Genomic DNA, 204,478 nt, shown 5'->3' with positions numbered 1-204,478 from the left:
CCCCGACCTCCCTGCGCCTTGCAAGCACCTCCTGAGGGCAGGAAGGGTTGCTGTCAGCTCCTCTGCCTGAGTGGTCCTGCTGTGCTGTATGGTGTGAGGCCACAGAGAGACAGCATCACAACATGGCTGAGGTGGGCAAGGACCTCTGGAGGCCATCTGGTCCAACCCCTGCTCAAGCAGGGACACCCAGAGCTGCTTGCCCAGGACTGTGTGGTGGCTTTTGAGGATCTCCAAGGGGGGAGACCTCACAGCTTCTCTGGGCAACCCGTGGCTGTGCTCCGTCACCGCACAGTAAGGCTAGCAGGAGACAAGGCGAGTAGAGCCTGACTTTGCCATTGAATAAACAGAGCCTGGTGTTCAGTGCAAAGCAGAAGTCCATCTCTTTGGATACACAGCCCAGCTCAGGCCAGGGCTTGCATGCAATTGAGAGCTCTGGAGCTTCCTGGCCTGCCCAGAAGTCATCACGGGGGAGAAGCAGTGAATTGACAGGGCTTTCTGAATCACAGGTTCAGGCTTAAATACCTAGTGCCTGCCTCACAGCTTCAGGTTCATAAATCCTCCTGTTGACTCTGAGGCTGTATCTGACAGCAGCCTCGTCCTCCTCCTCATTCTCCCATCCCCTTCTCTCTGCACTGTATTATACATTGCAGGAATACCTTGTTTTCCTTACCTCCTCTGAACTCCACAAGGTGCTCTCATCATTCCTAATTACACTATGCATGCTCATTTTTCATTCTCCACCCTCCTGTCTTACCTTGTCTACTCCTTGAATTATATAGAGCTTCAGCATGCAGGAGTTACTAAAAAGCTTACGGCAAAAGCAAACATGCTGTAGGATATCTCTCTCACGCACACAGACCTTTCCTTGGGGTTTTGCTTAATTTTCTCTCTGCTTTGTTCCTGATCACTCATTAGAAATTCAGAGATCCCTCGAGCCAGTTTCCAAAGACTGGCTGTTCCCATTGGGTAACATATGGCTCCCACATACGTGGTCCTCCAAAGAGCTGTGCTTCACTTAAATCTCATTTCTGGGACGCAACAAGGACTTCAGGCAGCGCGCTCGTTTTCCATGAATGACTGGCTCTCGCCCATCGGGAACGTTTGGTACCAGCCTTACAGTCCCCCTTCAGCCCTCTGGTTTTCATCCCTGCTTTCACCTCACCGTCACCATCTGCTGCTAATTCCAGCAGTCGTGTTTTGCAGAAACACTTTCTGAGCTGCCCTGGCTCTGGCAGACCTTCTCCCCAGGTGTTTCTGTGAGCGCTGCCTGTCCCTGGTTAGCAAACCCTTGGCAGCACCGCTCTGAGCTGTGCCCTTTCTCACCAGCTCCTCTCACCGGGGTGTGCTGCGCCCTCCTCCCTCATCTCACCAGGGCAAGCTGCCCCTACAGACTGCAGCCTCCTCTTGTGCATCGCCTCCTTCCTCTCACTCCTTGGAGCTGCCAACAAAAGCACTTTGCATGACTCGCTTCTCCGGCTGGCAGGCGTGCAGCTCGCTGGGCTTCAGCTCCAGCAGTGGTTTCGCCTCCACAGCAGATCCTTGTCACTGTAATTGTTTTGGATGAGCAGGCCCCGGAGACAGTTTGGTCTTCTCCTATGAACGCCACGCAGTCTTCATTATCCCATCCTTTGTGTTGTCATAGAGAATATGTTTGTCTGGTTTTATGTTTCCCTGTTCTCATTTCAAGTAATCAAATCCACACAGGTCTAAATGAAATAAAACCCAGCAGAACAAAAGCACGCCGCTGTCCCTCCACCACAGGTTTTCAGTACTGGAAACCAAAAACTATCCACAGTCCTCACCCAAAACACAACAATCAGCACCAGTCTTCCCTTTCAGGCAATGGACGTCCAGATCAGACCCAAAAAAGCAGGGAAAAATCATGCAAATACCACTCGGGATGACAGAGCAGGGTCTGAGCCCTGGGGAGGAGGCCAGGGGGACGGTGACTAGTCCTGAGGGCTTTCCCAAAAAAGCAGCTCCCCCAGCCCTGCACAGGGAGGGCCCAGAGTTGGAAGCCTGGCAGCTGGCTCCCTGCTGCTCGTCCTCACTGGGCTTTCTCTAGAAACAAAAAGACATTAAAAGAAGCTAAAGAGGCAGAAATTTTATAAACAGTATGCAGTGTATGCGTAATCTACAGCCCTCCCTGCCACAGAGATGTTATTGGGGTTGATGCTAATAAATACATGCTAATAAAAATATACAATAATTTGTGACAGCTGAAACTTAAGGAAAAATCTGCAGATTTTGTAGGAAAAGCCCAGGAGGCAAGGCACAGTGCATGGATCCGTGGAAGTAACACGTACCAAAGGGAATTCCCTGAGCAGTTCGATTATTTCGATTTAGTGTTGAAAAAGAAAAATGCAGGAGTTTTCTCAAGTCTCCACGAGGCATTGTGAGGATGGAGAGATGGTGTGAGAAAAGTGAGGAGGTTATAAAAACGAGGGAAATGTTTTGCTTGATTTTGAAAGCCCTTTTTTACCCTTGTAATCTCTCCTGGATAAAAGGGCCATAGCAGAACACAACTGAAGCTGCTTAACATTTAAGATTATAAAGAGCAAGCCCCACTTTTGCATGAAATGTTATGTCCCTTCACCAATCAGACTTTTCAGCCAAAGGACCTGCACTTCTACGCTCAGTCCTTGTGTTTCTTCATCACCTGCGGTGACCTGAGAAGCTTTGCAGGCGCTTGGGAAGATTAAGAAAATCAGTGTTGTGAAAGGCAGGAACAGGTGAAACGCTCAGAGATGTTTTCATGCACAGGGCTATGTAAATCCCTGTACATTACTCTTACCTTACCACCTGCATTTATGCAGGGTCTGTCAAGAAGTTTCCTGAGCTCTTTGTTTTCTGAACAACACAAAGCTAAGCTTCTGATGCCAGCTCTTGTTACTAGAAATACCTTTAAACACCTACACATCTTGTGCTCTACTTGCACTTAATTGTAAGCTCATTTGACAGTTGACATCTAACTAACGTGATTTCATCCCTTTACTTTTCTTCTCTCTTCTAACTTAACTGACTGCACTACATATACGAGCACTGATGCCAATGCAGTATTGGTCTGTGCCTTTTAACTTCCATTTTCCATCCCTGCTAGACTTGTGCAAAATGTGTTTTCAACTTTTCTAGAAAAAATCAGAAGTAATGAGTTCAGTCTTTTTTTTTTTCTCTCACTAAAATACATGCCCTAAAATTCATTTTGAGTTGAAGAAAATGCCTCATTCATAACGGAAAAAATAAATAAATAAATAAATAAAATCATTTCTATCCCAAAAGAGAAGCAATTTGAAAAATGAAATGATTTGTCTTTGCCAACATTTTGCGAGATTCTTTTCCAACAATTCGCTGAATTTGTCATGAACACATCACTGTGTGGTCCTATTTCCTCCTATTGTTGCCCTCCACAGTCCTTCATGCACTGAACAATCCTACATTACCAGAACACTTCCAAGCTTTTTCTAAAGCATGTGTGAGAGTGTGAGAGGTTTTTGGTACGTTTCCACCTTCACTTTTATAAAGCTTCCTCAAAGAGCAGGTCTGCTTCTGTTTCTCTGAGTTTTCCTATAACACCGCTGCTAAAAAAAACATAACCCTTCAACAGGAGCGACAGCACAATATCATTTATCAGTGTCGCACACAAAATTCTTGCCAGTATCTCAGAGTAGCACTTGGGGGAATATTTCTTAGCCTCCATTCATAACCAGTGACCTCTTGCTTATTATTTTTGCTGCAGTGACAGTTTTGCTGGATCAAGAGACTTACCCATGTGTCCTCTGCTGAATTTCCAGCAGTTTAATTTCAGTCTTCCTAAATTCATATTTGTCTGCAAGTTTCTGCCCCATTGTGACTCTCCTCTTCAAATGCTTCTACCCAGTGGATGAAAACTGGCTTTGACCCCTCTCCAGCTATTTTGTGCAATGGGTCTCTATCGCAAGAGCAACCCGCTTTCTTCCTCTCTCCCTTCTACATGTTTTGATTTCCCTTTCCCCCGTGGTCACAGACACGCGCGGCAGGTAAAGCTCTGATCTTCAAGGAAGAGTCTTTAAGGAATGGTGAGAAACTGGGGGATTGCTTGAAGCCTTTTGGCCAAGGCAGGCTCCACCATCCCATTTTTAGTACATTCTTGCTCGCTTACCATGGTGTTACAATGAATCTCATGGACACATCCACGGAGGGAAATGGAAAATGTCTTGTAGATTGCCAGCAGGAGAAAAAATGCTAACATTAACGGCTCTGTTGATAATGTCTTTTGCAGATTTGTCCAAACTTAGTTGGTGTTATTTTCATGAATAGTAAAGTATTAGTTATTGCATCCTGTCAAAAGCACAAAATTCCATTTCTTTAGAAGTGTGCTAAAACCTAAAATAGAAAAAGAAAAATTGTCCTTCATAATTCCCGACAGGAATCCATTATATTGAAAGGGAAGAGTGATCTCGTATTTTGCATCCCCCAAAAATGATGCCTTAAAGGCTGCAATGCCAGTTACATGAAGAATATTTTTTCCACACCAGTGAAGTTACTCTCAGACAAAATTTACATTACCTCCCTCCGAGTTTTTCATTCACATCGTACAGGAGTGTGTTCTCTGGAAGACACACAATGACTTTCCTATCACACCAGAATCAATCAAAATACCACAATATAAGAAAGTACATATTTTTTCTCAAAATCTTTAAACCTAATAAGTTCTGAACTGAATTTTGTGGGTTATAATAAACAGATAATTCTTAGCTGTCTAATAAACTACATGGTACTGCTTCAGCACATAGTTTTGTACCCCTGGGGCATTGCAGCAAAGAGAGCTGGATGAATCCCTGACAGCTGAAGATGAAAAGACAAAATCCTGCCCTGATATAAATTCTCCTAACTTCATGAAATTCAAGCAAGCTACAATGATTTACACTTCTCCAGAGTGTTTTAAGTGCAATTTATTTCATAAATTGTATGGAGAAGAAAAACAAACAAACATAGAGTTACGGACAAACAAACTAGAGAGTGAAGGCTACCTGAAGTCTACCAGGGAGCCCTGTTCAGATGTAACTCAGCTATGAAATGTGTGCATTTTATAGCTCTATGTCACACAGAAAAAAATAAAGGCACATTTTTAGAAGATGTTAAGGAAAGTAACCTGCTGTCTCCCACACTGCCCTGTGTCAGCAAGCCCATGGGTGGCTGCTGATGTGTCAGCAGGGAGCAGGTGGTTGCCCATCCGTGGATGTCTGGCCAGCTTTGGTGCCTGGGCAGAGTGTGAAGAACCCAAATTTGGGTTGTTCAGCCTGGAGAAGAGACGGCTCTAGGGACACCTTATAGCGGCCTTCCAGTACCTAAAGGGAGCCTACAGGAAACCTGTGGAGGGACTCTTTGTCAGGGAGTGTAGGGATAGGACAAGGGGGAATGGTTTTAAGCTAAAAGATGGGAGATTTAGATTAGATATTTGGAAGAAATTCTTTACTGTGGAAGTGATGAGGCCGTGGCACAGGCTGCCCAGAGAAGCTGTGGATGCCCCATCCCTGGAGGTGTTCGAGGCCAGGCTGGATGGGGCTTTGGGCAACCTGGTGTGGTGGGAGGTGTCCCTGCCCATGGCAGGGGGTTGGAGATGGATGGGCTTTAAGGCTCCTTCCAACCCAAACCATTCTGTGTTTCTGCGAACCCACAGGATTGACCCCAGCCTGAGAAGGTGCTGAAAAGTCACAGGTCTCATCGGTTTGCTATTTGAGGTTGCTGCCCTATATGGTTATTCTGGTGCTGCTCCATACAATAGTGACAAACAAGAAGGCTTTTTGTCTGTTCTCTAAAGGATTATTTCACAGAGGAATGGTGGGTCTATTTAACAAATAGTGTAAAGAGCATCTGGTCTATACTGACAAAAAACTACCCAACAACAAGCTGATCATAAACAATTCTGTCTGTACCTCATATTCCATATTTTTTAATTCCTTCTCTGATTTAATTTCATTTCACTGTGGCTTCAAGGAAATAAGATCTTTTGCTTGAAGACTTCATCTGCTCTTGCTTGTCATAACTTAGAAGCTAATAATCCTCCTCATGACATCAGACACACTCACTGAAAGCCATTATGCCAAGGACAGCGTACGATATTCTCAGGAATGTGGGGTAAGAACAACTGATGAGAAATGGCAACAGATGCAAATTAACTGCTGAAGACAAAGAATTCTATTGTACCCTTCCACAAGAAAACCCAGGGGGGAAGGAAAACAGATCAGCAACGCTGTCTGTACCCTGGGGATCCTTTCTAAAATCCCTCACCCGTCGTTAACAGCCACGGATTGATCAGACCGGAGCCGATCTTCACAAAGGAAGGGTACTGGGCCAACACACGTCAGCTAAAACACAGTGGTAAGCACAGCCTAGCACTTAGTGTAACCAACTCCTGGTTAGCCTTAGGTTGCTTTTAGTACTAAGTGAAAGCATGGCTTTACTCCAAATCGTAGTGTTATCTATTTTCCTATGCAGTTTGAAATGGTGTTCAGTTTTTGTTTGTTTGTTTGTTTGTTTTTTAATGAATAATTGTGTTCTACTTGACCATTTTTAAAGGATAGATAATGCCATAAGGTGAGCTGGGTAGGAGTGATAAAAATGATTGCAACATTTTGACAGTCCCTTGGGATATTTTCATAGCCCATAACTCTATCCGGTCTCATGTTTAATGTGGGCTTTTTGGCCAAAGGAGTCCCATGTTTATTAAAGAACCCAATGCTGTTAGTAACATTGCATTGTACTACAGTCAAGTGGTGAAAGGAGTGCAGTGTTGCACTTTTTCAATATGCCTCTCATGATTTCATAAACTTCTGTGGAGCCCCTCTGCTCAGCTGTTTCTTTTGCAGACTAATTCCCTCTCTTGTTCCTCATGCAGAAGCATTTTCATACCTTTGATCATCCTTGTTGCCCTTTTCTGATGCTTTTTCAGCCTTTCTGCAGCCCATTTTTTTTATATATGAAATTAGAATTGTTTTTCTCCAACCTTCATATTTGTCTGCATCAAATTTCATCTGTCATTTTATTGCCCACTCAAGCTTGTTCTGCAGCTTTGCACCATTATCTTTACTATCCTAAACAAATGACTAACTTCATATCGTAAGCAAACCTCATTCCTCACCCCTCTTTATCATCACATATGACTGTGTTGAATAGCACGAATCCCAGGACAGATTTTCTTGCAGAACTCTTACAATCTCTCCTCACCATGAAGAATGACCATTTGCTCACGCCCTCTCATTCCTTTCTTTTCATAAATTATTATCCTTGCAAGAACCTTCCCTCTTGCCACATGGCCACTTTGCTTCCTTAAAAGCTTTGGTGAAGGACCTTGTTGAAAGCCGCCTGGAAATTTGAGTAGGCAGCACAGGATTTTTATCTTATTTGACTGCTGTTGACATTTTCAAGGACCTGAAGGACTGAGAAGGTGATACTCATCTGTAAAAGCTATAACGATTATTCCCTAGCAAACAGGATTGCCGTTACTCCAGCCAGGAAAACTTTCCCAGGGAAATGACAATGCAGGGAATCCAACACCAACAAAATGAATATTTCTCATTTGACATATAAACCAGAGCTCTTTCCTGGGGAAACTGCTGAGGCCAAGAAGGCAGCATTTTTCAGACGAATGTTGGGCAACTACGTTCAGAGCTCTCCTGGCTTGTTTTCCACTGATACAGGAAGGGATATTGAAACTCATAAATCAGGACTTAAATGATTGCCTCGATATAAAAGATCAGGAAGAAAACTAATGAAGCTTAGTAGATGATCCCCTTATTTTTCTGAATACTCCTTCATTTGGACCTGATCTGACAAAAAGAAGCATAACACTTAAAGGGTATGTTAGGAGGAGAATCAGTCATCAGGCACGGGGCTGCAGGCTACCAAGATGGCCAAGAGAACTGCTGTCCTGTTGAACACCAAGCTACAGCACCACAGACAGACCTCAGCATTTTCTGAAGTTTTCCAAAGCTCATGCAATTAATTTTCTTTGGTCCAGAAAACAAACTGACAGCATCTTTTTTTCTTTCTTTCTTTTTTTTTTCTTTTTTCTTTTTTTCTTCCAGTGGCAGACAGGGCACTTCTAAGCTATAGAAGTGATGAATATTCAGAATGGATTTTTTTACAAAAAGCACTGGAGAAATAGCTGGACTTGTAAAGATCAGCATTTCACTTGCTTTGACTGCAAATGAGAATAAAGATTAAGACTTAAGTTATCAGTGAAGCTTTTCAGCAATTTATTGATCTTCATTTTAAACGCTGACAGGTACATTATAATATAAACGGAGACCTCAAAAATCTTAATTTAAATGACAAAATATCCTATTTATAAGCCTCATTAAACCTGTAGCACTCTAAGCCCTGTCTAATGCTTATGTTTGGTACGTTTCTCATATTGGTTTGTTCCCCTTTCCTTCTCTTCTTTTCCCAGCTATTTGCAGTAGGATGAGATTCTCACACTATTCAAGTTGGATCTTGTGATATTTAATATATTGCAGACTCTCTACTGCACTTCTTAATGATAAGCATAAAAGCTGATTGGCAGATTGGGAAATATTTTGGTGCTCTGCAGACATAACACTCTTCTGTTGTTTTCTGTCACTTTTTTATTATTATTTATTTATTTTTGGTTCCTTTACTCCACAGACTATGTGGTAAAAGGTAGTATGTTAAATGATGTTTTCACTTTTTTTTTGTGTGTGTGTGTAATATTTTCTATCCAGTGCAAGTAATAACAAAAGGTAAAATATTAACCCTATATTTTCCATCTTGCTTCTCTTCCCTAAAGTATCCAGTTATGATTTCCAGTACATCCACATGCCTCTAGGACTGAGCTAGTGCAGACGGTACTGAGTTAGCTTCACACTGACTAGAGCTATGTCCCCGAGGGAACGGCATGGAGCTGGGACAGGGGAGGGTCAGGCTGGGGGTTAGGGAAAGGTTCTGCACCCAGAGGGTGGTCGGGCACTGGGACAGGCTCCCCAGGGCAGTGGTCACGGCTCCGAGCCTGATGGAGTTCAAGAAGCATTTGGACTACGCTCTCAGACTCATGGTCTGGTTTTTGCGTGGTCCTGTGTGGATTCGATATTTTTTATGTGTCCCTTCCAACTCGGGATATTCTATGATTGCGTGAACTCCTGTTATACATCTGTCCACACGTATTTACTTCAGAAAGGTATCTTTCTTAAACAAAACCAACCAAACAAACAAAAGCAAAAGTTATTATTTATTTACTCCACTTTGATTTCTATATGCAGCCCATTCACGGTGGTACCTGATTACGTTATCCATGTTCTGACACACTTGACATAATTTTCTGTGTATATAATTAATGCAAAAGCATTAAATATCTAGTAGCATCTATTCTTTATTTGTGTGCAGTGCTACATATATGTAATAGCCTATTGGTGTTATGGCAGGTGATTTACCATAACAAGTAGAATGACCTTCCCAAATTTCTGGTCTTCTATAGCACAGCTCAGTTATCATTTTCTTAAATACTTCTGGGCAGCTTAATTTCTGAGAGTAATACTAATGTGGGATTTTAGCCTGTCTGCAATTAGATTTCTCTGTGTTATTCTTTTGGCTGAATGTGTTTAGCCAAAACATACACTGCAAATTGTAAAGATAATGCCAGAAAAGACTAAAGAAAAAAATATTCTCAGATGCAATAAATAAGTGCAGGCAAATTTGCCTGAAAACAGATTATGAAAGGAGTAATTGAGATACCTTTCCAAAGGCATTAAGCAAATAGGAAAGTTAACTCAATTGAAAGACAATATCCTTATTAAGGGACAACAAGGTAAAAGAATATGTTATAGTGGATGACACTTTCCAGAATAAGCCATTTCTAAAGTCTCCAAAATGAATTTCGATTGTTACTCATTTACTTTTCTATGCTTGGACATGCGTGCCCTGTATGAGCACATGTATTCTGAATGCCACCCCCATTTTATTGATTTTCTCTCCCCCAGTGCTTGCTTGGTAATATATTTTACAGTAACATGTAGAAAAGGTACCTCATGTGCATGCAGATCAGTGAGAACAGCATCACATATCCTCTTTGGGGAAAAGAGCCCTGCACGTCCCGAAGTACTAATACTTGCAAGTCTTTCATATTCCGTTGCATTTGCACCCTCCTGCTGACTTCAATGGCATAGAAATATGGTTTCGTACTCACAACGGAGCTCATTAACCCAGTAATTACTTCTTTGCTGGCTGTTGCACTTGGCCGGGCCGGTCCTGAGCCTGGGCAAACGTCTGGAGGTGGGGAGGAGGGAGCAACCTGTGCAGAGGGTCCAGAAGGCAGAAGCTCCCTGGTGCTCAGGAAGCCCAGCTCGGAAACTTTGGAGGAAAAGACAGCTGTCCCACTGCCACACCACACAGCCAGTGCACTTGCTCTTCTTTGCCTAGATCTTTTTCCATCTGCACCTGAATGAATAAGCAAGGCACGACCGAATTCATGTTTCAATAAGCTGGTCACAGCTACTACCTCAGGCTTGCGAGCCTGGCTAGCCAGAGGCTTCTTAGCCAGAACAGGGAGAAGTGAATTCTGCAGAAACCGTGTGAGCAGCTCGCACAAGAACTGCTCCTCGCAGGGAGCTGGTACAGGATCAGGGCATCACCTGCAGCTGCCCACCCCTGCCCTGCCTTGCAGTAAAGTGTTCTCTTTGCTGGTCTGTTTTTAAAGTGTCTATTTTTGCACATATCCTGTTGCACTTTGAAGAAAAAGAGCACTATCAAATTCAGTCAGCTTTGCTTTGGGCGCTCCTTGCCTTTTCTTTGTCATCCAGAACATTTACAAAATATTCAAATTTAAAAACCCTTACTGTCCTCTTCTGTAGGTTACCAAATGTTTTTCTACAGCCTACGTGCAAGGTATCTCTGAGTATTTCTTTTTACTAAACTTTCCCTTGAATCAAATATTTTTAATACAGAGAGTACATAAAGGATGGATCCTTCATGTCTGGGTGATCTTCACAGTCGATGAATCACTTTTTGGTCTTTCTTTTAACTTTCATTGATTTTAGCTAAACCGCTCATTCTGAAGGCATTGCATGTGACAGCCAGGTGTGGTAGTTTCCTACTTACTTTTACTCCTCCTCATTTCCCATCACTGTAAATAGGCTGCTTCCCATTATGCAAGACAAATCATACTAAACTAATTTTCCAGTACCTCTTTCTTTCCATGTAACTGCACGCTGAGTTAGTAGATTAAAGTAATCTGCTTACTGACACCTGAATAGTTGGGTACATGAGCCGACACTATTAACTGTCTTCTCTAACATGAAGCCCCTTGGTGCCAAGGACAGGTGGCAGTCAACATTTTCTGTGTGTCTTGTGCTAGGAAACCAAGAAGGAATACCTAAACTCGGGATTTGCTTATTTAAATTCAGTGCAAAAACATTTTTCTCTGCTCATTGCCACTTTCATTAAATCGATCCTAAGCTTTCAACAACGATGTGAATGCCATTATGCAAATAAGCAATGGCTTTTCAGACTTGCAGAAACGATGACACCTAAACAAAGATTTCTGAGGCTATTTAATAGTGACAGTTGCTGAACTTCATAAATACCGATTTGTAAGTATTGCGTTTAGTGATAATGTTTTGTTGTTTTATTTTTTTTTCCTGTGAAGCTGGCCACTTTTAAAGCCATATCTCAAAGCTGAAAACTAATGAAATGTTTAATATTCTGGAATAATTCACCTCCATGCATCAGAATGTTGTAAAAAGGCTCCCATCTGATGACGCCTGTAGCTGGCACGGTTCGCTCTGCATTTATCACAGTGCTCCAGATAATATTAGTATTTAATGACTGTGCACTGATAAGCTAAAACTGGATGAATAGAACGTCTTCTATCTCATTCTGCTTAAGGTGACATGAACTTTCATTTATGTCATCGCCACTTGCAGCTGTTCAGATACACTCTAAAAACACTGAAAGGAATACTCCATCAATCCACAAATGAATGAATGACCATAAGAATGAGTCTGTTGTCTTACTGTCTTTGGATTGCTTTAATAAAAGCATTTGTATTCCAGGAAGGAGGCAAGAATATAATTAATCATTGACACAACTGAATAGGCACATTGTCTAAGTGATTCATTAGGAAGCAATTTCAAGAATATTTATTTTGATGATATACATTTTATAATTCATTAGCAACATAATAAAGTGAACACTCAAAAGAATCCATTTCCTATTTTTATACCTTTGAATTAAATATAACTACATCCTTGCTATCTGCAGCTCTCTGCAAAGCTTTGTGCCTGAAGCAAAACGCAAGAAGAGGGATTGTGGTGGATATAGTTAGTGATACTGTGAACTTGCATTTACAAGACTGAAGTCCTTTTTGCATTGCTAACCCCAACTCAAACCAGAAATATGATATGGATGGTGAAATTCAGCCCCACACTGTAGTATTGCTGATAACAATCTTGGTAGATAAATCTAGAGCTAAAAAAATACAACTGCATGCAAGGACAGGTATTTGCAATTATATTTATGTATTTATTTATTCTGCCCTAGTCTAGGTAAGCTTTAATGGGTGCAGAATGTGGTCAGAAGTTGGGAAATGGCAATGCAGTATTCCCCACACTGCTGTGCCACCTTCCTGTGTCTACAGGGAGCTAGAACTACACTGCAGGATTTTCACATGCTTTGTGATTTTTCCCCCTTTGAAGTTTGGTTTGAAAAAGAGGCTTTTTTTATAAAATATTTGAGCAGTGTTTTTTAAACTCCATAAGGCTTTATGGTAAGTCTGTCCACTAGGGCTTACCTTGGTTCTGTACACTGCTAGTGCTTGATGTCATACATTATCCATAGTTTCCAACTGCAATTAATGTAATAAGATGTGGAGGACTTGTTAGTGTTAGGTCAGAGGTTGGACTGGATGATCTTGGAGGTCTCTTCCAACCTAGATGATTCTGTGATACATCTTGAGCAGTGTGCTCAGGTGGCCAAGAAGGCCAACAGCATCCTGGCCTGTATAAGAAGCAGTGTGGCCAGCAGGTCGAGGGAAGTGATTGTGCCCCTGTACTCGGCTCTGGTGAGGCCGCACCTTGAGTACTGTGTTCAGTTTTGGGCCCCTCGCTGCAGGAAGGACATGGACGTGCTCGAGCGAGTCCAGAGAAGGGCAACGAAGCTGGTGAGGGGTCTGGAGAACAAGTCTTATGAGGAGCGGCTGAGGGAGCTGGGCTTGTTCAGCCTGGAGAAGAGGAGGCTCAGGGGCGACCTTATCGCTCTCTATAGGTACCTTAAAGGAGGCTGTAGAGAGGTGGGGGTTGGTCTGTTCTCCCACAACAGGACGAGGGGGAATGGGCTAAAGTTGCGCCAGGGGAGGTTTAGGTTGGATGTTAGGAAGAACTTCTTTACTGAAAGGGTTGTTAGGCATTGGAATGGACTGCCCAGGGAGGTGGTTGAGTCACCATCCCTGGAGGTCTTTAAAAGACATTTAGATGTAGAGCTTAGCGATATGGTTGAGTGGAGGACTTGTTAGTGTTAGGTCAGAGGCTGGACTAGGTGATCTTGGAGGTCTCTTCCAACCTAGATGATTCTGTGATTCTGTGATCTTCTGAACACTGAGAATGAGAGCTACAGTAGGTGAAATGAGTTAAATGATAGCGAGTGTGTGTCAGCTGGAATTGGTGTAGCTTTGAGTCAGTCCAGACTTCTTGTAACAACAATATGGACTTCCCCAGCAGGGCAGAATTCTTGCACTGGTGGGTACGCTGGTCATCTGGATCTCCCTGAGCAATGATAATAATCTGTTTAAAAGATCTTTATCTATTCTTAATAATGGTGTTTGTGAAAATAGCTTGATTGGTACGGACTGAGAGAGCAGGATTCTGGGAGGACATTAAGAGAGCTGGAAGAAGGTGAAAAAGCAAAATGAACAGCAAAAATATATAGGGTTAAAAGTAAGAAGCGTAAGTCTAAGAATTATTAAAAACATTACATAACTACTGAGATATTTGACATGAAAGCTTATGCTGGAAATTATGGGTTTCCTTCCTTTTTCTGACAACATCTAGTAGGAGGCTGATGACAACTCAGAACTTCTGCAAGAGAGAGGATCAGATACTGATAACAGAAACTATCTCCTTGCCTGAAGTCTTTACACATTTGTGATGGAAAGCATCTGCTTTCTTTGCCTAACTATAATACACCCTTTAAATTTTTCACAGTTGATGTCTATCATGGTTATATAATGTTCTGAAGAGCTTTTGGATTTACACTCCTTCTTTTTAACTTTATATTCTCACTTAAGCAGATGCCTTACCGCAGGGACGGAGCGCCCTACAGCTCTGCAGTGACACAGCCACCAGCCCAGTGAGGCATCATATCTGACAGAGCCGTGGGTCAGCCACATCCCTCCCCTTGTACCAGCCTCATGGTGAAAGCACCCGTCCAAGAAGCTGGAGGTCAGCAACAACTGAAATCGAAATCTCTTTTTGCAATGCAAGCATTCGCCTTGCTGTACTTCCCAGCTTCTGAATACCTGGAGATGCTCAGCATCCACAGGGTGTACCTGAGCAAGGCAGAAACTCTCTGGTGGAGTGGTTATAGCACACGGTCCAGCTTTAGCGCTAACTTCCAGAATCGTTTCTGTGCTTGGCATTAAACTGTATTTAGAGTCAGTGTGGAAACGGTCTTGAGAACAAGATTGAAAATGTAGCTCTTTCATCTCCCATGTGAGCGCCCTAAGCGCTGGGCTTTCAACCTGCATGGTTTTGGCACTCCTCTTCTTGGTCCAAAGACATCTTGTTTCTTGTAGAAACATCTGGTTTCTACATTTACAACAGCTGGTATATTTGCAGTGCCCAGACCTCTGAGGATGAGTAAATCAGGCTCTGACCCTGTCCTTGTCTCTGCCACAATCCGTAGAGGGGGTCCCTCTACAAACCTGAAGCCAAGAAAGAACTCACCGAGTGAATTTAAGCACTCGCAGCAGTCACAAACTGGGATTTGCATGTCAGTACAGCTAAATACTGTGTTAGATGCTTCTTCCACCTCTTCTGGGTGCTGGTGTCTGAAAAGAGCTCAGGTTGGGAAGAACCAGTTTCCAGAAGGAGAAGTCCCCTTTCTTCTCCATGGTCATCTGTCTTAAGGGTGTTGTTGTGGTTTAACCCGGCTGGCAGCTAAACACCACACAGCCGTTCGCTCACCCTCCCCCCTCCCTCTCTGGGATGGGGGAGAGAAACGGGAAAGTGAAGCCTGTGAGTTGAGATAAAGACAGTTTATTAAGACAGGAAAATAATAATAACAATAATAATAATAATAGTGATAATGGTAATAGTATTAACAATAATAATGTGTAAGAAAACAAGTGATGCACAATGCAATTGCTCACCACCCGCTGACCGATGCCCAGCCTATTCCCGAGCAGCCGGCCCCCCCCACCCCGGCCAGCCACCCCTATATATTGTTTAGCATGACGTCAGATGGTATGGAATACCCCTTTGGCCAGTTTGGGTCAGCTGTCCTGGGTCTGTCCCCTCCCAGCTCCTGCTGCACCCCCAGCCTGCTCGCTGGCAGGACAGAGCGAGAAGCCGAAAAGTCCTTGGCCTGGTGTAAACACTGCTCTGCAACAATTAAAACATCAGCATGTTATCAGCGCTCTTCTCATCCTAATCCAAAACATAGCACCCTACCAGCTACTATGAGCTACTTAACTCTGTCCTAACTGGAACCAGGACAGGTGTGAACTCACTAAGTCAGGGAATTATATTCCTCACACTCTTGTTCATGAAAAGCTGGATGGGTAAGAAGCGTGCCGACTTAACTGCAGCTGGGGACACTCAATTCTGATTCTATTATCTGAAAGTCTTTAAAAGAGAAAAGATAAAAACTGAAATGTTCTATTTAGCATGTTATATGGCTGATATGTTAAAAATAAATAAATAAATAAATAAAAGCCCTTTGCTTAAATTAAAACTATTTTACCTGTACCTGACGAGCAATGCTGTTAATTGAATGACATTTTGAAAAATGTTTCCAATCTGAATTTTGCTCAGTTCTTGCAGGCTGCATAAGATACGAACTACAGGATTATATTGTATTATGACATGACTTGGCTGATGTCTTGCTTGTAAAAGGCGGTAATAAAAACTAGTTTACTACCCAAATGAAATGCTGTTTCCTCTTGCTTCAGCTGTACCCACAAAAAAAAAAAAGGGAGCACAGGGGGTCTGTAGAAGAATTCAGCTATATAAAAGTCTGCTAAAACCTTTTCAAAGTACATAAAGATTTTAATTCTCATTCCAAAATGACTAAGAGCTCCTACATATTGCCCTCTTGTGACTACCTGGAAAGTACAATATCACATCCATAGAGAAAAGGTACATCACTTCCTAAAGAGATAATTCATCATGTCACCTGCTACCATATCCCCCTGCTCCATAAGTTATTTTTATTGACCAAGGACAATGCAGGGAAAGAAAAAAAAAATGCAGTAGAGATTTATTAAGCATTTTTAAAGTCTAAGAAAGTATAAAAAATCTCCCCTTTAAGCATAGTTATTGATAACTTCTCCTCCTAGAGTACAGCATGATGATAAGAAACGCCATCACTTTACTTCAGAGAAGATGGAGAAGGCAACCATCTGATGCTGCAAGCAAGTCCCTCCTCAAGCAGTTGCTGAGGAAATAGAAGGGGCTGTTTCCTAGACAATGTGACAATAGAGGAGCTTTCTTCTTCCTCCGCCTGGGGGCAATCACCTGCACACCCAGGGAAGGTCAGCTGCCCGCGCTCCTGAGGCACTCCTGGGTCACCCTGCCAGGACGGCAGCAGTAGCTGCGAGCAGCTTTCGGAGAGCGGGCTGTTGAGAAGCAGGCAGCAAAGCAATCTGCAGGTTTTATGGAGCTGTCAGACTTCTTGTGGGATGGATCATGCCCCCAGATAGGTGCATATAAGGTGTCCCCATAAATCTGGCAGTGTGCATAAGAAGGTTATTTACACCCTGCCAGAAGCTCGTGCTGCCCGGTTTTGCGGCTGAGCATTGGGTCAAACCCAGAGATGTCGGCCAAGACGTGCAGCTTCCTGCCCTGCTCGGCCGGAGCAAACCCCACGCTTGTGCTGCTCATTCACAGCTGGCCATTGCCGGCTGCACGGCCAGGTGCTGTGGCAGAGCACTGGCCCCTTCCCAGGCCCAGGGCCATGAATCCTCCTGCAGCTCTTCAGGTCTGACGCTGGATTTCTGAGCCTCGCCGCTGGATTTCTGAGCCTCGCCGCTGGCTCTTGCATGAGCTCACCTTTAAGTATGGCCTTTATATCTTGTCATGCTGACACAAAGAATAGTGTTGGTTAAATTTTTTTCTTGCATCTGTTATGTCATTTGACCTTTTACAAATAGCTGTTTTATATAAATACCACGGATTATTTTAAATATATTGAAGAGTGGTCTGATCGCTCGAGTGGCTGATTCAAAGCCTGCAAGCCAGCACTCGCCTCCCCTCAACATGCAGTGGTTTAGCCATTTTAGTGTTGTCTCACTTCAATCTCTCATCCAGGTCTGATTTTCAAAGAGGAATGCCAACCATTTTTAGAAATGAGACTACACTCTGTGTAGTCGCCATGTGGCAGGCTAAAAATTAAGGCTAACAAAATTGCCTTCACCTTAAGAATCTTTACCTAAGTCATTCCCTACGCTAAGGCTTTTCTAAGGCTTATTAAAAAGGATTTCAAAGGCAGGCTGCTTCACTGGATGTAGGTCTTAGTTTTGACCATTTTGCCTTTTTATGCCATGCTTCAAATATATGCTTCTGTAAAGTGCAGCACTAAATACATTCATAACGCAGATTTAGAAGGTCATTTGGAGTCTCAGTCTTAAAATGCTAGAGAATATTTGATGTAGAGTTTATTGAATTAAAATTAAAAATATGCTATCAGAACTGTTCCTTGGTGACCTGTATGTCGTGGAGAATTATGATGACTTGACTGTAGCTTGCAACTAATTACAACTCATAAAGTATCTTAGAGATATGCCATCAAAATGTGCTCACTTTCTTCCTTCTTTTACAATGAAGATTAGGAGGAACCTATTTTAAATGATCTAATATTGATTTATTAGAATCATGTAATCTTGACAGATAAATAGATCAAATACAAAACTTCAGCAATTCTTCTTTTATGATATTTATATTTCTCTGTCCCCATGCAGAGTAAACATAGTGGGCAAATTTATGCCTAAGGAAACCAGGGATGAATCTGAATAAGAAGTGGTTGGGCACTTTCAGCTCCACCTAAGTACAAAGAGCAAAAAGAGAAAAAATGAGAATCAGCATTGCCTCAGTTTTGCCAGTAAAGACATCTCTCAAAAGATACAGCTAAAATTAGACAAGTTGTAGAATATCATATGCAGAGCACGTCTGAAAGGTAATTATTTGGAGTGTCACTGCAAAAACCTTTACATGTTTAATTAGCTACAAGAACCTTCATATATATTTGATCAGATTTATAAAAAGATTTTTCTCTCTAAAGTAATAGATATAAAAATAAGTGCTGCAACCAGACAATGAAGTTTTGAATATATGTAACTCAGGATAGCATTGGGTTAAACTGTTCTGGCTGTTTGTTTTCTCACGTTTTAGGAGAATTAATTGTCCTAAAAGCTCATGCATCTTCTTCCATGGAAAACACGGATCCAGAAACCTTAAATAAAGAGCTTTCCTGGGAAAGCAAGTTCACCGAGGCGTTAACGAGGGCCCCAAGCCTTCTGCCTGGTGCACAACAGGTTGCTCCATCCCTTTAGTCCTGGGGAGGTTCATGTGGGAGCACGGCTCCGCTGCGTGATGAGCTACCGGGGACCTCAGAGCTGGCCACCAGCAAGCGCACCGGGTCCTCCAGGCTTCTTAGTTAAAAGATACGCATTGCTCCAGCTGCAGCTATTGATAAACAGCTTCTGCAACACCAGGAGCCACACATGGGATAGATACGCTGTGATGTTATATATATTGGTAACCGGTAAGTCGGTCTCATTCAGTCAATAAACTCTACCTCCCCTAGACACAAGGTGATCGCCGGAACAAATTTATGGCCAGAGCACTGAGGGGGTTACGTGCTGACACCGCACCAGCGCGTTTAACCATATTCTCGGTGAGGCATAGGCTTGTTTTTAAAGGAAATGACTGAAGATTGTATACAAACAGATGCACAAGTCAGGTAATGAAGCCAACCCTGGGTGCGCAGACCTCCACGATGCATTCCAGAGCAAAGAGCAGGTGACAGCGAGGCAAACTGCGTTTTCATTTGCAAACCGGCGGCCCCAGGCGCTCTACCCCGAGGCAGCGGCACAGAAGAAGTTGGGGAGATGCCGCCCAGCCGCCGGCTCTGCCCTCCCCGCGGGGACACCGCCACAGCGGCTCCCGCCCGCCCCTCGGAGCCCCCCGCGGCGGGACCCCGGGGCCGGAGCCGGGAGCCCCTCAGCGGGGGGACCCCGCAGCCCCCCGGGGCCGCCGGGAGGCGCCTGCGCGCTGCGGCCGCTCGGTGCCGGCCCCGCGCCTGGCGCCGCCCGCAGCCCGCCGGCGGCCGCTGCCTATTTTAGTCACAGCGCCGGGACGGGGCCGCCGCGGGGCCGGGGGACGGGACGGGACCGGCCGGGACGGCGCCTGCCGCCGGGGGCTGCGGGGAGCGACCCCGCTCCGTCCGTCCCGTCTGGCCCGTCCCGAACCGTCCCGAAGCGGCGGGGAGACTTTGCCGAGGGCGCCCGGCAGGGGGCCCGGGGACAGGTAAGGGGCCGGGCACCGGGCACCGGGCACCGGGCACAGCGGGCGCTGCCCTCGGGCGAGCCGTCGGGGCGGGCGGCAGGCGCGGCGCTGCCGGGGGTCGCGTCCCCGGTCCCCGTCCCCGTCCCCGGCTTCGGAGGAGCGCGGCTCGCCCCAGAACCGCCTCCTGCCGGGAGGGCGGTGTGCGAGCGCAGCCGGCCCCCGAGCGCCTGGGTTCGGCCTGGGTAACGAGGCGAAGAGCTTCGCGTCGCCTCCAAAATGCCGCCTTCGGTGGCACGTTGCCTCGCTCGTCCTCTCCCGAGAGGTCTGCCCGAAATAAGGCTCCTCGTCCTATGTATATAGCAGGTTTGGGGGGTATTTCCTATGAAGCGTGGCTTCTGGTTTCCCTGGGGGTGCGGACGCAGCCTGTTTAGCCAGTGTCCAACTCGGGAACTGTCCGGGCTTCCACAAAATCAGCTCGGGGGCCAGAGACTCCTTCAGCTTTCCCTCGGTTTGCCTCATTGACTGCGGTTGCTTGATTCTGCTCTCTCCCCGTCACCAAACGGCAAGAAGAGATGAACCCTGAAATTAAGATCTGTTTTGTATGTGCAGTTGTTTCTTCACAACGGAACATCTACAGAAGATACAAAACACATTTTTTTTTTTCCCCCAAGCTATAATATTTTTTTCCAAACATATTTTTCCAAACCGTCATGTTTTACCACAGTTTCTTCAGCTGTTCCGTAAAGCTTTGTGTGCATTTAGGCTGTCAGTCACTTTATGGGCAAACATTTGATGTAGCTGATCTCGTGTAATACTGCATCACGGACCACCTGGCAGTGTTATAAAGATGTCATTGATGAAATCTGGCTTCCAGAAATCGGGCTGCGTGCCACTCTGTTGATTAATAGCAATATGGTTGTGTATGCACAAGTAAAAATACCTTCACTGACCACGGTGAAGTAAGAAATGGTCTCCATGTCCGCAGAACTGTTGCTGTTCGGGCTTTGCACAAAGTTCTGCGCAGTGCCAGTTAATAAACTAGATAAATTCCAAGTGGGTGTTTTTAAGAAAGTGTCTTGCTTGCAAAATAGCAAGTACGCTGTAATAAGGAGAATAGATGTTAAAACAGAATGAAGTACGATACTGGTTAATTCTGAAGGCAAATTTTGTTGCAGGAAAACCTTTTGTGATTAAAGTTGAGAATAAAGTTTATTAAGGATTCAAGAAAAGGCTTGTTAGCTGAAACTGCATTTAATCATCGCGTTAAGTGTGCAGGCTCTTCAGAGATGAGATTTTATTTTACCACAAAAGCGTGCTACACAGCCTCGCAAAAGTGAACTGGGATCGGTGCCGCTGGGTGAGCACGTAGTGCATGTCATTGGGTACGCCTCTGCTGCTCAGACAAAGCCTGCTATTGTGTGGCGAGCACAGCCTCAGTTTGTGATGAGGTTGCTCTATGAGACTGAGAGTATTCGGACTCGCCTAGGTGGAAGAGTGATGAAAGTGGTGCTAAGCCAGTGCTCTGGGCACGCTGCTGTTTTGCGGCGCAGTTTTGCATGTAAAGCCACGTGACGCTTGCCCCAGTAAAGCACAAACTGGACTGGTCACTCATAACCCTGAGCCCTCCAGTAGAGATAAATAATTTCAGCAGCTCTGCTACCTTGGACCATTTCCCTCTGTTTTATATACAGTGTTTCATGACTCAGCGTGCTGTGTATCTGTTCGAATGCATGGTTGATGGCACTGCTCCGTAATCCGGTTTTACGTCCAGGTGTAGTGTGATGAAGCGAGCCCCTGTGTTTATTTCTTTTTTGGGAAACGAGGTTCGTGTCACGTGGCTGGTTACAGGGGAATGCATTCCCGGCCAAAGGCACTGCTGCACCGCACAAACTCACTCACGCTGAAGTCTGCAGGGTTCAGCCGTAGTTCATTAGCACAGTTTTAAAGCGCTTGTGAAATACGCCTTGTGGTTGTTTCCTCTGTTATTAATTTAAAAGTCGAACCGTAGAAAATCTTAAACTTGTGCTTCACTTGGGTGTATTTATTAGAAAACGCAATAAAACAGAACCACTGAATTATTACTTGTCCAGTGCCGTTCAGCAGCATACAAGTCTTGCACAAATCTGTGCAAGTGCCAGCAATCTATAGTTAAAATGTAAAATTTTTCCAACTGCCCTTCCATATTCATGTTTCCTAGGAGCTGAAGAGCTTAGGAAAAAAAAAAAAAGAGAGAGAAAGGAGGGGAAATTATTTGTCATGAATACCACATGTACTTACTTTTCATCAGTTCTGATTCAGATTGGAAGAAAATCTGTCATTTCTTCCATGTCAGATACCATCTAGAGCAAAAAATAGACAGCATCCTCAGTACTGGCTTTGCAGCCACAGAGGATTGCACTGTATATTTTACAGTGATAAACGAGCAATCGTTCAAGTACTGTAATCTGTGTATAGTAGGCTGGTCTTTAAATATTTAAAGACTAAATAATAGCGGCTTCGCTGTATGCAGTGCTCCTAATGAACCTTAAACTACTCTGTGTTGCTGTGGGTTTTCTCCCTCTCCCTCGCAGCCCTCCCCCCTCGCCCCCCAGCTTTTTTCCACTTCTAGAAAGGACTAGTGAGGATTTATCTGAGCCAAGCGTAAGCAGCAGCAGGCCTTTCCAGCCGCGCAGAACCAGCTGAATGAACCCCGAGCCCCGCCGAAGGGCCCCTGTGGGAGCGCTCCGCCTCGCAAATGGCGGCCCCGCGGCCCCGCTCAGCCCCACAGCGGCCGGGCCCAGGTGCCGGGGGCCTGCAGCCACCAGCCTCCAGTGCCCGCCTGAGCCCCTGGGTGCCATAGCGAGGTGGCAGCCGACTGATGGCCGCTTCTGGTTGACAGCTGTGACCGCGGGAGCCTAAATTCTGCCAGGCTGGAGCAGGGTTTGGGCCCAGAAAAGCCCCACTTGGCGGCACTGAAACGCTTGGAAGTGCCCCAGCTGCTTGTTTGGGTCCGGCAGGCCAGGCAGGGATGAGACACAGGATGCCTTCCTCAGCCCAAGGGAGTGCAAATCCATCATCCCTGCTCCCACGGGGAGCCCTGAGGGACGCGGGGCGGCTCACGCGGGTGGGTCGCTCCCTGCCCGTCCTGCTGGAGCTGTGGTGGTGCGCAGGAAAGGGACCGAGACAGGGAGAACCGTGCTGCAGGCGCTCTTCATGCTGTGATGAGGGCGCTCACCTGGAAAGTGGGATCCTGAGGCTTGGATGCCAGCTGCATGTATCATGTTAAAGCATTTAGTGGTAAAAGGTCCCGTTCTTCGGGAAACATTGCCACAGGGAGGGATTCTGGCTCCACGCGGATGAAAGCTTCTGCTAGAGGGTCTACATGAGGAATAATTTCAGAGACCTACCTGTGTTTGGTGCTTTCTGTTGTGTAAAGTAGTTATGTAGTTGGTATCTAAGGTAGGCTTCTAGATTTCACTAGCTAGACCAGCTACACAGCTTTGTAGTCATCATTTGCACATCATTGCAATCATCTAGTCTGACTTTCAGTAGAACAAAAAATGGAATTAGAGTAAATCGGTTCATTTTTTTACTAATAGCATATCCAGATTTGTTTTAGGTGTCAGTCAGAATCCTGATTTCTTTAATTTCATAAATTCTTTTCATAAGCAAAGGGAATTTTCAAAGTCATTCCAATGATTAAGTTTTCTACCTATACTTGCATATCCTTGCGATCTGAGTATATCTAGTTTTACAGTGACTGGTTATCTTGGTAGTTTTGTCTTTCGGATCAGGTAGTCCTTTTCTTCCTCATCCTTCTTCCTCCTCATTCTACCTCCTAAATAGATGTTATCAGTTGTGATGAAGTTACTGTAGCCTTCTCCACATTGCGGAGGCTGCATTTTCTTGGGAAAACAGTGTTTTCCGGTATTATAGTTACTGCTTTCTCTAGGATAGAGACACTCACGAAGTGTAAGGTAAGCTGGGATGTGAGCTTGTGGTGTTAGTTGCTGTCCTGATTGCTGTATGCATGTTTCAGGGGCTGTTTATCACTGAAAGCAGCGTGTTTCTCTGCCCATACTTGCCTGTGGGTGCGCAGCCATGCCTGTCTGTAGGTGCCTGGCTCCTCGGCGCACTGTTACGAGTTAGAGACTGCACTGCAATCCGGAGTTTGGTCATCTCAGTCCCTGTGGGCATCTAACCCTACGTGAGCAACCGCTGAAGGAAATTAGCTGGGGGAAAGCGTGCTACTTAAACAACCATCAAGAGAAATGCGTGGCAGTAGCGGAGCAGAGAGTGTTTTCCAGAAACCTAATGGAACTGGAAGAAAGCGATACGTTGATAGACCTGCTGAACAAAGCGCTGTTGCATTATGTTGGAGGAAGTACTTGCTAAAATTAATGAGCAGCTTCTCTTCATATGCCTAAAAGACGGCCAGACGGGATGAAATGTCCCAGCCTGGGTGGGATGCTCAGGGCTCAGCCCTCTGGAAGCCGGGGCCATGGGGTGCGCCTCTCCTGGCTCGGGGAGACCCCAGCTCCCGTCTGTATGGCTGGGGCAGGTGCTGTGACTGCAGATCCAGTCTGCACCGTAGATGGCTAAAATAGTCACGACAAAGCCTGCTAAACGCAGCACAATCTCCCTTTGAACATAGAAATGTATATGCTGGAACATCTTCCCTTTTGGTGGCGAGGCTGTAGCCAGCAATGCGGGTCAGCCGGGCTGGTTGCAGGGTCAGCATGTGCAGCTCCACCTCTGGCCAGCTTGTACAGTGCGCATCCTGAGGGCTTCCTGCCCCAGTACAGAGGGTGAGACAGCAAAGGAGCAGGGCCTTCCAGCTCCGGACAGCTTCACTTTTGACTAAATTAAAAAGACGAAAGAGAAGACTTGCTTGTGGCCTCAGGTGGTTTGGGTCTCCTTGGTTTTTGTTTCAGAAATGATCGTGACTCAAACGCAGTAACTAGCACTCAGTGCTTCTCAGAATTGACTTTTGGGTCGTCGATGGCAAATACGGGGTGAAGCACGTGGTTCTCAAGTAAATTGCAATTTACGTAATCGGTATTTCTCTGTGGGAATGCTGCAGTGAATGGGGGAAATGCCCATTTCAGGAGATCATACAATGTGCCTGCAAATTCCAACATAATCATTCTGCTTTGGCTATTTTAATATTCTGTTCATACGAAGTTTTCAGTTGCTGGCTAGCACTTATCTTAGAGAATATACTTGAGCTGCTCCATTTACTGCCTTGAAGCTGCAGCAAACCCCTTAATTTTATCTCTGTCTGAGGACAGCTTAGTCCTTTCAGAAAAGCTGTCGGTTGTTGCAAGTCCTTGCCGCTGAATGTTGCTCCCATCTCCAGTCAGGGCTGATTTTTCTCCACGTTTGGGAAGGAAAGACTTGTGGTGGGGTAAAACACCCAGAAACCTTTCAGCAGTCCCACCTGTGCTCACGGGGTATGGCTTCTTTCTGGGCTGGGAGATCTCGTCCGGGCATCTCTGGCTCCAGCAGCCCGCAGCCACCACGTCTGTGTTATTCTGAGCGTGGTAGCCACGTAGCTGGGGCAGCAGCAAGGCTTGGGGACACACCTGTGTGTCAGGTTTTTTTTTCCTCTGGAAGGGAAAGAGTAAAAAGTACCAGACGTTTATGTGGGGAAGATGATGCAGTTCTCCACGTTCTCCCTGCCATGCCTGCAGTAGGCGAACGGATTAATTACAGTGACTGGCCTGAAGCCCTGCAGAGTGTAAATCCTGGACTTACAGGAACTCTTAAAAAAAAAAAAAGCAAATGTGAAAGGCCTTATCTAGCGTTAAATATCAGTCAGAATTTAAAAATAATTCTTTGCTTAGGTCCATCCATACTATTCCCTCTGCTCAGTTAATACTTCCTAAGAAAAACTGTCAACAATTTTTGGCTTGCAAATCTTAGGTACTTTCTCGATTCAAATAAGTGAATCCCCTCTTTCTGCCTGTAGTTTACCTGCAGTAAGCATGGCTGCTCTTCGCCATAGCCCTGAGAAAGCAGCTGCATCGAGCAGTCGTCTTCTCCGGTGTTTCCAGAGGGTTTGTTTTTTGCCTGCCTGACTCCAGTAGCTCGGGAGAGTGCTGTGTTGGTGAGGCTGTGCTCTGTGCTAATGTTTGCCCTCCTCGTGTCTGGATGGAGAGAGGTCCTCTGCAGCCTGGGTGGTGCTGTAGCACAGTACTTTACCATGAATGTTCCCGTTGTGCACAACTTCTGAAAGAAAGGGGAATTTTGCATGCAGTGGTTTAGATGTAAATGTCCCGTTCCAAAAATAACCAGTTATAAATACAGGACGTTTTTTCAGGGGCTTTGTTTCTGTGTATGGTGACCCTCTATCTGTGTCCCAGTGGTACGCTGTTCTCCCGGGTGTCTTTTTGACCCATCTTGTCACAAGCAGATGTTTTACAGCAATGCTCTGAGCTGTAGTGCCGGTGGGCTGCGAATGCTGTAAGTGGATTGGAAATTGGGCATAAATTTTGTGAAATTATTGCAATGTCATGCAACTTTTCATGAAAAAAGATGTAGGAAATGGAAGGTAGATTGCAGTACAAATCCACGTTTATCTTGGTGTCATGTGCGCTGTTCCCATGTAACATCTCAGTCGTGATCCCATTCAAAACACTGAATTTTGTGTAGAAGGTAGGATCTTGATGACAACTTGTTGGAGCAAAATGTTGGCAATGGAAAAGTATTAACAGTAACCTGAAATCACTGTTACCAGTGATGGTATTTCAAAAGAACAGAAACTCGTGCAGCTGACTTTGCCAGTGCAGTGGAAAAGCTGAGTGGATTCAGAACTGGAGGCCTGCAAACTGCTTGTCCTGCAGTTACTTTACTTTCTTTCCATTCAGAAATCTTACCCCTTGGTCACAGAAGTGCTACCTAAAATTCCCAGCACTCTTACCATGCCTAGGAACCTGCGTTGAGGCCAGCTGGTTCTGAACTTCCATCCTCCAAGGGCTAAATCCTGTACCCAGGGGGAATCTTGTGTCGATTCTGTTGGCAGAAAAGGGTGTTTGGGTAAAGAGACAAGCACTAAAGCTTGTAGCTACAAAGTACCTCGTTCTTGGGACGCTGCTTCTTCCACCAAAGTAGGATATAGAGCACCTCGAATTTGGAAAGGTTCCTTTCTCTTTAGCTGTGACATTTTGATGGGTCAGTGAGTTCCCTGTCCTACTCCCAAAGCGGGAGAGGTCTCCTCCTAACCTTTTCTTCTAAACTGCCTCCTGGTTGTTCAGGATGTTGTGTCTTTACCCAGCATTAATGTTTTTGAATTACGGAGTTAATGTTGAATTTTGAATAAGCTTAAAGGAAGTAAAGCTGTAGCAGCTAGGAAGTGTAGTATCATAGAATCACAGAATAACCAAGTTGGAAAGGACCCACAAGGATCATCGAGTCCGACTCCTGGTACGGCTTTGCTCTATGAATTTCTTAGATCGGTTCACTGTAAAAGAAAAAAGAAAAGCACTGAAAGCCTTGCTGAACAATACTGGGTGCTTCACTGCAGCAATAGTACTTCTTTTAACTGTTGGTGTCTGTGGCTCTTGAAAAAAAAAAGTAGCTGCCTTTGATATTCTAGAGAATCCAATAATTTAGATAGCAAGATTATGTTAGCTTCCCTGCTGTTCTTCCAGGAAAAGAAACAGACATTGAAGACCTTGGTGGGTTTCAGTTCTGATTACATTACTGAAAGGTTTAGGTTCTGGCTTTGCACTTTCTACTGCTTCTAATCTCACAGTGAAATATTTATTTTTGCTTTAAAAGAGAGACAAAGAAAGCTGGGCTTGATTTTATTTATTTGTTTTGCTTTTGTGCTTTTTTTCATGTTTTTCAGTTGTGTGTCTTAAGTTTTATTAAACTCTTAAGAATACATTGTAATATGGTAAAAAGTAGACTTTAACATTTTACAGTGTTGAACAATAAAATTGTAGCCCTTAGCATGAAATTATGTAAAGTAGAACTTTGGACTGTTGTAAAACAGCTCTATAAATGCCTTTTGAGAAGTATTTTGCAGGATGACTTGCTTCACGTCCTAATAGCACAATCTGTGTAAAGCTGCCTTTAAATTTCATAGTCTTCCTTATACATGACAGCTTTTTGCTGTCCATCCTTGAAGCAGAAAAGAGCATCCCCCAGGATGCTTGGGTTTCCCTTATTGGGATGTTTGGGAACGTAGCTTGCCATCTCCAGGGATGGCTTGGCCGAGCTCATGAACGATAGCAGAAGGGCAAAGAGGGGAAGGGAATGGTTTGACCGAAATCCAGAATGACATGGAGGAAGTGGGCAAGGGACAAAAGTTCATCGTCTCTTCTTCCCAAAGGAGGTAGGGCATTAGATGGGGCTCGCAGGCAGCAGGTTCAGGACCAGAAAATGCAACCATTTTCTCAGCAGTTAGGCTGCGGACAGACTTGTCACGGGATGCCCTGGATGTTATGTACAGGTTTACGTGGATTCAGTGGCAATTTGACAGGCTCCTGCAGTCTTTGTGTGTACAAAAACATGATCTTCACTAGAGTGATTATTAAGGTTTGATCCTGGAATCGTAGGGTTACAGGGGAAATTGAGTGATTGTAATGCAGTCTGCGGTTTTAGACAATAAAAGCTTTGATCAAGTTTAATTGATGAAAATCATTTTATAAGTAATTCGTCTTTTCTTCACTTGTCCAGATCAGATAAAACTACAGATGACACGGCCAAAGTCAAGACAACGCACGAACTGATGAGAAACAACATTGCCTTCTGAGAACATTAGCTTCCTAGTTGCTGGAAATCCTAAGTGCAACTTTACTACCAAAAGAGACCCTGACATTATGTGATCATTGAGCAGAGTTTGCAAGAATGGAAAAGCAAAGGACCCCACTGGCTGTATCACATAAATAACAATTTCAGAGATTCAGCTGAATCGAAAAATTAGTCCAGCCATGGGAGAAAATGCAAGTTTTTGGGAGAGCTTGATATATGCACATCCTACGTGCGCCACCTGGAAGCAAGAGGCAGAGGGATCTATCTACCACCTAGCTAGTATTCTCTTTGTTGTTGGCTTCATGGGTGGAAGTGGATTCTTTGGGCTTCTCTATGTCTTCAGTTTGCTTGGATTGGGCTTTCTCTGCTCTTCTGTTTGGGCTTGGCTGGATGTCTGTGCTGCTGATATATTCTCCTGGAATTTTATACTGTTTGCTATATGCTTCGTACAGTTCATTTATGTTACCTATCAAGTTCGGAGTGTTTCCTTTGACAAAGAATTCCAGGAACTCTACAGTGCTCTCTTCCAGCCTCTGGGAATTTCCTTAACTGTTTATAGGAAGATTGTCTTGTGCTGTGATGCAGAAGTGGTTACCCTGGAGAAGGAGCACTGTTACGCTATGCAAGGCAAAACACCTATTGATAAACTCTCCTTGCTTGTATCAGGCAGGTTGGTATCCGTTTGTTTGGACTTACTTACTGCAAATATCTTCCCCACCCCTTCTTGAAAATGAAAGCAAAAATGCCTCATTTGTGTATTGTTTGTTCATTTTCCAGTACAGTAGATTAAATATTAATGCAAGTAATATAAATATTGATGGGCTAAATACACTTGTCTAGGACAGCACTAGCATAGAAACGCTAAGCATAAAATCTGTAATAGCTTAAAGAAAAGCATCTTAAGTCATCCTTATTCAGAGCCCTGTATCATAGCACTTAACATGTTAGGCAGATAAAGGGACCAAACGTAGTCTTCAGGCTACATTTTGCTGTCTATCACCTAGCCGATGAACAAAGCATCTTTCTTTGTTTTTTTTGTTGTTTTTTTTTTTCTCTGCTAATATCATCTGAAGCAGGACTAAAATGTAGTTATGAAACTGAATATACTGAGGTAAACACAGTTTAATAGAGTGTGTTGACTTTGTTATTAGATTGTGCTTGGCTGCTTTCTGGGGGCTGGGAGAAGGGAGGGAATTAGGGAGAGGAGGTCGGATAGCACCCTTCCAGGGCAGTGGGACGTAGCTGGGTCCTATCCAGACCTGCATAGCTGACTCTACAGTTACTGTGTGCTGTGACCCTTCATTAGACCCTGAGGCAGTAAATCCATCTGCTCGTGTCCCTGCTTACCAGAGACCCGCCTAGCAACCTTGCTGATGCTTTCCTGAGGGGAAATACTCGCTGGCATACTGCATGCAGAGTGGTTCCAGGCCACCACGAGGGTAGATGGGATACCCAGCACTGATGGCTGTGGTCTGGGCTTGATGGGACACTTTGTAGGTGCGTTTTGGCAGCCTGCTTGCATGGACAGAAGGAACCCGTGAGCAGCTTGAAATTCAGCTGGTTTAGTACTACTGGCAGTGAGCAATACGGATCGTAAGCAGTTAGCTTTGCTGAAACCCGAGTTTGGAGCATTCTTGGGAGCTGTCTAGAAGGCACCATGTGGAGGTTGCTTTTGGTCATGGTCATAGCGAAGGGGAGGCGTCCAGCCTTCTGCATGCCCAGCTGCTCAGTCACCATGCAGGGAATTCCTGTTAGGCTCCTTCACGCAGTGTAGGGCTGCTGCTTGCGCTTTTGCAAGGAATGCTGATCTTGGTGTAGAGCAGATGTAAAAAGGGGACACCTACAGCTTGCTTCGAGGTTCAAACGAACATTTCCTGCTCCTGGCCTTCAAACTTAAATATGGCTTTAGAAAAAAGTTCAAAGCAAAGTTTTCTTTAGCATCTGCAGAAGGCCACGCAGAGATGCTATATGTCCATCCTGGCTCCTGGCTCCAGAGACAGTTGTTATGTGGCAATTTAATTCCTCTTCAACACAGAGCCCTGCATAACACGTGGCACGGGGAACTCCCACACCACGCTCCCTGCCTTTGCCACTTTGTTCCCTCCAAAATGCGTGTTTGCCATACCTGTGGCTTTCAAGCGGAGGAGGCAACCGGTGCTATGAGCATTGATCTTTCACCTCGCAAGCGCACGCTAGCCTTTTCATGACCAAGCTTGCTTGTTGCTACACAGACCTGCCCAGAGAGGATAGCATGACCTGAAAAAGTTTGAATTTCAGCCGCACAATTGCCTTGTATTCTCACTCCACTAGTCTGATCCAGCTGGGTTCAAAAAATATGATGAGGGTAGTGTTGGCCAGTGGTTGGTTGTTCATGCTATCAAACCTACATTTGAACTCCTCACCTAGCAGAAATAACACACTGTTGTTGCAGTCGTTGCTGCTGTACACATAGTACTAACAAATTAACACATCTTATCTCGGTAGGATCAGAGTGACAGTTGATGGGGAGTTTCTGCATTATATTTTTCCTCTTCAATTTCTGGATTCTCCTGAATGGGATTCACTGAGGCCCACAGAAGAGGGAATTTTCCAGGTAAAAGTGGAGGTTTTTTTTGAGTACTAGAAAAAATGCTCAAGTACTAATTGGTTTGGAAATAACTTCCTTTACTTGTGGGTGTTGTTTGTGAAATCAAACATCTGGCACTCCGCTGTTTTGGGGAGGGATGTCCTCTACCCATTGGACTGGTCATGCTGTTTGTATCCTCTTTCTGTTTGCAGCTCGTTGTTATGACAAACGAGCTTTTCCTAAAAGCTAATCCGAGAGGTAGACTCTTGTTTGCTGTGCTAAAATAGCTAAAATACCTGAGAAACCACGCATGTCCACAGGAGATGCTTTACCCACACCCACAGGAGGTGAAATTCAGAGGATGCCGGCAGGGAGCCTAGTGCCTGCAGTACAGTGAGGGGCACGGCGTCCATCCAGGCTGCCACCCTGTAACCCGTGAGCCACTGCACTGCTGTCCCTTGGCAGGCTTCGGGGTGACAAGCTGGCCCCTTCTGGTGCCGGGCCAGTGGCATTTGTAGAGAGCTTTCTTTAGACCTGCCTCGCCAGCGTCAGCTGCTGAGAGCAGAGTAGGGGTGCGCGGAGCCAAAGCAGGGCATGCCAGCGTCCCGCTCCCCGCTTCGGCTGCTGTGCCCGATCGTCCTCCTCACCACAGCCAGCGAGGCCTGGTCGGGGGCATCCCCTCCCCGTCACCCCTCTCGCTTGCCTTTTGCAGCCTCGCACAGCTCTCTAGCTGGATTAAACCGGCTTTAGCTGCAGGAGATGCAACGAAACATCAGAATTAGCTAATTTTAATTTTCTGTTCTATAGGTAACGCTTACAGCAGAGACAGATTGTCGATATGTGGCCTGGAGGAGAAAGAAGCTGTACTTGCTGTTTGCTAAGCACCGTTTCATCTCACGCCTCTTCTCAATTTTAATCGGGAGCGACATTGCCGAAAAACTGTATGCTCTGAACGACAGGGTGCACGTGGGGAAGGGGTTTAGGTACGACATTCGCTTGCCAAACTTCTACCACGTTTCGCTCCCTGAGACGCCCCCGGTGCCGCCTCCGCGCCGCCTGCAGAGGAGGTCCCCCGGGCGGCTGCGGCCGGGGGTCCCAAACTGCAACTCCTCCAGGAAGCAATAGCGGGGAGGAACGTGCTCCCCTGATCATTCCCAAAGCCCCCCCGAGCACAAAGAGGGGACGTGGCGGAGCGGGAGGATGAAGCAGAATGAGACGTAGTGACGCCAAAACTGACTGAGAAGTGCCATTTACTTTAGCCGAAGTAGCTTGAATTCTCCCTGTAGAGCCAGCTGGTTGGCTTGTGCATTCTGACTACTTGTGCAATATGTTTAGTTTCTGTGGGTTCTTCTGTTAGCCTTCTTACTTTGGGAGGAAAACAAATCACGATAGGCTGAAGTTTTATTGTAATCGTGGTGGCCTCTGTGTTGTGTTAAAAACAAAGCAAAACGAAAAACCCAACACAGTATCTGTGTTTATACTTTCTCAAAATTACTTGCCAGTAATGAAATGCACAGTTCTACCTTAATGCAAACAAGTAAGCTGTCTTCAAAGCACAGCAACCTGCTTGTAACATTCGATTTATGCCATGTGAACCTTGTCTCAATTAACATGAAGAATATTACAGGAAGAGACTAATTGTATTGTTCTTCTTTTTGAAGAAGTGATTTTGAAATGCACAGCAAGATTCTTAAAGCAAACAAACAAGAGAAAACAACAAATCCTGTCCCACGAGTGATTGCTTTCTCTCAGGCTGTCCTGAAAGGACATTGTGTGAAAACAAACGTCAGTGTAATTGCTGGCACTGGAGAAGTAACGCAGCTACAATTGCTGCAAATACATGCTAGGGAAATGATTGTGCAGTGTTTCTAACAGAACGTAATGCTACAGAACCTGGACTTCCAAGGTGTAAGTGCCATTCACAACATGTACAATAAATATTGTTAATCAATCAACTGCCAAACCATTGGAGTTTGTTTTACAATATCCTTTTTAGCCAGGTTTGTCAGGTAGAAATTAATTAAGAAACAGCTGCAGCTACAAATACCATCTTTAGCTGAAGCATTCCTGTTTAGCTTCCAGAGTCACTTCTCTGTGCCTATGAAATTCTTGATTTAAAAAGTATTCTCTCTGAAAATCGGTTTTAATAACATAAGGGAGCACCAGCTCAAGCTTCAGTGGGAGAAAGCTGATTTTGAACCTTGAGGTCACTGTGCCTTTGGGGGGAAGTGTTTGAATGTCTTTTCTAACTCACCTTCCAGATGCATGCCAATAATCAGAAAATAAGAAGCATTACTATTTTATGAGACCATATTGCTGCTTGATAGATCTTGAGATAGATCACATTTTTAATATTTAAAATCCAAAATTGCTGGACTGTTTGGTAGGACAACTGCTGTATGCTTGTGTGTGTGCAGGTGCATATATGAGTTCAGATCTTGAGTGCTGGTGCTGGAGGGCTTAAAACAATGCTAAAACCTCATTCTCGAAAGGTAATCAGGCAGTGGACATTTAACAACGCTATTAGAAGTGATCTGAAACAGCCCTGTTTGAATGGCCTTCGGTGTAGAACAGTGTTGTCTAAGCTTTGCTTTTATCTTTATATCCCTTTCTCAGAGACATCAGTAATCTGCCAGACATTAGTATAGCATGTAACGCGGTAATCCCTAAATCCTGCTAATAACCCTTCCACATTATGTATTCCGTGTTTGTTACCGACTGTGTGAAGTCCCTGACTTTGTCTTGGTCAAGAGAGAATTGGTAAAATGTGAAAGGAGAAGTCACTGACAGTTATTGAAGACTGGCTCAGGAAATACCTAAGGCACAAAGTACCAGAGCCTGGGAGAGGGTGTTAGGGGTCAGAGCTGTGCACCCCGGTCTGACACTTCTCCTCAGGTGGCACAGAAGGGACAGGCCAGCAGGCTGCGTGACCCTGTGGTGTGGCTCAGGAGCAGTATTCTCACATCACTTCAGCACTGCAGTTAGCATCGTGGCCTACCTGTCGGCGGAGCTCACCACCTGCAGTGGGTGAGGAGCGCATCCCTTCCCACGGATGTGGCCACCCAAGCTCTGCGCTGCACGTCCAACCTCTGCTTCACCCAGCTGAGCTCTTGCTGGTGACCATGCCACACGCTGAGGAGCTTTTACGGTCCTTTTAAATAGGTGATTCAAAGATAGACCCCCCCCCCCAATCTCTCCTTCTGATAAAATGGCAAGAACTTATAAATTTATTTTGCTATAAAACGTGTTGGACCAAGATGAAGTTTATACTTGCCATTTTATGTGTTACCAGTCTACAAGCATAAAAAGGTTATAGTCTAAAAACATAAAAACTGGTATTCTAGACTAAGGCATAGTATAAAGCACTAATTAATGCTCTTCTCAGTATTCTTGAATATATAGGCTTGTCCCATATATGTCCATTGGAAAACTTGCCTTAACTGAAATAGGGCCAGTATTTAATAAGCTACTGTGATCACCGTCCCCTTCAAAATAAGACCAAGGAATCATGCCCACCCAATTTCTATATCAATTGTATGTATTACATTTAAGCTATAGCTTACTGCATAGAGAGGGACCTGTTCTGCAGTGATGGGTGCTTCATTACATCCTTAGGTAATTTTTTCCTTCCTCATGACTAGCGTGTGCCTTAGTTTCAGCCTTATTTCCAGCCACAGTTTGCTCTTTGTGATGCTTTTCTCTGGTTGAATCAGTGTCAGAAATCTCTACTAGGACATGACTGAGTCAATATCTGAACATACTCTTAAGTAATCTTGTTTAGCTTTTGATACTATGCTTTTTGGGTTTTGAGTCACTTTTTAAAAATCATTTCCAGTTTTTCAGCATCTGTTTGAGTCACGACTGGCAGAACTTTTCAGCTGTAGAATTCAGGGCACATATCTACAATAAAATATGTGCACACAAAGGACGGGAAGTGAGACACCAAGCCCTCTCCACCCCGTTTTTTTTTTTTATTTTGACAGTGCTCCTAAAATGTACTACAGAGAATACACTCTGGTATGTGATTCATAAAACAGTATTTTGGGAGATCTATATAATTTACCTCAGTAAAGAAGTACTCAGAATGATGTCTGTGAAATAATACAATCTTTTATGATGTCATATGAACCCGCTTGTAGGTTTGTAAACATTTGGAGCAAGATGAAGCTTCGACTCGAACATCATCCCAGTTATGTCCATGTTATTACTCAGGAATAGCTGTCAGTGAGGTGATCAGGCTCCCTAATAATTGGTTTAAGTGAAAGGATAATTGCATCAGTGTGGCCTTGCGAACTGAGGACACTATCGTGAATCCTTTTCCGATCAGCAGATCTCCCAGTACTCATATTTTATGTTTTGAACAGTTCCATGTTCTTTTATGGGGTTATGTCTAGATTTGAATGTTTTTATAGGTAAGAGTGTCAGAATCTGCTGCACGTGGTTGTTTACTCATTTGTCTGCACCAGTTCATCCTCCAGAGTTTTTAGGATTGTGAACGTTGTGCTTGAATTGCCCTTCCAGCCTGCAGAAGGGTTCAAATTTCATATTACTGCACAAGCCAAAAAATACATGGCCCAGGACAGTCTGAAGAGCCAAAAAAAGTTATCCAGGAGAGGCTTTTATAAAGTTAGGATCATGGCAAATCAATTTATTGGATGCAGCAATATATTGTGAGATCTTCAAAGCGAGTCCTCCCTATCTGGGGGCGCCCCAGTGGCTGGTTGCCTGCAGTCCTTTGGCAGAGCAATGCACATCTGATAAATGCCTTAAATAAGCATAGGATTGGCCCTGCGGTTATTTTGTTAGATACTACTTGCTTAACAAGCAGAAGTGTAAGTACAGGTAACAGAATTTCAGCATGTTTTTACTCCAGCATGCAACTCTGCTCAGAACTACAGAATACCAGAGAGGATGTATCCTTAAGTACTGTTATGACTAATAATGCTAGGCAAGGCAAATTGTAAATGCTTAATGAAAAAGATTATTTGATGTGGTTGCCTGTTCTAATAGAGACTGGACATGGTGGCTGAGGAGGTCCATCCCAGTCCTACATTTTTAAGAATTAATTGCCTCCCAACAAACCAGCAAAGGGATCAGAGGGAACTCTGTAATGGAATGGAAATAATTGTGTCAAACTATACACATACATATGACCTCCTCTAGGATAACGCTGGGAAAGCTGGATACATGCTTGGATGATGTATAGTTTCACCACACCTCAAAAAAAGGCAGATGTTTGCAGTAATTAAGTAATATGTTGATGATAACTTCCAGCAAAAAAAAAGCACTCTATGGTATTTAAATATTGTAAATGATAAATATAATATGCATTTGGGCTCAATATACATGAAAAATTAAAATACAGTGTTGTACTGCTCACATAAACAGGTCTTGCAAACCATCTGTTAAAAATTAAATGAATCCATAAGCTATTTAGATAAAACTATTTAAACAGAAGAAATGGAAATAAATATATATTTGCTGAATTCACATTAACAGATAAAATATTTTTCTTCCTCTCTATTCCTCTTAATATTTGAGTGCATATTCTTCTGCCCCGAAGTATTACAGCATTACAGATTTTTCTACAGTAGAACAAAGTAAATACTTTATTAAGCTGATTTGTTAATCTCTCTTGAAAATACTTGTTGTGCTTACATTAATATGCATAAAAATATAATAGGTTCAGGTTTTCCAAGGGAAAGCAGCCATTTCATTTTTTTCACTGTTTGTCCAAATCACATTAACTTTTCTGTCTGGTAGATTTTTGTGGCTCTGCAGTTTCTGCTTAATCTCCTAGGGCAGAGGGCAGAGGCAGTACGAGCTGCAGCGTGCCTTCTGGTGAAGCTGTCAGAATTGGTTAAAAAAGAGAAAGACGGCTGAGTAGCGCTTGAACGTTCTGGTATTAATAATCTGGATTACGGGTTTGAACACATCATGTGTTAAAAGAGTAGAGTGAGCAAATAGTTTGTAATAATCCAGATTATTAATGCCAGAAATTCATACATATAGATGTGCTGAAGGACTGCTCGCTCTCTCACTGCACTATTCTAACGTTTGCAGTCTGCATCGCGTGCTCTGTGTGAGTCAAGGGAGTTAATTGAACTTAGCCTGGAAATGATGCCACCTCCTCGTGGTGAATCAAGCCGTGTAGGTGGAGCTCCGTAAGCACCAGTGTGTAGGAGCAGCATCAGGAGCACATCATGTGAGGCAGCCGGCCGCTGCTGGAGGCTCTGCGAGCAGCTGGAACTGCAGGGAACGCCGGCACTGGGACGGATTTGCAGGATTTGGAGCCACCTCCAAGGCCAGGGCTGGCAAAGCCCTTCTGCTGAGCAGCATTGCAGGTGGTTCTGCCAGCAGAGGGTTTTGACCCAAATCGTCGTTTGGCAAGCCACAAACATTGTCATGGACTGGGGAGAAGGTGGGGTGTTCCCAAAAGCCTGTCGGAGGAGGATCTTGCAGCAGCTGTTCTGCTGTGGGTTCCCAGACAGTTTTATTCAGTTGTCTCTTCCACCACACTGTTGGTATATTGTGGGGATAGCACTATTTCCCCACATCAGTGGGGTCTTTGCAGAAAAGAAGACTAAGAAATCACTGGTGTCATGTGAATAAACAACTGCAATAAAATAATGGTGGTAGATAACTATTTGTACTGGGTCTGGTTGGGATGGAGTTGACTTTCCCTGCAGCAGCCCATGCAGTGCTGTGCTCTGCACTTGTAGCTGGAGCAGCGTTGGTATCACACCGGTGTTGTGTCTATTGCTGAGCAGTGCTGGCACAGCACCAGGACTGCCTCCAAACCCCCAGAGCCGGCAGGCTGGGGGTGGGCGAGAGGTGGGGAGGGAACATCAGGGGGCACAGGGCAGCTGACCTAAAGGGACCAAAGGGATGTCCCATGCCATGTGGTGTCACACTCAGCAATAAAAGTTGGGAAAGGGGCAGGAGAGAGGGGGCTCTCGTCATGAAGATGTCTGTCCTCCCAGACAACCACTATGTGTATCGAGGCCCTGCTTCCCAGGATGTGGCTGAATGTCTCTCGTTGAGCCTTTTTCTTTCCTGTCATACCTTCTCCTCCCATACCACTCTCCCTTTGAGGTGGGTTTGAACTTGTCTAAAGCCAGGGGGATGTGGTAGTTTTCCAGGAGTAAGGTGTAACGGCCCCGTAGGCTGAGAAGGCCAGAAGTCCCGTTTCATGGCTCAGTGCTCTGACTGCGCTTGGCTGTGTAGGAGCGGGCAGCACCACCATCTTCTCCAGCAACCGCGTTTTATACGGGGGCGTTGGAGCAGGCCGCTCTGTGAAGGGATGTGTGCGGGCACCTACCTTTGGGAAGGGATTTGGGCTTTGTGACCCTAAGTGGACAGAGACCTGCCTGGTGCCTGGGCTCTCAGGGCTGAGATGGACATCACGCATGCTGAGCATTTCCCACCTGAGGGTTTTAGTGAACCACAGGATGCACACGGGAACATCCAGATAACCTGACTGTGGGTTTGGGCTGGTGGGGCCCAGCTGTAGGACATGGCCGCGTGGTGGGGTACTGGCAGGTACGTTATGGGGTGGGGTGAAAACCCAGCAGGTACTCCCCGTATCTGCTCGTGCACGTTCTCGTGCACTGTGGTAAACGGGAAATAACATCCCCTAAAAAAAGTGAGGTGGTCCAGTTCACATCTGCTAGGGTACACGAGTATGGGTATCAGCAGTTAGTGTGACGTAGCTGTTGCGCTGGAAATGTGTACCGTGCTTGGTTCGTCACCTTCATGTTAAAACCTCTGCAATTTTTAGTGAATCCAGTGGTAGCAGATGCACTATTTTACTACAAGATTTAGCTTAGAAAAAAAATATATTTTGAATACTTATTTTGAATATGAAGCAAAACTGTCCTGTTTTCCTTGATAGAAAGGTAGGGCTCTCTCAGATGACTTTTTAAGCAGCTCTCCCAAGTGAAGTGAATGGGGACTTCTTAAACACCAGTCATTCGGCCCCATGCTCTGAATTTTACCAGGTCTACGTTTTCTTGTTTGGTTATGGCTTTTCAAAACATGCAGTGTCCTTTAAATATATGTGTTCATGTGTTAAAGAATTAATGAGTAATTATTAGTAGGAAAAAAACACCACAATATATATGGATATTTTAAAGAAATATGGAATATAAAATTTTTATATTTTTTGTGTTAAAAATTACTACTTTTACCATAGACATTGCAATTTCAGTTCTGAAACTGCTTTACATGGTGATATGCGTATTTAAGCTAATATTACATGCAAAAGCAATAATCACATATATATATTATGTTTGTTTATTGCAGTATGTATCCCTGTTTTTAACCCTGTATAATAGGGTTTTGTTTGTTGCTTTTTTTCTTTACAGAACAAAAAATATAATAAACGTTAATCAGAAGACTGGTCTTATTTATTCATTGAAATTAGAGCGCTTTTCTTTTTTAATTCTGTTTGCCTTTATTCTCAAGGATCGATCAAACAGTAGCAAGAAGCAGTTGCGGTGTGATACACTGTGGCACACTTTTTGGTAGTCATTTACAAGATGCAGAACTGAGGTCCAGCATCTGGACCTACTACAAAGCAGCAGAGCCGAAGAGTTCAGTAAATGCAGACCAGACCCTCCTCAGCAGCTGCTCAACGCTGACTGAAATGGCAGAGGAAGCAGCTAACTCGGTCAAGAAGTTGGGTGTTTATTATCTTTTTGAGGTTTATGCTCAAAACAGGATGCATTTCGAAGACTCTTGTTTAGGACTGCTAGTCTGAACAAGTGCATCAAATGCTCCTGCTTGATATTTGAGCTACAGCAACCTGTTCCTGTGCAGTTGGACCAAACCTGTGCATTCCAGGTTTGCTTTGTGCTTTTGATCTTTTGTTCCTAGTATTTATTTTAGCTTACTTTCTTCCCAAGTATCAGTGATTATGCATTTTGTCCCCACTCTTGCTCTCATCTCATCATGTCTTTTTGTAAAGATAAATTTAACCTAAAAAAAACTATCTCATGCTCATTCTCAGTTCTTCTGAGCTAATCTATTTACTTTTTCTTCCCCCTCAGAGCATGGAATATTTTCACTCTCAAATCCTACATGCTTTCTCTGTCATTTGTTTAAATAAAGCAGTAGACTCATCTTCTGTCTCCCCTCACTTCCTCTTTTTCCTTCTTTCTTGAGTACTTGTTAACTTCTTTAATATTTCTCTTTCCTTTTCCTTTTTACTTTCCTGAGTTCTGTCTATCCTTCTGGACATGTTAAGCACTTCTCATCTAATTTTTTTGTCTTGAAATAAATTTGTAAATACTTACCAATAATGATGATTAAAAAGATCCTAGAAAACCAGTTTTTAATGATGCGTAGATATGAAGTCCTGGAAATTCAAGCCTAGCCTTCATTTCTCAAAACCAGCCACTGGCACAGCTAAAAAGGACTAATATTGCAACAAAACATTAATTGCAATTGTGCCAACACCAAAAAGCATGCGCACAGTTATGCCCCGCCAGCGTTTGCAATTCCTTTGGTTTATCCGGGCAGCCAGACAGGATAACACATTCCCACACACCTCCGCTGTGATCTGTGGCAAAGACGGATGTACCTGAGGATTTGCAGAGACACCTCTGCATTGTCACGTCCCTGAGGACTGGGTGCCCGGCTCAGGCACTGCTGCATTGCTTCATGGATGCCTCGTGGTAAATAGCAGCAGCAGCTTGCCTCCCGGACACGCGACGTGCTTGGACCCAGCACTCCCAGTATTCCCAGTATCCCTCTATTTCCAGAACCAGGCAGACCCCTTCGGGACGGACCCCCCGCCCTTCCCCGCTGCCTTAGCAGCGACAGGTGCACCGTGATACATGATAAGTTTTTATAGCAGGTCTCCTTTTATTTTTTTGGTCGTAGTGTGATTCAGGCAGCCAAAGCGTAGCATAGCAGGCTCTGCAATCATCAGGCTGAGAAAATGCGCTTCTGAGCAGACCGTGGGCTTGTCTATATTCACAGAAATTGTTCCCTGAGCAACTTAAATACAACTTAAACTGTCAGCATCACACATAATTGAGGAACAGAGATAACTGCTAAACATGACTGAATAAATTGTTTACAGTGCATAGTTTGGATAACGTCAAGAGCAAACAGTTTCACTCTACCCTTGTACCTCATGACCATGTACCCTTTGGATAAACATCGATGACAACCTGTGCATCTGCTAAAACTTGGATACTTTGGCAGATTGTTTTAGAAGACACTTGGCTCCCGGCTGATAAGTTTGCACAACCAATTACTGTACTGTCAGTCAGACACTTGAAAGCCCAAGGCTCACAGAAAGAAAGCCCTTGTTGTGGAAGGAGGAGACAGCCTCCCTGCAGACGTGCCATGGGAAACACGGCCAGACTACGTTGGGATGCATCAGAAAGTGACTGTCAGAGGGGATGGGATAAAGATGCGCCAGAATGCGTATGCTCCTCCTACATATTATATAAGAAGCCCTCCAGAATATTGAAGAGTTGAGAGAGTATTTATCATTCAAAACCCCTTCAATATAAACTTGCCTGTAATAAAATGTAATTCTCAAGGATGCTTTCAGAGAAAACCCAAATCAATAATTTTTCTGTGAAAACGTGTGCAATATTTCAGTCACATGGCACATAATTTCAGCATGTGTAATGGGATTTGTCTCACTGAAATGCGGTAGTTCTGAACTACACATCTAGGCTTCCTCCAGCCACCACACACGGCCAGTGTATTTCACCCCCCTTCAGACGGTTGTCAAACATACACATACAAGATTAATTATTTCCTGAGTGAGCCCCCCTGCATGGTCTGTAGAGGGAATTTTTTCCATGTAAACACCAGGCAGCCCTTCTGTGCTGTGCGGTGATGGAGCACAGGCACAGGTTGCCCACAGAGGCTGTGGGGTTTCCCCCTTGGAGATTCGCAACAGCCACCACATGGTCCTGGGCAAGCAGCTCTGGGTGTCCCTGCTTGAGCGGGGGGGCTGGACCAGATGGCCTCCAGAGGTCCCTGCCCACCTCAGCCCTTCTGTGACTCTGTGATTTAAAAGATTAGTTTAGAGCAGACATCTTCGAGTTTGCAGATGCTGGGGATGCTTCCTGAAACTATAAATGGAAACGTTTCATAGATCTTGCCATTGTCTCAAAATAGCTGTGTCAGCTTGGCACATCTGGGATCCAGAACTACAGCAGCTAGGTATACAAAGCATTTGTTCTCTTTAGTGAAAAAACTTTGCCTAAAAAAGGCTGTGGAATCGGAGGCGCTCATTCAGAAGAGGCAGAGCACTTGCGATCTCAGAAGCTGCTACTCAACGGTCTGCGTAGTAAAAAACCTCGCTGCACTGAGCCGAGGCACAGGAGTGGGAATTTCGTCTCCCACCTCTGCTCCTGGCCTCACGCAGGACCTCTGCCGAGCTGCGCTGCCCTGTGTATAAGCACATTTTGGTCTCCTTACAATGCATAAGAAACAGCCAAGCCCCGAGGTTCACTTACACTGTCGCAGATCACAAAGCAGAGCAATGGAGATAAGGCACAAAAGAGGGTAACTTGCAACCCCCCGTGTGACATTGTCTGCTGTGGGCCATTACTGTGGAAGATAACTAAACCGGAGAAAGTACATAAGCTATCAAGACTTTAACAGCAAAAGAGAGAAACACAACAGAAGGAAAGTCTGCATCACTGAACAGCTGTAATGCCAAAGCTTAGACCTGTCTCTACTAACACAATGCATCAATCCAACACACATCTAAAAATCGATCTGGCTGTGGGAAGTCAACCCCTCATACATGTGGAGCACATAGTTTTTATGTCTGGCCTCTGTCAGGTTAATTTATATTTGCAGACTTTGATGAAGCTGTGATTTATTGACATAGACGGGAGGTTAAAACAACTCTTTATGCCTTCACAGTGGTTTAACAGTTGAACGCTGAAGAGATTTAAAGCACATTCGCCTATGGCACGTGAGACCTTGGCTTGAGAATAAACTTGGAAGAACTCATTCTACTCAAAGAATGTTATCTACATTATCTCTGTAACCGTACAGACACTCATATAGAGATCTGTATGTAACTATACACATACCCATATAGAGTTCCACTACATAGATATCCCTGAACAGACACTGTTCATCACTGTTACCCCCCCAAAACCCTGTCGGGAAGTGAGAGAAGCCTGAAGTCTCTATAAAAGGCACAACCAGCGCAGCAAGCTGTGCTTCTCCAACGCGTATCACCCAGTAACGTGACAGAAAATGCTTACACGTCGGTCTAGCTTTGTAGGGCAGCTCTCTGACAGGCTGCTCGGCCACGTTCCAGCCAGCGTAGCTGAGTAGCATCGGTCTCCAACACGCGCTCGATGCTATCTCTTGTGACCGTTCCTGTGGCCACGCTCTCCCGAGCTGCTCTTCCTGTCCTTTTTCCAGCTCACTTTCTCTGCATATCTCAGGAAACAGCGAATACGTATCGCTAAGAATGGCCAGTCACAAGGAAGCGTGGTCCCAAAGACAGTCCTTTGTAACAAACTCGTATTTTGGAAAACCAGGTCTTACACCGGGCAGCAGGCTTCATAAAAACCCTGTTAACGTGGCACACCTCAGTGGAAAGATCCAGGTGCGTTGTCCCAGATGAAATAGTTACAAGCACGGCACAGGCAGAGTGTACCGGGCCTCGTGTTGGTGTGTGTGTGTGTAGACAGTAACTTTGCCGCTTGCTCATCGGAAGACAGTGAAGACCCTCATCTTGGTCACTTCGTCAGATCCCCGTGGGGACGGGCTGGGATGCCCATGGCCAGCACCCTGAAAACGAAGACCTCGCCCCGCCACAGCGGCGGTGCAGGAGGACGGACACGCCGTCTGTCTGTCTGTCTGTCCGTCGACAGAGCGCGCCGTGCCCTGCCCTGGTGCCTGCGGCACGCCTCGGTGCCTGGGACACCCGCCGGCGACACGGCGGCCGCGGCAGGTGCCAAGCTCGCCCCGGGCTCGCCATGTAGGGGAATCGCCGCCGGCCGCGCGTGTCGGGGGGAACCGGGCGCTGCTAATTTTAACCGCCCCACAGCCAGGCGCGCCGCCGGAGCCGCGGGCCGGCCCCACAGCCAGCGGCGGCACCTCGCCGCCTTCCTCCCTGCCGCTGCGGGCGGCGGAGCCGGGCGCCGCTCGCTGCCGCCGCGTCCCTCAGCGCCCCCCGCGGCGGGACCCCGGGGCCGGAGCCGGGAGCCCCTCAGCGGGGGGACCCCGCAGCCCCCCGGGGCCGCCGGGAGGCGCCTGCGCGCTGCGGCCGCTCGGTGCCGGCCCCGCGCCTGGCGCCGCCCGCAGCCCGCCGGCGGCCGCTGCCTATTTTAGTCACAGCGCCGGGACGGGGCCGCCGCGGGGCCGGGGGACGGGACGGGACCGGCCGGGACGGCGCCTGCCGCCGGGGGCTGCGGGGAGCGACCCCGCTCCGTCCGTCCCGTCTGGCCCGTCCCGAACCGTCCCGAAGCGGCGGGGAGACTTTGCCGAGGGCGCCCGGCAGGGGGCCCGGGGACAGGTAAGGGGCCGGGCACCGGGCACCGGGCACCGGGATCGGGTCCGGGGTCGGGTTCGGGAGAGGCTCCTCGCCCGCCTGCCCTGGGCACAGCGTGTCCCCCCGCGGGTCGGGTCGCTCGGTGGCTTGTTAGTACTGAAATTGACTTAACCCGCCCCTCCCGTAGTGCTTATAAATGAAAAACAAAACAAATATATTTTATATATATATATTTTTAATATATATTATTATTCTTCCATCACAGTCCGGTCAGTCCGTGCAGCCCCATTTGGGGCTCACTGAGCGCTGCCGAGCTTTGCTGGTGTGGTGGCATGTGCGCTGGGGCCACCGTCCTGGAGATGTCCCTTTTTGGGGCGAAAGGGACGGGTTGCTTGATTTATTATTATTATTATTATTATTATTATTATTATTAATGCTGGTTTGGATGCTGTGGGTTGAAGCAAAGCTTCGTAGGCACGGGTATAGAAAGCAGGGCTGCAGGGCGACAGCTGCGGTTGCACCCCTCGGCGGGGTCTTTGTGCGCGTCCCTGTGCGGTGCAGTCAGAACAGGGTGAGAGCAAACGCAGCCAACGCGTTTCCAGCTCCATCGTACGTCCCCGATGTTACTGCCCGGAGCCCACGTAAGAGTGGTTGTCACCGGACGGATATTTTTGTTGACTAAGCGGGACGAAAAGACCGCTAAATTTTGTGTAGAGTGAGGCTAACACATTTTTGTCATCGCTGACACATTTAATAGAAATGAACTCGCCCCAAAGAGCGTATTGAAATACATCTTTTCCTATACTACTTTCCCGTTCACTCCTACTTCATTATAAAAAGGAAAGTGGTAACTTAAACTGTAATTAACTTAATTGTGCTAGCAGTAATAGTTGTCTTCAGCTCACGAAGGCAAAGAAATCGTTATTGATTGTTGAGACTCTATGCAGTTTTGTGCTATGAGACCATAGAAAAGTAGTTAAAGAGCTGCAGGTATAAAAAAATTGTTGAGCTTGGCTATTTCTTTAGACTCACAAAGTCCATCTACGTAAATGAGCTTGCAATGACTGCAAACGTGTCCAAACATACTTGCAGAAAGCTCTAAGAAGCTGACTTGAATAATGCTGAGCAGTAAAGCTGTGGGATACAAATATTCTCAAGAAAGTGAGTGACGATGAGAGCTGGATGCTCTATGCTGTCCCATGTCAGCTTGGCAAGCCTGCTCTCGTAGTGCAACACAATGCTTAAAACTTTTCTGTTAGGTTTACAATTTGTGAATGTTGTGCACGTATCCATAAAGCCCCCCTTTTTCAAAGGCATCTGTGTCTGATGGTCTGGGGACTAAATACTTTTGAGAATGGCTTTCAAAAGTTTGGTCTCGTATAAAGATGTCCTGAGTACAGGAAAATCCTAGAGTAAACTCAATTCAGGTGTTCATTTATGTTCTGAGAATTTGGATTTTTAGACCTAAAAGCACAATGTCTTACACACCTTACCTGTCTATTAAGTACATACACACAAGAAGTTAATCGGCTTTCTTGCTAACTGTACTAGCTTCTGTGGATTTAATACTACGCTGTCACTGCATGTTTTCAATATTCCTCTTTTTTTTTTTTTTTGGACAACCAGATTGCTTGAGTCTTCAGTCAGCTGAATTTTCAAACTCTTACTTTAGTAAATCAAAATCCATGTGAAGGAAAATTTACAAGGTATTTAAAATATTCTTTTAATTATTTGTTGTATGGTACATCAAGCTTACGTTTCACTTGATGCTATTTCCACTATTCTTCCAAATGATTTGACTGTGTTTGTATTCTTAACTTCAATATTAATACATACGCCACTTTAAAATCTTACGCTGTATTCTTAGCAGAAATAATGCTACATGAAAGTTTTAAAGGTGTGATTCTGTATTTCCAATGTGAAGTTTTGGTACTCTGAGGTTCATCTGTTGAACAGCAGATTTTTTGCTAATAATTCAATATTACCTGACAACAGTAGAAGTTAAGGCTAAAGAATTGGATCTAAAAGCTACTTCTTCTGGATATTTGACTTCCTGGTGTTATCTGTGGATAGCATTTTAGGGTGTAGCTGTGCGTGCCTGATTTTTGTTGATTCTCAAACAAGCTCACTAATTGAAATTCCTCCGTAAGAGCCAGTGTCACAGTCTGTCCTCGTGTCGTCCTGCAGATAGAATAAGTCTATTTCTGCCAGCTTTAAAATACCATCTCGAAGTTCTGCAGCTTTCCGACATTCTCCAGTGTGGCAGGGGTGCTGCGATGTTGCTGAGTAGTAAGTTAACATCAAATGTAATCATATGAAGACTTCAAGGTGTTAAAGCTTATAAAAATGGATTTGTGCAGATTTAGTGTCCAAGGTTATAATTTATGCATCTAAGCAGGTGGCACAGATTTTGGAAAGTACCAACCATCCTGTTGTTGCAACTACGGATGCTACATTGTCAAAGCTGTTAAATGATAGGTCAATATGTGTTGGAGAAACGCCTTCCCTTATGCCAATTCTTGGCCAGCAGGATCAGCACCCGTGGCTTATGGGGAGTATGGGGTTGGCTGGGCTGGGAGAAGAGTGATTGCCACGTGCCGTACAGTTGGCAGGCCTGGCTGGGTTTCCAGTCTTCGAATGTGTGACGCTTTACAGCCAAGTCTTAGAAGAGTAAGGTATCCTCTGTTCTCGTGCACGCACTAGAAAATTTGGCTGGGAAAAAAGCAAGCATCTGGAAAGCTTTGTGGATTCGTAATCAGATGCAGCTGAAATTCCTCGCTGCAGCCCATTTTGATCTTGAGTCAAGTCGATGGAGTTGTGGCTAGTTCTGCGTATATGTATGTGAATTTGGTTGTCTTTACCCATTCTGTTACCAAATGAGGGCGTATTAGGGGGCACGTTCACTGACAGATTACTGGGCAGCTGGAAGACTGAGTATACGTGGAAGCTCAACTGCTAGCTTTCTGCAGAAGAAGTGGCGATCCTGCTGTAGGGAGGTTATGTTGTTTTGAAAATGGGGGCGACGGGAGCACAGCCATGAGACGTGTATAGGATGAGCACAAACGTCGTAGCCCAGAGGCAGCAGCTACCTTCTGCTTATCAGCACGTGAAAATTGCAGTCGTGCGCGCTCGCACTGGTTGCGTGAACGGTTTGGGTACGACAGCGGAGCAGCTCTCGTTGCTAAACTTCATGTGCAGGAGCTGAAGAGGAGTAGGAGCACGTGTGGATGGTGCGTGTTTAATAACCGGACTGCGAATTTGCTCGGGCATCCAGGGTATGGGTAGCAATTTGGTGTAAAATTTGTTTATGCCTTTGCGAATGACTAATGTAGGAATCAAAGGAGGAAAATGAGCTCTTAAGAAAGGAAATAAGAGAAATAAGGTTTTTTGGTTAAAAATTAGATTATTTTTCTTTGAAAACCATTTTGTTCCAGGGACCGTGTACACTATGTCCTTGCTAGTGTTTGATCCTGCAAAATGTCTCTGCGTACTCTGAAGCGTGCCTTATCTGTGACAGGCTCTGGGCTTCTGAGAGGAGTTGCAAGAAGGTTGAGTTTTCCTCCCTGATTTCTTTCTTCCCACTGCTTTCAAAAGGGATTTAAAGGACTGTTTAATTTCAGAAATTGTCCAGCTTGCATCAGCCCTGTACACAAGTCGGCTGGGGGGAAATAATAAAAGGAGTGGATGGAGCTAAGGCAGCACAACCACTCTCAAGTGTCAGAAAGATGCCGAGTGTGTTCCAGTCGGCAGGAAGCGTGGGCTGCATTAACCGTGTCCTGGAAGCCTGCTCAACAGCTGAGTTACGTGGCAGTTCGCAAGCACACGAGGTGGGGACAGGCACCGTCTCTCAGAATTTATTTGAATGCAAATCCCACCATGTTAGATATTACGGAGTCTGTTTGCTCAGTGATACAGGCATGTGTTTCGTTAGTGAGAATCAAACACAGCTCCGTATCATCTCTCCCGCTGCAGCAGCAGGGGATCACACGTACTTTGCTGGAAGCAGGGTTTCCTCTTGCTTCCAGCAGCCTGTCTAGAGGTGGTGGTATTATTCCAGCTGGAAACTGGTCTGTGTTCAGAAGACCGCCTGGACTACTTGTAACACCGAGTTCCTTACGGGGACTGGCTTCTAAGATATTAAAGGTAGTGTCTTGAATCCTTCCGCTTTCTCTTTGCAGTTTAATAGGGCGTTTTTTGCTTTGTTTGGGGAAGATGTTTGCCCGCAGAAATCTTATTTTAATTGGTGCAAAAAGAAAATACGCTGTATTTATCCTTGCTATTAAAACAAAGCCTGTGTATTTTCAGATTGGGAATCAGAGTTTTTTAACTGTCTCATTTTCTCCAGGATTTCCACAAACAATCAGAGGTCTTGCAAGCTTGCTTACGCTAGGTAGACCAAGTGCTTTCCCTGAAAGACTCGCAACTTTGTCGAAACTTAGCACTCTGGCTGTCTCCGCTTCTGACTTGGTAGCATCTGATCAACTGGGAGGAGAAACAATAATATTTATTTACCGTTCTCAAAAGAGATTTGCTGGGTGGTGGTGGTTTTTTGCTTGTTTCCTTTTTGCTTTTGTGGCTGTTTTTTTTTAATCAACCAGACAGCATTGTTCCTCCTTGAGGACCTTCCACTCCTTATTTAGAAGAACAGCTTTGTGTGTCCTAAAGGAGGCTTACGCTACAAAAGCCTTTTTTTTTTTTTTACTTTCAGTTCTTACGTAGATTGTTAAATTCTCTTAATTATTTACTTTGCCTAAGACCAAGGGCTCATTCAATAAGTGGGTAACCAAAATATGGTTGCTATTTGTGTAGAACTAGGAGGAATACTCTGGATGTTTTACTGAGCAATCAAAGTTATAGTAGCTAGCGTTCAAACATTGTTGTTTGCTGTTTGCATACAGTCCAAATTTTGAAATACAGAATTCTTCAAGCCTAACATGTAGGCGAAAAAGAGATAGTAAAGTATTACTGAACGAGGTCTAGCTTGTCCTCTTAAAACATTTGAAATTTTTTGCCTGAATGATAATGAAAAATATGTCCTAGAAAGAAAGAAAAAAAACCTTAAAATCCATGCCTGTGTCTAATGCATTTTGGTTTAACTCGTGGTCTTTTTTTTCTTCTCTCTGTCTCTTTGCAGGGGTCTTCAAGATGAACACTACAGCAATTAGCCCACTCACTGTTACTCCACTAGGTTTTATTCCAGACCTAAAAAACGCCACCCTTGTGCCTTTCAATGAGACTGCATGTGAAAACTGGAAAGAGATTCATCATCTTGTTTTCCATGTGGCAAATATTTGTTTTGCGGTTGGACTAGTTATTCCAACTACTCTGAATTTTCATATGATTTTTCTGCGAGGCCTGCTCACCATAGGTAGGTGACTTGTTCGGGAGATTTGCAACCTGCCTGTGGCAGAAACAGTGAACATGACAGGGGGATCTCTGGGTCTCTTCAGATCACAGGGAAATTCCAGCACGTATTCACGGTCACTGTGCTTTGCTGAAGGCATTTTTGGTGTAAGTGGGGGTCCATTCTGACCCAGGCAGACGTTTTCTAATAAGGTTATGTGTTAGGCTCTTAAAATCTCCGAGAGATGCAATTTAAAACTTCAAAACTATGTAGATGTTGATTTAAAAACAAGTGGACCCCATTCACATTAAACCTCACTGGCTGCTTAAAATTCATTGAATTCCAAATCATAGTTAAGTCCTTGGATCCTTAAAAACTTAATTTTAGGTTTAGGGTAAATACTGGGACCATGCATTGGCTGGTACACTGGCTTAGTACCTCTGTAATAGGTACGGTTTTCCTTGAAAAGCCTAATTTAGGCACACGTGTTCTTTAAATGGGGGTTCAAATACGTGGCATTTGCTGTTGTTGCACTACTGTTATTTTCATTACCAATTTAGAAATGCGAGCTGTCAATATAGGATGAAGTCAGTTCTCTTGAAGTCAGTCTTCTTTCCTCCACCACTGTAGGCATCTTACAGTACCAAAATTTGGCTTCGAAGGAAAAACTGAGTTTGGCATGCTTGAGACTAAACAATTACACTGTAAGAAAGATAAACCCAGGTGTTTCACAACACAGGGCATGCTTAAGTATTTTCTAAATGAGAATGTTTCTTTGTATAATAGCAGGGATCAATTTTATGATAAAACTTCGATGGTCGAGTTTACCCTTTCATTTTGCCTTTTTTATAGCTATTATAGGATAATTTATCAAAACAGACTGCAGTAATGACCAAGGGTCTCAGTATTGTAAAACCTTTTGTCTGTGTAGCTCTCACTTTAAAAACAATGGGACTACTGCACAATCTGAGCATGCCACTTTGGACTGTAGGTCTTCTTGCGTTTTGAGCAAATAGGGAATCAGAATTCGTCAAACTGAAGTGGAATCTGGAAGCAAATTTACTCTGTGGGCAGCAGAAGGTCTGGTTCTTAACAAATCTCTGTCTTTTGCTTTGATGACCACACAGTGTTTACTCCTCTTCAGTACCTCCACGTCTAGTGTCCTCCTATTCATCTTAGTCTAATTTAGCAGCAGATCAAGAGTGATCATATGTTGATTTTTCTGATCCATATGTAAGTGCTGCCTCGCCTGTCAGACACAGACAGAATATTGAGTTCATATTCAGCATTGTCTTCAGGGAGAAAAGAGGAAAGGGAAAACCTATCTGTGACATCTACAGCCACTTTTATCAGACGTGGCTGAATTTGGCCAGTTGGCTCACATTTATCTGAGAGGGACTCACTGATGCATAACCTATCATCTGATAAGTACTGTCTTTGTAGGCTAAAAATAGTATCCCTAATCATACAGCATAATTTATCTTGTAAAGCAGTTGTCACTATTCAAAGTAAAGTAACTAAAAAGAGGAAGCATTTGAAATTTTCTCTTTGAAGAGAATTCTGGTTCCTGCTGTGAAGTTGTCAAAATGCAGTCGTGACACGCTGCCTTTAAATTTTCCAAAATATCCATGTGTAACTTCAGGAGGTTTTTGTGCAACTACTGCTCACTAGTTAGATATGATTGTCACTGATATGGACAATGAGTATTTGTTTCTATGCTGCTGTTTGTCTAATTGACGCGATACAAGTAATCAAGTTTTGTGAGCTACCATTTCTACAGCATTTTAGTAACAGACCATCATGGGCTGCACCTTCCTGCTTTCCACAGTCCTGACCTGAATTCTTGTTGCTCCAGTATAGTAGTCCTGTGCAACAGGACTGCAGTCGGCTGTCAGCCTGTTCCCAGTGCCTGTTGGTAGCATTGCAGTGATTAGCTTCTGCTACCTTTGCATGCATTGATCCACAGAGTCTAAGTGTAATAAAGCTTGAAGAATATATTTCTTCTGAGTGTAGTTGCACACAGTGGACAAAATCTTGATGGCTTTGTAAGAATGTGTTTATTGGTCAGTGAAAGTTAACTTTCTTTTTTAATTTTTGCAGGATGTGCATTGTTCATCATTTGGGCTACACTCTACCGTTGTGCCTTGGACATAATGATCTGGAATTCTGTGTTTTTGGTTGTCAACCTTTTACATTTCATATACCTAGTGTATAAGAGAAGACCGGTATGTATAACAGCTAAATTGCATGAGCACTCTAGTAAGATGCAAGAAAAAGGACGTTCCAACCATGCTTGCTGGACAAACCTATCAATACATTCCACAGGGGTTATTTTGAACTAAGCCAGCTACTTCAGTAAGGATGCAGACCATGAGTATGCTCTTAGTTCAGTTAGATTCAGTACATAAATATTTTCCTGAAATCCATATTCTTGAAAAGTGATTTGACTTTAGAAGTTACTGATTTTGTCTCTTGTTTTGGTAGTAAGGAAGGGGTTATGTAATTTCTTTGAAGAGAGACTGGATTGGGTTCTGTATGTGTTTCTGCCTTTTTCTCATTTTCCCCACCCTCCCACTCATAAATGCATGTGCATAGTCATTTAATTTTTTCTATCTCAGAGAATAATCTTCACAGTTAGAGAGTCATTTCCTCTTTTGTTTGTATTTAGAAAACTTTTCATTCCATTAATATGTCATCATCAAGATAGACGATGAAACTGCACTATATTTGTGCTACTTAGCCATCACCATGCTGTCCAATGCACCACACAAAGTAACACTAACTGAGAGAGAAAGGACTGTAAATCGTGCCTGTAACTTTGCTTTCCGTTTCTGTACACCTTTCCCACTGGCTGTGGAAATAAAACAGAATCAAGGTGCTCAAGACTCAAATAGACTGTACACCATACAAATGTGGTGCAAGACCACATCTGTTCTTACACAGAATAAACCAGAATTCTTGGCAGAGAACATTGGAGGAAACATAGATAGACTTTTGTGTACATCTTCAAAAAATGCTGTGCAAGTTAAGGATTTCAATAAATACAGCAAGTTGGCAGTGGAAGAGGAATTAAAGAAAATGACAAAAAATGAGAGACGGTAGAAAGGCTGAAATCTTTATCAGTGCAGCTAAAAACAACTGCAGAACAAACTCTGACAGTCCACAGGTACTTGCAGACTAAGGCAACCACAGCATTTAAAAAGAAGCTAAAGGTTAAATTATGTTTTGGACAGTGAGAGTTCTTACAGTTGTGTTAACAAGTGGCAGATAATAAGTAGTTGAAATCAGCTGTATTTAAAATGGTTTCCTGCATGTATATGCTAACTACACATCGCACCATGATCCAAATGTGGTTTTCCACCAATTCCATGACCAAGAAAAGTGACATGGTGGAATTTTAAGTTTGCTCTTTCCTGTTTGGACATGTAAAACCTCTCTGGCGTGTATATGTATGTATATCATAGGAAATCATCTAACCCTGACCTCTGTAGATGTGCACACTTGTCTTTCAAAATACTTCTTGTAGTGGTGAAGCTTGCAGCACTTAGTTGAGATAGATGCCTGTACAGTTGCATACTTCAGATCTCAACCAGATCTAGGGAACAGAACTGGGGAGCTTGCAGGAAGTCTTCCCTCTGAAGACTTTCTAGCTGCTCCTTCTGCTGGGACTGGAATTGCTACGGGAAGAGCATTCTTAAAACAAATGTCAGTTCTGTTGACTTTAAGAATGAACGATCACATCTTGACATTCTCTATAATCTTGGACAGAGAACAAATTAAAATCTTGAAGCCACCACCACTGATGCCTTTACTAAATCTTTCTTTCCCTCAATCTTATTCAATATTAAACTGCTTTCTAAAGACAGAAATGTTCAGGCAACAAAAATGTTAAAATTTAGTAGGAATATCAAATACTTTTAACTGGGAAGTGCGCTACACAGGCATCAGCTGTGTTCTTACGTAGTCTGTCACATGCTGATACTGAAATAATACATAGTTCAGGACATAAGCACTTCCAGAAATGAAAGGCCTCTGAGAGGAAGCTTATTACACATGAGTCTAACAATTAAGAGCACTTTCAAAGAGTACAAATAATTTGTTGTGGTTTCTACTTCTGAGACAATAGGTTTACCTTATGAAAGAGGAATGAAGAACTGGAGTCATCTTGTCTCACTTTGATAGAGTCATAGAATGGCTCAGGCTGGAAGGGGCCTTAAAGATCATCTAATTCCAACCCCCCTGCCATAGGCAGGGATGCCACCCACTAGATCAGGTTGCTCAGGGCCTCATCCAACCTGGCCTTGAACACCTCCAGGAACAGGGCATCCACAAGCTCTCTGGGCAACTCGTTCCAGTGCCTCACCACCCTGTGAGTGAAGAATTTCCTCCTAACCTCTAATCTAAATCTCCCCTCTTTTAGTTTAAAACTATTCCCCTTTGTCCTGTCATTGACTGAACAAAAAATTGCTCCCCATCTTTTTTATAAGCCCCCTTCAAGTATTGAAAAGCTGCAATAAGGTCACCCCAGAGTCTTCTCCAGGCTGAACATCCCCAGCTCTCTCAGCCTTTCTTCATAGGAGGGGTGCTCCAGCCCTCTGATCATCTTTGTTGCCCTCCTCTGGACCCGCTCTAACAGCCCCACATCCTTCTTGTGCTGGGGGCCCCAGACCTGGATGCAGGACTCCAAGTGGGGCCTCAGAAGGGCTGAGCAGAGGGGGACAATCCCCTCCCTCCGCTTGCTGGCCACTCCTCTGTTGATGCAGCCCAGGATGCAGTTGGCCTTCTGGGCTGCAAGCACGCACTGCTGGCTCATGTCAAGCTTTTTGTCCGCCACAACCCCCAAGTCTTTCTCTGCAAGACTGCTCTCAATGAGTTCTTCTCCCATTCTATGCTCATGTCTGGGATTGCCCCAACCCAGGTGCAGCACCTTGCACTTGGACTTGTTGAGCCTCATTAGGTTCACATGGGCCCACTTCTCCAGCTTGTCCAGGTCCCTCTGGATGGCATCCCTTCCTTCTATCGCATCAACCACACCACTCAGCTTGGTGTCATCTGCAAACTTGCTGAGGGTGCACTCGATCCCACTGTCTATGTTGTTGAAAAAGATATCAAACAGTCCCAGTCCCAGGGTTATACATCTAGTTTAAGCTAGTTTGTCCAGTGTAATTCAATCCACCTGCCTAATACCTGTTGAAGATGTGATATTGCCATCCCTCTCCAGTGACTAGAGAACAAGCATGCACAACCATTACTAACTACTAACCTACCTTTATATACTCACAGTTAGGTGAGACGCATTTCATTGCTGCTTTCTAGCAGTATGAGGAAAAAAATCACTTCATGCTAATCTAAATTGTACCACAATGGAGAACTGGAGTCTGTAGTCTGGTTTTCAGAAGATTTGTATTCCTGCCGCTGCAGGTGTGGTCTGGGTCCTCAGCACCTCTGAAAACTGGGCTCTAAATTCTCAGTAAATTGTGTGAATTTAAACAATATTGGAATATATATGGAAGCATGGTAGAATCCCAAGCAATATATAAATTGCCTTTTTACAGGCTATGAACAGCAAGATTACTTGAAGAAATGATGCCTGGTAGTCACATATGTCTTTTTAGCTCTCGTACAGATTCTGTTTACTATGAACTTTCAGGCTGTTTTTTTAGTGTTTTTCTGTAAAAAGCTAGAGAATGAAAAAAAAAAAGTTAGAAACTGATTTTGAATTAGATTTTCTGTCTGCATCTATTATATTGCCCATCTCAAAATCAATTTTATTTAGTCATCCTCACAAATTACATTTTTAAGGAAATAAAAGAATGGAAGATAATTACAAGTTAGCCATATTACAAAATGAATAATTGATATTTTCAGTTGTTAAATATTTATTTTATTAAACATGGCATGCAAAATAACAGTGATTTTTTTTTTTTTCTGACTGAAAGATTATTTCTTTAGTTTTGACTCCTTAGAGCTTTACAGATTTGGCTTTTCCAGTCTGAGTGGAAGCTGAAAGAGTCTAATCAGTGTCTCTACAGAGCTCTGACTTGGAGCTTTGGCAGGATCCCAAAATATTTCAACCATTGCTGAACAAAACATTACACCTACCCATATGGCTCATTTGGAATATGACCCACAAGCATGACTGGAGAAAGAGTCAACTGTGCTTGCAGAGGGTGAATAATCTGTTACAAGGAAGGCTATCCGAAGTGTATCTACAGTGTCCAACCTGATAGGTCTCTAGGAAAGTAGTTACAGCTGTTTTCTTTCCTAAGTATTAAACATACAAGGGAGATCATGAAATCTGAATTGTGTGCTAGTTAAGGGAGTGCATTAGCACTGTAGGGCCAAATTAGCTCCTCATGTCTTTATTGTTTTGAATTCAGGAGTCTTGGGAGCTACCTGTATGTTTATCTGAGAAAGGAATTTCTCTCTCTTTGACTTGCAGTGCTCATGGATAGAAAGAGATACAAATTAAATTGGTGTGGGTCCTAAAAATGAGTGAGTTCCTGGAGAAGCTGTGGGCCAAACAAATTGCCCAACTTCACATGTATATGGAAAATATTTTGAAATCAAACAGTTCAGGGCAATCCCCAACACAAGAGACATAGACACACTGGAGGGAGCCCAACAAAGGGCCACGATGATGAAGGTCCTAGAGCATCTCTCCTAGGAGGAGAGGCTGAGAGAGCTGGGACTGTTCAGCCTGGAGAAGAGGAAGTTCAAGTGGGATCGTGTCAATGTGTATGAATACCTGAAGGGAGGTTGCAAACATGCAAAGAAGAGCCAAGGGAGGTTGCAAACATGCAAAAAAGATCCAGGCTCTTTTCAGTGGTGCCCAGTGATGGAACAACAAGCAACAGGCACATACTGAAACAGAGGGAGCACTATCTGAACATCAGGAAACGCTTTTTGCTGTGCAGATGATGGAGCACTGGCACAGGTTGCCCAGAGAGGTGGTGGAATCTCCGTCCTTGGCAATACTCAGAAGCTGTCTGCACAAGGTACTGGGCAACTTTACTCTACGTGGCCCTGCTTGAGCAGAGGCTTGGACAAGATGACCTCCAAAGGTCCCTTCCAAGCTCAACTATTCTGTGATTCCGTGACTTTATTGATCATCTTGTCTGAACATTTGTATTCCAGCCCTCGTCTTCTCAGTCCTGTGGCAGAGATGATATTGTAGGAGAAGGGAGACATGTAACAAAATCCTGCCAAAGTAATGTAATAGAAAGATCCATTTAAATGTTTTGAGGAGACAGTTAGTCACATTTGATTGAAGTATATGTACGGACAGATCAAAAAAGTAAAGAAACAAAACCTAAAAATTTTAATATACTTGTGGGTGGCAAATGTACACAAAGTTAACGATAAGTTCAGCTATGTATAAGCAAAAGATAGTTCTCGGGAGCTCTCAGAAGAATTTTTCATATTAAGCCCTTGGAAATAGGTATTGGTGTCTGTTTTGCAAGGCTACGTAGAAGTCTCAGTAGTTTATAAGCTTGCTTTTGCTTTCCATGTTTTGAGGCTGTTTGGGTGAAAAGTGAAGACTGCAGGTTTGGGATGTTCTTTTGTTGAGCTTTTATGGAAAAATAAAGGCTGCAAAGACCATCCTGAGAAGTCATGAAATGATAATGTCAAGGTCACATAAGCAGCCTTATCTTTTGCTGTGCAGAAATTTAATAAGTAGCTGTATCCTGTTTCTGTGTGATGAACCCACCATCTCTACTTGTCAGTTCCAAAGTGATTCCCGTGGACTTCAGTAGCCCGTATGTGGGATGGATGGCATCCAGTGATAGAGCTTGTGGGTGATATAATTCAAATATGGTTCCATAAATCTGGAAAGTTTCTGCTTCAGCTAGATTTAAATAAAAAACATATAGACCTTAATGAATTTTCCAAAAACTTCTGTTATGCTTGATTCACTATTCAGCACTCATATGTAATTCTATGAAGAACAGCTCAGGGAGGATTATTGGTATGGAATACATATATTTTGTAGGGGTAAAAGACTATTATTTTTGCCCTAAAATAGTTTTCTGGGGAGGAAATAGTATATACTTGACAGTTGGAAGCCCTCATGGGCCTCAGTCAGCCCAGGGCCTCCCATGATCATTTTGGACCCCTTCCACCTCCAACCGCAGGGTGCTCAGAAGCTTCTCAATTGGCACTGTTGGCTACCATCGGCTGAAAAGTGACTCGTGGACTCCTGTGCTGCTTTATTCTATCTTTCCCTTTTTCTAATATTAAAAAAAAAAAAATCTAGAAAAATACATAAACTTGGAATATTCTCATTTGTTGAAGTGGTGACTCATTTTCTTCTTTATCTACCTTTTTTCTTTTCCTTTTTTTCTTTTCTATGCATATGTTATCTTTTCGTGATCTGATGCTCATTCTTCTAATTTGTTTGTTCAAGCTGCCTCTGCTTTAGGGGAGGCCAGGACACTGTCTCATTCCCTGCTGCCTTCATTCAGGAAAGATCTCCTGGCTTGGGATTTCAGACAGCTTCCTTTCCCTCATTGCTGCTGCCTGAGTTTGGGTGGGCTCCTAGATGTGGGATGTTCAGCTGGCATTGCTTTTTTCCTCCCTCATCACACGTGGTTTCAATATGATGGGTTTGTTTTTCAGGACTCATAGTCCTGCTTTTCTACTGCAAGTCAGCCAAGAAGCTAAGGGATGAGAGGTTCCCAGGAGAGTCTGAGAGATGGCCAGAATGTGTTGTGGATATGGTGTGAAAAATGCAGGGCAACCTCATGTTTTTCTGTGTAATTCTCATCCAAGTTCTATTCCCTGTTAGGTGAAAAGAAGTCTCAAAAGACTCCTTGTGTCTGATTTACCATGCCACTTGTATAGAATATCATACTAAATCACCACGCTGCCAGCCTGGCTGGTTTTAGCTAAGGTTTTGGTCACCTTGCCATAGGCAGCATTGTGGATAGATGTCACACATTTACTACTTCTTTTTTTGACTAAACACATGAAAGACAAAGATATTACTCAGATTTAATAGCTAAAGCATGCATGCAGTCTTTTTTTAACTAGTCTGTCCCTGTATGGATGTTTTTTGTGTTTGCATTCTAGATCAAGATAGAGAAGGAGCTCAGTAGCCTCTACAAGAGAATGTTTGAACCACTCCATGTGCCTCCAGAGCTGTTCCAGAGATTAACTGGGCAATTTTGCAACATTCAAACTTTAAAGACAGGTCAAGCTTATGCTGCAGAGGATAAAACATCAGTTGATGATAGGCTGAGCATCCTGCTGAAGGGGAAGTAGGTGCTATAAAGCTTGGGAACGGTCATATGTATTGTGTGGTGGTTGAATTCATTAAAAAGTTGTTTGGTTGCTTGCTAGTTTTGTAAATGTTACTGTTTCTTGCATGCTATGGTCTATAGCCACATAGCCTCTAGCCATAGGCTATTTTCTGACACTATTTTCAAATGACGGCGATGTGTCCTACTGCAAATATATTGTGCCTCCATGTGTGTGTACAGCCATATTGATTTTAATGGAAATTATATTCATAAAATACCAGAGAAAGTGTCTTCCAGAACAAGCAAGAAGTTTGTTCCGGTTTTGGATATCTAAGTCTTACCCTCGGTGCATTCTCTGGGTTAATGTTAAAAAATATTGTGCAGGAGGGAGGGGAAGAGTAACCCTCCAGCTGACTGTAAACCAAGAGGCCTATTGAAATTGGGTCATTGCACATGTACAGAAAGGGGCAAGTGCAGTGCCCAGACCTGGCTGACAGACCCAGATGAGAAAGGGTAAAATAAATCCCCATGGCAAGGCTGTAATCTTGAAGTTCTTGCTAAGTTCTGGCCAATATTTTAACCAGTCTTTGTAGATGGCAACAGTGACATCAGGTTTCATGGTTTTCTTTGACGTCATTAGCTGCTCATCACTGTGAAGCTTGTTATCTAAAGGAAGCCTGATTCTGCTGTGACTGTAGGGTCATTACCCTTCAGACCTTTTTCCTTTTGAATAGCAGTGTTTTGAGGCTACACACCACATCAGGCAACCAGAATTGGAATCAGTGGAGGTTCAGGCAGAAAACAGGTTGGTTCTTTGGCTGAAACTCCAGAAGAAATAGATATTTTAGCCTGTTACTTTATGCATTACCATTGTCAATAATCATATTCAAATTATATCAAATAAATCGACCTCCATGATTTTAAAGTGATGTTTCATACATTTTTATTTCCAGAATGAAGGTCTCTTATCGAGGGCATTTTCTGCATAATATTTACCCCTGTGCCTTTATAGATTCACCTGAATTTCGATCAACTCAGATGAACCGGGGTGAGAAATTCCAGGTACACTTTGGTTTAAGTCATACACTGCCTTTCTAGTACTGGTGTTTAGTGATGGCCCATATCAAGAGAAACTTTTTAAAATGAAATGCTGCAAAACAGTATTATGATGGTGTTTACTGAATAGTCTGTCCTTTGATTTTCTGTTCTCTCTTTTTACTGTTCACAAGTTTATTTTGTATTAAAACATTATTCAGGAGAAATTATTTAAGAGAGAGCTTTAGTGGAGAAAAAGATGATGCAAGCAGTCTCTTCACTAGTTCAAAACAACAGAAAAGGAAAATTAATTACGGTAAAGTTTTGGTGTTACTAAAATGAAAGATTTTTAAAATGCAGGAACTAATAGTTTGAAATTGGTATTTATCTAAAGGTGTTAAATGCTTCTATCATCTTGAAAGTTGTTAAAGCAGCATTAACTGAAGGTGATCACGCTGCTTAGAATTAAAATATTCATATGGGAGCAATAAGGATATATATCTTTAGTGGTTTAATTCTGCTAGTACGTTAATGAATATATTATAGCTTGTAGTAAAAAATACTATCACTAGAGAAGGGGTTTTTTTCACATAGTATTGAAATCACTGTTATGCTGCCTCTTACTTGCTATTCTTTAACAGTGTCAATGTAGTAATTACTGGACTATGGCTGGACTGAACACATCCCCGCTGATACCATGGCAGAAAGGGAGGGAGGAAGAGTAATGCGGAATGTAAAGTCAGTGATTGATGTAACATGTTCCAATCAAATACTAGGCTTAATGCCAAAGAGAGATACTTGTCAAGATGTATTCATTTCACAGCAGCAAGGCATCCTGCAGGGCTGCGGACCTCTTGGTACAATCTATTTCTCTCAAATGGCTAGATATGAATCAGTTCCACCAAAGCGAAAAAGCTCACGCCTCAAGTTGTGCCTGCCTGAAAAATTATTGCAGTCTAGTGCAGTACACATCCTTCACTCGTGAGATTTGCTTGCTGTTTGCCATTTCGGCGTGCTGCAATATAAATGTTCTCGGGAGTGCCATCGAAGCAGGATGTGAATTTCGTCTTAGGGACTCCATCTGCTGGCAACGCTGACGAGTTCTTTACAAGCTTGTATTTCTCTGCCTGTTTACTTTGCTGTTAACAGACAGTAAAGTTAAAACCTGAGTATATCTGACAGTTTTCCTTAGACTTCATATTTTCTCTTAGGCTTTATATATTTTTATTTGTTTTTAGGAGGCAAAGTTAGTCTGTGATAGTACAGGGCACCTCTTTTCTTCCTAGATGACTGACTTCATCTTATAAAACATGCTGCAGCATCACAGGGCTGATTTCTGTGTGCCACTGCCCTCCACTGGCACAGCTGGACAAATCTGTTGTGTTGTTTATAAATGCTATTGCCTGCCTAGAGAGGGTGTAAACTAGGCTGCAGCTGTCAACAGCAGAATTGTCAATAACTAAGCAAAGAGGTCCCTGGTTCACATCCTAGAAGGTAGTGCTTGTGAGATCAAGAGGTCTGACAAGGAAGAGAGAGAGATTAAACTTTTTTCTTTTTTTTTTTTAAATCTCCTTTTAAAAACTCTTTCATGGAAACTTTTGGATTACACCAATTCTTCCTGCTTGATCACAGTGACATCAACTAAAACCAAGCAATATGTAGGTCTGTTGGGATGTGAGTAGTGTCACCAGCACAGGACTGAGTTTGTATGTAAATATCCTGTAGCATAAATACTTAAAGTTTTGGAACTTAGCAGAGATTTCCCCTTCATATTATTTCCCACCAGACTTTCAGCAAATCAAACTGGCCATGCTTGTATGTTAAAAATATGATGATAATAAACATGTGAGCTGTTTTAAATTTGTAAATATCATGGGATATTCTAAGGGACCACAAAAAGTTTTATGGATTTAAGAGTCATTTTAAATGGAGGCACAAATAAAATGGTAGCACTTACTTGCAGGCAAAAGAGAAGGGCTAATTCTGAGTATGCGTTTTCTCAGGTCACCATTGTCGCAGATGATAATTGCAAGTTCCTGTGCTGGTCCAGAGAAAGGCTGACTTATTTTCTGGAATCTGAACCATTTCTTTATGAGATCTTTAAGTATCTTATTGGCAAAGATATTACAAATAAACTGTATTCATTGAATGACCCAACCTTAAATGACAAGGTAAGCAAATGAAGTTTCATTTGGGAATTTTCCTGCCTCACACAAATGTATTGTTACTTCAACTTTAAATCATCTTAAAGCACCTTTTTCTATCTGCTGCTATCAGCTGCTGAATTCATACTCATATTGCCTTTTAGTGCCAAAGTATGAGTCAGTGCAACATTTTTGTCAGCATCAATACTAGTTGATGTTAGCACAGTAATGTGCAAGAAAGATGAATAACTGAGATTCCAAACTGACTGGCTACTGCCAACTAGCAGACATGGTGAGCAGTAGCTAAAAAGTGCTTCTTCTTGGATATCGTTTCTAACTAATAAATGTGTACCTTTGTACAAAGAAGCTTCAGGGTATTTTAGAAGAATTCACTTGTGATCAGATTGCTGGATAACACTGATTGCCAAAAAGAGTAATTTCAACATGTGTTTGAGTGTTGCAAATATGAGAAAAAAAGGCAGTGTTGAATTGATACAATAGTATTAGTGGAAGAAGGCATGAAATCCATATAAATACCTTTGCTAAGAGGTCTGAAAATCATTCTACTTGACATTTTCAGCTGTAATTACATTCTTTGCGTGTAGAGGGAGCATGTTTTAGGTGTCATGGTAAGTGGTCTGGATGTAGTCATGGATATATTGATTATCTTGTTTTACTTTCATTTTGTCTCCTTCCTTAGTTACAGGGCTTTTCAAGATTTGGAAGGTATGCCACTCAGCTGCTAGTAGCGATTTTTTTATTATTTATGTAGTGGCTCTAGGGTTCTCAGGTAATTTATTTGAAGAACTTTCACCATAATTTGTGAAAAGCTTAGGATATTTATAATACAGTATTTTCATATTCTGTCTTTGTTGACTTAACTCACACTAACTCAGAGCAAAAATCGTTTTTGTCAGATTGCCCATAAATACATTCAGGTTAAATAGTTAATTCTTCAAAGTCGTGAATTTACTGCCACTGCTACCATGCAAATTACATAGCATGCTTCACCTGTAAGGTATTTATGGTTAATTAGACATAGTAAGTTTTCTCAATTTTCTACTGGTTATAAGGAGAGGAAAAAAAAAGAATTGTCGTAGAAACAATTTTATAGCAGTAAAACACTGCTTATTCTGCCCTCTGGTCAATGACATAGGGGATTACAGTGGTCAGTGACACTGAGGATTACCCTGTCTTGAAATCAGATCCTCAAAACTATTTCAGATCACTGTTTTCATTGATCGTCTGAGGTTGTGAGTCTTACTAGTGCAATAAACTAAAAGTGATCCAGCAGGAATGTACCATCTATGAAGTATATCTTACAAAATATGTGGTTAAAGCTTTTCTTTCTTTTTTTTTTTTTTAAAAAAAAAGAGGGCAAGAATTACAGAGGACAGAGATGTACTGTATTAAAAAACAAACAAACAAACAAAAAACACCTGTATAGACAGTAAGTCATTTCTTGAGTATGGCATCAGGAAGGAACATGTAGCAGCATGCCTTCTTTGTGTGCTAAGAATTGCATTCAGCAGGCATCTCAGGGGGACAGTTGTTTTCTACATTCCTTTTAATTTTTTTTATTTTTTTTCCTTCTTTTTTTCCTCTTCTTTTAGTTTTTTCTTGACTTTTTCCTCTTTTCTGCTTTCTTCCTATTTTATTTTCTTATTTTCTCTCTTCTTATCTTCCTTCTTTCTTTCATTCCCTTCTTCTCTTTTTTTACATGTGGGTGACTCTAGGCACATTAGGGTATTTTTATTGTGCATAGTGTACAAACTCATCTGCAACACACTTGTGCTGCTGACTTCTGGCACGGTAGAACTTCAGCACTAGTATCAGTATTTCCTGATAACACCACATGGAATACTCATTGTAAGGTCTTAATTGGTTATTTTTAAGTAAAAAGTCCTTATCATACCTTCAAAATGTTAAAAACAACAACAGGAAGGTGGTTAGACTTTAAGAGAGTCCAGCTACCAAAATCTGGCAGAAGAGAATTGCTGAATTAAATATGTTAAAAAATTGATTTGCTGGGACATTGCAACTTCACCTCACAAGGAGTTCATGCTATCCTCCAAGAAGTCTGAAACAGATGCAGTCTGAATATCTGAATATATTCATTGCCAGAAGAAATCCCTTCTCTTTCTCTGTCTCTTATTTTACTTTTTCCTCTTTATCCTTTTTTTTTCTTCATACTGTCTTAGCTTAGGTCATTTTTATCCCATTCTCTGTGTCCTTCCTATCCATTTGATTTCCTTCACCCTTTGACTAATACAACATTTGCACATTTTATGAAAACAGTAGTGCAAGGATTTGTCATCAGCATATTCCTTTCAGGTTTCCTTGTGGGAACAGCTCCTGCCTCCTCCCTTTTAATCCTTCTGCTGCGTTGCAGCCGTGGGTATTGCTGTCATCAAATGGCAGTCCTTGCTGTTTGAAATGTTTATTTTGGTATGCAGAGCTTGGAAAATCCAATGGATACACAACCTGTTGAGCCTGTTGAGCTAGATGAGATCAAGGCTGAAAGGACTTTCTAGCTCTGTATTTACCCTGTCTGTATTTACTACTGTATGCTAAATAGAGCTATTTGGTAAATATAGTAGAGCTACTAGTAAACTATAAAGGTATAGCTTTATAATATACAGACGTGTCAGTATGAACAGAAAAGGTCAATTTAACTTTGTTACAGCTAATAACACTTTTGAGTTATATATACACCGAGTATATATTTCACTCAAAAGTCATTTAAAATGTTAACGTCATATACAGATATTTGGCTTCACAATTTTATGTATATTTCTTAATTAAATATTTTCATTTTCACTGGTGTTTGTACCAAGTCCTTATTTTTAGTGAAGGTAGTCATTTGAATTCAAAATCATTGTAACTTTTGCATCTCAACGGCTTTGGAAAATATATGTTATAAACAGCAAGAGTGAGCATTTGGAAAATTTGTAGTACCTTTTTATTCTTCCTCAAATGAATTTCCTGTTGCACAAGCCCTTCCTACGTAATGCGGGACAGGATCGCTCTGTCAAGTAAAACAACCTTCATTTCCTCATTGCCAGAACCCTATGCATATGTCACTTCTCACAGGCTTAATTGCCAAATGTACATATTCCTGGTGTCCTTAGTATTTTTCAGCTGGTAACAATCTCAACAGAAAATTTTGTAGTAGACTTCTGTGTACAGGGGACATACAGGAGAGCAGCCAAAACAAATCCAGTGTAGATTATTCATTATCAAGATGATAGTAGCTAAGAAGAGTGTCTATTTGTTGTATGTTTGAAAACAGGAAAAATACCTTTTTAATTGTAAGGAACTTTATGACTTCTGCATAAGGAGATTTTCACTACTGTTGGGAAAATAGTTGTTCCTCTCTACATGAAATAGAGTGGTAATTCCTGACTGTTAAAGTTCAGTAAAATGGAGTTATTCATTATGCATATGTCATTGATTACCACCTTTCACGTACACCTGCAATATGTTTCTGATTTTCAGTAATATTTAATAAGATAAAATGTATTGTTTCAAGTAAATATGATAGTACAAAGACATCTCAGAAAAAGTCCTCCTAGCAAATAGAAGACCCTAAAATCATTGGACAGAGAATATTGTACATATGATGCATTTGATTTGTCTTCAGTATAATCAAGAACCAGTTCTTAGCAAGGAGGACCACGCTGTCATGAAGCTTGTATGTGATTACAAAGCATCATACCTGAGTAATGGATTACCATATAATAAAAATAAATCTGTCTGTAGGAAAATACCTGCAAATTCCAGTACAACACAGAAGTAAAATTTAATAATTCATGCTTGTTGATGTTCTAATTCCAATATATTACTGGCATCTTATATTTGCATTTAAATCAATTTACACTGCATAGAATCTTCTGCTCTTTCTTGATTCATAAATAGTCACAGCTGAGACCAGAGTGTCAACTACAGAGCAAATCGTCTCCATTTTTATTTTGAATTTACTTGATTACTCTTTTTAAATAATACATTTTTTTTTTTAGGCCTCAAAAAAGATTGATCGTCAGCCTAGTCTTTGCTCACAGCTATCTGTGATGCAGATGAGAAACAGTATGGCCAGTACCAGCGACAGTGAGGATGGCTTGCAGATGTTTCTTCGTGGGACTTCCTCTGCATCCTCTCTACGTGAGTGCTCAGAATAGTTCATGCCAGTTTTGGACACAATTTGGTTGATCACTAAAGATGATTGTTAAACTCCTATTGTTATCAATAGGAGCAATGTGTAGCTTTTGGGTTGCTGCTGTAAATTAACCAAGTGTAAGGACCTAACAGTAGAATCTTAAAGATTCACTTTAAGGATTTCTATGCTAAGTGAAGCTACTTTAAGTAGGCACTAGAAAAAGCTGCATATGTTGTAATATTTTGTGATATAATGTGAATATGTAGACATAATATGGAATGTTTATAGCAAAGGGGCAAAACGGCGTGAATGCACAGTGCCTGCCACAGTAGTATCTCCTTTGGTCTGTGACTGGTGCTTGTAAAAATTAAAAAAACAAAGCAAAACATTTCCCCTCATCAGCTAGGTGCTCTGCATTTCCTCCTAAGGTAGTTTGCATTGGGAGGGTGTAGAGAGATATGGTGCATAACTAATCTTTTGATGCCACCTGAAAAATCTCCAAATATCCTGTCAGAATTTCCTTCCATGTGCTTTGTATGACAGGAGTAGTACAGAACAGATTAAGCGAGTGAAGCCATGTCTGACCTTTTGCTTCCACTCTTGGAATTTACTCCTTTATAGAAGCCTTTTAAACCATACTGTATAGGCTTTCTGTTGTTTACTTTCAATTTCCCTGAGTCTATACTTCAACAGTAGTCTGAACTCTGAAACCCACTTTTGAACAACAGCAACAGAAAATAGAAGATGCTCAATTGTCTCCTTTGGCATAAGCTGTTAGTTTAACAATTTAAAAGGGTCACATAGAATTATTTATTTTGATTTGGGAAATACTATTCTTTGGTAGTTAGAATTTAAATCTATGAGGAAAAAAAACACGGCCAGTTATTTATTGTGGTTAAACATACTGCTAAGGTGAAGAAGTGATTTAAAGTATTTGCACTCTATTTAATTATCTGTGTTCCATTGTGTTCCTCACAGTTCTCATCCACGGACTCCTTCAGGCTGGGAGGGCCTGTCTGTTTTCACTCCTTAATGTTCCATCTCCTGAGAGATGGAAGCAAAAGCCCTGATAATATTTCACCCTGCTAGAATTCTAGGGTGACAGCTGGGACATAGTTGTTAAAGGCTGGTGACATTTTCAGTGCTATTTTCTTAATTTCTCCTCTGTTTCCTGAAAGGCCATTTATAATCACAGTACAGTTAAGGTTGCAAGGGACCTCTGGAGATCATCTAGTCCAACCCCATGCTCAAAGCGAGATCAGCTACAGCAGGTTGCTCAGGGCCATGTCCAGTCAAGCTTTGAATATTTCCAAGGTTGAAGATTCCACACCTTCTCTGTGCAAACCCCTCCAGTGCCTTACCACTCTCACAGTGAAAAAATTCTCCCTTACTGCAACTCATGAGTGTTGTCCCTTGTTCTTTAATGCATGCCTCTGAGCAGAGTCCGGCTCTGTCTTCTTTATAACCTTCTATTAGGTAGCTGAAAACAACAGTAAGATCTTCTGTGAGTCTTCTGTTCATAAGGCTGAACACACCCAGTTCTCACAGCTTCTCCATGTACACCATGTGCTCCAGCTCCTGACCACCTTGGTTGTTCTCCACTGCACTCACTCCGATATGTCCATGTCTTTCTTGTACTGGGGAGCCCAAACCAGATCCTGCCTCACAATTACCAGATAGAGGAGAATAGCCACTGTCTTTGATCTGCTGGCTATGCTTTTGCTACTATGGTCCAATATATGGATGGCCTTCTTCATTGCAGGGGCACGCTGCTGACTCGTACTCAATTTGGTGTCCACCAGGGCTCCCAGGTCTGTTTCTGAAAAGTTGTTTTCCAACCAGTCATTGCCTAGCCTGTACTGCTGTATAGCCTTATTGTGTCCCAGGTGCAGGAATTTGACTCTGTGGAACTTCATGTCATTTCTGTCAGGTTTTTTTCCCCAGCCTCTGAAGGCCCATTCTGACTGGCAGCTCTACCCTGTGGCCTATCAGCAGTTTCCTTCATTACTTGACCGTTGTCTATGAATTTGGCAAGAGTGCACTTTGTCCTATCTTCCAGGTCATTAATAAAGATGTACTGAACATTATAGGCCTCAAGGGACCCTGCTAGTAACCAGCTGCCAGCTGTATTTTGTACTGCTGTTCACCACCCTGTGAACTCAGCAATCCAGCCAGTTTACACCTACACTGTAGTCCACTTGTCCAGTCCATTTCCCACCAGTTTGGCTGGAGGAATTTAATGGCAGGCTGTTCAGGGCCTTGCTACAGTCCAGGTAAACAATATTTACTCCACTCCCTTTGTTCACAGGGCCAGTCATCTCTCCACATAACATGGTCGGGCTGTTTAGGCACAGTCTGACCATGGTAAATCCATGCTGGCTATTCCCAGTAATCCTCCTGTCCTTCATGTGCTCGCACACAGCTTCCAGGAAGATAGGCTCCGTAATCTTTCTGGGGATTGAGGTGAGGCTGATGGAACAGTAGTTTCCCCAGATCCTCCTCCTTGCCCTTCTTGAAAACAAGCATGGCATTTGCCTCTCCCCTGACTGCCATCACCTTGCAAAGACAACAGAGAAGGGTCTTGCAACTGCTTCAGCCAACCCTCAGCACCCTTGGATGCAGCCCAGGTGGTTCCACAGTATGCCCTGTTGGCTTTGGTAGTCCCTAACTCAGTCCACCTTTCCTGTAAGTAAAGGATCACTCTCCCAGTCTCTGCCGCTAGAGTTACTGATCTGGGAGGCCTGGGGACAAACTTTACCCATAAAAACTGAGGCAAAAAAGGTATGGAGTATCTCAGCCTTTTCCATCTGCTTTCTGCCTAGGTCCTGTGCCTCACTGAGCCACAGCCTCACAGTTTCCCTGGTCTTCCTTTTGTTGCCTGTGTATTTGTAGTAGCCCTTCTTGTTGCCCTTTACCAGATCCAAGTCCAGCTGAGCTTTGGCTTTCCCAATTCCATCCCTGCATGCATGGGCCATGTTTCTGTATTCCTCCCAAGCAGCTCATCCCTGCTTTCACTATGTGTATGTGTTTGAGTTCTGTCAGGACTTCTCTGTTCATCTATGCCAGCCTTCTGCCACGCTTGCTCAACTTTCTGCACATTGGATTGGACTGTTCTTGCGCTTAGAGGAAGGTGTCCTTGAAGACCAACAACCAGCTGTCCTAGGGTCCCTCTGCCCTTGTGGGCCATGACCCTGGGGTTCCTGCCAAGTAGATCCCTGAGCAAGCCGCAGTCCACGGTCCTCAAGCCCAGAGTTGTAACTCTTCTATTTGTCTTGCACGCTTCTCTCAGTACTTAAATTCCATCAGTCCCTGGACACTACAAACAAGGTTACCATCAGCCTTCGCCTCCCTGATGAATTCTTCCTTGTTCGTCAGTGACAGGTCCAGCAGAGCACCTCCCCTAGCCGGCTCGTCGACTGCTCGTGTGAAGAAATTGTCCTCTACAGTCTCCAGAAACTTCCTGGACTGCTTGAACCTGTTACCACCAGCTACGGGGGTGGTTAGAGCTCCCCATGAGCACCCAGGCCTGCCATCATGAGGCTTCATCCATCTGTCTAAAGAAGGCTTCCAACTACTTGCTCTTCTTGATCAGGCAGCCTGTAGCAGATACCTGCTGTGAAGTCTCCCATGTTGGTCTGTTCTCTGATCTTTACCCATAAGCTCTCAACTGGCTTTTCACCTGTTCCAAGGCAAAGCTCCATGCATTGAAGCCACTCCTCTGCAGAGAGGGCACTTGTACAAATTGGCACACTCAGAAGCCTGAAAGAAATTGTAAAACTGTATTTGTGCAATTAGCTAAAATTAAAATTCTCTCCCAGGCCTAGCATCAGAACACTAACACCAGTATTTCAGCTTTGGGAGAAAGTAATCTAAATGCTTGACATTTCCAGCTGTAATTACATTAATCCCTAAGATGCGTCCATTTTTAGCATATACTTGTTAAAAACACTCTTCTCTGCTGTACGTTTCCTGGTTTATGTACCGTGTTTTCTGGTGTATGGTGTGTACTTTCCCCAGGAGAGAGGAGAGGGATGTTTAAATGTCTTTTATGTTCCGACAACAACGGTTGGTGTAGTTGGTAGTGCCACCATGCCATTGGCAGCAGTAGGTGTGGTGGCAGCCTCTGGAGTCCAGTATTCCTCTTTCGCAGAGGTGGGGAGGTTGCCCATAGAGCAGTGTGTAAGACACTTCAAGAAATGCTATCATTTATTTCTTCTTTGCATTTTGATTAATATGAAATTTCTGACTTCTGTAGTTGATAAAAGGTGATCTGTCTAACTAAACTATAACACTTCAGTCTGTCTTTTTGCCAAAATAACTTGCCAACTTGTTTTTCCTGTGTAATGCCATTGCCAATGATGTTTTTTCTACCAAGGTGAGCTCTGTCTAAAGATTTGTATTGAATTTGGATTGTGGCCATGTATACACTTTTTCTCGGATCACAGGGGAAAAAAAAAAAAGCTGCCATTTACCTTCCCACTGTTTCGTTTTCAAGAACCTTCTGGGTGCTGTCATTGCAGCATGGCTAGTCTTTTGTGCGTGTTTTTAAGTTTCAGTATGAGGTATGAGGCATACTGTCCAGAGCTGTGTTCCCCTGGATCCTCTTAGTCATGCATTAGTTTATTACGAACAAACAAAATCAAACAGAAGATGTAGTGAAGAGTATATGGAAATGACGCCTATATTTTTTTTTAGAAGAAGAAATGAGAAACTTACCTGTGCAGGAATTCTAGAGGACTTCTGACTTGTCATTGTTAGGTGATCAGTTGTGTGGACAAAAGCTTCCCAATACAGATATGATATTTGTCTGCCACAATAAAAACAAATCTTATTCTCCTAATTTCCATGTTCTTGAAATAATGAGCATTTATTATTTTTTAATGCAAACTTTTGCATTATGCATTTAGCTGTTCTACACCTTATCAGCTTTAACTCATTTTCTAAAGAAACTGATAAAAGGCTATTTTCAAAGTGTTTTGCTGTGAAAGTGTGAAAAGTTTGAATTAGTAGGCCCCAAACTACAATTGCTAACAAAACTGTGTTTTGAATTGAATTAACTAAGAAACACAACTAACTGTTTGCTTTTATATTAAGGAAATAACCAACAAGAGTTCTGTAATGCTTACGGAGTGGGTCGTTTGCAGCATGATGCTTTGTGTTGATAACATCACATTAACTCAGCAAGCATCCTCAAAAAGGTATAAAGTGGAATTTGTATGTTGTGGTACGTGTGCTTGATGTACATTATCCATTCATATGTAGTTTATTAGTAGATGAATTTTTTGTATCTCTTTTTCCAAAATATGAGATAAGCAGAAATAGTTCAACGCAATCAGAACTTTAAGTCCTTTAAAAAACATTTCAATATTAATTTCTGTTCAATAATTCTATTGCTTGATAGTCATACTTACTAATGATACAGGTCTTTTCCATGGTACTTGGTTTAGATCACTCAGATTTGCTATGAATCTGAATTTGTGAACTTCTGAGCTAAGCAGGAATGTAGAAAGGCTTTGTTTTGGTAATGCTTTTAGCAGCATTATCTCACTGTGTGTGCTGGCTATGTTACACCCAGCCTGTGGGTAATAGCAAGATTGGGTTTCATAGGAAATACCATTTTAATAGGCATTTTAGTTTAGGACCTAAAGAAAGTACAAGAGCAGTGTATGGAAGGCCTGCGTTCAAGATCTGGTTCAGTCTCAAGCATCTGTTCAATGCTGGGTGGAGGCATGAATAGAAAAGTTTTTTGTATTTGGAGGAAACAAGGGCATGGCTTTGAACCGAACAACTTAACAGTATTAAACCTAATATTGGATCCTGTTCAGCAGAGTTATGGATTCTTATTTCAGATTTCTGCAGAGAAGAGTAAGCACTTTTAAGCAAAAGAAAACCATTCTGAAAACAAAGTATTCTAACGTAGAAATGAAAAAAAAATGTAAAAAAGCTGAAACTGTAATCCAACATTTTCAGATGTCCTTTCACCTTTCAGTGTAATTTGTTGATGTCTCCCAACAAAGTCAGTTTTATATCTAAACCTTGGATTTTGATGATTAAAAGTAGTCATCGCTCATAGAGGTTGTAAAAGCCCACGTGTGGAAAGAAGTGCTTAACATTTCCAGTGTTTAAAAATGCGTCTGAGTATCCCTTTATCACAACAGTTACATTTTTTTTGAATGCTAGAATAAAATACTAATACATCTTTAACACAAAAAGTTCTAAACAGCTAATTCCAAACCATGTTTGTGTGAATGTGACTTAAAAGTGCAGTAATGTAACACCTGCTGGTCTTGCCTGTAGCAAGTGTTTTGTTCTCTGTGTGTAAAATACGCAGCAGAATCACAGAATCATACAGTCATAGAATGGCCTGGCTTGGAAGGGACCTTAAAGATCATCTAGTTCCAATCCCCTGCCATAGGAAGGGACGCCACCCACTAGATCAGGTTTGCCAGGGCCCCATCCAGCCTGGTCTTGAACACCTCCAGGGATGGGGCATCCACAGCTTCTCTGGGCAACCTGTTCCAGTGCTTCACCACCCTCTGAGCAAAGAATTTCCTCCTAATATCCAGTCTCCTCAGAAAGGAGTCCTTCTTCATAAGAAGGCTTCCTTAGCAGAGCACTTACTGTGTGTCTGATAAACTTCATTTAACGAAGTAGTAAGAATAGTCCTGAAACAGTATGTGATGGCTACCAGTTTTTTTTCAAGAAAACTTGACTTTTTAGATTGTATACAGATGACCTGTCAGACAGAACCACTACCTCTTGCTCTTTTCTTCTGAAGGGGGGTGTTTCAGAGATTTCCCTACTCTTTTTGGTCATCATATGCTAGCTGTTTACAACCTTGTACCTTTGTGGTTAACTCTTCAGAGAGGAAGAACTGTGCAACTCCAGATATCATTTCTGAGTGAACGATGGGAAATAAACCCGTTAGACTAATGTTAAAGGAGTTCTATGGTGAAACGCTCAAGCTGAAAGGTTAACTAAAACAGATGTAGTTTGCAGTGGCGACTTGCACAAAAGCTCCATTTAATGTCTTGCCAACAATGGCTTTTGTGCATGCTCTGCTCTGGCAAGCTTTACGAGTTGCTGCTTTCCTAGCAGATTGTCTTAGAGAAATGAAATATCTGTCAGTCAAACGCCTTCATCTGCTAATCTATCTTGTTCTCTTTATGATTGTTTATAGGGATATTGTATTTTCTTTGTTTTACATTATAATATTTTTAAGACTGTTGGGACTATGATCATGCACACATCTCAGGTTTTCCCAGTAAATGTAAGAGTTGTTTCCCAGTGACGGCAAGTATGCAGATGTACATATCTTCTGTTCATAAGGTAACCAGTCATAGTGTCATTTTGGAGAATAACTCGTGGGTGAGTCTAACAAAACAGAAAACAGTTGTCAAGGCCACAGTAGTGTGCTTCTCATGCACTCTCTGGATTTGCACTGAAGTTGGGGAGAAATGTGTGTCTGAGGTGGCTGTAGAATTTGAACCCTGAAGGTATTACTGGTGCATGTCAGGATTTCCTGATGCCTGTAGCCAAATAATAAAGAAACTTTCAGAAATAAAATCCTCTTATGAGGGAATTAGTAAATGGATCATCAGATTCTGTACTCTGTCACAAATGGGTATAAATAGCAGGTATGTATTGTGAAATTAATCAAAAATTTCTTTGGAACTATGGCAGGCCCAGGCCGGACATCTCCCTACCTGAGAACTTCGGCAAAGATGAAGCCAATAGAAGAAAGCGTTGAAGATGATGTCTTTGAAGCACCATCGGCTGATAAGCTTGAAGTCCAGCGGCTGCCTTAAACAGATCTGACTTCGGATGTGCAAGAGCTTGTACAAAGCTCCAGAGCAAGAGGAAGAAGCTTAAATGGGAAGGAGTCTGGAAGCTAAAAACATCTTCCCACAATTGAATTTACCACAGCATATGTCAGTGGCTTCTAGACAGAAGTGCCACACTTTTATTTTACTTCTAAATAAAAATAAAAACAAACTCATATGGGTTTTATTTTTGTTTTCTGGACATGGGTATTTGCTTTGTTTTTACTTTGGCTCTTGCTGTTACTAATTTAGAGTACAGTGGCTGACTAGCCTGAAATTTCTAGAGACTAACTTGGTGCCAAATATCTGAAGATTTATTTCTGTAAGGTTCTTAGAAGCGTGTATTTTAGTGCTTTTCAGTGGGAGATTTTAAAGTTATGTTTCCAAAGCTGTGTTGTTTTTACCTAATATCATTGTTGTGAGTCTCCTGTGAAACAATACACATACTATTATGCTTATATTGGTAGGTATTTGCCTCTAATTCTGGCATTTCCTAACTTGACTGCTTGACTCCACAGTTGTAATAGTGACTTTTTTTTTTTTTGGCCAAATACTTAAATTTAATGTTAAATGTAATGTTTCCAACCTTAACTTTTTCTTCTTTAGGTAAATGTATTAATACTGAAGTCTCAGTTGGGCAACCACTTTTTTTTTTTCACAGAAGAAAGTCTAACAAAGTCTAAAGAAGTCACATCAGCCCATCTGTGCCAAACATGCCTCTCATTTACAAAGCTGTGTCGGTTCTAGTGCCTCTCCAGGAAGGGACTTGTTGATCTGCTTTTTCAAGATGGGCAAAAATATACGCTTTTCCTTAGTCTTATCTGCAGGATGATTGATTTGTTCTGGATTAATCTTTGCACACACAATACATGAGGTATAGATGATGGTTGGTGCAGGAAATTCAGCTCCAACTGTCCAAGTGAGCCTGCTGCAAGTGAAGGGAAATGCTGTGTTATAGTGGGAGGCGTTGGGAAGTCTTGTCATAGGCACTTGTAGCAGCCCTGCCTGTGATAAGTGGGGATACATAGATGGTAGCTGTCATTCTGTGCTTTGCAGTTTGTTGTTTAACAAGTAGTATATTTTAACTAAGCAGAATATAGATAGTATTTCATTTAGCATATTGCACAAAAATCCACTAGATACAATAATAGAAGTTCAGCATAAGTCCGCAAGCAGTCCGAGGTGTTAAGAGTCTGTTTCTGCTCTGTTTTCTGTCACTCCATTTTAATTCTAAAATTTATCCTGGCAAAGCATCCTTGAATCATCCTGCATCTGAGTTATGTAACCCATTTGTTGCCTTTCCAAAAGCTCATGCAGCATCAAAATGCACACTTACATGACTGGAAGTTTGACCTGCATTGTCAGTGTTCTTGTTTCTGTGAGTTTAAATCCAGTGTTTAACATTACATCAATGTGTATTGTCGCTTGCTCAGTTTTACGTCATTAAAAATGTCCCACTGAGGCGAGACATGGTTACTACTTTGTGTAAACAGATGTAAAATATCTTTACAGTATAGTAAGTCAAGTGTACCATGTTTTTAGTGGCTGACTGTTAAATACTGGCAATGAAATGAATTATACCATGACCAAAAATACAATAGACAAGAAAACTGAATATAGTAGAAAGAAATATGAAGTATTCTCTATACAATAAAGTGCATAGTAAAGGAGAAATGCTTATCCTCATAACTCCAGCAGATGCTGGAGGTCTGTTTGAGTTTTGTGATGTCCCATTTCTTTTAATACAAACAATAACAATTATATAACAATTCTGTGGGATTAATTATGGCGTGAGCGGGTTAGTTAGGCTGGGACCCCTGCATGTCGTCTGATCCAGCCTCCTGCCCAAAGGAGGCTCAGCTTCAACATGGGTGGAAACAGTGGAATGAGGGAGACAAAACTATTGACAGGTGCTGTTACAGGAACCTGGCTGCTTGTGAGTATCACATGTCTAAAACGCTTACGTTCCTTTGGATTACAACACAGCCAGACTTCGTAAATAAAACAATTCCGTATATATTTGCAGGTTTTACTTACAATTAAAAAAGCTGTGATTAAAAAGCTGCATCAGTAACAAAATGGTGAGAGCTTCACAGGTTGGTAGGGGTATGCTTCTTCACTCCGTGCACAAGCTTCAAGCTCTGCATAAGAAGGGATGCTTTACTCCCATTCCAGATAAAATGATCCCAATGGATAGCGCACACCAGTTGGAAGAAGGATGTTGCCACATGATTTTTAGTGGTTAGGAATAGAAAAAAGATCACATAACAAGGTCATTCGATCATGGTGAAAATATGCAAAGAACAAACAAACAAAAACCAACCGCATCTTTCTGGATTAAAACCAGTAGATCTACACACAAGAAGCAAGTGCAGCATCAGTTGAAGGTCAGAAAGAGTGTGGCTCTATCTCTGAGGTTGCCTCTTAGATACAGGGAGGGCAAGAGAGAAAACAGGAACTATTTTACTTCATAGGGAGAGATGCAGGGAGCCGTGTCCTTGTCCCAGTGTAATTTTCTCTAAATTCTACCAGTTTTCAAACTCCTTTAAGGAGGAAAATTAAGCTACTGGAATAGACCTCATATAGCTTAATAAGCGAATAACCAGGAAACCCAGAGTGGCTGATGTAAAAAATAATTACTTCTTCTCCTCTTCTTCCCTCTGCAGCACACTCATTTCTTATGTATTGTTACAAATTCAATGCCGGGAGAGATTGCATCTCCAGAGCAGAATTTGTTTTAAGGATCAGAGAGGCTCTGCAGGAGCAGGGCTCTGTACACGGGCTGTGCATCCCAGCCAGTTGTAGGCTGCTGGGGGTAGGAACCAGGCCATCTCTGTGCCTACAAAGCATCACACATGCTAATGACACTACAGCAATAACGCTGCAAAAAAATGGCAAATAACGGTGTTAGACTACAGGAAGCAATACATTATATACATAAAAATATATGGCTGGATATTTTAAAATTCCCGTTGAAGGGGTAAAATGAATAGCAAATGCTTACTTGATGTACACAACTTGCAAAGTCTATTTACCTTTCTTCCTGTTGTTTCAAATGGAGTTGTTTCCGAGGCAACAGAGAGGTTAAAGTAGGCTATAGCCTGCTTTTCTGTATTTAATGAGGCACCACTTTCCATTGCTGCTGCAGAAGGTAAGTAAACGCATCCTGTAATAATTCAGATTTAAAGGGGTGTTTGTGTGCATGGGCAGAGGACAGGCTGTAAACCCATTGCTGGCTCATTCCAAGGTGTGACTGGTAAATCAAACATAAAACAACGTGTACTTTTAAATCATAACATCATGTTGGGTTGGTCAGAACTTTCACTGTGCAGCAGATGTGAATTATATGGGCGAATAGTTCATTTTACTAACCAGAATGCCTGTGGGGAAAGGAAAAAAAAAAAAAAGTACTTCATCACAATGTATTTTTATATTTTTTCAAGAATTCTTTGATTTTGGTGCTTGTAGTAAAACATACATTAAATGTCGTGTTCCTCAGGGGCACAAAACTAAGAAGTGCTCATTGGCTGTATCAATAACTGTCTTAGGGAACCATTTCAGAGCACGTCCTGCTCTCACCAGCCAAGCGCTGTGTGTCTCGTGCCGAAATCGTGTGGCGTGAACTTCACGAGGAGTTGACCCAGCAGCTCCTCAGCTGTGACTCGTACACGTAAGAGCATGCATACTCCTACCCCAGGAGGTAAATCTGCATTGAAGGAGTTGTCTACAGATTGGAAAAGATAACTTGGGCATTTTCAGGGGATTCAGAAAGTAGATGGGCGGGTGAAAGCGTGCTCCAGCTGCAGAGCTGGGGGGCCTGAAGCGCCTGGTGAGCAGTAACGAAGGGTGCTACGTGCTGCCCACGTTGCATTGCTGCAGCTTGGGAAACAGCCCCCCGGGTCTAGTCCGTGACTGATGCTTGCAGTAAATAGTACGCTTAGAACTGATCAAAATGATTAGTGATCAAAAGTGTTTCAATAATATGTAAGTAGTTCAGATAACCCTGTTGGTTTTTTTTTTTGTTTTATGGTAGACTTTATAAATAAGTATATATTTATAAATATATTTAATCTTTAAAAAATAAAGTGATGAACTGGTATGCAAATACTAAATACCTTTTTTTTTCCTATAGTATTTCCATTTAAGAAATAAGCACAATTCAATTATAATCTCCTTGTGGAAAATGGGCTAGTTCATTTGATGTATGCATTAGAAAGCAAAAATATTACAACATAAGCACTTCAGTAAATACATTGAAGAGTGGGAATGCTTGAGGCATTGGCAAGGGCTCAGCTCTTCAGTAAATTTCTAGCATCTAGGTAGAGCCTACTGCAAAGGTAAAGTCTCGTATCTTCATATGTGGAAGGCAGCAATTTCATAAGCAGTGTTGGGCTTGATGTAGATTAGATTGGGCTTGGTACAGATAGATTGATGAATCATTTTGATGGAGTTTTGGGAAGTGAAATCATAGTGACACGTTTTAATGTTGTTACTGGAATAACAGCAACAGTTACTTTAATTATTGTTTCAGAAATGTGGTCATAGGAAGTACCTCTGAATAAAATGTTTTTCTGTCTCTTGTGCAATGCTGGTCACAGCTGCTTCTGATTAAAGGGGAATGGGTTCTCAGTACTTATGGGATTAATAAAAGAAGACAAACCATCTTAATTAATTAGTCCCGACATTTAAGCTTCCTGAGAGCATGATGATGATAATATGAGGGTCATTAGAGACTACAGAGAGGCAATACCAAAGCAAAAGTTGCAGGATTTTTCAGTATCGATTGGAAACCTATCTGTAGGCTTCTAAAAAGGAGAGCACTGCAGACTGACTGCCTCAACAAAGTGGCAAAAGTTGATGGGCTCTTGTTTAACAGAACAGATTACTTCAGATGATAAAGTCATTTAGAATAAGGCATTTTCAGCAAGCTTAAGCGTTAGCTGAATTTTAAGTTCACAAGAACATTTATTTAGCACTTAATGAATATAAAATATGTGTGTTACAAATCTAAGTCACAGCCGTGGCATGAGTATGTGTTTGGTAAATAACTCTGGAAGCCTGAGAACACCTGTTTTCTTTTTCAGAAACCTCTTTAAGGCCCACAAGCCATAACTTGAGTAGAAATTAGGGCTTTGCATAGGGATGGACGTAAGCTGGGTTACAGTCTCCAGCCACCTACTTCAGCTATCAGATGCCTCAAATGAACACTGTTCAGCCCTTGCAATTTACTGTACTTGCGTTCCTCCTTAACTTTCTCCTTGGGGATTAATATCTGTTACGGCCACATCCTGGTTTCCTGTGCAAAGTGCTTTTGGGATAACAATTCCCCATCATCCTTTGTAGCAAAAGCAGATCAAAAGCAATGCCTCTTGAAATGCATCCACTTGTATGCTATTGCATCAATACTGTTTTGTTCACCGGTACTCAGTGCTTTATTCTGCTCCAGAAAACTGAGGAGTTTAATAATAGTATAGACATAGCCTGCCAAAAATGCTGTGAAGTATTATGAATCTTTTACACTCTTAAATGTGGAAGAAAGCATACTCTCCTTCATTTAAAAAAGAAAATCCTAATCACACCACCCTCTGCAATTTGTGCTTTTTCTTATTGTTCAGCATACGTGGACTTCCCTCTGTATGAGGTGAAACTCACAAGCAGCAGGCAAAATGATTTACAATGAAGGGAAGAAGCAAAAATGATAGTATATTAAATGCTCTAACAGAATGAAAACACATTTCTGTTCTTATTCCATTCATGTGGAGGTGACTTATGGTGACAGATCTGTCTAGATAGAAATAAAATAAAACCCAGGCAGCTATCTGATTGCATTTGTCCAGACTGGGAAGGCTCATAAACTGCAGGATCTCAGGTAAATGGGAAAAGGCTGAGAAACATTTATAATATGTGTTGCTAAACACAAAACAAATTATTTTTTTTTTTTTTTAAACCTGATGACCTCCAATTGTTCCATGCAGGGGTACTCAGGAAAGCTGCAGGTGATGCTGTTCTTCATCTAGGCTGCTGGTTTGGGCCTAGAAAGGACATGCATCATACCTGCTCCTCACTAGATGGGACACCACGGTGGCATTGTCCTCATTTCTAAAGGCTTTGCAATGGGCGTGGGGGCGTAATAAATGCAGTCACTTCCAAGGGACTGAGATGGGAACTTGTTCCTTCCTTCTGCTCAGAGATAGGGCTCTGAAGAGCTCTTGTTAGGCATTAGTGAAATGTCTTAAAAACACAGCATTATCACTCTGTTCATATTTCCCCATCATGCCTCCACCACCGTTTCCCTTTCCTGGAGCACACAACCATTGGCCTGTGCCAAAGCACAGCTGGGAGCAAGCTGGGAGCTGGGTGGGGAGAATGGGTCTTTGTTCTTTTTTTTCCCCTCAGCACAGGGATTGAGCTAGGACCAGCAGCAAAGGGCAAGCCCAGGTGGAGATGGGCCACTCATTTGGCTGGGTGTGGGGAGAGAAGAGTGAATGGAGGCAGCAAAAGCAAGTCAATAGGTGGGTGTGTCTTCTCAGAGTTGAGCTGGGTCATCTCCTGTGGCTTCCCTGTATGCTTGGGGAAACCCTCTGAAGTTGTGTGGATGCACTTAAACTGTGGCCACTGCTGTGGTGCATGTCTGTGTGCTCTTATCTGCAGGCTGTGGAGATGCAGGTGAGCCCAAGTGCAGCATAAAGGGTCTGTGTAGCCCCTGAGGCTTTTATATTCATGTAGTCCTGTCCTTAGAAATAAGGCTGGAAATGTTCAGGTTGGAAATGAGGAGACATTTCTTCTCAGAAGAGCAGTCAGGCATTGGAATGCGTTGCTCAGGGAGGTGGTGGAGTCACCGTCCCTGGGGGTGTTCAAGGAAAGGTTGGACGTGGTGCTTAGGGACATGGTTTAGTGGGTGACATTGGTGGTAGGGGGACGGTTGGACCAGATGATCTCGGAAGTCTTTCCAACCTTAATGATTCTATGATTCTGTAAGGCCAGACTTACTCCTATGTTCCAGCTGGTGTTTCATTTTTGCAAGTGTGAGGATGAATTGCAATGATTCAATTTTGTCTATAATGAAAAGCTCTGTTGTGAGGACTGTAAAATTGAGTTCCTCTTCTGGAAACCCTCTGAAGAACCTAAGCTCATACACGTGTTGTTGGGGTGCCTGGCTGGCTGTCTCTTTCCTGCTCCCTTCCATCTGTCCTTCTTTGGACCAAATCTGGCAGTAGGGAGAGTTATCAAAGGAAACTTTATTATGCTTATTTGTAGATTTTGATATATTCATTTGTAGACTATATAATTAGCAACAACAGCTCTGATCAGAGTCTCTGAAAATCTCACATGGACATCAGCTAGCATTATATTTGAAAGAGAGCCATCTAATAAATTTCTGCTTCTGTTGACTTAGAGTGCATTGAACATAAAACCTTTTTCTTTTCACGCACAGGGTGTGTTGTAAAATGCCCTACAGAATGTGGAAGAAATACATAACATTACCTAAATGTCAAAGGGAAAAATCATATCACTCAAGTAGGAAAAAAAAAAAAGGTGGAGTTCTTTAACAAGTTATACCCCCCCTAATTTGTCTTAGGTTTTCTTTAATTGCAATAAATCTAGTACTATGAGCTCTTCTTGAGGAGTCGGGGAAGTAAAAGACCAAGAAATGGTATTTTTAATGTGTGTTTCATGATGCACTTAGGATTTTCTCAAGCCTCTTTAGCCAATATCTGCTCCCTCAGCTGCCTTCTCCTACAAATAGGAGGTCTGAGTCTTTGCGGGTGAGAAGCAAACAGCCAAATAGAGTAACTTTTTAAAGCAGCATTGTCTGTAAGCAAATTTCGTTATAACAAGATGAGTTGACTTTCTTTTTATTTTTGTCTTAGCAACTGAGAACCCTGTTTTCTCATTTTGTTTCGTACATCTTTTTCCTCACAGAACAGACATACTTAGTTAATCTCCTAGAGGATTCATGAATATGTGGTTGGTTTTTTGGTCGTATTTTTTCTATCTGTATTTCTATCCATCTAAATAGGTCAGTCGGAGCTAATTACAGTTTGTCTGTAAATCGCTTACGGTATATTAATTTCAGATCAGTTTATTTTTTTGCATTGACTGTCTTAATGTGTGGACACTGCTAAATTTTAGTTTTTATCTCTACTCACCATGAACATCTCTAAAGATACATTGCTTTGCGAATGTTGCCTTGAAGATGGAAGCAGCGAGGGGACCGAATTAGTGACTCTGCCACATGTACCTTGTCAGGCTCGGGAAGGTGGAGCTGGGAGGCAGCATCTCACCTTAGAGATTGTGTTCAGGTCTGTTCCTAAACTGCTTCCAGACTGCACTCCTCCAGCACAAAGGCATTTCTTCCAGTGCGGTCTGATGGCACGACTAAAGCTGAGCTCTGTTTGACAGAAACTAGCTGTGTATGCAGGCTCCTTGAAATTTGTGCTGCTTTGCTCAGCAGAGGAGGAATCTAAAAACTTCTCACGTCAGAAGATGGAAATGCAGATAAACAGCAGCCTCTGCTGGGGACAAAATTCACATGCTTTTTGCAGATGCTGTCAATACGACTGGGGACACCACAAACACCAGCTAATTAGAAAGGCATTGATTTGGGAAAGGCTGTGGAAGCGCATGCAGCCTTCAGGCTTGGTGATGAGCCAGATGAACTCACGAGTGTGCCTCATGGAGCCCAAAGTAAGTGATGGAGGGAACATTTCTTTAGGTTTGTGTAAGTATCAAGTGTAGTTACGACTACAGACTTTTGTGGGAAGAGGAGGAACTACAAAAACAAGCAGAATCACATTGACATTGGTATATCGGTAGCTATCCCGGCAACTACTTCACCACATGGCTGTTCCCATTAAAGATGCACGTAGCTACAAGTGCACCACGGGTGACAACACTGCTCACATCTCACATCTCTCTTCCTGATTCCTGTCTTCCTCTTAGAGACGCCTTCTCCATCTCTGAGTTAAATGCAATACAGCGCGCTGAAGAAAGACACAGGAAAATCAATTGTGCAGTCAGCAACTTAATCACGTCCTGGAGGGAGCGATCACTGAGCTATTTGTGTCCTGGAGCAGTTGGTCTGAGCACTGCTCTCCTCCAACATCGCATCCATCACAGCACATGGTGCATTTAGAAGCAGTGAAAAGTGCTGACTGCTGAAAGTAATGGAAATCCCCAGCAGAGTTGAGCTGAAAAAGAATATGATGCATGTAAACAGTACAGGAAATATTTTAACAGCTTTTGAAGTGTAGGGAGAAATGATTTCTCTTTTCCAAAGAGGGAAATGTTTCTGGAGAATTTCCACTGTCATCTGGCACTCTCCAGCTCTAAGCTAAATGTCAGTTTTGAAAATCAAGCCCTCTACCTGCTTTCTTACACTCTTTGTTTTCCTTACCAGCTCTGTAGACCAAATATTGTGTATGTTAACTCTAACACACCGATTTATCAAGCCCAGCTCTGGGTTGTGCTGTGGAGAGAAAAAGACGGCATCTACTGAGCTGTTACTAAAGGCACTTTGGTGTCTGCAGCATGGCTTTTGGGGAATGCCCTGTTCATATGAGGACTGATGGGTGGGAGTCCTGGGCTTGCGTACAGCTAACCTGTGTAAAACTGCTGCAGAAGGAAGCAGCTTCTAGTGGTCTTTTTTCTTTTTCTTCGGCTTTGGACTTGGTGCTAGTCTTTGGACTGTTTGCTAGTCCCTTTGAGTCAGCCTTCTTTGTAACAGGAGGCTGCTGAAAGAGAGGCAAACACACTTGCTTCTTTCAGGCCATCCTTATAGCTGGCATCCTTTTTGCATTTATCACTTGCACCAGAAGCTGTCACCTTCTGGTGTGATACCTTCAGCTAGAAAACTGCTCCAGCTGGCTCCTCGGCAGTGATGCCAGAACAGCAAATTTCCTCAAATGTTTGCTTATACGACGTTTTGAGGCACACACTCTCAAACAAACTTCTTTCAGCAAGTTGCCTGTTGTCGATATGTATTCAGCAGCTGCTCCAGCACAGTTTTCGTATTTTTTTCATATTTTTCTTCCAGTGCTGCCAAGGAATCCTTAGGCGCATTGGGGCCTCTGTAAACACACTGTGCTCTGCTTGGCACCGCTGAAATCCACCCCACGAATTGTGTGCGCTCTCCTAACCCTGCAGTGCCTCCACTTATCCCTTTTAGCTTCGTGCCGCCTGCATTTTCTGCATTTCCACCAGAGATAAAGCTGGCTGTGTTGGTGTACAGGTAAACTGGGGGAGCGAAAGCCAAGGGCTCACCCTACCGGGACACGAGCCGTGGGTCGGCCGTGCCCCAGGGAGCGCAGGTCAGAGAGCAGCGGCTGTGCCCTTCTGGCACAATGAAGCTGTGTCATCAGGGTAGCTGGGAAAGCTCCTCGAACCCTCTCCTCGCACAGATCTGTGCCTTGGGGCATACGGGCTTTTCTCGTTTCAGCCGTCAAGGAGAACCGCAGCAGAGGTTTTGGCATGTCAGGCGCCAGCTCCTTCTGTCTGGCAGGAGGAGCCGAGTGCATTAAGGAGATGGATAACTTGCCAGTGCCCGGCGGACAAAATCTGACTTTGGCCCCTGGGAATCAATCGTAAGACCAGCTCGCAGGCTGGGGAGGGGTGGTTAAAAATAGTTGCAAAACAACAGCCTACTTGTGTATAACCCGTATGATCCCACTTCTACTTGAGCTAAAAATCATGAGATTTCCACATACTGTGGTTCCGCTTCTTTTTAGGGAGCATTCCTTGTGTGAGCAACGCATGCCCCCTCAGGCTGTTCTCCTGCACTATGTGATGCTTGTAGCAGTGACCCTGCGGTGGCGTGTCTTCAGGTTGCTTCTGAATGTGCTGCGTGGTGCACGTGGGCATCCCTTGCTCAGGGGATCCTGCTGTTGGGAGGCACACCTCCGAAATGGGCATCCCCGCACAGGGTGGTAAACACCATGTAAAATGAATTCAGCAGAGCTTCACAAAATCCTGGCCGAGGTATGTGCGTGCCGGGGTTGGACTGTGTGGCACCCTGGGTCTCCAAAAGGGCATCGGCAGCTGCCAGAGCTGATGCTTGGGGGCAGAGGTGAGCATCGCCTGGAAATGGCGACGAGCAGCCGGGACATTGGTGTTAATTATGCATTAAATTAAAAACAGTTGAAGATATAGAGGAGGCAGATGAGCGGATCTGAAAATTCACACAGCAGATGCCTTGCTATGCAATCTGGAGGAATGAGGCAATGCAAATAATTCAGGGGTACATTAGATGTCCTCCAGCGACCCTGAACAACACAGGCGGTGTCCGCAGGATGAAATGCAGGAGCACGTCTCCTGGCCTGGGCTTCTGGCTCCGGTACTGGCAGTGCAGCTCCACGAGCCTGTTTTTTTCGGAAGGTTGGGTGCTTTCTGGAGGCTGCTGAAGTTGCCCCGAAGTTGCAGTGAAGAGCTTTTAAGCCTTTTTAGGGATGCAGCCTCTTATCGTCCGCGCTGACCTGTGACCCGGCTGCCAGGGCCGTGCTGCGAGCTGGTGAATGGAGACAGGGCTGGGACGGGGTCGTTACAGCGGGAGAACAAAGACAGACCTCTTTCTTCCTTTCATCTCAAACAGAGGAGCTAATTCGGGGAACCCTTCTGACAAAAGCTCACAGTGACCCAAATCCTTTCCACATTGACTCAACGGGGGCAAAACCAAGCTCAGAGCAACCGAGCGCACCCAACCCGTATCGGGCAGCTTGGTGGAGGCTTCGGAGGCGCTGGGTGAGGAGGGTGGGCAGGTGGGTGCTGGTGGCAGGGCTCAGGACCCTGCGAGGGCCCCCATGTCCTGCCGGCACCTCTCTGCAGGCAGAGGAAACCAGCCGGAGGAGGCTCCCGGCCTTCTTCTGTCCTCCCACCGGGCCTTCTTCTCGTATCCCGTCACTTCACTTTCTAGCCCGCTCGTGGTGGTGGTGGTGTGCCAGCAGATGGGTGATCTTGTTTTTGTTTTGAACGAGCCCGGTGTGTCCCTGTGTGGCTCACAGGGTTGCTTCTGGTAACCGCTGGTGGCTGTCAGCTGAATAACGTGTGCCCCGTGTTACACAGGGGCTCAGGGCCTGTGCTGATCAGCGTATTTCCACCCATCACCTTCCCTGTAGGTGTTGTGCCCCCCGTCTGCCTGGACATCTGCTCTCTGTGTAAAAAGGGGCAGGTAGGCTTTTTTCTGTGCATTAGATTTAGGACTTCAATGAAGTGCTGGAGATGACAGCGAGCCACTCTCTTTAAACAAGTCTATACTGACCAACTGTAAGGCTCGCAGTATCCAAACTCCAATATTTTGCTTTTGAGGGTGTCTCAAGAGCACAGCAAAGAGGGATAAGGAGGCAGGTTAGCTGGCATTAGTGAACTGCTAGCATCAAGAGTGGGTGCAGCTTCCAAAATCCCAGTTCTGGAGATAGCTGGAAATCAGTCCTAATGCCTGCTCCGTGGAAAGCACTGTCAGTACGTCTGATCTGAGGAATTTTTGGTGCTTGTAGAGAAAAATGTCTGTTTAAGCCTCAGAGACAGGTCGGTCTGCTGCCCTTCCCAGCCCCAGAAGTTTACCAGCTGCCTGAGCGCCCACCTTTATCTACGTACATCCACCTTTAAACATACATCAAAGGTGCAGAGTAACACCCAGCCACACAAAGTGTCCTGGGGAACAGCTGCAGTGTGTGCTCGAAGGTAGGCACGATGTGAAAAGCCTTCAAGCACCCAAGGAAGTGGTTGGAAGTGGTACAGGGAAGTAGAGAAGGAAATTGCACGTGGGGGAGAGAATAGAAATAGACGCTTGTTCCTGTAGTTCTTTTGCTTTGATTTCTCTCTGCTGTGACACAAACAGATCCCAGGGCTCGGGACCTGCTGGGGTGGCTCTACTTACAGACAGAGGATCTCTGTAGCAGGAGCCTGCGCTCCTCTCCGCACAGCATTTTGTGAGGCAACATTTTGGAAACTATCAATCAGGCTGGAAACTCCCCAGAAGTTATGGCTCAGCAGGCTCAACTGTGACTTATTGTCACGGCTGTCAGCATAGGTTAAGGAGACACGAAAGAAATGTGGGCTGGATTGAAGGGAACTTGCTGCACTTGAAGCCTCCGCCCTTGCTGTGCTGCCTTGGGGAAGAAAGAGCATATCCGCTTTGTTTCACAGGCGGTTTCCAAAACTACTCCCAAATTCAACTTATTTTCCTACTCCAGTAATTTTTGGCCAGTATTTCTCAGTGTCGAGTTAGTTTGATTGCCTCAAATATTTTGGATGCTCAAACTAAAGTTTCTTTCATTTTGCTTCTTAAGCTAGACAACCTAGGACGAGACAATCTAGCACATTTCTAAAAAAGAAATGAACTCATTTTCTAGAATATCAAAGATTGCTAGTGTGTCAGTGCAACCATCTGCCATATAAATTTGTGTAGTAAGTCCAGAATGACTGAAAAATGTGAATTCAGCATAATACTGCCAGTACAGATTTACTTTGTAGTGGCCAAGATGAGTCGATCAATTCTTTTCCAGCAACCAGCCATCTTTAGGCAGTCTTGAAGTCAAAGGAAAGAAATTGCTGTCCATGTTGATCAGCCCTGTGCCTTGGTGGGGATTGTTCTGCTGGTTCACAGCTTCACTACTGAAAATGTCCATGTTTACGGACCAGGCTTTTTGCTTTTGTCCTCCATGGCTAGTAGGACTGTATTCAGCTTGGCCAGGTACTGCTTTGGGTAACCCAGCCTTTGAATCATATTTTGGTTGTTTTTAAAGCCAGGGCTCAGGAGGACAGTAGAAAGTTTCTGAAAATTATGATAAGGGTGAAGGAAACACCATTTTTTATTTCTTATTTAAATAAGATATTGGGTCTTTTTATCATTTATGGAAAAAAAAAAACACACACAAAAAACAAACAGTATTTGCATTTTCTTAGTGGTGCGGGCTTTCTACCCTGGTGGGAAAAGACAGCTAGCTGGAAGTTGAGGCCAGAGGAAATGGAAATTAGACACTACTTGCTAACAGTGAGGTGATTAAAACAGGCTGTCAGAGCGGAGCATTTCTTTTTTCTCAAGAGTGTTCAGGCCTGATCTGAAGCCCAGCCGGAAAATATGCTTAAAACCGCCAAGCAAGCAAGGCTGCAGTTGAAGCTGAGTGCTAAAATTCAATACAACAGTAACTGCCCTGAACTTCACGTCTGACATGCGGCAGGTCAAACTGCACAGACTACTGATACTTCCTGGCCTTGAATTTTTGATTACTTAGCTGAAAAGAGAAAAGGGGTTGTAAGCACCTAAAGCTGGATACCTAAGCTCAGTACTTGTTACTCTCTTCACCTTGTCCACCTTCTTTTGGCTGCTACAATGGCAGTAACAACACCAGTTCATCTTCACTGGTTTATGAACCTTTTGGCTGCTTCAGCCCCAAATATCTAAGCTAAGAGCTGTACAGCACAAATAATACCCGGGGCTAAATATTGTACAGTCAGAAAGCAAAAATTGACCAGCTGCACGTTAACGGAGCATCAGCAGCCGTGCACAGGCTCAGTGGCAGCTGCTCTGCAGTCATGCAATGGGCAGCACTTACAAAAATGAGTGCAGAGGAACCTGCTGGCGTCCTGGAGGTCAGCAGCATCGTGGCAACAGATTGTAGCTTCAGAGTCACCTCTTGCCCTTTCCAAAAAAGTGATGTGACTATTAGGCTACAAGTCGAGGGGGATGAGAGGGAACATGTCCATAGCTCGCTCTTTATGAGGCCACACATTAGAGAGAAAAAAATGCAAATAAGGTTTTATGCAACTGAGTAGAGGATGCTAGAATGAGTAGATGATAACCGTTCATATAGATGTTTATACAAATAGAAAAAAAAATCTGCCTTGTATTTAGCAGAGATTGATCAATTTTGCTGTTAATCGCCTACACAGAGAGACTTGTATTGAAACACAACAGCCATGTAGGTAGCATATTCAAGCCTTCAAATCTTTTAACAGAATGATGAGCTAATGCCATCGAATCCACTAATACACTTCAAGTAATTTTGAGATGAAATTTCCAGGCAATGGTAGACAACAGCGCTTTCATTTCTAAAAAATGAAACAACTCCTCAAATCATTTCAAATTAGCATGCGACAGATATATGCAAGCTTACAGGTTATGGAAGAAGTAATAAAGATAGGATGAAACTTAAATATCAAATGCTTTTCGTCCCAGAGAATAGCCCAAATGCCTGCTAACTTTAATGACCAGTGTATTCTCACATAGATTAAGTACCAAAAGCTGTAATCTTGCAGTTTAATATCAATAGCTGAATGTGGTTTGGGGTGCAATTTCTGCAGCATTGCTAGTATGATCCAGGTATGCACTAACCTTTTATTTTCCCCTCCCTCCAACAACAATTTATATAACAATTTATCTTTCCAGAAGATAATATCTTAAAACTAAGTGAACATTGACTGCACAGTGCTTTTTTTATAATGCAAATAAAGAAACTCTCAAAGGCCTCTTGTAAATGCCAATGTTATGTTTTATTTTTAATCAAGTAATTCTTTTAAACCTCACAATATCCATGACTGACAGGAAAAAAAAGACATTAGGCATGAAATGAGAATATAAAATACACGATATGTAGAAAGGCAATCAGTGCTTTAGTCCCTCGAGACAGTAAACAGGTGAAATGACCTTCAAAACTTCAACTCACTGTCTTTTTTAAAAACATAAACTTCAAGTGATTTTTTGTTTAATTTCACCTTGTAAACAACATACAAGTCAAAATGGACAATGAGGTAATCTATACTACAGAAGATAATTTAAAAACACTAGATAAGACACAGTATTAAAGACATATAGAAATCAGTGTTCACTTTGGTCTCTAGTATGGTTATTGTTATTATTACCACAAGCAACACATACTAGTTTAAGCCAGTCTGGTGATGTTTGTCAGCCAGTTGTTGCTTAACTTAGTAATCCAAGAGGTAGTCAAAACCATTATCCTTTGTAAAGCTGGTTGCTCTTACATTTGGTTCAATGACAATGGTAGCAAATACCTTGGTATTTTTCAACATTCTTATAAAAACACTACCAAAGCTGCTAATTTACAGCTGTTTTAGCATAAAAAAAGACGTGTGTGTTCATAGATCAACCTCTTGTTATTACTCAAGGGTTGTAACAGGGGTAACACACAACCAACGTATCTTAAAGAAGAGGCTGTTGATATACTCAGCAAAATTAGATTGATGCATTTAACAAGGCTCTGCTTGTTTCTAAAACAATACTCAAATCTCATTAAGACTTCTAGAAAATTAAAATCAGTGCATCTGCACATGTACACATCTTCCCAATTACTTTTATATCTAGCACAGGGGAATACATATATATTTTTTATGATAAACATTTCTTACAGATAAATTAATTAAATTAAATTTAAGACTCAATGAGATTTCCCATGTTCTTTTATAATTCTTCTTACAAAGAATGTTACAAGATCTATAAACACTTTTTTTATGGGGCTCTATTCACAAAACTATGTATGACTAAGCAGGAACTTCAGGATAACACTGGCGCAGAATAAATCTGGGCTGAAAAAGGTGGCCTACAAAGGGAAAAGGTAGGAGTCAAGTATGTTGTTTGGCACTTCCTGAAAGCTAGCTAAAAGCAAAATACTGCAGATGGTATTATAATGCCAGACTTACAATTAGCTACAGCAAAAAAGTTATTTGGCTCTTCCTCCAAATATAAATCTTCCTCCAAATACAAATCTTCCTCATGGCTCAGTTTTTGTAGCGTGGAAATAAATACCATTAACTCTCCTTGGGGGAGAATATAAAATATCTCACAATGTCCCTTATGATTAAATCAAATTGAGTTTTTTGGAGTGAGGGGTTGGGAGGGAGAGCTCTCTTGTTACAGGTTTAAGCCTATCTCCAGTACTGCTTGGAGAAAAACACATCCCTCTGAGCCGATATTTGAATTACCTCTGCTCAAGCGAGTTTTATTGGGAGGCGTTCTGGCAAGGACAGGTTGGTGAATAAGGGAAATCAAGGCTGAGCCAATGCTGTAGCACGCGAAGGAAGAATCCCGAACTCAAGTCTGCATCTCCTTCTTTAAAGTGTTCTTTGCTTATTTGGAGCAGCCTATTGAAGGAGTATAATTCGATTTTTATTTTTTTTCTACTGCAGCTCAGTGCTAAGTAGTTACCTGCCACAGCTTGCGCTGCTGTGTTTAACTTAGGCATGTATATTTTTTGTCTGTTTTGGAGATGTATTTATTTTTGTGAACAGTGCCCATAATCCTTTAGACAGAAACATAAAAACTTCTAAAGAAATGTTTGGAAACTTCTCATAATTTCAGATGGATGCTTCATCTTTAACAAGTATTTGCCATAACCTATGCAGTGGTGAATTATCAGTTACATATTCAGTACAGATAAATAGCATGTACCATAGATCAACAGCCACCTTTAAGGCCAGAGCAGCACAAAGGTGTGTTTATGCAGTAAATATGAGGTAGCCTTTTGCTGTAAACAGAATAAAAATTTTATTGTCACCTATGTAAACAAAGTGGGCTTGATGCTTTTGTGTTTTTTTTTTGTTGTTTTGTTCTTTTTTTCTCTTTCCCCTCCACCCCCCATCCCTCCCCTTCTAGAAAAGCTAAGCACCAGTAACTCCAACTGGAAGTCAATGGGAGCTGCGGTTGCCCAGCATCTCTGAAAACTCAGACCCTGTGAATGTAAAGACACGTATGCTCACATAAGCAACCAGTACAGAATACCACTTTTTCATTTCACAGGAACTTATAATACAAAACGCTGAAATCTGATTATCACAAATGTAGGTCTATGTCAACTCAGAGGTAGTTACTAATATCAGTACATAATACTTATATAGAGATAAAAAGGGCTAAGTCTATTTGGTTTGTTCTGAGTAAGCAGGTCGGTAGACTATTCTGTAAAGTAAAAACAACATTACATGGTATATTCCCTGAGCAAAGTTCTTTGTCCTGAGTATGTTATGTAATAGTGATAACATTCTAATATATAAAAATAAAACCTTAAGCTTTCAACAATAAGATAGGGTTTGGTATGTGCTCTTTGCAGTTCAGTCTGACTCTGGTGCATACAGTGATTTTAAACAGCACCAATAAAAATCTGCACGTTGAAAATATTTTCTCATCTCAGCTCTGAACTTCTTACATATAAACAGGGAATGACCAGTTTTCAAATCCGCAATTGCCTATTTCTATAAGGAACTTTGGTTTAAATTTTTCAAAGTGACCTAAGTTTTGCATCTTTGCTGTTTAACCTGGTTTTTACACCGGCTAGAAGGTTAAGCAATGCCACTTTGATTTGTCTACATAATTTAAATAAGTTTACTATCCTTACGTAAGGCAAGGAAGTTCTTCTCTATAGATATATCACATTCAATATCGTCAAAGGTAAGCTTTGCATTAGCATACTGAGAACTTCAGTATAAACCATCGAGATTCTCGCAAACACTGGCAAGGAATTCACACAAAATAATGCTCTGGAAATTGTGCCCTTCGCTGAGGCTTTCGATTACTACCTGTTTACTGAAGCAGCAGCAGCAGCAACAGTAAAAGTCTCAACCGGGAGGACGAGTGGGAAGGGGAGGGCCACGCAACGAGCCTGCTGCCTACCTGTTGTGACTGCCGGCTGCGAGAGTTACCGCAGACAGGGCTTGGGCTCACCATAGCCTTTCATGCAGGCTTGGTTCTCCAGTTTGATTATCTGAGCTTAAACCTACCTGACTCTTTCAAGCTTTAACAGCCTGTGTTTATTGCCAATGCTAAGGATTATACAAGTTTCTCTAATTAACTTACATCTGCAATGGGATTTGTCAAAGTATGTTATCGTACGTATGACTTGGTAATGTAGACGTTTCAAATGGAAAGCGACTTGAAGTTTTGCTAGGCTCCAACTCTATTAACCCCAAGCAAAGGCTGCAGCCCAGGGAGTCTCACTCTGAGGCCACCAATCTTTCTCCTCTTTAATGCACAAGTGTGTGGTCCCAGCACACACCAGACCATGGCTGGTCAGCAGCAGACTCCTGTTCACAAGAAGCTGATGATGCCCAGGGCAAGCTTGCAGGTGCCTTCACTAAGGCTCGTCTGCAGCAGGCACCTGTCCTTTAATGAACACGTGCTGCATCATCAGGGAGAGAGGCTGGCTGAGCAACCACGAGTACCCATCTACCTTTATTCTCAAGAAACTTTTTATCCCAGGATCTTAATAGCTTTGCATTTTGTTTTCTTTAAAAACAAAACAGACAACCACAACAAAAAAAATCCCTAAGGAATTCTCTCCATGTCATTTCAACAGTAAACGAGGGGGAAGCCCCTTCAAACTGAGGGGCACTACTCGGGACCAAGAGAAGTTGCTGCTGCTGCTGCTACTACTGCCACCAAGGTCCCCTAAATGTTCACAGAATACAAAGGGTGAAGCAGGATGGTATCCTGATACCACTCAAAAGGGTTTGCTCTTTAACAACTTACACAGTCTCCCCTACACAACGGTCATCTAAATTACAGTTACACCCATATTAATTTAACAAAACGTTTTGAGAAACCAGCACAGAAACTACACATTCATTGTCTTTTCTGGAGCTATTAACTCCTTACCAACAAAGGATGGTGGCGATGAGAGCCATGCTTAGTTGTGACACTGCCCTTCACAGGCGTGGGGGGTGGAGGGGAGGGAAGTGGGGAAGTGATGCTTTGTAGAGAGGGGAAAGAAGATAACTCAAATTGATGGTGTGGGGGATGTCTTAGTATCTTTAGTACCATATGGCAGCTTTAAAATATGAACGTATCCTTTGGTTCACAAGAGAAGTAACAGTCTTGATCTCAGCTCTGTGTGTGGTTTTTCAGGTGTTTTTGTTTGGTGCGATTTCTTGGGTTTTCTTGTTTGTTTTTGTTTTTTTTTGGAACATGTTTGAAAACCGATTCTAGGAATGAGTTCAGGAACATTTATGGGTACTGTGTCTATTGCTTCACAGTAATATATTGTGGGATCTGGAGAGTGTTCTGATGGAAAAAATATATATTCATAGATATGCAGACACACGCGCGCGTGCACACTCATACACACACATACAGAAGGTAAAACGTAATGCACCCTGCTCAAATGTATTTTGCTTGGAGTGATTTGTCTATTAAAGAAAAAAAAAATTCACAGTTCCTCAACAGTAGTTAAAATTCCAGGTCAGCTACTGATAATGAAATTATTTCCCCTGTACTTGCATGAGGTAGACATCCCAAGAGGATAAAGAAAATGGAAAGTTATGAAAAATGCTTTAAGTTTTTTTCCTTTTCTGAACAGAAGGCCCCTTTCTGCTTGGTTCTTCGGGTGATGCAGATAACTTACTTGAAGAAGCTTCTTGTGGTGACCTGCCTGAACGCTCTGAGATCTCTGACCTTCCCTCCTGAGAATATGATGGAGACGAATAGCCGTACGTTCCTCCCCCTTCTCTCAGGAAAGCAGAAGTGGAAGGCTGTGGTTCAGCTTCATGTCTTCCCTGAGAACTAGTGGGCTGTTGCGAAACAGTTTTATGGGGGCAGTTAGCCACCATGTGCATGATGCTCTGACAGTAATGGCACTTCTTTGGCTGTGGAGGTAGGCTGCATTCTTTAGCGTGGTGATCAAGGCCACCACAGTTGTAGCATCTAAAAATGAAAAGAGACAGCTGGTTACAAAATGCAGCATCAGACTGTAAGATTTTGTATGTATCAAAAACTGACTGTGCACTTGGTCTGCTGGTAAGACAGCAGGAGCTTCTGCAACGATATCCCATTGCCACAGACAAAGATATATCTGAGTTTTGCTTTTTAAGTAATGCATGTGGAATGTGCCCCTACGTCACACCGGTGCCAAAAAATACCCCTTACTTAGGAATAGATTCTGTTATTATCATCCTTATCAGTCAATATCTTGCTACAAAAAAAAAACCTTGGTACTTTCTGAAAGTAAAGACCACTCTTAAATAGATCCTCACTTGTTTTCATTGGGACCTTCCTGCTGACTGACAAGGGCTAAATCAGAAGCATTTGTAGACGTAGGCCGGTGCCTAATCGTGCTTTTGTTAAAGCCTTGGGATGCCTCACTGCCCTCAGCAGTAAGAGGAGCCCGTGCAGCGCCGGGACAATGCTGCGAGGGTCCCGCTGCTGAAAGAGCCGCCAGTCACCAGCACCGTGCAACTACATCAGAAAACCCTGCTGCGCTGGGAATTCCACGAACCCCACAACGCCAAGAGGCTAAAATCCTCAATACAAAATCTCTCAAACAAACAGAAACCCCCAAACCAACCCTACCTGCTGGCTCTCCCCGAAGGAGGGATGACGCTGGGGTTCAGCCAGCCTCGGCCCCGCTAGAGGGCACCAAATATTCACACATCCCAACGCCGCTGCCTTGGCAAGCATCTCTTCTTGCTCAAGTATTTGTAGCATTAAGCCCCTGTGAGCGCTAGTATTTCAAATGCCTGGCAGGACTAACATTTCAAAGCCGGGTGGGGAGGAGGCAGCCGCCAGGGCCGACCTCTTCACCCAGGGGTGGGCTTCACCTTGTGAGTCACTGGGTTGAGGCCATAAAGAAATGCGTAGGGAGAAGAGATTCGGCTTTCCCTAAGGAGTTGCCTCGGACTTTACCACGTCTTCAAGTGCCCAGAAAGCTCTTTGGGCATGTAAAAGATCTTGCCCGGAAACCTTGCCTCTTCTGGCTCGGTTAAGGCACGCCAAGGGAAGGGTGGGGGGGCTGAGCTTTTACAATGCTTATGTTTCAGAGGGTCAGGAATGGCTTTTATGGTTTCAATTCAAAACAAAATGAGTAAAGCCCTAGCAAGAGTCATAAAACAGGGTTTGTTTGTTTTCTCTTGAAATTCTCAAACCACATGCAAGTGGTGGTGACCCTGGGTGTCATCTTCAAAAGCAGGGCTGCCCAGAAGCAGACAAACGGCAGAGCACCTCTTCCAAGCGCCACGGGCAAGACCTTTTCGCCAAGTCTTTAAAATGGCCAAAATGTAAACACTCTCGTGTTAATCTTATTATCAAGGGGAATCATGGAGAAATCCAACAATTCCTTACTGAATACTTTCACTTTGTAACACACACACCAGGAATTTGAATCCTTGACTTACATCAGTCTAACACTTTGTCCTGGTTCCAGTTAGGACAGAGTTAAGTAGCTCATAGTAGCTGGTAGGGTGCTATGTTTTGGATTAGGATGAGAAGAGCGCTGATAACATGCTGATGTTTTAATTGTTGCAGAGCAGTGTTTACACCAGGCCAAGGACTTTTCGGCTTCTTGCTCTGTCCTGCCAGCGAGCAGGCTGGGGGTGCAGCAGGAGCTGGGAGGGGACAGACCCAGGACAGCTGACCCAAACTGGCCAAAGGGGTATTCCATACCATCTGACGTCATGCTAAACAATATATAGGGGTGGCTGGCCGGGGTGGGGGGGCCGGCTGCTCGGGGATAGGCTGGGCATCGGTCAGCGGGTGGTGAGCAATTGCATTGTGCATCACTTGTTTTCTTACACATTATTATTGTTAATACTATTACCATTATCACTATTATTATTATTATTGTTATTATTATTTTCCTGTCTTAATAAACCGTCTTTATCTCAACTCACAGGCTTCACTTTCCCGTTTCTCTCCCCCCATCCCAGAGAGGGAGGGGGGAGGGTGAGCGAACGGCTGTGTGGTGTTTAGCTGCCAGCCGGGTTAAACCACAACACACTTGATACAGAACAATAATTACCTGATGATCCTATGCTGATCATATCCATCACTTTTTATTTTGGCTATTTTTCTATGGTTTCTGTTTCTCTGTATTACAAATACTTGCACCGAATGTGTATGGATTAAATCTATTACAATCTAGCATTCTACTGAAGAGACCTAACCCCATAATTGACAATTTGTTTTTGCTTCCCCTTAACTATATGAACTAATTTAAAAAAACAGTTGCAAACACCCATGCCTAGTAGAGTCGATTGAAGGACTCAAGACAACTACATGTGCAAGCGACTGTATGTATAAAACAATGCAACATGCTTTGGCTCAAGCCCCCATCAAAATTTTCAGACTCCTGGAAAGCAACGAAGCCCTGTTTTGAGCTAGCAGTTAGTGATCTGTCCTGGCTCTGTCCCCTCCTGGCTTGTGGTGCTTAGCTGCCTGCCGGGTTAAACCACAACATGATCGCTGTTAGCCTACACACAACACAGATGTTTAGTCCATGCAAAGCCGTATGTATAGCTGGAGTCTCAATTACAGAATATACATTGTCTACATAAAAATGTTCTTGATAAAACTTGTGTAGTTTATAGAAAGGTTACAAAATGGCTGTGAACGTTTGCAAATTCCATCCAAGAAACAATCCCTAAGAAACTCCCTCTTGATATTTCTTTTTCTGCATTAGCAAGATACTAACCATATCTTTCTTTTAATAGACAAATGAAAAAACAGCATAAGTTGCCCATGGCATGTTTTCATATTCCCCAAGACTGATTTATAATTTAAAGAAGCTAAATGATACACAGAACTTCATTATCCCTTCAGAAAACATTGTAATTAAATTGTCATATCTTCCCTAAAAATTAATAACAAACAAGAAACCAAAGCCATTATACTGAACTCTGCACTTTTTATGACAACTGCAATAATATATTTTAGGTGAACTGGTTCCACTTTTATGTCACCAGTGCACATAATTTTTATTTGATTTTCAGTGGAATTTGAAGACTATGCCTATACTAGTCTTCCTGCATATAGCATGAAATAACCCATGAAGAGATAAAGTATATAAAGCTCTGCTTGAATGAAAAAAAAAAAAAGTACAAGCCCTATTGTCATTAGAATGATCTCCCTAGCAAGGCAATACTAAATATGTTGTAAAATATGAACATCCTGATTTAAGACCAAAACATTATATTTTAGGGAAAAAAAGCTTGATAAGTTTTCAGTTAATGAACGCTGTCAATCTGATTACTTTTTTTCCATATCATTACAGGTATTTTCAAATTAGTGACCTCCCATTCTACAGCAGCATTTAGCTATGTCTCCCTGACAAGTTTACTAAACATCTTTTGGATAAAATAATAAGAAAGTAAAACTTTCAATTGGAGAAAAAAAGAAAAAAAGGAAAAACAAATAAAAAGAACAGCAGCGACAAAAACCCTCAAGTATTTTACTTTCTCTCCCTCCAATAAATACACCTAGGACTTCATAAATGTGGTATTCATTATAATGCAGGTTATATTAAAGAATGGTGTTTATTAGTATCTTCCACATCTGTTTCTAGCAGTGTACTCATTCCTAGGCTTTTTATCTAAGAACAGTGTAATATAGTATCACATGGGAGTGAACAGACATTTTGGGAATTGTGCATTTTAACTTAATCCAGAACCAGAATATGGAATTTTATAGCTGTGAATGCATTTGTGTTGGCTTCCTTCCCTAACAGCACATTTACTTAGAATCGTTAAAGAAAAAAAAAAAGTTTGAAAATAGGTTAAAGGGCTTCAGTAGCAGAGGAGGCGGTAGCCATAGACAAATCAATTTAATCAGTCACTATGGTATGCACCGTGTTATCCAATTCAGTGAACCATTTCACCTCACCAATTGACCAAGAACCTGCCGTCAGAGCCCCTGCTTCCACTCAAGAGGCCTCCGTCACCTTTTGCATATATATTCATCAATACATTCTACTTGCAAAATATTGTAATTCCCTGTATTTATTCAAATCACTTGTAAAACGTCACTGTAAAAATACAATTCTACCAGGAGCAGTTGTAATTAAACTATGATTTGGCTTTTCAGGAATGTTTCTTGTGACTAACCAACCCAAGCATCTGGCTATAGTATCTCATTAGAATATATATGTGCCAGCCTGGGTGTGCCTGGACTTAAACAGGAGGGTGGTATTCACTTGCTTCTTTTAACTATTTATTCACTCCTTGTCAATCACTCTTACCAGGAGAAGAGATCACACCCCGCTCTGAAATGCCTTCCCTCTCAAGGGATTTACACCAAAATGGAAATGGTCAGCCACCTCAGGAGCTCACAAATGACACCACATGGCAGCATCCACGCACATTAAGGTATGGTGTTAAACCCTTTTGTCCAAAGGCTTCATCTCTTTGCTTGCCTCTGCTCTATAAACCTACATTACAACATAATGAAAACTGATAACGCATGATATGCACACACAGGTTTATATAGCCACATCTATATACACATAAATATGTAGAACTATATACAAATTGGATCCTGGTAAGAAAATTAGCAAATTCTCATTTGATAACGTTTTCAGAAACTCTAGATGAGTACAACTATACTAAATACAAGTGTTTACAACATAAACACTTACAACATAAAGCTTCATATATAATTTACATCATGAGATGGGTAAAACATAAAAAGCCCTTAAAAGTTCAGTTATAGTAGAAGTAACCCTTAGAGAAACAAAACAGCAAGAAAGATTTACTAAAAAAGGAGTATCTTCTCACAGAAGGCTCATTATTTACTGGGTAGCTTCAGGCTCAGAAAACAATGCAACAAAGTAAATAAAGAGATGGCAACTATCCTGAAGGGGAATCCTTTCTTCACTAGGGCACTGGAGGGAAGGTGGATCAGGACTGTTTTTTGGTATAAAAAGGATGAACATTTAAATGAAGGAATACCTTGAGCAATTTGTCTAATACTGTATTTCAGTATTCTCCAGAAAACAGTAGCATTAATATCTACTAACAAAGAAAGAAGAGAGCATACTGCAAGGTTAAAAATACTTCTAAATCCTCCTTCGCTATGGATTCGTGATTACACAGAACTAGACGTATTAGAGGAAATAGATGAGCAAGCAAAAAGCGTATAGATTCCAACACAAAACATGTTGCAATAATTACAATAAGCTGATGGCTGAAATTCATTACAAGTACCCAAATTCCCAACCAAATGCAAACACAAAATAAAATACCCTCTAGTCTTCAGCTGTTTTTTATTGTCCCAGCAGCCACCTCACTTCATAGTTAGGAAGCATTCCCCAGCCCCAGCACACTTAAAATGACGACACAACTGTCTCGCAAACACATTCCCCACAACAGCTCAGCTGAGCTAAGCAGTAAGGAGGGTAGGGACAACTGCTTGCTTCTTCATGCTGCTTCATAATATGATTTGGATGATAATCCAATATATATGACAAGTAGAGAATCATTTGTATGGCTCCACGCTATTATCCGTTGGGAGAAAAAGCTTTAGAATTGCTCTAATGACTGACTTTTTCTTGGGGGTGGTGGTTTTAACATCTGACAGGGATAGCAAAGGGATGTAGTCAGAGAAATAATTCACCAAGATAGGCCCTGCACCAGCTCCCTTTTTGTTCTTCCTTTCTGAATGCTATCGCAGAACAAAACCCCGCATCTTGGTGAACAATGCTTCATCCAGCAGTTTAAATGCTTTGAAAAATGGCCTGGTTTGCTAACAGCATGTGCAAGCGTGATGTTTTTACAACATGCTGAATGCCAACGCAGCAGCTAAAGCAGAGAATAATTACAAGGAAATGTCTCAAGTTGTACCTAAATATGCTGTCTCTTTTAGTCACTGCTTTCACCACAACGCAAAGGGAGGCTGGTTCTTGCAAACAGCACACGCAGCAGACTGCTTGAACTAACCCCTTCTGCCATGAAGGGAGCTTCAGCTACGCCCAATCTAAGAGGTTTTAGACAAAACGAGGATGTTTTACTCTTCAAGGGCCTCAGAGGCTTCAGCTGTGAAAGGCAGGCCGCGGGTGCAGGGAAGCTCAGGCAGGTGTGTGCCTGCTAGGCCTGTGCGTGGCCCCACAGGGTTACAAACACCCTGGAGGGGCTGGCAGAGGTTTCTGACTGAAATTTTCCTCAAGAGAAGCACAAATATATTTTAACGGATTGATGGAATATTCCAGGGACCAAGCAAATCCTGGATAGCAAATCTCTCACATCAGCTCTCCCAAGGCTGACAGCATCACCAGTGGCTGCTGCTGACACGGCACCTCTCGTACCTTACTGCGTTGTAAAAGGACTAATTACATGTGCAGCAGCAGCAGCAGTGTGTTGCAGTGGGGCTGTTGGGGACCCCAGGCACCCCATGCAGCGGCCAGCACCCCTCTGGCATTTCCCTCCTTCCTCAGCCGAATTTCAAGGGGGATTCCCTTGCAGCCATTGTTTTGGGAGAAGGTTGTTCCCCTCCTCGAGCAGCATTAAATCCCAGGGGAAATAACGCTGGCTGGTATTTTTTAAAGCAGCACGGGGCAGGAGGGAGCCTTGTGTGTGTACCCCCACACCAGGCGTGCATTAATGCTTCTTGCTTCTTGCTTTCTGAAGGAGGGAACGGCTGCAGGGGCACAAGCTGCCCTGGGCATATGCGTGGTGCCCATGCAGGCCAAGAGGGGTATTTCTGGAGCGCTCCTCCTCACATCCACGTTCTTTTTAGTTTTTATGCCATTTTGTACGTTAACCCGTAATTCTTAAGCTGCTTTTGAATGCAGTGGGGATACAGATAACTCTGAAAATGGTCTAACAAAATATTAGCATTCAAAAGACTGTATTTTAAATCACTCAAGGTCACGTGAAATTATCTTGTTAAACAAACTAGAGAACGGAGCATCGAGTTTCTTCATCAGAGTATTTATGATGTGCCCAGCAAAATGCAGAAAACTTCCAACAATGGATTTTTTTTTTTAATCTATGAGAAGAAAAAAATAAAACTGTAATCATTTTCTGTCAACTACGCTTAAAAATGGTGTTATCAATTGAGAATTTGATACATCAGCACCAAATTTAGATTTGCCCTGATCCTGCGACTACATGCTACCCTGAGTCCCTCACTCAAGCAAAACGCTGTGCAGTGGCGACATGCTGGGAAAGTTAATTGCAGGCTGCTGTTATTCAGTAAAATTTGGTTTGAAAATTTACTATGCCTTACTGGCTTTTCAGATTAAAAAAATCACCTTCTAAAACCAAGGTAATCTTCTAAAAGACTAAAGATGAAATAAAGTAAAAATGTTTGTCTATTTCTCTGCCAAATCCTACAACCCGTGATAATGTATCAGATTGAACACATTCAATTTCATGAAAAAACCACAGTCCCTCCATGATTTTTTTAAGGTTGCCTTCTTTCATCTTGCAGCTAGCCCCAGCACGCTGACACAAAGCCAGTTTCTGCAAGGCTTCCAATAACACAGGGCAGAATATTGATGATGTTTACTCTCATTACAAATAAATAAATAAAAATGCTTAATCGTAAACTCATCAGATCGAATAGTTTTCTGTGGCTAGCTCTAAATCAATCTATTTTCCCCCGTGCATCCAGAAGTAATATCAATAGGTTATGGTCTTTTGTTGCATGGGCTTCCCCTCCCCCTCACCCCCCAACAAAGACGCTGACAAACAACGCGGGGCATTTGTCCGATAAATCAGGCCTTTCGGGATACTATTTAGCTGAAGTGCATGAGGAAATAAATTTGTTTAAAATCTGCTAATACGATTTTACTGGAAGATGGCTTTCTTGGTGTGCTTTTTTTTTTTTTTCCTTCTTGAGAACCGAGGCCAACAATGAAATGGGAAGGTGGCTCAAAATACACCAAATGCAGTCTTTTTTTCTCCACAAAAATGAAAGGGACGATGCAGACATCAGCTCTGAAAAATAACCTCCACTATATCATTTCCATTCTTTCTTCCTTTCCATGAAACCTTATCTGTGCTATCCACTCATCCCTCTTCAGAGGCATGAAGGAAAATTACATAAATTTTCACATCACGTAAAAAATCCATATGAAATGCATCCTCAAGGAGGAATGCTTTGGATATACTTTTCATTTTTTAAAACAAAAGGGTTTTCTTTATAGTGAGAGTTAGGAACTCCTGAAATAACAATTCACAAAACAAGGTCTTTTTTTTCTAAATAACACAAAAGATGGGTTTGCTCCAATAGTATCAATATGGTGTGGAAAGAATGAATGTATTTTAATGGCTCCAACCCATTCAGATGTAGCGGATACAAGATCAGTGACAGTTTAAGTTATGGTTTAAACAGTCGTATATCACGCATTTCAAACATGAAATGCTATACTGTGATTTCAAATACAATACTGCTGTTAATCTTTTTGCATTATGAAACCACACACAAATATTCTGAATATTTGTAAGCCTTAATTTTTGTGGGAATTTAAAAAAAAGATACGAAGATTTTAAATCGCAGCAGCAGTTCTATGCACAGCACTTTTTCAAACAATAAATGTTTTCCATAGTCCACGCTGGGGAAAAGGCTGTCATAAAGATTTAATGGGGGTGTCCCCGCAACATATGTGTTTGGGAAGCCTCTCGCAAGAGTTAAGTGGGGTGCTGAGCCGGGCAGACCCCGGCTGGCTGCGTTTTGAGCCCACTCCTTGGTGCCCCTGTCACAAGCATGGTTCAGAAACACCAGAAATCTTCTCAGAGGCGGCTGTGTGGGTAGGGATGTGCGCTGCGAAAAGCTAGCTCAGCTCTTTCTGGGTCAGTGAGGTGCTGCTCCTGAGCTAAGAAGCATGCCTGACCTCAGCTGCCTCGCACAGAGCCACTTCCAGTGCTTCCACATCCACAGGTCAGCTACTCCAGGCTTCAGGAAAAAGGGCAGTATGTAACTGTAACTGATTGATAAAACTGCCATTTCCCTTTTGTTCCTCACTTTGTAACTAACATTAACAGCAAATGTAAGTAACGCCAACTGAATCACAAGTCTTCTAATTCCTGGCGAAGTTCATAACCCATTCTCCTTCCCTAAATATCAGTTTTAAGGTCATATAATTTCAAGTATCCTTTATAAATCAGTATCATGCACACAGTTTCAGAAATACCTGACAACAGGAGTACGGACTGACTTAAATACCAGACTTGAAGTGGATTCTCAAAAATTTCTATTCATTCAGTGACTTAGATGACATGCATGAGTATAGTCTTCACAAGTGTTAAGGACTGCAGGGTGTGACCAGCACCTCACATCTTCATTTCACTCTTCAGAAATAAAGGGACTGTTCCTGTCACATTCACTGTTAGAGGCCAAGTCAGTTATCTCTATGGGGGTTCCTTCCATAGCTCATGGAATAGATAGAAAAACTCGTGCCGTGTGAAATACAGGCAGAGCTTCTTTCTCCAGCGCTGTAACAAAAGGCCAACAAACACGGTGGCTGGTTTTCCTTGACATTGTGCCTGTCGGTTCACGTGTTCAACACCTGCAGCGGGAATTAGGTCACTCAGGTGCTCCGAAGCCACATTTTAGTATGGGAAATCTGTATCGCTTCTGCCCTACTGACTGAGGAAGAAAGCAGTCAGTTCCTAATCCACTTTTCCAAACTTGCATCTTAAGACGCTTGAAACGGACAAGCTCCATACACTGACATTACTACAGGGTGGTTGCGGTCATTATTTTCTATAACGTTTTAAAAAGGATTTCAACATCTTAGAGAAAAATGTTAATTTTGAAGCTTTTCACATCAAAATGCAGAAGCAACATTAAAGTGTGAAAAGAGGATTTCAGCAGCAACAGGATTAAGCCTCAAATGTTAAAGCTTTTAATTCCCACCTGAGGCAGGTATTTCTGTTGGTCTGCCTGATGCCTGAGAATTAAAAGTGAAACAACTCACTTTTTTACTATTCTACCGCGTATTCTACTACCACCTTGGTTGTTAATTTGCTATAGTTATGTACTTAAAAATAAAAAGTAAACAAAAAACGCCAACAAAAACAACACACATTTGTGCACATAAATTTAAAGACCAACATTGTTAATTCAAAATTTGGTGTTTCATTTTTCTTAGCTTAGCCTCAGGACGGTAAATCTCATGCGAGGGCTTGAGTTTAATACTTCTTTCTCTGAAATCTGTTAATTCTGTGTAGGGGTACAAATAATCAACCATAACTGAAAGCATTTTACAATACCTAGTAAATTATATCACTTTATCCTTCTTCATCGTGATTAGGTACATTAAGTGATATTACTACAGTAAGATGACAACAACGAGGTAAACAAAGCTTTTTTTAAAAAAAAGATTGTATCATCCTGAAATAGATCATATTAATGGTCTTAATTCTGCTCTCAATCACACAGGGGTAAATCCAGAAAAATTTGGTAACTTCATTGAACTTCTCTTGGTTAATTTTAATAGTGTAACTGAAGAAAGAACTTCCCACTGTGTATGAGTACTTAAAGTCACACAGCAGTGCAGGGCTTTCCTTCTGCGTGTCTCATGAGGAAGCCTCCCAGTTCCACCTGTAAACCTGCATTTGCTGGTTAATGTAACCCTTGAAAGCATAATCTAGCACAAAGGTTTTTGTTTGTTTGTTTGTTTTTTAAAAAAGCCAAAGAACTATGGCCAAGGTTCAAGTTAAGAAAGAAAGACTGAATGATTTCAAAAGAAAGACATTTATAGGCAAAGCATCTGTTTTCCTACCATGACCAATGAACTCTGCATCAGAAGATTCAGATAAAATAGGAAGCCTAGACTCAGAAAAACAGTAAGAAAGATGAGTTGGATATGCTTGCTGAGCACAGCATAGCCAGCTCTCTGTAGTTCTGATCAGCAATTCATACCTGAGCTGCAACTTCAATTATGAAAACTCTGAATTTACAATTTTGAAAGCTGTCACAAAGCAGAAGAGCGATTAATGCCAGCATTGTGTCTGTGCCTTAACATTTCATCTACGCTCTAAAGCAAACAACTTTCCAGTTATCCAGCAGCATTCACTGTGCAAGGCAGGAAAACGGTACATTAAGACTGAAAGCACACCGAGGCAGAAAGAGCAACACATTTTGAATACAAGCCGTGAAGTTGCTGGTGATGAGTATGACTTCTGGCTGGGGACAGAAGAAGACGTGTATTCATATGTTTCTCCAGCTGCTTATGCAATGTGCACACAGGCCAGCAAAATACCAAATTTCTGTAGGGGGGATAGTTAGGAGTTCTTCCATTTTGGAGAGCAAATCCTGACTCCTAGCAAAATAGAGGATTACTCAGTTATGCTGGCAGCCTGTCCGCTCTCCTTCAATCCCAGGCTCTGGGAGCAGGCCAGAAGACATGGAAAGGCGACAGGGACATACTGCAGTGGTTACGAATGGAACATGTAACGTCAAATCCACTGGAATCCATGGGATTTCTTTAGCCCTCATTGGAAATGCTGACTGAAATCCAGTTTCTTCATGTTTTACTGATTAAAGGCCATACTGCTGTGAGGTTATGCAGTCAACTCTCACTATTCAGTGTATAGTTAATTATTGCAGTGATAGATCTTCCAGAGGAAAAATTGCCAGTATCCTCCCACAAAACCCTAAAATACTGCAGCTGAACCAGCTGGAACAGTGGATTTAAGTCGCAGCCAAGTAAAGAACTGGATCTATCTTTCTGCCACCCTGGGTGAACGTCCATCACTAGCTGTAGGGAGGAGGGAGATGAGCAGCAGGCTCCCAGCACCGGGTTGCGTCCCCAGCTGGTGTGAGCCTTCCTCAGTTACTCGTGAGAGGTGGCATATGAGTGCCACAACCCACCCCTGTGCAACAACAAATTACATCAGGTGCCAACATTAGGTATCTGTAGTATTGTGCCGTTGTAAAAACCCCGACGCCAGCCTTACGAGCTGCTGTATGCTTTGTAGCTGAACTTGTCACGCTGCACTGCCCAGACCCTGCAGGCCTGCCCGCCCCTCCTCAGTCCCAGTCTCCCCACACCTCATGTCCCTGCTCCCACCACGTGGTGCAGTCCTCCTGGAACTCCTCAACGATCCCTGCTCCCCTGAGACAGCAGAGAAGAGGAACCCCTGTCTCTTATCTCACATGAAGGATCTGTTAATCCTTCTTCAAAAGGCTCAACAGCCACCATCTAGAGAGTATAGCAGACTCCTGACAGAGGAAACCTTGCATTCAAACACACACAGTGTAAGCGCTTCTAGCTATGTGGTGACTCCTTGGGTGCCTTTTGTGTAGGTTAAAGTGTGCTCGCCGGTTTGGGCCATACAAGTCAAGGGGTTCGGGAGCCACCTTGGTAATTCTGTGGAGCTCCAGTTGGCTGGCTGTCCTATAGAAACCCTTGCTGATACAAGACGGTGTATAGGCAGCACATAAATTAGTTTTTTGAGGGCTTGACAGCACCCAAATGTTGCATCTGGGTACCAAACGCCTCCCGTGTGGTTAAGAATTGCAAAACCTACACAGCTTTGGCCTTAGAAGACCAAGACGCTGGCCTTTAAAAGTCTGACACTTATTCCTGGATACTTCCAGGAACAATCTTTTTTTAAACCAACATCCCCCCTGAAAACCTGAACGGCCAGAAAGCCTTGTTCCTAAGTCAAGATCCCTTTGACCCTCCTCCTCACAAAACCTCTAAATACCCAACATACCTGGAAATGCTCAATTACAAGTAACTGCAGAGTGGAGGGAAACTGTGGCCCCCACCCAGGACCGTGGACGTGAAACACAGTCCACAAATTTCCTGTAGGGGAACTCTTATCTTTCCCAGGCTTAGAAACTGGTGACAGAGACTTTAGTAATGGAAGTCAGAGAGAGAAAACACAGAAGAAACCTTTGGGGAACTAAACCTGAAAAACAGATGCTGATAATGGACTTCCAAAGGACTAAGTTTATGTTTTTTTAAAGTCAAAGTGGCTGGAAATCTGAGTAGGAGTTTCTCTTGAACTGCCAGTGCAGTCTGCAGAATACTAAGAAGATGGATCTGTCCCCTTCCTAGTGCCACCCAAGGAGCAGAAATGGCCCACTGGCTAAGGTACCTGTCTGAGACTTGAGAACGTGGTAGTGGCTTCTTTCTCTGTTAAGGTGACCTGTGTGACCTTGTCATGTATCATCAGATGTTTACAGGTATTTAAATGCCTAAATACCACCGACTTCAGAAGCAATCAGGTTCCTCGTAGCTTTGAGGATACCAGTTTGTGCCCCTCTGGATTATATCTGGTGAATAAAAAAATATTTGTGGTACAACAGTGTGCAACCTTATGGTGGACCAGGCCACAAATTTACTGGAATTCACTGAACTAGAGCAGGAATCAGGCACATTCTGGACGACGTAGAAAATACCCGACTTTGAATTTGTCCTCTTTATTATGGTGCTTTCACTGCTGTCCAACTATCGGGATGAAAAGTTATAAGCAAGTTGTGAAAAGTCAGTTCACTTACGCCTGCAACTCAAACATTAAATGGAAAAGGAAGGCTACCAAGAGCTAAATTGCGCTTTGCACAAATGCAGAAAAACCCTTCCCATGTCTTTTTCAATCTGTGTTGACAGGGAACACAAAACCAGGAATCAGTGGAGGAAAGTATACGCTTCCTTCACGATGTCAAAGCCTGAACCAGAACACCTTCAACAAACTACTTTGCATAGCTTTCATCCCAGCTTCCCACACAGCAAGAGTACCACCACTGCTGTCTCAGCAGCATCAGTGGTAGCTCCTGGGGGGCCCTTCTGCTTTCATGCTCCGCACTGTGAAACAAGCCAGCAACAGTATGCCAAGCCAGGCAGGGTGCAGGGAACTGCCAGGGATCCTGGCCGAGTACTGCACAAGCCATCTAGCTCTGTAAGCGTAACCAGGACTCCAGCTCAACTACTTTGCATTTCATTCATAGTTTTTGTTTGTTTGGTTTTGGGTTTAGTAATATGAAAATAAATGGAAGATAAGCACAGAGAAAACAGCCCTCTTTTCAAGAATAACTCCAAAGACATACGATTTGCTTTCAAAAAATCCTAGGAAGAATCCACTTCAATAACTAAAACTGCCATCCAATTCTCCATAGCAAAAGTTTTCAGACAATTCATCTTTTTTTTTTTTCCAGTTTGTAGTGTTTGTTTAGCTTGGTTCACATCACACCTCCAGTTTTGAGGCACAAAGCCACTGCATTGGCATAACTACGGGTGTGACAAATGCTGGCAGGAGGTGGGAGGGAGTAGACCAAGCAGTGAGATTCCTATCATCCTCAAGCACTGCTGCCAGAGAAACTGCAGTGTGAAACCGCATCCTCCACCTGGGACTTCCTAGTGGTCACAAAACATGTTCAGCAGAAACCGACTCAAAATCAGCTACAGTCGTATTCTCCTAGCCGTGTCCACGGTCACAGCTTTCCAAAACTACAAAGACAGGTTAGAGGAAGCACAGTCTTTTCCACTGCCAAATCAGAGGGGAGTAGACACTAAAAACTTGGCACCGTGCACATTATTTATAGAAATCTGTCTTTACACAAATTCACATCAAATTTTCACCTGGGTTCGTGAATACACCAATCATAATATTTCAGTTATCTAATCTGCTCTGTGAAGGATGGGCGAAAGAATCACACATTAGAAGCCCAGACACAAGATACAGATGCTGAACTTGGTTTTGTAAACGGTGGCTGTGGCAGAACTCCCTTTCAATTAGAGATAGATGTAAAAGAGCTCAACTGACAAAAAAGTAGCTGAGTTGACTGCAAAGCATGCTTTGAGTTAAGCACAAGCTAAATACAGCATGCAGAGATGCTCATTTACCCTACGCTAAGTAAATATGAACTTACACCATTCTTTTATGCATTCCGCATAAAGTCAACCAACCCTATTTCAGGTTAAAACTAACTCTTCTTTTTGTGAGCCCTCCCACTGCCCACACCCAGCATAGTTCAGGCATCTCCCAGCTTACACACGTGCAAGTGCTGTACCACTGGTGAGGGTTGAAGCCCAACCTCTAGGCAGTGCTCTCGAGAGGAAAAGTGCCCCATCGCAGCGACACTGCACAGGCCATGAAGAAGGAAGCTCGTCATGCTGGGATGCTCGCTCTGGGCCTTCCTAGGTGAGGCTACGAACATGGCAAGGGTAACTGGTAGTTAACTTCTGCTGGTTTCACTGAATGCAATTTTAATTGTTTAACTTCAGGAGTATGAAGTTCTGATCGATTGTTAAACTCATAGTTTGGAGTAAAAGGCAATCAAGACAGCGAGGTTTCTTGCAGTACTTGTCATTCAGTGCAAAACACACATTTCTCTGTGGTTTGCCTTGAGCACCTCTGTAGCGACAGTAGATGTATTCCCTCTGGAAATTACCCTAGATCTTTACCACAGAGATAACTGCTCAATGCCTGTCTTACAGATCATAAAGCAGCTTCATAATTGAATTATAAACTTCAATATTCATTCACTGAGATTAAACAAATTTTTATTCAAGAATGGGACAGCCTATGGAATTAAATTTATTAATGCTTGCAGTTACGATCAGCATTATTAAAACCTACTCAAGTGTGAAAATGTATTTTATCTAACATTTTTAAAAGGTCATTATTTGCCATGGTTAATTATGCTATCAGCTGAGTATTTTGGTAGCTCTGAAAACTCAATGCTTTACAACAGAATACATGTCTGTGTGCCAGTATCTCTTTTAGCTTAGAAGTGGGTTGTAGTTTTCAGGTTATCATACCAGAAATGCTGGTTGCAGCATTTCCTCTAATAACCTATGCTGATGGCTGAATCCAGCCACTAATAATATTATGTCCTTAAAATATCCTGGGCAAACAAGATTCAACTGTAATTCCAATCTTTGACAGGATATACATATTTATATATTTAATGACTTAGTCAAAAGAGCTGCACTTTGTAAATAGTACTTAAAAATTACCTAAATAATACTCCTGTATCTTTCAAAGAGCATCGATGCTAAATACTTTTGCCACACGTGACGAGGCCCTTGCCGTGTGCGCTCGGAACTGCACTCCCTCCTGTCCAGCTCCAAAGTTAAAGCATCTGAAGTGTAAATTGTGTGTGGCACAGCCACGGCAGCCCACTTTACTTCAACCTTGTTAATGGTGAGCCAGATGGAACCTCTGAGGCCACCCATTGTTCGGGTTTGCATTTTTGTGTAATGCCATGGTGTAGGTCCATAGGGCCTCATGAATTCCCCTCCTCTGAATATATACTGCGCTGTTAAAGGCACTGAAAGGATCAAGCTCTGCTCCGAGAGCAGCTGGCTTTGTATTTTTTAATGGTTGTTAGCAGCAGCAGCAGGTCCATTCTATTACCCCATTCTCCCCCTGCCCTTCTTAAAATCCTGATCTATCAGTCCTTGAGTGAAACCAAGCCCCGTGTCCTATGAAGCACATCATACATTACCTCGGGTTCACTTCCCTGTACACTCCTTGAAAATTCTCAGATTCTTCCCTCCTTGCAGCCTCAGACCCTGTCCCAGCAGATCTTAATCACACCAACAATCATCACTGACTTCAGCAACAGTCAAGCCACAGTTTCTTTCCCACCCAACCCAGACAAACTGTGCCCGCACAATTTTTGTTACTTGTCATCACCTTCTGAAAATTCGGTCAAATTTCCCTGACTGGATCTCTCTCTCTTTAAGACAAGAATGGAAATAAGAAGAGTTTTGAGTAACGACAGCTCACAAGAGACTCCTCAGTCTGAGAAATAAGGGGAGAACTTGCAAATTGTTACCTGCAAAGACCTATCTGTACAGTGTTTGTGATGTAAAAGTTATCATTTTACACTGCTTGAGCAATGATTCAGCAACATAAAGACAATTGCTGATGAAAAACAGCAGTACAGGTAGTGAAGAAACCCACAAGACTACACCTGGCCTTCTAACAGGTTCCAGCAGCACTGAAGGAACATGGTCGGTGGTGGGGAGAGGGGAGTACTTTCTCCCTGTTTTCTCCAGATGTGGTGCACACTGCTATGAACACGGTGAGAAAAGTACAAAGCCTTTCCTCTCCAATGGGCCAGCCATCAGGAAAGCGAGCTGCACCACACAAAGAGGAGACTGCAGCCAGAAATGTCTGAATTATACCACCGAGCACCAGATAATTTGTTTGCCTCTTTGGGAGTGGACTTTGACAGAGTAGCTCATGAAGACAACACAGCGTAACTTGCGAATGATTTTAGAAGGATGCTGCAAACCGCACAGAGGCTTTTGCAACATCAGGGCTGATTAGATTATTAAAAACATTGAGCAGCCATGGTCAATACTTCGGAGCAAATTCCCTGATGTGTTTGAAGTTACTTGCTTTTGCACTAGGCAGTGTAAGGAAGGACACCCCCCCGCCCCCAGATCCTCAGGTCAGTGCCTCATCTGTTGTAGGAGGCACACAACCAAAGGAAATCTATTATATTCCTGCTGTTCCCAGCTGGTCTGTGTGCCTTTGGCAATAGCAGCCAGGAGGCATCCGAAGCTCAGCAGTGCGAACTGAGCCTGCTGTAGCATGGACTGGGGTAGGCAATCTTTGACCTGATCACTTCTCTTTTTTTCTTTCCCCAAGCTGACCCAGATATTATCAGAAGGAGCAGCTTCTCCTTTCCTACATGCTCCCCAAAAGCAGGAGAAATGCCAGCCAAATGCCTGGGGTTCCTATAATCTGACATGAAAGTTTTGGGATGATCAAGGCTACCTGCTGATGGGGAATAATGAGGAATCGGGGAACTTGAGGAAAGATACATCAGCAGGAAAAGCAGAACATAGCAACCTCTCCTTTCTCCCCAAAGGAAGGCCAATTTACATCAATCCTGTCCCTCACCCCTTTATCTGTTACATAAATAGCAGAGTGCAACCTACTCAAATTATTTTTAACTTGCATATTCCTTTAGTAAGATTGTTCTTAAAGGCCACAACATTTTGCCTAGATGCTACCAAGTGGCTCAGGGGGATATACTGCACGAGGTACAGCAGTTTTATAATCACTATCTTGTTAAGAACATTTCTAATTCCACATTGTAACTCACAGGGGAGCAGAAGAGGTTCAAGGAGAAGTAAAGCTTGTGGGCTCAGCAAACTAATTTTTGCCTATTTCAGAATTCACGTGTTAAACCTTGTTTTACCTGGTAATTATCCCTTATGCACTACAACAGATCCTTTTGGAAGGCCAAACAAATCACCATTAGCACACTTCCGTTGTCTAAGAAAAAGAAAACCATCTAGTTGACAAATACGAATATTAGGTAAGCTACAATAATAAAGGGAAGGCACAAGTTGCAACTGGTAAACTACCCCTTCACTTTACCCACTTTTCCCAATTTTTCCAGGTCTGTTCTATTAGTAGGATGCAAGGCTGGAATACGTATTCTGAGATCAGGCTGGCTAGATTGCTGCTGCCTGCAGTTTTTACGCCCTTCTTTCACAAGCTCTCTTTAGCCATAAAATAATATCCATGTGCAACAGCTGCTATGAACCCTGTGTTGTTTGTCACTTCAGTACCATGGGACGGGGATGATAAACTCCCATTGATTTCAGCATGTTAAGCTTCCTTGATGCTTTGTTTCTTTCAGAGGCACCAGTTTGCATTTCCGTACCTTGCCCTGCCTCTTGCCCAGAGTTAGTATCACATGTGTATCAGAAAAAAAAGCTGCAAAGTTATTTTCCTGTGCAGTCTTGCAGCATGAATTAGTCCAGCTGGTAACTCTCCTCTGATAAGGATGACAACAAGAAAACCTTAAGGTGTCTTAAAGAAGGGGGGTCATCCAAACTTCAGGACTTGAGCTGTCAATACCCATTTCGTTTTTCTGGTAACTGGGGTAACTGAAAGATTTGTAGGAAAAGTCGTTTGCTATTTCAACTTAACAAATTAGCATTTCATAATATGCTTTCATAGTTGTTGTTATCAGTATTTTTTGAAAATTCACTGATTCCTCGTAAAAACTAAGAAAATGTGCATGTCTGGAAAAATCAGGGAATATTCACTTCCCTGTCCTGGAACGCTTGAAAACACAGCATTTAATGGATTACATACTGACTTTCACAAGTTATGTATTACTGATACTTAAGTGTACCTTTCAGCATTACAGTACTACTAGCTTTAAGTCCCGATTTTATACAATCCTTCTGTTTCACTCAGTGAAAAAAAAGTCCTTTGAAGAGCTGTCATTAAGAAACCTGAAACATGAGCTTCTCTCTACATTACATAGAAATCGACGTATATAGAAAAATTAGTGGAAAATAGTATAATTTCTGTTACAGCATGTGAAATTTATTTATTATCAGCTCTATCCTTGTCACAAAGGCTGGTTATGATTTTAGTACATTTAAATTCCAAAACAAAATGCTGAAACTGTACCACGCTTACGATATTCTGATTGATATGAAATACCAGAACATTACAACAGGAAATGCTACTTCTAATACGTATCTCCAACTGTCTTCACATCATTCACAGCACTTCAAACTAATGCAACAGAGGCAGAAAAAAACAAACAAACAAACAAAAAAAACCACAGATTGCTTAGAGGAAGCTGGTAGGAAAGGAAGAGTTGTGATAACAGGATACGCAGTACTCCTCAAAGCCTGCCACTCAGATTTTGCAAGTTTTGAGGAGCAGCTGCCGAAAGGAAGGAAAGGAACTGAGAAATAACCATTACACGTGCGCTGCTCATTCATACTAAACCTCCAACTAGAAGTTGGCAGTGAATTAAACCTGATCACTGCAGCGTTGAAAGGCTCCCCTTTGGACGGACAGGGATGTCCGAAGCAGGGCTGAGGAATGCCGCTCGCATTCCCAGCCAGGCACAGACTTCCTGGTTAATCTTAAATAAGCAATCTGTTTCTGAGAGCCTCAGTTCTCCTCACCTCCCCGCCTCACGCTGCAGTTTAATAGATGAGTTAATGGTCTGGTGGCACCAAAGCATCTAAAATGGGTAGATTTGTGATTCCCACCCTGTTTTCTTTCCCTGATCAGGAAAACCACAAGCTGCAGCCCTGCGAACAACACAGCACATCGTTCGTGCAGGGAACTGATGTGCAATGGGATCTTTTATACAGGTTTGCCGGTGGTCCAACACGGACAGCTCGAATAGCACAGGCCTTGTCTGGAACAGACCCCACGCCCTCCGTGAGGCGTTGCCAGTGCCCGTTTGCACCTCCGGCCTTTCGGAGGCCCAAACCACCTCCCCGTTGTGTTTTGTGCTCCTGCTGCTTTCCTTCACCAACCCCCTGCCTCCGGCAATGGCAGGACACCTATCACTGCCAGCGCGGGGCCGCAGAGCCACCGCCACGCTGTGGGGGAGATCTTGACCAGGGAGCACACCGTGCCTCATGCCGAGACACTCACAGGGTCTCCCACTGCAGATAAACCAACCAAGTGCCACGCTGCTATCGCGAGGCATCCCCTGTTTTCAGTGCTTCTCAATGCTTTTGTGACAGGATTTGTTTCTCCCTACGTTATGCTCCACGGGCTGGCTCTCTGTAGGATTCGGTCAGCACCAGCCACCCTGCAGGGAGAAGATAACGGCGCTTAGGGCTGCAGGGGACTGCTCTCTGTAATGTGAAGCTGTACCCGTGTGGAGAGTACGCTACCGAACTAGAGGCAGCATCCGTTTCTTTTAAAGACACAGTTCCCTTGCTGGAAAAAAATAATGAATGGCAACTAAATCTGTTAATGCTGTCCAGTACTTGGGAGATCACTAGATGCAGTGCTTAGGGAAATGGCTTAGTGGTAGAGTTGGCAGTGCTAGCTTAACGGCTGGACTTGGTGATCTCAGAGGTCTTTTCCAACCTAAATGATTCTATGATTCAGCATATTCAGCACAGTGGAGACAAACAAACAAACATACACGGTATGCTTTATACCAAAAACTGTTTCTGAAATTTAGAGTAAAAGGCATCACTTCAATAAAAAAAAAATAAAAAAATTGGATTGTGAAGCACAATTGAGTCTCTGGCTGAAGAGTTTTGAGAAAAATCACCAGGATAGCTGTGGCAAGCCTGGATTAGACATTGTTTAAGACTAGCTTTGTGTCCCCAGAGACACAGGAAATTTTTAAGTTAACCCCCAAATCTGAAGGAATCTGCCTTGAATTCCCCCTGAGACAGGACAGGCACAGCCTGGGGTCAGGGCCAGGGCCATCTCTGCAGCTTCCTCATCTGCCGAGGGGTACACAGCAAGCTAATTGCGCTTGGTAGGCAAATGCCGACTTGGCCAGGCTGCAGCACTGCATCTCTCTTCCACAGGGGCTCTTTTCCTCTGCAGAGAGAGCCTGCAGCATGGGCAGAATTAAGTTATTGGCAGACTCTGCCAAACAGGTCTCCAGGGCTGTATCTGTTACAGCATCCTCAGGAGAGCCCCTTGGCCGACCATGCTGGCAGTCCCAGCCCACATGTGCGTGTGGTAACGTCACCAGTGCAGCCCCTATCTGAAATGCCAGGAGGGGAATGCTACAGCACGGTGCCCTCTCCTCAGAGAGCCTCGCCGGGACCCCTGGGCTTGCCCATCCCGGCGCACACCGCAGCAGCAGAACCCACACCATGCGGCCCCCTTCCTTGAGCAGTCAGCGCGGGAAGGCCTCGCTCCCCTCCAGGGGCTCAAAGCCATTCCCCTCTCAGACACACACTTGTTTGCACTGGCTTTCACAGACGCTGTGCACCCTACAGACATGTATGCAGCATGCTTGTGGCTCCCGGGCAGCTACAGCCATGTAAACACCAAGCCTGGGGCACTGGAGCAAGCCAGGCTGCCCTAGCAGAGAGCTGCGTCCCACCTGGGGAGAGCCTTGGCCCATTGTGCACCCAGGACCATGAGTGCAAAGCTCACAGTGACAACCTGTGGTTACCACACAAGCAACTTGATTCACATCCAGTGATCCCATTTACCACATTTCCTCCTCATCCCTGGTGCTTAGTACCACCCCCCCGTCACTTCCATCCAGATTCTGCTCCTAATCATCACATTTGGTTTTCACAGACTGATATGCATGACCCATTGCAGAGGTCGCAGCTGGATACTTCAAGGAAATAAGCATTTTTAAACAGACAAACTTGAACTAACCTCCAGTGCCTTTTTTTTTTTTTTTTAAACAGATTTAAGTCTTTACATATAAACCAGTCCCTGGGGAATCTTTTTCTTAACTAAATGAGAACATGCCTTTAAAAACAAAACAAAACAAAACAAAAAAAACACACAAAAAAAATTCCAAGTTGGAAAATGGATTTATATGCCACACACAAACTGTAGTCCTCTACAGTGTAACAAAATATGCAAGCTTAAGCAAATTTACCACCTGCTACCACAGAAAGGGAACGTGGTGGTATCCTGTTCCCAACACAGCATCTCATTATAGCAGCTGGATGTTTCCACTACAGTGATTAGCGTGTATACAGTGTCATGAGTAATTTCCAGTACTAATACCACCTTATATTTCATATACTTTTTCACTTACAGTCTAAACCATAATAAGTAGTTCAAGTGGTTTTTTGCAGGTTTGTGAAAACTCTAAGCTGACCTTACACAGGCAGGAAGAAAAAAGTCCATGTCATTACAATGGTGTTGCCTGGCCTAATAGAGTAAGCTAATGCAGATATATTGGTATAGCTTCATTTTGCCTAAAAGCACATACTGCAACACAGGGTTAATGTACAATAATGCACTCTAGGTTACACCAGCAGAGAGAACTGGGAGAATGGAGCACACGCTATGGCCACACTGATTATACAGGCACAAACCAGGGACTGTTGGCTGGTTAGAAGATGTCCTACTAATGAAGCACATGCTGCACCTTTTAGAAGCTGCCAGTCAGGCATGATCTTAGCTATCACCAACTGCAATAAACTAAACCTGGTTACAAAACCAGGTTTCAACATGTTCCACAGAATCACTGCACCTCGACTACCTGTTCCAAGTTTACCTGGTGAAAGTTTGGTATAGAAAGGGAATATGACTGCCAGCATAAGAAAGAAGCATCAATCAGTTCCTGTCAGCTTTACTTCACAACTATCATGACTAGCTTTTTCTTTTTTTTTTTTTTAAATTATGAGGTCATCAGTGTGTTTATTTCATTCTGAACTGAACTGATCAAGTCATCTTCCTTTTCATACCCACTTCCTTTAATGCAGCTGAGGCAATCTTTCATAAATCTACTGTGTGTGCATGAATGTGTATACAATACGAGAAAGCATACAATATATGTGTATATAGGATAAATATAATAGATATAAATGTTAATAGATTTTTGCTTTTCCAAAAGTAAAGTCAACCTCCTATAAAATGCATCTTAACAATGAAGACTATTAATATTCTACAAAATTCAAAAGCTTTCAAATTTGATTAATTCATATTTTATGCAAGAATTAAGCAAGAAATTTGTGTCACTAAGAAAAGAGATATAACAGCTTATATATATATATATATATATATATAAACATGTACTTCTGAAGATTTTAAAGACAGCCATCACCTAAAGCATCTCACAGACATTCAAATTCACTTGCCAGTTGAGGAATAATTACAACCACCAATTACAAAGAAAAGCAACATGATTCTTTGCTGGCTTTTCATTCAAATTAGCAACTAGAAACAGAGGAGGAACACAAAAAACAATAGCCTAAACTAAACTAAAAAATCACCAATAATCCAGATTTCTGAATCCCTCTGAACACGACTGCATTACTACAAAAGGCATTTTCTGATGAGTTCTTATTTTGAAAAGAAGGGGGGCAGTAGAGTCTAAATCCCAGAAAGCAAAGCAGAAGAAATTGTCTCTTTATGGCAGTTCGTGGCAAGGAAGTGACTCAGCTGAGGCAAATTAAAGAGTCCATTTGGAAACACTGATTCCAAGAGCACGGTGGGACTGCAGGCAGAAATCTATTGGAGCAGCTGCACTGGCAGAAATTTCAACCTTCACAAGCACATAAGCCTGAAAATACTATTTGCAGTAATTCTGATGAGTTTTGTTTGGCTAAGCAGCAAATTTTTATTGTGGAAAAGACACGCAAGGGAAGTGAGGATATATTCTCTACCTATTTCTCACATAGATCAACCAAAAATGGAGCAGGTTTTCATCATAAAAAAATCAAACAATCTCTAAGTCATTCAAAAATTGTACTACAATTTCTTTGAATTTTGAATGCCCCTTCCCTAAAACTCAGCAGTCTACGCTGCCCTGCATACCGAACTTGGAAGCAGCTCCTAGTACATTTAGAACTAATGCAACAACAATTAAGGGACGCAAAACCTCCTGCACCCCACTCTCCATTAGGGAGGCCTTAGTTATCTGTAAACTACTTCTAAACGGTGTCCAAAAGATAACTAAGAAAAGCAGGCTTACGGACAGGATGTTTGAATTGCCACAAGAGGATACATACTTTCAACAAAAATCCTGGGGAAGCGAGTCTTCCAGATTCCAAAAAAAATGTATATTTTGCTGCTCTCTAATAATTCAAATGGCCACGAATGACAATTATTATTGCAATTAAAAGCAGCAGTGATTTTAAGCGTTTTTATGGACTAAGAAGGAAACCAATTCTACGCTGAAGAATTTACTGTCTAAACAGGCAGAACAGAGGGAAGGTACAGAAATGGCTTGGGCAAACGAGAAGGCTATCTTAAGTCATGTCGTGCACACTATCTTCACAGTTGCTTAACTTTTCTCCTTTATTCATTAACTAGTCTTCTTTCCTTCACAATGACTCCCGGTGTTTCTCATTACACATTCTCACAGGCAGGTAACCAAAGTCATTCTGTAAGACAGAATTAGCTCCGCATCCGTCCATCATGCGTATTTATTTAGCCACAGAGAGGGCTGGCAAGCCAGAGTCACAAAATGGCTGATCAGCAACTACCTCATTACCCTAAGAACTGAACCAGGGAGCCAATCCCTGGGATATTGCAGCCTTCGGGATTGGTCCTGCCTGTTTGAACATTCCCTGTTTCCCCCGAGCCCCAGGGATGTGGCAGCCCTTGCAGCTGGCACAGCTTCTCCAGCCACCCCAGTGAAATGGCAGGAAGGAAACCAAAGGGTGGCTGCGGCCGTGGGAACAGTCCCAGGGCTGCTGCAGCCCACAACAGCTCCTCCTGCCTTCCTTTCTTTTCCTTCCGCCAAGAAGGGAGAAATGATGGTGAGCATTTTTTCTCAGTTTCCCTCAGGTGCAAGTCAGAGGCAAAAAAATGCAAAAGGAAGGCTTAAGCCTTTAGAGGAACGGTTTGGGAAGTTATAAGCTTGAGAATGGAAACCCAAATCTCGTATGTCGTATTATTTACAATCAAAAGAACAATAATAATGTATAAAGATGAGAGACTGAGACTTTCAGACTGAGGCTTGAGTTTAGCTGTATTTTATAGTACTTTGATTTAATTATTAGACATAACTATTGGAGAAATACCAGAATCCATATACTGTTAGTCAAAGCCTGAGCTGTAACATCCATGACTTTTTTTTTCCCTGCTAGGTAGGACCGCACACCGAACCACTCATCTTTCTTTTTGCATGTGACACTGAAACCACTTTTATTTGCATTTCAAACAAGCAAGACAAAAAATATGATTGCTTACACATATCCTTGAACTCGCATAATTTTCAGATGTGGAAAGTTGTCTTTCTCTAGATAATATCATCTTTGAAAGCAATTGTACAAATGAAAGATTAAGTCCTCATTCTTTTAAAACAAACTAATGAATTTTCAACTATGACAGACAAGAACAAACAGACCATTTTCTTTTAAATCCATTTATAATCTATGAAAGAACATTCCTTGGTGACAAGTTTGCATTGAAAAGGAATTCACATTTGAAAAGCTAGAACAAAAAGAGATGCTTGCAAATGTTTTTTAAGCATCAGAGTCAGGAAATATATAAATGGGAATAACTCTTTCTCATGTACGGAGAGCACCTGTATTCTGTAATGAATGTGAGGGGTCTTCAGCAGATCACAAGCAAGATTCAGATTTTGCAACACTTACTATTGCTGCTTATAAGAAATAGAGCTAATTAAGTGCACTGACTGTAGGATCAGATCTTGAATTATTATGCTAAAAATGTTGGACAAAAGCATTTACAATCCAAAATACATAGCACATTTACACTGAGCATACATTATGTTTCTCTGATAAAAAAAAATTCTTCGGTGTTAATCTCCTCAAATAATATAAATTGCTTGCATCAACAAACACAGTACAATTAGCTTGTTACCCTTAAACTGAGTTTAAAATAAGCAAATTGTTTGATGACTTTGATGTTTTCCACCCAAAATGTGCTGGCTAATTTTTCCATTCCAGTTCCCATTCCAATCTTTTAACTGCCTTAATCTCCTGCCCTCAGATGTTGACCTCGTAAGAACAGAGGTCATAGGTTAGCACAGACAGACCTCAAAAGATCTGGACTATCAATTCATGCCTGAAAGATTTCTCTTCCACAAAAGAACCACTAAAAAAGCAAATTCCAAAATCCAGCTCCACAAGCCGTATAAAATATAAACTTGTTGATATGTTACACTCATAACTATTCCAAAAAAGACTGGATCTTTCATTTCTGAGAGATACAAAAATAAACAGAACCAATGGCACCAACACAGAATAATGATTTAACTTCAAAGATAAAAAAGGAAATCTCTAGACAGGAGAAAATTGGGAGTCAGCATCTTTAACCATGGATATGTGTTTTAAGTGGTTGTAATCTTTACATTCCGAAGTAACATTTTTCCACGGCAGGCATTTTTAAACAAAATTTGTGTTCTTGTAAGGGTGAAAGTATAGCATAGCTAACTGAGAAAATCAAACAGCACCAGTTTATATGAATGTACTGATTATTAGTGAGACTCCCTCCCTCATTTTCTTGCCATACAACAGATTCTTTGCTGCTTGTTTGGACAATGAGCATACAGCTCTCATTAAAAAAAGGAGAAAAAAAACAACATGCCAGACGTTTCTTTTCTATGCGTAAATGAAATGTGTAGATTGTAAGGGAAAAACAATAACTTCAGGAGGCTCCAGTGAGTTAGAAACACAAGGGTAGCAAGAATGATCCACTTGATAAAAATATTTCCGAGCTCCAAGTTAAATTTGTAAGTTACACAATGTACATAAGGACAAAAATTCTAAAACTGAAGTGATTAATCATATTTGCACATTTAATAAAATTAAATCCCACTGAAATCCTTAATAAAAAGCAAATTAAAATTCTGTGGATTTTTTTTGACTTAGAAAAACTGAAGTGCTTAGCATATTTTAATAGAAGATGTAGGCACATATTCCTAGCACTGACTATGCAAGCAGCTAACCATGATTCCCCCCAAAATATATCAAAATACAAAAACTTGGAAAATTTAACCTGATCAACAAGAAATTAAAGATTTTTCATATACTTCTAGAAAAAAGTGATTTGCGATAACTAAGGAAAAAGAATGTAAATAAAATTAACCCTTTCAAAAGGTAAATAGTATTTTTCTCTACATATGAACTACGTACAATTTCTAGTCCTTTTGACAACCACTGATGATTCCCTCCCGTTGACAGAAGAAACAAAACTGCCTAATTTTAGGGAACAATTAATCTCACTATGCAGACACACTGACATACACACTATTCTCTTTGTTTTGTGTTATTAGTTTAGCACAACAAAAAGGCAGAGGCACTAATTTTCAACATCAAAAAATCTGAAGTTGAATTTAAAACTTGAAATATTTCAACTCTCTATATTGGTCAGAAGATATCAATTTATCATTGAGGAAATCAAAGCGTTCTGGTTAAACTTTGATGCAAAGGCTGTTGCAACATTAATTGCAGACAATGAAATAAGAGCAGTCTGTGGTTTGCTATTGTTTTCAGAGCCGCCTGAAGTAAATTAAATGCTTAGCATTTAAGCTGTCCAACAGCTAAAAGAGTAAAACTCCAAGTAACTTCTGGGCTAAAAAAAGCCATTCAGCACAAGACCACTGCAATTTAAATCAATTTTTTTACTTTCAACTATTCATTGTAAAAGATATAGTCCCAGGAGACTCAATACCAGTAAGATTATAAATGAATGGAGATCAAAGAAGAGAAATTGTTTAGCTCGCTCCCATATTTCACAGTGACCCTTCACAACTCTTTCCTCCTTAACCATTCCACGGGTCTGTTACTGAGCAAACCCAGCTCCATCTACTTCATCAATACTGCCAGCCTCGGCTGGCTCTTTCTCTAGCTCTTCCACAGACACCTTTGTTCTTTCGTGCATATGTGCAATTTCTTCAGGGAAACCACTCCCTTCGTCCTTTTCCTACAGTGCCACAGTATGGTTTCAAAAAAAAGCCAGCCCAAATCCCCAAACCTAGCTGCTAGACAGGAACAGCATTTATGCTAATTGCTACCTGTTACGTACAGATTCAGCATTAAAAGAGCAAGAAATAATTTATATTGTAGAAACTATGAACTATATGATGATGTGCTAGGTCTCCTGCATGGTCTCTTCTCATTTACTGCATGAAATGGAAGATGGTCATTGACTACTTCTTTAGCCTACTTAATTCAGTGCCTGGACTCATACCTAAATCCACCTAAATAACACAATACAGAAGTATTGACTTTATTCAGTCCAATTGCATGACATTCAACAAGGCTAAGCGCTGGGTCCCGTACTTGGGTCATAACCCTGTGAATCAATATAGGCTTGGGGAAAAGTGGAAAGTCTGCTGAAAAGCTGCCTGGCAGAAAGGGACCTGGGGGTGCTGGTCGGCAGCCAGCTGAACATGAGCCAGCTGTCTGCCCTGCTGGCCAAGAAGGCCAACAGCATCCTGTCTGTGTCAGAAACGGTGTGGCCAGCAGGGCTAGGGAAGTGATCATCCCCTTGTACACGGTACTGGTGAGACTGCACATTGAATATTGTGTTCAGTTTTTCTTGGGTTTCACTACAAGAAAGATATTGAGTTGCTTGAGCATCTGCAGAGATGCTGGTCCCTTTCCTCAGGTGACAAGTTATAAGACACGAGAAAACTGTCTCAAGTTGTGCCAGGCAAGGTTTAGACTGGATATTAGGCTGAATTTCCTCATGAAGAGGGCGGTCAGGCATTGGAAGGGGCTGCCCAGGGAAGTGGTGGAGTCCCCATCCCTTGAGGGATTTCAGAGACGTGCAGACAGGATACTAAGGGACATGGTTTAGTTATGTGACTCCGAAGGTCAGGTTGATGGTTGGACTTTACGATTTTGAATGTCTTTTCCAACCTAGATGATTCTATTATTATATTTTCATGTATTGCAAATATTAATCACTTTGCAACGTATCTGTGAAATTGTGTGGTTTAATTGGTCTCAAAGAGACACAAAGGATTCTGGAGCACAAGAAAAGAGCCAAAACCATTTTCCAGTGGAGCCTTATTCTAGGTGCCCAATTTGAAATATTAGGGCCTGTAGAACACTATTTTATAGCACCCACTATATACAGAGCAATGCTGAAATCAAGCAACTTTTACAGCTGGGAGTATTTGATGGTGCTGCAAAATAAAATCCAGATGCATCACATTTGTTACCCAGTAAATGAGGAACACTCAATAAGCAGACTACTGCAAGAAGTCCCATTTCAGGTCAACACTCACAGATATGCTGAAACCTCCTCAGTCATCACAGAGCTACAAAACAGGTGCTTAGTTCCCACCTCAGCTTCAGCTCCTTACACATTAGCTGTTGACTTACAGCAATCTTTCAAAAAGGGAGGAAACTTTGATTCAATTCAGACCTGTTTGCACTCCCTGAAGATTTCCCTATCAGCTTTTAGATGACAATTTGGAAGCTCAGAAAACCTGTATTTCTCATACTGACAATATTTTCAGTGGTCTGGCCCCTCGCCCAAGAGTCCCAGATTGTCCTTTCCTCCTGGAGCTCCTCTCTTCCTTCTCATTACTGATCTCCCCCAAGTCTAACTTTGATTTCATGTCCCTGTTCCTTCCTAATCTCCTCACTATTCATTGTCCTTGCAACATCATCTTGTCTCAGTCACACTGTTTGAGGGATCAGACATCACAGGAGAGTCTCTTTTTGAGCTCCACTTTCTTCTCTGAAGAGCTTCCCATAACTAGAAGAAACAAGTGCAAATTCCTGCTTAGTCCTGCTGCTTCTGGATGGGTGATGCCACATAACTTGTGCAGGGGTCGTTTAACCTGGTACTTTTTTTTTTTTTTTTTGCCAAAATAGGCTTACCTTTCCTGGTGTAAATATGCCCTGAAAAACATGTGTTGTTTTTTTTTTTTCATGACATATGCCTTATTACCTGTTTGAGAAGCACTCCAGCACACTGTAGGCGCACTCATAAAGGTGGGGGGCACAGAGGGAATAACAGCAATGTGACTGCACCACCGCTACGGAGATGACTACCTCTGTGACACATTCATCTTACATAATGAGCTGCTGAGCTTCTTGACAAAATAAGATACTGAAGTAAATGCACATTTTTACATGATTCATATTTAAGTAGGTTTGATCTTTAAGTGTCAAGGACAGAAACATGAAGCCACAGCTAATAAAAGAAACAGCTGTAGCAATTTGGAATTATATTACTGCACAGACTTTATTAATTTGAAATTAAAGGGCTCCAGGACTTGTATTCCTTCTGAAGAGCTTCAGATTCATCGACAGAGGTAAATCAAAGACAACGTTTTGGGAATACCTCATTTAGCAAGTAGGGTATAATTTAGTTTTGTCCAACTTTCAAGTTCCTGACTAAACAAGCTAAGATACATGGCATTTTTTCTCCCATCGTCTGGAACCACCATTATAATCTTCCTTTTGTTATATACCGTGTGCTTTGAGTACGTTTACCAGGTGATGCTGGAGTGCAACCCATCCAGAAGAGCAAGGAAATGCAACTGTTTTCCTAAAATAAAAGGGTTTGGGGACTTCAGTATTTACACTGAACATTTTTTCTAGTGAAATATAGCAGATTGCATGAATCTTTTTAAAAGACAGTTTGTCCTGCTGCAAGCAGTTCTGTTCTCAGCTCATTGACAGCTATAGAGGATCACATGAGCAAAAATCAGTACAGTCTGTAGGTCAGGGTCAACATCAACTTAAAGAGAAATTTCTACAACTAGGAAAATCTTTTCAAATAATACCCTCTTCCCCACTCCTTTGAAAGCACAAGCTCAAGTATTTACTGAACTGGCCCCTGAAAATGTATACACTTTTTTTCTTTGTTCTGTTCTGCTTTAAAGTTGTACATTACTGTAGTAGTAAGAAACCAAACAGGGAGAAATTTGAATTAAGGAAGAAAATGACAGTTCATTAGGAAACTGAAATGACTTTTTGTAAACTATTTGCTAAAAAATAATATATACTCCACTGAAGTTATGCCTAATCTCTGTTAAATTATGCAAAATTCTCAAATGTACAACTCTTCCATTCTGTCTTGCTTTCAAATTTCTTGAGATATGTGTGGAGAATCACTACTATAGGACTAGAAAAGCAGTTGTTATCTGTTTTGTAAAATCTTCATTCCTTTCTTCTTGAATTAACAGTATTAAGCCATGTGCTCCATGCAAAATGAGCTCTCATGAGATGACAGGGAAGTATGTAAGAGTATGTTTTCCAGTAGAGAGATCTTAAGTGTCTTCTTATTGAAAGAAACATTAATTCTTTGATTTTTTTCAATGAAGTTGTTTGAAACACATACAAAATCTAAAACCAAAACATTTTTCAATCTTCTGTTTCCATAAGGGTGTTCAACCCATTAGTTACATGAGTTAGCTTCTCCCCTCTGCCTCAAAATTCCCTCAAAACAAAGAAATCCATCACCAGTAATGCATGTATTTGTCCCACTAACATAAGAACAAGCAAGTGCTACCTGAAGAGTTACGCTCTAAAAAGGTGAGCAGAGTATCAAATATCATCATAAGCTCCTTCAATTGCAACAGGATCTTAGCAGCTGACCATAACAACAGAAAAATTAAATTGGGATGGGTGAAAAGGTTACCCACTTTCTTCTCCTACATGTTGCAGCTTCATCATTCATGAAGCAGATTCAGGCCTACCGCAGTTTCCACCCTGGCACATTAAAACAGTTTAACTTTCCATAATACTCTTTGTAGCAATTTGCTTGTCCAGACTTGCAAGTTAAGACTCCAGTGCGAACATCAGGTGTACCAGTACACCACAGCAAACGCCTGGATATATGCTGATATTCTACTGTAAATGAGAGACAGCTCATCCTTTGATGAAAGTGGGTAAAACACTCACAAAAACACAAGGCCCGAGAAGACATCCAATTACAGAAAATATTCTGCATTCTGAAAACAGTGTACGTACTTAACAAACCCATCTGCTGTGCAGGGACAGCTTACTCTACGTGAGGCTGTGTAAAAATGACACCATCCTACTCACTGCATCTGTTCCTTGTACATTTTTGGAATTGTATCTACTTACTTTAGCATCAAATTTGGATTTCTTATTACAAACACTATGGAAAATTTGGGGCCTGTTTCTTCTTAACTGTACACTCATACAAACAGATACCACGGACAACTTTATTCAGGCTCTATTCTGTTCTTACTGCAAGCTTCTAATGAAGAAAATTAGGTTTAGATATCGGTTGGTGAAAATTGGTCAAACCTGCCACCAGGTTGCCAGCTCTTACTTCAGCACAGAAATTTGCATTCACTTGAAGCACATGAATAGCCCCATCAGAAGGCACATAGGATGGAAAGGAAGCATGTATTTTGGTATGTTTCGATTTCTGTGTCTAACTACAAAGGCCAGTTCCTGCCTTCGCCTGAGAGATCAGGCTGAAGCGCAGCACAGTCATGGAAGTTCAAGAGCAGCCCAGGATCTGAAACTTGCTTTCAAGTTGCCTTGTGGTGAATTTGGTAGTTAAAAATGTGTGACATGAGAAAACAGCCCTCTGAATGAATGAGGAAATGCCTATATTGCCAACCAGCACACTGCAGCAGCGTGCCTGAGTACCCCAAAATAATTCTAGCTGATCTTGGTTTAAGTGCCATTGCAGCTGATAAAGGACCAAATTAATTTTTGTAGCCTCTATCTAACCGTGGGCACTGGGCTTTGCAAATTAGATAAGGTTCTCTAAATCTGGAATTTGGAATGGAATTTCCTAAGTGTCTTCTGAAAAACAACACGGTTTATTCTTATAATGCATATATAATTATGCACAACTGTAACCCTTCCTACACCTAGCCCAACATTTGAATATTGATCTTTTGGCTCAGCATCCTGGCTTGCAACAGCTTGAGCTACGGAAGTAGGCAGGAAGAGAAAGCCATCATCTTTTGAGGAAGCAGCTCCTGATGCTGCGTGATAGATCTGGGGGTAGAAGCGAGGCGAGCGAAGGCTTTCTTGCTTCTGAGAGTTGAGGGTTTCCGGCTTGTGCTCTTGCTCTGGGGTACTTATTCTACCACAGCTCCTACATCTGGCATTTCCAGAAGGCTGACATTTATGTACACCCTAGGCCAGAGATGAAATCATGCCCAACAACGTATGGTCCATAGGTGCTGGGTGCTATATGCACTGGTCAGTGGCAGTTGTTTTGTCTTTCCTCCCTTAAGCCACCATCTTCTTTTCGTCTTTTGAGGAAGAAAATACCCAGTTTTAGAGATCTGATTCTGTTCTCATCATGTTGGACACACTGAGTCCTGGAGGCATGCCTGTGTATTTGGTATGCTGCAAGTCTGTGGCTGCTGAGCTCACTTAAACACAGATGGATGCTTTAGAGATTTTAACGAGGGCTTTCTAATGAATATATGCAGTAACACTTCTCAGAGGCTTGTAACTTAGACTTGGATGGCTCTGCACAAAGACGAGGAAAGATTATCCCCCTGCCCTAGAGATCCATCTCCAAGCCAGCTTTCAAGACTCTGCTCCAGAACACCAACTGGCAGCTGTTTTATAGTTTCCTTTTTTTTTTTTTTTTTAAACTCCATTAATGAAGCCCTCTGGTTTTAGTCCACTCCTGTAAAAACCTGGACTGCTGCTAAACCTTCCAAAAAGGTGGCCAGCCTGAATAAAGGAGCAAATATGGAAAACTTTGTCCCTAATGATTATAGTCCAATAAAATCATAACTGTCTAAAAGTACCAGTAGTGCAAAACCCTCAGGCTTTATTATTATTATTTAGATCTAGCAGTATCTTGCTGCTCCTGTTATGAGCAGTTCATATGAGTTTGGTGGCTTGTTATAGCATAGTTAGCAAGTATCAAAAAGAAGGTAATTTAAGAAAGCACATCTCAGACTGGTCTTTATTCCCCTTTATTGTCTGACAACGTGTGAATTCTTAACTGTATAAAACTCTAACAATTTTACTTAAGGATCCAAGAGGAAGTTGCATCCAGCTCTCCTCAGGTACTTAAAGTACCATCAAATCATCTTTTGCAGATAAGGTGTCGACAGTGAAGAAATGCCTAAACCACTAAATGCCAGAGATGGAACACCATGCTCCCCTATTTCTTGCAGTCTCTCCTTAAGTACTTGCTCCTGTTGGAAAGAACACACTAGGTCACAGGGACCCCATTTCACATGGCGGTTTTTATATAAGAGAACAAAAACCATGATGGTCTTTATAGTCCCCTAAAGTTAAGAGGGGTCTCAGACAACACGGGAAAGAGAAACTAAATGTGCAACAGAATCTCTGGGAAGTTGGGAAAAAGCAAACGGCCAAGAAAATACCCTACACTTGAAAAATGGCAGAAGAATGTAAACTGGAAAGAAATTCTTACTATCTAAAATTAGGTGAAAGACAGGGAGGAGGAGATGCTCACATTTAAACTCCAAAATGCCATGCTCGTGTAAGGTCCTTTTGCAAGGCTGCATTTTAAAGAAACGTGCATGAAAGCAATGTTACTTCTGCATGACTTCCCTGCCAGTTTCCTCTTTAGAAAAGGGCAGAACTGTAAACACCGTCTACCTAGGAGAGAAGCAGGAAAGTTCAACCTTTTGACAGTTGGGTGCTGACACCATTTTGTCGGAGGGAACAGCGCTCCGAGCTTTTCACCCCCTCTACGCACAGCTGCTCTCTGTCTCACTTCCTTTGCCCCGTTTCACCTCGGTGCCCCTTGATGCTATGGCAGGGCCTGAAGCAGGTCCCTGTGGGACAGATGTCTGCTGGGGCTCACAGGGGGGCATGGACAAGAGCAGGAGTGGAAGTGCCCCTTTCTGAAGGGCTCTCCCCATCCTCCTTGGCCCCACTATCTTCTAAGTGAGGGTTTTATGAGCTTCTCTCATTTCCTGCTAGGTCGGGGCTCTCCTTCACAGCCTGTACCACCCTGATTATTCAAGTATCCGTCACAAAAATCTGCTCAGCTCAAGCCATCAAAGGATTTTCTATGAAAATTAAATTATACACTCGAGTACGATTTATCCAGCGGGGATGGAATTTGATATAATCTGGAGTTTGAAGTGACTTTGTATCACGTAACTTTTGTTCTTCTACTAGTTCTCCTCGTCCTGCTAACTTCAGTCGACATGTTCCCAAAGGCACACCACGGTGCCACTGCCCCTAACAGCTGTTGGTGCAGACCATAAACTTTTAAAGATGTGAGAAAGACTTATGATCTTTTTATAATCTAACTTTGGATCATCTGCAGAATGTCTTCAGATATTAAATCCATTTTCTGACTCAGACACAAGCTAATTTTAAGTGACAGTTCACCAGGGAAGCGTTTTATTATTTGATTATAGCCCCCTGCCTCAAGTGGCTGTATTTCAGCTGGAGGTTTAGAAGTATGTTTTTCTCTGTTTGAAAATATGCTTTCTGTCATGTCTAAGAGTTACTGGCAAATACCACTTATTACAATTTAATGCAAAACCACTTCTTTTCTTGTTGCCTCTCTCTAGTAGATGTCTACATTGGAAAAAGTTTTGAAGCGTTACATCTGTGCTGCAGTGCTCATTACTATATAGCCAACTGAGCTAGAATATGTGACTACCTCACTAGCCATATTCCTAGAACAAAATTCAGCATTACAGTCTTTTCAGGGGCAATGTTTCAGTAAGCTCCCTCATTTCCAACAGCTCTCAACTCCCGTCCTCACACTTTACTTGCAGGGCCACGCTGTAAAACAAGTCAGTGAAATATCTCACATCAAAAACAAAATCTCACAACACACAACTTACTGCAAGTTTATATCCAAACCACTTACTGGTACAGTTCACCTGTGCCAGAAAGCATCCCTGCCACAAGTGTGATGTTAGTAGAGGGTAGCATAGGACTGAAACTTCAATAACTGAAACTGGGAGATAGAGCTACACCCTTAATTACTGCTTTTTTGTCCCTTCTTGCTTGATTTTCTTGTTTCCATTTTGTTGTAAATACTTCAAAACCAAACAAGAAGAAAGTGTGTCATCCTCCCCCCTCTCCAAAATGTCCCACTTGAACCAAGTACTAATTCAAGCAGATGCAACACTACAGACACTCTGCTGAAGAAGTATCCAGATCTGAGTTTCAATGAGAAATATTTACAGATACTGGGTTATATCTCAAGGTCCCACACATAACCCTAGCTTCTAGTCCTGTGAGCATCCTTTCTTTGTTAATATGGTGCCAAAGATGTACAGAAAAAAAAAATTTAAATGTGGACGACAATAAAGAGTATTTTCCCAGCTATTTGTAAAAAAAGGTTTGTTTTGGGTCACATACAAACATTGAAGTGTTTGGGAAAAAAATGAAAGAAAACCATACTTTTTTTCCCCCCGTTCCAAACCTTATATTGAGATGGCTGGCTAGGTTCTGATTTCATTTACTCTACTCTAAATCAAGATTTCATGGACTTGTCTACGAGTTACGGAGCAGCTGATTAAGGCGTGAATTCAGAGTGCTTTATCTTTTTCACATCAGCTCCCGGCGCTCATTCTTGGAGAGCAGCACAAAATACTTTTGAGTGAGCTCACTGTCAAAGCCGAGCAAAACACACAGTGTTCAGCATGTGTTAAGGGTTCCTAGGAAGGGAGGGAGCTGCAGCCTGTGCTAACACACTGCTATACATCCATCCCCCGGCTGCCTTAGGTAGACAAGCCCCAAGAGCTGCCACCTCGCATTTATGCTGCAATACATGAGCTCTGAACCCGGCACTTGCCAGACTAGAACCCCAACTGGGTTTTGTTCAGATGCTTCCCCTCCAGCCCAGATTACTCTTGGTATTGTGAAAAAACTATACAGAAGACACATGGATACTACAAAAGCTTATAGTAAAGTCTGGGAATGTGAGGCCAGCAGGCTGCTTATGGCCACAGTTTCATTTCATGCAGGCCGCAGAGAATTTCCCCTCCCCATCCCAGTACGTGTCAGCGTGCAGGCTGAGAAATATGCCTCAGCGGCCTGCATAGCTGTCAGCAATTACAGACCTTTCCCCCACCTTGTTATAAACTTCATGTGGACAACAGCAATGTTGAGGGGGAACTATTATAGCTAGGTCCCCACAGCAACAACATGCTGTAAATCACAGAGAGACCGAGTCTATTGGGGAAAATACCACAAAATCTACCAACCAGCAATATTTGGTAACCTCAGTGTCATGGCTTTATTTTCCCTCCCTTCACACACTGCTGCTTTTCCCTTTCTTTTTCCCTCCTTTGCTTTCTCTAACCACTTCTGCCGTTCTTTACCCAGGGAAGTGGTTGAGTCACCATCCCTGGAGGTCTTTAAGAGACGTTTAGATGTTGAACTCAGTGATACGGTTTAGTGGAGGACTTGTTAGTGTTAGGTCAGAGGTTGGACTGGATGATCTTGGAGGTCTCTTCCAACCTAGACGATTCTGTGATTGATTCTGTTCTTCCCTTCTGCCCTAAATCCTGCCCACACCATTAACAACCATGGGAGCCATTTAACAGGAGCCACTTCAAACCATGCTGCCAGGCTAGGCCTGCACGCTGTTACAGTGATCACGTGGAAAAGAGATAAACACCAGAACACGGAATTAACTTTTTATAAACGGAGGTGGTTTTCATAGCAGAATAGAAATCTGAAAGAAATTTTCCACTACACATGTTGGAGATGCACTTTGTTATTGGCTAGGCATTCAATCAAAATTATTTTCCTTGAGACACTGTTCCTCATCGGCTGATAACATCAGTGCTACTTTAGGGAGTTTTAATTTTAGGCTTCTTTGGTGTCTTCCCAACTTAAGCATAAGAATTTTTGAGGCAGAAGTGTGTTTTTCCCCATGTTTTCATATTCAAATTAATTCAGTGTAATTTTGAAATTTTTCCTTCTTTAAGGGCAGGTGAACATGAAAGGGCATACTGTCTCACAGATTACCCCTCAACGCTGTTTTCTGGGATATATCTGTCCAATTTTGTCTATGCTTTAGCTATGAAAAGATGTCATCAAAAGCAGAATTCATCTCACCTAACATAAGGGACTTGTAAGGGAAATATCTACAGCATTGGAGCTAGGATCCTTTTGTAATCCATGAAGAGAAACAACCACAAGCCAAGACTCATCCCATATATTTTAGATGCTTACCTAGGATGAGTTACATTCTGAAAGTATTGCTTCCTCTGCAATTTATTCAAATCCCTCTCTTCTTAAATATATATTATTTTTCCTGGTCTATTTACAACCTATTTAAATTTCGAAGTTTTTGAAGTAGGGATTGTCTTCCTTCATATATACATGTGCAACAAATAGAACAACAGTATCACGACTGTATGACCGTGGCCTTTAGTTACTGCCACAGTACAAAACATAAACAACAATAATGCTATGAATATTGGAAGCCTATCCTCAAAAACAACAACAACAAAAAAGGAAGAAGAAGAAGAAAAAGGTTTCACAGCCACAGCATGCAACACAATGCTGAGAGGTCAGATATGGTGACCAATCAAATAGAAAGCTTTGTCCTGCTTACAAAGTCTCCCCTTGTTATGGTTATGGACTCTGATCTGTTACACAGCAATAAATTTTGTTCATGGTATTTAGCTTTTACAAAGAAGGTGAAAGAAGGACAACTATCATGTTGTTTCCAACCCTTAATTTAAAAAAAAAAAAAAAATCAGGGGGAAAGAGAAAAGCAGGGGGAAAGAGAAACAGGCCTTTTAACAGATGTGGGTACAAGTGGAGTTCATCTGTATCAAGCAAAGGTTTCTGATCCTGTTTCTAGAGATTGGGCTGGGCTTCCAATCCAGGTGACCCTCTCCTTCCCAAGCTATTCTTTTTTTCTGAATGTGCAATGGAAGAGAGCTACCTCTAAGTCATGCTGTAAATCCAGCGCTGCAGGGGAAACTCGGCTGTTGGGATGTTCTGAATGGGCTCCATATTCACAAGCTATGTATGTATTCCCCCTGATATCGGTCATGACAGCTACTGGGATGGGAAATGCCATGAGGAAAAGAGATTCAGGTAAAGGTGAGATCCACTGAAACACAAGAGCTTTTGGGCAGGAAGGCTGTCATTGGGGAACCAGGTAGAGGTAACTTCATAGTGAAGAGGAATATGGAACTTCTTCAAGCCGTTAAGGGCAGAAAGTAAAGTAAAACAATGCAAGTCAGATTGCTGTGCTTGTGTAAATAAGGGCATCTCTGGTCATTAAACTGTAATTGGTAAAATATTATTACAACGCTTGTTCAGACTAACAGCCATTATGACTTTCAGAAACTCCTGATATTCTTTTATTTTTTTGAGTAAAAACAGAATTCGTCAAATAACACACACACCTCATTACTGCTACTTTCAAACCCTAACTGCAGTACCTATACTTTTTTCTGCACAGAACTACCGATGCACAATTTAAAACCCCACCGCACACAATAGTCTCCTTAGCATGCACAATTCTCAACTAAACATGACATTACTTCACCCGTATTCAGACTGACCTGTCTTCTCAGGCTAATAGCAGTGTTTTCAAAACTGTATTACATTCCTTTGCAGACTCCCTCTAATTCAATAAAACCTTCTCAAGGAAAACCAATCAAGTGGGTGATTTATGTAGCTGTATAGGTACAGCTTAATAACCTTAATCAAATCACTAGGCTACATATAAAAGCCAAATTTACACAGAAGGGCTTCCTTTCACAAATGAATAAATGCTGAAAACATAACTTCAAGAAAAAACTTGCAAATAAAAAAAAAAAAAGCAAAGTAAGGTAATTACCTATCTCCCTTTGGTTTTCTTTTTTGTACTGTCTTCCCTTTGGGTCGTCTTTCACTTCCTAAACAGGGGCTCCCACCAGGGCCTGTTACCCGTATTGATTCAAGGCCTTTGGAAGATTTCTTAAAAGTAAATTCCACTGGTTCTCCTTCTTTTAGGCTTCTAAATCCTTCCATGTAAAGCTTGCTCTGTAAATAGGAAAAATACTCTTGGTTACCATTGCCTTCAAAACAATATTTACATTCATAATCAACAGGACAAATTTTCTCCTGTCTACTATCCTGGAATACATACAGGTTGAATAACAGTTTCCTCTGCATGAGCTAGCGGATAATACTACAAATTATAGTCCCAGATACGCTGAAAACACTATTCAACACTAAACAAGTAACAAGAATCTTTTTTCAGTACAAACAAAACTGAAATAGTATTTTCCTTTTCTGTGTTGAATGCTGTTGATCTAAGAAGGCAGAGAAAATGCTGCATCCTTAAAATCCTAAGACAGCTGTAAGTGAATAGGCTCTTTTAATGAAAAGGAAAGGGAGCAACTGTTCACTTCAGAGCTAATTCATTTTATGATCAGAATTATCATCATTCATATTCTTTATATCTGGGATACAGCTCTGCCCATCTGAAAACAAATGAAATATACAATGAACACCAAAGGCAGGAGGAAGGCACCCTGAATAATGCCAACTGAAATGGGCAATTCAAATATCCCTAGTGAGCAGCTAAATTTCTGTTCGCTACCCAAAAATCTCATGTAGTTAGCATGATTCAGGTATAGATTTGTATTTTCATTCACAGAAAAGGAAATTATCATCACCAGAACAAGTGAAATAAATACTAATACATCTTCTGATACTATACTGTAGCAGCAAAATCTTGGATGAGCTGTAATCAACAGAAGCTCACCACTGACTTTAATGTAAAGAAAAAATTCCCTTCAGTTCCTATAAATTATGTACAGTAGTAAATCTATATCCCAGGACCCATGTGATGAATTAAATAAAATGATCATCAAGATAAGTTAGACAATTTCTTTTATGGGAAAAAAAAGATACAACAGTAGACACTGGATGCACTACACATTTATTTTAGCAGTTACACATTACGTGAGTGAGATCAGAATTTGCACATTACATGAGTGAGATCAGAAGTTACACATTACATGAGTGAGATCAACTGGATTTACAGAGAATATTACCAAATCCCTTTCCATTTCCAAATACTTTCTTCTTTTTTTTTTTTTTTTGCCCAAGAATTATGAAACACGTCATCTTCTTTTGCTCTTGAACTCTTAATAGCAAAGAAAATTTATCTTGATTGATTCTTACTCAGCTCTCCAGCACTCATATGACTGAACTGTGGAGTCAAGGAGGGAGCCTTCACTGCAGGTACTGTCCCACTCAATCACGTGTCAAAACGAGCCAAGTGATACTCGACTGTGTAAGTCACATCTACTCCCCCCAGGTCCAACTAGGGAATGTGTTGAAGTCAGACTGCAATCCCTGACATGGACACCCTGTATACATGTTATGGGCATGGAAGTCTGCAGCACCATGACACGGTCGCTGAGGCAGTCTGAGCTCAAGCTGCCTTACAAATCTCATCCCAGATGTTCGGGGCTGTTGGCCCTGGTGTCTGCATGGCAGTCTCTCAGAGACAAAAGGGGCTGAGAACAGAAGTTACACAGGCTATCTCAAGAGGTCCCTTCCAACCTAGACTCTTCTGTGATTCAGAAGTCTTAACCTGCAGCTGAATTACAGCCAGTAAGGCTGGAAAACAGGATTCCTCTTCCTTGTCCTGCAGCAGAGTTACCTTGGGGAACTTGTGTCAACTTCTCTCCATCCCAAGAGATGTCCCTCTTGGGACATCTCTACAAAGTCCATTGCCCACAGCACTAGTAGACTAAATTAAATATTTCTAATTAAATATTACAAAATAATTGGGAATATTTATTTTAATAAAACCATGTCAAAGCACACACACATCTTCGCTTCAAAAAACCCATGTACCAGACCAGCTCACAGTCTACCCAGCAGCAACCGTTCATAACAAGAAATTAAGAAGGTTCGCTTGACAGAGGGACACAGTTGCTTATAATTTTTCCAGCAGTCAAATGTAAGCAACAACACAGTTCAACCGGTTAGAGCAAGGCTATTTTTTCCTTACCCAGTTACTTCAAACAGATAAACACAAGCCTGTGTTTTTCACTAATACTGAATATGGCATGGATGTTTGTCTTCTTCTTTAATTACAACTTAATGAAGATATAGTTAGGTCTACAGCAAGACTTTTTCCTTTCCAAGTCTCACAGTTTACAAAACAAACACCAAGAGGTTGACATCTGATATGCACATTACGTTATGTCTTCTATTTTACTTCAAAAGAAAGAAGAACTTACCCAAACGCAACCTAAAACAAGGTATGTGTTAGTGTTCTTAAATGGTTTTTTTTTTCACATTTCACTTTTAGCAACGAAACTTTCATTTCCAAACAAAGCACTATACTTTCAAGAGGGTTTTATGAAAAGTATGTTTAAAAGCCAAAATTATGGAACAATCATCGTGCTTTCATAAGTCACGTATTATGCAAGTGTACATTTTTTTGAATATTTGTTTTTTCAAGCACTTTTTTCAACAGAAAAGGTTAAAAAAACAATCCAAATGACTTGCACAGTACCCTCCTTTAATACACCTCAACAGCTTATCAATGCTAATAGATGGATTTGGTGTTCTTTGACTTATTGTGTAAACACATACTATGTTGTCAGTCTGCTCATGGAGAGATACTCTGTGGGTGTAATAACAATTCAAAATCATCATGAAAAAAATGCTGTTTGAAAACCAGAAGAAAAAAAAAAATCTAAACCCCTTAAGTTAAGAGTTCCTTTCAACTTTTCTGAAGAGTTAGACAAAAAAATGTCTGTAAAGTTGATAATTTAATGTTGGGAGACCTAACTTGGTATTTTCCTCACATTATTTAAACAAATAAAACACACACAATTAAAAGCAGCCAGAGTTTCAAGTCAGTGAACCATTTCTAGAGCCCTGAATGGGGTGTTTGGGCACACTGCCAATGAACAAAGGGAAAAACTTAAAAGCACCATGCTTTTCCCCCTTTCTCTCTTTCAACTGTCACAGACTTTGCTGTTATTTTTACCAGAAGTCAATACAGTGGTTTCAGACAGGAGTTTTTTTTTTTTTTTTTAACTTAACAGTGCCAGTTCTCTATATTTTTTTTAAAGCCATCCAATTATTTCTTGATATTTTAGCCTGTAATGTGAAGTCTCACACATCACTGTCACAAGCAACAGCTTGGCCCAAAAAGCTGGCAATTTCTTAAGAGTATTAACAACAACAACAAAAAATATGAAAAACCCATGATGACAAGTTCTTGAAAAGCATTTCTTAGTATGAAGCAAACCCCGAAATATCATAAACTGTATTATCAAGACCATCCCAAAGAAAAATACCATTTCCTCAGTAGTTTCAGGGAGTGCTTGCAACACTCACCCGGCTCTACAAAAGAAAGGAAGTTTGGAATTAAGGCTCATTACAGGGGTCTGATCTCCTCTGATACACGCACATTACTTTTATTAACCTGTCTGGAGGGATGGGAGGACATGTTCCCAGTAAGCACCTCCTCAATGCTTCTTTGTCATTTCTAGCTGGGGCTGCAAAGAACTGCTCTTGTAGGCATGAAATTCTTGGGAGGGGGGGTGGGGGGGGGTGGCAGCGGTGGTGTTATTCAGTGGCAGTTCGGCTTAGATCATTTATTTTCTCTATCTCTCATTTCTGCCCCTTTTTATCTAGTGATTGATTGATTGCTCGGTACAATGACCAGATGCCACCAGTACGCTGAGTTTTACAAAGTAAGAAAACGGCTTTCCCTCCAAAATTATCTACAATTAAATCCAGACATGAAGAAAAGCATATCCTGAAGCCCAGCCAGGCTAAAGACTTTAAGAAATTCTCTCCAAAACAATCTTGCCCAGTGTCATCAACCTCTGGAGTGCTTCTGAATCTTCTGTCACACAAAGTAAGATGAGACAGGTGAAACATTTTACACTGGATCTACACCAGTGCTCTCACCCACATTTGCTCAAGAACAGAGTTGCTGTACAAGGTAAATCTTAGGGGAAGTGCTGTGAAACAACGTAAATTGCATGATACAAGGGCTGCTGCTAGAGTACATCGAAAAGTTCATTTTAGGAGGTTTTTGAAGTTAAGATATTTTTGCAGAGGGCATGCTAAAACAAACAAAAAGTCCATTACACAAAATGGCAGGCTCTCAAAGAGCAACGTGTAGCTCTGCATTTACACAGAAACCAAAGGCCACGCGCCCATGCAACAACCTAACCTCTCACCACTGCTCCCTCCCATCCCTTGCTCCTGCTGACCTCAAAGGCTTTTTCCTGCTCCTAGAGGCTTATCTTGCACCAAATCTGGCACTTCTCAGTCCTCCCCATAAGCCAATTTAACCCACTAATCTGACAGGAAACAAACTCAGTTTAAAAAAAAAAAAAAAAAGAGGGGAGGGGGAGGGTAAGAGGAAGAGGAAATGGGGATAGATTTCTGTTTTTCCAGTGAGCTAAATCTGTTCACAGAATGGTTCAATGAGCTCCAGGGCACACACAGTGGAAACTGCAGCTATTGAGATTAGAATGTGCTTCTTAGTATTTTGTGAAGGAAAAAAAAAAAAAAGTGGTAGTGGTACTAGTTACAGTAATTCATAGTTTGATTACAAAGAATATTTCTAAGTTTACTCTAAAAATAGAGCTACGAAGAACTCCTTGCATTTCTCAAAGATTTGCCTTCCAGGTGTTAGTCACTGAAAAGCCACGTATACTACATGCATACAACATTTACTACATAGGGTAACCTATTTCAAGCAACTTTACGGTATGGAAAGAACTGGTACTTAGGCAGGTACTGCAGTGCAGCTGGTACACTGCAGTTCCACATCCCTATTTACTTGGAATTTGTTTCTGTCTTGAATTTCCACCTCAACTGCAGTCATTTTCATAACCTCATGCCCATTCATCATCCTGTCACTGTGCCCGTACTGTTACTCTTCTTACTGTGAAGTATGCAAAGGTATTTATTTAGCTTTGGAACAAAAGGCTCGCTAACTCAAAACCACCCTCCCTGTACAAGAGATGAACTACTTCCTCCCTTTTCTTACACTTTACTAAATAAACTTTTACTAACTGCTTTAACTTAACAACTTTATAACTTCTAAATCACTTAACACATTCAGTTCTTGTTCCTCCATGACCTCTGAGAAGTGCGCATTTTTTGATTATCTACTCTTCCTTCCTTTCACAGTACCTTTTCACTACAAGGTTCTCTGCTAGAAAGAGCTATGTGATTTCCCACAATTCTCCTCCTTTTTCTTTACTTGAGATTCACGTTGAACCTTTTGTCCATTTAAGCCTCCAGTACTTCAGCTCACCTAAGCCAACTCAGCAGCTCTACTAATTTAACAAAAATTAGACCTTAAAATGTTAAGTTGTTGACTTTCTATCTTCAATTTTAAACCAAATTAACCCAGTCTGTGTTTTATCTTGATTTTTTTTTAAATCGGTTTTACTATAATTTCATCAATTCTTTGCAAGTCCAAAATGACATGCCTTCTATTCTGAATTACTGTTTGGGGAAGAAAACCATTACCTATCATGTCCAGAAACAGAACATAATTCTAATACCACTTGTGCTTAAATATTCATCTGGCCTAATACATAGCCTAACTATAATGTTACTATTCCAATTAGTATTTCTCTCTCATAATGTTATTACTACACTATCTGTATACAAATCCTAAACCAGAAGTCTACTACAGGTCTGCTATAATTACTTACCAAAGTGATTTGCACCAAACATTTTCTATTGTATCCACGATTGTTTATTTCTTTCCACAGTGCCACTTCATGACAATTTGCTAATTTTCTGCGTAATTTTCAGTATTTGTGTTCAGGCCATGAATGCTATTTGACCGTGTTTCCGCTGCCGCTATATCTGGTTACACATTCAGCACCAGCTGTTCTAGTTTTGTATACTAATGAAAAGAATCTGGATAATAAACATCTCATTTGCTTCTCCCTGACCTCGCCCAGCTTTCTAGCTGTAATAAGTATAATTTTCTGGTACGGCATAGCACCTACACAACTAGTTTTCTACCAGTTTTTGCCTTTCCTCTGGTCAGAACATTTGTGCTAGGATGCGTGCAGCTCTCTTTTACCCCGTTTTCCTTCTGTGCTCTAACACCAGGCATGACAACTAAGCCAGCCTCCTCTCCCATTTCTTAGTGTACGTATATCCCCACCAGTCACGCTAGGCACAAGATACAGTTTTAGGACACAGTTCAGCTGGTTCAAAGGGACGGCTCCTCCTCCCCAACCTCAGTCGCCTACTGACCCGGGAAGAAAACCGTTTACCTGTTCTTGGTAGCGTAAGGCTTTCTGCTGCATTTCATGTGAATCAGATCTCTGCAGAGTCAGAAAACCACCAGTACACTTCAAAAGAAACTGCATGAGCGTGCAGCCACGGCAGGTAAGGAGGGACTGCCCCACGCAGCAGACTTTCGGTGGCATCTTGCCACCTTGTCACTTACGTTGCCTCCATGATACCCTGAAACCACGCCACAAATACTAGAAGGCTTATGATACCCTCAGTAGCCAGGGCATAGAGAAGAGCCCATTTTCTTGCCACTCTCCCAGAGGTTGAACGCATCCCAGCACCCTCGCTGCTGCCTGGCCGTGCCACCTTTGGGAGCCCCACGTGCCCCCCAGCCTGGCTGCTGCTCCCTTCACCGCCTTGCTGCTGAGCTGCTCCTCACTGACGTGAGCCAGCCCATTTTCTGTTACTGACACCCTTGTCTGCTGCAGGGCAGCTCTGCAGAAACCCAAAGGATGCTTCCAGAAAAATCAGGAACAAGTCAACATGACCGTCCAGGCAGATCATCCTCTTTTTATTTTCATTAGAAGGAGGTCCTGCTTTTGTGGGTTTTGTTTGGTTTTGTGTTTTTTGATTTTTACTTCTCGCGTGAAACAAGGGCCCGAGGTCCAGATTAGCAAGCTCTCCAAGACTCCCTGATAGGCAATTAATTTTAGAGAAGTGTCAAGTGCAGACTTGGGAGACAGCCAGCATGGCCAGACTGCAGGCACACTGTACCTAAACTCTAAAAAACTCATGGCAATGGTGACCTGCATACTTTTTTAGTGCCCACCGGGGCAGAGTATTTTTCAAGCCTCCTTCCTGCTAAAAAGCCGAACCTCCCAGGGAGAGGTCAGGACAGGCAGTTCTTGCAGCTCTTTTTCTATTATCAGAAGAAAGGAAGTGTCACACCAAGCTTGGTTCTCTCATTTCTTCCACAAGGGATATAAATGCACCAAAACCTGCACAGTGATTGAGCCTTCTCCCGCTTGGCACCTATCCCATGAGTTTAATGGCAAGGGATAGCACACAACACAGCTACTATTCACTCATAAGAACACACTGCACATAGTGCAAACACAGATGTCCCCTAACAGATCTAAAAATCAGCCGATTTTAGAGTCCCGTAAACAGAGACGGAACAACAAGAGCATGGGAAGGTACGATTTACAACCCACATACTTCGCTGCATTTTCCACGCACTGAGAATTTACTCTGGTAGAAAGCACAGTCAATGGTAGAGTTATTTCACTTAAAACCAAACCACAGTTTCCTCCAGATTTACTACACCTTTCTGGTGTCGTTAACCACGTTTTCAGAGGCAACTGCAGCACCTCAAGTTTCCACGCCTGCCCTACTATGGCTACAACATTCATTCCTCTGCTTCTCTACACGCCCCCCCGCCCCGTGCACAGGAACGACAATCCCTACATCAGGAAATGTTTTAGCTATATAAAGCTTTCCTATCCACCTCCCTTACCACCTCCGATCATCCCAAGAGACTACATATAATTAAAAAAAAATTAGGCCCAGACTGCGCTCTGCTAATTCAGGTGTAGCAGGATATCTCTCCGCACAAGCACCGTTCCCTTTTCCTGCACAGAAGTGGCCTGGAAAAGAGCCATGTTTTCTTACTGCAAACCCCTAACATCGATCTCTGGGAAGCCGTCCTTAACCTTTAAAAGGCATACCAGTATTGAAAAATAATACCGGGAAAAGGCAAATCCACCTTATCGCGTCCTAGCTTTACGTGAGAAAGTTGAGCGGTTCACTTCTCGGTGCAAACAGCTGAATGCTGGCAGGTACAGCAGCCACGGGCTGACATGCAAAAAGGCATTTCAGAGAAATGGTTTGCACGTTAGTACAGAGAGAGTCCTGAACCTGGAAACGCCAGTTCAGCTCACCCTGTTCTCTTGGCAGAACATAGCCTGGTTATACTGATTTGTCTTCTTCTTCCAGAAGCATGGTGCAACGGGCAGCTACCAACAACCAAGGAACATCAGGCTGTGAGGAGAGGCTGGGTCACGTTGGTGGGTACCAGCTAACACGTACCCTGGGCAGAAAGGGCCTTACCACTGAACGGCGAGCTGGGGTAGGCCGGAGGGAGTCGGAAAGGATGGAAAAAGTGAGAGGAACATTGCTGGATTGTGCTAGCACGTTCCTGTTACACTGCTGACCGTGTCAACATATTGATATGGTCAAGAGGCAGGGGCACAGGGTGGTGGAAGGACAGGGCCCCAACAAGAGATGATGGCCCACAAGGAGTGAGCTGTGGCATCAGCCTGGCTGAAGGTTCAAGCTCAAACCCACCTGTGGAAAAGACATGGCTTACAGTTACAGAGGTTACAGGGTCTCAAATCCACTGAAGAGCAAACTGCCCTCTCTTCCCAGGCTGTGAAAACACAGGAGCAGCTCAAGTCCTAGAAGCAGAGGGAGGGTTTACAGCCCAGTCCCGATTTGGACTGTGCAAGCAGCCCATCCCTGCTACCTCCTCCTTCTCCTTCTTCTCCCCCAGTCGGCCCCAACTACCCCTGGGCTGGAGCCTGGAGAACCATCCTCACACCACTCATGGGTCCCGAGCTGAGCAATGCAGCCTGCAAGCCTCGCATGGTGCTGCGGTGCCAACCCTGTGGTCCTCGCCTCAGAAACCCGACATCTCTGCTGAGGAGGATGCTTTCTGGAAGCCACCATCAGCTGCACTGGTGTAAAGCCCCTCCACGCTTCCTTCCATCACCTCTTCTAATTGTTCAGAGAGAAAAAAGCCACTGTGAAAACTGAAAAGCCACTGTGAAAAATTCAGGGGAAAAAAAAAAAAGCCACTTTTGAAAGCTACTGTGAGCAGGGGAGCCAGGGAGTGAGTGAGCACCAACTACAGTTTAGCCAACTGGGAGTAACTATGCCCTGAGCAATCCAAAGATAAAAATCCATTGTCCTGTAAACAGGAACCTCTCTCAAACTATTCTCAAGCATTTGGGCAAACATTGTTCTTACTTTTATAGTGCAGATGTCCTTGGCACCCACTGAGGACTCACACTGCACCATGCAAGGTCCTGCACAAATTATACAGGTATGGCTTATCAATGGGCGATACACAGATGTTGCTAAAATATTTTGGGGTCAGAATGCACATTTACTATTTCTTTTTAATTCAAATGCCAATATACAAGTGAAACAAAAATAAAATACCGTTCAGAATGTTTATTTACTAAAACTCTAAGTCACCAACAAGACTTTATACATACAAAAGTAAGAGAAGTATCTGACAAAACTGGTGGGGCTGGAATGTAAGTGCTCATAAAGCTGGGAAATGATAAATAGGCTGAATGTTTTAGTCAGGCTGTTTTTTGTTTTTTAAAGTTATTTTCACAACATTACCTATACTGTAAAATAAAGTACTTTTTCATTTGTTATAAAGGCAAACTTAAGCAGCAGCACTTACACTGTATTAACAATTCCTGACTTAGGATTCAAGTTCTCTAGTATATCTCTTTTTTTGTTTTGTTTTGTTTTGTTATGGTTAATCCTCCTCAGTATTCTTGTAAAGCAAATCATGCATTTACTAACCTTTCATTTTTTTAATCAAGTACTTTCTACAGTATTCTATCAGTTCTAGCAACTTAAAGATCTAGTCACGTATTTCTTAACTAGATAAAGTTTTATCGGAAATACAAATGTTGATTAGGTCCTTCAGATAGATGTTTGAATAAATGAACAGTTGTCTTAGAGGAAGTACGAGCATAAATTTATTTCACACTTCAAACCTTTATAACTTTTTTGGAGGAGAGAATGGTAGATCATCTAAATACATCACAGGTAAGGTACTAGGCAGCAGTGAAGCTAGTAATAAACACCTAACAGTCTGGACCTAACAGAAAATGAGTGGATGACTTAAAACTAAATTAATTTTAGAAATACGTAGCAGTGGAAGGAGAGAGTGTTGATGACTGGAAAATTTACTTGAACTTAGCAACACCTTTAAATTAATATTTTGGAGACTATTTATTTTGTAACTTTACTATGAAATAATTCTCTAAACAGTTGCATTTTAAAAGTTGATAGACATTGTTAGTACACAGACATTTTTGCTACCAATGCATAAGCTATTTTCTTTTAGAGGGCACATCTCAGGATTCAGTGAAGCACCTCTGAATTTACTACAATATACATGAGAAAACAGCATTTAAGGCCAATGAAAGATAGATTAAAGTGTTCTTTATTGAAGAGGACAATAGTTTTTAACTATCAAAGATAAACTGTTTAAATTTATTAGCACAGGTATGGCGGAGGTACTCAGAAATGCTTTAATAATTGACTTTTAAAGTAATATCACTATAGAAATATATTTTGTGAAGAAGGAATTGTGAAACTGGAATATCACGCATAGACTGCATTAACAAAATAACTGTAAGGTTGGCTTCTGCTCAAATTATGCAACACAGGACTACTTGAATATTATTTAAGACTCAAATACTGGGGTGTAAAATCGACAGGTTCAATTTTACTAAGCTAATCCAAAGAACATAAACGTTTCCCATGGTCTCCTGAAGGAAGGTCAGACCAGTGGCAGTGCAAAGACCCAAAGGGATTCCTTAAGGACAACTCCTCTTATAATCTGCTAACACAGCTCCCATCAACACTAACAGGGGAATAGGAGACCCAGAAGTACCAGCCTTTTAACTCTGAATTTGTTTGCTTTTCTAAGTTTGTTACACATCAAACGTAACAGATGCATCACGCTATGAAATGCAGACAGGTGACTAGTTCTGCTGTAATTATAAAGCAACTATTACAAAACAGAGGTCCTTCCAAATGGAAATTTATGGTTTAACTGCATCATCTAGTGATACCCTTTCAATGTCACAATTTGAGCCGCAAACGCTCCCCCATTCTTCCTAATTTTAAAAGCCTGTAGTTTTGTAGGGTACTGCCTCCACGTGCAGCACACGTGAGTCTCCACCACCAGAAGTGCAGATCCTGTTGTTCCACTAACAAAATTCTTGTTTGTGAACAGAGAGAGAACAATGTACAAGCATGTTCTCTTCTCAATACCCTTTTCAGGCCAATGTATCACAAAGACCAGGGATACTGGCTTTGCAGTAGATACAACTTCTTAACTTCTAAGTTTATTTCTATTGCACCCATCCGTAATACCATTAAACAGTTCTTTATTTAAGGATACTATTCTTCTCAGTTCTGGCTGGAGATTTTTCCTTCTAAAAGTAATACATTGTATATGAGAGAAAAAAACATAACTTCATAAATATTGAAGTTTTTTCACTAGTCTTTTCCACTCAGTCTTGCTGCATTAGTGCAGTCTGCTCTCACAGACTTGCTTAGCATCAGTGAGAGCTGCCAATCCCCCCACAACAGCTCAGTATCCCCAAAAAAATGTAACCCATGGTAAGAAAGCAAACAGAAAAAAAGAAAAAAAAAAAAAAACAGCTTGAAATCTCTACCATCTATATTACGCCTTTATCCTTTATGGGCCCAATAAAAGTTGCCTGCTCCCTGAACTGTTTGCTTTTAATACTGGAAGTAAACAAATTTCAGGCTCCTTTTTTGTTGGACTGTTTGAAAGAGAAAGCTCCGAAGGCTAAAACCAGAGGTGCATCACATAGTAACTACAATGCAAGAAGCACAACTGAGTTGCGAGAAACAACAAATTCTGTGTATTATTTCCTTGTTTGTGCTATCTTCAGCGACATATCCTACGATCACGTGCACATCAACACTTATTTACTGGCTGCTAGGTAAGATGCAACCATTTGTGGTTGAAAGCATGACGTGTAATGTGGGGGGTGACCATATTATCGTATAAAGTGAGACAAATAAAAAGGGGTTGGGGTTGCAGCTCTAAGTGCAATTTCAGTTTCAGGGGTCTCTAAGCCTTTTCCCCTTGATGGTACCACCTCAGTTTTCCCTTATCGCAGTTTATATACATGCCTGCGTGCATGTGTGTGCACGTGCAAACACGTGTAATTTAAAGCCAGCTGCATAACCTGCCTTGATCAAATAGATTAATCAAACAGAGGCCAAGCTAAACACAAGGCCACACAAGGTGCACATTAGAAAGTATAATAAAAAGGTTAGCTATAAAGCTCTTGCTGACAGAAAAAATTACTTGCCGGTAACTTGAGTTCTGCGAGTGCCTCTCGCACCCGTGACGCTGTGGGGGCACAGATACGCTGCGGTGTGTAACCACAAGGCTCCTTCATCCAGGCTCTGCCTACGCTGGATGAGTGTGCCCAGCCCCTACACGTGCTCAGGGGCACAGGCCTCCCCTGTACACGAACGTTTCAGGACAGACGTGAGGCATCTCTAGGGACCGGGGGAAGAGCGGCGAAGCACAGAGATGTGGGCACGGACACGCGCCCACAGGCCTGTAGGCCCTGACACAGCTCTGAGCACTTGCCTGTTCCACTGTGCAGAGCCCTAGAGCAGCTCTCAGCCCACCAAAAGGCATCTTGATAAAAAAGAGGAAGCTACGAGAACCAGAAGAGGCAGAGAAGGAAGGCCACTTAGTGATTACTCAAGCTGTGGTTAAATGAACTCTAACAACACTCTCCTCTGAGCAGGGGTCAGCATCCATTTGTGCAGTCTTCAACTTGAAATTCTAGCAACAAATTGCTGTGGAGATGCAGTGAAGTAGACTTACCAGGAAAAACAGACAAAAAACTACGCAGGGCAATGACTCAGCTTTTGCTAAGTGATGTTTTGGAAGACGGCAGATGAAATTGTTAACTGAAATAACCCGAAGACCTTGAGTAGGCACATGGTAAATCCTCAGGAGCAACATAGAAAGGGAAGACTTGTTACCTCTGTGATATGCACACCCAAAAACACCATAACACTTCCCAAAATTATTTTTAACAGCAGCGAGTAGTAGGAAGCAGACTGTTCTCAACACATGTGGCGATCCCACCTGCACGGCTGTTCCTGTTCCACCCCAGCTAGACCCCTGAAAGCACTGTAACATAGAAGTAGAGAAGATAAAAGTACCGGTGGTGAGAAAACATAGCGGATACCAAGCTTTATTTCCACATTCACTTTTAAAACTGAGTGAGATTTTGCTCGCTCAGTCAAAAACCGTCTCCACGAGACACAGAATACTGCCGTCTGTTCACTCTGCAGACAAATTTAACCCGGTAAATCTATTTGGTGTTCTGAAGGTTCAAAAGGCACACTGCTAATGGAAGTACCCATGAAGAAGCACCCTCATCCCTGAAGCTGATCGCTGTCTTGTGCAGCAGGGAGAAGACAGGTAACGTGCTCTGGGGCATCACCCAGGCTCTGTGACTGCTCTGCTCGTGACCAGAGCAGGGATGTAGTGGAAAAAAGACTTGTGAAATTTTCGAACATCTGGTCAGGTGAACACATGTGAATCATTTTGAGACCAATCCTATATAATCAATCTCACTTTCTTAAACACATACCTTCTTCAGCTCACTGGATCTCAAGAACAAATTAACGAAACAGCTTTTTTCTTTATAGCTACATGGTACTTCTGCACCTCCCAGAGCACTTAGACACGACCACTGAGCCATGTGAATAGATACGTTAAGAATGCAAGGAGAGCACAGGACCGCGTTCACAGTTAGTCACCCGTAAAGTTTCTACAGCTCATGTTCCACGTGGGATTTCTTATGGGTCAGCTTTGTTTTATGGACACAGGAACATGCCATCCCAGAAGTAACTTCAGATTAACCAGGTGCGTAAATGTCTGTTACGTAGACAGGCAAGATACTTCTGAGGTAAGAAATTAAAAATTTAACGAGAAAATAGAGACTCAGGACTACACAAAATTGAAGCAAGCTGCTATTTATTTCTCTATTTTAAGGTGAACACAAATCAGCTTGATTAATCACCCCGATGTTTTCCAAAGAATTAAGCCCCTGAGGCTAGCAAAAAGGATGAGAAAATTAAAAGAGAGGCAGGGGACAGCTCCTGGCAGAAAGTTGGGACGTGTAAATGTGCAGAAGAGAGACACCGTGACAGCAGATTTGGAGCTGCAGGATGCATGACTCTGCGGGCTCAAGACCTCATGCTTCCCTCCTCTGCAAGTGACTGAAACTAGAAACAGCTGAATATACAAGAATTAGCCTTGTATCAGTAAAATATTTGTGTTTTCAGTTCAACTGCAGATTTAGAAGAGAGTTAAACACGTATAAACTACCACATGGATACTCCTGCACAGCCTACATGGTGTTTTTCTCAGCCTTAATTGACATAACCTAAACTGACTGAAAAGCTTTCTTAGAGAGTAAAAATGGGGACGGATTTGTGTCGTTATCGTTGTACTGCAGTATTTAGAATCATAAAATCACAGAAGAAACACTTAGGTTGGAAGGGACACTCATCCAGGTCAGTCCTTAGTCAAAAATCTCAAGGTATTTTGTTTTACCTGAATCAAAAGATGTGGTTCCATGAATGCTGTCTGTGCTGGCAAAGCTACTTTACAAAGTTCACAGCTTCCCCTGCTATTTGCTGCCTCCCTCCTCCACGTATTTATGCTGATTTATGTTTGTGGCACGCTGCTGTCCCTCAGACGCAGCTTTTAAAAACTAATAATCCCCTTGCACCATTTCTGAGAGGGCGCAGATGGAAAATGAGGGCCTGAAAATGTTTCTTGGTTTTGCCATCGAAGAAAACGTGTACTGTGACTGTGCTCAGACACCTGTCACAGCTCCTTCTCACTTACGCCATCACCGGGATCCTGCCACTGCTCCTTGTCTGACACCACACAGAATGAAGGTCTATCACATAAAACGTCAAAACCAGTAATAAAATCATTTGGTGCCTGGTGGAAGGGGCACCACAGCAGTGATGTACGGTCATGAAGGAAGCATACGGCCACGGGCAGAGCAAGAAAGCTCTCCGGCAGCTCTCCCAACAAAGTGCTCTCCAAAGCACTGCTCAGCTGACAGGAGCTTCACTCACCGAGTCTCAGAGTTCAAACGATTACTGCTAGATAGATGGCCATCAAATGATGTTCTTCCAAAACCTGAAAAGGTCTCACCTACCACAATACATTATTAAAAATCTGTGACATATATAAACATGTTACATCTGTTTCATGTACTTATTTCTACCTCAAATAGTAACACTGCATAGTTTCTGATACAGCCTGCTTCCAAATCTTAAAAACCTTTTGACTCAATCATATTATATCTAATTATCAGGATTATTTTTAGCTTCCTTAACATGCTTCAACTTCAGGGCTTGACTGGAATTTCTAATGGCAACATGCTCAATAGCATGCTGAGATTTATAGCATATACTAATTTATCTTCTATGCTATAACATCTACTCACAGTTGCTTTAATATTTTGGTTTTGTTGCTATTGTTTTTTGCTCCATTTCACTTAATATTAACGAGAAGGTATCCAGGCAAGTTTTTTTTTGGTGAATTATGACATTTAAGTTCTTTAAAAAAATAAAATAACTGTTTGTTAAACAAAAATCCCTGGCTTTTCATACAGTGGTTCAAATTCCCAAGATCTTACTAAATTCCTAGGACTCCATGCGGACAAAGACAGGGATATAGATATCTCTATGCAGATATATACAGGGTGCTTTAATTTCAGAAACAGAGTACTTCTACACTGACAATAAAGATAGAATATTAGAATTACTCATATAAACTAATTAGTGTCATTTTTAATTTAAACAGTGATGTTTTCAGGAAAAAGGAGCAGCCCCATTTTGCTTTTCCCAGCTCCAGATGCAGATTCCTCCCTCCACCCCATGTACCTGCTCTGTCATTCGTTTGAGCCACCACTAGTTTAGGTAGCTACCCCAGCACAAAATTAATTCTATGAATAACTTCTTTAACCAGGCTTAGCTTGCCTGACTCATGACAGAACCTGGACCAGTGCAAAAAGAGCAAAGCACATGAGTGCTCCTACGACACAGCTAGCCTAAATGGCCTGAACTGTAATGTCAAATCATACCCTGAGAGTACCAGTCACCTAAACCTCTAAAGGACAAATGAAGTTTAGTAATTGTTTAAAAACATTTTTTTGTGGGATGTTTCACTGAAATAGTCAAACTATGTTCAGAACTCATAGGGACAGAGAAGAACAGTTCACGGAAAATCTAGGATTAGTGACAAAACCTTTCTATCAACAACTACAGAGCCCAGTACAAACAAGTAAGAGTTTTTCAAAGTGAAAAACACACTCCACTGGAAAGTAAATCTGTTTGTATTAATATACCAAATTTGTACAATTCACATCTGATCAACTGTCCTAATTTCTTCACTCATTAGCAGATGAGCCAATGAAGATGCTCATTCTTTCCAATCCCTTTCTCTTATCACCCTCCCAGTGCAGTTGATATATCCACTGCCTTAAAATCGTGCATTTGTAAATGCTAACATACCTAATTAGAGATGCTAACTACCACTGGGGTAAGTCTGGGTAAAGAGCTGAGCCTCTTCGGAGCTGGGAATGAATATAAAGTGGGAATGAAAAGGATTTCTGAGAAAAAGATCAAGATTACTGAGCAGTGAAGCACAGGTCTTTAAAAAATTATTGCATCGCGATGCGTCCCCCCCAGCAATTAAGTGACAAGAACAGCTAATTTCCCCATCGGTATCGGGACTCAGCCTCCAGAGCAGCTAACCAAACAAAGCGGTGCTATATGCAGTGTGCTGCTTCCTCCCACTCTGCAATACGCCTATTATCTAGAGCTCACACAGCATTTGGAAAACGTACGCGAGGAAGTGAAAAATCACCATCCTGGGTAACTTCCACTTGGCCTGTGGATGTGGCTGAAGTTAAGCGTGTTTTTCATCCCCCGTATTATAAAGAAAATTTCCAGCCTCCTGCAAGAACCTGTAACCTTGATGACCAAATAAGAGCTCACATTTTGGGCTGCAACTGTGGGCTCATCTTCACTACTGTTAAATCAATTGTACTTAACTCAATTACAATGAGGTAATTACATTAACATGAGTCAGTGCATCCACACATGGCGTTTGCACGTGTGCTTAGGGAACTGCTGTTACCTCCCACGTTGCACAAGTACTTCACTCAATCATATTAAGCAGTTTGCAACTCGGGACACTTTCACCTGTGGTTCAAGCCAACGCAAAACCACACGGCCGCCAAAAAAGTTGTGACTGCCTCCCCAAATGCCCATTTGCACGGGGTAGATCTCTTGCAGAGCTGTCCTATGACAGGTACAAACTAACCCCGTATGGGGCTACCTACCCACTGCAGGGCCTCACACCTTAAAATTGACTATTTCCTAACTCTTTTTGGAGAAGAAACAAAAACACCCATGGGCTATCTTTGCAATCTTTTATTATTAAACAGAAAGGCGAGGAGAAAATGAAAAATAACAATAGTAAAAACACAACACTGCAATTTGCGGACTCCTGACTGCAAAACGAGGTGGCACAGCTCAACTCAGCACCCACTGGGAGAAATTTTGTCTGTGGCCGTCCTCCCACCACGGCTCACACCAGAGCAGAGCAGCTGTGCTCAGATGCCCACCAGAACAAAACCAGGTGCAGCGGCGGTGGCTGGGGGAGAGCAAAGTGACAGGGACCACTGCTGTGCTTCCTCCCCCACAGCACAGGGGATGATGCCACTACCTCAGCCTGCTCCTGACCCTGGCTTATCTATTGCTAGGAATGGTCTTAAAGCCTGCAGAACCGACTGGTTCAGGAAATAAGGGAGACTTTCTGGTACTGACCAGGCAGGTGTTTGCAGCAAGTATGTCCAGCTTTCTCAGTGACTTCATTTAAGCAAGAACCTGTGCCCTGGCGCTGGGAGCACAGCTCAGCGATGATCCTGTCCGGCCCCTGGATCCCGAGAGAACTCTGCACAACTTTTAAATATAATCAGCAAGCAGTTACTGAGAAACTGAATTCATGGTCAGCCACATAAAAAAGCAGATCCATAGATACAGAAAACAGCAAACTAATGCAACACGTTCATTTCCTCTTAAAAGACTATTTTAAGTCGCTCAGCTCAGTCTTCAGGAGATTCTAGGCACAGATACTGTGCCTGCTCCACAAAACTTGCAAATGCCTCCTCTCATCCTACACGGAGACTCACGACTGATAAGGATGGAAATTCAATGCTAAGTGCAGAAACATTCCCTGGCATTCAGGTATACGACACAGTTAACAAATGGTAGTGCCGAAATCCTATCAAAGGCAAGATGAAAGTCAAACGAAAGATGAATACGACACAAGGACAACAGGAACATACATTTCTCCTGTTTGTCTGAAGAAGCTCTCTCTAAAACACCTTGAAATAATACTTGCCCATCTACTCAGATGCCCAGGTACAAATATAATTCTACTTTGCATGATAAACTATCCTTTACTTACAATCTGTAAGCGAATACACTGCTCTACAGAATAACGAGCCCAAATTACTAATGCCAAGAAGCAGGTTAAGTATGTTTGTATAAAGTTTTTAAATGTCATTATTACATAAGACTAAATTAAGTTCAACTTCTGTATGAAAAAAGCAAGTTTATGCACAGATCAGAAAGGAATAAATAAAAGATATTTGTTCTTAGGAGCAAATAAAAGGCATTTATTTGAAATTTATTATGCTATGATTCTATGAAAGCACCAATTAATATCTACATTTGTGTCATGCATTTCAAGTGTTCGTCTTAGTGAAACTTGTTTGAAACTCAGAAAATTTGAAATAATTATTCTATTTAGAGCCTGCTTACCTTTTCAGACAGTGTGCTTTTAATTATTCTTATTTTTTTCTGAATTGTGATAACAAAGCATAATAGAGATCTTTAAAAAAATCTGTTGAGGGATCTCAAAAATTTGTTGAGGGACAAATAGCCTTGCTATCTTTCAAAATTAAAAGGTGAACGATCTGTACAAAACCTCAAGCCCTAGCTTAAGACTGCTGTATTATTTTAAAGATAAAACAATAGATCCTCATTTCCCTGCTAACTTGGCAGTCTTTTTCCTGACTTCTGCACCACAATTTAATGCAACAGTGGCATTCTCTGATCTTACCAGTGTCCTGTGTGGCTGCAAGCTCACACCGCAGGGTCAGGAGAGAGCAGAACCAGAAAACTTGTGAAAAACAAAAACAAAATGGAGGAGGGGCACCCCCAGAAGATGAAAGAAAGGCAGCAGAAATGCCTACAGCATACCATGCATTTTGTTCAGCTCTGAGGCAGGGTTTCCTTATCGCTACTGGAGATTTTTTTTTAAAAAAAGGTGTTAAGGAAAAAAAAGTCTTCCTTGGTCACACTCCCAAAGTTTCTAGGGGCACTTCTGAAATAACTTATTTACTATAGGTTATATGCTGTTTGTGAACAAATCAAGAATTTATGGTGAAACGCTGACCCACAAACGCTAAGCTGATAGAAAATATATAAAGTTTCTTCTTTGTGAAACTAGAAATTTGTACGTATTTGCTAAGAAAAGGTAGATATTGTATCATTTGGTTAAATAAGGAAAACTCAGTGCCATTCAGATACCTTTTAAATGGTAATTAAATGCACATTTTATAGACATAATTTTTCAAACATTATTTTCACAGCTAATACTTCCTTTAAAATAAATGTTTTCTTGTAAGTGGCTTGTTCCACCTTACATTAAATTTTTCTATTTGTTTGCATTGCATCTTCCCCCAACCAACGAAAAGAGGACAAATCATTCACTGCTAATGTCACCATGATTACATATTATAACGACTTGAAATTTGGAAATCGATAATAGTCTGAAGAACAACCTACAAATAAAGATAAATGGTATTTTCCTCACTTAACTCAGCCTTTGCTAGAATAATGTGCCAAATAATTCAATTTGTTATAATAGTAACCAACACTGACGTCCTCCTCATTCTTACCTGTGTGCCAGGAACAGCCATACCTATTTGGTCAGTGCTACATTAAGGCAGCTCTTTACAGTTGTGATCCACTTAGAGGAGGTACTTAACATCAGTGCACAAGGCGCACAAATTACTGTTTGCAAGAGGAAAGTTCCAAATTACTTTAATCAAGCAATAGCCTATGCAAAAAAAAAAAAAAAGGTTACTGAAAAGTTTAACTGTTTCCTCACATATATTGCAGTTAAACAGAACTTTTTTAGTGGCATGTGGCAATTTTTTCGTTTTAAAATAAATACCTAGATGCACCTACAAAAAAAGCAATCACACATTCAAGCCACATATAATTTTATATACAAAAGACCATTTTATTAGGAGGATCTCAACCAAATGCCATCAAACACAGAGCTTTGCTACAGACAGGATAGGCTCCACTCAGCAGCAGCAATCCATGTAGAGAAGAGAAGCGCTACCCAGAACTTCAGGACGGTTTTTCCTCAGCTAAGAACAGCCACACACGGCAGTGCCTCCTGCAGAGCTCCTATGCCCCGATCCTGCACCCCCCTGCCAGGCTCTGGAGGTGGTTTGCTACCTGAAGGGCGGAGGCTGCCCCTCTGCTGCCTGGGTGGCACAGTTGAAATTTAGAAATAAAAACTCCTTTAATGCACGTACGTTTGGATTACCTCCTCACCAAAGATCCCCTGGGAGGGGAGACTGGGATCTAACCTACACTACAGCAAAACACCATCTGCATCTGCTGCTGCTGAACCTCAGCCAAAATAGTGCAACTTGTGTCAATGAAGGATTTGAAGATAACTGTTCTTGCTTTTTCTTAACTACAGTATCCTGCTGACTTCGTGTTACATTAGCAGCAACCGGACATCACAATTTTCAGTACACCCACTGCACCTGACCATGTTATTCACATGCAGCCCCCGTCAAAACATCATTGCTGCTGCACGGCCAGAAGCCAGCCCTATATACATATATACAGCCTATATACAGCCCTGTATGCCCTCAGACAATTTAGAAGTCCATCCTGCAACTCGCTGCGCAAGGGACTCCTGCGCGGAGCTCGATGCAGCACCTTCATCAGCAGCAGCCAGCTCCAACAAAGTCAAAGCAACTTAACTTTGTACTTACAGCACGGATAACCAGTGCTCTGCAGCACTGAACAAATACCACTGCAGACAAAAACACACATGCATGTAAGAATATTTCTTTAAGAACACTCCTCAGTTCATACAGGTCACTTCAGTGACCATGCGTACCACTTCACAGTTATAACACAATAGATAAACAGATCTTAAAAAAAAAACATACATAACACTTCAGTGGTATATTCCTGTGAAAATATTTTTCAAGTGTTCTTAAAACAGAAACAAAAGTTTCTCTCCTAAGTGCATTTGCACTGCCCAGCTACACAGCTCCGAGGTGCACTTGGCTCCAGAAGTGGTAAGCAATGATAAAGGAGTTATTGTACATGCTGTGAATCCTGCTATGGCTCTGAGAAGCAGAGCTTGGGCACCCGGAGAGAAGCTGTTTATGGCTTATTTGATATGGTACTGGTCATTCAAAAGAAAAGTTTAAATCATGCATATTCTTCAAGGGAACTTAACTTGATTCTCCTCTAATACTAAGCAAATGGCATGCTGGGCAAACAAGACTGCTTGGTTATCCCTGCTAGTTATACACCAGCAGGGCACTCGCAAGTTGGAAGCTGCCAATGGCAAAGGGAAAGTCAATCCCAAATATTTCTATTTAAAAATAACAATAATTTATAATTATATAAACAGACACACCTGCTATTTGCAGGACTGGTCTGTTAACAACTCCTTCTGGGGAAGCAAATGCACAGCACTGACACAAGGTGCAACATCATGGTCGGATCAGCGCAGGCTGCCCGGAGGTTCAGCACGATGCCATCTGCCATGGGCAGCCTTGCTCAGCCCCTGTCGCTGGCCTTCTCCCAGGACTTTCATTCCTCTGATTCTTCCACAAGAGAAGAATGAAGAGAACTCATTTATCCAGAACGGTACACAAAAAAACTGCCATTTTTTCCTAGTTTAGCGAGTTAAACCAATAAACCCCCGAAGAAGTTCAAGCGAACGAGACCTGCCACATAATATTGGGTCGATCACTTGAAAACTGCACCCTGCTGCTGTCCTGAAACCAAATGGAGCAGTTTTATTTGACATTTTCTCAAGCTGCAGCTTCCACCGCTTTCCTCAAGTTAGCTCTAGTCTTTGTGTACCAAGAGGAAAGTCCTGTGAGCTTGCTGATACAAACTAAATTTAAACGTGCCAAACGCACGAGCAGTTTTCAGCTCAAACGGCAATAGATTGCAATTCCTCCTGCAGCTGCACAGGGCACTGGAGCTGACGCAGGAGCTGGGCACGTGTGGCCAGGGTGGAGGAAGGGGTGGGATCACCTCTTCTGGTGCAAGTCCACAGTTAGGTGGCTTAAGGCAATAATGAAACTGCAGGGTTAAAACACTCAAAGATTTTGCCCAGAAAAACAAAACCCTAAAATGGTATTGCATCCTCGGCAAATATTTTTTTTTCTTCAAAATTAATGGAGATTCTTAGTTAATTTACAAATGTTGTCAAAGCACTGGTGAATACAGTGATGATTAACATGCTTTCAGAGACTAGTTTGCGATTTCCGAAAAGCATTTATACTGCTTGGGGATTGTAAAACCAACATTTAACATTAGTTTTAAAAAAAATAGACAAAAAGTTTTACACGGGAAGGTTAAAATAAGTTGCCAACCCCAAAGGAAACATTATCTAAATATTCCAGTTATCCAACACGTGCAGTTAAAAAAAATGTGTATTTTGTAAAACAACCCTGCGTTTAACTGAAAATCCACAGCACAGGTAAGTTAATCAAAACTACAAAAAACCCGAGGCAAAGTTATCTGTATTTGAAATGTGAAATACTTCTGCTTGACAAACACTTTCAAACAGCATGTTTCACCTATTTGAATCTAACAATACAAGTAAAGTAGCCTTTAATCCCTGAACTACTTTATTTTGAAACAACCAAAATGACCTTAGGGATCTGTCAGTAAAAACTCCCTTGATAACATATGCATCTAAAGAAATCGTTTGCAAGCAAAAACATTATCAGAAGGAAAAGATGAGATTACAGAGAGCTGCATACTCTGCTGATGGGGGAGGAAGCAGCAACTGACACAGTTTTATCGCAAGCAATGGAATTACACCAAACATGGGAGACCGTCCCAGAGCAGTGAATCATTACACACCACTCAAGCCTACAAGCACATTTTAGATTTTTCAAATGTAAAATAAAATCTATTTTTCTACTAATGTATCATGAACTACAGTCAGATAACTGCAAAACAGTTCTACACAACTCCTGCACATGGATGGAAAACCCAACACAGAGACCCACGCTAGTAAAGATTGCTTTATTGTATTTCCTTTGCAACAAAACTATTGATGTAGAATATATACATGATATATACATTGTATGTGAAGTACAGATACATATAGGCATGCTTTCTTATTTTTAAAACTAGGAAACTATTAGACTAACAATCCCTCAATTAAAAAAAAAAAAAGTGAAATTATAGTTGTTGCACATTGAAAAAGAAACACCACATTGAGTCCACGTGAAACTTTGCCCAAGGCCAGACTAAAGCAGAAGACCATTTTTAAGGGGTGAAGTTATAAAAGTTGCATATTTGAGGTCCTAATCTCGAAACCTTTATTTACAGGAATGGTTCTTACTTTAAAGAACAAGTGTTTGCAAGACTGAAATCCTGCAATCATTAATCTTTTTGAATGACTTTTTAGCACGGAGGACTGTGTTCTCCTTCAGAACAAACAAAAGCAGATAGTTCTGCTGAATATTTTGCAAAGCCTTCCTTTGTGTTGTCATGTTACAACATTCTGGAGTTAAATTAAAGGGAAATTTTAAGCCGCGAGGTGAAACAACTGGAAAGTTCTTTAAAAAAAATGTGATTTTCGGTAAAAATGTACGTTTTAAAATTCCGAGTGTTTCTCTAAACGCAACTGCTTCAACGCAAGGAGCTGTTTAGTACTTTATTTCGCATGATCGTTGAGAGGGAATCTCTACCTATGTGGTGTGAGCAAGTCGCCGCATTTTTAACCTTTATGATGCCCCCGTTTACTCGGCGCTAAGTACCCCTCCTTTCACTCCGAGCACCCACACAGCCACCGAGGGCCACAACCCTTCTCTGGTTTCATGGGCTTCTGAAGAGGCCGGGGGAGGAAGGGAGGCGAGCGGCGAGCCCGGGCCGCTCCCCGCGCTACCGCCAGGCCGCCCCCGGTCCCCTTCACCTTCGCCCCCGTGAGTGGCGAAGGGGAAATCACGTGAGAAGAAAAAGCGGCGTTTTCTTCCCTTTCTGCCGCAGGAAGGGGGCAGGGGACCCCCGGCTGCCGGCGGAACAAAGCTGGGCACGGGCCGCACGGCGCCCTGCAGGGCCCGGGGTCGCCATCACGGGGCCCGGCCCGGCGCCGCCATCTTGGTGGGCAGCCCCGCCGCCGGCATGGGCACAGCGGGCGGGGGGACGGGGCAGCACCGGGGCGGCTGGGCTGCGGCCCGGCCCCGGCCCCGGCCCCAGAGCGGCCCTCGCTCCTGCCCTGGTGGCCTTTCTGCACGTGGGCTGCCATGCTGCTAGGCGCCGGCGGGAGTAGTGGCAAACCTTCGGGGAAAATAAAGAAGTGCTCGAGAACGCGCTGCTGTTTGGTCGTCAATTCTTTAATTCGCGTTCGCATATTAATTTGCGCCGAGGCCGGCCGTAAATTGGGCTTCAGAAGGCGAGGGCAGCGGGCGGAGAGCCGGGTTCTGCCTCCTGAGGGAAGGCGCTGCCCCTCGGCCCGACCCGGCTGCAGGACAGCGGCACCCATCACCGAGCACAGCCTCAAATACAATGAACACCACTTCCAGCTCTGCCTTCTGTGCTAAATCAGCCTTTTTTTAAAAAAAATAAAAGCACTGAAATCGCCTTGAGAGACTATAAAAAATAAAATCTTGAACTCCTTCACGCCAGTCGCTAGGCTGTTAACTACCAGCCAAGGAAGCACCAGGTACCGGCCCTGCCTTGCCTGCCCCGGTTTGCTCGGGAGGGCCGCAAAACCCGAACCCGGGCGGGGAGCAATTCCTCCCCGATCCGCCTCCGTTACCCGGGGGGAGCCGGTACCGGGGGTGGGAGGCCGGTACCGACGGGGGGGCCGCTGCCGAGGCGCCTCGGCGCCGCCCGCCCGGCCCCCGGGGAGCTGGCGCCGGAGGGGGCCTGGCCGGGAGCTGGGCCGCGGGACCTGCTGAAAACGTGAAAATGGAGCCACAAAAGGGCCACGCACCGCACTGTTAGGGAGCTTTTTGGCCTAGCTGTGTTAATCTAGCTGGATTCCTTGGGCTAAGCGTTAAAACCGGCTGTAGGGTCGGGTCGCGTCGGTTAAAACAAACACACGCCACCCCTCCCCCCGGGCCTTGGGGTCTGCTTCGCCATTGGCATGAGGAGGAGCAGAAGTGGATGGATCATCTCCGGCTGTGCTTCAACCAGTCCGTTCATTCACAGTTTGGGAAGGTGCGGCCGAGAACAGGGTTTCAGACACTGTATCTGGTAATGGTCAGATGTTATTTACAGGTCACAGCGATGATCTCTGATAAAAACAGGAGTAAGAACAACAACAACAAAAACCTCACTTTTGCAGTGTCTCCATTCCTTTACCCTGCAGTCCCTTCATTACCAAAGCAGCCTGACACAAACAACAACTATACCGTCAGAAGCAACCAGCACTACTTGAATATTACCAAGTGAGCGTACAATAAATAAAACATCCATAGCAAGAAAAGCCGCAGCTGATTCTTTGCAAGACGAAAGGCTTTCTTCCTCCATCCACACCAACAGCAGCACAGCAGAGAAGTCAATAGCTGACTGGCAAACCTCGTCAGCAGAAAAACTGAGGCCCAGAATCTGTATTTTTGGCCCCTTCTAGATTCTCATTGTGGGGATTTGGAATGCACTGATTGAGAAGAGAGCTGAGGTTTCTGCCATTCCTTTATGCAGCACAACCCAAACTGACCTACACTGTTAAAAATGTTTCTTGGCATAGGCACAAATGCTGTAAAAGATATATGCTTGCATACAAGCCTCATTTGTAAGAGATCTTGTATTAATTCACAATGAGTATTTTCATCTTTTTCTGCATAGTATCCAAACTCATTTAGCTAATTTAATTTCTTAAAGCTTTAATGTACCTTCAGAACAGTGATGTTTTAATAGCAACATTATTACCAGAAAGCTATTTATAAAATTGTTCAAAGTATGGAAGTTGAACATTTCAAAATCTGAGCAGCAATTTTTGACAATATTGTCTAGTAAATGCCAAAATTTTACAATAATGTAAATGGTATTTATCAACAAATGATTTTTTAAAGAAGCAAGGATTATTATATTTCATATATATTTAGCATGTATCCTTGTTTGAAAACATACGTTTAACATTTAATCCATACAGATTAAATAAAAGGAAATATTTTGCATTTTCTGTACCTCATCTTACACTATGTAGCAATGATAGGCAAGTATGCCCAGAAGAACAATGTGCTACCAAGGCATACAAATTCAAATAAATCAGATTCATTCCACATTAAACTCATCTGTTTAACAATTAACCCCCTATGCTGTCTCTCTACACCCTCCCCACCCCACCCCCCCAAAAAAAAAGAAAAGAAAAAGAAGAAAAAAAAGACATACTAAACTTTCTACTTGCTAACACTAACGTGGAAAAACCCAGACACCTGTATTTTTTATTTTTTAACATTTTTATTCTCTTACATATTGTCAGTACATAATTATCTTCAAGTTAGTCCTCTTTTAGACCTGAAATGCCAGGAATTTCAAACTTGTCCACAAAATGGCAAAGCTCCACTTAAGCTAATCAAGACCCTGGTGAAAACGAACAAAGGAAGCCATTGGAGTATTTTCTGCCATGTAAGATGTAAATAAAGAGTAGCCAAGTTTCTCTAAATGTACATGTACAGCTGAATGTGCTACATGAAATTTAGATGAGCATTCATGTAAGTTCATATTTAATACAGTATATTTTTAATAACAGTATATTTTAATGCAAATATACAGTATTATATAAACTCATATATTAGCTTTGGAGGCATTTTAAAGATTCTGAAGCACTAACAAACATAGTAAAAACAAATATACTCAAGGATAGTTAACATACACCAAAAAATATACTCGATAGTTGATATACACAAAAAACTTGTATTTATTTGATCAATTTTTTTGTATTCTAAGTATCTAAGCTCCCAAATGAAAACATCATAAAAGATCACTGACAAAAACTGTTCCTATTGAACTTTCTTGACCATTTTGCCACAGACTTCACCAGGCTCAAAACTTAATCTCTTTATTTTAGTAACATTTGAATCTTGAAGCATAGTTAAAATATACCATTACTTTTAAAATGCAATTGAAATAGAAGAAGAAAGCAGAAACTAAACTAAGGCTTACCAGTTCTTAACAACTGATTATGTAGATTATATTCATCATTCTAAAAATAAAGCAATCACTTTATGCCAATTACCTCAATACTCCTCAAGAGAATGTAATATACTGTAAGTGCATTTCATGGCACCTAGCGTGGTCAAACCTGTTTTAACTCCCTTGTTTTCTAATCAAGGTACACACTGTTAATAAATAATCAGTATTAAATTACATATAATCTACTTATTTGTAACTGTAAAAACAATATATTGTTTTATATATAAACAATTAGTGATCCATGTACGAAAAAGCTATTAATATGTAGATCATTGAGTATACTATCAAACAATGAACACTATAACAATCTTTGCAAAAGGACAGTGCTTCAACTGTAGCTATTTTAGCAGTCTAGTCTTGGTTCATTTACAGTTGTTCTGAGGTAAAGAATAATTCTTCCTCAGATGACACAAAAACATGGATGGACTATCACTCTTCAATAAGCCTTTGATAGTTTTCAGTTAAAAAGGAACTACTTTTACAAAAGTAAAATGATCTGCCATTAAAAACTCCACGTAATTGCTAAATATAAATAAACTAGTGAAGATTAAAGTAAAAATTCTTTGGGAAAAATAATCTACCAATTACATTATAAAAATAATGAGATTTTGCTGCTCAAAGTATACATCAAATCAATTTTTAGAAACATTTGCTCTCTTCCAAAAAAAGTTACAGTCATTAAATGCAAGACATCACATTAAATAGAAAATAAAATGTATTTTTATTTTGTACAAAATTGTTTGCAAACTTCTACTGAAGACAACAGATCAAATTTAGGGAACCTTCTCAACCTGAGTGTTTTGAACTTAAATAATTTTAAACATTTTCAAATCTGGTAGAACACATTTTAGGTTGTTTAGTAGACTTTTTAATTCTTGAGGAAAAGGCAGCACTGCTGAGAGAATCATCTGATAGTCTACTTTCTTGGTGCAGACAGTAGTCTATAGTCCAGGAGAACTAAGCACTCTTGCATATATGAGGGAAGATGTAATATTTACTGCTGCATTAAATGTTAGCAAAAGCATGAGTTAACACAAAAAAAATCCTCTTCAAATTAGTCCAAAGATTTTATCTTCAGATGTACTACATTTCTGTCTGAAAGTCTTGAATACAAGTTTCATCTTGAGCAGACCTTTTCAAATCTTTTACCAGCTACAGTCCAATCCCACAATTCTTTCATCATGCATAGTTCTGATAAAGTCAATGGAGATATTGGATCTATATAAAGGATCTATATAAAGAAACTCTTGATTTCTGATATTGTTTGTTCATGCATCTGCCTTTAACCCAGATCAATCACCTTACACTTAATGTCTATCTTTAGTAATTATCAATAATTCCTCAAATCAGTTAAAAACACTTTTCAAAAATTACTTTTTTGTTTCTAGGTTACATTAGCTTCTAAACCAGAACCACACACAATGAATAGGATGCTCTGCTGAATGTCCTATTAGTTAAAATTAATGTGCATGCTACAGGCACACAGACCTCTATACAAGGAACACTGTATGTATTGCATTCATAGTCCTCACCTTTTAGGGTTAACTTCTACCCTACATTCCCTATCCATTAAGCAGTTTTGTAACAAAACTTCCAATATGAAATCATTAAACAAACGTGGTTTTGATTCATAGAAAACATTTATTAAAATTACGTAGTTTCATTAATTAACACAAAAACAATGAAGCAGACGAACAAAACACATTTGGCACAGCCAAATGAGAATTTAATTACTGCAGTGGAGAACTATTAAGCATGGTTGTGAAATGGAAACTTTTTGGCTAAATGCATTTACAAATATTTGAGGACCACATTATGCCCCCAAATCTGTAAATGGTCCATTCCCTTGGACAGGGGATTCAGCTGCCTCCCTCACACCTCGTCAGGAGCTCTACCTGTTTGACAGGGGGCCTTGGGCAGAAGAAGATTGTGAAGGAGTCTGCACAGAGAGTGCCCATCCTTCTCCTTGTGAACACAGGTATCACAGTTGTTCCAATACCTACTACTGCATTTTATTAGCCCTGCAACAATTCAGAGGCCCTGGGCCTGGGCCTCTGATTTCTGGTTGGCCCCAAATTTCTCTGTTTTCCTGGATAGTTGTTCAAGATCACAAAGTGCTTTCACTGCAAGAGTGAACTTCATTCCCCTTCAACAGAAGGTGTGCGCACATGGTGAGGGCTCTTTTTCACACTGGGAGTATTTCATGAGTTTCTTCTACCACCCTTTCCTCCTCTGATGGAATGAAATGGGACTGAGCAATTTTTCAACAAGGAGATTTAAAAAAAAGTATTATCAGCCCAAGAGCTTCGCATTGAAGAAGCTTTGCAGATTACTGGTCAAGTCAATTTAGCTATGTAAGACATTAAATACTATACACTCACAGTACGAAAGAGCAGCATATCGTGAAAATTACATAAAAATTACAAAACTGCATACACATCACATTAAGTTGTATAATTTAATTAAGCAGAACTGAACCAAGCCCTAGTTTATTGTACATTTTAGGCACTATATAGGGATGGCCCTCAAGCTTTTAAGCATGAAAACAAACTTAATGCACTTAAAAAAATATACAACAAACCCACAAAAAATAAAGGGAAAAAAGAACATAAACTAAATACTTCCCATAGCAATACCCGTATAATAGGCTTAAATCCACTCTTAATGTTGTCCTGTTTATTGAAAGAATTTCACAGGTCAGTGGGACCACTTCACATGAGAAGGCTGAGTAGAATTTGGCCCATCAGCACAGTAGTACCCACAAGAAAAGAACGGATGTACTGGCTTGATTACATTAAACATGAGTTTTTGTCTACTGTTGAAATCATTCTTGAATTTCCATTCGCCTGATGTACTAACTATAATCTTTAACATCTGGGAGAGGCGATAGCAAGAAGGTTTGTTAACAGTTCTTTGATCTTAACCCAACTTCACTGTCAACAAATGGCTAATTCTCAAAATGTGCAATCTGTCTGTCTTAGACCAGGTAATTAATAAGTGCAAAGTAGCAATATCCCTTAAATACTGGGAGTAGTTAGTGGTGTGTCCAAAGTCTAAAGAAGTCAGGTTGGGTCTTCAGATGCATTCTAGATTTTAAAATGTACCTATTTCTTACACTTCCAAAATAACAAATCTAAGAATATTCAGAAGTCACTACACATGGTCAGCAGAGGCTTTTTAAAACCCTGTATTTCCACCACGATTGTACTCTTACGAATAGCTCATAAAACCGAACAAGAGTTTGATTACTAGCTTGAAAAATGCAGTTGTAAAATGAAATGAAACATTTTAAAAAATTATAGCACAGGCACACTACAAAGAGATTTTGAAGACACCTGTACTTTGAAAACAGCCAAGTTCCTTAATCTAGTCTACTTAAAGAACACAAGGACTATCTTTTATACCCTCAGCTTCAGCCCAGGGATTGTTTTGGTACATGATTTTATAGAATCATAAACAAAGAAAGTTATAACACAAATATTAAAGTAGCCTCAAGAGGCACTAAAATATAAGCAATCTACAAAAAAAAAAATCCTCAGCACTGCACACCTATAAATTACTATGTGTAACTAGATGAGAACCTCTCTGAGAACACATTATCTTTGTCTGGTAGGAAAGCCACTATTTGGCTATGTTCATGAGAAATACACACTTAAGAGTGTAATTATAACAATGTTAGTGTTTCTTAATACAGCATCATAAATTCTGTAGTAGCCATGGAATGTCACTCAGATTTTGTAGACAAATTCATACACTCCAAAAATCGATTACACATGCACTCACTCAAATACACTTGTATCTGATAAATACTAGCCTATGATGCTAACAAAACCAAAACAAACCTTTCAAAACCCTCCTGCCACCACCATCCCTCCCTCCACAAATGTAATTATAGCACTAGATGAGACTTTTGGAATAAAAAGAATGTGATTTTTTTGAATACCAAATTGATAATAGAGCAAGGATATACTATGTACTCTCAGAGAATTAACTTTTCAAATTATTGATAATGTTAATTTTCAAAGTCATACACATGGGATAATTAGGAAGCTAATCATTTCAGAATATCAATGAATTCATAACTAATTTCACTACAGCTCTTACTTATCTGCTAAAAAGATATACCCAAATTTCTATTTACGTGCCCTATATTCTAATTTTTGCTCTTTAGAAGAAACACACATTATTGTCATAATCTGAAAAATCCCCACTTTTTTGTTTTATAATGCTGTTTAAAACCACAATTAAATACATTTCAAAGCCATAGCTTGACTGTAAACAGTAAGAAAAAGAAAATAAGAGCTGAAGTATGGCTCAGAAAAGATTCCTGAAATATTCCGAGGTGAGCTCAGAAGCTCGCACTCATTCCATTACCCACAAGTGCCCCTTTTCTTGAAAGTCAGGAAGACTTGCACTGTCACTACATCCGTTTCATTCACATTTCTTCGATGGTAGCTTCAAACTCTTTATCCTCCTATACCTTCGCCCTAACCTCACAGCCGCGTGTTTGCATCCTGGCCACCCTTCCACGGTGCCAGCACTGCCCACACTTATTTGTGGGGACCGTGTGGTTTCTCAGATGGGACAACTGATGGAACTCAGATGTGGAAAAACAAAATTTCCCCAACTGGGTTCACCGCGCAGCTTCACAAACACTTATCCTAGTCCAACAGCGAGAGTGCTATAAAAGCTCTTGAAGCTTATTTAAGCAGCAGCACTGCTGCCAAATGTAAAACCGTGGCTGCAGGACCCCCACTACGAAGGGTGGCTGTAGGAGTTTCAACCTCCACCTGTTCACCACACTGCTACTGCAAAGACAACTCAGCTGCTTGCAGAGCAGCTGCTGACCTGCTGCATATTACAGCTTTGCATGTTAAGAAAAATCAAAATCAGTGCCAGTTTTCCTTAATACAGCAGACTGTAAAACTTGCAGCAGTTTCCACAGCTGCTCTGCAAGCAGCTGAGCCATCTCTGGGGTGGGGATCTGGAATTCACTCTAGCCATTTCCCAAGGAGTTAACCCTCGTTTTAAGTCAGGACCAGCCAGAATAACCTGAGAAAAACTCTGGACACCAATTACTCCAACTAAATATGCTCAGTCAGAAGCACTTCCCAGCCCCCCACGTAGAGGCGATGACTGAAACTCTGCTAACATAAAAGCAATTTAAGGATTCACTGCTTTTACCAGTGATAACCAGCAAGCAAAAGCTTCTAGTCCAGGGGGATAACCATCCCTTAACAAGAGCTAATTATCACTCATAAAAACTTTGTATCAGCCATGATAACTTTCAGCTGATTTAAAGAAAGGAAAAAACACTCTTAAATACAGGGAATGAAAGACATAAACTGTATGTCCTTATTTGAGTTAATTTAAGAAACATCATAAATGGTTTTTAGGTTCCTAAGATCTTAAATTAAACCTTTAAATTCTCTTTTATATACTTCCATGAAACTTCATGGGCCTGATCTTGTTTCAACTGGCATCAGTGGGGAAAAGACAACAGGCCTTTACTGAAATGGGTTACGTAAGGCCAACAAATTAAACAATATTTAGATGGGAGCATATTTGTAAAGCGCCCGAAACAAAACTCAGACCAGGCTTAGGTATAGTCACAACCTTAATAATCTAGCTGCAAACCAGGACAAGCAACGATAACATTTTTCCCAATTTGACAATTCATTTCCTTTTAGCTTAGGTTCATGTATCTGCTTTGGTATCTTCTGTTTGTGCCCCAGACAAAATATCCTCTTCCTTCCAGTATCCCAACCCCCTTGCACAACTTCCTCAGCCTTGGAGAAAAGGACAGCATGGTCTGGAAGGGTTTGCTCTGTCAAAGAGGAAGATCTCTCTTAAAACAAAATAGTCCCATTGCAGGCTTCTGTCATTAGAGCATTTGCGTTTTTTGCTGGTAAACATTTAAACTTGTTCAGCAAAATCTGATCAATACTATTTAGATTTAATGGGATTTACTCGCTTAAATACTACATATGTCTACAGATAAAAATGCACTGTAATGTTGGTTTTAGATGTAAATAGATGAAATCTGGAAGGTATTTTCACAGATGGCAATTCCATAACTTAAATACCAGAAGTTTCTTCAGTCAACTGTCTTAAATATTCAAGCTCTCAGTGAAGTATTTTGCCATCTGTCTATGCATCCGCAGGTAGGACTTGAAATGTAGGGCTTGGACTACTTAGTAGTTAAAATAAATTTTAAAAATCCGAAACAAGGCTGTTCTGCAGTACACCACAAATCCACAGTCCCCATAATTTAACATCAGCTTTCTCTGTATGCTTCAACACAGCTGCTAAGTGCCAAAGCCTGTCCCCGACCTCCATCACCACAGATTCTACATGCGGTGGGGCTGCCGAGCACTTCAACACCCACGTCTTTAGCGCAAGTCTGATCTCTGCCAGATCTCTCATATACATGCTCACGGCAGACACGGTTATTCCACATTCACTTCCTTCCTCAGCTTCCCTGTCTAAATCCTGCTAGCCACTTTTGTTTTGATTAGGACTGGGTTTGCCTGGTCCCCAGCAGAAGTCAAGGGAGGCAAGTTTGGAACAACATACGCTGCATGGAGCCTTGTGTACTTCAAACAGGCATTGGTATGTGCCGATTAACAACAAAGAGCAATGCAATATTGATCTCACTTGCTCGCCCAGAACTTCCAGTTCTCCTGAACAACTAAGTAGCTTCTACAGACTACTACCATAGTAATGCAAAAATGGAAAAGATGTGCTGAATGAATGAATTCATCCTTGGGAAAGCACAAAATCACATGTGTCACAGCATCAGAAACAGTCAGCGTTCAATGTATTATGCCATGCTCAACCTTACCCTAGAAAAAGTAGTATAGCTACAACATTAGGATCTAAAAGACTAGGCATCTGATTCATCATCAAAAAGGATGTTTGGCCAAATTAAAAAGAAAAAAAAAAAGAAAAGACTTTTCAGGAGTCTAATTTTCCCTTTATTCTTGTGCTTACAATCATATCCCAACAGTCTCAGTAATTTTCCCTCTTTCTTTTGTTGTATGTTATTGTTGCAAGTACCTGTAAGAGCAAGATTTACAATATACAAACTAAAGTGCAGTTCAGAACAGTGCAGGAAAGACTCACTGCAAGAAGAAGCAAGAAGAAGAGGCTCTCTTCTATTGTTATCAGATCTTGTAACAACAGTAACTTGCAGCAACAGTAAAAGTTCAGATGAAAGCGAGAAATTTCAAACCAGCCATGTTCGTTTTAATGAGAAAACAAAATACACCAACTCCTGCACGCTGCTCCTCCCTTCCTTCCTCTCCCCATCTCATAAAAGAGCATCCCAAAGAAGGATCACGTTTTAAGGTCCCAGTTCAGAAATCCTAGATCAATCCCTTAATGCGGTAAGAATTTTGGACTACAGAGTCAGGTCCAAGCAAACATTTTCTAATCTGGTCAATCCATCTCACACTGAAAAACCATATAACACAGAACATGAAATTATAACCCTTGAAATTCACAAACATGTATTTAATTGCATCTATTTACACAGTACCCTACCCTTCAGTATCACCTTTAACATATGTGCTTTATGCTTAACAAAGAAAAATGTATGTTTCTAACATGATCCATGCAAAATATACGCAAAAGAAGAATCCAGAGCATTTACACTTTACTGCCAGCATTCAAAAAAAGTTGTAGAGAAGTTGCATGTACAATTTTGAGCATGCAGTAAGGCAAACATCCTGACTTTATTAAAGCTCAAACTCTTATTAGTTCTTAGCAGTGAAAACCTTTTTTTCGTGTGCATCACAAGAGGTTTCTCTCACTTCACCTCTACAGTCTCTTTCACCCCTTGTTAAATTTAAGAAAAAAATATGTCAAGAACTGTTTACACAAAGCTATGTGCAAAATTTACATCATAAAAGAGAATTAATCTATATCATCCATTCCACGCTGACCTATTAGAAGCCCAAACGACAATACTGAGCCAAATTAAGTGAGGTGCACAGCCCTTGTATTTAAGAGTTACACAGGACTGACATTGCTACTTTTTTTTTTTTTGTGGAAGAAACACTGGACTAGGCATGCGGCTGGATTTGACATGGGTTGTTTCAAAAACTTGTAATTGTTATATGATACTGAATGACTCCAATCCATGGCAATGATACAAACCATCAGAGTAAAGCAAATAAATAATAATAATAATAAAAGACAGGAGTGTAAATGTGTGGGTGTACCTTATTTACATTGCGCAAACACGCAGATGCACATATGTAATCACTGACATGTTTCTGCCTGAAATGATGCTTGTAACTCTAGGTACCTCATTACCAGAAGGGTAACAACAACCTAAAGGTAGTTCAGAGTAGATCAATCAAAATGATTAGTGCTGTAGGAAGGACTTAAAAGGGAGAGTTAAAAACTCAATACTGCAGCTGTTACATGAACAGAATTTTCACTGAGTGAAGGAGGGGGGCTTAAACACAAGCATTGTCTGCTAAAAATAGATATCGATATAATTGTTTAATTAGTGAAGCACTGACTTTAGAAAAATATGACCACAATCTGCACACAACCAAGGGGAACTCCAAGATGGAAGAAAGAAAAATCATTCATTGCAAGCTTTAAAAACTACGTATAATGAGCTTAAACTATTACAAGAATTTTGACTCAACATTCAAGACGTTTTTGCTCACAGCAAGATCTCATAAACTGAGTATAACCTCACCGAGGAAAGGTAAGATAAGGCAATAAAAATATTGTCGCGAGGTTCAAACTAGCTTTTACCAGACTCGGACTTGGACTGAGTAAGGTTTCTTTCTTCTACTTAGACTGCCTGATTCTATAAAATGATTTTAGTAGCTACAAACATTGCAGAATGGGTGGACGCACACAGAAAAACGTGCACACTTAAACGATGAACTCTTTTCAAAACAGCTTTAAACAGCAATATTTTGTTTCGACAGATTAATAAACTAATGTCTTTGCCTTGAAAGGAACCTTTCACATGACTAAATTTTTCAAACGAATGAAACTAATAAGAATAGGGTCCAATCTAGCAGCCTACTCCGTTGTAGGAGCCGACTGTTAAATATCATAATTGATTTAAAGGCATTTTTATGCTCTGGCTGCTACCGGTACCATCGGTCAGGTAGTCAGCTAACAAAGCGTTCTGTATACCAGTATGAATTATCCAAAACGTACTCTGAACCAAAATTTACGCTGCTTCTCCACATTTCTTTAAACAGAAAAAATCTGCTTTGGACTGATGGAAAGAAGATAATGTCAACGTGAAGCTTACGTACATTGCAGGTTTCATCAGAAAGAAGAAAGCAAGAAACATACTTGCTTTGTTCTAGGAGTAATTCATTACGGAATATTAATCAATGCGCTCAGTAAAACGTAGCTCTAAGAAACACTCAAAATGACTGAGGCGCACAGTTCCTGTGCAACGAAACGTGCTGGTTTTCATTGCATTTTACATCACGACATATCTTAGAAACCTAAAAATACTGGCAAATTGTAGATTACTAAGCTGTCAACAAACACTTCTAAAATTTCCTGCTTGTAGAAGACTGCATCCTTTAGCGGAGGGGGCACAACACAACAGAAATCCAAATTTACCACAGACTTTTCAGATTTTTTTCTATGACTACTTTCAATTGTGGCCCAACACCTTGTCTAATATTACTTAAAGGTATCACCTCATCATGCAGTTCAACACCTCTCTATTTCCACAGCTCTAATATCATTGTTTCCAAACGTATCTTTTTATTAATAATGCTGCTGTACTTTAAATGCTTGTCCTCTATTATTTGAGAAGCGACAAGAATAACGTGCATTAATGTAAAATTAGATTAAAAAAAAGTTCTGTTTTTTTATAATCTATAAATTTACAAAACTATAAAGAGCAATGTCATGACTTGAAAATGTACAAAGAGGGGAAGACGGTGAGGGGGAAACAGGAGGACGAATGATCCTACTTCAGTAAGTATTTAATTGATTCAATTCTTAAAGGAAAAAAAAAAAGTAGTAGCAACGGCAGGCGGCACCTCTATGCCAGTACAAAGCAAGAAACCTAAGAATTCAATAAATTCACTACTTAATTCCACACTTTGCCTGTAATTCCAAATGCAAACGGCAAATACTGATGGCCAGGCCCTTAGGCGTGGGGTATGTTTAACACGCCGAGGTCAGAAATCCATTCCACCACCACAAGGAGCAAGACCACATGCCACAGAAGCACTGTTTGTAAGTTTTAGTCACCTTTATATTAATTCACGAAAAGCACATTCCTTGAAAAAGCCTGGTGAAAGCTAGCACAAAATGAGGCTGGGCTACCAAATGGAACAGAAAAACGGAATCCCTGTGCAGTCATGCAACAACCCTCCCTCCTGCGTTGCAAACGTCATAGAAAATGGACAACTACGTAAAAAGTTAAGATGCCTTTTTGCCTCCCTAACATGGCCCTAGCCAAACCCAAAATGGTCTCTTCACCTATCAGATGCTGCTCCTCTGTTCTCTGATCGCAGAGGAGCGCGGTGAAATTCAAAACAGCGTTGTTGCAACTGGAGACTAACACAAGGACCAGGGGAGGTCTACACACGCGCCTTCCCCACAAGCCACGCTACAGAACTTGGGAAAAACTCCCTTCAGCTTACGATTTTACAAGCCGCCTGCATCTGAAACTCCTTCACCTGAAGGCATTCAGATACAGGCTTCCACGTTCACAACGGCAACACAGTTCACGCTGGTACGCTTAAAAATAAAAACAATGGCCACGGGCTTCTTCTCTAACAGCCCTACAGAGACCATGCTTTTGGTCTGACTCCTTAATCGTTGCTTTTTTTTTTTTTCTAGGAAGGAGTATTTAAAAATCAACCAAACAAACCACACGCGTGTTTCAGTTTATCACCACAGGGACACTCTCAGGCCTGAATTACTGCAAAATAACACTATAATTATGCCTCAATTGCACTAACTAATCTCAAACGAGCTTTTAAAAAACAATTCGAGGTTTACAAGAAAAGCGTTTAAAATGCATTCAAACGTTACCTAAATGAAAAGGACCTTTATTTATCCTTTTCTGACTTTAGTTTTAACCAGATTCCAAGGAAAAGCGTATCAGCTCCCGAACGGTGGGGTGACAAATCATAAACGTGGTTAAAAAGAAAAATGGGGCATTTAAAAATTAATAAAACACACGGGAAATTTTTCTAATTGAGGAGTAAGAGACGGGGAAACAACATCATCCTTTTGCACAAATCTTCGGCCACGGAGGCTGAGCGCAATCTAACGATCTTATTTACTCCAATTGTGTGCTGCCAACAAAACAATTACCTACGGCGACTTTTTAATTACAGATGTACCTAAATGCCTAGGAAAAAACAGGTTACTTCTCTCCACGTGAAACCGGAATCCCACTGAGCTCAACCAGCAGTGGCAGGCAGAGATGGAAGACAAAAATGGGTCTTACTTGGTGTACAAAGACATCAACTGGGGACTCCAAGGGGCTTCCTTCTCGGTTGCTCATGGAGATGAACCCGAATCCCATTCTCACATTGAACCATTTGCAATGGCCGGTTCCGTGCAAAACCTGGGATTCCTCCTCTTCTTCCTGCTCCGGCAACTTCCCGGGCTCCTCTCCACCTTTACTCGCCCCTGCTGAGGAAGAGGGAAAGGCAGGGGGTGGGGTGGGGGTGGGGGAGAAAAGAGAGGGGGGGGACAAGATGCAAAGCAGAGTTAAATTCTGGTAACGTCCTTTGGCCACCGTGTAAAGGAGTTACTACAGAGGAAACAGAAGGAGAAAGAAAAAAAAAGCGAACAAAACGCAATCAAAAGCAAACTGCGAAAAGAGCTTATTTTTTTTCCTAAATTCAAAAATAAACAACCTTCTCCCCGAAACGCGTTTAAACAATTAAAAAAATAAAATCACCAGAGGTTACGGAGAGGAAACCCCGTGCGCGGAGGCTCTCCCTCTCGCTCTGCACAGGGCAGCAGCCCACGTTTCGCTACATACGTGTATTTTTCCATTTAACTCCATCTTTCAGCCACATTACAGCGCAGAAGGCGATACTTTACTTGAGTATTGCTGCTTTAAGACCGATCCCATTGCTCAAGAGAAATTCGCAGCCAAATTAGTCTCTCGTTGCAGGGCGCAGGACCGGGGGGCGAGGGGGGGAGGCCGGCTCAGGAGGGGTGGAAGGGAGAGGAGAAGCCAAATTGGGGCGATTGCACAACTGGCTATTGCACACGCAGCGCGGAAACCACTATTTTGCAACGCGCATCCATCCCTCCTCGGAATAAACTTTCGATTAAAGTTGGGACAGGTGTACCAGCGTTTTCTCATCCCACCACCGCGGCTGTGCTTAATCAAACAGGAACAATTCAAACAATAGCCCCCTGAAAGCTTTTCGAGCCCTGAATCGGAGTGGGCGGTACGGAACAGTTTTGGAGAGCCGTAACAATGGGTTTGCAGCAAGCCCCCTTGCGCGGGCCGATAAAAAAAAGGGGAACGGCGAGAGGGGGGAGCCGGGGAGGGGGGGAGAAGGGGGGGAGAGGGGGGGGAGAGCGAGCGAGGCAGCGAGCGAAAATCAGAGTAAAACAATAGAAAAAAGAGAATTAACCTTCGGCCATGTTGCCCCACGGGCCCTCTGCTCCAAACTCGTGAGATGAAAACTTTCCCTTTGGCTCGAAGCGGTCTTCTGCATTAACCTAACATCCTGATTTTGAACGATCCCAAATTTCGCTCGCATGGTCTAATGTGCGTTCCCTCTTTGGATTTTCCCCTTTCTCTCGCGCTCGGTTTCTGGCCCCCTGCGCACACGTGACTTTGTCAATTACATGCTTTCTTGCTACTAATTTCGCATCGGATCCTGGAGGGGTTGGCGAGAGGCAGGCGCAGCCAATCGCCATTGCAAGCGGGCTGACACGCCGCTGTAATTTATGAATGAACGCCGAATTTCCAACGCGTCCTTTACTTTTTTTTTTTCCTTTCCCCCCTTTTTTTTCTTTTCCTTTTTTTTTCCTTTCCCCTTTTTTCCCCTTTTCCTTTTTTTTTCTTTTCCTTTTTTTCCCTTTCCCCTTTTCCTTTCCCCTTTTCTTTTTTCCCTTTCCCTTTTCTCTTCCTTTCCGCCCCTTTTTCTTTTTTTTCCCCTTTTCCTTTTTTTTCCCTTTCCCCTTTAACCCGCTCGCTTCTTCACGCGCCCGGCCGCCCCCCCCCAGCCCCCCAACCCCCTGGCGAGGGCCGCGGGACCCCGCCGCGCGGGCACGCGCGGGGCCAGGTGCGCGCGGACGAGCCGCCCCCACGTGCCCGTGCCCGTGCCCGTGCCCGTGCCGTGCCCACCCGTGCGAGCGGGAGCGCGCCGCGGGAGCGCGCTATCACCTCCGCCGGGCCGGGGGGCGCGCTTCGGGACATTTCGGGAGGGGGGAGGGGGAGGGGGGGGCGAGGAATTGCACTTCACAGGTTTCTCCGCCATCTCTTTCCGGGGGAGGGGATGTGATTAATGACTTCCTAAATAAGAGCCCGGTCTTCGAGCCCAGGGCTGGGGCGAACCTCAGGCGGCGGCGATTGTTCCCCGGGAGCGCGGAGGAGAGGGGGGAGGAGGAGGAGGAGGAAGAAGAGGAAGGAGGGGGCGCTACCAGAGAAAAGGATTTGCTAGAGAGGAGGAAGGCGGAAAAAAAAAAAAAAAAAGCAAGCCGGAGGCAGCAGACAAAGAGAAGACGCGCAGGGCTGCCCGGGCGGTGCTGCCTCGGGGCCGGGCCACCAGCGGGGGGGCCCAGCCCGGCGCGGCCGCCTGGTGCTGCCCGGGGCGCGCCCCCGCGGCACCCGCAGCCCGCCAGCCCCTGCCGCCCTGACACCTCGTAGGAGCGCGGAAAACAAAAGCGCAGCACACCACCGGCAGGCATTAAGGGAGCTCCGCTTTATTTCCCGCTCGTCGCCGTCAAGGTGTGAACGGAGCCGCGAGGCGCCGCGGCTGAGCCTCCCCTGCGCTCCCCACCCACCCGCAGCGCGTTTGCTGCGTTCGGGGGGCGGCGCGGCCGGGGAGGGCACCGGGACGGCACCGGGACCCCCCGAGACCCCCGGTCCCCCCCGGTGCCGTTTGCGCCCTTTGTCCCCGGGCGCAAGCACGCCCGGGTGGGCAGCGGGGTGGGCGCAGGAGCGGGCGGGCGAGGGGAGCAGCAGCTCCCAGTCCTGGCATTCCTGTGCAGTCCTCAACCGTAAATTTCCTACGGGTTATTTCAACAGAGGAGGTCGACTTCCTATGCTGACCCGCCCGGCGCGCCCCGGCAATACACCATTCCCCCGGGCTCGGAGCCTCCCTCCCCCCCCCCCCGCCTCGGCGATTATTTTACGATATTCAATCAGCTGTAATTGTATAGGCTCGGGTCTTACGGCCGTGACCATTTCTAATATGTAATAAATGTACGAGACGCCGACGCGCGTGAAACCCCAGCCGTGAAGGCGGCATCGAGGCTACCTGGCGAAAAAAGGCGTACGCCGCTGGCTGGGGGCGTGCGGGACGGCACGCTGCCACGGGGCGAGCCCTCGCCGACACCTCCTCAGAAAGGGGCAACGTGTTCTGCTCAACACCGTTTTCAAGGTCTTCAGTTTTTTTCAGATGGATTTATTCCACCAGCGTTTGGTAGAGAAATACCTCGGAGGCTCCAGTATTAGTTAAACGGCCACAAACATGCTGTTTGAGTTCATTATATATATATACATATTTAAAGTCTTTTGTTAGCAAGTTTCATTTAAATGAAAATTCATCACGACACGTTCTTCGATGAATAAATGAAAAACCAGGAAAACCGATCGCAAAATTATTTGATTGCAAAAATATTTGTTGCCACGTACTGGCACTGTAAAACAAATGGAGATTTTGTAAAATGGAGGGGGGGGATTTGCAAAGGGTCTTTACTGAGATTTTCAGGCCTCCAGTATTAGTGGAATTAAGGTTGGGGTCACTGGACTGGTTACTGGTGTCAGATGTTATCGACTCATTCATTTCCTGCAAGGGACATCAGCCTTTCAAGTTTTGTGGAAGGTAGAGAGCTGTTGCCAGCTGGGAACTCTCCGCGAAAAAAAAAAAAAGAGAGAGAAAGAAAGAAGAAAAAAAAAAAAAAGTAGAAAAGGAAGAAAAAGAAAGAAAACCAAGGAACACAAACATCTTACCAAAAATTCCAGAATTCATTCCCTAAGAATCAGCCATACATTTTTCGGAGGGGGGGGGGAGGGTTAGGGGGGAGCAAGAGGATAAAGGAGGAAAATCCTACAGAACACGCCAAAATGAGCTGAATGGTAATAGTTCACCTATCGAAAGCTATTTCTGTTCTTAAGTTTTGCTAAACGCATGCTAATTTGGTAAAGACAATTGCACGGAGCTGGATCATTGTCTTTACAAACGCACAGGAAGAGCTCACTTGAAACCCTGTAGCCAAGCGGTGCTGCTTTTCCCATCTGTCACCTTCCCAACACTTCTGAAGTCCCAACTCCGACGTCTTCTGTTCGGCCAAACAAAAACCGAGACGGATCCCTCCCCCCGTAAATACCAGCCCCGGGCACCACCCGAGCACCCCCCCGCGTGCCTCGGAGCCAAGCCGCGGGTTTTACACTTGAAAGCGGAGCTGCGGGGGCAGCCGCGCCTTCCCGTCTCGAAGCGGGCCGGCAGGAAAAGCCGGAGCCGGGAGAGCCGCCCCAGGGCCGCCCGGGGCGGAGAAGCCCTCCTGCCCTGCCCGCCGAGGTAGGTCGGGGCCCGGCGGCTGAGGGACCGAGCCGTGCCGGGGGCAATGTGAACCGCCCGACGGCGCGGCCGCCCTGCCGGCTGCGGGCAGCCCCGGGGGGCGCCTCCTGAGGCAGCGGCGCCTCCCGCCCAAGCCCCTCACCTGGGCACCGCCCGCTCAACGGCCGCGGCGGCGCCTGAGGCGAACCGCCCGCCCCGAGCCGCCCCCGCGGGTAACGGCCCCGCGGGTGGGGCCCCGCCGCCTCCCGGGGCGACGCAGCGCCTCGCCGCCGGCAGCTCCGCGCCCCCGCCCCGCGCATGCGCCGCCGCGGGCGGGCGCCCGGGGAAGGGCCGGGGCCGCGGCCCCGTGAGGGCGGGCGCGCCCCCGAGCAGCGCTCGGGCACGGCGCGGGGCAGCCCCGCGGAGGGGCCGGCGGGCGGCCGTCCCTGACGGGCTCCTGCCTCGGCCCGGAGCGGCGGGTACGTGGCGGTGGGTACCGCGTACGCACCCCTCACAGAGCTCGTGCGCCCTGCACAACGCTCACGGTACAACTGTGAAGCCTTTGGGTGAAATTAATGATTTTTTTTTTCTTCCTTCCAGAAAGATGCATCACTAGGGACGCGCTGTGAGGCAGCGGGACGCAAGGACTTCGGTTTCACAAAGTCAGCCGTGCAAGAAACTGTAGAAAAGACTGACCTGAGCCTGAGGAGACCTTCTTGAATGACCTCATCGTCTTCCGAGGAACCTAAAATCAGAGAGCCGGAGTCAGTGCTGTGCACGTTGTACCAGAGTACCATATTTAATTACCTCTTCTCCAGTTTAACGGCTCATTAAAAGGCCATAAAATGCCAGCGCATTGACTCTGTGAAGTGACCTGTAAACTTATTAACTGTTCCAGACTTACCTAGCTCATCAGAACCACAAAGAGATAACCAAGACATGGCATAAAACCCAGCCGACACTCTCTCCCCCTCTTCTTTTAAATCATCCTTAAAAGCATTGTCCCTGCTATAAAAGCTATGCAGCTGATGACAGCAGAGGGAAGAGACACAGATTTGCAGGATATTGGAAGGTGTTCTTTTCCTTTATCAATATTTAATCGCAATAGGTAACTTAAGAACTAGTGACTTGTCTTTACTACGCTTCAATTGTACAAATTAAGCACTTAGTCATACATTGTATATGATTAAAAAAAAATAGTAAGAATTACTCTTTGGCATTCTTCCATGGTCAAAATTGTAACTCATTGTGAATCTGTGAGTATCAATAGAAAAATGATTTCAGTTACATCCACTATAGAACTGCAGAGCAAAATTTGTGATAATGCTACATTCTAAGTCTCAAGAAGAACAAAAGCAATTAGTCATAAAATACAGATGTTTGGCTTTGTTGAAACTCCATGGAAAGTGTCTTTTGATCTAGCTAAGAAAAGTCTGACTAATTATGTACAATAATCAAATTGTAAAATATCATAGAGAAACCGAGTGCCACAGATGGTAAGAAGCATGGAGGAAAAGACCTTGTTTTTGAAGTCAGCTTGTTACTTCGGCTATCCAGTTTGTTTAATAAATGAAAGATGAATAGATAGGAGCATGCACAAACTCACCTGCTACACGCCTGTCCTCATCACCCACTGCTACCTTTTGATTAATCCACTTTAACTAAAACCCATACAAAGCACACCTTATTCTCCTGTTTGATGTAAGCCTGATTCTCTTAAGAAATCTGAGATTTGAGTTTTTCCCATTTTAAGAGCATGGCATGACTGTTACTCTTTTTTTTTTTCCCTAAAAAAATAGGATATCCCAGTAGGACTTAGCAAAGCCTGAAGAAGACTGGTCAAAGACAAATGAGAATCAAGTTTCTCTAACTTCCTTTTCCCCTACAGTCAGCTATCCTGAGTCCTTTACAAACGCCAGGAATTGGAAAATGGGATGGCACTTATCTTTCCTTTCAATGCAACAACAGTAGCAAGTGAAGTCTGTTCCTCTTCTTTTCTAATAACTAAGTTTTCCACAGGAATTGTGTGGACTTTTGCTTTGTATTGAACCTAACCCTGCTTTTACACCTTCCAGCACCAAAGCCCAATCTCTGTGCCTGCTTCTTTGTTCTGCCAACCTGTGGCTGTGTGGCTTTTGTGTCTTTCAGATTTACTTGCATTATTTATGCAACATAATGAAATATGCAAGCATAGAGTAAAGGATCCGTTCTTGGCTTTGACATGTAGTCTGCTTCAGTTTATGAAGGGATTAAAAATAAATATTTAGGGGAGTGGTGTTGGGACTCGAAGGGGGAAAGCACAGTTCTTAAAAACTGTAGCAGAAAACAGCACAAGTAAGTTATTCTTGTTTCCAGTATCACTATTCCAAAATATATGTTAAGCATTGCATATTTGAAAACACCATATAAACATGTGAGTAGAAGGGGGTGTAATTCTTTATTATTATTCTAATTAAGTAGAAGGGGGCATTTTTTTTAATGGTTATATAAAGTAGTTGTAATAAACAGCTTCCCAATAGGACACACAAAACTTGCCACAAGGGATGTTAGCGTAGAAAAGCCTGAACTCATGTAGGAACGAGATAGTTTAAATGGGAAACTGATTGGCATGTATTTTACTGTACCCTACTGAAAGTCATAAGAAGTCTGTCACACATAAATTGAAGCAAGTTTGGGTTGTGAAAGGACTGATGCTCAACTCTCCTATGCCTCCCTGTACCATACAAAATGGAAAAAAGTATTTTGGTATGTTAGTTCTGAAACTATCTTGGCATTTACATTAACTTTACAAATGTAAAAAACAACTGTTTAGGAATTATGTACAACAAGACATTTTTAGAGAAAAAGGTAACTTTGAAAGCAATCCAAACTGCATTCACAGTGTGCAGAAGGACTCTGTGACAATAGGTACAACAAATAATGCAGCTGAACACCACATGGAATTATTGCAGGCTAGGAAACACAATGAAAAGAGTTAAAGACACACTGACAAAGACAGTAGTGCACCTCCACCACATTACAGGTTGCACATTTTATAATCGACTTACTGATCTAACAGCTTATATTGTTTTTGACAATAAGAAGTTTTTGACAACTTCTTATTGGTCACTGGAAAATAATAGCAAGTTTATACCCAATTTGCTTTAAAAAATCTCTTTAATAAGCAGTGTTTTGATTTTCAGATCATAAAATTATTAGATTAAGCCAGTTTGCTACCTAAAAGATTCAGAAACATAAATTGCTTGTATGAAAGTAAAGCAGACACTTAGAGTTATCACATTTAAATAAGTTTTATGATTTTCTCAAAAAATAAGTCAAAATCATTTTTCAGATGTTAAACCTGCTTCTTCTGCAGGCAGTGGTAGCTAGGGGACTAGTTTCTTCCACAGAGTAAAGCCACCAGTATTTTTTTGAAAGAATGGATACTCTAAGAACTGTCAGAGTGCAGAATTTGAGAAAAAAAAAAAAAAGAACACCAATATTTCACGTTGGAACAACATTACAGAGAGGAAAGGAATAGGGGGAAACATGCTAATGTTAAGGGAGCTCTTTAGTAGAATTCATCAGTAGTGAAGACTTAAAATGATGAATGCTGGAAAGTATATCCAAATTTGAAAACCTTTTTATATAGAACCCTAGCATAGAAAGAGCACAAAATAATCTTTTTATTTTTACATTCTATTAACATAGAAAGCACATTTTATAATTAATAAACTTTGTTGTCTATCTTTTGAACCAGTCAAAAAAAAACAACCAAACAAAAAAAAAACACAATTAACCATTTATTCTTGTTGACAATTTTTGGCAGCACCATGCATGTAATACTTTGATTTCAAACATCACAAGGAAGTGTTGTCTTACACTCTGAATTAACTTATTTTAAGAATATTTACATGTTTTTTTTAAAGTACAGTTTGAAATAATGGATTTGGTCCTGAGGTGTTTTCATTGTTCAACTCTCATTTTCAGCTCTCCTGTTTTTGTTTCATTAAGTAAAATACTTAGAATAGACTAAAAAAAGGTCCTGGAGTTGGACACTCGACTGTCAATGTCCTTACATAATCACAGGAAAAAAAAAAAGTTCTCACAATTTCATTTAGCCTAGTCAAAATTTGTTTTCTTCCACACTTGTTAGTCCATTACAGTATTAACAAGTCAATATAAAAGCAAGTGCATGTGAGAATTTCAAACATCAATGCTGAAACATTTTAAAAGTGCTGATTCAAGAAAATTCATTAAACAATAGCAAATGAAAATCCACCCTTTCTGTTCTAATTGGACCCTGTTCTGTAACTGATCCAAAGTGGTAATTATGGTTTGAAGTAAATAAAATTGCTTGGTAATAGCTGAGGTATGCTTTGCCCAGATGTAAGAGGCGGCTAAGCATAGCCTAGTTTTTAAAAAAAGGCAGCACACACTTTTTAAGACGAAACATGCAGTTATGCGACTTTTAGCTGCCTGTAAGATTGTCATTTGACTACAGTGGGGACAGGAACAGAGAAAGGTAAAATGTGCTTCCAGCGTTGTTATGAATCTGATTCTTTTGACCAATACAAAAGGAATACCGAATCACACTGTATCCGATTTAAAGCCATTGAAACCCTGCCAACTATATAAATAGGATCAAAGTTTTTCTTTAAAATGTAATACTATTGTTATATCAATATAGGCAGTATTTTAGCATTAAAAATATTTAGGATCCATTTAGATTAAAACTTTAATACCATATTAAAGGAACACGGTGAACAAGATTATTTTGACTTAAGAATTGAAATTAGATACATGGTTCTCATCTTAAGTGTATTTGACTTAGTATAATCTAATTTCATACACTGCATTTAGATGTACATAGGTTAAGCAACTGAATTATTTTTTAAAAAGTAGAATAAGTAAGTTTCAACCAATGTTTTGTAAGATTCAAAGATGAAATTTTTGAAATATACGATTATTTAAAAGAATTAACACCTCTACTACTGCTCTTTTTCCTGCTTTGTTTGTATTTGCAGTATTTTGTTCCCCATTTACAGTTACCATGGGGTATTTTGAAATTGCCTCAAATTGATTTACTATGTGTTCTGTATGTTCCAAAGCAAATGGAATTATGAGAAACTACCTTCTGATTTTATTATTTTGTTTTCAGGGTGATTTTTTAATATTTAAATCAATTACTTGTTAAGGAAAAATCCTTTGGAAGCCACAAGTCTTAAGTCATAGATAGATGAACATATTTTTCATAGTTCAATCATTAACTTATTTTGTAGTTATTTATGCATGTGAAAAACAACGTACTTTGTAAGTTTACAAGTAAATAATAAATTCTGTTTGCAAACAAAACAATACTATATAAAGCCCTGAAGATATGTATTTTAATGGTCAAATAAAGAAAGATGTGTACACCTACTATGGTAACAAGGTAAATTAAATTTTTATTTTTTTAGTTAAAAAAAAAAAAACTTTTCCCATTGTTCCTGGTTACACCATATTGAATATGTATTGTTCACATTCAGTGTAGAAATACCACATTTTTAATCGAGAATTCTATGTGCTTTTTCTCAATGCAAAGCATTTATTTAACCAAGATTAAAAGTGTTCTATAAACAAACTGTATAATTTACAACTTTTGTTTAGGTTACAAAAATACACTTGCCAACTAAGAGTTTAGTATCATCCCATCGAAAGTGATTGCACTCCAACAAGTTTTATTTTAAAAAATATTCTGCGGGCTTTTATTTGTTTTTATAATAACTTTAGTATGGTCTCCTCTCAGAGATTTTTTACATTAACCAAATATTTGTTTTCATGGAATTTTCCCTTAATCTTTGACATATCCTTCCCTCACACATAATCTTTGTTTTATTTTTACATTCCATTAACCCACTAAACACAGAATTTTATTTTTGATCACTGAGTTGTTATTTGAGAATGTTAATAGATTTAAATATGCCTTTTTTGTCGTATTTTTTTTATCATAATGAGCTAATATGAACATTGAGACTTAGCAAAGAATAAAATGATCAAACCAAAGGATATACACGTGAAACAATAGATCAGTGTCTGTATTTTAAACACCAACATTAATTTTTAGATTAATCATAGATTGTGCAGGGTATATGGTACTTTTCTGATTTTAACTGGAGTTTACAGTAGTCCTATACATCAAACCTTCTGAGTCACTGTTTAAAACAACCAGGCAAATAAAGTAATGCAATGGTCGTTTTTTTTATATATTTTAGTGTAGATAGTTTATTAATTCAAACCAGAAAAAAGAACACAGGAATATCAGTGGTATATAACTAAAAAGTCATGATCTTTAAAATCAAAGTTGAAAATATTTAAAAATTAGTGCACACGTCAGTGAATTTGTGCAGGAGATAGTATCTGCAAGAAAAGTAAAAACTTACTATGCGACACAAAAATATCAGAGAGGATACAAATTTTAACAGTATGAGTTGTGGGCATTATCATAGGTGTTACAATATTGCACCTGGTGTAAACAAGTATCAAATGTTACCTATAGAACAGTTGTTAAATATGCTTAGCATATTTAGGGAGACTGGGTTTAAGGTATATGTGGTATTATTAGTGGAAATATTGAAATAACGCCTTCAAACAGTTAAGAATCCCCAATCTTAAGTAGTGAAAAAATACAACGCTGCTTATAATGAAATGATAACCACATATATACATACTAGTTAAGTGAAGAGTCTGTGCAGTTACTGGACACTGACATGGAGAATGCTGCAGACTGGAAGCTGGATTTTTGGGAAGGGAAGTGCTTTGCTAGGAACAATAGGTATGCTCACCAATGCCAAAATGCAAATACCTGCAATGTAACTACATTGAAATCGTAGTATCTATCCCTGGAACAGACTTCCTTTGGTAAGACCACTGAAAACACACAGAACGGCTACTCTTTTCTTCTCAGTTCTCAAGTATAAACACTAAATACAGACAGTAGATTATTAAATGTTAGATTAGGAAATTGATGTAAATATTTAAATTTAGACAAACCTGCATCTGTCAGTAACAGTGGCACATATTCAGGCTTAAGCCACATTCAAGAAAGGAGGGAATTGTGTAAAACCACCTCTATTTCCCTGTTAAAACCGACTAGTTAAATATTACAGTCCTTGCTTTTCTGTATAATTAAGCTTTTGTTCAACCGTGAAAAAACTAGAAACTGATTGCTTGAAAATGAGCTGCGTGACCTTTGTCCTGGTTTGTCACCTTTGACCTTTAATTTGAAGACCCTGGGTATCAATTCATTCTATTTTTAGAAGCAGCATGTTAAAAAGTCCACGCGTTTTTAAATTTTTTATCCTCACGTATGAAACGTCTCGGGTTGTTTTTCTTTTCCTGACGTCTACACGGCAAACCAGGGGGGTGCATTCGGCTTTTATTATGCAACCGCATTACACGCGGCGTGCAATGACAGCAAATGAACACTTGTCTGTGCGGTGGAAAAACAAACCAACCTTTTTTTTTTTTTTTTTTTCCGTGTAGCAGAGATGCCGAGGCGCGTTACAGCGCATTTAGAAAAATAAAATGACTCCGGACCGCACGCCTTTCAGAACGCAGCGTCTCTTTTCAGCGGAAGAAAGGAGGAACGCCTGCGCCTGCGTTCCCTCGGCCCGCTCTCCCGGCGGTTACCCGGTGCTCGCCGAACCCCCGCTGCTCTCGAGGTCCCTTTCGCGGCGCCCCTCCACGACCCCGGCCCGCGGGTCGAAGCAGCGCGCGGCAGGCGCTTGCTTGCGGCCGCCGCCCGCCCCTACCAGCCCAGCCCAGCCCAGCCGAGCAGCCCGGCGGCGGGGCGCCGTTCAGCACTGCGGCCAGCGACAGCCGCCGGCCGAGCCCAGCCCAGCCCGACGGGGCGGGCACGGGGCCGGCCGGCGGGCGCAGCCCCCCCCCGGGAGAGGAGCCTGCAGGCGGCGGGAGCCCAAGTCCCGTCGCTCCCCGGCGCCGTGCGGGGACGCGGCAGCCCGAGGCTGAGCGCTGCTACAGGCAGCAGCCGCTCGGGCCTAGGAGGGAAGCGCTCTGGGTCTTTTTTCCTTCGTGCGTTTGTCACTGCTCTTCCTCTCCTGAAACGCTAATGCACACCGGGTGATGCGTTTCCAGGTGAAAATTAAAAACGAAGCTCTGCTGAAAGTGAAGGCACGTGCCTCTCGCAGAACGAGTGTTCAACACAAAAGGCAGCCGTTTCCATCGCAGCAACACAGGCGCAATTTTTACCACTCCTGTTCCTACTGCACAGGGTAACATCAGCCCTGGTCACTACTTCTGCCACTGCCTACAGGGTTTGTTTCACTACAGCAAAGGAAACTTGGCTTCCCGGTGTATTAATAATTAAGGTAATAATTTAATTCAGTATTGATTCTTACTACTCTATACCGAGGGGAAAAAACATTGTAATTCTTTAAAGAACTAGGGCTTAGTTGCCTATCTTATCAGTCGTCCTCCAAACAAGCCTGACAGTGCTGTCTCCCCTGGAGTTTCCTTTCCTTTTTTTTTTTTTTTAAAGTATGTTTTAAAAAATAAACCACTGTTGTAGTTTTGTAAAGCAATGCCTGCAGGTATCAATCTAATAAGCAGTATTGCTCTTTAATGCAATATTGTATCCAGATATTTAAATTAATTACAACCAAATTTAAGTATAATTGTTTTCTTAATAACCAATGCCTTGTTTGTGACAGGACGTTTCTCTATACCTGTAACTATTAACAGTGCTTGCGTGCAAGATGTGAAATTCCAGAACAGCCTGCTAGGTGGGAGAAAAACAACCCTGCGTACGGCCTATTTAAAAAGAAAAGCAGGATATTTATGTGAGGGAAAACTGTAAAATCTTTGGTCGAATTGGCAGAGTATCACTGCGTCTCCCTTCCCCATCACTGGGAGAATGTCATACACAGCTTATTAGCAGGTGTGAGTAAATTAACAACTGGGAAGAGAAAAACAAGCAAACGAATCAAATCTCTTTAGGTAATATGTTTATCAGATTAGAGTGGGTAATTCCCCCGTGTTAAAACAGAAAGAGATTTGAAATTAACCTGGAGCTGTCAGCCCTGTTCTGAGCGTGGCCACATCTCATCCTGCGGCTCGGACGAAACAGCCCTATGGGCTGACGCCGCGATGCTCGCTCACTCCTGAGCTAACCCACCACCGACGTCGCCCTGACTCGCCGCGTGATTTACCCGCTGCCGCCCGCTCGCTGCATCTCAGCAGGGTCGCAGGTGCTCGGCCAGACCACGTTAGACGCGCACCAGGCGAGAACACCATTGTGCTCCCCCAGCAGCAGCAGCAGCTTCGGCGGCGAGCGCCGCAGGCAGCCGGCCTCGTCCACGCCCGCGGAGCGGGGCGGCTCCGCCCGGCTCGCACGGTGCCGGCGGGCACGGGGCAGGGCCGGCGTTGTCGGGGCGCTCTCGCCCTCGGCGCCGCGCGTGTCCCCGCCGCGGACACCTCCAGGTCAGGACCGGCGGCGCTGCGCGGATCCCGTTACCGGCGCGGCGGCCCCGCTCCCCCCGCCCGGCCACCCGCCGCCGCCCCGCTCTGCCCCCCCCCCGCCGCCCCTCGGGGCCGCGGTGCCGGTGCCGGCGGCCACCCGGGGCCGGCGGCGGAGCGGCAGGGAGCCATTCAAAATGGCGGCCCCGCTCGCGTTTAAACCCCGCGCACGGCCCCGCCCCGGCCCCGCGGCCGGTTACCGCTGCCCCCCCACCCCCCCGCTGCCCCCTGGGGGCTGAGGCGCCGCCCGGCGGACCCCGCGCCGCCGCCGCCCTCCTCCCCGGCCGCTTCTTCCTGCGCGTGTCCCCCCCCCCCCCCAGGTTCCCGGGGCGGCCCCCGCCATCCCGTGTCGGCGGCGGGGCGCGGGCCGCCCCCTGGCGTCGGGCTGCCGCAGCGTCCCGGCGGGCCGAGCCCGAGCCCCAGCCCGGCAGGTGCCGGGGCGCGGAGGAGGAGGATGGTGGGGGGGGGGGGTGCTCGCTTACCTCCCGCGCGCCATGGTGGCCGGGCTCGGCGGGGCGGCGGCTGCCGCGGCGGGGAGGCGGGCGGAGGGGCCGGGGGCGCGCACCCACCGACGGGCGCCTTCCCGAGCCGCTGGGGGAGGACGCAGCGGAGGACGAGGAGGAGGAGGAGGAGGAGGATGAAGAAGAAGGAGCCAGCCGGCCAGGAGGGGCGGCGGGCAGCCGCGGCCCCAGCGCTGCCTCACGCCGCAGCCGCCGCGCACCTGCCCGCCCGCCTGCCCGCCGCCCTCACGGGCGCCCGGCGGCTGCGCGCGGGGGCGCTCGAGGGCAGCGGGAGCCCGCGGGCGGGGCGGGGCGGGGCGGGGCCGGGCTGGGCCGGGCCGGGCCCTCCCGCGGCCCCCGGTGCCGCCCGGCCCCCGGTGAGGGCTGAGGTGTGGGGGGGTGGGCCCTGCCCGGCGGTGCTGGGGGCCGGTGGGTGCAGGGCTGGGTGCCTGGGGAGTGCTGGCCTCCGGGCACCTGGAGCTGGTCAGGCAGGATGGCGTCCAGGTGGGGTTCGGGTGTCTCCAGGGAAGGAGACGCCTCAGGAGAAGGCTCAGGAGAAAGCCTGGTGTCACGCCAGGTGGCACAGCTCCGTTTAGGTTTATTTAGAAGTAACTCTAGGAAACTGCCCTGTTCGCGTTTCCCAGGTGAAATTTAAGTAGCCATATGTTGCTAGTGCTCCTCGTGTTTGGCTATGCTACCTAAAATTTACTGTGCGCTCTCCGTATGGGCAGGTGTGTATGTGTGAAAATAAAAAAGGAAATCTAGCTTAATACCTAGCTATATTACCCTAGCACAGGTCTAGATACAGTTTGCTAATAGGTTGAAGATGTATGATCTTTTCTGGAAAACAAACCAACCAACCAACCAAACCAAAACAACAACAACAACAACAAAAACAAAGCAAAAACAAACAAACAAAAAACCCACAACAGTCAGAACTTAATTTCTCATTTTTTCCTTTACCTCCAATAGATGAGGAAAAGTTCCTTCCTGGTATTTCATCTGAGACATTTTTTCAGTTAAAGCAACCTGCCTACCTGCTTTGCTTTTGTGCCATCATCATATGGCGTAGTCTACTTTTATAGCAAGCTTGTATAAAACAAGTTATATATGAAAAATAAACAAAATTGAACTCTTTCAATAAGTAACTGAACTGCAAACAGCTTGAAGGACTGCAAAAACACATGCTTTTCTGCCACGTTCCATTTCTCAGCTTTTAGTTACTGTGCTCGTTTGTAGGGTTTCCCCTGAGAACTTGGCGGAAAAATTGTTTCTTCTGATGCAGATTAAACAGATCTATACATTTTCATGAAGTACGAGATCTTTTCTTAAGGTGATCTGTTGATGACCTGCCACCACTGGTGAAAAAGCACTAAAGATATTTTGCAAAACAAAAGTGCTTGAAAAAGCACTTCTAATTTTCATGCTATATATCCCACTCAAAGCAAAACAAAATATTTAGCCTATTTGTGCTGTACTGCTATCCAAAAAAAAAATCCCTGGAATAATACATGAAAATGTGTCATAAAATCATTATATATATATATATATATTTCTAGTGAGGATTGCTAAAGCCTGTTCACTTTAGGAGAAAAAAAAAGAATGAAAAACATTGAATAAATGGTGCTGTTTTCCATTTTTTAACTGTGCCTCCCACTGAACATTTGAAAAGCAGGAACCAAGATGCTGATCGTGGGGGGGAAATTTCCGAGGTTCCGGATAACACCTTTTTTGGGACCTTCCTGGGTTTCTGGAGAGTGGTCCAAAGCCAGTGCTTGTAGACCGAGGAGGATTGCCCCTATTCCATTCCCGTTGCCGCTCAGAGCAGAGTGCCTGCACTCATGTTATCCTGCAGAGTCTTTTGCTCAAACCATATTTTGCTCAAACCATATTTTCTTTCCTGACAGTATCATCTCCAAACTGCCAGCCCCTTCGTTAGTCGTGCTTTATGCCAGCTTAATTGGGGTCTGAGTAGGCACTTCTGGAGACTACCTATCGTTTTACCTACAATATTTTATGAACTGTTATTGCTTATAGATGGGTGTGTTTTTGTCAGCCATTACTAAAATTGCCTAAAAATTTCCCATTGTACGACAGTTTTCCAGTTACTTACATCTTCGGCAAGCTAGCTCTTTGGTACGATTTTTTTCCATGCCTTCTGTTGCAGGCTGTTTACATTTTTCCTAGTAATTTACAGGAGGAAGATTTAAAAAAATAATTTTTGTCCATGCTGAGATGTTATTTTCTTCAAAACGATCTAGTGGTCCCATCCTTCAGGGCCAGAACTCCGGTGTTAAGGCAGGAAAATGCCTTCTGTTGTTTGTGTGGGTGCTCTGTCCAGATCTGGCTGAGCTGTAGCCCTTTGCCTAACTGCAGTTCGCACGTGCGGAGAGGCTTTCTGAACAGCTACAATCTGCAGAGATCTGCCTGGAACTCAGAATACCCAAGTCACTTTCAACACTCAATGGTCTTTTTAAGTGAATGGGTACAGTTCTCGTGCTCCCCCTTCCTTGTACTGTAGCCAGGGCTACAGGATCTCAGACAAAGCTTTCCATGGATGCTGTTAGCTGCTACTTCGCTTGAACAGGTTCTTGTGCTGGAACTGAGAACAAGGGATCTCTCTGCTTTGTCCTTTTAGTGACCCTTCCTGCTGGCACCCTGGAAGCATGAAGGAAGAAGCTGTTTGAGTCAAATGGAAAAAAAGACAAATGCCAGGCCACGATGAGGAAAAAAAATAAGAGAAGGGGTCTCCTGAGGTCAGGATTGTACAAGGGGTAAGAAGCCAAGTCTAGAGACTGGAGACTCACTGGCCAAGAAGGTTTCACCTCATATCAGCGTGTTTGTTTGCCAGCGTTGTGTAATTCACAATATGTGAAGTATGAGTTGCAGAAGACCAGGTTATTGTTGGCTGGAAGAGATGTCACCAGCATCTGTGGGAAGCAGCAGCATCTCCTCTGCTAGGTTGTGAGGGCAGGGATAGGGGGAGTGTGTGTGAGGGAGACTGACTGCAAAACCACAAGGGAAGCGTGGGAAGTTTGTGGGAGATCAGGATACACTGAGAGAAGGAAGAGGAGGAGAAAAGGGGGCTGGGAACACAGTGGAGAAAGAAAAGAAGGTTTAGGTGCTTGTCTGGAAAATGGGAACTGAAAACTGTAGTGAAATGGATTTGATAAGGAGCAGCAGTAAACAGAGGTGGGACAGAAATGTGGAAAAAACTTGAGAGTGGAACCAGTTCGTGTCTGGTGTGGCAGGGTCCTGGGAGCATCCCCCTCCCAGGGGTTTGGCTGCCCTGGCTCAGGGCCAGCTTGGCGATAGTGTAGCTGGTAACCTTGAAAGAGCAAGCCAGGAGAAACCCTGGTGAGGGCCTGCTGCCCCAGGAGCTGTTTTTAAGCGGAGGCTGTAGCCCTTGTTTGCAGCAGGAACACTGGAACCAGGAACATTGCCGGGCCCTGCTGCTCTGGACCCTGGCTGGTGACGGACTTGACCTCAGTCTTCATCCCCATGGGCTCGTGTGGACCTTTTCCTATGGCTTCATGTCCCACCAGCACAAATGTACAGGGTTGCTCCTTCCGCTTTGACAGTTACATAGCAGATACACACCCTAAAGGTCTCAAGCTTGGTGAGAAATCATGGTTACCATATACTCCGTATAAGCCCATATTCACTGAGTTTTTATAAACACATCAAGTGTAATGTAAAGCTCAAACAAAGGAAAATTACTACAGTTGCAAGCTTAAGTGTTCCCTGCATTTTGGCCGCAAAATTGATATAAAATGTGCTGTAGAAAGACTCTGATGAGGGTCTTGTTTTCTGTTCCCTGTTTTCTTCCCCCAGAACTGCTCGGGCCTCATTGAAGGTCCAAACTGGGCTGCGTGTCATGGCTAGCAATGGCTATACGCAGTTACAGAACTCTCTTTTTTCTCCTTTTAGCCATTAGTCTCCTTCTTTGCCCTTTGGGATTGTTCTAATTTTTTAATGACCCAATGAAAATGTTAGTAACAGAGAAGTTTCCTATTTTTCTTCTGTCTTCCTCCTGTTTTATTTGCTTTTGCCAGTGGGGCTAAAGAAAGGAAGTGATTTTTTTTTTTTTAAATTAGTTTGGAAAAGCTGTGCCAAAATACGCTGCTCTGCTTTATTTTGTGGCCTTGTGAAAATCAAGCAGCATTTTATGAAGCTTTAAATTTTAATACAAGATCCTCACGAACATTCAATTCCCAAATCTAGAGAGATGTCTAAGCCCATGAGCATTCAATATGGTAATCAGAGAAAAATGTTTTATCACAAATGCCTTTTTGTACATTTACTTAGTTGCAGCCAAGTCAATTGCATTTCAGTCAAACTTTTATTACTGGCACACTAAGAGCACTCTGCCAAGTCTCAACGGTTGACTTCAGACCTTTTTCTAAGCCTCTAATATTTACTACCCTTAAAAGACTGCATTTAATTCCAAACCAGTAGCAATTTTGCCTTCTTTCAATGAGAGATCATTTCTTTTCCTGGCCCACTGGCTCAGCTCTGCTAATTGGAATGGAAGCTGAGGTTATGCTCATTATGTAAGTCGGTGCAGCAACTGAGTTGGGGATGTCAGAAACTTGCCAAGGCATCAACTGATGATGGGTTGATCAGGAGGATCAGTATTCAGCTTTTCATCTAATGCTCATTAAAAGCAAGAGCAATAGCAAAGAGCCCCTCCTGGCGTAGTATGAGGGATTTACGGGAAAGCTGAGTTGGTGCCTAGGATTTTCGGACTTAAACAATTATTTTAAAAGGGCCACAGTCACGTTTAAATACTGTTTTTAGGAATTCACTGACATATACTTGGCAAAACATTAAGATTTTAATGCTTTTTAAATCAGTATGTATAGCCTGTAAGAATAACAGTCCTAAGAAAATGTTAGCTCAGTGTTAGGAATGAATTTTATTTTGTTATGACCGAGACTGGTCTGTGAGTTTTATTGCATTACATTGTATGCAGTTTTCATCAACTCAGACTGTCTGGATCCTTATAGCAGCTTGATTTAAGGAGTTTGAACTAGTTTCCTTGGGGAACCGCAGGCTCAAAAAATTGAATTGTTTGCTGGTATGAAAAAATTACAGAACATTTTTCAAAGTATACAGTGGTGTAGAAAGGAAATGATTACTTGGAGTTGGGGGCGTAGAGTGCAAAAGTGCCAGCTTCATGATTCTGTGGGTGGTAAGCCACAGCTGGTTTCTACATTTACTTTGTTTTTTTCATCTACCTTTATTCCAATCACGAGAGCTAATTACAGTCATTCAGGTCAGCATTGCTCTGTTCTAGTGAATACTGAAAAAAACAGGTAGAGAAATTAACAAGACTGAGAAGGAGATGCTTCCCTGAAGCTCCACTGGACTAGGATAACAAAGAACTAGACCAGTAATTTCCAAGTGCTCATTTTCAGTGTCTCTTCTATTGTTAATCATGAATTTTAAGAGTGAAACCTTAATTGATAAGCAAGGCTTAAAGTGCTCAAAAATATTGTCTCAAAAATTAGAGTGTTTCACTCCTGTCTTATGTCTGCCACTTCAGTGAGAGTCAACCAGAATTTACTCACAAATTAATTGCAGAAGTGCACCATGTTGCTAAAACTGTGTGAAATCTAAGCTGATTAAAATGTAGAATGCTTTCATATAGGAGTCTCCCTTCACATTTCCCATACCCTTTTAATTAAAAAAAAAAAAAAAAAGACGAAGATAGAAGCACAGTGATTAAATAGATTTTGATTTTTTTTCTGTCTTTCTTCAAAAGTCAGTGTAGTCTAAGTCCCACTGTACTTGCTGTCAGAGCTAAACTGAAAACATTAGGCAGAGTCTAAATAAAATGTGAGTGGGGAAGGAAGCACAGTATGGAGATCTTAGCAAATCCTACTTATTTAATCTTTTAGGTATGAAAAAAAAAAAAAAGATAACAGCCAGAGACAAAAATCATGGAGCGAAAAGAGACAAAAATGTTGTCCTTGGCCAAAGCTGAGCTAGGAAGCAGAGGATCAGCTTGCTGTGGGAACAGGAAGATCTCGGGACTTTTTCCAGCAGATCCTGGAGTATAAATAACGAAGGCGCGGCTGAGTCTCCAAATAAAGCGAACAAATCAGTTAGCCACAGAATGGTGATGGAGGCAAAGGTTCTCTGTGCAATCAGGGAAGAAACACTGCTGATGAAAAGGAGGGCAGGGAAACTGGAGCGTCAAAAATCTGACAATCACTGAAGGACCGAGTAGCGTGAGTTGATGAAAGTGCTGAAGAGAAGACTCCACGCCAGAGCCAGGTGGAAATGGGGGAAGAAGGGACACAGGACTGGCAGTCAGCAGCTGGAAAGCTGGGTGGTGAACTTTGAATATGTTAAAAAACGTCCAGCGGTCTGGCATTTTCTCTCTCAGAGACAGAGCAGTGGCACCACGTGACAGGTACTCTGAATTTATTAGGCTTAATAATGTAGGCTGCTGAAGTGCAGAGCTAAATCCCTTGCTAGAAAAACTCCACTGCAGGCAATGGAAGTATCAAATAAATTATTGTGGACCCCCAGTACCGCAATTTATAGAGACTGATGCATGTTTAAGTAGCCAGGCGTGTAAATTTTAGCTTTAAGCCCGGTCCTTTCCCCAAGCGGTTTTTGTACTTTAGCAATGCATCATTCATCTAAGGAGCTGAAAGCTGCTCTTCTGTGTGTTTCTTCAAGTGCCATGCTCAGTTTTCATGTGATAAAGTATCCCCTCCTAATCCTAGCTCTATTTTAATTTATCAAAACACATAGACCTGAGCCTCCAATTCCTCTTTTATTATCAAGAGATGAAAATGGTAGTGATACAAATAGAAGGAGAGAAGATTTTTGCATCCTTGCACATGATTGATTATTCATGCTGGAAAATACCACCCAATAAACAAGTGTGGAAGAATCTAATTGTCTGTGAATTATTTTGGTAAAAAACATTCATGGCTCAACTCATATATCATTTTCATGTTATTTATTTGTGCCCACTTGTGACCCTCATTAAAGAAATAGTTGCAGGTGACCCAGTATTAACAGAAGAACGATCATTTCCTGTGGCCCAGTTTCATGAATGCATTATCTTCCTTTAAACCTAGATTTCTGCATTGGGGAACAATAACATACCAGTGCTGCCTCATGGAATCTGCCTCAATTACCATGACCTTTGGTTTGCTCAACCATTTGCTTCCATTGTTAATTATACATGCATTATAGTTTGTATAGAGGAGATACTTTGATCGTTATTAATCAAGTTTACTTTCTTTTAAAGAAAGGAGAAAATATGGAGAACCCATAAAAGCAAACAGACGAGCCCAGAAAGAAGTAAGGAGATGGAGCATTCACGAGAGAGATTTAAAACTGGACTCAGTACAGCCTGAAACAGTGAAGAGATACAATGCAAGTAGGAGTAAATCAACTAATTCTTGGACAAAGCCAAAGATGTTTACTGTTATACATAGTGCTTTAAGGTGGTGTAGTTTTGGTTTTGTTTGTTTTTGCATAATCAGGTGTAACATCAGTGAAAGATTACAGATCAACAACCCTCTGAATGACAGGTTTACGATATTGGAAAATGGGAAGTTGCTGGGTTCTTGCAAGACACCATCTTTTGGTCCTGACTTGGAGGATTTATTTCTCTTAATTTCACAAATAAGAGTACAGTTTGGAAGAGGATGTTGTCTGGATGACATGACACTACCCTCAGAGGTAGGTCTTGGTTCTTCTCCCAGGTCTGAACTCTTTTCATAGGGACAACTGCTCAAGTCACAGTTCGAGCCATTCTTCAAGCTGGAAGGGCCACTGGAAAAACCATTCTACCTCAAGCTGATTCTGGCCCAAATGTGTGCCTTCCCTCATGGGGAACTGTCCTAGAGAATGGACTTGGCAGAAGTATATTTTTTTTTCCCATCTAGATGATTTTTACACACAGGTGATTTTTCATCTAGGTAAGTCCCATGGTTGTGGTTCACTGCGCAAGGGAATGAGAGCGATTTGGGTGGGAAGAGGGAGAAGACAACCCCATTTAGTATGTCTGATTTGGCTGTGTTCATCAGGTGGGAACAGAGCTATCAAAGGTTGCTGTGGACATCAACTTAACACTACCAAGTCCACTACTAACTGCATCCCTAAGCACCACAGCCACATGTTCCTTAAATACCTCCACGGGTGGTGACTCCAAGTCCCTGGGCAGCCCATTCCGATGCCTAAGCACCCTTTGCATGAAGAAATTCTTCTCGATATCCAATCTAAACCTCCTCTGGTGCAATGTGAGGCCATTTCCTCACATCCTGACACTGGATATCAATGAGAAGTGCCTTCTCCAAGCTAAACGACTAGCTCAGCCTCTCCTGCATGACAGGTGCTGCAATCCTCTAATCATCTTAGTGACCCTCCGCTGGAGCTGCTCAACTTCTTATACAGATATACAGGACATCAAACATATGCCTTTACTGGGTGACAATCACCTGGTGTAAGTGCATACTTCAAATATTTGACATCGCTTAGCAGCTTGCAATGCCCTTCTTACGCTTACAAATGTTTTGATGACTTTTGCTGCTTCATAACCTGCCGTATATAGGAGTAACCAGGGAATTGCCTTTTCCAGCTTCTCTTTATACACTCATTGTTTCTAGGAACCCCCCCAAATCAATGCCAATATTTTTTCTTCCTGGTCTCTACTAAGTTCCTTTGAGCCTGTAGGATTTTATCAAAGATTTGGTTTTACTTTTGAAAGGAGAATTAGAAAAGACCAGAAGAAAATAGGCCAAGAGGAATCCTACAAGTTCCACTAAGACAAGTGCCAAGTCCTACAGCTGGGGAGGAATAATGCAATGGGTCAGCATATGCTGGGGGCTTGCTGCCTAGAAAGCACCTTTGCAGAGAAGGACCTGCAGTCCTGGGGGACTCCAAGTTAAACATAAGTCAGCAACGGACTCTTGCAGCACAGAAAGCCAACAGCATCCTGGGCAGCAGGATGCAAGGAGCACTGCCAGCAGGTCAAGGGAGGTGATCCTTTCCCTCTATTTAGTACTGGTGAGGTAAGTCTGGAGTATTGCATCCTGTTTTGGGCTTCCCAGTACAAAACAGACATGCTGGACTGAGTCCAGCAAAGTGCCACAAAGATGATTAAGAGATTGGAGCATCTGCCATATGAGGAGAGGCTGAGAGAGCTGGGGCAGTTCAGCCTGGAGAAAGAAGGCTCAGGGGGGTCTCATCAAGTAGAGAAGACAGGGCCAGCTCCTCTCAGTGGTGCCCAGTGAAAAGACAAGAGGCAATGGGTATGAAATGAAATACAGAAAATTCCATTTTAACATACTCTGAAGATGATCAAAGGCTGGAACAGGTTGCTCGGAGAGGTTGTGAAGTCTCCACCCTTGGAGACCATCAAAATTTGACTGCACCCAGCCCTGGACACCCTGCTCTGAGTGACCTTGTTTTGAACAGAGGGGTTGGACTAGATCATCTTCAGAGGTCCCTTCCTACCCAGGTGATTCTGAGATTCTGTGATCTATGAAATAAAGCAAGCCATGTACAAGGCGTCACAGTAGTTAAATGTTATCCTAAATGAAAGGGAAGATATTGAAAGATTTGTTTGACTCTGAAAAGATCCATGGTTTAATTTAACATTAGCTAGAAAGTAAAGGAGAATATTAACAAATGGAGGGAAAGAGGAAGGTGTAGCAATTTGGAAAAACCTAGCAAAGCAATGCAGTAGAAATAAGGCTGTTCTATAATAAACATGGAGTGTAGCAAGCAGTAAATAGTAAATAAAGGGGTCCTGCAGAGGACAGGCAGCAGAAGGATATACATTACAAAAGCAGAAATATATAATTGTCAGCACAAGGTAATAGCTTAATAATAACGAAATAGTAATGTAAGTACTTAACTCATATGGTGCCTGTCTTCCATAGGTCTCCAGGCACTTTAACAGAAACAAACAAAAAAAAAAAAACAAGCATAAACACACAGCTGGGAGAGAAGAGGCTTGATGCAGAAATGGAACGTTTTTCCAAAGGAAGCTTAATTACAGACTAGTTTTGGTGCTAGGGGTCATACATAAGCAAAGAGCGAATTGCAAACTAGAAAATGAAGCTAAACATAAATATAATCAGAGGCAGTATAACTAGTATAAATCATTTAACTTTAACGTGGGACCAGACTCTTCACTGTGAGCAGATACCTGCAGCTTAGCTGGAGCTGTGTGCAGCTGCATGGGATCATCTGGGTGGAATGGTTTGCAAGAGCAGTGCTCGGGTAAGGCTGTTTCAAAATTAAGAAAAGTGAGAGAAACTTAAGTTCTTAACTTGAGTTAAGAACTAACTTCCTGTTGTCTGGGTGGAATTTGTAATGGTGGAATATGATATAGAGTTAGTGCAATTAAAATGCATTTTGCAAATTAGAACTGATCAAGTAAATAAGCAAGTGTCTGCTAAATTCAGACCATGGTTTTAAACAGGACTCTCAGACATGTTTTTGGGGAGCAGAGGCAACCAGCATGGCTATATTTTTCTCCACCTTTCAATCAAAAAAGTAAAAAAATGTGAAAGTCTGTTATTTTCTGCACACTGCAGAGCAGACAGCTTTCCAAAAAAAAAAAAAAAAAAAGTCTTAAAAGGGGAAACTCTTCCCTTCCTCAAACCTGCTCACATAAAGCAGTAACATATCATATATTGCGGTATATAGGTCTTAATTGTATCACAAGGGAACGTGTTCATCTTGTAAGTCCGATTGGTACTGACAAAACTGTGTATCTCAGGACTAACAGGCTCCTTGTCTTCTCAGGGATGAGAACCTTCCTCCATGCCTTGGCCAATTGCATGGGGTAGCCAGGTCTGTATTATTAAATACTCTGTCTTTCAAAGAGTGGCCAGACACAGCTGAAAATGGTCCCTCCCCACACTAACTCCTGAACCGTGCCCTAAAATTGCTAAGAAAGAGCTATTTGGTTCAGTGTTAAATTCCTGTGTTCAGACCCATTTTCTGGCACCGTTTAGTTTTCCAATGCACATGTAACCATATTTCCTCATCACACTATCTGAATGCCTCATACCCATTAATGGATTTTATTTCTTATGGCAGCCATGAAAGAAAACAAACTATTTTTCTAATTTTACAGATAAGAGATGTAAGTGTGTGCAATATAAAGAAATAAAAAATGTATTTTCTTGTTGCTGATGCTTATATGGATGAGCTGGGAAGTGAATGACTATCAATCACCTCATTTTTAGCCTACTGGACTATTCATTAGACTATTGTTTTCTTATAAAGCAAAACCTTAGAAAGTTAAGCAAATTAAATTTGATTATACAATTTTAGAGGTTATTTAGGGTTTTAGTAAAGCTGAAACAACTGAACAGATCAAGATTTACTATAGATCATGGAGATGTCAATAAATATGAATAAGACATCAGCTGCAAATGCTGCTCTAAGATAACATCTGTGCACTTCATGTGCAGATTTTTACATTTAAGAAAACATTCAGTTTGGATTTAAGCCAAGGGGAATCACAGATCTAACCTGATACAATAAGCACAAGTTGCGGCTTCATCACAAGCTGCTTCATCACAAGTTTTCATCTCCTTTTAGATAAAGAAAGGTGCATACATATGTTTACACAATTTGTTATAACTTCTACACCACCGATTTACTAAGTCATCATATGCTAGTTCTTTGGGTTCTCTATAGGGATATTGTAAAAACAGAATATGATATGGTTTGAGGTAAAACCCCCAGCATCATGATACATATTTTAAAAGACTGTAAAACTTACAGTGCACTAAACAAACTTATCAAACACAAGATCTCTTAAGCGAACAGGAGTAAACACTGTGTAATTACATGGCATATATAACCTACATCAAAAAAAAAAATGTGAAAAGATAAGCAGTTTTGAAGGAAAATGTCAAATTTAAAACAGGAAAGAATTCCAAAGTTGTAGATTAGTGTAATATAATAGAAATAGTAATTTAAGTAAATAAATTCACTACCCTAAGTAAATGTTCATCTGAAGTGCCTCATGAGAGTAGTTCAAGAGTCCTTGAATGACTGCATAATCTTTTGATGGTTTCAAAAGTTCTTTTTTATTTATTGATTACTGCTATAAGATGACAATCAGATAAGATCAGTGTTCTCCTAATTGTGCTTGCTCCACCATGTAGCAGTGCTACTTGTCAGTCGGCATCCTTCCAGTGCATTACTTCTGGTACTTACAAAAATATTAGCCTCACTCTAGAGATATGAAATTAAGACATAAAAGAATAAATTGTTCACCATTACTAAGTGAATCAGTGACAATATTAAATGTAGAGCATGGAATTTGGGGAATCTATTCTGCCTATTAAAATTTCTCTCTCCCATGGGAATCTGATTCCCTCTCTGTTCCATTTTTATGGCACAAGAATAAAAACATCCATTAATGAAAGACTTTAGAGAAAAGATTTATTTTTTTTTTCAGTTTGTTAGCTTCAATTCCCATTGCCTTTCTAAAAAAAACCTGCCAATCTGAGGAAGAGTCAAGGCAGCCTAGAGAGCTGTCTCCCTCAGCATGCAGTTTTCTTAATATAGACGACAAATGCTGGGATTCACATACTCCCATTCGAGGACCCGCTGTGTATTCCACTTAACAGCTAATAGTGAAATCCTCAGAGTAAAATTAAATGGAAAGCAACCACAACAAGGAGGTTTTTTTGTAACTCCTTAATAGATACCGATACAGAACACTTCCTACCCTTCATTATAGCTCTTCCTTGGTCTGTATATCTAACTCTGCTTATAAATTCCTCTGCCATTCAACCATAAACTGAAACTTAATAAGGGGAGACATGTCTCTACAGCTCTGCAGAGCCATCCTATTGTGCTACACCAGACCTGGGAACATCTAAATAACAGATACGCCAACACAGCTGGAAGTCTGAAGAAAAAAGGACTTTTTTTTTCTTTAACTAATCAGTCAGTAACTATGAAGGGGAAAATAGCAAAAATAAGGAAAGGAGGAAATAAAGACTTTATCCCTTCATTATCTCTAGGGTCAAAAAAAGAGTATTAAAAACCAGGAGATTTTCAATTGAGCCTGCATCGTATTCATCCTTCAGGCTCTGTTCATGAAAGCTGGACTGCAGACGCACAAGTCTTCGCAACTTTTGTTTACTCAAGGGGATCTAGAGCTTAAAAAGTGAGTGGAGCAGGCAGAGAATAGGTGTATTAGATTATGTGAGACCATGCTGATTTTTTTTTGCTTGTTTGCTTGCTTGCTTTCACCCAGACATCTAAGTATCACAGCTATTTATGTAAGGGTTCATGCAAATACAGAAGAAAAAAAAAAGACATTATATTCAGGAAAGAGTTTACAATCTTAATGTAAAGAATGAAGATTGCTAGGAAGGTATCAAGAGATGATGATACGGAAGTGATCACAGCACACCGGTAATCTAATTGTTGTCATATTTTTTGCAGACATTTTGGAAGCAGTGTAAGAGACCTATATCTGAAAAAGAGTAATGAAATGGCTTTGCATGGAAGCATGGAAGCAGCATGGAAGAATTACAAACAGTTTTTTTATTATTATTATTAATCTTAACAAATGGCCAATGTATAGCCTGACCTGAGACAGGAGCTGACATCCTCCCAACAAACGAATTCATCACCACAAATTGGGTTCAGTGGGGAGCGGCATGTGGGTCGGCACTGGAGATCTGAGAGCATTGCCCTCTCCCAGCGCCGGCAGTCCTGTCACCTGCACTCTCCTGCATGAATGCTCCTGCTGAATCCCTGTTGATGCAGAAGAAAGTAGACTGGACGCAAATCAGGCTCTTTGAAATGAAGCTGCTTTCTCATTCCTCCTTCCTCCCCCACCCCACAGCGCTCCTGACATCCTCCAAATTTGGTGTAAAGCTAATTGTCCCTTCCGTCCAGGGACTCCGCCAAACAATGCTGCTGTTGTCTCAGCCCTCCAATACCTCCGCCCCAAGACTTGGCAAGGGAAGTGAAGAGCCTTTCTTCTACTTTGAAGAAACCAAACAATTTTCTATCCATTTTTTACTTGTGTTTTTTGTTAAATGAAATTTGACACCGTTTCTACCACTTTTCACCTGTATTGCCAAATAAGTTTGTTCTCTGAAAAAAATAAATGGCAGGCCATCATACAAGAAACATGCAAAATACATAACGGGTACTAGTCAGTTCATTTTCTTCCCAAAACTCCACCTAACCAGGACAAGTCTAGCAGGCAGACCTACTCTTGGACCCTCAAAAAAACCCACCACAACAGGGAAGGAAGTAAGGTTGAGACAAACATTTGCTTTCTGTATGAAAGACACCCACGTACTTAGAAGGAAACTTTCATGGAGTAAAGTGTTGGGCAATTCACAGCTCCAGTTGAAGTAAGGTAGGTGTGGAGACAAAACTTTCTATGTCAAAGAGATACAAAGACAGAACAGAGATCTGGAGAAGAGGATGGTCTGTAGTAGGAAATGCTGCCAACCCTTCTCCTTTAAAGAAATCTTTCCATCGTTTTTGATGAATGCTAATTTCAATTTTTATTTTCTCCAGAGTATCAAATAATTTTTTGTTCAGCTGTTGTCTGATAACTTTTTCATCTGTCAATAAGAAACTAAAGAAATTAGGTTTTCCAGCCACCAATTTGTCAATTTCAACAAGAAAGGAACTGGTGAGCAGTAATATGTTTCATAGCTGTCAAATTACTTTCCTGCCCCTTCTATAGTCTCAGATTTTTGCATACTCTAGAAGCTGGTCATCAGCTCTTTTTCATCAAAAACAAACAAAAAACTCCTCTTCAGGATTTTTTTTTAACTTACAAGAGGAGGTTGAAGATTTGGTGAAATTTACTGATAATATAGATAGGTAGATAGATGTGGAAGGTCACTTTCAAATTCACATGAACAAAACTAAGATTTCTACTTACATCTTTACCTGCATTATACCAGTGTCTGTACTTGTGCATTTGCCAGTGAAACATTAATGGACCTGGCTGAAAGTAAGCCCATAGTAATCAACCTGAAAAGCAAAAACAACAACAACAAACAACAACAACAACAACAAAAACACTGTATTATGATGTCTGCACTATGACCTGTTAGTTATCTAAACTTATGTGGGAAAGTACTGAGAAACATATAACTTAAGTACAAAATCTAGGATCAGTTTTTTTCCTCAGCTCATCTGTGATTTTCTTTCTCATCTCAGAAACTTGTGCATGTACAATGTACCTGCAAGGCTTCTTACTTTGGTCTTTGAGATACGAAGAGGATACGAAACATTGTTCACAGAGAGCTCTTCACTGACAGCACATTTAAGAAGATTCATTTGTGCCATCGAACACACCACCTGCAGACTCATGTACACACAAGCATTTAGGGCTGGCTACTGATTTATGCACCATGGATCACAAAGGGATGAGAAAACAACGTGTGCTGAAGGAAGATGCAAGAGAATTGAAAGCTTAATGCCTTTAGGGTGTCAAGACGATGTGCTTGGAGGTCTACACTTTCTCAAGACTCAGTGCTCATCCTGCTGCTCTCTGTAACTCTGTGCTAGTTGTCCTCTTAGGCAATTCTGCCAGTTCGGTTGTTTTCACTCATCTCTGAATTAGCCAGTGTTTCTACCTCACTGAAAATGGCATTGCCCTCAGTGCCTGTGGGCATTTAATTTGGGAGATAAATATTTTTCTAATATGCCTATTTAAGATACTAAGATTAAAATGAACTCAAAAACAGAATAAACTGAAGGACTATTTCCAGTATAACTTTCTAGAAGCAAGTTGAAGTGCCATATCTGGAAACAAAAACCTCATAGATCTACATTTATGGTGCTCTTTTTCTCCCTCCTCTTTTTTTGGTCCCTTCCAACCCCTGTAATTCCCTTCCGACCCCTACAATTCTGTGATTCTGTGTGATTCTCTTTAACCTGGAGATTACTTTTTCCATCAAGGTATTTTGCACTAATA

The 204,478-nt window shown here is 42.3% G+C and overlaps 4 protein-coding genes and 1 long non-coding RNA gene across 19 annotated transcripts; 4 read left to right on the top strand and 1 right to left on the bottom strand.

Annotated features, from left to right (window-relative positions):
- The first annotated feature begins 19,552 nt into the window (after positions 1-19,552).
- On the top strand, positions 19,553-32,977 carry POPDC3 (popeye domain cAMP effector 3). Its single transcript, XM_083831376.1, has 4 exons — positions 19,553-19,730; positions 28,374-29,118; positions 30,933-31,041; positions 31,822-32,977. The coding sequence occupies exons 2-4, from the start codon at positions 28,628-28,630 to the stop codon at positions 32,137-32,139; spliced, it is 918 nt and encodes a 305-aa protein (XP_083687502.1). The 5' UTR covers positions 19,553-19,730; positions 28,374-28,627; the 3' UTR covers positions 32,140-32,977.
- Positions 32,978-44,086: 11,109 nt separating this feature from the next.
- Positions 44,087-74,423, top strand: POPDC1 (popeye domain cAMP effector 1). 6 transcript variants are annotated; one of them, XM_083831371.1, is made up of 9 exons: positions 44,087-44,137; positions 44,317-44,527; positions 49,638-49,871; positions 51,948-52,072; positions 58,920-59,107; positions 60,043-60,151; positions 62,128-62,295; positions 66,288-66,429; positions 74,108-74,423. In XM_083831371.1, exons 3-9 carry the CDS (start codon positions 49,649-49,651, stop codon positions 74,230-74,232), a joined length of 1,080 nt encoding a protein of 359 aa, XP_083687497.1. In that variant the 5' UTR covers positions 44,087-44,137; positions 44,317-44,527; positions 49,638-49,648; the 3' UTR covers positions 74,233-74,423. The 6 variants fall into 6 exon arrangements, with proteins under 6 accessions (XP_083687497.1, XP_083687496.1, XP_083687498.1 ...); XM_083831370.1 differs by having other exon boundaries at positions 44,087-44,140; XM_083831372.1 differs by lacking the exon at positions 44,087-44,137 and adding an exon at positions 46,130-46,209 and having other exon boundaries at positions 44,281-44,527.
- A 5,616-nt stretch (positions 74,424-80,039) lies between these two features.
- LOC310897686 lies at positions 80,040-94,494 on the top strand. The gene is made up of 2 exons (XR_014582484.1): positions 80,040-80,913; positions 82,415-94,494. It is a non-coding gene; the product is annotated as an uncharacterized lncRNA (long non-coding RNA).
- Positions 92,506-188,737, bottom strand: LIN28B (lin-28 homolog B). 9 transcript variants are annotated; one of them, XM_083831542.1, is made up of 5 exons: positions 188,497-188,737; positions 179,216-179,264; positions 174,274-174,461; positions 134,998-135,182; positions 92,506-94,885 (listed from the first exon to the last, which is right to left on the bottom strand). In XM_083831542.1, exons 2-5 carry the CDS (start codon positions 179,247-179,249, stop codon positions 94,516-94,518), a joined length of 777 nt encoding a protein of 258 aa, XP_083687668.1. In that variant the 5' UTR covers positions 179,250-179,264; positions 188,497-188,737; the 3' UTR covers positions 92,506-94,515. The 9 variants fall into 9 exon arrangements, with proteins under 9 accessions (XP_083687668.1, XP_083687670.1, XP_083687673.1 ...); XM_083831544.1 differs by having other exon boundaries at positions 174,274-174,458; positions 188,497-188,736; XM_083831547.1 differs by lacking the exons at positions 179,216-179,264; positions 188,497-188,737 and adding an exon at positions 175,424-175,586.
- LOC310897683 (uncharacterized protein) lies at positions 175,747-186,301 on the top strand (the record flags this gene model as incomplete). 2 transcript variants are annotated; one of them, XM_083831540.1, is made up of 3 exons in its annotated part: positions 175,747-176,745; positions 177,046-178,540; positions 179,120-186,301. In XM_083831540.1, one exon carries the CDS (start codon positions 175,747-175,749, stop codon positions 176,662-176,664), a length of 918 nt encoding a protein of 305 aa, XP_083687666.1. In that variant the 3' UTR covers positions 176,665-176,745; positions 177,046-178,540; positions 179,120-186,301. The 2 variants fall into 2 exon arrangements, with proteins under 2 accessions (XP_083687666.1, XP_083687665.1); XM_083831539.1 differs by having other exon boundaries at positions 175,747-178,540.
- Positions 188,738-204,478: the final 15,741 nt, after the last annotated feature.

This window comes from Anser anser, assembly GCF_964211835.1.
Source record: "Anser anser genome assembly, chromosome: 3".
NCBI lineage: Eukaryota > Metazoa > Chordata > Aves > Anseriformes > Anatidae > Anser > Anser anser.
The sequence above is the reverse complement of the archived record's forward strand: the minus strand, read 5'-3'. Positions and strand labels throughout refer to the sequence as shown.

What these genes read in the sequence shown, in the direction of transcription:
- POPDC3 (XM_083831376.1), top strand. Translation starts at nt 28,628, where the DNA reads ATGGGAGAAAATGCAAGTTTTTGGGAGAGCTTGATATATGCACATCCT. An exon ending in TCCTTGCTTGTATCAGGCAG is followed by an intron (nt 29,119 to 30,932) that starts GTTGGTATCCGT and finishes TTATCTCGGTAG; the next exon opens with GATCAGAGTGACAGTTGATG. An exon ending in CAGAAGAGGGAATTTTCCAG is followed by an intron (nt 31,042 to 31,821) that starts GTAAAAGTGGAG and finishes TCTGTTCTATAG; the next exon opens with GTAACGCTTACAGCAGAGAC.
- POPDC1 (XM_083831371.1), top strand. Translation starts at nt 49,649, where the DNA reads ATGAACACTACAGCAATTAGCCCACTCACTGTTACTCCACTAGGTTTT. An exon ending in TAGTGTATAAGAGAAGACCG is followed by an intron (nt 52,073 to 58,919) that starts GTATGTATAACA and finishes TTTGCATTCTAG; the next exon opens with ATCAAGATAGAGAAGGAGCT. An exon ending in TTCCTCTGCATCCTCTCTAC is followed by an intron (nt 66,430 to 74,107) that starts GTGAGTGCTCAG and finishes GAACTATGGCAG; the next exon opens with GCCCAGGCCGGACATCTCCC.
- LIN28B (XM_083831541.1), bottom strand. Translation starts at nt 174,853, where the DNA reads ATGTGGCTGAAAGATGGAGTTAAATGGAAAAATACAC. An exon ending in AGTTAAATGGAAAAATACAC is followed by an intron (nt 174,462 to 174,816) that starts GTATGTAGCGAA and finishes CCTCTTCCTCAG; the next exon opens with CAGGGGCGAGTAAAGGTGGA. An exon ending in AGAAAACCAAAGGGAGATAG is followed by an intron (nt 94,886 to 134,997) that starts GTAATTACCTTA and finishes TTTCATTTTTAG; the next exon opens with ATGCTACAACTGTGGTGGCC.